Source organism: Staurois parvus, unplaced genomic scaffold, assembly GCF_062004578.1.
Source record: "Staurois parvus isolate SC_StPar_1 unplaced genomic scaffold, SC_StPar_1.0 ptg002140l, whole genome shotgun sequence".
NCBI lineage: Eukaryota > Metazoa > Chordata > Amphibia > Anura > Ranidae > Staurois > Staurois parvus.
The window spans coordinates 749,626-1,003,935 of NW_028319936.1; the positions used below are offsets into that span (position 1 = coordinate 749,626).

General features: G+C 41.8%; 2 protein-coding genes and 1 non-coding gene across 3 annotated transcripts; 1 reads left to right on the forward strand and 2 right to left on the reverse strand.

The window, feature by feature from the left end:
• Nucleotides 1-21,340: 21,340 nt before the first annotated feature.
• MAN1C1 (mannosidase alpha class 1C member 1) lies at nt 21,341-172,720 on the reverse strand. The gene is made up of 13 exons (XM_089665166.1): nt 172,143-172,720; nt 137,487-138,177; nt 127,573-127,669; nt 101,141-101,256; nt 97,054-97,134; nt 86,647-86,741; nt 54,005-54,128; nt 53,752-53,845; nt 50,870-50,985; nt 37,469-37,688; nt 35,961-36,133; nt 31,017-31,132; nt 21,341-26,592 (listed from the first exon to the last, which is right to left on the reverse strand). Exons 2-13 carry the CDS (start codon nt 138,051-138,053, stop codon nt 26,487-26,489), a joined length of 1,905 nt encoding a protein of 634 aa, XP_089521292.1. The 5' UTR covers nt 138,054-138,177; nt 172,143-172,720; the 3' UTR covers nt 21,341-26,486.
• On the forward strand, nt 122,920-123,026 carry LOC149432448 (U6 spliceosomal RNA). Its single transcript, XR_016308993.1, has one exon. It is a non-coding gene; the product is annotated as a U6 spliceosomal RNA (small nuclear RNA).
• Nucleotides 172,721-186,850: 14,130 nt separating the features above from the next.
• On the reverse strand, nt 186,851-226,184 carry LDLRAP1 (low density lipoprotein receptor adaptor protein 1). Its single transcript, XM_089665187.1, has 9 exons — nt 225,987-226,184; nt 206,821-206,963; nt 205,299-205,411; nt 200,145-200,259; nt 198,897-198,969; nt 197,822-197,914; nt 195,197-195,321; nt 194,897-194,931; nt 186,851-189,502 (listed from the first exon to the last, which is right to left on the reverse strand). The coding sequence occupies exons 1-9, from the start codon at nt 226,069-226,071 to the stop codon at nt 189,355-189,357; spliced, it is 930 nt and encodes a 309-aa protein (XP_089521313.1). The 5' UTR covers nt 226,072-226,184; the 3' UTR covers nt 186,851-189,354.
• Nucleotides 226,185-254,310: the final 28,126 nt, after the last annotated feature.

The window sequence follows — 254,310 nt, forward strand, 5'->3', positions numbered from 1 at the left end:
ACTGTTCCATATCCAGATGCTGTCCAGAGCCTTTTTTCCTCATCAGAAATGCATGCAAAGTGTTTTCCATGTATTCAAATGGACCAAGTACACCAGCGCAGTCAGTTCCAGGTTTTGCGTGAAGGAAAAAATATTAGAACGTGCTGCATTATGCTCATGATGGGATCCATAGTGAATAAAACCAGAAAAGACACGTAATCTCAACACATACTGCTCTCTCTGCTTCTGCTCTCTCTATTTCTCTCAAAATGTCTGAAATAGATAATTTTTTTACTATTTTTCAGTGCATTCTGGGCATTTGGGAAGGTCTCTTGAGGTAATAGTTAAAAAAACGCTTTTAAACACAAACACGGTATGCAAACGTGGCTAAACAGACGTTTTCAACCTACGTTTTCCAGCAGTCAGTTTCCAGAGTTCAGAAGAGTTTTCCAAATGCCCCGTGTACATGAGCCCTAAGTGCTGATAAATATTAGAAATCAGTTTGGGAGGGGGTGTCATCCAGGCAAATTGGACAAGCTATCCATTCCCCTATTGTGTCCCAGAATTGTGCTTGGGCAGCATGATGGAGTGGCATGCACCAGAGAAACAAACATTTGATTTGGAAGCTGAAATTCCATTATCAATTTTATAAAGAATTTAGGTTAGGTTTATACTATATGCAGATATGGGACTGTGTGTAATCGCACGTTTTTCTGCTCCTTTATCAACAACATGCAGCTGTTAGTATACGCGCAGTGGTACCATTAATTCTTAATGGCAGCCACATGCACTGGATACTGCAGTGCATTTTTTATAGTTTCAGCAGCCTATTCAAATGAATAAGCTGCTGTGCCCACACAAAATGCAGCAGTGTGAACTTAGCCTTAATGATGCCATTTTCTTAGATTTTTGAAGTAATGGATTGAATGGTGCTGGAACCAGAAGTAGATATTACTTGGTACCCGTGGCTGATTTGTTCAAAACAAAATTGTTATTATCCCAATGGTGCATCTAGGTGGTATGTCGGCTGCTTCCATACACAGAGGACCTCCCAAGGAAACCTCCGGATGTAAACACTATAGTTGGGTCAGAATATTGGACCACCACACTGAAGAGTTGAAATCCAGGAAAAAATACTTTTTTTCAAACCTGTAATGCATTTGCTATCCAACGTGTTTTGGGCCACACTCTACCGCCTTAATCAGGGCTCTCAGATAGTCAAATGGCTGTGGCTACACAGAGTTCTTCTTCATTGTATTGTGTTGCACACTGACACTCACTGCACACAGGGAAACACAGGAAAGTACAGAAGGAGGAAAGGTAGAAATGTGTTAATTCCAGCGCAGTAGTAGTAATACGGGACATGCACAGTACACTCAGGGTGGATTACCCTGTTCCCAGGACACAGCCCAGGACACAACTGTCAAAGAATAAACAACTAGGAAGCAGACTATCCTGGTAAATTGGAGACTGTTGGCAACTATATTTCTGGGAAAGGTGTAAATGTGACATGTAATCCTTAATCTGTACAAACACTCAGGGTGTAAAAGTAAGGAGAATAAGGCAGAAAGCAGTTGTTCCAGAAGGGAGTAATACCCTGGAGAGATGGAAAGTGCATTTTAAGAAACATGGCACCCCACGTCTTTAAGATCTACAGCAATAACCTGTCTATTACATTTGGGGGACGTACCACAATAGCTTTTAGAGACAAAATATAAAGGGTCAGGGAATTGTATGCATCTGTATGTGTAGAAATGCAGAAATCTAGACAAATTGGAACTAGGGATCCACCAACACCCTTTTTATATCGGCGAGTACAAGTACTGATACTTTTGGTCAAGTACTCTCCAACAGCGATACTTTGTCATGCAATTTGAATCTATACAAAATGTATGGACTCAAAATTGAAAAGAATAGCATTTCCTGTACAAATTGCATGAGGTTCACTGCTTCTGTGTGAACTCAGGCTGTCATGTCCGCAACTGAGAATAGGAGAGTGGATGTGTGCATGCATGCATCCCCATGCATACTATGGTGGCAGATGCTTCATATTCTCAGTGGTAGGAGAAGAGAGAAAGTGGCAGGGATGTGAAATCCATGCTGCTTTCTCTCCTCTCCTTGCAGGTATGACAGTTTGGGCTAGAGGGCTTTTGATTGGTCAGCACTGTCACATTGACGGTGCTGACCAATCAGATGTCGTCTAGCCTGTACTGTCATCACTGCAAAGAGAGGACAGAAAGGCAGGGGGAATTCCAAATCCCCAGACCTGTGAAGCGGCTTTCTCTCCTTTCCTTGCAGGGATGACAGTTCAGGCTAGAGGGATTTTGATTGGTCAGCACCGTAACATTGACGGTGCTGACCAATTAGATGCCATCTAGCCCATACAGTCATCGCTGCAAAGAGAGGACAGAAAGGCGGGGGGATTTCAAATCACCAGACCTGTGAAGCGGCTTTCTCTCCTCTCCTTGCAGGGATGACAGTTCAGGCTAGAGGGCTTTTGATAGGTCAGCACCGTCACATTGACATTTTACTAAGTGGAAGAGTGGACTTGTTAATAAAGTTGTCAGTGTCTCCACGCAGGACAGTGCCTCTGTGAACAGAAGGGATTCTGTTCCTTGGAAATGAACCAGTGATCTAATCAAAGAAATTAAGAGCAGAGGAACTACTGGAACCAACATATAACATTAACCATAAGCATACAGTATACAGTAGATGCAGACCAGTATAGAAATGGTACAAGCTTTATATAAGAAAAGATTAATAACAGTATAGTACTGTAGGTCTTGGTTGGAGACTAAATTGAGAATGCTGGCCTTTCTTGTATCTTCAGCCCTGGCCCCACTGAATGTGGAACAAATGGTGCCAAGGGACAGGAGGAACACGAGTTCTGGCAGGTGTTGATAGCGGAACTTGCAGCTGGAGATGCAGGCTTGAGAAGTCAGGCAGAACATCAGTTTAGGAGCAGATGTAATGCATGCTGGACCGGCCGAGGTTAAAGGGGCACTCCGCATGTACTTCAGGTTCTGGAAGCGTGGCTTATCAAAGCTCTCATCGGGCTTTAGGCAGGAACACACTGCAATTACTGGAGCGGTTATGAAGGAAAGCCAAAGCAGACACTCAGAACTTGTATGAAGCCAAGTCAGAAGCAGGAGTGAGGTCACAGAGGTCAGTAGCAGGCAGGCAACGAGGTACAGAAGTGTAGGCAGAGGCATGGTCAGGAACCAAGCTGAGGTCAGGAACAGATGGGCAGAGGTACAAACAGAATCCAGGATCAGTTCAGTAGCAAGCTAGGTCATCAACAGAAATCATATACAGAATTCACTCAAGACCAGGGGCGGACTGACCATTTGGAAACTCGGGCACTGCCCGAGGGCCTGGGGTCAGCAGGGGGCCCCATGAGATGCCCCTGGTACCTTTGTCATAGGCTTTTTTGAGTTTGGGCAAGGACACAGGGGCCCCATGATCCCCTATTGCCTGGGGGCCCCATGAGTTGTCTGCCCCTGCTCAGGACACAGGAAAAGCTGAAGACCAGTCAGCACTGACAGTGAGCAAGAGCATCCTTTTAATAGCCTATCTGGCACCAGAAACCGTAGGCACGCTCAAACGTGTGTGCACAAGTGTGCATGCAGGAATGCGCTTGCTCATTTCTATTAGAGATGTTATACGCCAGTCGCCTTATAGGTATTCCCTTACAAGTACATACAAGGTGCAAACAGGTGTTTTCAGAAAAGGCAGGATTGTGAACATATACTCGGGTATATACAGTAGTTATTAATAGAGATACCTCCTTCAGATCTGCAGAAAAGTCCAGTTGCAAGGGCCTCTGATTATGGTCACAATGCAACGTTTGTCTTTGTGTCAAAGACCTGAAGACAAAATCAGTGGTGACAGGGAGATCCTCCAGTTGCACCTTCCCATTAGCACTGGAGTCAGCCTTTCTACCCTGCTCTTTAGTTTCTCCTTAGTACTTCCTAATTTGATATGTAACCAGACAACTACCGGAAGTGGCCACTGCATGTCTAACCTGGCTCTAGCCTATGCTAGAACCCCAGACCAGAAGAGACAGGGTTAACCATATAAGAACAACAGCATATTACTAAAATAACAGGATCTACATATAAACACTATTGCAACAATTGGTTTCACTTACTAATATACTGGAACCAGGGGTGGACTGACCATTCGGGCATTGCCCGAGAGCCCAGGGTCAGCAGGGGGCCCAGTGAGAGGCTCACTGGGCACAATTCATTAAGGGGTATCACATCCGAGCATGCAGTAGGATACCGCATAGCATTTTTAAAAAAAAATGTTTGTATTCACCAAAAAATGCTACTAAGATACCGCATGAGTTATTTTATCAAGTCATGCGGTATTTTAGTAGTGAAAACATGCGTTAATGTTTCAGCTGTCAGCAGGGTTCCCCACTGACAGCTCAATGTAAAAGAAAGCATTGCAATTAAAAAAATAATTTAAAAAATGGTGTGGGGTCCCCCCTCCATCCATACCAAGCACATTGTGTCTGGTATGGATTTTGAGGGGAACCCCCCCTCGCCAAAATTAAAAAAAGAAAAAAATGGCGTGGAGGTCCCCCCCAAAATCCATACCAGACCCTTATCCGAGCATGCAACCCAGCAGGTCAGGAAAGAGGAGGCAGAAGACCGGGAGCCAACACCTGAAGGGGGGCCTTTTTCATTCTTTTCTTTTATTGGGTAGCAGCGGGCATCGTGATTGACATTGGATCTACTTCGGTGAACATTCTTTTATTTTTCTTCTTTTAACAAATGACTTGCCAAAGACTGTCTCCTGTCTTTTTTCACACTACACTTTTTTTTTTTGTGAATGGGTAGCGATACCATGTACCCCATACTCATTCGCATGGGAGGGGGCTGGGATCTGGGGGGCATCCAGATTCTGATAAGCACCCTGCCCTCAGACCCCCACAACCACAGGCCAGGGTTGTGGGGAAAAGACCCTTGTCCTCATCAACATTGGGACAAGGTGCTTATGGGAGGGGGAACCCCCCAAAGCACCCTCCATGTTGAGGGAATGTGACCTGGTATGGTTCAGGAGGGGGCGCTCGCTTGTACCCCAGCTTTCCTGACCTGCCGGGCTGCATGCTCGGATAAGAGTCTGGTATGGATCTTGGGGGGACCCCACGCCATTTTTTTCTTAATTTTAGTGTGGGGGTTCCCCTCAAAACCCATACTAGACCCGAAGGGCTTGGTATGAATGGAGAAGGGACCCCACGCCATTGTTTTGTTATTTTTTAAATAATTTTTAATTCTCTTTCTATGCAGCTGAGCTGCAATATGTAGGTTGGGTGCTGTGTGGATGTGGATTGCTTGGCTTTAGTGCAGGCGGAGACACAGGGGGCCCTATTATCTCTTAATGCCCGGGGGCCCCATGAGTTGTCAGTCCGCCCCTGACTAGAACATGACCACTACATGCATACAGTAGCACAGACCTAGCTATCTGGGCACTGTGTAATGGGAGATAATAACAACAGGACAGAGACTTATCTATCACCAGTTTTCAGATCAAGATGTTGTGGGCAGCATAGTTAAATGTAGCTCCTCTGTATATAGACATGTGCTATCAGCCTCCTTCTGGGGTTTTAAAGCCAGCTTCCAGGAGAGAGGAAGTGCTAATTCATACTTATATATAACCCTGTGATATTAGCAGCTCACAGTAGAGGGCAGCAGATGCCTACACTGGAAAGGAGGAAGAAGAAAAGAAGTATGTAATGAGGAAGAAGCAAGTAGAAAGGTGATGGGGTGATAGCTTTAAAAGACACAGAGTACTAGATGGTGGGCCAGACACATATTAGTGAGATGGTAAAACTGCATATTTTTCAGGTTGGGCATAGATGATCCATGGGGTTTAAGTCCTCAAGAACTTAGTATGGTTATTCAGGAGTATGCTAGAAAATGACCTGCTTGTTCCAAAACCATGAAGTCATCCATTTACTTATGGAAAAAAGCCCATTTACTTTTTTGAAGCAACATCAATAGACTGTTTTGACTCTAAGATGACAAAAGTTGCCAGTTTTTGATGGTGACCATTTTGTTTGGTGTACAGCAAGGTGTTCCATGAGTCTCTATGATTTGGAATAGTTTACTTAGCAGTCCAAATTCCCTTGACCAAAACTTTGCCATTGGTGTGCAGATCTATGGGATATTTATCACATTACATTTTGCGTCACATTTCAAATTTTTTTTTGTGAAACTCTAGATTGAAATAGCCAATTAACGTAGTAACAGCACATAAATATTTAATTTTGTAACAAATACAGGTAATAAGTTAACATTCGAAGATGTGATATTTATTTTGTTTGTAAAGGGTTTCATTAATTAGGTCATGGTATACAGTAGCTAATAGTCACATTCACCTGGGAGAAGATTGCCACTCATCAAGGTGGCTTCTTCAGTTCAAATGAATGTGACAAACAGTCTGCAGCGTTTCGTGGTCACAAATCTTTACATCTGCTGTCCGCATTAGCCTTGTACACTTTCATTACATCTCACATTGCTAATGTGACTATAAATGCTGGGAGTGTGTTCCCAAAACTGCTTGGATGAATGGCACATTGGGCACAATTCACTAATGCTTATCACAGGAGTTAAGTCAGTCACATGACCACATATCGCATGCGATACTGAAAATGTCAATTTCAGTATTGATAGTATATGGTATTTACCGAAAATAGCAAAAACACTCGGTAAATATCGCATAAAAAAACCCCTTAAAGTCAATTCATAAAAGGAAATAATGAAATGCATTAAAACCACTTCAAGTCCGGACACTTTCACCCCCTTCCTTTCCAGGCCAATGTTCAGCTTTCAGTGCTATCACACTTTGAATGACAACTGCACGGTCATGCAACACTGTACCCATATGAATTTTTTAGCATTTTTTGAGACAGATAAAGCTTTGTTTTGGTGGTAATTAGTCACCACTGGGATTTTTATTTTTTTTGCTATATAAATGAAAATGTCCAACAATTTTGATAAAAAGTATTTTTCTTATAACATTTTGCAAATAAATAATCTTTTTTCATAAATCTTGGCCAAAATGTATTCAGTTATCGTTTTAGTAAAAACAAAATAACCCAAATTAGTTTATAACCAAAAATTATAATTTTTCAAGCATTTTTTTTAGTTTTATTTTATTTTTTTATATTATTTATTTTTTGGGTTTTTTTTAAACATACTGTCACCCTAGCAGTACAGTGTCACCATAGTGACACTGTACTATTTGTGGGGGGTGATGAAGTTTTTTTTTTTTTTACACTTATTGCTTTTCCACTTATATAGGCTGTAAAGGCAATCATTTCTCCTTCTCTCTGACTGCATTCTTGCAGCCATTGAGAACTACTATGAGAGCTGTGATTGGTCACAGCTTGTCACATGGTACAAGGCTGTTGTGAATAGCATTGTACCATGTGATCTCTGTGATCATTCACACATTTCACACATAGTAAGCATTGATGTCAGAAGTGACATCTTGCTTGCTACTATTCATGTAATCACTGATTGGCCAATCAGTGATCACATGATCGGTCCCATACAGCGATCGGTGTTCACAATACAGCAAGTGCAGCACCGGATTGCAGTGGTGCGCGCTCCCAGGGAGCGCGCACAAGCAGGGAAAGGGGAAGGACGTTTATAAACGGCCACCCCCTCCTGCACTGCTCCCGTCCGGCCGTTTTTATACATAGGCTGGACGGGAAGTGGTTAAGTAGTGGTCCAGGTATGCGGTATGTATTTGTACCTGTCAGTACTGTCATGGGTTATTAAGGAATGGGTGGCCGCGGAGTCCTTAACAACCTATTATTCATCTGCTGTCAGTGGGGTTCCCCGCTGACAGCTGAAACAATAACTCATGGTTTTCACCACTAAAATACCTCATGACTCGATAAAAAAACTCATGCAGTATTTTAGTAGCATTTTTTTTGTGAATTTAAACTTTAAAAAAAAAATGCTCTGTGTATCCTACCTCATACTCAGATGCAGTAAGATACCGCTTAGTGTATTGTGCCCAATGTCTTCAACATTACAGAACAAGTCAATTGGGATGTGATGACTGCTAACTGCCATTAGATGGCAGTGTTGCCTATGTATTGCCTCCAAACCATAACTGCTTTGTGATCAGTTCCTATTTTCAGTGTGAAGCATACATTTAAAGATGTGCTTCTATCTGTTGCAGTTGTTATCATGTGAGGTAACCTGTCTATTCAGTCCTTGAGGATGAAGATCCTGCCAAAGCTATATAACAAGAGTTTGTATACATAAGCCCTTGGTTTCAGTGCCTAATTGGACTGGACTTGAGCCAGTTACAGTTAGATCCTAGAGTATAAAATGATTGGAGCTTAAAGGCATTTTAAATCTTCTTTCCTGCACCTTGTGTTTTTTAGCTGTATAAGATGTGCATTGATCATGTAGTTTCATGGTGTCATTAGTTGCCCTGTATGCCCAGTTGCCCTAGAGCAAATCTTCACATTCCTGTGTCCGAAGTTCCTGCTTGTGTTCAAACATGAGGCAAGTGAGATGGCACTGCACAGGTTAATGCATGACCTCTGTCACCTAGTGTGAGAACTGACACTTCCTTTGAAGAATTTACTTGTACAGGTGAGAGCTAACCTGTAATCACATCTGATACAGATACAACCAGGCAGATCAATTAACAGAGAGTTCAGTTTCTTATCATTAGCACTCACATTTGTGATACACAGAGAAATAGCAAGGCATTCACTATATGACCATAAAAAAGAAGTTGCCTGTTCTTTTGGTGAATAGGAACAAGCTAGGTGAATGAATACATGGACATAGGGGAATCAATCAGCCATAACACTACAATCTGCAGCCACAACATATGAGCCCATCATTACAAAGTAGGGCAAACACATGACACGGGGAATTTAAGTATACAAATACATATTTAACACAACAAAAACATTTTGAGGTGTACAATGCCTTTAAAGCGGAGCTCCACCCAAAAGGGGAAGTTCCACTTTAAAGACTGCTGCCCCGCTCTCCATTAAGGATTGGCACCTTTGGGGAGCAGGGGCGGAGCGGGTACCCGAATTTGACAGGTACTCGCTCCCACTTTCAGTCCGATCACCTAGGTGATCAGAAGTGGAAGGTGTCCTCCCTACCTCTTTCCCTGTAGTCTTTTGGGACACGTGACAGGTCCCAGAAGACTACAGGACCATTCATGAAGTGCAGCGCTACTCGCTCATGCGCAGTGGATACCCGGCTGTGGAGCCGCAAGCTATCACAGCCGAGTGTCTACACTGAAGATGTTGGCCTCCTGGAATACAGGACAGCCAGTGAAACAGGCTGCAGGGACACATCGTGGGAACGAGGGACAGGTAAATGGCTGTTTTTTAAAAGTCAGCAGCTACAGTTTTTGTAGCTGCTGACTTTTATTTTTTCATAGGGTGAGTGAAACTCCGCTTTAAGGTGAGCCACCTTGGAGCATGATTAGACTCACTTTTATGTGTAGCACTATCCCATTAGTGGTTGCTGATGAATTTGGGTCCCCCTATAGTCCTGCAAAGCCAGTCAGTTAGCATTTTCCACACAAGTTTTCATCCACAGACAGAATAAGGGTGTATCCATAGGGTGGTACTATGGATAAAAGCTCATACATTGTACCACATCCTAAGAAGACTAACAAAAATATGATTACAACTAAATGGACTTTATAGGTACTTAAACATCATTTTTTGTATAAAATCTTCATACTCTTTATTGACAAATCACATAGTTACAACAAATAACAATGATTTCTAAAATATGATAGCAAATAAGTATTGCAATTTACAACAACAAAAAATTGCACCTCAATATTTATATCATTTGAAATCCTACTGCTCCTAAATGACGATATAACCTGATTGGTACCAAAATTGGATCACCAATGGTTAGGATGATCTTGTAGTTGATTGAACGCGGGTATATTGTCTTAGTACAGAGCAAGTACAATCTCAATTGAACAGTGGCTTTACATGTTTCGTGACTCTCAGACGCTTCTTTAGAAGCTATGGAAAGGTGCATCTACAGTAAAAGAAAATTTGATTGTTGACCTGCATATGCAGAAATGTAATCAAAAACCACAAAATCAAAAAGAAATTAAACTTCTCTACATACAAAAACATAAATTGGACAGATATCCACTTACCAATTATTGCCAGAAAAACACATATTTGTTTTCAACAGACTGTAATATTATTACATGAACAAAGGAATGCGCTAATAATTATAAATAAACCAAACAATTATAGTGTCCATAAATCAATATGTGAAAGTCCAAACATATTCCAAAATCATCATGTGAAAAATCATAACACCGTGATCAATCCACCACCGAATAAATTAAATAAACTCACAAGAGCTACATGCCAAATTATAGACCGCCAGGCCAGTTGGATGTTGATGTCAGCACGCTCCCTGTGATTGCCGGAGGTGTGCAGAGCTCGTTCATTGTCTGCGATATTGATACTGGTGTCGGTCTGGACACCTTTTTTGTGAGTGTTATGATTTTTTATTAAACAAATACTGTTTTAAACATGCTGCACCATCATGCCTTTTCTTTGTCCCTGAGTGTGGTCCCAATAGGTACGGAGATATGGTGATATATGGAAATTATTCATCTATGCAAGAGTGGCTGCAGAGTATTTCTCCTTAAAGCTTGGAATCTGCCTATACTACAGAGGGGTGTTTCTCAAATACCTGGAAAGTTACTACTGCAGAGCATTGCACTAAATAGTCTGGAAATTGCTTCATTCATCGCTCCCGGAGCAATAGCGCTTATGCTGGTCTATAATTTGATCGGCATGTAGCTCTGGTGAATTAGCGCATTCCTATGTTTATTTAATGTTATGCCAAATATCTGGAGATTTGGAGTTGCTGCTATATAGATAATTAATTATTAAGGGTGTGGCGCTTTTCTAATACTTACCCAATATTATTACATGATGTTGTCCCTGCTTCCCTGATGCGCCTCCACGTCTGGACACCCACTCTGATGCAATATGTTTCCTCCGAGGACTAACTAGAAAAACATGTGTTTTTTTTGGCAATACAGGCGCACCTCGGTTTATGAATTGAATGCGTTCTCCAGGATGTTTCGTATTGCAACCAAAACGTGGTTTCCCATAGGAATGCATTGAAAACCAACTAATCCATTCCAGTGGTCAGAAAAAGTTTAAAAAAGTATTTTATCTGTTCAAAACTCTTTATAAAGTGCACTTTAAAGGCATAAATACTGTACAGGGACATGGTTAAAAATTTCCAGAATGGCTCCAAAACTCGATGCAAAAACAGCTCCAACACCTCCACACTCGACGCCACAGACTCCAGCATGCATGAGGCCAGCAATATAAACCTCCCAGGCACAATTTATCCTGGGGAAACTTGCTTCGTATTGCGAAAAAAATTTGTAAATGCATTGAAAACCAATTAATCTGTTCCGGAGGTCAGAAAAAAGTTAAATAAAAAGTCTTATCTGTTCAAAACTCTTTGGAAAGTGCACTTTAGAGGCACGGGGCTGGCGCTATAAACCTCCCAGGTGCACTGCCTCCGGGGGAAACTTGCTTCAAATTGCAAAAAAAATTTTTAAACCTAGGCATTATTTTCAATGGATTTTTATTCGTAAACCGAAAATTACATTAACCGTGACGTTCGTAAACCGAGGTATGCCTGTAATTGTAAGTGGCTATCTGTCCAAATTATGTTTTTGTATGTAGAGAAGTTTATTATCCTTTATCTTTCTGGTTTTGTGGTTTTTGATTACATATATCTGCATTTACAGGTCAACAATCAAATTTTGTTTTATTGTAGATGCACCTTTCCATAGCTCCTGAAGAAGCGACTGAGAGTCGCGAAACATGTAGAACCACTGTTCAATTAAGGTTGTATTAGCTTTGTACTATGGCAATATAGCCGCGTTCAATCAACTACAAGATCATCCTAACCATCGGTGATCCATTTTTGGTACCAATCAGGTTATATGGTAGGATTTCAAATGACATAAATATTGAGGTGCAATTTTTTGTTGTTGTAAATTGCGATACTTATTTGGTATCATATTTTAGAAATCATTATTATTTGTTGTAGCTATGTGATTTGTCAATAAAGAGTATGAAGATTTCATACAAATGATGTTTAAGTATCTAAACTTGGATAGGGTTTAGGGGTGCATAGGATGCCCAAGGGAACTGAAATCTGAGGATAACTTCCTGAACTATTCACAGCTTCTTCTCTCTGAAACACAGTTTCTGAGTGCTAGCCAGCAGCTCCAGTTGTACTACCCCAGACTCTAGATGAGCTCCTCTTCACCCAGCAATCTGAAGGTCTTCTTGCTGAGCAGGGGATCTGGCTCCTGTTCTCTTAAATAAGGTGCTTCTTCCTCTATCCGCCCAGAAGGTGTAGATGTACTCACTCAGGTCCTCTCCTGTACTTCTTGCGGAATGGCTGCTGCTACCAGGCCTATCAGCTAGGCTGGTCCTTTCCTGCCATACAGGTGATTCTCTCTCAGGGGGAAAGTGTGTCCTGAGTTTTCCTCCTTTCCAGCTCCAGGTTTGCAGGCAGGCCCCATCCCACTAGGCCTCCTTTTAGCCTGCTTGCTACAGCCTCGCATTTTCCTGCTTCGAACTCCTCTCCCGCCATCACACTCCTCCTACTGAGCAGGCTCCAGCAATTTAAGGGAGTCCAGCCCCTTACCAAGCCTCCTGTTGGGGATTGGCTGAGGTCCCTCAAAAGTGCAGCCAACCACTCCTCAGAACCACTCACTGCTTCAAAGGCCCTCCTCTGAAAGCTTCAGAGCAGGGGAAATTCCAGAGGGGCTGGCCTGCAGAGTCTCTAGGTCCTGACCAGAGTTTAACCCCTCTGACTTTCTCACCTGAGCTGCTAATCAGCTCCTCTCTAGCCATTCGGGTCTAGCTACCCCTAGCTAAACTAGGAGAGTGCTACATATGCATTTTCTGTGCTTGGCATTGTAATATAATATCGATTGCAGCATGCATGGTGCATATTCCAACAAAAGCAGAACTAAAGCCAAAATCTTTTCTTGCATTTTGAGTAGACTAAGGAAGGGTTAAAATCCCTGTCAATTGTTTTGCCATCTGTGCCCCATTGAGGAGATTTCGGTTCTCTTCATGTTCCATATCCAAAACAGGAAGTATGTGGAAATCTCTCCAAAGTGAAATAATCCCTGGTTGTCACCAGGGTCACCAGAACTAACGGACATTGGACATTCTTGTCCTGGTGACAACTCACTCAATTTGCGTTCACAGGGCAAACAGAGAAGGTAAATCCCCCAATGGGAGCACAGACAGCAATTAAAACCTAACAGGTGTTCTAAACTCCCTTCACTCTGTCCAAAACTAACAAAAAAAGGTTTTGTCTTTAGTTATATTTTAATGGTGTTGTGCAATGAAAAGGTATGACTGATGGAGATAAAGGCAAAATTAAACCTCAGTTCATATGAGAGTTCCTGAAGGTACTTGATTTTTTTTTTATAAGGAAAGTTGACTGTGTCAATGATGTTGTACTGAAGTGTCTCCCATTTATACTTGCCTCAGAGGAGTGAAAGTGCTCTTTTTTTTTCAAATTATACTACATGGGAGAAAACCAAAAGGGATGGTGGACTTTGAAGATCTAAAGCACCACCACCAAGGAAAATGTACATTTAATCATATAGTACAGTCATTTATTTAATGTAAGGCCACATTATTCTTACCTTACTGACCATATGGCAGAAGGCAAAGAATAGTAAAGGCAAGCAGCAAGAATTGCTCCTGGTAGTATTACTCATATAGTATTACCAATGTTTTTTTTACTGAGGAAGCCGAAAACTAGTATTTTAAAGCGTAATTAAACTCAATAACAAGTATTTAATATATTGTATTAGTTTTCTTTTTTTAAAGCTTTATTTTTACATGGTAATCCTTGTTGTAGCATATTTACTGTCCTATGGTGATGAAGCCCACTCACTGTACTATATCTAAGGAGAAATAGCATTGCTACTTTAACCGCCTCCCGCCCGCCATATAAAGAAATGACTGGTGCAAGGCGGTTCTCTCGTTCTGGGAGGATGTCATATGATGTCCTCCCACTATAACCGCACATGCGCGCCCCCGGGGGCTCGCAGCGCGACAATCGGTTGTGCGCTGTGTCCCTGGGACACAGTGGATCACCGATCAACGGAAAAAGCTGAAGACGTTGGCTCTGTCATGTGATCAGCTGTGTCCAATCACAGCTGATTGCATGTAAACAAGGAAATGTCGGTTATCAGCATTTCTCTCCTCACGAGCTGTCACGCTGACAGCTCGAGAAGAGAGGAGAGCCAATAATCGGTATCCCTCAGAGGGGACATGTACACTGATCATCAGGGTACTGATGATCAATGGGCTCTGATGATCAGTGTAGCCCCAGCAGTGCCACCTGTCAGTGCCCATCAAAGCCACCTGCCAGTGCCCATCAGTGCCACCTGCCAGTGCCCATCATTGCCACATCAATGCCACATATCAGTGCCTACCAGTGCCCATCAATGCCACATATCAGTGCCCATCAGAGCTGCCTTTCAGTGCCACCTATCAATGCCAGTCAGTGCCGCCTATCAGTGCTGCCAATCAGTGCCAGTCAGTGCTGCCTATCAGTGTCGCCTATCAGTGCTGCCTATCAGTGCCCGTCAGTGCTGCCTATCAGTGCCGCCTAACAGTGCCAGTCAGTGCCACCTAACAGTGCCAGTCAGTGTTGCCTATCAGTGCCAGTCAGTGCCACCTATCAGTTCCACCTATCAGTGACATATATGAGTGCTGCCTTTCAATGCCCATCAGTGATGCCTTTCAATGCCCATCAGTGCCACCTACCAGTGCCTCCTCATCAGTGCCGCCTATCAGTGTCCATCAGTGCAGCCTATCAGTGCCCATCACTGCAGCCTCATTAGCGCACATCAGTGAAGGGGAAAAATCACTTGTTTACAAAATTTTATAACGGAAACTAAAAAAAAACTTTTTTTTTTTCAAAATTTTCAGTTGTTTTTGGTTTGTTTAGCAAAAAATAAAAAACCCAGAGGTGATTAAATACCACCAAAAGAAAGCTCTGTCTAAAAAAAATTATAAAAATTTCATATGGGTACAATGTTGCAATTGTCATTCAAAGTGCAAGAGCGCTGAAAGCTGAAAATTGGCCTGGGCAAGAAGGGGGTATAAGTGCTCGGTAGGCAAGTGGTTAAGCTCCTTTCCTGAATTGGATTACAGACCCCCCCCCCTCCTTACCCTTCTCCATAACATAGTGGGGATACATTCTGTAGTTCACAGAAGAGAACTGAAAAGTCTGATAAGGTTGAGATTTCAGTTCACTGCATGGGAAGTACACTTAATTTTTTTCAGGATCAACATCATATCTGCAGAAAATGTATTTAGTCTGAAAAAAGACAAATAATGCAACCACCACATCTAAGAACTGGTAAGTTGCAATATGTTACATTTTTGTTCTTGGGTTTAAATATATTTTGATTTTAATTTTTACCTTTTATACAGTTCAGGCTAATCCAGTGTAAATGATCAAAAACAGCAACACTCATATTTACTTATGCCACATTTCAATAAAATTTAATTTATCACAATACATTACAATGTTCATTTCTTTGTAATGAAATAAATAACCTACTAACAAACAAAAATAATTGGATTTCTGCATAGAATGATTATACATTAATATTTTGAAATATGAGGAATGGCACTTTTTTAGTTTGCACATGATCACAGCAACCTATATTTACTCTCTTGAATATTCTGCAAAACAAGCAGACAGACATTAATTTGATTCTTTTTTTTATCATTATCTTGCAGGTAAAATGGAAATAGGAGTAATTATACTGCTTTACAAAACAATATTAAAACCTTCAAACAATGTTTTTGTTCTGAGACTTGCTAGGCAGAAAGCTCAGTGTTGCATTCTTTGTAACCATTGCAGTAAACCTTTTTTAAGGATATATTATTGAGAAATGTAAAGACTATTAGGCTAATGTGGGGCAGATGAAAACATTGTATTTGTACAATGTATGCAACAAACACTAGGTTAACTGTGCTCGTCCATAATATACATCCTGAATCGGATGCCTAAGGCCTACGAAAATTAGAAAAGTCTCCAAAACCATCTTTCCATTGGAGACATCTGCGCAGCTGAACCCCAAAGACTTCTAGAGGATTATCTCCTGATACAGGAGATTCTTGGGAGTGGGATAAGGACATACTGCACAGGTACAACCAGGGAAATGAAGATTTTGGCTGGAGGTTCTAAAGATTGCTACGGTTTGAGGCAATCTGATTTAGATAAGTATGCATCTGAGACAGGGGGTTCATTTATGTAGTAGATAGGCCAAAAAGGTAACTGATGATTCTCAGAAAGTACAGTTGCCCTTTATTATACTGATATTTCCCATATGGAAGAAAAATATATTTGACATATATTTTAAAAATATTCTTCCCAAATATATTGCCATATATTTGAAATGCTACAATTTTGTTCATATTCAATCTAGTTCAAAATATATTTCAATAAATATATATATATATATATATATATATATACTAATATTCTTCCCAAATATATTGCCATATATTTAAAATGCTACAAAAAAAAAAAAAAAATATATATATATGTATATACTGCATGTTGAAATGTGTTTTTATTACAAAATATATGAAAGATATTTTTAAAAATACATTTCAAATATACTATATGTCTTTAAGAATACAAATCTACATTTTTGGAATGCATATACAAATATATGTAAAAATATATGTTAAAATGACTTTTTTTTATATGTTAAAAAATGTGAAGAATATATTTTAAAAAAATATATTTTTAAAAATATATTCAGATTTTTGTAACATATAAAAAAGTCGTTTTAAGATATATTTTTACAAATATTTGTAAATGCATTGCAGAAATGTAGATTTGTATTGTTAAAGACATACAGTATATTTGAAATGCATTTTTAAAAATATTTTTCATATATTTTGTAATAAAAACGCAGTTCAACATGCAGTGTATATGTATATGTGTATATATATAGATATATATCTACACACATACATATATATACATTGAAATATATTTTGTAGCATTTCAAATATATGGCAATATATTTGGGAAGAATATTTTTAAAATACATTTCAAATATATTTTTCTTCCATGTGGGTTGTGCAGCTTAAAGGAAACCTGTCATAAATCTGACCAAGTCAAACCAAGCATATTGGGAAAAAAATGCCTAAAAAAAGGTTACTGTAAAGACCAACTCCAAGCTCTGAACTTTCCCCCAAATCAACATCTCCTCCACCTTTTTTTATACTTACCTTTTCTAAAGTCTTCAGGTCAGTCATGTGTTGCTGCAAAACCGCCTTCTTTTTCACCTTTTCTCTGAATTTGGTGGTCTTCAATGATGCAGAGAGCGGTGATGACGTCTCTCTATTACCAGTGAATGTGGCGATGCCGAAACAGGGGTGGGCCGCTTGATGCCCAGCACTCACACTTTGTTCTCATTCTTCTGGGATGGAAATCGTGGCAATAAAGAGGCACTACAGGGAACAGTTTTGGATTAAGCCCTGGTTCACACTGATGCAGTGTGGAATTTGCAGCGTTTTCTGTGTGAATTCTGCACCGCATCAGAATTGCACCCCGTTCATGTGATTTGCTGCGGGTGTTTATGTTAAGTTAAAACACCCTGAAAGCGGTCTGCAAAACACGGTGCGATGTGCAGAATCGGATCGCATAGGTGTGAATGCCTATGCGATCCGATTCTACTGCGGACCAAAAAAAGGGTCCTGCATATTTTTGGTGCACAAATGTATGGCTCCAATCGCACCACACACAAATCGCATATGATTTGTGCAGGAATGCGGTGCGGTTCCTGTGTGAATCACATGCGATATACCGCACCGCATATATGTGAACCCAGGCTGAAGGTGAGCTTTTCATTTTGGCTGGAGGCAAGTTTGGGTGAAAAAAATTTGGCCTGGCGTTGGTCTTTACATAAAAAGTACATGATCCAATAATGAGTAGATATGGAGCTAAAGGCAGTTGAGATTACATGTAAATCTTAACATTTTCTGCTTTCAAGCTTGGCACCTCTTCTTTTCCCTATTGGTTTGTTAATACAATATGCAGCCTCAATGAGGTAACTTGACAGGTGGGAAAAACCATAGACAAGCTTGCCTTTTAAATTCTGGTTACACCTCTGTGTTTTTGATGTATTTAACCTGTTACTAAAAATCAGGGAGTGTTCTGTGTCATTGTTGGTACAGTTTTGAAATACAGTAAATGTTTTGTATGTTTTGAGGTCCTGCTTGCTGCAGTTTGCCTGCAGTTTCTACACAATGCATCTTTCATAAGAATGCATAGCTGCACATTTAGCCCTCATGCACACCGGACGTTTTGATAACGCTGGTAACGTTAGCTGTGTAAAGTCACGTTAAAAAAACATGAGTTTTTCAGCTTTTTAGCATTTTTGCATTAGCGTTTAGCAGCGTTTTACCGCGTTTTTCAGCATTTGCTTTTTTTAGTTTTTTTGAAAAATATATTTTAAAAAAATGCTGGTTTGCTGCATTTTACCGCAATTTACGGTGTTTTTCAGCATTAGCGGTTTTCTACAGCTAAAAAACTCCTATAGAAACTCACTAGTCCTGTTTTTTTTTTCCAGCCAAAAAAAGTCCCAGCCAAAAAACGTTGATTACAGTCTATGTGTGCATGGACACATAGGATAACATGCTGGAGGGTTTTACTGGCTGTAGAGAAAAACGTCAAAAGCCAAAAACAACAGCTGTAAAAACATCAAGTACGCATGAGGGCTTAAAATGTGTACAGAGAAATTATTTTTTCCTGAAAACACATACAAAAATTTAATTGTCCAAATAAAGATGGAAAAAATGCACTGCAACTCATAAAACATGCTAACATGTATGGGCTTTTTAAGCACAGATGTGCAAAGAGATCTCTACAGAAAGCTACCTGTCTCAGTATATCTCTAAATGTTCCATTGTCCTTGTATGTGACAGGTTAACTTTAAGAGATTGTCACTTTAATAATACTGAAAGCTGCAGACAGGTATGAAGTTCAAGCACCACACCTGAAGCAGCGTTTGGTATTGTATGTTTCTCTTTAACCTCTTGGTGCCGGCCGAACGCAAATGTGCAGCCTCCCGGCGTCTAGGGCGTCTATTCTATTAAAAAAAGACATATGTGCTGAGAGCGCACGCCCTGCGCGCTCCCAGCACACATGTCCAGTACTCACGGAAAGGTCCCGATCTCTTCTTTCGATCGGGACCTTTCTTGATCATGTGACCGCCGTAATGTCGTGTCACGGCGGTCACATGACTCTACACCCCATAGAAGTGGAAGTGATGCAGTGTGCGTGTGACCTTGTAGCCACGCCCTTCCGGCCAGAATGAGCGATATACACAACAATTAACAGCAATGAGTATAATATAGTTTATTACATTACCTATATACATAAATAGTGATACATAAAAATATAATATGCAAACTTCTGCTTTCATTATCTCATTAGGCCAATCTACTTTTAACATTTTAGATTTTTCGTTCGTGTTTACGAAGATTCCTTGGAAATAAACATCCGGGTCATCTTCTGTTTCCGCTCATGCGTGATAGCGCTTGATAGATTTTTTTCGGACGACTGTCATACCACCGACTGATTTTCTATGCAGTGGTATGACGGCCTAATGAGATAATGAAACCAGATTTCTGCATATTATATTTTTATGTATCACTATTTATGTATATAGGTAATGTAATAAACTATATTTAAGGCCTTACCGTACACGATATGTCTAGGTAGCTTTGGAGCTGCCTCGTAGCCATACCTCCACTCATTCCTCTTGGCCCATCATTAGGATAGGGTGCAACATTGGACAGGCAGGAAGGGGCAGGTAAGTTCTAACATGATGAAAAAGCGTCTTAATCAAAATGGCCCAGCATTTGGGTGAAGCATGGCATTCTGAAAGCTTCTGCAGGTTTGTGCAGACTGAATCTCTTTAAGTTGCATATAAAGTCAATTTATTTGTAGGTTTTAGATAGAGCAGGGTAGGATTAGAACCTCAGTTTGATTGCTCTTTGTAAGCTCATATATAGATTTATACACTCTATTTGTCATGGTGACCATGCAAAACTAAAAGTGTTACAGTTGATATCATATCAGGAAGTGAGAGGAAATATTTCAGTGGGGATGTCTGTTCCAATGACAACTGTCTAGGATTGGTCATAGATGGATTGTTTGTTGGTTTTTTTTTTGATCAGTTGGTAGGCTGATTGAAAGAAAAAAACAAAAATAGATTCCCTCATCCACACAAGCAAGGTGGATGAAGGAATCCTCCCCACTGTCCTATTGTATTCTGACATCAGAGACATCCTCCCCACTGTCCTATTGTATTCTGACATCAGAGTACACTGATCAGCACTGCAGCTGATTGACTGCAGGCACTGATTGAGTTTTCCAACATTCCCGATCATTAGATTGATGTCTCTCAAGTGGGAAAGGCCAGAAATGAATTGGCTATGCATACACTTTAGTTTCTTAAAGGAGACATTTACCTTTTGCCCAAAAATAATAAATGGACATTTTGTTGCTGTTAAAAAATGTGCATTTATTGTTTTTTTCTGCAGGAGCCTGGAAAGCATTGTACCTGCGATCAGCAGATCTGCAGGTCTCCTGCAGACGTGTCAGTATACCCGCTTGTCCGTATGGGATGTACAGGCAAACAGATATTCTGACAGGAAGATTCACTGAACTACACAGTGCTCCACAGCTCCGTGGTAGTTCATTGAAAACTACAAGCTAACAGTCACTAAGGCTGTCGGGACTTGCAGTTCATTCATTCAAAGAACTCTGTGAATGAATGATGTGGCCGTGTGGGCAGAGCCCTGCACAGGCATGCTGCTTTCAAATCTGACAGCTAGTATGGGGGAACTTCTGTCGGGTATCTTCTGTCTGGCAGCAGGTGGCAGATGCAGAATTGGGAACATGTTACATGTTCCACCCTAAAGACGGGTGGAACATGTAATATGTTCCCAAAGGTGAACTTTAAACCATCCAATCTGTTTGTTATATACCTTGTATTTTTTATGTTGCGGTCACACACAGCATATAAATTCATCTCATGGGTGTGCAATAACTAACTTGTCCCTAAAAAGAATTCACTGATATACAATATGGCATTGCAAAACTGCTTTATAACCGCTGGATCAAAGGAAACTCAGTCACCTATCTTCTCCACGTCATACAAACCTGTTGATATGCTATGGAAAGTTTGAATAAAAGTCAAACGGATATCCCAATAATTATTATAAGGATTTTATAGCGCCATCTGTTTCTGCAGCACTTTACAAAACAAAGAGAGACAGTACAGTTACAATACAATTCAAGTCAAGAGGTTTAGTGGTGGTCCTTCTCATGACAGCTTACATATAAAGAGAAGCAAAAGTGACACAAAAGATAGTAACTGTGTGGGGATGAATTGCTAAAGAAAGCAAAATTCAGTTGCTAGCTACCCACCTACCTATATGTTTGGATTGTGGAAAAATGAAGGATCCAGAACTAAACCAGACACACAATGAACATACAGATCCCATGGACACAGTATCTTAATGGGAATTAAATTCAAGATCTGAGCACATTAATGCCACAATCCTGTCCACTAAGCCCCCAGTGCTTCTATTATTAATTACAACAGAAGAATTATGTTAAGTGATGTTTGTATTTTGCGTGGCCATATAAAATAAAATTAAAAAGTCCTTTCTGTGAAAAAAAAAAAACCATACCAATATGGGATCTCCTAGGCTCACACAGTCACACATGGACAGGTCTAGTGGCACCATACCTCCTTTTTAGCATGCCATAATTGGTTAGGTGCTTTTAAGTTCCATGCTTTATGTGTCGGTCATGATGATGCAATGGAAGGAACAGACCCAGCATGGTTTGGCATGGATCAGGATGACAGCCCAGGAATATACAACTTCATGTCAGTAATGGCAGCTATTTCTATTATTTGAAGTAGAAAAGGAAAAATCTTTTATTAAAATCTGCTATCTAATAAAGTTAATGAGAAGTGAATGCCACATTAAGGACTGCTGTCATTTCTTTAATATTTACACTTTCATGCAGTCCAAATAGCCGCTACACTACCGGCCCATTGCTGCTATCATACATGGAAACTGCAGTGATGTTTATCCACCCCCTCTCCTCTTGTCCATTCACAGAATAAATTCTATTCTGTAAGCCATTCCAAAAATACAAGACTTTCTGTGAATTTACAAATAAAGAAGGGGGCAAATAAGCAACACTGCAGCTTCTGAGCATGAGAGCCTCAGCAGGCTGGAAGTATAGCAAAAGTGATACTCTAATGAATGAAAGCATAAATATTCAAGAAATGCCAGAGATCCTTAAAGTGGCATACAGCTTTTTTTTACACAGCAGATTTTACTTTTTTGTTTAATTCTGCCTGGAGTTCTCTTTTAATATAGGAGAAGCAGAGACAACACATTGTTTTTGGGGTGTGGTTCTAAATATTAAGTTAGTTTGCACATCAGAAGCTCTCTTGGGTTCAAAATCTGGGACAAAATTAATAAGTTTATTAATGGGTAATGTAAGCAGCTCTGCCGTATAAACATAAACTTGTTTTAGACTTTAGTTTTTCTATAGGGTGTCGTTATACTAACTAGACGGTCTAGACCAGTGGTCTCCAAACTGCAGCCCAGGGACTGGATACAGCCCTTTGGTTGCATTTATCTGGCCCTTGGGGCACTACTTAATCTACTGACACCAATGATACCAACGGTGGGGCACAATTCCCACCAATGACACCAACAATAGGGCACAGTTCATCCCAATGATACCAAGAATGGGGTCCAGTGACACCAATGATGGGGCACAATTTCTCCCAATGACACCATTGATGGGGTACAAACCCTCTCACTAACACCAAAGATGGGGCATTGTTTACTCCCACTGATGCTGGGACATTTTCCAGTCCAGCCCCCCTAAAGTCTGTAGGACAGTAAACTGGCCCTTTGCTTTGAAAGTTTGGAGGCCCCTGGTGATGCCGGGACATTTTCCGGTCCAGCCCCCCTAAAGTCTGTAGGACAGTAAACTGGCCCTTTGCTTCGAAAGTTTGGAGACCCCTGGTCCTCATAATTTGCAGTACTGTAAGTTGGTGTTGTGGCACTACAAAAACATTAGCAGCATGAGTGCACTGGAGAAAATAGCATAACTGACACCATTCACCTTATCATGCTCCATCAGATCTCATTCTTCTAAAATGCAGTAAGATGCATCCATTTATAACTAGTTAAACTAGTATTCTGGGGACTTGTTTTAAAAAGAAAAACATTAAAATGTGCACAATATTCACTTCATTGTAGGTATTTATGTGATTGAGATCTACTAGAAGTACTAAATTACTAAGCTTGGTTTGCAAACTATCACAACTATATCCACATCTAAAAAAAAAAAAAGAAAAAAAATGAAACAGCCCTACAAACTCACTAGCAATTTCTGCAACTAGGTAAATAATTTGTTGCAAAACCTATGGTAAAGATATGTATAACTCTAATACTTAAATAAGACCTAAATGCATAAACTGCAGTTACAAAAGTAAAATGTGAGTACTGTAGCATTACCGGTTTGTTCAAATTTCAAGTTGGCTGGAGATGATGGTTGGATGTGAAGGCAAGATCAAACTATAAGAGGGTTTTTTTCTGAAGCTTCATTCATAAACATGCAGGTTAGCATCACCTGAGCATGCATATTTATAGTATGAAGCATGGAGTAGCAGGTAGAGAAGAAATGCCTCCAGTGCATCAGTTTATTTCTAAGAACAATAAACAGTTCAACTAATCCTCTTTCCCCGGTTAGCCAGAGATGTCTCAACTGGTGCCATAAACACGACATGGGAGATTTAGCCACTATTGGCTGCATCAAGTGGCCATTATTTATTGTTGCTGCATTTGTGCTTCAAACTAAAAAATATACATGCAGTACTTAAAAAAAAAAAAAAAAGTAGAGTCGATTAGATTCCCAGCTGGCTGTAGTCATAAAGGAGAATACAAACCAACTCTTGGCCATCCACATTCTTCCACCAAGCAGCTTAAATAATCAGAACTTGAGTTATCTAAACAAATATTACAGGGAATCTGTATATTGAATGATACTGAATGATATGCTGTAGTCTTTACCTAGTACACTGTTTTGGTTGAGTGATAATTTGACGTGCTAAACATGAGAAAATAATTCCTTTGTCTGCCAACTTCCTGCTAAACAAGGTTGTGATGAAGACCATGTGGGCAAGATATCATGATTTTATAATGAAGGGAATAATAATCCTTTGACACAGCATATACATGCGTTTCAAGGCACATTGCACAATAATATTGTTTCTTTGATGGTTTCCAATAACAGAACACTGATACCAATAAAGAATTTTGAAACAAACATGGTCACATGGTCAAAATATACATTGAGAGCCTATTGTGACAAGCTATCTGAGTTGTTTAAGATCTATAAAGCATAGGAAACAATGTTTCTTTTCATTTCTTTTGTGCAGTACCCAAAAAGTTTTAGACAATGATTTCTTTCAATGCTGAAAACTTTGAAAACACAATATTCAAACTGTGCAGTAATTACTACCAAAACTTAGCATAGGGGGCTGTGGGAAATATGGTCCAACAACAAAGACAAGAGATATCTCTAACTCAAGATTGCATATGTCCTGTTTGCCCTTTGACTACAGGCAGCTAGAAGGAGTAACTTTCTGTAGACAACTTCATACAATATTTTCACAAAATCAGCAGGCATGCTGTTCTGGGTTATCAAGGCTTGCACTTATTATACATGCCTTTTATAAATGGGTAAACCATCCTGATACAGTAGTTATTGCCAGCATGATCACATGGAACCCTCAATGTTTTTATAACAGAAGCTGATATATCACTCAAGGCCACCCTTTAAAGGAACAAGTCAAAATATCTTATTATGAATGAAAGAATACAGATTTGTGTATCCATTATTTAGTACATAGAATTTATATTGCATGTTTAGTTCATAGCTTCAGCTTTCCTAACATCTTAGAGTTGTTCTCTGCATATAATGTATTCAATGACCAGAGCAAATTGACTGTCCTTGTTTTAACAGTGCATTACTTAAGAGGACATGTACAAACTAATCATTTTAAATCATTAGATATGTAAACTTAGAACCTCTGATGGGAGGGGCAAGCCTTTAACATTTTACCACCCCAAACGCCTGCAGCCACAAAGCCCTGTCGTAAGCAGGGCAAACCTCCATGGACCCCAACAGGCAGCTCCAACAGTACTTATTATACTGATAATGCTACTTGCTGCTGATCTTACCGTAACTCATATATATATATATATATATATATATATATATATATAATATATATACATACACATTCTGCATATGCTTTAGCTAGACATAGGCTGACTGTAAGCAGTATCTTCTACCTGTGTTTGCAGGTATAACATCAAAGACTAAAGGAAGCCACTCTCCATCTAAAAGCCTGAAGTAAATTTTATTGATGTTATCTGGTACTAGGATAATCCAATTGCTTAATTGTACGTTAAGTTCCTAACGGAGTGAAATGTTTAAGGAGAGTGGGCAGATTACCCCTGTATAACATCAATAAAGTTTACTTTGGTCTTTTAGAAGGAGAGCAGATTCCCTTGTGTTTTGAATATTATCATTGTGAGCACATGACAGACCACCTGGAGCCAACACCCATCAGACTTTAGCAGAGTGGTTGGGACTGTCTAAAGCAGGGGTGGACTGACCATTTGGAAACTCGGGCACTGCCCGAGGGCCCGGGGTCAGTAGGGGGCCCCATGAGATGCCCCTGGTACCTTTTTCATAGGCTTTTTTGAGTTTGGGCAAGGACTCAGGGGCCCCATGATCCCCTATTGCCCGGGGGCCCCATGAGTTGTCAGTCCGCCCTTGGTCTGAAGTTTGCTTTGCAGGTGATACCTGCTTCCTACTTTGAAAGAGGCCTCTGTTAGGAAGAAACAGGAGTAGGGGATCATCCATTGTGTTCCTGGGCCTATTATCTGCCATTTGGATTGCTACGGAACAGGTTCCACCGCTGTCAGGACACAAACGTGATTTACATTACATGGACCATATATGCAGGTTGGCACCTAGCAGTATGAGAGAGTTCCATACACGTAAACCTACCAATGTGTGTATCTATGTTCTGCCTCATTTCCAACTTCAAAAAAATATATATATGAAAAGCAGAATTTTCTGCAAAAGGCCACCATTTCTTTTAGTGCTAAATTTGTCAGATACAGATATTGATATTATTTCACATAAGTACTGGTATCTCAAATCAGCTCATAAAATAGAATTTCTTTTGTATGAAAATTTCAATTTTAGATAAAAACACTGGATAGATATATATTGTATTCTTGTGCTTCAAACAGATTGTACACGACTTATTGGTAGTGGATGTGCTTCGGTATTAAATACCCAGTCTTCTAATGACAGCAGATCATCTTCTGAAAACAGAAGGTAGAGGTATCTGTAGTAAAGACATAAGAACAACAAATTAGTCAACTGTTACTTCTCATTGTATTTTTCAAAATTATTAGAATCATCAACAATAGGAAAATGATCTGATTTGCACAAAATCATTGTTTTATTATAAAATGAAAACACCATTTACATGAGATTTTTTTAACCGGGGGCTGTGGCATCCTGGGGTGCCACAAAAGGTCCCCCGGGGTGCCGCAGCAAAATGACACAAAACCTGTCTAGCCATAAAAGGGTTACTGTGTTAAAGTAGAAGTTCACTCAAAACCTAACTCTAAACCTAGTTGCAGCCACATTCTAAAACTAATCTACCTAGCCCTGCAAAGAAGAAATCAATATACATACCTTTTCTGAAGCTGATATGATTCGGTCTCCAGCGGTGAATGCTGTGTGCAGGAGAGAACTGACAATGGCTGTGAAATGCTTAGGCATTGACGTCACCCATAGGCTTACTATGGGGCTTCCGATGTTGGCTGCCTCTCCTGCACACGCCTACACACTGAAGCCCATAGTGGGACTCCATAGTGGGACCGGACCTAAGTGGTTGCAGAAAAGGTATGTATATCAGTTTCTTCTTTACAGGCCTAGATAGATTAGTTTTAGAATGAGAGCCTCAGCAGGCTGGAAGTATAGCAAAAGCGATACTATCTCTCATGAATGAAAGCGTAAATATTAAAGAAATGGCAGAGATCCTTAAAGTGGCATACAGCTCTTTTTTATATAGCAGATTTAATTTTTTTTTAATTCTGCCTGGAGTTCTATTTTAATATAGGGGAAATAGAGACAACACATTTTTTTCTGGGGTATGGTTCTAAATATTAAGTTAGTTTGCACATCAAGAAGCTCTCTTGGGTTCAAAATCTGTGACAAAATTAATAATAAGTTAATTAATGGGTAATGTAAACAGCTCTGCCATATAAACATAAACTTGTTTTAGACTTTAGTTTTTCTATAGGGTGTCGTTACACTAACTAGATGGTCTAGACCAGTGGTTTCCAAACTGGGCCGGATACAGCCCTTTGCTTGCTTTTAACTGACCATTGGGTCACCATTTAATCCACTGACACCAATGAATACCAAAGATGGGGCACAATTTCGACCAATGACACTAACAATAAGGCACAGTTCATCCCAATGATACCAAGAATGGGGCCCAGTGACACAAATGATGGGGCACAATTTTTCCCAATGACACCATTGATGGGGCACAAGTCCTCTCACTAACACCAAAGATGGGGCATTGCTTACTCCCACTGATGCTGGGACATTTTCTGGTCCGTCCCCCCTAAAGTCTGTAGGACACCATTTAATCCACTGACACCAATGAACACCAATGATTGGGCACAATTCCCACCAATGACACCAACAATAGGGCACAGTTCATCCCAATGATAAGAAGAATGGGGCCCAGTGACACCAAGAATGTGGCTGCGAGTAGGTTTAGAGTTAGTTCAGTTTTGGGTGAAGTTCTAGAGAGGAGGGAGAGCTCATCCCATTCCTCCTCCAAGCTCTCTCTCCCTCCATGCTGTTCTCTGTACTTTTGCCGACAAAAGTGAAAGCTGTGAAGGCCACCCGCCTGTGTCCTACCAACCAATAACATCAATGGTTGCTAAGGGAATGTCGGGGGGGGGGGGCTTACACAGCTTTCACTTTTGTACAGATAACAGCAGGGAGGGAGAGAGAGCCTGGAGGAGGAATGGGATAAGCTGTCCCTCTTCTCTGTACACAGAACTTAACACAGTAACCCTTTCATGGTCAGGCTGTTCAGGGCTTTGTGTCATTTTGCTGTAGCAAGGGCAAAGAAATGCTAGAAGGGAGGATTTAGGAAGGGAGGTTTTGGCTAACGGGGGATTTGTGCTAGAGGGAGGGTTTGTATCATGAGGGGGCATTTGTGCTAGACAGGGGATTTTTGGGGAGAGTTGTGCTAGCAGGGGATGGAGGTAATTTGCAACCTACTGCCCACTTAACTCTGCCTCACAAAAAACCTATATTTTAGTGCAGTAAAATGTGTGAAATCACGTTTTCCCACAGCATACAAAAAATGCATTGCCTTTTGCAGTTGCGCACGGGTGCCAGAAATCCTACCGGCACCTCCACCAATTGCATGTCTGTTTGCGCCCACTTAAACACATGGTACCGCAGCACAATGTGTTTTGATGGGGCTCAATTTAAAAATCATGGCAGCATGTTTTCTTCATGTTTCACAAACATAGAGCAGTCTAATAAAAAACAGAAAACACAAAAAAGGGCTTGGGCTCGGATACACCTCAGACTGATGTGCCTCGGGGTTGTGTGCAATTGTAGGAGGTGCCTCGACTACAAAAAGGTTGAAAAACACTGAGGTAGAAAACATGGTCTATTGCACATGATGTAAACGAGGGGTTAATTAGGGAAACCAGCCACAGTTTATGGCTCCAGATGTGACATTTGTAGCACCAGGTGTGGGTCAAAAGGAGCAACAGAATATCATGGTATTCACCCCTGTAATACTGTTATCTTTAGTTGACAATATTGGCCTCATTTATTATTGTTCTAAATTCAAACCTGTTTTTAAACTTGAAAGTTTATTTTTTGCTTAAAGTGGTTGTAAAGCATATCCTTCTATAGTGTGTACTAGCCTCAGTGCAAAGCACTGTGTGTCCTTATCTCTCTGCTATGTCTTCCCTCAGCTATCTGCATGAGTCACTGATAATAGTCAAAGCCAAATCTACAGCATTGTGGCGATGGCCCTCCCGACTTTTAGCACGCAACAGCTGAATGACAGCTATGTATATTTTCCTATAATTCTGTGTATGTGTGGCTTGGGGGGGGTTCTCTACTCAGGTTTCAGGTTTTACTGAGCTCTGTGCTCTAGCTGTGTAGTTTATGTGACTTCAGATCCCCTTCCCTTCCATTCTATTGCTGAGAAATATCCTTTGAGCTGTGTGTTTTAAGAGGATGTAGAGAAGAGATGGCTGCAAACAAACAAGGACAACTTATGCAGGAGGGTTTGTTTCATCTCTGTGCATCACCTTATGATAGTCACTTCAGTGGGTATATATAAAGGTTTACAACCACTTTAAAGTCAAACAGACAAAACCAAAACATTTGTATTTTAAAGGGTGGAAATCACAAGGGACCGCTGTCAAGGTGCTTAATGATGTTTATGTCTCCTATGGAACTTTACCAGCTCTTCCTGTTCTGGTGACATAACAGGAAGTTAGGACATTTTCTCAAGAAGAACACAAATGGCAAAGAAACCTTACATAAGTGCTCTCACACTCTATCATTTGTATTTTTTTTTTTTGCTTTCTGTGTCATATAAGAAAGCTTGTCCCCATTTTCTGACAAAAAAGGAAACACGAAATCTCTCCAGAGATCCCCTGTTACTTTCTGTTCTCTTTAATCCCTGTAAAATAAACAGGAAATTAAGGTATATTACACAAAAAAGTAATAAAAACCTGGTAAAGGTTTCTATCTATTCTTACTACCATCAGAAATCAGTAGCAATCATTTTCTCTATTAGGTGGAGAACTGTATGGGACTACAAGTCCCAGAATTGCTGTGTGCTACAGAGAGGAGGAAAAGGAAGGAGAGGCTAGAGCTCTGGACGGTTTCACAAAGGTGACTGTTGGAGGGTGCTGTTGAGTCAGAGATGCTGCAGTTGCCACAGCTCACCATAGTGTTGGAGGGAGACAATGTTTCGCAATCACATGGAAGCTGCAGCCTTCAGGCAGATCCAGCAAAGAAAGGGGCATCACTGATTTCATGAGAGATCACTGCTACTGAGTCCAGAATCGCCACCAACACCACAGGTTCTGGTCATCAGAGAGAAGGAGGAGGCTTCATAGCAGACTGCAAAATGGTGAAACGCCATTGGCCACAACTTCTCTAATCTCCTCTAAAAGAGACAGTGCCATCCCAAACTTGGGGACATATGTCATTCTCCATGGGATACAAATATACCTAAGAGCTCTGATGCAGGACTCTGGGCCCCAAGGTTTATTACCACACTTGCTGGTAGAAGGGGTTTTAGAGAGACTCTAGGACCTTTCAGCTTTTAGGAACACCATTAATTAGGATGCCCTTAGATTTAGGGTTCAGGTACATGACTATTTTTTTTTTTCTTATTGCTACCTTGTTGGGTGTGTAGCCCAAATAAATCCTTTTTAGCCATGGTGTGTCAGAGGCTGTGGCATTGCCAGAGCATCATTGTCATCAGGAGACCAATACACCAATGGCTCCTTTAGGGGTAAGTGATGTGCTTGTAAAAAAAACTCTACAATTTTCATACATTATGTACACTTTATTTACAAGAACCCTTTTCCACACTGAGCCAACTAGGCCATTTAATGTCTGTTTCCACATTGGTAGTTCACTCTGATACTTCAGTTATTCTAATATACCGTATGCACTTAAATTAATTCTACTTACTTTAATGTTTCTGACATGAAAAAGCTTTGCTGAACATTATCATGGTTTGGAGTGGTAGTATACACATCCCTTATTCCTGAAAATCCATTTTCAATTCTGCAGTAAGTGTCCAAAGCCTAGAGGAAAATAACACATATCAAGTTATAATCAAATGAATAATACTCTGCCATCAGATGACATGTGACATATCTGAAGTGAACCTATTGCAAGCCATACAGTTAACTTGACTCACTTGACTCACTAGCACCTTTAACCACATGCAACATCAGACCCCGACCGCTCCAGCCCTGGCAGACTGATCACACCAAAACCCTCAAACGACACAGTCGTGCCCTGGAGCGAATATGGCGCAAAACCAAATCCCAACAAGCCTTCACCCGCTACAAATCTGCCTTCCACACCTACACCTCCTCCCTCCACGCAGCCAAAAAACCCTACTTCCTGACCCTCATCAAGGCCCTCTCCTCCAATCCTCGCCGACTCTTCTCCACCTTCAACTCTCTACTCTCGCCACTCCCACCTCCACCCAGCACCTCACTCACTGCCCTTGAGATTGCCAATCACTTCAAAAACAAGATTGACACAATTCGCAAGGACATCGCCGCAACTCACACGCCCTCTCAACCTGTCCCCTCTCACACAGCTACCCCCTCATTCCCCCTCTCCCTCGACATAAACCGCAGGGACTTCGTCGCTGCTCAAACTCCCTCCAACCCCGTTGCCCCTCACTCAGCTACCCCCTCATCACCCCTCTCCCACGGCCCCATCACTGCTCTGACCTCCACTTCCACCCCATCCTACATTCCTCATACTGAAGCCCCCCCAACACGTCACACCTTTGACCTTACTACCATCGAGGAAGTCTCCAAGATCCTCTCTGATGCCTGCCTCACCACCTGCCCCCTCGACCCTATCCCCTCACAACTCCTACAACCTCCCTCCATCCTACGCACCCTCACCCACATCTTTAATCTCTCCCTCTCCTCCGGCACTTTCTCCTCCCCTCTGAAACATGCACACATCACCCCCATACTTAAACAGCCCTCCCTGGACCCCAATGACCCAAACAACCTCAGACCCATCTCCCTGCTCCCATTTACATCCAAACTCCTCGAGCGCCTTGTCTACACCTGCCTAAGCTCTCACCTCAACGACAACAACCTCCTCGATCCCCTACAGTCTGGCTTCCGTCCCCTACATTCCACCAAAACTGCCTTACTCAAACTCTCCAACGACCTGCTAACTGCCAAAGCTAATGGCCACTATTCAGTGCTCCTACTCCTTGACCTCTCTGTGGCCTTCGACACAGTCGACCACCCCCTCCTCCTCAAAAAACTACACTCCCTCAGCCTCAGAGATTCTGCTGTCTCCTGGCTCTCATCCTACCTATCACAACGCTCTTTCAGCGTTACCTATAATGCTACCACCTCCACCTCACTCCCCCTCTCTGTTGGGGTCCCTCAAGGCTCCGTCCTTGGGCCCTTTCTCTTCTCCATCTACACCTCCTCCCTTGGCCAACTCATACACTCTCACGGCTTCAACTGTCACCTATATGCCGACGACAAACAAATCTATCTCTCAACCCCCCACCTCACCACCTCAGTCTCCGCCCGAATCACACACTTACTGAGCGACATATCTGACTGGATGTCGCTCCACTTCCTTAAACTGAACCTCTCCAAAACCGAGTTTCTGGTCTTCCCCCCATAACTTCTCCAGGGTGTCACCCATCCTCTGGAACTCTCTGCCCCAACCCATCAGATTATCACCTACTCTCCTCTCCTTTAGGCACACCCTGAAAACCCATCTCTTCAGGGAAGCCTACCCCACCCCCTGCTAACTTGCCGACCTCCTCCACTCTTCCTACCACTCCATCCCCCACAGCTATCTCCTCCTGTGCCACCATCCCCTCCCTCCTAGATTGTAAGCTCGAAAGAGCAGGGCCCTCGATCCCCTCATGTTTTGCATTGTATTGTTATTGTTCTGTCACATGTTCTGTCCCCCTTTGTAATGTACAGCGCTGAGCGAACTATTGGCGCTTTATAAATACTGTATAATAATAATAATAATAACTGATTAGGAAAAGTAACAAACTTTATGATAATATTCATCTGAATAGCTTTTACATGCCATGAATATACAGTACAAAGTTCATACTGAAGCTATTGCTTTGTTTCTGAGAATAAACAAACATTGGTAGGTACAGTTAATGGCCAATGACAAATAGCAGCACTGACAGTTCTCAGTTAGTCCTTAGTAGCAAAAATTAAAAGGAAGGTGTAGTAGTAACCAGTGTTTCCAGGAGCCATGGGCAGTTATCAGCGAGTTTAATGAAAAAAAAAATTGCCGATTCCTTCATCCACACATTCTAGGTGAATGGGGGAATCACTCCTGCTGTGCTATGGTGTTCTCATGGTGAGTAGCCTTCCCCGCTATCAGAACACAATGATTGGTGTTGCCGGCTATAGCTTGTGGCACTGATCATTTTGAAAAAAAACCGACAGGGTGGTTGTACAGAAGACTATCAATAGATAGAATTCTGCACATCCATGGCGTCCATACATGGATCAAAATTTGGCTATTCCTGCTGAACTGGCTGAATTTTGAAAATACATTTTCAGCAAAGCAGTTAAAGTTAGCCTGGTAAATATTAAAAGAAGCTTAGAACTCCACTTGTGAAATATAATATAGCTGAAAAAAGTTGCAAAATATTTTTTAACATTCTTGTTTTCAATTCCTGAGAAAATAAGTGTCAAATTACTGTGGCAAAATATTTAAACCTGCTGTATTTAATCCTGTAGATACAGATTAGTTTACAATAAAGGAAAGGAGGTGCCTCATTCATCTTTGCTGTCCAGATATTTATTTTCCAGTCACTTCCTTTTCAGCTTGCTTTTAAACTGATGTCTGAAGCAAAAATTGTTCAAACTAACGGGAAGTGACTGCTGACAGCAATCCATTGGGCTGAAAAAAATATGGGTACTGAGTTACATGGGTATATGTCACATACAATAAGAAAATTCAGTCTGTATGTCACTGTTCAGTTCATCATACAGAGAAATGATACAGAGAAACCTGCATCTGCTCTTCACAGTGACTTATACAATAAAATGAGAGCTAAGTGCAGTGAAACAAAGAAGTAAGAATCAGTTAGTTTACTTATTATAATAAAAATAACAACTACATATCAAAGCAACAGGTATGGTAAACCTATCACTGCAGCATGTTTTCCAGATTTAGTGATGTGATATTATACTTTTATAAAACTATGTCAATAAAATTCTCACTAATTCACCCTGATGTACAGTAAATCCATTGTCAATCATGTCATCCAACTACGTAAGTAGATCAGCAATTACGGTATCCAGTGATGTGTATCCGATGCGTGTTGATGTTTACTTGGCCTCCCATTGCTAAATGACAGTTCCAAGTTTCTGCAATAAATTAAACACAGCAGTGGGAATCCTGGGTGCAGGGGCGGACTGAAAACTCATGGGGCCCCCGGGCAATAGGAAATCATGGGGCCCCGTGTCCTCACTCACACTCAAACCACACCCAAAAAAGCCTATGAAAGGTAGCAGGGGCATCTCATGGGGCCCCCTACTGACCCAGGGCCCTCGGGCAGTGCCTGAGTGCCTATATGGTCAGTCCGCCCCTGCCTGGGTGACATCATTAACCAAATATGGTCATGACCATATTTGGTCAATAACATCTGCTGGGATCCCTGGTGCTGTATTTCCACTTCCCGCCCTCTCACCCGCCCACAATGTACTGTCGCTGTAGGCAAAGCAATGTACCAGTATGTAGCTGCCTACTTCCAGGTTTTGCCCGTCTGACACCCACTGTGATTGTACACAGCAGGAGCCTGTCTGAAAGTCATGGTCAATGATTCATGGCCGGGACTTGCTGATCGGCTGTGTACAATGTGTTGATTGTCTGTACACAGGGACTGAGCTCTATATTTCTCATCCCTGCGAAGCAGGGATGGGAAACATAGAATCTATTAGTAAAAGCAGCACACTTTACACACATTACACATAGCTAGGCACACATTTAACCCTGTGATCACCCTAGATGTTAACCCCTTCCCAGCCTCTCTCATTAGTACAGTGACAATGAATAATATTATCACTGATCACCGTATTAATGTCACTGGTGATGTCAGTGGCAGTTATTCAGTTCCCCCCAGCATCAGTTAGTGTCAGATTGCCCACCACACTATAGCAGTCCTATTATAAGTCACTGATCACTGCCATTAGTAGTATAAAAAAATAATAAAAATGAAAAATCCAGTATATACTCCATTGTTTGTAAGCAAAGGATTTTTTTTTTATCAAAGACATTTAGCAGAATGCATTTTGGCCAAAATGTATAAAGAAGTTTGTTTTTTATTTTTTTTATTGGACATGTTTTATAGCAGAAAGTAAAAAATGTTTTTTTCAAAATATTTGGTTTGTTTTTAATTTATATCTCAAAAAAATGAAAAACCCAGTGGTGATCAACTACCCCCAAAAGAAAGCTCTGTCTGTGAGAAAAAAATAAATTTTGTTTGGGTACAGCATTGCATGACAGCGCAATTACCAGTTAAAGCAGTGCAATGCTAACTAGCAAAAAATGGCCTGGTCATGAGGAGGTTAAAATCTTACAGAGCTCAAGTGGATATAGATTACTGCAGCACCGGTAGTTCAGACATACAGTATAAATGACTGCAAAAAGTTGCAGTAGTTCGGTCCATGAATGGTGAGTGACTTGGATTCACCTCAAATCCAGGTCTGACCCAAAATCAAATTTCATCCCTAAATGAAAAGAATGAAAAATTATGCTAGGTAGACACAAAATGAGATTGGTACAATTTTCTGAGTTATTGAGCAAACTTCATTTTTTAAAAAGTTATTTTAATACAATTCACGCTAAATATTCAGGCCCACTGTCATGTTTCCATACCTGTGCAATCTCCCAGCCCCATTCTCTATATTTAGGATTATGCGTCAGCCTCCAAAGGTACAGGTAACTTTCTACAACTTCTGGACGGAGCAAGTAATATCTTTCACTCAGCCTGGTTGATGTGGCTTCAGCCCCTGTATCAAACCTAAACACTTCAGGTCCAAGTTTAGTATCTGAAAAGAGATCATATCATTCTGTTAGACCATTTTATGGGGTAGATATATCAAAACCGAGAAGTGCAAAATCTGGTGCAGCTGTGCATAGTAACCAATCAGCTTCTAACTTCTGCTTGTTCATTTAAAGTGTTACTAAACCCAGGACCCCACATTCACTATATCTGGTCTCCCACAGTACACAGAACATGGAAATGCAATTATTTTAGTAAATATAAACTGCTAAATACCTTTTCTCATCAGCAGTTAGAGCAGTCTTGTGACTTCGATCAGTGTTTAGCAGAGCACTGGTTAAAGCTTGTAGGAGGCGTTTTACCCATTCACAAAAAAAAGTGTAGTGTAAAAAAAGACAGGAGACAGTCTTTGACAAGTCCTTTATTAAAAATTTTAAAAATGTCCCCCGAAGTAGATCCAACGTCAATCACGATGCCTGCTGCCACTGCCGCCCTGGAAAAAAAAAAAAAACGCTCCTCCCTTGACGCTGGCCCCCGCCGTCTGACAGCTCCACCGCTATGACAGTTCCAGGGGCGGACTGACCATTTGGAAACTTGGGCACTGCCCGAGGGCCTGGGGTCAGTAGGGGGCCCCATGAGATGCCCCTGGTACCTTTTTCATAGGCTTTTTTGAGTTTGCGCAAGGACACAGGGGCCCCATGATCCCCTATTGCTCGGGGGCCCCATGAGTTGTCAGTCCGCCCCTGGACAGTTCTTAAATATGGTGGTGATGACATCACAAGGGGGTGTGACTTTATTATGACCCTTGTGACGTTATCATGCCCTGTGATTGGCCAAAGCATTGCACCTGACCTCTGGTCAGGTGCAATGCTTTGGCCAATCACAATGCACTGTTAGGGCACAGTGCATTGTGTGGCACGACAGGTGAACAGCCTGCCGAATGCCTGTACTGATCACCAAACACACGAATGGCCCATGTTTGAGTCGAACTTACGTTTGACTCAAACTTGCAGCCCATCATTAGGAACTATGCTATGCAGCAACGTTACCATTATTGCACCATAGAGACATTACTGTAAAGAGTCCATGTTTGTGCAGCTTTCATAATCAGTCTCTGGTTTATATTATTCAATAATCTATGCATGTTCTTTGCTATCCCAAGCTTGTTTGACATTATTGTCTCTACTTTGCACCTGTTTAGTAAATTGCAAGTTCCAACTGCTTCTGATCATTCGGCTGATTACCTATTCGTCAAACTTATTGCTTCAATTCTTTGAGTTAAAACCCCATATTAAGCGTACAGATATTTTTTTTCTGCTTTTAGGGCTGATCACTGTTATGACATCATTTTATTGGTGTATGTGGGAAGGATCATTCATACCTGTACGTACATAAGACTCATGACATGTGCTGGCAATTTCTCCTGCTAACTCCATGTAATGTTCTTTCTTGTTCTGTGGTGCGTCATTTGCTCCTAGTGCCAACATCCCTGCAGCAAAGCAAGTCAGGTGCCCCATCTTGTGGTCCAGGACTCCACCTTTCCACTCAGCAATATATGTCAGTCCTCCCGGAGATTTTCTGATCAGATGTGCTTCAATGGCCTTGAACAGCATAGAAAACTACTTTAATCATTTACTTAAAAATGCAGTAATAAGTGATAACACTGGCTTTTTATGTGAGCACGCCAACTTACAAAAATGTAATGTCTCACTCAAATGTGATTGCTTTCCTCTGCACAGAATGATGCTCTCGTAACGGATACAAAAACCTTGGTACCACATTAGGATGTCATGGGCTTGATCACAAAGCTTTAATAACACCAGTATAAGGAACTTTATTTTTCAAGAAGTGACAGTAATTGTGAGTCCAATGAAATGTGAAAATTACAGTCATATGGCCAAAATGAAGATCCTTATCTTGGTGTTACAGTGTTACTAAACCCAGGACCCTGCATCCACTCTCTGTCTCCCACAGTACACAGAACATGGAAATGCAATTATTTTAGTAAATATAAACTGCTAAATATCTTTTCTCATCAGCAGTTATAGCAGTCTTGTGTCTTCTATCAGTGTTCAGAAGAGCACTGGTTAAAGCTTGTAGGAGGAGTTTTCTTTCTGCTCTGCAAAACCCCTGACCTCTGTCTGGACAGTGCTGATTGGCCCTGTGCTGATCACATGCATGCTGCCAAGAAATAAAAAAACCTCTCTAGCAATACACACTAAACGGAGCATGTGCAGAATGGCTACAGGTTCAGTCTGTCTTATCAGGAGATAAGATGTGGACATTTGAACAAGAGGAGGGGCAGAGAAGTCAGGATCAAACAGCCTTTTTACACAATGCAGAGGATTAACCCCTTAGGTCCCACAGTGAGTATAACAAGCATGCTTCACTGCATATACAGACTGATTTTACTGTTGTGGGTTTAGTAACATTCTAAAGCTGAAGTTTAGCTAAAAAAATGTTTTTTCTCTATAGCTTTATTAGTTGCATTACTTACCTGTAAGGCAGGCCATACGTTATACAATTTTCTGTTCAACTTCTGCTCAATTTCCTTTAGATTTACCTTCAACTATGTAGTGCAAGGGCCCGCCTAATTGGATACAACTGAAAGTGTTGTTTAGGTTTCACCTCATATTATATGGTCTTTGGTAAATCTAAAGCATAAATCTCAGGAAAATTGTATAATGTATGGCCAGCCCAATGAAGTATGTCCCATGATGTGCAGGCTGCGGGACCTTGTAGATCATCTTTAGTGCAGCTGAGTCTGGAGACATGAAGCTGTTAACCCCCATGGAGCCAGATGTTCAGCATCATGAAGAGGACAGGGCAGTCCTGCAGTGAAGATCTCTGCAAAATCCATTAGATCATGGGACATACTTCATTACAGGCAAGTAATGTAACTAAAGCTGCAGAGAAAAAATGTTTTTGATCTTAACTTCAGCTTTAGCCCTGGTTCACACTGATGCAATTTCTGATGCATTCCAGAAAGCATGGAATCGCATGACAAGTGAAAGAACATGAGTTTCTATGGAGGCAGTCCACATATATACAGTGCAAATCCAATGTCATTTGAAAAAGGGTCCTGTGTGAGTTTAATGCAGAGCAATTTGTAGCTCCACAGAGTTAAACAGAAACGGCATGCTGTGGACTCTAGGAGATTCAAGTACCAACATGCACTGGAGCTGCTAATGAAATCGCACTGCAAAACAGATTCAACTCCCACTGCATTAGCATGAACCTAGGCTTAAAACTTTGTGATCTGAACCTGCTGTGTAAAAATTAAAGTGATATTTAATTGCTTTTATCTAATCAGATTCTCTCTTAGTCTGTCAATGCAGAATGGACAGTAAAAGCAAGACTCTTGGTTGCAAAAGTAACACTGAAACATTGTGTCCTTCAGGCACAGTGATTCTTCAAAAAATTGTTTCCTATGAAAAAGTGTTTCCTATGGTCTGCTGCATTCTTGCATGCTTCAAGAGTAAACAGTGCTTTGTTGCTGTGCCATTGTATGTGGATAAAACAATAACCAGGTACATGACTAACCATATTGTGTTCATCCTCTAAGTCACAAGTTCCATGACCTCTTCTGTTTCAGGTTCACATCATTATTGTTAGTGTTTCGACTAGAGCAGTGGTCTCCAAACTGCGTCCCAGGGGCTGGATGTGGCCCTTTGCTTGCCTTTACCTGGCCCTCAGGGCACATTTCCTTCCACTGATATAAGACACTATTCCTTTCCTCCCACCAACAATGGGGCATGATTACTGCTACTGACACCAATGATGGGACACTATTCCTGACACCGACATCAACAATGGGGCACTTTTTCCCCCCCAGTGACACCAACAATAGGACACTATTCTTCAAATTGACACCAATGATGGGGCACAATTCCTCTCACTGACACCAAGGATGGGGTACAATTCCTTCCACTGACATCAACGATGGGGTACAATTCCTCCCAGCAACACGGATGATGGGACACTATTCCTCCCACTGATACCAATGATGGGGCACTATTCCTCCCACTGATACCAATGATGGGGCACTATTCCTCCCACTGACACCAATGATGGGGCACTATTCCTCCCACTGACATTAACGATGGGGCACAATTCCTCCCACTGACACCAACGATGGGGCATGATTACTGCTACTGACACCAATGATTGGGCACTATTCCTGACACCGACATCAACAATGGGGCACTTTTTCCCCCCAGTGACACCAACAATAGGACACTATTCTTCAAATTGACACCAATGATGGGGCACAATTCCTCTCACTGACACCAAGGATGGGGCACAATTCCTCCCACTGACATCAACAATGGGGTACAAATCCTCCCAGCGACACGGATGATGGGACACTATTCCTCCCACTGACACCAATGATGGGGCACTATTCGTCCCACTGATACCAATGATGGGGCACTATTCCTCCCACTGACACCAATGATGGGGCACTATTCCTCCCACTGACACCAACGATGGGGCACCATTCCTTCCAGTGACACGGATGATGGGACACTATTCCTCCCACTGACACCAATGATGGGGCACTATTCCTCCGACTGACACCAATGATGGGGCACAATTCCTCCCACTGACACCAACGATGGGGCACCATTCCTTCCAGCGACACGGATGATGGGGCACTATTCCTCCCACTGATACCAATGATGGGGCACTATTCCTCCCACTGACACCAATGATGGGGCACTATTCCTCCCACTGACACCAATGAAGGAGCACTATTTCTCCCACTGACACTAATGAAGGGGCACTATTCCTCCCCCCAATACCAAAGATGCATTGTTTACACTGATGTCAGGACAATTTTTACTCCTAATGGCCACAGTCCGACCCCCCAAAAGTCTGATGAACAGTTAACTGGCCGTATGTTTAGAAAGTTTGGAGACCCCTGGACTAGAGCAAATGTTTAACTGGACTTATTACAACAGGTCATCAACCCCTATAGTGGCCACCCCAAATCATTTGCAAGGCAAAGTAGATAGGACAGATCTGCACAATAGTAAAAGCTGCAGTGGTTCTCTGTTTTTGCACCATGTGTTCCTAAGCCCAGTACACACAATGAGAATATTGGATGAATGGTCATTAATTTTTCTTTCCATGCTAGTCTCAGGTCGAAAGTGAAACCGTTACTAAAGTTACAAAAATTCTTGTACAACAGAAAGAAAATTAGAAAAGTGATGAGTATTATATTTTCGGACAAAAACTGTACTGATTAAAGGAAAATCGTACGATTTGGTATTGTACAAGAAAAGTTTTCGTTCTTGTCTCATCAAATTATTTCGGACGAAAGCTGTGTACTAATGACCGCATTATCGTATGATCGCTTTGACGATTTTCTGATTGTGTGTACTAGGCTTTTGAGGCTTAGGAGAGACTATCTAAAATAGATAGGTACCATGAAATCTTGCATTTACTGTTATTATTTTTCCCGTCACCCCATTCATCCATGAAGGAATGAGAAGATCACATCCTTCAGCGAGCTCTATTAAACTTACTCTTTTGAATATTCATGCATACTGCATGAGCTTTGCATACATTGTTACCATGGTGATGGTGCTCTGACAAATTGAAAGATATATTTTTAATATTCGACATTTTAAACAAATGCAGAAAATCGAACACATACCATAATATGGAATGCAGTGCTCAGCAATCACCAGTTTGTAAACTGTAGCATCAGCTTTTTGGAAGCACAAAGTATAATCCATTAACTGTGATCACATTTTATCTACGTCAGTAAAAACACTGTTACTTCTGCATTAACTCTTGCCAAGCATAAAGGGATAATAACTTTCAGTCCACGACCAGTATTATTGTCCTGCGCTGTGTATCATTGGATGGTACTGACAGTGCAGATCTAACAATACCTTTGGGGTCATAGGGCCCGAGCATAACTGTGACTCCCATTTACTCACCCATTGGGTGGTTGTATCATACACTAATCCAACCAAGCAAAATTTTGAATTTTTCTACATCCCATTCAACTGATAGTGAGAACTATCACAATTGTGTGGAGACAACAAACTTGATGTAGAGTTTGTGTTCAAGTGAACTGATTGGGATGCAAAACTCATGTTTCCGAGCTACATCAAGGTGATGTTAATTGCAATCATAAACAGACATAAAACTTATTTTCTTAATCAAACCATCCCATATGGAAGAAAATGATATTTGAAATATATTTTTAAAGTATTCTTCCCAAATATATTGCCATATATTTGAAATGCTACAATTTTGGCCATATTCAATAAATATATACAGTATATATATATATTTATATATATATAAATATATATATACACCGTATTTTCCGGCGTATAAGACAACTTTTTTTACTTAAAAACATACCCCAACAATTGGGGGTCGTCTTATACGCCGGGTATAGAACCGCTGGATATGTGATAATACTGTACGGTAGCTTCAGCTACATACAGTGTACCGCGCTGAGCCAATCACGGCGAGCGATGTATTCTATTAATGAATACAGAGCCTGCTCGGATTGGCTGAAATTGTGAGATCATCAGCCTCTGATGCAGCCTCTGATGCAGCCAATCCGAGCAGGCTCTGTATTCATTAATAGAATACATCACTTGCCGTGATTGGCTCATATGACGTCCTCCCATTCTCCGCGCATGCGCGGCGATGCGCTGTGTCCCTCGGACACAGAGGATCACCGATGACGGAAAGAGCTGAAGATGTCGGCTCGGTCATGTGATCAGCTGTGTCCAATCACAGCTGATCACATGTAAACAGGGAAATGCCGGTTATCGGCATTCCTCTCCTCTTGAGCTGTCACGCTGACAGAGGAGAGGAGAGCCGGTAATCGGCTTTCCATGGAGTGGACATGTACACTGATCATCAGGACACTGATGATCAGTGTGCCCTGATGATCAGTGTAGCCCCAGCAGTGCCACCTGTCAGTGCCCATCAGTGCCAGCTGTCAGTGTCCATCAGTGCCACATCAATGCCACATATCAGTGCCTACCAGTGCACATCAATGCCACATATCAGTGCCCATCTGAGCTGCCTTTCAGTGTAACCCATCAGTGCCAGTCAGTGCCACCTATCAATGCCAATCAGTGCCACCTATCAGTGCTGCCAATCAGTGCCACCTATTAGTGCCAGTCAGTGCCACCTATCAGTGCCGCCTATCAGTGCCATGTATCAGTGCTGCCTTTCAGTGCCCATCAGTGATGCCTGTCAATGCCCACCAGTGCCACCTATCAGTGCTGCCAATCAGTGCCACCTATCAGTGCCAGTTAGTGCTGCCTATCAGTGCGCATCAGTGCCGCCTATCGGCGCCAGTCAGTGCCGCCTATCAGTGCACATCAATGCTATCAGTGCCACCTATCAGTGCCAGTCAGTGCCACCTATCAGTGCCAGTCAGTGCCACCTAACAGTGCCAGTCAGTGCCACCTATCAGTGCCACCTATCAGTGCCATATATCAGTGCCATGTACCAGTGCTGCCTTTTAGTGCCCATCAGTGATGGCTGTCAATGCCCATCAGTGCCACCTACCAGTGCATCCTCATCAGTGCCCATCAGTGCCACCTATTTCATATGGGTACAGTGTTTTCATGACCGCGCAATTGTCATTCAAAGTGTGACAGCGCTGAAAGCTGAAAATTGGCTGGGGGGGGGGGGAAGTGGGTATAAGTGCCCTGTAGGCTAAGGGTTAAATGGTGTTGCCTCAGAAGGGGGGTAGTCTTATACGACGAGTATAGCCCAAAACTTATGTTTTAACTGGAAAATTAGGGGGTCGTCTTATACACCCAGTCGCCTTATACGCCGGAAAATATGGTATATATACTGCATGTTGAAATGCGTTTTTGTTACAAAATATATGAAAAGTATATTTAAAAATACATTTCAAATATACTGTATGTCTTTAAAAATACATATCTACATTTTTGGAATGCATTTACAAATATATGTAAAAATATATGTTAAAATTACTTTTTTATATATTAAATCTGAAGAATATATTTTTTAAAAAAATATATTTTTTAAAAATATATTTCTTTAAAATATATGCTTCAGATGTTTTTTAAAATATACAAAAGTCATTTTAGCATATATTTTTACATATATTTGCAAATGCATTCCAAAAATGTAGATTTCTATTTTTAAAGACATACAGTATATTTGAAATGTATTTTTAAAAATATTTTTCATATATTTTGTAATAAAAACACATTTCAGCATGCAGTGTGTGTATATATATATATATATATACATATTTATTGAAATATATTGAATATGGCCAAAATTGTAGCATTTCAAATATATGGCAATATATTTGGGAAGAATATTTTTAAAATATATTTCAAGTATATTTGACCTCCATGTAGGATATTACCAGGTACAAACTTTTTTATGAATTTAGAGTCTCATTCTTTCCACTCCTGTTGTATTTTGAAAATGCCCATAAGTATACATCTGTAACAACATCTGTATTGCCATGATTGATGTTTAACCTGTGTGTTGTCCCATTTATCCCATATAGATTCCACTAATGCAAAAGTTCCCAAGCTTTTTTTGGTCATCCACTTTTCCCTGCCATTGTTTCTGGTGTCAGACACAGTAGCTTAAAGTATATGAAAAGCCTCACTTAGTAAAATGACCCATACAGTTTAAAATAGAAATGAAAGGTAAAACATTTGTTTATAAATATAAAAAAAATTATAAATAGTTCTTTTTCCCTTGTTTATGTGATCACATTCCCTCTGTTCTCAGCGGCTTAAAACAGCAGCACACTGGTCTTCCCAGTGAAGGGCTGTGTAGAGGGGACGTGGCAGGACATGTCTGATCATTGGAGGAGAACAGTCTGAATTCCCAACACAACTAGAGAACTGATCACGCTGTGCTCTCATGCCTAGTGTGACCAGGTTTTTTATAGGAAAGCAGAGGAACGCAAAGGAAGCAATACAAAGAACAGGATACTTTTTCATACATGGTACAGTAGGCACATGCCAGGAATGTGTAATGTTGGGTTAACATACTCTTTAACCATATACTGTATATTTAATAATGCATTCATTATCACTTAATTGTAATCAGTTGAATAAATATATGAGCCAATATATACCATATTCTACCCACATTCAACCCCTCCAAATCCATGAAAAAAAAACACATTTCTGATACACGTATGCAAAATAAATAGTCACAAATACATATTCACAGCAGCTGTTTCCACTACAACACATACACTTGCTGGACACTTTTTTAGGTAAACATGTTCAATTGCTTGGTAACACAAATTGCTAATCAGCCAATGGCAGCAACTCAATGCATTTAGACATCTAGACGTAGTGAAGATGAAGTTCAAACCGAGCATAAGAATGGGGAAGAAAGGGGATTTAAATGACTTTGAACATGGCATGGTTGTTGGTGCCAGACGGACTGGTCTGAGTATTTCAAAAACTGCTGGGATTTTGAAGCACACACCATCTCTAGGGTTTACAGAGAATGGTCCAAAAAAGAGAAAATATAAAGTGAACGGTTCAGGATGATAGAAAGCCAAAAGTAACTCGTGTCATTATGGACAAAAATCTCTGAGGAATATTTCCAAAACCTTATTAAATCTATGACACAAAGAATTAGGGCAGTTCTGAAGGCAAAAGGGGTCCAACCTGATACTAGCAAGGTGTAAGAAAGTGGCCGGTGAGTGTAGATTTAAGCTTATTAAATCAATTTTAGTATTAATTTAATATAAATTCCTAGAAATAACTGTCGTCTTATAAAAATATAGTCATTCAAACATTTGGATGAATACCAACAATAATTTATAATATGAAGGAATTAATATATTTAAAATATTCATGTGAATACAAATGATATCCAAGTCAGACCACAGTGCCCTTGATTATACGAGGTGGTATCAAAATGTTTCGAGAGTAGTTTTGTAACACGCCAACAGATGGCAGTATAAGGCTGCACGCACAGTTACAGGGAGCACTGACCTTCATAAGTCAGTGTGCCAAAAGTCATCATCCTGTGTACATTGGGAGCTGTGAAACTGGTGCTGCTCTGACCACATGCGTTACCACGTCTGCTATTTCATCATAGACAGCAAGTTAGAACAAAGAGCAAACGCGAAATTCTGCTTGGGCATTTGAATGGGCTGCTGTACCTGCGGGAAACACAGGGAAAAGATCCTTGCACCCTTTCTAAGATGCAGCCTCACAGAAACGCATGATGTTTTTGCACTATGCAGTTTCAAGCACTAGAAAACATGCTAAAGAATTAAATGCACCTCTACGTGTCTGCTAAAGAGCAGCACATTTTGGCTGCGGGTGCTTGTTGGTGCAGGAATGCAAGTGATTTACACACTGTTCTATACCCACAACAATGTGAGCATAGCGTAAGAAAGCATTTATAGCCTGAGTAAAAAAAGACTTCTGAGTGACAAAGAGAGAGGCCATCTACAGTTGTGTCCAAAATTATTCAACCCCCACTGAAATTGAGTGTTTTGGCCAGTTTGACATTGCTTTTGATCATTCAGTCATCTTGCTTACATTTACATTAAAGAGGCACTTGTAGGTCAGACAAATATAACATAACAGTTATAATGAAATAACCACAAATGTCTTTTCTGTGCTCACAGCATTATCAGTTTTATTCAACCCCCAAGTGACATTCAATCTTAGTACTTAGTACAGCATCCTTTTACAGTTATAACAGCTTTTAAACGTGAAGCATAGCTTGACACAAGTGTCTTGCAGCGATCTACGGGTATCTTCGCCCATTCTTCATGGGCAAAGGCCTCCAGTTCAGTCACATTCTTAGGCTTGCGCACTGCAACTGCTTTCTTTAAGTCCCACCAGAGGTTCTCAATCGGATTTAAGTCTGGTGACTGCGATGGCCACTCCAAAATGTTCCAGCCTTTCCTCTGCAACCATGCTCTAGTGGACTTGGAGGTATGCTTGGGATCATTGTCCTGTTGAAAGGTCCAACGTCTCCCAAGCCTCAGGTGTGTGACGGACTGCATCACGTTTCCATCCAATATCTCCTGGTACTGAAGAGAATTCATGGTACCTTGCACACGCTGAAGCTTCCCTGTACCTGCAGAAGCAAAACAGCCCCAAAGCATGATTGACCCTCCACCATGCTTCACAGTAGGCAAGGTGTTCTTTTCATCATAGGCCTTGTTCTTCCTCCTCCAAACATAGCGTTGATCCATGGGCCCAAACAGTTCTAATTTTGTTTCATCAGTCCACAGAACACTATCCCACAACTTTTGTGGTTTGTCCACATGGCTTTTGGCATACTGCAGTCGACTCTTCTTATTCTTTGGAGACAGCAAGGGGGTACGCCTGGGAGTTCTGGCACGGAGGCCTTCATTACGCAGTGTGCGTCTTATTGTCTGGGCTGAAACTTCTGTACCCACATCTGACAAATCTTTTCTCAGTTCCTCAGCAGTCACACGGGGACTTCTCTCCACTCTACGCTTCAGGTAGCGCACAGCAGTCGAAGTCAGCATCTTCTTTCTGCCACGACCAGGTAGCGTTTCAACAGTGCCCTTTGCCTTGAATTTGCGAATGATGCTTCCTAAGGTGTCTCTTGGTATGTTTAACATCTTTGCAATCTTCTTATAGCCATTGCCCTTCCTGTGAAGAGAAATCACCTCTTCTCTTGTCTTCCTGGACCATTCTCTTGCCTTCACCATGTTTGTAACCACACCAGTAAATGTCTAGAAGGAGCTGAGTATCACAGTCATTTTAAAGCTGCCTAATTGGTGCTTATTATGCTTGATTGCTGCTCGGTGACATCCACAGGTGTTTTCAATACCTGATGGAAAGCACCTGTATGAACCTCTGTTCTTCAGAGTGGTAGTCTTTAAGGGGTTGAATAATTGTGGCAATGAAGAAACCACATAAGAACCATTTACTACTGTATTACATAAACAATTGATGTCATTTTAGTTGCATTTGGGTAGTTACAACGTCCTTGTAGGATTTGATTCTGAATACAATTCCAAATGTACACTATAGTCCCTAAACCCCTTTACAGCATTGGGGGTTGAATAATTTTGGACACAACTGTATGTCAAATTGGAACAGGTATCCCTAAATAGAGGTGGGGGCCTTTAACATTATCTGTCACCCACATATAACATTTAATTTAGCATCTCTACCCAGCAATTTGAAAGCAATTTACACATTTAACCATGTCCAGGGCTTTTTTTAAGCAGGAACTGGTGGAACCCAGTTCCACCACCTCTGGTTCTCACCCTCCGTTCTCTGTTCATCACTGTCACTTGAAAACACAGAAGCCCAACTTCTGTGCTTACAAGAACAGCTTGCCTCTCCTAGTGGCTTCACAGATCCCTCCCTGCCCTACACTCACAGCATGGACAAGGGAGCAGTGTGGTCAAGAGCAGGAGGGAACATTATGTGGTAGGCTGCACCCTCTATGTTCACAATCTGTTCCCAAGTGCATGGATACCAACTCCCACAGATTATCTTGCTTCATATAAGAGAGGTAGTGGTGCCTACAGTGCGGGGAGTTTTGTTTAATGGGAAAATGCATGGAAGCTATGAAGGAATGGGGGGAGTGGGAAGATGAGGGCAGTGAACAGGGGTATGCAGAGTTGGGAGATGGGGGATCAGGGATCAGGGGAGTGGTGCAGAGGTCAAAGCTGAGAAGGGGTTGAAATGAGAAGTGAATGGGGAATGCAGAGGTAAGGGCCTGTGAAAGAGAGCTGAACCTTGCACTCTGTATGTGGTGTACCCCTGGCCCTGTACAGAGCACTCCCCTGATCCCTACACTCTGTATATAGCTCACTCCCGAACCCTGCACCCGGTATATAACACACCCCTGATCTCTGCACCCTGTACATAGTGCACTCCTGATCCCTGCTCTCTGTATGTAGCACACCCCTGAACTCTGTACTCTACACATAGCACACCCTAAGCCCTGCACTCTGTACGCAGTGCACCATTGAATCCTCTGCTCTGTACATAGCGCACCCCTGAATTTTGCACTCTGTATGTAGCGCTCCCTGAACCCTGCGCTCTGCATGTAGTGCACTCCTGAACTCTGCGCTCTGTAAGCAGCACACCCCTGAACCCTGCAGTCTGTACATAGTTCACTCCTGTATTCTGCACTATGTTCTGCACTGCTGAACTCTGCAGCCTGTATGTTGTGCACCTCTGAACTCTACACTCTGCATGTAACACTCTCCTAGTATTTAAATGCCCCTTTAAAACCCTCCCACTGCAGTTTGACTACACCCACCATTTGATGTTGTTTGGCCAGGAGGGGGGTCATGGTTGAGCTCCTGCACCTTTCTCTGAGAGAAAAAAGCCCTGGCCATGTCACTCCAACAATCAATACACATCCCACCCTGGGCCTGGATTAGGTAATTATACCTGGGTGGGTATGCAAACTTTCACAGCTCCTTGGACAATCAAGATCTACCTTGGTAAATTCTATAATGATTGGATTAGGGTGACTGATCTATCGGGGTGGTTATAAATGCTGGGGTATGCTCAGGACACTCATTAGGACAGAAGAAGCTACCTGGATAAGTAAAGCATCTTCAATATTACAGAACATTACAGAACAAATGTGGATGAATTTGACTACCTACTACTAGATACACAATGGATAAAGGAGAACATTCACAGACAATGGTGGATTTGGTATTTTGATGACTACACTTGTTTTCCACTTAAAGGATAAGTTCAATCTTATTGGAAAAATAACAAATGCACATACTGTAACTGTAACGTTCATTTTGTAAAGTGCTGTGCAAACTGTTGGCACTATATAAATCCTGTATAATAATCATAATATTTTAGCAGAAAAAAAAATGCAGATTTTTTATTTTTTCCTGCAGGAGACTGAAAAGCATTGATCGCGATCAGTAGATTACAGGTGCAATATGGGCACCTACAGATATGTCCTCCAGTTTTCAGCCCATACCTCTGTATAGGCTGTTTGTTTGAAAGCTGGAGGACATGTCAGTGGACTGCAAGAGCACTCATCAGTTCCCCCGCAGTTAATTGAAACTATAGGTCTGTCTGCCATGGTTCAAATGGTCCCTTGCTGTCACAGGGAGGGGGGATCAAAACATATTACATGTTCCACCCTTATGGCAGCTGAATCATGCTTGAACATGCAACCATTTTCTCCTATGTATGGGCAGCTTTTATCTATTACACTTTCTCTTAGTATTTATAAATCAATGCAATTAAACTCATTTATCTAACAGAGTGAGAACCTGGACTCTGTTTAGGATAGTGTCACAATGGTGTTTTATAAACTGCCCAGAAATCACGAGCCACCTTCCACCAACATCCCCAAGCATTTCAGCAATGCAATAGGTTACAATATTTTTGTGGAGCTTTCCAAGATGGGAAGCAAAGCATTACTGTAAACTATGACTGAGGCACGTCCCTCTAAGATCAAAAGCTCCCACAGTAAGGACAAGGGGAGGAGGTCATACATTCTTGAAAGTTGGGGGTCATGGTCTGGGCCAGTGTTTGTATGGGTAATAGAAAATCAACAATATCAGTTATTATTGAGTAGCCGCAAAGTGTAAAAAAATTTAAGTTTCAGTTCTTTGAAAATGTATGTTTCTGTCTGTTGCATTAGACATTCTTACAGAATTTATCATTAAGTGGATAAAAATCATGACTCACAGGACCGACCTTCTGACGCAACAAATATTGGGTTAGCAGAAGATTGACCTACATAGTATAACGTATTTAGTTGACAAGACACAAAGCTTGTTTCTTACCTCCACAGCTTCATAGTACATGCCCTTTGCTTCATTATCTTGTTTAGCTGACATCAGCCAAGACTTGATTAAGTATTCATAGAAGCTGTCACCAAGTCCTCCAAGAGACACATGATCTATAGTGGGAGAAGTGACACGCAATTTGTAGAGAAAGGATGATAAAGAATTTAATCCGACATTTCATTTGTGCGCATGCAAATCTTGATGTTAAGTATCCATGCCAAGCACCTCTTAAATTCCAATCCCTTCTCAGCATTGTCATTTCAAAATTGTCAGTTCATAATTAAGTGTTCTAATACAATGTCTTTTACATACTAGCTCCGCAATGTTCAAAGAAAATTACATTAGGTTAAGTCTAAAGCTTCTAATTACATCTGACAAGTCACTATGGGCTTAGTGAATAAAAAGAGAAGCAAGAGAAAAATTTCCGTTCTACAGTTAGTAAAATATAATGAAATGTAAAACATGGTTAGACATTAAAGTGAATCTATAGTCAATTAAACCTCAGCTGACTATAGCAATGAAATGCTGCATATATGCAAAGTTATCTGCAAATGCCCTGAAGGCTGAGCCACTCTCTTAATCTGGTTATACTCTGTTATTTTTTTTTCTTATTTAGCCCCAAAATTTCCCCATCAAAGGCCTCCATCCATGTAATTTGTGTCTCTGAATATTGTATTCTAACAGGGGTATGCAATGCTGTCAGAGTACACTTGTAGCACCCTCCTAGATAGGTGCTATGATAAGTAGATTATAGTTGGTTCCTCTGCTTAACAGAAGAACAGTTAGGAAAATCTAATTAGGTTTTCTGCTTAACAGAGAGCTGCAATTGTTTAGTAATGCCTGCTCAGTGTGTTCAAATGCTGCTAGTTCTGCCTCTGACTTCCTCTGTATCCAAGTAACCTAGAAAGGTTCTGGATGTATAGGTGGAACTCATGCAGAACACAGTATGAATATTAATGCCGCTCCAGCCAATGCCAGATAGTGTAGCCCTGAAGGATGCTGGGAGAGGGTATTTATTCCTTGGGCACACTGAGCCCTGGGTCTCTCCTGGAGAGGATTGTACCAGCCTGCGGAAGGCATGTTAAATCCGCAGGCACCTGTTGCCATGCGGCCTTAGGTGGGCAACCTGAGGGCCTGAAGTAAGACAAAGAGTGACCCTGGTTCTTCAGAAAGCTGAGTAAAGGGAGCTGTCTACGAGAGATCTGTCTGGTATCACTTGAGGGCACAGCTTGGTAAAAAGGAAGGAGGCTACCATTCTGTCCTTAGGCCTTGTGAGTACAGACACGGTGGGATCTTGGGGAATCTGTGTGCTTTGCTACCCATCTGGTGCTGTATTGTCAGCGTGGATGGGGAAAAAAAAGGATTCACTGGCTAGTGTCCTGAAGAACAATGTCTGTTTAACCCCTTTATGAAAATTGGGACTTTGCTCAAGGCTGCTATTTAAGGAAGTTCTGTCCTCACATGTAACTAGTTCTATTCTTGGAGTATCCTACCAAATCCCCTTCTCCCTATCCAAGTTCTCCAACAATAAAACTACAAAAACGACAACCCTTAGACTGATCACTGAAGACAAAAAATTAATGTGTCTGTGTACCTGGCTGTGGAACCACCTTGATCCTGGCTACTAGAAAAAGAAGAAAGTCCTGGACAGTAATACAGTGGCTTCTACAGGAGTAGGGCTACACACTGATCAGTGACTGCAGCCACCAATTTCCCAATGTGTCCCTTCAACAGAAGTCAATCAAATGACAGATTTGTGTTGAATGGGGATGGTGCACACTGATTAAAATTCAGCAGGCTCTTCCTGAAATGACCAAATTTCAATCAGAGAATGGACAGCTCAGCAAAAATACCAAAATTCCCAATTGACTCTACCCTCTTCCCTATTCTGCACCTTGTTATTGGTCTGTGAGGACAACAATCTTAATCAAAGCAAGGCATAGCAAGGCATCAGAGGAGGGGGGCAGGTAGAGACCAAGAACCACAATTTACAATGAAATTTACATTATTTGCATGAAAGGATCAATGGATTTCAAGACAAAAAGTATGTGCAGTCACCTCTGCATGGCCAACATATCATTGCTATGGTCAGTTGACTACAAGTATCCTTTGACAACACTATTCACTATAATAACTTTACTTAGCTAGGCCCTCATGTTATAGTGACAGAAACACCTATAATATAGCCATAGATGCCCACATAGATAAGGGGCACTCCATCGCCTATATTCATTTTCTGACAAAATCCTGAAGGCTTTCCAGAAAAAAAATATAATCCGCTTTTAATAATTTTCAGACTGTGCATTGATTTGAATCAGCAAATCAGTGATCTCTATAGAGGAAGAAGGAACGGTTGGGAGACTGACTCATTGGTTTCCCAGAAGCTTGCACCCCCCACAACAGGTGTTTAATTTTTCTTTATTGTATTTTCTGAGGCAAGCTTTATTTCCACTTCAATGGACATCCACAGCCCTTCTCCAAGTTATATAGATACCTTTCCCTGCTGTGATGAGATCTTAGCTGGATGGCAGCCTTGGCACTGCACAGCCTAATTTGAAAATATTCATTGTTAGGTCGAACACGCTCATGCTGCATTTTCTATGTAGTTCTATAGAGAAATCATGCTCCATATTCCAGCAGAGTACTAACACATCATGGTATTTAATGGCAATCATGGAGCACATATGCAGGAATCAACATTGAAGATGTTCAGAGGAGGCTGTATGGCACTAAAGGTACTGAGGTTGGAAAGAAATTATTTTGGTCATCATTCAAAAGTAAATTATTAACATACAAACCACAAAGCTTTCAGGTAAAATTTTTGACCAGTGCAAGAATTCTAATATGACATAGACTAATTAAAATATAACTATACATACGCTGAACCCAGCTGCCACTGACAGGGCTGAAATAATTAGGATACAATCCATGTGGTTTTTCCATTTTCTTCAAGGTTTTCCTGATGGTGTTCACCTGCCAGAAATATTGTGTTTGGAAATGGTTTAAAACTGGCAATTAATTACTTCTTCACATGTAAGTAGTATATATTTACTATAAAGAAGTCTAATTCTTCATTTAATAGTCAAAGATCAATATAAATATGACATAAGCATGAAAGACAGGACAAGTTACCTTCTCAATAAACACTGGATCTCCAGACAGCTCACTGAGTTTCAAGAATTCCAAATGTAAAGTCCCAAATTCTGCTAAAATGCTGCTCCCTGCAGAGGCCCATCCCCAGCTCCAGTTCAAACCACTGAAAAACAGAGGGGCTTATTTATTACAGCTGACCTACAGGAAAATCCTTATTACACAAATGAAATGCACATAAGGAAACTGTTTAACTTGGCAAGCTATTTGCATTTCTGTTGATTTGGTCCTGAGATTCACTCACAGCCAAGCAGATGACCCCACTTTGTGTGTTACAGGTAAGGAAAATAGTGGTGTCATCTCTCCATCCCCAGCTTGCTGATTGGACAGTGAAGGGGCATCTCTCTCTTTACTTTGCTCTCTTCTTCTGCCAGCTTGCTTCTTGTCACTACACTTTCAGCATACCCGACTAGCTTCCAGTCCTGCCCCTCCCTCACCCTGTCTGAGCACTGCATTAAAAAATATAGCTGTAAAGTATACAATGTCACAACTACAAAAATGCCATATAAGCCTTAACACATTGATGTTGTTTCAAATCATTTTAAAAAATGTTCAGTCTGCAGCTTTTATTAAAATAATACCTGTCCTTCAGATCCTTGTTCAGGGCCTTCTGATATAGGTATGACATACCCTATCCCTGCCTCCAGCAGTGCTTCTGAAATATCATGCTGTCACATGGGTTTTTGAGAAGGCTATAAGTAGAGATGAGCGAAGTATTCAAAAATTCGATTCGACTGATTCGGCGAATTCGTAGAAAAAATTTGATTCGAGTCGAATATATTCGCTGTGAATTTAACTTAAAAAAGGGTGTTTCTAGGCTTCAGAGAGACTTAATATTAGTGCTGAACACTGTACCTTTAATTTAAATGCCCTTGGAGTCTGCTGGGGAAGAGAAATAATACTGTCAGGCAGTATGACATGCAGATGAGTGCCGTCGATCTTAGAATCACCGCACACTTCACTCATTTGGCCAGTCACGGGGCCAAAACCAGAGTGTGGAGCCACAGTGTGGCGGTGGAGGCAGCAGCAATGGGAGGCCATGCAGCACCCTATGACAAAAATGGAAACCACCAGCAGTGTGAGGAGACCTGAAAGTGGCACATGGCAGAGTGTGGCGATAGAGACAGCAGCAATGGGAGGCCGTACAGGGACCCATGACACACTCTGGACCTGGCAGCAGCATGAGGAGGCGGTACAGGGGCCCATGGCAGATTACGGGCCTGGCAGCAGCATGAGGAGTCGGTAGGGGGGCCCATGGCAGATTACAGGCCTGGCAGCAGCAATGGGAGGCCGTACAGGGACCCATGACACAATCTGGACCTGGCAGCAGCATGGGGAGGCGGTACAGGGGCCCATGACAGATTACGGGCCTGGCAGCAGCATTTGGAGTCGGTACGGGGGCCCATGACACACTCTGGACCTGGCAGCAGCATGAGGAGGCGGTACAGGGGCGCATGACAGATTACAAGCCTGGCAGCAGCAACTTGGACAGGAGGACGTTCAGTTTCTGCACCGTCTGGTGCGTGCTCGCAAACTGTTGTCTCTTGGAAACGGATTCCAAGAAAGACTGCTGACGGAATCCGTGAAGAGGAGTAGCAGGAGAAGGAGCATCTGAACGAGCGGAATATGCCAACAAGCGACAACAGGGGCCCATGACAGATTACGGGCCTGGCAGCAGCATGAGGAGTCGGTACGGGGGCCCATGGCAGATTAGGGGCCTGGCAGCAGCTATGGGAGGCCCGTAATCTGCCAGCACCCTATGACAAAAAATGGAACCCACCAGCAGTGTGAGGAGACCTGAAAGTGGCACATGGCAGAGTGTGGCGATGGAGACAGCAGCAATGGGAGGCCGTACAGGGACCCATGACACACTCTGGACCTGGCAGCAGCATGAGGAGGCGGTATAGGGGCCCATGGCAGATTAGGGGCCTGGCAGCAGCTATGGGAAGCCCGTAATCTGCCAGCACCCTATGACAAAAAATGGAATACACCAGCAGTGTGAGGAGACCTGAAAGTGGCACATGGCAGAGTGTGGCGATGGAGACAGCAGCAATGGGAGGCCGTACAGGGACCCATGAGAGACTCTGGACTTGGCAGCAGCATGAGGAGGCGGTATAGGGGCCCATGGCAGATTAGGGGCCTGGCAGCAGCTATGGGAGGCCCGTAATCTGCCAGCACCCTATGACAAAAAATGGAACACACCAGCAGTGTGAGGAGACCTGAAAGTGGCACATGTTTGGGGCATGATTCATGGCGGATTTAGTCAGTTGTGTCAGGAACTGGTGGTTTGAAATCCAGACTAATCCACGCCTGATTCATTTTCACAAACGTCAGTCTCTCCACACTTTGGGTGGACAGTCGTGTCCTCCGCGGAGTTGCAATACCTCCTGCCGCACTAAACACGCGCTCCGATGCCACGCTACTGGCCGGGCATGACAGCCTTTCAAGGGCAAATTCAGCTAGTTGGGGCCAAAGGTCAAGTTTCGTTGCCCAGTAGTCAAGGGGATTGTCTACCTCGGTTGGCAGGGTGCTGTCCAAGTAGGCCTAAGCCTGTTGTTTGAGGTCCTGCTCCAGGTCCACCTGATGCTGCTGCTGCTGCTGCTGCTGCGGCTGGTTAGTAGTTTCCTCACTGCGCTGGTGAAGAAAGCTACTCATCATCGACTGCAGACTGAGGCAGCCGCTGCTGGTGGAGCTGCCACTGCTCCTACCACCCCACCCCTCCCCTGCTGCCATCGCAGCGGAACGCGAGCGCACAGGGCCCACAGTGTCTGAGGATGGACGTTGGCGCAGACAGGCAGAGACCAGCTGACTACATAGGTGGTTTTTATAGTACGTTATTTTGGCCTCCCTCTCAGCAGGTGTGAAAAAGGCCACCATTTTGGAACGGTAGCGAGGGTCCAACAAGGTGGACAGCCAAAAGTCATCCCTCTGTCTGATGGTTATTATTCGGCTGTCGCTACGCAAGCAACCGAGCATGCTATGGGCCATTTGTGCCAAGGAATGCGAGGGACTCCCTGCCTCCATCTCCACAGCATACTGCCACGGTGCGTCTGGGTCCTCTGTCTCCTCCTCCTCCTCCTCCTCTACCAGATGCTCCTGCTCCTCCACTCCTGTCCGCTGAGTGGAAAAACCACCCATTTCACTCAATAATTCCTGAGCACCAATGTCCTCCTCTACCTCCTCCTCTTCTTCCTGTCCTGCCCCCACAGGGGTCATGTGGCGTTGAGATCTGTGCGCCACGTCTACCGCACCCTGACCAGCCATTGTTAACAGCATTTGTTCCAGGACGTGCAACAGAGGAATGACGTCGTTCATCCCATAGTCCTGCCGACTCACGAATAGCGTGGCCTCCTCAAAGGGCCTGAGCAAGCGCAGGTGTCACGCATGAGCTGCCAATGGCTGACATCTAAGTTACACAGGGAATACCTTTATCCGCTTTTAACATCAGGAAATCTGTGATGGCCTTTCGCTGTTCGTAAAGGCGGTCTAACATATGTAGGGTTGAATTCCACCTTGTTGCAACGTCACAGCATGAGGAGTCGGTATAGGGGCCCATGGCAGATTAGGGGCCTGGCAGCAGCTATGGGAGGCCCGTAATCTGCCAGCACCCTATGTCAAAAAATTCTACACACCAGCAGTGTGTGAGGAGACCTGAAAGTGGCACATGGCAGAGTGTGGCGATGGAGACAGCAGCAATGGGAGGCCGTACAGGGACCCATGACAGACTCTGGACCTGGCAGCAGCATGAGGAGGCGGTATATAGGGGCCTATGGCAGATTAGGGGCCTGGCAGCAGCTATAGGAGGCCCATAATCTGCCAGCACCCTATGTCAAAAAAATTCTACACACCAGCAGTGTGAGGAGACCTGAAAGTGGCACATGGCATGAGAGACTCTGGACCTGGCAGCAGCATGAGGAAGCGGTATATAGGGGCCTATGGCAGATTAGGGGCCTGGCAGCAGCTATAGGAGGCCCATAATCTGCCAGCACCCTATGTCAAAAAATTCAACACACCAGCAGTGTGTGAGGAGACCTGAAAGTGGCACATGGCAGAGTGTGGCGATGGAGACAGCAGCAATGGGAGGCCGTACAGGGACCCATGACAGACTCTGGACCTGGCAGCAGCATGAGGAGGCGGTATATAGGGGCCTATGGCAGATTAGGGGCCTGGCAGCAGCTATGGGAGGCCCTTAATCTGCCAGCACCCTATGTCAAAAAATTCTACACACCAGCAGTGTGTGAGGAGACCTGAAAGTGGCACATGGCAGAGTGTGGCGATGGAGACAGCAGCAATGGGAGGCCGTACAGGGACCCATGACAGACTCTGGACCTGGCAGCAACATGAGGAGGCGGTATATAGGGGCCTATGGCAGATTAGGGGCCTGGCAGCAGCTATGGGAGGCCCTTAATCTGCCAGCACCCTATGTCAAAAAATTCTACACACCAGCAGTGTGTGAGGAGACCTGAAAGTGGCACATGGCAGAGTGTGGCGATGGAGACAGCAGCAATGGGAGGCCGTACAGGGACCCATGACAGACTCTGGACCTGGCAGCAGCATGAGGAGGCGGTATATAGGGGCCCATGGCAGATTAGGGGCCTGGCAGCAGCTATAGGAGGCCCATAATCTGCCAGCACCCTATGTCAAAAAATTCAACACACCAGCAGTGTGAGGAGACCTGAAAGTGGCACATGGCAGAGTGTGGCGATGGAGACAGCAGCAATGGGAGGCCGTACAGGGACCCATGACAGACTCTGGACCTGGCAGCAGCATGAGGAAGCGGTATATAGGGGCCTATGGCAGATTAGGGGCCTGGCAGCAGCTATGGGAGGCCCTTAATCTGCCAGCACCCTATGTCAAAAAATTCTACACACCAGCAGTGTGTGAGGAGACCTGAAAGTGGCACATGGCATGAGAGACTCTGGACCTGGCAGCAGCATGAGGAAGCGGTATATAGGGGCCTATGGCAGATTAGGGGCCTGGCAGCAGCAATGGGAGGCCCATAATCTGCCAGCACCCTATGTCAAAAAATTCTACACACCAGCAGTGTGTGAGGAGACCTGAAAGTGGCACATGGCAGAGTGTGGCGATGGAGACAGCAGCAATGGGAGGCCGTACAGGGACCCATGACAGACTCTGGACCTGGCAGCAGCATGAGGAGGCGGTATATAGGGGCCCATGGCAGATTAGGGGCCTGGCAGCAGCTATGGGAGGCCCATAATCTGCCAGCACCCTATGTCAAAAAATTCTACACACCAGCAGTGTGTGAGGAGACCTGAAAGTGGCACATGGCATGAGAGACTCTGGACCTGGCAGCAGCATGAGGAAGCGGTATATAGGGGCCTATGGCAGATTAGGGGCCTGGCAGCAGCAATGGGAGGCCCATAATCTGCCAGCACCCTATGTCAAAAAATTCTACACACCAGCAGTGTGTGAGGAGACCTGAAAGTGGCACATGGCAGAGTGTGGCGATGGAGACAGCAGCAATGGGAGGCCGTACAGGGACCCATGAGAGACTCTGGACCTGGCAGCAGCATGAGGAAGCGGTATATAGGGGCCTATGGCAGATTAGGGGCCTGGCAGCAGCAATGGGAGGCCCATAATCTGCCAGCACCCTATGTCAAAAAATTCTACACACCAGCAGTGTGTGAGGAGACCTGAAAGTGGCACATGGCAGAGTGTGGCGATGGAGACAGCAGCAATGGGAGGCCGTACAGGGACCCATGACAGACTCTGGACCTGGCAGCAGCATGAGGAGGCGGTATATAGGGGCCTATGGCAGATTAGGGGCCTGGCAGCAGCTATGGGAGGCCCTTAATCTGCCAGCACCCTATGTCAAAAAATTCAACACACCAGCAGTGTGAGGAGACCTGAAAGTGGCACATGGCAGAGTGTGGCGATGGAGACAGCAGCAATGGGAGGCCGTACAGGGACCCATGAGAGACTCTGGACCTGGCAGCAGCATGAGGAAGCGGTATATAGGGGCCTATGGCAGATTAGGGGCCTGGCAGCAGCAATGGGAGGCCCATAATCTGCCATCACCCTATGTCAAAAAATTCTACACACCAGCAGTGTGTGAGGAGACCTGAAAGTGGCACATGGCAGAGTGTGGCGATGGAGACAGCAGCAATGGGAGGCCGTACAGGGACCCATGAGAGACTCTGGACCTGGCAGCAGCATGAGGAAGCGGTATATAGGGGCCTATGGCAGATTAGGGGCCTGGCAGCAGCTATAGGAGGCCCATAATCTGCCAGCACCCTATGTCAAAAAAATCTACACACCAGCAGTGTGTGAGGAGACCTCAAAGTGGCACATGTTTGAGGCATGATTCATGGCGGATTTAGTCAGTTGTGTCAGGAACTGGTGGTTTGAAATCCAGACTAATCCACGCCTGATTCATTTTCACAAACGTGAGTCTCTCCACACTTTGGGTGGACAGTCGTGTCCTCCGCGGAGTTACAATACCTCCTGCCGCACTAAACACGCGCTCCGATGCCACGCTACTGGCTGGGCATGACAGCCTTTCAAGGGCAAATTCAGCTAGTTGGGGCCAAAGGTCAAGTTTCGTGGCCCAGTAGTCAAGGGGATTGTCTACCTCGGTTGGCAGGGTGCTGTCCAAGTAGGCCCAAGCCTGTTGTTTGAGGTCCTGCTCCAGGTCCACCTGATGCTGCTGCTGCTGCGGCTGGTTAGTAGTTTCCTCACTGCGCTGGTGAAGAAAGCTACTCATCATCGACTGCAGACTGAGGCAGCTGCTGCTGGTGGAGCTGCCACTGCTCCTACCACCCCACCCCTCCCCTGCTGCCATGGCAGCGGAACGCGAGCGCACAGGGCCCACAGTGTCTGAGGATGGACGTTGGCGCACAAAGGCAGAGACCAACTGACTACATAGGTGGTTTTTATAGTACGTTATTTTGGCCTCCCTCTCAGCAGGTGTGAAAAAGGCCACCATTTTGGAACGGTAGCGAGGGTCCAACAAGGTGGACAGCCAAAAGTCATCCCTCTGTCTGATGGTTATTATTCGGCTGTCGCTACGCAAGCAACCGAGCATGCTATGGGCCATTTGTGCCAAGGAATGCGAGGGACTCCCTGCCTCCATCTCCACAGCATACTGCCACGGTGCGTCTGGGTCCTCTGTCTCCTCCTCCTCCTCCTCTACCAGATGCTCCTGCTCCTCCACTCCTGTCCGCTGAGTGGAAAAACCACCCATTTCACTCAATAATTCCTGAGCACAAATGTCCTCCTCTACCTCCTCCTCTTCTTCCTGTCCTGCCCCCACAGGGGTCATGTGGCGTTGAGATCTGTGCGCCACGTCTACCGCACCCTGACCAGCCATTGTTAACAGCATTTGTTCAAGGACGTGCAACAGAGGAATGACGTCGTTCATCCCATAGTCCTGCCGACTCACGAATAGCGTGGCCTCCTCAAAGGGCCTGAGCAAGCGGCAGGTGTCACGCATGAGCTGCCAATGGCTGACATCTAAGTTACACAGGGGAGTACCTTTATCCGCTTGTAACATCAGGAAATCGGTGATGGCCTTTCGCTGTTCGTAAAGGCGGTCTAACATGTATAGTGTTGAATTCCACCTTGTTGCAACGTCGCAGATCAGGCGATGCTGTGGAATTCCGTTCTGCCGCTGCAGCTCAATGAGGGTGTTCTTTGCGGTGTAGGAATGGCTGAAATGCATGCACAGTTTACGTGACATTTTAAGGATGTCTTGCAGTGGGATGGTGGATTTTAAGAACCGCTTGACAACCAGATTGAACACGTGAGCCATGCATGGCGCATGGCACAACCTTCCTTGACGCAGAGCAGACACCATGTTCTTTCCGTTGTCGGTCAACATGGTTCCGATTTTCAGTTTGCGCGGAGACAGCCATCTGTCGATTTCTCTGTTCATTACACTCAGAAGTTCCTCCCCTGTGTGACTACGTTCGCCAAGGCATACCAGGTGCAGAACAGCGTGACACCGTTGCGCCCTGCACATGTGATATGCCGGTCGGGTAATGGGACTTGGCACGGGGGTGGCGGCTGAGGACACGGCGGAAGAAGAGGTGGTAGAGGCGGACATCTTTGCCGGACCAAGGACGTGCAAACGTGGAGGCAAAAGCGGCGTGACCTGTCCAAGTTGCTGGTGCGGCTGTGACGGCACCACGTTCACCCAGTGGGCCGTAAATGACATGTACTGTCCCTGACCGTAGTTACAGCTCCACACGTCGGCGCTGCCGTGCACTTTGGCAGAGACCGACATGCTCAAAGACTGGCCCACCATGTCTTCTACATGTGAATGCAGGGCTGGCACTGCCTTTTTGGCGAAGAAATGACGGCTTGGCACTCTCCACCGCGGCGCGGCACAAGCCATCATTTCTCTGAAAGGTGCTGAGTCCACCACTTGGAAAGGGAGGGACTGCAGCACCAGCAACTTGGACAGGAGGACGTTCAGCTTTTGCACCGTCGGGTGCGTGCTCGCAAACTGTTGTCTCTTGGAAACGGATTCCAAGAAAGACTGCTGACGGAATCCGTGAAGAGGAGTAGCAGGAGAAGGAGCATCTGAACGAGCGGAAGATGCCAACGAGCGACAACTCCCCTCAGCAGAGGTGTTGGAGCCTTGACTGGCTGATGGAGGGCGATTGACGTCGGGTGACGGAGCAAGTAACGGAGCGGGTGATGGAGCGGGGGCTGGGGCGGGCAGAACCGCCGTATCTTTATCACGGTTTTCCCAGGCCACCAAATGGCGACGCTGCATATGCTGCCGCAACGCTGTAGTCCCAACATGGGCCCCCTGGCCACGCTTGACTTTCTGGCCACATAGTCGACATACGGCTACGTTTACTTCCTCGGGCGGCTTGACGAAAAATTGCCACACCGCCGAGTAGGAAACTTTGCCCCCGATACTCCTCACTGGCTGACTGCTGCTTCCTCCGTGCACACCGGCACCAATACTGGCCGTGGTGGTAGGCTGCAGTGGAGCTGGTGCTCTACTCCGTGGCCGTTTGGCTCCACTGACACTGCTGCGACCCTGCTGCTGTCTCCTGGGCAACCCACCGACTGTTTTGCTCGCTGCCAAGCTGCCACCCTCTTCTCCTGATGATGCGGAAGAAATTGCCTGATGACGACGAGGCTGCCAAGTGCGATCAACCTCCTCATCATCAAGTAGGGTCTCCGCCTCACTACTAGCCCCCTCGGCTGCGTCTGGGTCAGGAGACAGACCTGTCTCTAGACCGGCTACCGAGCCACTCTCCTCGCCACTACTTCTTCGCCTGGCTGCTGAAAAGGCGGATGTCTCCCCCCGTTCCTGACCGCCCTCTGTTAGCTCTTCCTCACTGTACAGTGGGGCTGAGCCCACAGCATGCGATACTTCGCTTGGTGAGGGAACACCAAAGGACAGGGGCAGGTAGAGGACACGTGATTTCAGTGGGCTTGGTCCCGGGCCATGCCAACTAACGGTTGTGTCTGACGTACCCACCGACCGTTGGCTGTAGGTGTCAGAGGTGACCTGGGAAGAGGAAGACGACCGAGCCAACCAATCGACGACGGCAGGGTTGTCGGTGGAGACACGACCGCTGGATGACACCGGGAGCACTGGCCTCTGGCTGCGAATAGTGCTGCCTCGACCCCTTCCTCTGCTGCCACGTCTGCTCGCTCCTAAAACATTGCCTCCTCTGCCACTCCTCTGCATGTTGTCTGACATACTCTTTAATTAAACGATTATGTGTCCCTGAGTAACAATTCTGTGTCCCTGAGTAACAATTCTGTGTCTGTGCGAGTAACAATTCTGTGGCCCTAAGTAACAGTTCTGTGGCCCTCAGTAACAATTCTGTGTCCCTGATTAACGTTTCTGTGGCCCCAAGTAACAGTTCTGTGGCCCTCAGTAACAATTCTGTGTCTGTGCGAGTAACAATTCTGTGTCTGTGCGAGAAACAATTCTGTGGCCCTAAGTAAAGTTTCTGTGGCCCTAAGTAACAATTCTCTGGCACTCAGTAACAATTCTGTCTGTCCCTGAGTAACAATTCTCTGGCACTCAGTAACAATTCTGTCTGTCCCTGAGTAAAAATTCTGTGGCCCTAAGTAAAGTTTCTGGGGCCCTGAGTAACAATTATCTGGCACTCCGTAACAATTCTGTCTGTCCCTGAGTAACAATTCTCTGGCACTCAGTAACAATTCTGTCTGTCCCTGAGTAAAAATTCTCTGGCCCTAAGTAAAGTTTCTGTGGCCCTGAGTAACAATTCTCTGGCACTCCGTAACAATTCTGTCTGTCCCTGAGTAACAATTCTCTGGCACTCCGTAACAATTCTGTCTGTCCCTGAGTAAAAATTCTGTGGCCCTAATTAAAGTTTCTGTGGCCCTAAGTAACAATTCTCTGGCACTCAGTAACAATTCTGTCTGTCCCTGAGTAACAATTCTCTGGCACTCGGTAACAATTCTGTCTGTCCCTGAGTAACAATTCTCTGGCACTCAGTAACAATTCTGTCTGTCCCTGAGTAAAAATTCTGTGGCCCTAATTAAAGTTTCTGTGGCCCTAAGTAACAATTCTCTGGCACTCAGTAACAATTCTGTCTGTCCCTGAGTAACAATTCTCTGGCACTCCGTAACAATTTTGTCTGTCCCTGAGTAACAATTCTCTGGCACTCAGTAACAATTCTGTCTGTCCCTGAGTAAAAATTCTGTGGCCCTAATTCAAGTTTCTGTGGCCCTAAGTAACAATTCTCTGGCACTCAGTAACAATTCTGTCTGTCCCTGAGTAACAATTCTCTGGCACTCAGTAACAATTCTGTCTGTCCCTGAGTAAAAATTCTGTGGCCCTAAGTAAAGTTTCTGGGGCCCTGAGTAACAATTATCTGGCACTCAGTAACAATTCTGTCTGTCCCTGAGTAACAATTCTCTGGCACTCAGTAACAATTCTGTCTGTCCCTGAGTAACAATTCTCTGGCACTCAGTAACAATTCTGTCTGTCCCTGAGTAAAAATTCTGTGGCCCTAAGTAAAGTTTCTGGGGCCCTGAGTAACAATTATCTGGCACTCCGTAACAATTCTGTCTGTCCCTGAGTAACAATTCTCTGGCACTCAGTAACAATTCTGTCTGTCCCTGAGTAAAAATTCTCTGGCCCTAAGTAAAGTTTCTGGGGCCCTGAGTAACAATTCTCTGGCACTCCGTAACAATTCTGTCTGTCCCTGAGTAACAATTCTCTGGCACTCAGTAACAATTCTGTCTGTCCCTGAGTAAAAATTCTGTGGCCCTAATTAAAGTTTCTGTGGCCCTAAGTAACAATTCTCTGGCACTCAGTAACAATTCTGTCTGTCCCTGAGTAACAATTCTCTGGCACTCGGTAACAATTCTGTCTGTCCCTGAGTAACAATTCTCTGGCACTCAGTAACAATTCTGTCTGTCCCTGAGTAAAAATTCTGTGGCCCTAATTAAAGTTTCTGTGGCCCTAAGTAACAATTCTCTGGCACTCAGTAACAATTCTGTCTGTCCCTGAGTAACAATTCTCTGGCACTCCGTAACAATTCTGTCTGTCCCTGAGTAACAATTCTCTGGCACTCAGTAACAATTCTGTCTGTCCCTGAGTAAAAATTCTCTGGCCCTAAGTAAAGTTTCTGTGGCCCTGAGTAACAATTCTCTGGCACTCCGTAACAATTCTGTCTGTCCCTGAGTAACAATTCTCTGGCACTCCGTAACAATTCTGTCTGTCCCTGAGTAAAAATTCTGTGGCCCTAATTAAAGTTTCTGTGGCCCTAAGTAACAATTCTCTGGCACTCAGTAACAATTCTGTCTGTCCCTGAGTAACAATTCTCTGGCACTCGGTAACAATTCTGTCTGTCCCTGAGTAACAATTCTCTGGCACTCAGTAACAATTCTGTCTGTCCCTGAGTAAAAATTCTGTGGGCCTAATTAAAGTTTCTGTGGCCCTAAGTAACAATTCTCTGGCACTCAGTAACAATTCTCTCTGTCCCTGAGTAACAATTCTCTGGCACTCAGTAACAATTCTGTCTGTCCCTGAGTAAAAATTCTGTGGCCCTAATGAAAGTTTCTGTGGCCCTAAGTAACAATTCTCTGGCACTCAGTAACAATTCTGTCTGTCCCTGAGTAACAATTCTCTGGCACTCAGTAACAATTCTGTCTGTCCCTGAGTAACAATTCTCTGGCACTCAGTAACAATTCTGTCTGTCCCTGAGTAAAAATTCTGTGGCCCTAAGTAAAGTTTCTGTGGCCCTGAGTAACAATTCTCTGGCACTCAGTAACAATTCTGTCTGTCCCTGAGTAACAATTCTCTGGCACTGAGTAACAATTCTGTCTGTCCCTGAGTAAAAATTCTGTGGCCCTAAGTAACAATTCTCTGGCACTCAGTAACAATTCTGTCTGTCCCTGAGTAACAATTCTCTGGCACTCAGTAACAATTCTGTCTGTCCCTGAGTAACAATTCTGTGGCCCTAACTAGCGTTTCTTTGTCCCTAAGTAACAGTTCTGTGGCCCTCAGTAACAGTTCTGTGTCTGTGCGAGTAACAATTCTGTGTCTGTGCGAGTAACAATTCTGTGGCCCTAAGTAACAGTTCTGTGGCCTTCAGTAACAATTCTGTGTCTGTGCGAGTAACAATTCTGTGTCTGTGCGAGTAACAATTCTGTGGCCCTAAGTAAAGTTTCTGTGGCCCTAAGTAACAATTCTCTGGCACTCAGTAACAATTCTGTCTGTCCCTGAGTAACAATTCTCTGGCACTCAGTAACAATTCTGTCTGTCCCTGAGTAAAAATTCTGTGGCCCTAAGTAAAGTTTCTGTGGCCCTGAGTAACAATTCTCTGGCACTCAGTAACAATTCTGTCTGTCCCTGAGTAACAATTCTCTGGCACTGAGTAACAATTCTGTCTGTCCCTGAGTAAAAATTCTGTGGCCCTAATTAAAGTTTCTGTGGCCCTAAGTAACAATTCTCTGGCACTCAGTAACAATTCTGTCTGTCCCTGAGTAACAATTCTCTGGCACTCAGTAACAATTCTGTCTGTCCCTGAGTAACAATTCTGTGGCCCTAACTAGCGTTTCTTTGTCCCTAAGTAACAGTTCTGTGGCCCTCAGTAACAGTTCTGTGTCTGTGCGAGTAACAATTCTGTGTCTGTGCGAGTAACAATTCTGTGGCCCTAAGTAACAGTTCTGTGGCCTTCAGTAACAATTCTGTGTCTGTGCGAGTAACAATTCTATGTCTGTGCGAGTAACAATTCTGTGGCCCTAAGTAAAGTTTCTGTGGCCCTAAGTAACAATTCTCTGGCACTCAGTAACAATTCTGTCTGTCCCTGAGTAACAATTCTCTGGCACTCAGTAACAATTCTGTCTGTCCCTGAGTAAAAATTCTGTGGCCCTAAGTAAAGTTTCTGTGGCCCTGAGTAACAATTCTCTGGCACTCAGTAACAATTCTGTCTGTCCCTGAGTAACAATTCTCTGGCACTGAGTAACAATTCTGTCTGTCCCTGAGTAAAAATTCTGTGGCCCTAATTAAAGTTTCTGTGGCCCTAAGTAACAATTCTCTGGCACTCAGTAACAATTCTGTCTGTCCCTGAGTAACAATTCTCTGGCACTCAGTAACAATTCTGTCTGTCCCTGAGTAACAATTCTGTGGCCCTAATAACGTTTCTGTGGCCCTAAGTAACAATTCTCTGGCACTGAGTAACAATTCTGTCTGTCCCTGATTATGAATTCTGTGGCCCTAACTAGCGTTTCTTTGTCCCTAAATAACGATTCTGTGGCCCTCATTAACAAGTCTGTGTCCCTGAGTAATGGTTCTCTGTCCCTAAGTAACTTTTCTCTGTCCCCAATTATCGTTTCTGTGGCCCTAACTCTGTCCCTGTCCCTAGTACAGAGCGGTCTGCCTCTGTTCAATAACTGCAGGCAAATGAAGAATTCCAAAATGGCCGCTATTTATAGCTCGACCATTACACAGTGCTGGCTGGCTGGCTGCTGATAGGCTGATGCGATCACATGTAGTTGAGGCATGCATTATGGGTCAGCGCGCCTTGTCTGCACGCCTTCCCAGACATCCCCGCTCCGTCGCCGCACATGTCAGCCGCCATTTTCTGAAAAATTTCGATTCGCGCGTCCGAATTAGGCTATTTTTCGGATTCGGCACGAATCGAAATTTTTCAGATATTCGACTCGAATTCCACTTTGGATACTTCGATTCGCTCATCTCTAGCTATAAGTGGCCATTTCAACATACAATACACAGGCATGGTCCATTATTTTCATTGTGAAACCCACCCTGAGAAATACCATTCATTCATGCATATAGACAGGACTTGGTTACAAAAAGGCTGCAGGAGATCAGCAGCACTGAGATGCAACTAGTGATGAAAAAGGCGACAAATGATGGCAGTGCGGGAACTGTTTGGTTTCGGAGGGACATCATATGACATTGTCAGGGACCATCGCGACGCATGGGTCTGCACATGCGTAGGTGTCTGTCAAGACATGCAGGCATCAGGGCACTAGGACCCAGGTGCACCCATCGCCTATGACGGTGCTGGGCAGGCACTAGGACCTAGGCTGCGCCTGTCAGGTGCAGGGCAGGCTACTTAAACCAGCCCTGCACAGACACAAGTTGCCGTATGGTCTGATCTGGTTCCTGTGTTCCTGTTGTTTGAGATTCGTTGCTGACCTGCCTGGACCTGACCTCTGCTGACTTCTCCTGCTCTGACCCCTGGCTAAGTTTGACCTCTCTTTTTGGATATCCCTACCTGATCTGAACTACTGGTACCGACCCCGGCAAGTGACCTGACTATTCTTCTGCCTGCTGCCTTGTACTACGCTGACCCCTCTGTTACCGACCTGGCCCGTTTGACCACGCTATTGCTCAGCCATCCATCTGACCCGCACGGATTAGCTGCTACTCTCCAGACCTGTCTGCCTCTTCACGTCAGGCTCTCTACCTGTCATTACCTCTGGTGATTCCTCTACCTCAGGTGGGTGTACTCAGGGGCCGCAACCTGGTCACTGTCCGCTCCAAGCCCATCCCCACCATCAGGGGCTCTGGTGAACAAGCGGACTGGGGCTTAGACTCCACGCCCTGGGGAATCCTGTCCTGGGGACTGCTAGAGTACACCAGGTGGTCCATAACAGACATCCTCTCAGTCGCATACTCTAGCGGCTGCACTGTGGCATGATCTGTCACCTGCTGTATCCATGGGACATAGTGGATAACAGATCATTGTACCACGTCGGTCCTGGTACCATGTGATCACTGTGACCAATCACAATGATCACATGATATTTGTGCGCATTGCATGGCTTTCATTCATAGACATTCATTGTGCACTATTGTGATGATCTCTGTGATTGGTCACAGAGATCACATGGTACAGACAAGGGCAATCACAGAGCATCTGTACCATGCGATAGCTGTGGCCAATCACAGCTCTCACAATAGTACATACTGGCTATGAATAGATGACATTCAGTGATCATCACTGTTATAAGCAATCATAGTGTAAAAAAAAAATCCAGAGTAGTGCACTGTTACTATGGTAACACTGCACTGTTTTGGTCACAGTATATAAAAAAAAAAAGAAAAAATATAAAAACATTTTTTTTTTTTTTTTTACAGTCACCAGTCAGTATCCCTAATCACCGCCACACCAGTCATATGACGATGATGTATTGTTCTGGTGATAGTATGTAAAAAATGTTTTAAAAAAATAGATTTTTTTCATTTTCAAAAAAAATTGTGGCAAAAAAATTACAACTTCAAAAAACTCACCATGCCTCTTGCTAAATACTTCAGTCTAAATACCGCAGGCTGTCTATTTTCCATAAAGGGGTCATTCTGGGGGTATTTGTACTATTCTGGCATTTTAGGACTTCAAAAATAAGTTGTCAATACATCAGGACCGACCAATTTTCAAATATATATCCCATAGTTTGTAGACTATTTAACTTTCACACTGACTAAATAATATGCACCAATTTGGGTTATTTTTACCAAAGAAATGGAGCAGAAAATGTATGAAGAAAATGTATTGATTTGCACAATTTTATAACAGAGACAAAGAAAAAGATGTTTTTTTCCAAACATTTCAGTATAAATTCATTTATATACCAAAAAAAAACAGTGGTTATCAAATACCACCAAAAAAGCTGTATCTGTCTCAAAAAAGTGATAAAAATGTCAGTTGGATACAGCGTTGCATGACTGAGCACCTGACATTCAAAGTGTGACAGCTCTGAACGCTGAAAATTGACCTGGGCAAGAAGGGGGGGGGGGGAGTGTTCAGGTATTGAAATGGTGTGTGTCTTTTTATATCTGCCAGGGTCATCTTTGAAGATCCTCTATTTTCATACTAATCTGCGTATTTTTCACTTTTTAAAGTCCGCCATACCTGACGCATTATTTAAAGGAAAAAACAGTGTAAAGTAAAAAATAATAGCTAGTAACTTCTTTAAACATAAATTGTATACAGTTTTTTTTCCCCTTTACTGCATATATTTGTTGATATAGAAATCATTTTTCACCAGACTGAGTACAATAAACTGCTGAAATTTGACATCTGATTGGCTCTGATGGGTCATTAAATGTGGTAACCCATAAATAGTGCATTAATTAAAGTCTATTGTGAAACATTGCAGTTGCCAACTTTTTTAAAAAGCCTTTTCCTTTGCCAAAATTTACAGAAACCACTGCCAAATATAAACTAGCTTATAAACAACTCAAAGGTACATAATTAGTGAAACTCTTCTTTAGCCTTTCCCCAATGACTTATTTCCCCCACTAGGCACTGCCATGTTTCCGAAGCAAAATAATCTAACTTTTGAGAGCACGGTTTCCAGGCATAATTTTAAAAAAATAGGCCAACAGCAGTTATAAATTAGCTGCAAACATCCAACATCTCGATGTTTAACACTTAAAAGGGATTTTATAGTGGTTATATATGTATGTATGTGTGTGTATATATATATATATATATATATATATATATATATATATATATATATATATACACACACACAGTGAGAAACAGAAGTATTTGAACACCCTGCGATTTTACAAGTTCCCCCACTTAGAAATCATGGAGGGGTCTGAAATTCACATTGTAGGTGCATTCCCTCTCTGAGAGACAGCATTTAAAAAAAAATTCAGGAAATCACATTGTATGACTTTTAAAGAATTTATTTGTCTTGCACTGCTGAACATAAGTATTTGAACACCTGGGAAAATCAGTGTTAATATTTGGTACAGAAGCCTTTGTTTGCAATTACAGAGGTCAAACGTTTCCTGTAGTTCTTGACCAGGTTTGCACACACTGCAACAGGGATTTTGGTCCACTCCTCCACACAGATCTCCTCTAGATCTGTCAGGTTTCGGGGCTGTCGCTGAGCAACACAGAGTTTCAGCTCCCTCCAAAGATATTCTATTGGATTTAGGTCTGTAGACTGGCTAGGCCACTCCAGAACCTTTATATACTTCTTACGGAGCCACTCCTTGGTTATCCTGGCTGTGTGCTTTGGGTCGCTGTCATGTTGAAAGACCCAGCTCCGACCAATCTTCAATGCTCTGACTGAATGAAGGAGGTTGTTGCTAAAAATCGCACAATAAATGGCCCCATTCATCCTCTCCTTAATACAGTGCAGTCGTCCTGTCCCCTTTGCAGAAAAGCACCCCCAAAGCATGATGTTACCACCCCCATGCTTCACAGTAGGTATGGTGTTCTTGGGATGCAACTCATCCTTCTTTTTCCTTCAAACACGTCGAGTGAAGTTTAGACCAAAAAGTTCTACTTTGGTCTCATCTGACCACATGACTTTCTCCCATGCCTCCTCTGAATCATCCAGATGGTCATTGGCAAACTTCAGACGGGCCTGGACATGTGATGACTTGAGCAGGGGAACCTTCCGTGCAATGCATGATTTGAAACAATGACGGCGTAGTGTTCTACCGACAGTGACCTTTGAAACCGCGGTCCCAGCTCTCTTCATGTCATTGACCAGCTCCTCCCTTGTAGTTCTGGGCTGATTCCTCACCTTTCTTATCATCAGTGATAACCCACGAGGTGAGATCTTGTATGGAGCCCCAGTCCGAGGGAGACTGACAGTCATCTTTAGCCTCTTCCATTTTCTAACAATTGCTCCAACAGTTGATCTATTTTCACCAAGCTGCTTGGCAATTGCCCCGTAGCCCTTTCCAGCCTTGTGGAGGTCCACAATTTTGTCTCTGGTGTCTTTTGACAGCTCTTTAGTCTTGCCCATGGTAGTAGTTGGCGTCTGACTGACTGTGGGGTGGACAGGTGTCTTTAAAGAGCTCAGACAGGTGCTACTAAGTTAGATTAATGAGTGGAGTAGAGGTGGACTTTTTAAAGGCACAGTAACAGGTCTTTGGGAGCCAGAATTCTTGCTGTTTCTCTATGTGTTCAAATACTTATGTTCAGCAGTGCAAGACAAATAAATTCTTTAAAAATCATACAATGTGATCTCCTGAATTTTTTTTTTAAATTCTGTCTCTCAGAGTGGGAATGCACCTACAATGTGAATTTCAGACCCCTCCATGATTTCTAAGTGGGAGAACTTGCAAAATCGCAGGGTGTTCAAATACTTCTGTTCCTCACTGTATATACATACAAACTAAATTGCCAAAAGTATTGGGATGCCTGTCTTTACATGCATATGATGAACTTGAATGGCATCCCAGTCTTAGTCCGTAGGATTCAATATTGAGTTGGCCCACCCTTTGCAGCTATAACAGCTTCAACTCTTCTGGGATGGCTATCCACAAGGTTTAGGAGTGTGTCTATGGGTCTGACCATTTTTTCAGAAGCGCATTTGTGAGGTCAGACACTGATGTAGGGTGAGAAGGCCTTGCTCGCAGTCTCCACTTGAATTCATCCCAAAGGTGTTCTATCAGGTTGAGGTCAGGACTCCACCCCAAACTTGCTCATCCGTGTCTTTATTGACCTTGCTTTGTGCACTGGTGTGCAGTCATATTGGAACAGGAAGGGGCCATCCCCAAACTGTTACCACAAAGTTGGGAGCATGAAATTGTCCAAAATATCTTGGTATGCTGGCGCCTTAAGAGTTCCCTTCACTGGAACTAAGGGACCAAGTCCAACCCCTGAAAAACAACCCCACACCATAATCCCCCCTCCACCAAACTTTACACTTGGCACAATGCAGTCAGACAAGTAGTGTTCTCTTGGCAACCGTCAAACCCAGACATGTCCATCGGATTGCCAGACATAAAAGCGTGATTCATCACTCCAGAAAACACATCTCCACTGCTCTAGAGTCCAGTGGTGGCGTGTTTTACACCACTGCATCTGATGCTTTGCATTGCACTTGGTGATATAAGGCTTGGATGCAGTTGCACGGCCATGGAAACCCATTCCATGAAGCTCTATATGCACTGTTGTGCTAATCTGAAGGCCACATGAAGTTTGGAGGTCTTTAGCTATTGACTCTGTAGACAGTTGGTGACTTATGAGCACTGTGCGCTTCAGCATACGTTGACCCCTCTCTGTCATTTTACGTGGCCTACCACTTCATGGCTGAGTTGCTGTTGTTCCTAGTTGCCTCCACCTTATTATAAAACCATTAACAGTTGACCATGGAATATTTAGTAGCAAGGAGATTTCACAGATGGATTTAATTGCACAGGTGGCAACCTATCATGGTACCATGCATGAATTCAATGAGCTCCTGAGAGCGACCCATTCTTTCACAAATGTTTGTAGAAGCAGTCTGCATGCCTTGGTGGTTGATTTTATACACCTGTAGCCATGGAGGTGATTGGAACACCTAAATTCAATGATTTGGAGGGGTGTCCCAATACTTTTGGCAATATAGTGTGTGTCTGTGTGTGTGTGTATATATATATATATATATATATATATACACACACACAACATTTAAAACAATATTTTCTCTTTTAATCAGGTACCTAAAGAATGCATATTAATATTTTGAATGCTCATTTCTAGTTAATAGGTAAAGCTCCATTTCACATCATGTATGCTAATATTTACACATAGAAGCGAATAAACCAGAGGAATACTTGATCCCCTTTTTCTTCCTTCCTGTTCAGTCAGGTAAAATTTCAGTTAGAGAGTCTTCAGTTGTGCACTCCCCTAAAATAAATGTTCCTTTAATGCTCTATATTTGATGTACCCTGTATTATTGTTTTTAATTGTATAAAGGTTTGCATTTCAACAGATATACAACTGAACATTGAGATAATACAATTCACGTTCAAAGAGTTTCGTCACAATTGTTACATTTCATTTGAAAGTTTAGCATTGTCAGTTGTAATGAAATTAGGAATATGGCTGTATTTAGGACAAAGATGTAAAATCTTATCCGTACAGACCATTAAAACCTTTGGACACAAGGCTTACCCACATGCATTTGGACACATGCTGACCCAAACACCAGGTGAGGTATGTACACTCATATACATTCTGCTCCCATCTTACTTTCCTCACCCTCCTTCTCCTAATCTCCTGGGGTATCTCCTCTAATCCTGGCCTTGCAGTATCTCATTGCCACCACACACCTGGAACCTTCCTTACTCTGGCAACAGCTGTTTCATCTCTATCCCCCTGCTTCCAAAAAGCAACCCCCCTTTCTCTTGTGTCCTCTGGAATGCCTGCTCTGTTTGTAACAAGCTCATCTCTGTCCATGACCTTTTTGTCTTCCATTCCCTTAACCTTCTTGCCATTACTGAATCCTGGCTTCAAGAGTCTGCCTCTCACACTGTCCTCTCCCTTGGAGGCCTCCACTGGACTCACTCACCCAGACCCAGTGGATAGAAAGGAGGTGGAGTTGATTTGCTTCTATCCCCACTGTACACCTTTCAAGTACTTCCTACAGCTCCCTCTCTATCCTTCTCTTCTTTTGAGACTCACTGTATTCATTGGTTTTCTCTAGTTTCTCTAAGGATTGAATGATCTATTGGCCTTTTGGACCAGTGTCATGCTCCCTTGACTTAGATGACTGGCTACCCTAATTTTTCTCCTCTGAAATACCCACTAGCATTCTTGGTGACTTTAATATCCCTGTTAATGTTAATAGTCTGGCTACATCTCAATTTTGCAACTTAACCTCATTTTTTAATCTAACACATTGGTCACAGTCCACCCTTGCCCTTGTATTCTCCCATCTTTGCACTCCCTGCAACCTCACCAACACATTTCTCCTCATTTACTAAACTAAGTAATTTTTTTTCTTTGCAGAGTGAATTTTCACTTAGCTGAGTAAATGAGGTGAGGTTATCCTGATTTCAGTCTTTACATCATGTGTGGGCAAAAATCCAGTTTCCTATTTTTTTTATTTAAACTCTGTTTATTGCAGATATGACATACATACAGAATAAACAGATGGTTATAAATATATCAAAATGTGCCAGCATGTGCCTTACGGCAATAAGCAATTAGAGTACACAAGGCAAGTGCATAAGAGCAAACAAGCCACTAACTTGTATACCTTCTGTAACAATAAAATTACCTAGACGAGCAATAACACAGTGCATAAGGGTGGTTATTCATTACCCTGAGCAACATTTGATCCTGACTAGAGAATGAATTATTGAAGGCTAGAACAGATGTACTTCAACCCTCCCAAATGTTCTGATGCTTATATAGACAGTTTCTATTTTTGTAAATTATCTTTTTATATGAAATTATTTGATTGGCTGATGCAATCCACTGGGCCAGTATCGGAGAAGCTGCCTGCATCCACTTAATAGCCATTATCTTCTGTGCCATGAATAAAGTCTCTTTCAATAAAATCCTAATGTATTGGGGCCACATCATCTTAACTAGGATTCCAAAGAGACATGTTTCTGGAGTGTAGGGTACTACTAGGGACAATAGAGAGGTAAGCATCTCAACTATCTGTTTCCAGCCTGAGGCCATGACCAGATTAAGTGATAATTATGGCTGTATACATCTTGTAAAATTTGTGAAAGGTAAATTACCCATTTTATGTAGTCTGATTGGGGTTAAGTAGGTCTGATGAAGGATATTTAGTTGGGTAGGTTTGTTATTGACTTCCGGTGACACCAACTGATGGGAAGAACATATATTTGGTGTGTGGGTATGCGCATCACCATTTTGGTTATGCTCAGTAAATGCCACATATGGATATATCAAAATAATTTGTATAAATCAGACTTTTCTAGTTTGGGATACAAGAAAAATTAAAGTAACAAGATCCCTCCCAAGCCAATGCCTTTAATACAGATCCCATCTTACACGTCAAACATACCCTTCACTGTTCTCAGCCAGCAGGATCAACTTAATCAAAATGATCCTACTGCCAAAGTGTTTTTATATTGTATCCCACATGTCTTTGCCCATACTTAAATTCTTCTTCACAAAACTGAACTCACACTTCTCAACCTTTATCTGGTTTAACACCAGGCGTAAGTTGAAACTTGATACCCTGCAGAGACCCAAAGATGAAGTGGACATGGCCCTACCCAACATGTACCTCTATTATCTAGCAGACCAGCAAAGTATTTAAATAACTGATGCTAACTTAGTATCCCACAATCAGCATGTAGGAAGAGGTTAAGTGGCTTCTATGTAATTCCTGTGGCCACTAGAAGGTTCCCTTTTCAGTAGGAAAGGCTGTGGAGTAATCATGGGTGGGGTTCGGGCACTGGAGTAGGCAGCGGAAAGTTGGCCCATGTGGGAAGCTTGAAGCCTTTCCTGTTCCAGATGTAGGCTACTAAGAACAAGCATAATTAAATAAAATACAAACAGATAAATTGGCAAATCCCTCCAACAAACAAGAGGTGTAATTCAGCTGGAAAAGTGCAAAAAAAAATCCACCTAGAAAATCTTGGTAGCCTGGTCAATGGATGCTGGTGCTCGAAGAATGATGAATATAGGAAGAAAACCCTTCACCAAACTATACACACTGCCTCTTACCAAAGCATATTGTTCACCCTAACAAGGAATAGTCAAACAGCACTGTATAGCATCAGAAGGAATTCCAAGGATGAACTCTCCACCAGCTTCTCTCTCAAATCTCACTTTCATAGATTTACTGATCTATCCAACCAGGTGGGCAAGATTAATCTCAGAAGATGTCAACCAGAGGAGGGAAAATCATATCATAGTAATTCGAGGACCATCATCCATTTACCAGCCTAAGAAGATTTTCTAGGTGGACTTTGTTACACATTTACAGCTGAGTTGCACATTTTGTTTGTTGGAGGGACTTGCCAATTTATCTGTTTGCATTTTATTTAAGTATGCTTGTTCTTAGCAGCCTATACCTGGAACAGGAAAGGCTTCAAGCTTCCCACAGGGGCCAACTCTCCACTGCCTATTCCAGTACCTGAACTCCACCCACAGTTACTCCACAGCCCTTGCTAGGGAAAAGGGAACCCTCTAGTGGCCACAGAAATTACATAGAAGCCACTTAAACTCTTTCTATATGTTGATTGTGGGATTGTAAGTTAACAACAGTTACATAAATGCTTTGCTGGCCTGCTAGATAAAAGAGGTACATGTTGGGTAGGGCCATGTCTACTTCATTTTTGGATCTCTGCAGAGTATTAAGTTTCAGTTTACGTCTGGTGTTAAACCAGATGAAGGTTGAGAAATGTGAGTTCAGTTCTGTGAAGAAGGATTTAAGTATGGCCAAAGACATGTGGGATACAATATAAAAATACTTTGGCAGTAGGGTCATTTTTAAGCTGATCCTGCTGGCAACTGAGAAGGGTATGTTTGACATGTAAAATGGGAACTATATTATAGGCATTGTCTTGGGAGGGATCTTGGTTCATTCATTTTCCCTGTATCCTACACTAGAAAAGCCTGATTTATGCAAATTATATTTTGCATTTATTTGGCATTTACTGAGCATAAGCCAAACGGGGGTGTGCATATCCACTCATCAAATCGCCACTGGGTTAAAACCTAACTTTTATTAGCACTACATTAAAAATATCTGTCAGAAAAACGTTGTGTGTATTTTTTCATTTGCAAGGAGAGGTAAGGGCTCCAATGACCTCTCAATGAAAACTGAAAGAAACTCCCATAGTTGATAATGGCTTATAAGCTCTGCTCTGTATATGTCTATGTGACTGCCATGTTTGCCCTGTGGGCTACCATACATCATCTGCAGAGACATAGACAATGAGGGCTACACAATTGTGCTCAACAGTACTAGTTAGGGCTATGTCTATACTCGCATGGGTTCAGTGGTTACTAAAAGGCTTGTCTAAGCTATCTGAAGCACAGCATGCCAACTGCCCCAACCTCTGCCCAAATTGCACTAGTGCTTACATCCCTTACTAACCAGACTCATAGCTTACTTACTGAGAGGAAAATATCTGGAGTCCTCCACCCCCTCCTCAGAAAACAATGTGCTCCATCAATAAATCAAAACCTTCAGTGACAAATAGAAAATACCCAAGAACCCAAGATGTTTCACCCTCTAAAAAGGAAAGTTTAGTCAGGGGTGTAACAAATTAAACATTGTGGACCACAGTTTCCACATGGAAATGGATGCAGATAATTTTTGGTAGCCATATATAGACCACAGCTATTACCAACTCTGGGATTTTCTTCCAGTTTCCATTGAGAGGTCATTGGAGCCCAAACCACTCCTTATAAGTGAAAAATACACAGTTTTTCTGATATATATTTTTAATGAAGTCATATTAAAAGTTAGGTTTTAACCTGGTGGCTATTTGGTGCATGGGTATGCGCATCCCCGGTTTGGTTTAATTTTCCTTTGTACATGATTGGACATTCCTTTGCAAAGTGATTTTTTATTCATTGACTGATATAAATAAAAATTCACTATCAAAGTGAAAATACTTTATTTCTTTAGTACAGTGCCTTGAAAAAGTATTCATACCCCTTGAAATTTTCCATTTTTTGTCATGTTACAACCAAAAACGTAAATATATTTTATTGGGATTTTATGTGATAGACCAACACAAAGTGACACATAATTGTGAAGTGGAATGAAAATGATAAATGCTTTTCATAATTTTTTACAAATAAATATATGAAAAGTGTGGCATGCATTTGTATTCAGCCCCCCTGAGTCAGTACTTTGTAGAACCACCTTTCATTGCAATTACAGCTGCAAGTCTTTTTGGGTATGTCTCTACCAGCTTTGCAAATCTAGAGAGTGAAATTTTTGCCTGATTTTTTGCAAAATGGCTCAAGCTTTGTCAGATTGGATGGAGAGCATCTGTGAACAGCAATTTTCAAGTCTTGCCACAGATTCTCAATTAGAATTAGGTCTGTACTTTGACTGGGCTATTCTAACACATGAATATGCTTTGATCTAAACCATTCCATTGTATATCAGGCTGTATGTTTAGGGTCGTTGTCCTGCTGGAAGGTGAACCTCTGCCCCAGTTTCAAGTCTTTAGCAGACGCTAACAGGTTTTCTTCTAAGAGTGCCCTGTATTTCGCTCCATCCATCTTCCATCAACTCTGACCAGCTTCCCTGTCCCTGTTGAAGAAAAGCATCCCCACAACATGATGCTGCCACCACCATGTTTCACGGTGGATGGTGTGTTCAAGATGATGTGCAGTGTTAGTTTTCTGCCATATATAACATTTTGCTTTTAGGCCAAAAAGTTAAATTTTGGTCTCATCTGACCAGAGCAACGTCTTCCATGTTTGCTGTGTCCCCCACATGGCTTCTCACAAACTGCAAATGAGACTTCTTTTGGCTTTCTTTCAACAATGGCTTTCTTCTTGCCACTCTTCCATAAAGGCCAGATTTGTGGAGTGCATGACTAATAATTGTCCTATGGACAGATTGTCCCACCTGAGCTGTGGATTTCTGCAGCTGCTCCAGAGTTACCATGGGCCTCTTGGTTGCTTCTCTGATTAATGCTCTCCTTGCCCGGCCTGTCAGTTTAGGTGTACAGCCATGTCTTGGTAGGTTTGCAGTTGTGCCTTATTCTTTCCATTTTCGGATGATGGATTGAACAGTGCTTAGTGAGATGTTCAAAGCTTTGGATATTTTAAACTTCTCCACAACTTTATCCATGACCTGTCTGGTATGTTCCTTGGCCTTCATGATACTGTTTGTTCACTAATGTTCTCTAACAAACCTCTGAGGGCTTCATAGAACAGCTGTATTTATATATAGATTAAATTACACACAGGTGGACTCTATCTACTAATTAGGTGGCTTCTGAAGGCAATTGGCTCACTAGATTTTAGTTAGGGGTATCAGAGTATACAAATGCACGCCACATTTTTCAGATATTTATTTGTTAAAAATTTTGAAAACCATTTATCATTTTTCTTCCATTTCACAATTATATGCCACTTTGTGTTGGTCTATTACATAAAATCCCATTAAAATACATTTACATTTTTGGTTGTAACATGACAAAATGTGGAAAATTTCAAGGGGTATGAGTACTTTTTTAATGCACTGTAAATTAGGGTCAATGAGTATGTGTTGAACTGAAAACAAGAGAATTCAGTATTACTTAATCTTCATGGTTCTATGTATACAGTTGTGGAGTTGCATGCTTTGTATTGGTAGCTTTTTATGGATTGCAGCTATATAACTTTTATCCATTGTTATTTCTTTGGAGTTTTTTTTCCACATTCTTGTTTGCACTGACACATCAAACGAAACGTCCTGCAAAGTTGTAGCATTGACTACCTGAGTCCCTACATCAGCTTTGTGAAATTCTTATGTCCTGTGATGAAGCAATTATATTTATAATTGATGTGTCTTGGGAGACATATAGGGCTGCCATCACTGGCCTCCTTTTGAAAACGCTAGTTTCTTGATTGTTATGCAGACTCTTTAGCTTTAATTTTTCTAATTCTCTGACCATGACAAAGTATGCAGATCAAAAAATTTGGAGAAAAGTCCCATGACTTGAACTGCATGCTTGTTCCAGGATGGTGGCTCAAAGTACAGAATCCAGAGGGTCAGCATGACAGATCATTATCAAAAGCAGAGGTCAGCAATGGCAGCCTCAATTTTTTGCATATGATGGAATTGTTTTTACACTTTTCATCGTTTTCACAGTCATTCGTGATATGTTTCAAAATGTATCTAAAGCCTAAACTTTTTTTTAGGTGAGGTTTGAATGGTCAGGGGTTAGAAGCCCTCACAAGTTTTAATTGCTGTTTGTGTCCCCTTTAGTGAATTTACTTTTTGTATTTGTCCTAGTGACCAATACTGGTCTAGTACACTACTTGAGTCACTAAAACAGGAATAGAGTGGAAATCTTGCAATGGAGACATTTGTTCCAGTGACAACTGTCCACAATGGGATTCCACTCACATTGGAGAGATTTCTCTTCACTCCCATTGTGCCTGTAGAACAGGAAGAGAAGAGAAGCCTTTTCCATAGAACACAAGTGGCAAAAGAAATCTGACAGGGTATTTAACCTTCTCTACTGCATCCAAAAGGAAAATAAAAGTTTTGACTTAGATATACTTTAACACCATGAAACATGGGCATCTGGGCTACACTGGAACATGAATTTCACTTATCTCTGCAATACCTAAACCCAATGCAGCAAGGAATGTTTCACACATACCCCCTTCCCAATAGGAGGTCATATATGTTCAGCTTGAAAAAAATAATGCATGAATAAATTGGCTTTGAGAAAGCTTAGCACAAATGACTTATGCAGATGCCACCTGTGTGACTGATGGTGAAGCTGTAAATCCTTGTTGTAGACTATGCTACATACAGTATGTCCTCTTCTGATGGATGCTCAAGTGAATTCCCCACTGTACAGTAAACCTAAGCATCACTCACGCCTGCACCTCTACCACTCAAGAGAAGCTTTGTATATTTTACAATGAACACAAGATGTTTGATTGGCCAAGGTGGAGACTCCGTTTTGGTCAAATAGTAAATGCCTTGCATTCATTGAAACCGATACAAGGCTTCTCCACAGTGGCATAGGTGTGAGTTTGGGAGACACTAACTTTAGTGCACAGAGAGAAAGTCGCTCAAGCACCTGTTGGAAGAGGATGCCACTTGTTGTACATAGCATAGGCTACAACACTGAATTACAGCTTCACTGTCAGCCACATGGAGGTGGCATCTGCATAATTCCTTTGAGTCAAGCTGGTCCAAAGTAAGTGTTTAAACTAATTTTATTTGTGAAGCTCCTTATGCTCCTAAAACCGTAGCAACTGAGGAAAGGGAAATTTCTTTCTTTGAAGGTAACCACATGGTAACTTTCTAGCTGTCATTAGAGCTAATGGGTCGCCACATAGCTATTTGTATATTGCTTCTATGGCTTCTCAGTCTCTTTCATCTTTCCGTCTACTTCATGCATATCTGATTATCATTTTCTTTCATTGCCTCTCTCCCTGTTTCTGATGTTGGCTCACTGATATTTGGTATTACTGGTTATTATCCTTGTTACAATTTGTGTTTTTGTGTACCTTGAAAAAAACTTCGATAATTACACAGACACATCTGAAAATAGCAACTCTAGGAAGGAAGTCTGCGGCTTCTGAAACTAATGAGGTGTTGTCACAAAGCTAAGCTGATGAGGTGTCACAAAACTTGTACATGCAGAACATCATTGTCAGATCAGCCTGCGTTAAGAACATTGTGCAATGGTAGATTTACCCACAGCAATTGGAATCTGAAATAGTGTCTGCAAAATTGTCTCATGATATAAAGGAAAAGTATACCAGTTTTAGGTCAGTGAATTACTTCTTAAAGTTTAAAAATGTTTAAAACAATATTTGATATATTTTATTTTTGGTATTTGTATACATTTTATTTACAGAAAAACATTACATGCAGGGTGCACCCAAGAACCTGTTGTTTTCAAAAGAATGAACACAGAAGCTGTTTGCCTTCAGACAATCTTTCTTGACATGCACCTAATCTGAACAGAGCAAGTGGGGAGTGAGAGGAATGAATGACTCCCCTGACTTGTTCAGTTGTGTCTGTACATTTCAGCTGTTGAGCTTTCTTTTCAAAAGAAAAGCTAAGAATTGACAGGTAAATGTAAAAAAGGAGCCTATTGTTCCACCTGCTGGCTGGAAATAAATATGAATTTTATTAATATGCAATATTTCATATGTACCAGAGTGAAAAAATATTTTTACAATTTTTCTTTCTAGTCCTGAACTGAAGGAAGCAAAATGTAAAAGACTCTACCTAGGCCAAATACATGCATATTGTGGCATTATACATAGAAGCTAGATCAAGAAAAATAATTAAATTCTAAGGTACACAAACAAATCTCAAAACACAATCCTGAAGATTTACCCTGATGACTACTGGAAGTGCGTTGAATTGTCAGAAACTAACCCCACCTATATCTAGCTATACCCTGTACAAATTTTCAGGCAAAACAAATTAAATTCGCTTAGTCGGTTGCCCTTTTGGCCATCTCCTGTCAGACATCCCTGAATTGAAAAATTATAGGAGCTGAGTGGAAAATTCGCAGACAAAAAGTGGCTGAATTCAATCAATTGGGGCAGCACACTGGCTAAATGGTTAGCACTTCCGCCTAGCAGCACTAGGGTTGTTGGTTCGAATCCTAACCACGGCACCACCTGCCTGGAGTTTGCATGTTCTCCCTGTGCCTGCATGGGTTTCCTCCAGGTACTCTGGTTTCCTCCCACACTCCAAAGACATGCTGGTAGGTTAATTGACTCCTGTCTAAATTTGCCCTAGTATGTGTATGTATGAATGTAAGTTAGGGATTGTATTAGGGACTGATGTGAATGTACAATATATATGTAAAGCGCTGCGTAAATTGGCAGCGCTATATAAGTACCTGTAATAAATAAATCAGCGTGCAACAGTAATTTTCAGGAAAAATACAATAGGAACAGTGGGAGATTCTTCCACCTGCACTGTATAGCTTGGATGGAGAAATCTCTGGCTGAATAAACAAAAAAAATCAGTATATGGCCAGCATTAGAGAGAAAAGGAAAGCTTGTTTTTTTCCATTGTATATGTTTGTACTTACAGTCAGGATTTACTATTTTATATATTATTGTTTCCTCTAAGGCTTAAACAGGGATTAAAAAAGGGATGGTGACTGGAAATACCATAATAGGGGTGCTTTGAGTCTGGGGCTGCTGCTGACATTGCTTATCATGAAGGAGAGTCATCTGTGAAAGCGCTAATGCCTAGAAAAAGACAGGCTCAATTCACTAAGATAGTCATTATTTGTTTATTATTTATTTTTTTATTTTTCAGCAATGAGAGTTAAGGAAAACTGAAAAAAGGGTCAGGTTAAAAATGATCATTATCCCCAAAACACATACTTCACAGCTTAGTTAATTGAGCCTAATGCACGTTCATTCACCCTTCTGTTTGTTGCACAGTAGTACAAAGAGAGGGTTGTGGGAAACAGAGGAAAGGAATAAGAAGAAGTCAGATGAGCAGTAGTGAGAAGAGAGAAAAAAAGGAAGTACGTGGAAGATTTAGGGCACATTAAGATAGGTGGGGATCTGTCCTGGACCTCACCTGCAGGAATATGTTTGTATGGCCACAGGCAGAAGTATGAATGGTCAATTTTGGAGATGATTTTGGTCAAGGCCTGCTGGGTGTATATAGCCTATCCAGAGTTGCAATACCTGTAAGAATTTCTCATATTTACCCAATAAGTTTTTTTTTATCAACCGCTTCCCGACCGCCCTATAGCACAGCAGAGCAATACAAAGCAGCCTGATTCCCTTGTAAAACACACACAGCACACAGTTAACCCTTTGATCACCCCAGATGTTAACCCCTTCCTGCCCAGTGCCATTAGTACAGTGTCAGTGCTTTTTATTAACATTGTATTAGTGTCACTGGTGATGTCAGTGACAGTTAGTCAGTTCCCACCCAGTGTCAGAATGCGCGCCGCAGTCCCGCAGTCCCACAATAAGTCACTGATCGCTGCTATTACTAGCAACATAAAAATATTCCTGTATATATACTGCCATTTGTAGACGCTATAACTTTCACGTAAACTAATTAATTTACACGTATTGGGATTTATTTTTGGCAAAGACATGTAGCAGAATACATTTTGGCCTAAATTTATGAAGAAATTTTATTTAAAATTTTTTTTTACTGGATATGTTTAATAGCAAAAAGTCAAAAATATTGTTTTGTTTTTCAAAATTGTCAGTCTTTTTTTGTTTATAGCGCAAAAAATAAAAAGGTGATTAAATAGCACAAAAAGAAATCTCTATTTTGGGGGAAAAAAGGACATAAATTTAATTTATGTACAACATTGCATGACCGTGCAATTGTTGGTTAACCACTTGCCCTCCTGAGGATTTATCCCCCTTCCTGACCAGGCCATTTTTTTGTGGTACGGCACTGCGTTACTTCAACTGACAACTGCACGGTCATGCAACGCTGCACACAAATGAAGTTTACTTCCTTTTTTCCTCATGAATTGAGCTTTCTTTCGGTGGTATTTGATTGCCTGTGTGGTTTTTATTTTTTGCAAAAAAAAAAAAAAATGACTGACAATTTTGAGAAAAAACAATATTTTGGACTTTTTGCTATTAAACATGTCCAGTAAAAAAATGTTTAAAATATAAAATTTTGTCATAAATTTAGGCCAAAATGTATTCTGCTACATGTCTTTGCTAAAAAAAATCACAATACATGTAAATTAATTTTTACTAGTAATGGCGGCTATCAGCGACTTATAGCAGGACTGCGGGACTGCAGCGGGAATTCTGACACTGAGGGGAACTGACATCCCTAGTGACACCAATACAGTGATCAGTGCTAAAAAAAAAAAGCACTGACACTGTACTAATGGCACTGCGTAGGAAGGGGTTAACATGTGGGGCAATCAAAGGGATAACTGTGTGCTGTATTACATAGTGCTGTGTCCGTGTGCTTCACTATAAGCACACTGCTTTGCATGGCATTTACTGTTTTACAGAAACTAGAGACTATTTAGCCTTGGTAAAAAAAAAACCTCCTTCATTCTGGGAAAGGAAAGCAGGCCATGCAAAGCAGTGTGCATGAGCTGACAGGGAGGAGAACAGTTTTTTTTACAAACAGATGTCCTCCCTATCGGAGATGCTTGGCAATCACCAGGCGCCAGCGAGTTATCACAGGCCAGGACCAGGTGATTGACAGCCGCAGCCGCGAATGGCGGCGCGGGTAGGGTGCATGTGCGCCTCATGCGCGCCCCCTACCCGGAAATGTAAAATCATGTGTATATATATATGTGATTTTGTGCACCCATGCTGCCCTGTAGCAGTGTATCTGCTATAAGGCGGTCAGGAAGCTGTTAAAGTAAAGCAGTGCCGTATGAAAAAAATGGCCTGTTCAGGAAGGGGGGTAAATCCTCTGGAGGGCAAGTGGTTTATGTTTACCTGCGTGTATTTTTAACCTCCCAATAAATATATGGTTGGAAATTTCCAGGCTTGGTTGTTTTTTTTGTTTTGCACTAAATATGTGATGCATTAGTGAACATTCTATATTTGATATAGCAATGTTTTAGGTAGCATGGTAAAAGGCTCTTTCATGAGTTTTCTGGAGATGGGCTGTCGAGTGGAATTTTCATTATACCTGCCTAAGACTTCGCTTACTCTTCTTCCATAAAGTTCCTATGAGGGAACTAGTCTTCACTTAGATGAGGCCAGGTGTGTGGGGTTCTTATTACATCTATGTAATGTCTAGTCACAGTGTCTAGTAACACAAATCATTCTTACTTTCCAAGGTTGATAATACCACGTGGAATCCCAGTAGGTGTGCTAAATGCTGGTAACAGTTTCTTCCCAAGACCTATTGCTTTTTCTCTGAAAACCTGAAAACAAACCATAGACACTAGTTAGTATGAATACAATCATGATGCAGTTAAAATTTCAGGATATTGTAGTTTTACACTAACATACATATCTTGAACCATCTTGTACTTTCCTCTGAGGGTCTGGGAAACACACATCACACTCTAATTGTACAATCTACTCTAGATTTACCAGTGTAATGCAAGGGCATAGCCACATACTTTGTTACCTAGAAAACCTGCAAGTGATATAGCCTTTGTTCTGTCCTCACATCACGTTTCCCTGTGTGTAACTCGACATGCAGCTAAACCCTCCTATTCTGCAATAAGCCAGACTGAATGTAATCTTGAAGCTTTCTTAACAAAACAGGGTGGAGTGAAACTATTAGGAAAAACAGATAAGAAATACATATAATCAATATATTAAATAAACAAACACAATGAAATTATTAAGCTGTGGTTGGCAATACGTCCATGCTCTTCAGTGATGCTGCCTGTAGGGGATGTAAGTTCAGTCCACAACATGTGCTGCAGAGAATTATGGCTGGTTCCTTTCACTCAGTTCTTAAAATGGAATCTGAGCTCCCAGGAAATACCTACTTTCCTTTCCCAGAATGAAGGAGGTTTTTTTTACCAAGGCTAAACAATCTCTAGTTTCTGTAAAACAGTAAATTTATTTTGGACTCTGTTTAGTGGCCAAATTTAATATTGCATAATGATTTTCCCTGCTGAAGGAAGAACAACCTTCCTTTCTGACACATACCTAACTTCAGTCTTTGTGCCTAAACATCTTTTAACCCAAAATGCTGGAAACATGCATAACAGGGTATAGAAAGTACTCTGTGATTGCCAATGTAGATGTGTACCAATGTATGGAAAGTACCCTGAGATTGCCAATGTAGATGTGTACCAATGTATGGAAAGTACCCCGAGATTGCCAATGTAGATGTGTACCAATGTATGGAAAGTACCCCGAGATTGCCAATGTAGATGTGTACCAATGTATGGAAAGTACCCCGAGATTGCCAATGTAGATGTGTACCAATGTATGGAAAGTACCCCGAGATTGCCAATGTAGATGTGTACCAATGTATGGAAAGTACCCCGAGATTGCCAATGTAGATGTGTACCAATGTATGGAAAGTACCCCGAGATTGCCAATGTAGATGTGTACCAATGTATGGAAAGTACCCCGAGATTGCCAATGAAGATGTGTACCAATGTATGGAAAGTACCCTGAGATTGCCAATGCAGATGTGTACCAATGTATGGAAAGTACCCTGAGATTGCCAATGTAGATGTGCCTTACCAACACCTCTTTTGATTTTTAAATTAAGCATGGTGTGCCTTCTTTAAAAGGGTTTGGACTTAATGATGTTTTTAAATATGCCTGAACTCCCCATATGCTATTAATATTGAGATTTATTGCTTGTGATTATTTCCCACGATCATGCTCATTGGTTATGTCATATTGAGGCGCCTAGTGTTTCCTCTCTATTTATCATTCAGCACATAACACATGTAGTACAAACAAAGCATCCTTATAACTTACTTATGTGATATGCAAGATATGCTTACCTTTTAGTTTTAATATGTTAACAAAAGAATACAATATCTCCTGCATTTAATTAAATAAGTTGATTTATTAAGGCAAATTAGCTGTTCACTTTGCAAGGGAATTTACCCCAGAGCTCTGCTGACTTCAATCAAGCAATCATGTCCAACCAAAAAAGCTGTTTTTCCTTGCATGTGGTTGGGTATTCTTTGTGAAGCAAAACTTCACCAAACCCTAAGCTCTGCGGAAAATGTTCTTTTCTAGTAAATTGAACAGCCTTGCCATTAGTAAATCAACCCCAAAAAGGTTGTTAACCACTTCCTGTCCAGACACTTTTACCTCCTTCCTGCCCAGGCCAATTTTCAGCTTTCAGCGCTATCACACTTTGAATGGCAATTGCGCGGTCATGGAACACTGTACCCATATGAATTTTTTACCATTTTTTTGAGACAGATAAAGCTTTATTTTGGTGGTATTTATTCACCGCTGGGATTTTAATTTTTTTTGCTATGTAAATGGAAATGTCCAAAAATTTTGAATTAAGTGTTTTTCTTATACAATTTTGCAAATAAATAATATTTCATCTTAAATCTTGTCCAAAATGTATTCCGTCATATTTTTAGTAAAAAAAAAAAATACGCCAAATTAGTTTATAACCAAAAATTATAATTTTTAAACATTTAATTTACATTTTTATTTTATTTGTTTATATTATTATTTATGTTTTTTTTAAAAAATACTGTCACCCTAGCAGTACAGTGTCACCATGGTGACACTGTACTACTTGTGGGGGATGATGAAGATTTTTTTTTTTTCTTTACAGTGATTGCTTTTACACCCATATAGGATGTAAAAGCAATCATTTCTCTTTCTCTCTGTCTGCATTCTTGCAGCCATTGAGAAATACTGTGTGGTCAGAGCTTGTCACATGGTACAAGGCTGTTGTGAATAGCATGTGACCTCTGTGATCATTCACAGATTTCACACGTAGTAAGCAATGATGTCACAAGTGACATCTTGCTTACTACTTTGCACGTGATCACTGATTGGCCAATCAGTGATCACATGATCGGGACCTCGTACAGAGGTCCCGTCCGACGATCGGTGTTTCACTGTGTCCGGAGGACACAGCGGGCACTGGATCGCGGTGCTGCGCGCTCCCAGGGAGTGCGCACAACTAGAAATAGCGGGTGCCGTTTATGAACGGCAACCTGCCCCTGCAGTGCCACCGTCCTGCCGTTTAAAAACAGTAGGCAGACGGCAAGTGATTAATCTAACTGAAAGGAAGGTTCACAATTAACAAAAGTCTACAAAATAATTTCACGAAGACACCAGTGTGTCATAATACCTGGAGAACTGCTGTGTCTAAGAGCATGTTCAACCTTTGACACTCCTTTGGGCTTCTCTGCTTATAGATAGGCAGATATTGTATCTTACAAAGACTGATGGTTGGTGAGAGATTTGTCCTTTCATCAAGATATGACTTTTCAAAGATCTCTATTCAAGATCAGGTGCTTAAGCGTTTTGAAGTATTTGCACTACTCTGGATTCTTATATGGCTCTGGTGCTGTGCCTACTCAGGATAAATTTATTGTACACTAGTCAGCTTACGAATATAGTGTTTATGCACACTGGTAACACTATTTAGGTCCCTGCCCCCAGATTTTGACGTGCATGTTGTGAGTGGTTAGTGTAGGGAGAAAGACCTCGCTTGTTAGGAACAATAACTAGCGGTAGTGGAAGATTTCAGGGTAGGGATTTGCTATCCTGGAAAGGAGCCTCCCTTCTTGGGAATGGACCAGCCAGGCTGCACGTCATCCTCTGAAACAGACGCTGTCGGCATCAATCTTCAGCCACATCTTTGACTGCATTGAACTGTGAGTTATTTCCCTAAGCGGCACTCTCCTGCTAGGGCATTTGTAATGCTGGCATTCTGCTCAATGCAACTTTCAAGTCTACTGAGACTCTGTGTGTTCACTACCGCTGCACTATGCTGCACCTACCCACACATCTACTACACATCTCATTTCAGACAAGATGGGGACATACATTGTAAGCTTGCTTGTTTGGTTTTCTCCTTTGTACAATGGAATTTTACAATGCTATTGCACTCTGGGAAGGCTTTTATTATGTCCTTACAAATTTGCCACAGTCTACTATTTTCTATGCTCCTTATATGTGTCTCCAATACCTAATGGGTTTTCTTTGATTTTATTCTTTTATATTAATCTTTCAACAAAAGCCTGCCTTATCATATAAATGAAGAAAGAATAAAAACTCTTTAGCATCAATCTACAAATTAAATTGTATTGAAATTGCGCTTTTTTCATTCTAAAATATAAACAGTTTAGTCAAACAAAAATACATCATAGTAACTTGTATGCACATAATGCAGAACATGATTTTCACCATTCAGACTTTGATTAATTTAATTTCTAGTTTGTGAATTAGTCATTTGAGACATTTCTCTTGAGGTTTTTGTGATTAACATTTCATGATCACATGTATTCTCTGCAATCAGCTGTGTTAAGAAGTTACTTGGGAAGTGTGTACAAAAATAGCATTGATTTCCGCCACTAGATTATTAAACAGATGACTTCTAGTTTAAATCTGTCTTTTTATGTCGTGGTATTTATAAATATGCATAACATAAACGGCAAAGAAATAAACACGGTTGCCAAATTCATTGCCAATGACTTTCCTTTTAAAAGTAATATAAAAGCCTCATGCTGCTATTAAAAATAGTCGTTCAAGAATAGAATTAATTTAGACAAGCAGGACCCATTTTCTTTACTGAAGCCCTATTATGTATAGATGCTAAATTCTTTCCCTGAGGAGGCTTGACCAGAGAATGCCTGGAAAGGTCAGGGAATACATAAAGACATACAATTGTTACCCGTAAAGAGCAGAATTGGTCTAAGGTAATCTTTATGCCTGTTAGCACCTTTATAAGAGCTATTAGAGGGTAGTCCTGCTCTGACTGACACTTAATTTCATTTGAGATTATCATGCCTGGTTTAATATCATATGTGACAATTTTTAATGGTCCTTCACCCTTTGGTGGAACTAAAACACACAATCCTCGTTAATTGAATTTACAATTTATCAGATCAGGTGGGGGTGCAGAAAGCACCTTTCACATGTGGGTAATAGAGGATTAGATATGAGTGAGTGTAACAATGAATACAGTCACATAACTGTAGCACTGCATTAAAATGATACAAACATCTCTAAAATCAGAACAAATTGCTTAAATAATATATGAAAATGGATTATATGAAATGTCATCTGATTACTAAATAAGTCTATGCAGGCTTGCTTTATAGTCTCAAAGTAGATATAAAAAGCAAATCAATAAATGAAAAAAAAAACTCCAGCAAATCAAACAATACATTTAAAACAAGGATATAGCTTGTTATGTTGTTTATGTAATCATAAAATGAAAAGAAAGAAATTTAAAGAAGTGTGTATAGCAGTCTGTTGAAAGCTTTGAGTGCCTTGGCTGAATTGACCGTTTAACTGGAGGTTACTTTTAGAGATGAGCGAATTATTCAAAAATTCGATTCGGCTGATTCAACGAATTTGCGGAATAAATTCGATTCGATGCGAATTTATTCGCTGCGAATTTAACTTATTAAAAGGGTTTCTAGGCTTCAGAGAGCCTTTATATTAGTGCAGAACACTGTACCTTTAATTTAAATGCCCTTGGAGTCTGCTGGGGAAGAGAAATAATACTGTCAGTCAGTATGACATGCAGATGAGTGCCGTCGATCTTAGAATCACCGCACACTTCACTCATTTGGGCAGTCACGGGGCACGACGAAGAAGAAGAAGAAGAAGAAGAAGAATGAAAAGAAGAAGAAGAAGAATGAAAAGAAGAATGAAAAGAACAGGAAGAAGAATGAAAAGAAGAATGAAAAGAAGAATGAAAAGAAGAAGAAGAAGAATGAAAAGAAGAAGAAGAAGAATGAAAAGAAGAATGAAAAGAAGAATGAAAAGAAGAAGAAGAAGAATGAAAAGAAGAAGAAGAAGAATGAAAAGAAGAATGAAAAGAAGAAGAATGAAAAGAAGAATGAAAAGAAGAAGAAGAAGAATGAAAAGAAGAAGAAGAATGAAAAGAAGAATGAAAAGAAGAATGAAAAGAAGAAGAAGAAGAATGAAAAGAAGAAGAATGAAAAGAAGAATGAAAAGAAGAAGAAGAATGAAAAGAAGAAGAAGAAGAATGAAAAGAAGAATGAAAAGAAGAAGAATGAAAAGAAGAATGAAAAGAAGAAGAAGAAGAATGAAAAGAAGAAGAAGAATGAAAAGAAGAATGAAAAGAAGAATGAAAAGAAGAAGAAGAAGAAGAATGAAAAGAAGAAGAAGAAGAATGAAAAGAAGAATGAAAAGAAGAAGAAGAATGAAAAGAAGAAGAAGAAGAATGAAAAGAAGAATGAAAAGAAGAAGAAGAAGAATGAAAAGAAGAATGAAAAGAAGAATGAAAAGAAGAAGAAGAAGAATGAAAAGAAGAAGAATGAAAAGAAGAATGAAAAGAAGAAGAAGAAGAATGAAAAGAAGAAGAAGAAGAATGAAAAGAAGAATGAAAAGAAGAAGAATGAAAAGAAGAATGAAAAGAAGAAGAAGAAGAATGAAAAGAAGAAGAAGAATGAAAAGAAGAATGAAAAGAAGAATGAAAAGAAGAAGAAGAAGAATGAAAAGAAGAAGAAGAAGAATGAAAAGAAGAATGAAAAGAAGAAGAATGAAAAGAAGAATGAAAAGAAGAAGAAGAAGAATGAAAAGAAGAAGAAGAAGAATGAAAAGAAGAATGAAAAGAAGAAGAAGAAGAATGAAAAGAAGAAGAAGAAGAATGAAAAGAAGAAGAAGAAGAATGAAAAGAAGAATGAAAAGAAGAAGAAGAAGAATGAAAAGAAGAATGAAAAGAAGAAGAAGAAGAAGAATGAAAAGAAGAATGAAAAGAAGAAGAAGAAGAATGAAAAGAAGAAGAAGAAGAATAAAAAGAATAATGAAAAGAAGAAGAAGAATGAAAAGAAGAAGAAGAAGAAAGAAAAGAAGAATGAAAAGAAGAAGAAGAAGAATGAAAAGAAGAATGAAAAGAAGAATGAAAAGAAGAAGAAGAAGAAGAAGAAGAAGAAGAATGAAAAGAAGAATGAAAAGAAGAAGAAGAAGAATGAAAAGAAGAAGAAGAAGAATGAAAAGAAGAATGAAAAGAAGAAGAAGAAGAATGAAAAGAAGAATGAAAAGAAGAAGAAGAAGAATGAAAAGAAGAAGAAGAAGAATGAAAAGAAGAATGAAAAGAAGAATGAAAAGAAGAAGAAGAAGAATGAAAAGAAGAAGAAGAAGAATGAAAAGAAGAATGAAAAGAAGAAGAAGAAGAATGAAAAGAAGAAGAAGAATGAAAAGAAGAATGAAAAGAAGAATGAAAAGAAGAAGAAGAAGAATGAAAAGAAGAAGAAGAAGAATGAAAAGAAGAATGAAAAGAAGAAGAAGAATGAAAAGAAGAAGAAGAAGAATGAAAAGAAGAATGAAAAGAAGAAGAATGAAAAGAAGAATGAAAAGAAGAAGAAGAAGAATGAAAAGAAGAAGAAGAATGAAAAGAAGAATGAAAAGAAGAATGAAAAGAAGAAGAAGAAGAAGAATGAAAAGAAGAAGAAGAATGAAAAGAAGAATGAAAAGAAGAAGAAGAATGAAAAGAAGAAGAAGAAGAATGAAAAGAAGAATGAAAAGAAGAATGAAAAGAAGAAGAAGAAGAATGAAAAGAAGAATGAAAAGAAGAAGAAGAAGAATGAAAAGAAGAAGAATGAAAAGAAGAATGAAAAGAAGAAGAATGAAAAGAAGAATGAAAAGAAGAAGAAGAAGAATGAAAAGAAGAAGAAGAATGAAAAGAAGAATGAAAAGAAGAATAAAAAAAAAAGAAGAAGAAGAATGAAAAGAAGAAGAAGAAGAATGAAAAGAAGAATGAAAAGAAGAAGAATGAAAAGAAGAAGAATGAAAAGAAGAAGAAGAAGAATGAAAAGAAGAATGAAAAGAAGAAGAAGAAGAATGAAAAGAAGAAGAAGAAGAATGAAAAGAAGAATGAAAAGAAGAATGAAAAGAAGAAGAAGAAGAATGAAAAGAAGAAGAAGAAGAATGAAAAGAAGAAGAAGAATGAAAAGAAGAATGAAAAGAAGAAGAAGAATGAAAAGAAGAAGAAGAAGAATGAAAAGAAGAATGAAAAGAAGAAGAAGAAGAATGAAAAGAAGAAGAAGAAGAATGAAAAGAAGAATGAAAAGAAGAAGAAGAAGAAGAATGAAAAGAAGAAGAAGAAGAATGAAAAGAAGAATGAAAAGAAGAAGAAGAAGAATAAAAAGAATAATGAAAAGAAGAAGAAGAATGAAAAGAAGAAGAAGAAGAAAGAAAAGAAGAATGAAAAGAAGAAGAAGAAGAATGAAAAGAAGAAGAAGAAGAATGAAAAGAAGAATGAAAAGAAGAAGAAGAAGAATGAAAAGAAGAAGAAGAAGAATGAAAAGAAGAAGAAGAAGAAGAATGAAAAGAAGAATGAAAAGAAGAAGAATGAAAAGAAGAAGAAGAAGAATGAAAAGAAGAATGAAAAGAAGAAGAAGAAGAATGAAAAGAAGAAGAAGAAGAATGAAAAGAAGAATGAAAAGAAGAAGAAGAAGAAGAAGAATGAAAAGAAGAATGAAAAGAAGAAGAAGAAGAATGAAAAGAAGAATGAAAAGAAGAAGAAGAATGAAAAGAAGAATGAAAAGAAGAAGAAGAAGAATAAAAAGAATAATGAAAAGAAGAAGAAGAAGAAAGAAAAGAAGAATGAAAAGAAGAAGAAGAAGAATGAAAAGAAGAAGAAGAAGAATGAAAAGAAGAATGAAAAGAAGAAGAAGAAGAATGAAAAGAAGAAGAAGAAGAATGAAAAGAAGAAGAAGAATGAAAAGAAGAATGAAAAGAAGAAGAATGAAAAGAAGAAGAAGAAGAATGAAAAGAAGAATGAAAAGAAGAAGAAGAAGAATGAAAAGAAGAAGAAGAAGAATGAAAAGAAGAATGAAAAGAAGAAGAAGAAGAAGAATGAAAAGAAGAATGAAAAGAAGAAGAAGAAGAATGAAAAGAAGAATGAAAAGAAGAAGAAGAATGAAAAGAAGAAGAAGAAGAATGAAAAGAAGAATGAAAAGAAGAAGAAGAATGAAAGAAGAAGAAGAAGAATGAAAAGAAGAAGAAGAAGAATGAAAAGAAGAATGAAAAGAAGAATGAAAAGAAGAATGAAAAGAAGAAGAAGAAGAAGAATGAAAAGAAGAAGAAGAATGAAAAGAAGAAGAATCAAAAGAAGAAGAATGAAAAGAAGAAGAATGAAAAGAAGAAGAAGAATGAAAAGAAGAATGAAGAATGAAAAGAAGAATGAAGAAGAAGAATGAAAAGAAGAAGAAGAATGAAAAGAAGAATGAAAAAGAAGAATGAAAAGAAGAAGAAGAATGAAAAGAAGAAGAAGAAGAAGAAGAAGAATGAAAAGAAGAAGAAGAATGAAAAGAAGAAGAATTCCAGTACAGCAAAAAGTGTATCTGCAGAGAGCTCCGCTATTTCTGACAGTTCTCTGACAGTTCCTTCACATTTACAGCGGTTGAAACATTGTATCTATTTGTTTCCGAATGAAAACATCTGTATCCTAAATGGAAACAAATAGATACAATGTTTCAACTGCTGTAAATGTGAAGGAACTGTCAGAGAACTGTCAGAAATAGCGGAGCTCTCTGCAGGGACACTTTTTGCCGGCTGTAGAAGGGATGAAAATCGGCCGATCGGGAAAAATTCGATTCGTGCATCCGAAGTTTGCTAATTTTCGGATTCGGTGCGAATTGAATTTTTCCTAATATTCGAAACGAATTCCACTTCGCCAAGTTCGATTCGCTCATCTCTAGTTACTTTGACTGTCTTGCATTTTATCAGTGAATTCCATTTGGAGTTTCTCGAACATCTGTTGTATACTGTTTAAATGGCATGTTTGCTTGTAAATTTAGAACTCCCTTAATTTTTTTTTATCCCAATTGACTGCAACCCGGAATAATCCAAAAGTCTTGAAAGGATATGAAGGGACTCTTTTCTTTAGGTCCCAAAGTAAGAGGATAAGATCATCAGCATATATTGCAAGTTTTTTTTCTTGTGGTCAAACTTTAATCTCTGCCACCAAAGCAGAACATCTAAGGTTCATGGCACTGGGCTCCATCATTCAAGCAAACAGGGCTGGTGATACAATTACACCCCTGCCTAATGCCCCTCTCCACCAGAAATGAAGAGGAGACGTTCTCCCCTAACTTTACCTGAGCTGTTGGAGATTTATACAATATCTCATTCCATCTGAAGGGGAAGGACCCACATCAACCTAGTAGTTAGTATTTTTTTTTACAGAATCTTAACATCATAGTTTAGCAAGAAATTAGGTTCGTACGATGTGCAACTTAACAGGTCTTTCCTCGGCTTGGGAATTAAGACAATATGCAAGTAATACATAGATGGTGGTAATTCAATGTGGTCTGTGCAATTAGTGTATAGTCTTTGAAGCTTGGGGGCAAAATCAGGAGCATACAAAATTCTCTAATTTCTAAGTGAATAATTATTAAAGTGCAAGATGCTGCACTTAGCTGTAATCCACCTAAAAGCACTGTATAATTATTTGGCAAATCTATCTTGATATCGTTCCCTGTGCCCTTTTTAGTAATAAGCACTGGAAGTATCAGTTGTGATTGTTAATTACATGGATAGAAATCATTACATAAACATACAGATTTTTACACTTACCTCTTTCCCTGACAGGTAGTAAGCAGAGAGCAGTCCTCCAATGTAACGAATGTTAACTTCAAACAAAGAGGCCTCTCCATTCTAATAATTAAAATATATGTATATTGTAAACTAATAGAGTTGGTTACTCATTCATTTTGCAAAATATAGCCAATCACAAGCAATGAAACAAACAGTATTTTTGCTTGCACTTAATTAGATGATGGAAGTCACAAACGTGTGACGGTATTTGCTAAACTAAAGGAAAATTCTCTTGCAAAATGAAAATTCACTTAGCTAAATGAACAGCCTATTTCACTAGAAAATTAACCCAATAGTGTTTACTAATGAACTTGTTTCAGCGTAAAGATTCATTTATGCAAATGGTTCAAAAGTGTATAATAATAAAAAAATATTCTGCAATACTGACATTACTTTAGCTTGTTTATTTAACAAAACAATTCAAAGAACAATACGTATGTATGGTATCCAATGAATCCATATATCAACTTTTCCTCAATGCTTGCTCAGATTAAGTGCTCGTTTACACTGAAATTTGGTGCGGGAGAGCCGTGCTCCCATGTGGATTCCCGCACCGTGTTCCAATCGCAATGCCCTTGCAGTCTGCTGCGTGGGTCAGTTAAAGTTAACGACACCTCGAACGCAGGTTGCAAATGCATGCTGTTTCCTTCACCAAACTGCATGGTACAAAGTAACATGGGATGCGGTAGCCGTGCGTTTAAAAAAAGTAGTGCATACACTATTTTTAGCATGGTGCAGTGTGATTTCATTCCATTCAAATGAATGGGCATGAAATTGCACTGCATTGACCCGCATATGAATCGCACAGGGCGTTCTTGTGCGATTCATATCAGGGCATAGTGTGAACCGGCCCTTACAATGAACAGAAGAGGGGAACTGAAAGGGGACAAAAAAGCATTTGCCCCCCTGGGCCAGTACAAATAAGATATGTTGGGCTGGTAGCCTTGAATGGAGATATTCCCCAATTCAAATTTCAATTAGAGCAAGAACTGCAGTCAGTGACACATTATTTGTGACAATTGTATGGTATTTTTTATGTAAATCTGTTTCATTTTCACTGAGCAACAGTCATTATGTTGCTCCTAAAGTACTTCATTGTTTACAATTCGTGTTTTCCAATACCCTTTTTGAATATATAGCAACTATATACAAAAAAATCATGTCCCTTAAGACAATAACCATCTTGGCACGCTGGTGTACTGTGCATTTCACTGGCCCACAGAAAACTGCCACTGTCATAAAAGAGCTAAAGTTCCCAGGTCCCCTTCTGACACTTGATATTACTTAGAACCAGCAAACACAAATGCTCCTGCGCTTGGGGATGGACTCGATGCAGGCTACAACCCCATTAAGAATGTCCTGGAACATGCACACCTTGCTGCCCTCAAATAGACCGGGGGAATCCAAATATACTGAATGAGGAAAGAATAAACAGAGGGCGCACAGCCTAGTGCATTACCATAAAAAATGTTTAATAAGAAATAAAGTAGGTGTTGTACTCAAAAACGACAATAAAGTCAAGGCACATCATAAAAAAAACAGCTGGGTCAACACCGTGCTGAGTAACAGTCCGCAATAGGGAGTGTAGACATCCAATAGGCTGACGAGTTTCGAGGACTCTGGCTCTGAGGAAGAAGCAAGTCCTCGAAACGCGTCAGCCTATTGGATGTCTACACTCCCTATTGCGGACTGTTACTCAGCGTGGTGTTGACCCTGCTGTTCTTTTATGATGTGCCTTGACTTTATTGTTGTTTGTGAGTACAACACCTACTTTATTTCTTATTAAACATTTTTATGGTAATGCACTAGGCCTGTGTGCCCTCTACTTGATATTACTTGATATTACCATTTGCATCATTAAAGGATAACCATACCTATAAAATAACACTATGTACCTGTCAGCATTTGGAAATATGTGTTCCAGCAGACTAGCAAGTCTGAGACACCAGAAGCCCTCGGTCAGCATTGTCCTGACCCCTGCCCACCCCTAGCATACAGCTGGGATAAAGGAAGTTTGGCCTTGTGATGTGGGGTTTAATCTTCACCATAAGCCACATGTCAAAATTTCCCCCATATAACAATGGCATGTTAGGGGTACGTGAATGGATTCACAGTGTGGAAATCAATTGCTCTGGATACAGTGCCTTGAAAAAGTATTCACACCCCTTGAAATTTTACACATTTTGTCATGTTACAACCAAAAATATAAATGTATTTTATTGGAATTTTATGTGATAGACCAACACAAAGTTACACATAATTGTGAAGTGGAAGGAAAATTATAAATGTTTTTCAAAATTGCTTACAAATAAATATCTGAAAAGTGTGGCATGCATTTGTATTCAGCCCCCCGAGGCAATACTTTGTAGAACCACCTTTCAGTGCAATTACAGATGAAAGTCTTTTTGGGGATGTCTCTACCAGCTTTGCACATCTAGAGAGTGAAATGTTTACCTATTCTTCTTTGCAAAATCGCTCAAGCTTAGATTGGATGGAGAGCATCTGTGAACAGCAATTTTCAAGTCTTGCCATAGATTCCCAATTGGATTTAGGTCTGGACTTTGACAGTGCCATTCTAACACATGGATATGCTTTGATCTAAACCATTCTATTGATCTCTGGCTGTATGTTTAGGGTTGTTGTCCTGCTGGAAGGTGAACCTCTGCCCCAGTCTCAAGTTTTTTGCAGACTCTAACAGGTTTTCTTCTAAGATTGTCCTGTATTTGGCTCCAACCATCTTCCCATCAACTCTGACCAGCTTCCCTGTCCCTACTAAAGAAAAGCATCCCCACAACATGATGCTGCCACCACCATGTTTCACAGTGGGGAAGGTGTGTTCAGGGTGATGTGCAGCATTTTGCTTTTAGGCCAAAAAGTTGAATTTTGGCCTCATCTGACCAGAGCACTTTCTTCCACATGTTTGCTGTGTCCCCCACATGGCTTCTGACAAACTGCAAACGGGACTTCTTATGGCTTTCTTTCAACAATGGCTTTCTTCTTGCCTCTCTTGCATAAAGATTAGATTTGTGGAGTGCACGACTAATAGTTTTTCTATGGACAGATTCCCACACTTGAGCTGTGGATCTCTGCAGCTCCTCCACAGTTACCATGAGCCTCTTGGCTGCTTCTCTGATTAATGCTTTCCTTGCCCGGCCTGTCACTTTAGGTGGATGGCCATGTCTTGGTAGATTTGCAGTTGTGTCATATTCTTTCCATTTTCGGATAATGGATTGAACAGTGCTTACTGAGATGTTCAAAGCTTGGAATTTTTTTTATAACCTAACTCTGCTTTAAACTTCTCCACAATTTTATCCCTGACCTGTCTGGTGTGTTCCTTGGCCTTCATGATGCTGTTTGTTCACTAATGTTCTCTAACAAACCTACTGTATTTACACCCCAGTTATATCAAAGCCGATTTTGAAATCGTGCGACTTACAGTGAAGTCTCACGATTTCAAAATTGGGCAACCTGCCGATTTCATTGCAATTTGCAAGACATACGAAATAGATGTCTATGCAAGTCGCAACAAAAGTAGTGCAACAAGTCGGAAATGCACCGATATGACTGCTCTAATAGCGGACAATAGGGTGTGACTTGGCATACGATTTGCAAGTCACCTGGCATGCAAATCACATGCCAAATTGCCCCTGATGTGACCGGGGGCTTATACTGAGATTAAATTACACACAGGTGGACTCTATTTACTAATTAGGCGACTTATGAAGGCAATTGGTTCCACTAGATTTTAGTTAGGGGTATCAAAGTAAAAGGGGCTGAATATAAATTCACACCACACTTTTCAGATATTTATTTGTAAAACGTTTTTAAAACCATTTATCATTTTCCTTCCACTTCACAATTATGTGCCACTTTGTATTGGTCTATTACATAAAATCCCAATAAAATACATTTATGTTTTTGGTTGTAACATGACAAAATGTGGAAACTATACCAACTTTTCTTGATTGACCAACTTAGTTAGAAAAAAATCCCCCCTTCAATTTTGAACTTGCTTGATACTCTTGAAAAACATGATACTCAAACGAAATCATGGAAATCTTCTTACCACATTCAGATCTAGGCTGCTTCCAATCCAATTTTCGGCATGCTCAAACTCTTCCTTCAAATCCATAATAAAAAGTGTGTCCAGAGCATCCACAATGGTAGCTCCTTTCAGTCCACCTGTTTGGGAGTGAGACTCATTTGTAAAGTGCTGGCCAATGTTGAACAATTGAATCTTGGTTATAAATAAGACTTGAAACTAAATATAGACCTGTAATTAATCTTCATGTGAAGTCTGCTGAAGAGTCAGATGATGACCATTTACTGATACAGTGGGACACATGAAGACATACTGATGTACCCCACTATAATTTACAGCGCTGAGCAAACCTTTTAGCACTATATAAATACTGTATAATAATAATACCCTAACCCATAACAATTGAAGAGCAAGTCTAGGTGACAAGTCAACTGAATCAGTTCACTAAATGTATCCTGGTGAAATACACTACACCAATCATCCTGAGAATACCTCTGAAGGTCACAGAGTGTATTACCTGAAATTATTGATGTGTACCTTCCTCTGACCCTTTAATTCATGTATCGCTAAACAAGTTAAAAGGCAGGTGAGAATCTGGTTGGTGGCTGTGAAAATTTCCTAGAGCTGGCGGTCTGTTATTTTTACATCTGGTTTTCTGAATGTGAGGGGCAGCAAGGATACCATTAGAGATGAGCGAATCGAAGTAGGCGAAGTGGAATTCGTTTCGAATATTAGGAAAATTTCGATTCGCGTCGAATCGAAATTTTTCCTAAAATGGCGGCGACATGTGCGGCGACGGAGCGGGGATGTCTGGGAAGGCGCGCAGACAAGGCGCGCTGACCCATAATGCATTCATTCATGACATGTGATCGCATTAGCCAATCAGCAGCCAGCCAGCCAGCACAGTGTAATGGTCGAGCTATAAATGGCGGCCATTTTAGAATTCTCCATTTGCCTCCAGTCACTCAACAGAGGCAGACCTGGCTGTATGCAGGGAGAGAGTTAGGGACAGAGAAACGTTACTTAGGGACACAGAAACGTTAGTTAGGGCCACAGAATCGTTACTTAGGGTCATAGAAACGTTACATAGGGCCACAGAAACGTTACTTAGGGCCACAGAATCGTTAGTTAGGGCCACAGAAACGTTACTTAGGGACACAGAATTGTTACTCAGGGACAGACAGAATTGTTACTGAGGGATACAGAATTGTTACTGAGGGCCACAGAATCGTTACTTAGGGCCACAGAAACGTTATTTAGGGCCACAGAATTGTTACTTAGGGACAGACACAGAATTGTTAGTGAGGGACACAGATTTGTTACTGAGGGCCACAGAATCGTTACTTAGGGCCACAGAATTGTTACTTAGGGACAGACACAGAATTGTTATTGAGGGACACAGAATTGTTACTAAGGGCCACAGAAACGTTACTTAGGGCCACAGAAACGTTACTTAGGGCCACAGAAACGTTACTTAGGGACACAGAATTGTTACTCAGGGACAGACAGAATTGTTACTGAGGGATACAGAATTGTTACTGAGGGCCACAGAATCGTTACTTAGGGCCACAGAAACGTTACTTAGGGCCACAGAATTGTTACTTAGGGACAGACACAGAATTGTTACTGAGGGACACAGATTTGTTACTGAGGGCCACAGAATCGTTACTTAGGGCCACAGAAACATTACTTAGGGCCACAGAATTGTTACTTAGGGACAGACACAGAATTGTTATTGAGGGACACAGAATTGTTACTGAGGGCCACAGAAACGTTACTTAGGGCCACAGAAACGTTACTTAGGGCCACAGAATCGTTACTTAGGGCCACAGAAACGTTACTTGGGGCCACAGAAACGTTACTTAGGGACACAGAATTGTTACTCAGGGACAGACAGAATTGTTATTGAGGGATACAGAATTGTTACTGAGGGCCACAGAATCGTTAATTAGGGCCACAGAAACGTTACTTAGGGCCACAGAATTGTTACTTAGGGACAGACAGAATTGTTACTGAGGGACACAGATTTGTTACTGAGGGCCACAGAATCGTTACTTAGGGCCACAGAATTGTTACTTAGGGACAGACACAGAATTGTTACTGAGGGACACAGATTTGTTACTGAGGGCCACAGAATCGTTACTTAGGGCCACAGAAACGTTACTTAGGGCCACAGAATTGTTACTTAGGGACAGACACAGAATTGTTATTGAGGGACACAGAATTGTTACTGAGGGCCACAGAACCGTTACTTAGGGCCACAGAAACGTTACTTAGGGCCACAGAATTGTTACTTAGGGACAGACACAGAATTGTTACTGAGGGACACAGATTTGTTACTGAGGGCCACAGAATCGTTACTTAGGGCCACAGAATTGTTACTTAGGGACAGATACAGAATTGTTACTGAGGGACACAGATTTGTTACTGAGGGCCACAGAATCGTTACTTAGGGCCACAGAAACATTACTTAGGGCCACAGAAACGTTACTTAGGGCCACAGAATTGTTACTTAGGGACAGACACAGAATTGTTATTGAGGGACACAGAATTGTTACTGAGGGCCACAGAACCGTTACTTAGGGCCACAGAAACGTTACTTAGGGCCACAGAATTGTTACTTAGGGACAGACACAGAATTGTTACTGAGGGACACAGATTTGTTACTGAGGGCCACAGAAACGTTACTTAGGGCCACAGAAACGTTACTTAGGGCCACAGAATCGTTAGTTAGGGCCACAGAAACGTTGCTTAGGGACACAGAATTGTTACTCAGGGACAGACACAGAATTGTTACTGAGGGATACAGAATTGTTACTGAGGGACACAGAATCGTTACTTAGGGCCACAGAAACGTTACTTAGGGCCACAGAAATGTTACTTAGGGCCACAGAATTGTTACTTAGGGACAGACACAGAATTGTTATTGAGGGACACAGAATTGTTACTGAGGGCCACAGAACCGTTACTTAGGGCCACAGAAACGTTACTTAGGGCCACAGAATTGTTACTTAGGGACAGACACAGAATTGTTACTGAGTGACACAGATTTGTTACTGAGGGCCACAGAAACGTTACTTAGGGCCACAGAAACGTTACTTAGGGCCACAGAATCGTTACTTAGGGCCACAGAAACGTTACTTAGGGCCACAGAAACGTTACTTAGGGCCACAGAAACTTTACTTAGGGCCACAGAATTGTTACTTAGGGACACAGAATTGTTACTCAGGGACAGACACAGAATTGTTACTGAGGGATACAGAATTGTTACTGAGGGCCACAGAAACGTTACTTAGGGTAACAGAAACGTTACTTAGGGCCACAGAAACGTTACTTAGGGCCACAGAATTGTTACTTAGGGACAGACACAGAATTGTTACTGAGGGACACAGAATTGTTACTGAGGGCCACAGAACCGTTACTTAGGGCCACAGAAACGTTACTTAGGGACACAGAATTGTTACTCAGGGACAGACAGAATTGTTACTGAGGGACACAGAATTGTTACTGAGGGCCACAGAACTGTTACTGAGGGCCACAGAACTGTTACTTAGGGCCACAGAAACGTTACTTAGGGCCACAGAAACGTTACTTAGGGCCACAGAATCGTTACTTAGGGCCACAGAAACGTTACTTAGGGACACAGAAACGTTACTTAGGGACACAGAATTGTTACTCAGGGACAGACACAGAATTGTTACTGAGGGACACAGATTTGTTACTGAGGGCCACAGAACCGTTACTTAGGGCCACAGAAACGTTACTTAGGGACACCGAATTGTTACTCAGGGACAGACACAGAATTATTACTCAGGGACACAGAATTGTTACTGAGGGACACAGAATTGTTACTGAGGGACACAGAATTGTTACTCAGGGACACAGAATTGTTACTGAGGGACACAGAATTGTTACTGAGGGACACAGAATTGTTACTCAGGGACACAGAATTGTTACTCAGGGACAGACACAGAATTGTTACTCAGGGACAGACACAGAATTGTTACTGAGGGATACAGAATTGTTACTGAGGGCCACAGAAACGTTACTTAAGGCCACAGAAACGTTACTTAGGGCCACAGAAACGTTACTTAGGGCCACAGAATTGTTACTTAGGGACAGACACAGAATTGTTACTGAGGGACACAGAATTGTTACTGAGGGCCACAGAACCGTTACTTAGGGCCACAGAAACGTTACTTAGGGACACAGAATTGTTACTCAGGGACAAACACAGAATTGTTACTGAGGGACACAGAATTGTTACTGAGGGCCACAGAACTGTTACTGAGGGCCACAGAACTGTTACTTAGGGCCACAGAAACGTTACTTAGGGCCACAGAAACGTTACTTAGGGCTACAGAATCATTACTTAGGGCCACAGAATCGTTACTTAGGGCCACAGAATCGTTACTTAGGGCCACAGAAACGTTACTTAGGGACACAGAAACGTTACTTAGGGACACAGAATTGTTACTCAGGGACAGACACAGAATTGTTACTGAGGGACACAGATTTGTTACTGAGGGCCACAGAACCATTACTTAGGGCCACAGAAACGTTACTTAGGGACACCGAATTGTTACTCAGGGACAGACACAGAATTGTTACTCAGGGACACAGAATTGTTACTGAGGGACACAGAATTGTTACTGAGGGACACAGAATTGTTACTCAGGGACACAGAATTGTTACTGAGGGACACAGAATTGTTACTCAGGGACACAGAATTGTTACTGAGGGACACAGAATTGTTACTCAGGGACAGACACAGAATTGTTACTGAGGGATACAGAATTGTTACTGAGGGCCACAGAAACGTTACTTAGGGCCACAGAAACGTTACTTAGGGCCACAGAAACGTTACTTAGGGCCACAGAATTGTTACTTAGGGACAGACACAGAATTGTTACTGAGGGACACAGAATTGTTACTGAGGGCCACAGAACCGTTACTTAGGGCCACAGAAACGTTACTTAGGGACACAGAATTGTTACTCAGGGACAGACACAGAATTGTTACTGAGGGACACAGAATTGTTACTGAGGGCCACAGAACTGTTACTGAGGGCCACAGAACTGTTACTTAGGGCCACAGAAACGTTACTTAGGGCCACAGAAACGTTACTTAGGGCTACAGAAACGTTACTTAGGGCCACAGAATCGTTACTTAGGGCCACAGAAACGTTACTTAGGGACACAGAAACGTTACTTAGGGACACAGAATTGTTACTCAGGGACAGACACAGAATTGTTACTGAGGGACACAGATTTGTTACTGAGGGCCACAGAACCGTTACTTAGGGCCACAGAAACGTTACTTAGGGACACCGAATTGTTACTCAGGGACAGACACAGAATTGTTACTCAGGGACACAGAATTGTTACTGAGGGACACAGAATTGTTACTGAGGGACACAGAATTGTTACTCAGGGACACAGAATTGTTACTCAGGGACAGACACAGAATTGTTACTCAGGGACAGACACAGAATTGTTACTGAGGGACACAGAATTGTTACTGAGGGCCACAGAACTGTTACTTAGGGCCAGAGAAACGTTACTCAGGGACACAGAATTGTTACTCAGGGACAGACACAGAATTGTTACTCAGGGACAGACACAGAATTGTTACTGATGGACACAGAATTGTTACTGAGGGACACAGAATTGTTACTGAGGGCCACAGAACTGTTACTTAGGGCCACAGAAACGTTACTCAGGCACACAGAATTGTTACTCAGGGACAGACACAGAATTGTTACTCAGGGACACAGAATCGTTTAATTAAAGAGTATGTCAGACAACATGCAGAGGAGTGGCAGAGGAGGCAATGTTTTAGGAGCGAGCAGACGTGGCAGCAGAGGAAGGGGTCGAGGCAGCACTATTCGCAGCCAGAGGCCAGTGCTCCCGGTGTCATCCAGCGGTCGTGTCTCCACCGACAACCCTGCCGTCATCGATTGGTTGGCTCGGTCGTCTTCCTCTTCCCAGGTCACCTCTGACACCTACAGCCAACGGTCGGTGGGTACGTCAGACACAACCGTTAGTTGGCATGGCCCGGGAGCAAGCCCACTGAAATCACGTGTCCTCTACCTGCCCCTGTCCTTTGGTGTTCCCTCACCAAGCGAAGTATCGCATGCTGTGGGCTCAGCCCCACTGTACAGTGAGGAAGAGCTAACAGAGGGCGGTCAGGAACGGGGGGAGACATCCGCCTCTTCAGCAGCCAGGCGAAGAAGTAGTGGCGAGGAGAGTGGCTCGGTAGCCGGTCTAGAGACAGGTCTGTCTCCTGACCCACACGCAGCCGAGGGGGCTAGTAGTGAGGCGGAGACCCTAATTGATGATGATGAGGCTGATCGCACTTGGCAGCCTCGTCGTCATCAGGCTATTGCTTCCGCATCATCAGGAGAAGAGGGTGGCAGCTTGGCAGCGAGCAAAACAGTCGGTGGGTTGCCCAGGAGGCAGCAGGGTCGCAGCAGTGTCAGTGGAGGCAAACGGCCACGGAGTACAGCACCAGCTCCACTGCAGCCTACCACCACGGCCAGTAGTGGTGCCGGTGTGCACGGAGGAAGCAGCAGTCAGCCAGTGAGGAGTATCGGGGGCAAAGTTTCCTACTCGGCGGTGTGGCAATTTTTTGTCAAGCCGCCCGAGGAAGTAAACGTAGCCTTATGTCGACTATGTGGCCAGAAAGTCAAGCGTGGCCAGGGGGCCCATGTTGGGACTACAGCGTTGCGGCAGCATATGCAGCGTCGCCATTTGGTGGCCTGGGAAAACCGTGATAAAGATACGGCGGTTCTGCCCGCCCCAGCCCCCGCTCCATCACCCGCTCCATTACTTGCTCCGTCACCCGACGTCAATCGCCCTCTATCAGCCAGTCAAGGCTCCAACACCTCTGCTGAGGGAAGTTGTCGCTCGTTGCCATCTTCCGCTCATTCAGATGCTCCTTCTCCTGCTACTCCTCTTCACGGATTCCGTCAGCAGTCTTTCTTGGAATCCGTTTCCAAGAGACAACAGTTTGCGAGCACGCACCCGACGGTGCAAAAGCTGAACGTCCTCCTGTCCAAGTTGCTGGTGCTGCAGTCCCTCCCTTTCCAAGTGGTGGACTCAGCACCTTTCCGAGAAATGATGGCTTGTGCCGCGCCGCAGTGGAGAGTGCCAAGCCGTCATTTCTTTGCCAAAAAGGCAGTGCCAGCCCTGCATTCACATGTAGAAGAGATGGTGGGCCAGTCTTTGAGCATGTCGGTCTCTGCCAAAGTGCACGGCAGCGCCGACGTGTGGAGCTGTAACTATGGTCAGGGACAGTACATGTCATTTACGGCCCACTGGGTGAACGTGGTGCCGTCACAGCCGCACCAGCAACTTGGACAGGTCACGCCGCTTTTGCCTCCACGTTTGCACGTCCTTGGTCCACAAAAGATGTCCGCCTCTACCACCTCTTCTTCCTTCGTGTCCTCAGCCGCCACCCCCGTGCCAAGTCCCATTACCCGACCGGCATATCACATGTGCAGGGCGCAACGGTGTCAGGCTGTGCTGCACCTGGTATGCCTTGGCGAACGTAGTCACACAGGGGAGGAACTTCTCAGTGTAATGAACAGAGAAATCGACAGATGGCTGTCTCCGCGCAAACTCAAAATCGGAACCATGTTGACCGACAACGGAAAGAACATGGTGTCTGCTCTGCGTCAAGGAAGGTTGTGCCATGCGCCATGCATGGCTCACGTGTTCAATCTGGTTGTCAAGCGGTTCCTAAAATCCACCATCCCACTGCAAGACATCCTTAAAATGTCACGTAAACTTTGCATGCATTTCAGCCATTCCTACACCGCAAAGCACACCCTCCTTGAGCTGCAGCGGCAGAACGGAATTCCACAGCATCGCCTGATCTGCGACGTTGCAACAAGGTGGAATTCAACCCTACACATGTTAGACCGCCTTTACGAACAGCGAAAGGCCATCACCGATTTCCTGATGTTACAAGCGGATAAAGGTACTCCCCTGTGTAACTTCGATGTCAGCCATTGGCAGCTCATGCGTGACACCTGCCGCTTGCTCAGGCCCTTTGAGGAGGCCACGCTATTCGTGAGTCGGCAGGACTATGGGATGAACGACGTCATTCCTCTGTTGCACGTCCTGGAACAAATGCTGTTAACAATGGCTGGTCAGGGTGCAGTAGACGTGGCGCACAGATCTCAACGCCACATGACCCCTGTGGGGGCAGGACAGGAAGAAGAGGAGGAGGTAGAGGAGGACATTTGTGCTCAGGAATTATTGAGTGAAATGGGTGGTTTTTCCACTCAGCGGACAGGAGTGGAGGAGCAGGAGCATCTGGTAGAGGAGGAGGAGGAGGAGACAGAGGACCCAGACGCACCATGGCAGTATGCTGTGGAGATGGAGGCAGGGAGTCCCTCGCATTCCTTGGCACAAATGGCCCATAGCATGCTCGGTTGCTTGCGTAGCGACAGCCGAATAATAACCATCAGACAGAGGGATGACTTTTGGCTGTCCACCTTGTTGGACCCTCGCTACCGTTCAAAAATGGTGGCCTTTTTCACACCTGCTGAGAGGGAGGCCAAAATAACGTACTATAAAAACCACCTATGTAGTCAGTTGGTCTCTGCCTTTGTGCGCCAACGTCCATCCTCAGACACTGTGGGCCCTGTGCGCTCGCGTTCCGCTGCCATGGCAGCAGGGGAGGGGTGGGGTGGTAGGAGCAGTGGTAGCTCCACCAGCAGCGACTGCCTCAGTCTGCAGTCGATGATGAGTAGCTTTCTTCACCAGCGCAGTGAGGAAACTACTAACCAGCCGCAGCAGCAGCAGCATCAGGTGGACCTGGAGCAGGACCTCAAACAACAGGCTTAGGCCTACTTGGACAGCACCCTGCCAACCGAGGTAGACAATCCCCTTGACTACTGGGCAACGAAACTTGACCTTTGGCCCCAACTAGCTGAATTTGCCCTTGAAAGGCTGTCATGCCCGGCCAGTAGCGTGGCATCGGAGCGCGTGTTTAGTGCGGCAGGAGGTATTGTAACTCCGCGGAGGACACGACTGTCCACCCAAAGTGTGGAGAGACTCACGTTTGTGAAAATGAATCAGGCGTGGATTAGTCTGGATTTCAAACCACCAGTTCCTGACACAACTGACTAAATCCGCCATGAATCATGCCCCTGCCATGTGCCACTTTCAGGTCTACTCACACTGCTGGTGTGTTCCATTTTTTGTCATAGGGTGCTGGCAGATTACGGGCCTCCCATAGCTGCTGCCAGGCCCCTAATCTGCCATGGGCCCCTGTACCGCCTCCTCATGCTGCTGCCAGGTCCACAGTGTCTCATGCCATGTGCCACTTTCAGGTCTCCTCACACTGCTGGTGTGTTCAATTTTTTGACATAGGGTGCTGGCAGATTACGGGCCTCCCATAGCTGCTGCCAGGCCCCTAATCTGCCATGGGCCCCTATACCGCCTCCTCATGCTGCTGCCAAGTCCAGAGTCTGTCATGGGTCCCTGTACGGCCTCCCATTGCTGCTGTCTCCATCGCCACACTCTGCCATGTGCCACTTTCAGGTCTCCTCACACACTGCTGGTGTGTTAAATTTTTTGACATAGGGTGCTGGCAGATTACGGGCCTACTATAGCTGCTGCCAGGCCCCTAATCTGCCATGGGCCCCTGTACCGCCTCCTCATGCTGCTGCCAGGTCCACAGTGTCTCATGCCATGTGCCACTTTCAGGTCTCCTCGCACTGCTGGTGTGTTCAATTTTTTGACATAGGGTGCTGGCAGATTACGGGCCTCCCATAGCTGCTGCCAGGCCCCTAATCTGCCATGGGCCCCTATACCACCTCCTCATGCTGCTGCCAAGTCCAGAGTCTGTCATGGGTCCCTGTACGGCCTCCCATTGCTGCTGTCTCCATCGCCACACTCTGCCATGTGCCACTTTCAGGTCTCCTCACACACTGCTGGTGTGTTCAATTTTTTGACATAGGGTGCTGGCAGATTACGGGCCTCCCATAGCTGCTGCCAGGCCCCTAATCTGCCATGGGCCCCTATACCGCCTCCTCATGCTGCTGCCAAGTCCAGAGTCTGTCATGGGTCCCTGTACGGCCTCCCATTGCTGCTGTCTCCATCGCCACACTCTGCCATGTGCCACTTTCAGATCTCCTCACACACTGCTGGTGTGTTCAATTTTTTGACATAGGGTGCTGGCAGATTACGGGCCTCCCATAGCTGCTGCCAGGCCCCTAATCTGCCATGGGCCCCTATACCGCCTCCTCATGCTGCTGCCAAGTCCAGAGTCTGTCATGGGTCCCTGTACGGCCTCCCATTGCTGCTGTCTCCATCGCCACACTCTGCCACGTGCCACTTTCAGATCTCCTCACACTGCTGGTGTGTTACATTTTTTGTCATAGGGTGCTGGCAGATTACGGGCCTCCCATTGCTGCTGCCAGGCCCGTAATCTGCCATGGGCCCCCGTACCGACTCCTCATGCTGTGACGTTGCAACAAGGTGGAATTCAACCCTACATATGTTAGACCGCCTTTACGAACAGCAAAAGGCCATCACAGATTTCCTGATGTTAAAAGCGGATAAAGGTACTCCCTGTGTAACTTAGATGTCAGCCATTGGCAGCTCATGCGTGACACCTGCGCTTGCTCAGGCCCTTTGAGGAGGCCACGCTATTCGTGAGTCGGCAGGACTATGGGATGAACGACGTCATTCCTCTGTTGCACGTCCTGGAACAAATGCTGTTAACAATGGCTGGTCAGGGTGCGGTAGACGTGGCGCACAGATCTCAACGCCACATGACCCCTGTGGGGGCAGGACAGGAAGAAGAGGAGGAGGTAGAGGAGGACATTGGTGCTCAGGAATTATTGAGTGAAATGGGTGGTTTTTCCACTCAGCGGACAGGAGTGGAGGAGCAGGAGCATCTGGTAGAGGAGGAGGAAGAGGAGACAGAGACCCAGATGCACCGTGGCAGTATGCTGTGGAGATGGAGGCAGGGAGTCCCTCGCATTCCTTGGCACAAATGGCCCATAGCATGCTCGCTTGCTTGCGTACCGACAGCCGAATAATAACCATCAGACAGAGGGATGACTTTTGGCTGTCCACCTTGTTGGACCCTCGCTACCGTTCAAAAATGGTGGCCTTTTTCACACCTGCTGAGAGGGAGGCCAAAATAACGTACTATAAAAACCACCTATGTAGTCAGCTGGTCTCTGCCTGTCTGCGCCAACGTCCATCCTCAGACACTGTGGGCCCTGTGCGCTCGCGTTCCGCTGCCATGGCAGCAGGGGAGGGGTGGGGTGGTAGGAGCAGTGGCAGCTCCACCAGCAGCAGCTGCCTCAGTCTGCAGTCGATGATGAGTAGCTTTCTTCACCAGCGCAGTGAGGAAACTACTAACCAGCCGCAGCAGCAGCAGCATCAGGTGGACCTGGAGCAGGACCTCAAACAACAGGCTTAGGCCTACTTGGACAGCACCCTGCCAACCGAGGTAGACAATCCCCTTGACTACTGGGCAACGAAACTTGACCTTTGGCCCCAACTAGCTGAATTTGCCCTTGAAAGGCTGTCATGCCCGGCCAGTAGCGTGGCATCGGAGCGCGAGTGCGGCAGGAGGTATTGCAACTCCGCGGAGGACACGACTGTCCACCCAAAGTGTGGAGAGACTCACGTTTGTGAAAATGAATCAGGCGTGGATTAGTCTGGATTTCAAACCACCAGTTCCTGACACAACTGACTAAATCCACCATGAATCATGCCCCAAACATGTGCCACTTTCAGGTCTCCTCACACTGCTGGTGTGTTCCATTTTTTGTCATAGGGTGCTGGCAGATTACGGGCCTCTCATAGCTGCTGCCAAGCCCCTAATCTGCCATGGGCCCCTATACCGCCTCCTCATGCTGCTGCCAAGTCCAGAGTCTGTCATGGGTCCCTGTACGGCCTCCCATTGCTGCTGTCTCCATCGCCACACTCTGCCATGTGCCACTTTCAGGTCTCCTCACACTGCTGGTGTGTTCCATTTTTTGTCATAGGGTGCTGGCAGATTACGGGCCTCCCATAGCTGCTGCCAGGCCCCTAATCTGCCATGGGCCCCCGTACCGACTCCTCATGCTGCTGCCAGGCCCGTAATCTGTCATGGGCCCCTGTACCGCCTCCTCATGCTGCTGCCAGGTCCAGAGTGTGTCATGGGTCCCTGTACGGCCTCTTATTGCTGCTGTCTCCATCGCCACACTCTGCCATGTGCCACTTTCAGGTCTCCTCACACTGCTGGTGGTTTCCATTTTTGTCATAGGGTGCTGTATGGCCTCCCATTGCTGCTGCCTCCACCGCCACACTGTGGCTCCACACTCTGGTTTTGGCCCCGTGACTGCCCAAATGAGTGAAGTGTGCGGTGATTCTAAGATCGACGGCACTCATCTGCATGTCATACTGACTGTCAGTATTATTTCTCTTCCCCAGCAGACTCCAAGGGCATTTAAATTAAAGGTACAGTGTTCTGCACTAATATAAAGGCTCTCTGAAGCCTAGAAACACCCTTTTATAAGTTAAATTCGCAGCGAATATATTCGACTCGAATCGAAATTTTTCCACGAATTCGCCGAATCAGTCGAATCGAATTTTTGAATACTTCGCTCATCTCTAGATACCATAGTGGGTGTATATGGCTCTCCTGCATCACTAGTAGGGGTTCTCAGATCACCAGATTACCTGGGGTGGACTGGTGCACAACAGCTATACCTGGGTAAAAAATGGAGGTAATGACCAGGTTATGTTCCCTGCATGCACCTCAAGGTTTAATTTTACATTTGACTTGAATGTAACTTGTAATTAAAAATATATTTTTAAACATTTGACTACTACAAATTGCCAAAACATGTTCAGGTTGATTGATATGTGTCATTAGATGACAGATAGTTGTTACCAGATGAACACGTTCAGAATGGACAAAAGTTGTAAATAGGGTCTCTGATCTCATATCTACAGGGGTTTGGCCATTTTTATTTTATTAATGATTGAGCACAATGGCTAGATAGAACAAATGTCTATACTTGCAGATATGACTAAGATCTGTGCAGTAATTAAGCTAAATATCAATATTATTTCCCTTCAGATATGTCTAGATCTAAAAGCTCCATATGAAGAAACATTAAGTGTAGGAAGTGGCAGTAAAGTTAAAGCATGTAGATCATACTTACATATTGCCACAAATGCATTCAATTCTATTATTTTGGGTACTAAATCAATTGAGATAGTAGACAGATCCCATCTTGCATTTAGGGAACTTCAGCCAAATTATTTCTAGCTATACAAGAGGGGTTTGGAAGGCCAGAGTAAAGCAATACTAGTTTAATTGCCAAGCTGTTTGATAGGAGTACATAATCCAGAGAATTATTCATTTTGCAGTGTATGAAGATTACTTTTTCTCCTTGATGGGCCTTTGCATGGAATCTTTTTTGTTGGTTATGTTTTTTTTATTTATGTACAACCTGCATAACTACAAAGTAAGATATTCATCAATGGATTTATGCAATTTACATGTTTAGATCTAGAAAGAATTAGTCCTTTCATAAGGCTTTCTATAACATGCATTTTAATGGATTATTTGCTTTTTGCTGAAGCAGACGTTTTGTTTTATATATATATATATATATATATATATATATATATATATATACAGTTGTGTTCAAAATAATAGCAGTCAGACATCACTAACCTGATCAATCACTGTTTTTGGTAGAAATGTTATTTCTACGTGGCAAATAATTTACTAGCAGGTGTAGTAGAGTAATAGAAATCCAACAGACCCAACAGTCATGACATGCATGCTGCTGATTCTGTGTAATTGAATCACTAATTGAAAGGGGCATGTTCAAAATAATAGCAGTGTGGAGTTCTATTAGTGAGGTCATTCATTCTTTGAAAAACAGGTGGCAATTATTGCCCTTATTAAGGAAGGAAGGCAGCAAATGTTGTACATGCTGGTTACAGTGCATTTCTCTCTGAAATTCTAAGGAAAATGGGTCGTTTCAGACATTGTTCAGAAGAACAGCGTATCTTGATTAAAAAGTTGATTGGAGAGGGGAAAACATATAAAGAAGTGCAGAAAATGATAGGCTGCTCAGCTAAAATGATCACAAATGCTTTAAAATGGCAACCAAAACCTGAAAGCTGTGGAAGAAAGCGAAAAACTACCATTCGAATGGATAGAAGAATAGCCAAAATGGCAAGGACTCAGCCAACAATCAGCTCCAGGAAGATCAAAGAAGGTCTAAAGTTAACTGTGAGTACTGTACAAAGAGTAGTAGAAAGCACCTTAGTATAAATAGACAAGCTGCTACGCACAGAAATAGGTACCAATAACCTATGGAAAAGACATTGTATGTAACAAGTGCAGCGCTCATAACCAATATATATACACCCAGTTCCTTAGAGTGAATGGATAAAATACAATAAAATAAATCAAATTGAAAAAATAAAGGATAGGAAGTAGTCCCATAGATATAAGTAAATATGGATAATTGAGGTGACTTCATTGTCCGGATAGAGGTGATAATGAAATGCACACTCACTGGAGGCGCATATTAAATGCGCCTTGTATGTAATTATCCTGATGCCAGGTGGTAGGAGGTCTTCCTTCTATCGGATCCGAGATGAGTTGTCCTTCTCACTAAGATACACCTGTATGGTCCTAGTGGGTGCTGTCACTCCGAATGGCCTGGGTGGTAGGTGGTGATCCGTCCTAGTAGTGGGTCTGCAGGCTAGAACACTCCCCCAGGGGGCAACAAGGACACTCCCATAGTGTAGTAGGTTAAACAAAGACTTTTATTCAAAAAGGTGCATCATATAAAATGTGTACAACGTTGCAGACAGTAGTCTGTAAGAGGACTGATCAGCTGGTAGTAAACAATGGCCGCCGGAGCTCCACGTTGCTCCGGCGGCGTGACGTCACGGCATGGTGTGGCTCCTCCCGACGCGTATCGTGCTCCAGCACGTCTTCGGGCGACCGCCCTCTGAAGACGTGCTGGAGCACGATACGCGTCAGGAGGAGCCACACCACGCCGTGACGTCACGTCGGACAACGAAGTCACCTTAATTATCCATATTTACTTATATCTATGGGACTACTTCTTATCCTTTATTTTTTCAATTTGATTTATTTTATTGTATTTTATCCATTCACTCTAAGGAACTGGGTGTATATATATTGGTTACGAGCGCTGCACTTGTTACATACATTACCTGTGAGTACTGTTACACTTAGAAGACGCCTATGTGAAGCCAAGCTATCTGCAAGAAGCCCCCGCAAAGTCCCACTGTTGAAAAAAGGACATGTGCTGAAGAGGTTACAATTTGCCAAAGAGCACATTGACTGGCCTAAAGAGAAACGGCGCAACATTTTGTGGACTGAGGAAAGTAAGATTGTTCTTTTTGGGTCTAGTGGCCGGAGACAGTTTGTCAGACGACCCCCAAACCCTGAATTCAAGCCACAGTACACTGTGAAGACAGTGAAGCATGGTTTCTCATACTACGGCGTTGGGCCTATTTATCGCATACCAGGGATCATGGATCAGTTTGAATACATCAGAATACTTGAAGAGGTCACGCTGCCTTATGCTGAAGAGGAAATGCCCTTGAAATGGGTGTTCCAACAAGACATCGACCCCAAACACACCAGTAAACGTGCAACATCTTGGTTCCAGACCAACAAGATTGACGTTATGGAGTGGCCAGCCCAATCCCCGGATCTAAATCCAATAGAAAACTTGTGGGGTGATGTGAGATGGGGAAACAGCTCTCATTGTTTGAACACTGTTTGTGTGCAGTAAATTATGGTGTGGAGTAAATTGATGTTTTGACTGACATTCTGCGGTTTAGCCACAAGATGTCGCTGTTTTTCTAACACAGGCTCAGACTGCATAAATATTTGTATATTCATGAAGAGGTGGGGTTTTTAGTGAACAGGAAGAGGAGACTGCAGCCATGTTTTGGACGATGCTGAATGCAGAAGCCATGTTCTGGAGAATGCCTTGTGAGCTGCAGCTGGGTGAAGCTGATGAGATTGGAGAGCTGATAAAATCCTACAAACTCAAACCAGACTGGCGTTTTGCTCAGAAGGAATACTCAGGCACGTGCTACAGGACCAGTTATGGGAGAGGGAATACTGTAGATTTGTGTAAGATTGTAAGCTGTTGTGCTGCACCGCAGGCTAGCCCATACCATACACCCATACACTGATTCTTGCTCCTTTAGGGTAATAACAGGTAAGGTGTGGCAGCTTATTTGTGCCCGCCAGTAGGTAAATTACTTCACTTTCTACCTTCATCCATCAGAAGGTGCCATGCTGTGCAGCACAAGGGTCTCAGCCTTTGGGCTGGGTGTATGTAAATTTATTGTATGTTTCCAGCATTTGTGGTTGTGTTTATTTGCCACATCTAAGTAAAATTCTGTTGTGGCAAAAGCTGGTGTTGAGGTTGCTTTCCTCGCTCGTGACTTCACTGTATCCTGGGGAGCCCACCCCGGTACACGGCTTACAACTTGGCGTAGTCGGCAGGATACGGCGAGCGTTATGGACGGGAATGAGGCAGGAGATCTTCCCCCAGCGCCAATGGCACCGGTCCAGCATGCGCTGGTGCAAGGCCAAGTTGCCCCAACACCGCTGATACAGCTTGCCCTGCCCGTACCAGTAGGGTACATTCCCGTGGGGGCGCTGTTGAGTCACCTGCCAAAATTTGACGGTAAAAATATGATGTTGCAGAACTGGATTGAAAGAGTGCGAAGTGCGGTTAGAATGTGTAACCTGACGTCCGAGCTGTGGTTAGAGGTTGCATTGGGGGCTCTAGAGGGTGATGTCAGACGGACAGTAATGGTAAGGCCCGAATCTGAGAAAGACACAATAGACAAAATGTTCTCCCTGCTGGAGAGAGCCCAAGGGGGGCGTGCTAAAGTAGTGCAGCTGCGGTGCCACTTCTTCAACCGACCACAGCTAGAGGGCGAGACCCTGATGCAGTACTCCAATGCCCTACAGGAGACGCTAAATGAAATACAGCGGCGAGATCCAGAGGCCATGGGAGCTTTCCGGGAGGTGGACCGGCTACTACGAGACCAGTTCATAGTGGGGCTCTCCAACAAGTTCTTACAGGACAAATTGCAAGAGATGACCCGGACGGCGCCCAACATGACATTCTACATCATCTACTTAGCTGCCGTGGAGAGAGAGGAGGAGTGCATACCGGTGGCGGGGAGAATAGTGAGTAGTACCCATGCTACAAGAGGTCAGTCTGCATCTGAAGACTCAGAATCCTTAAAGGATGTGGTCCAGGCTCTGTGGACAGAATTAAGAGAACTTCGGCTGGAAGTGTCCCAGATGAAGGCAGAATCTCCCCGGTCTCCGGAAATGACCTCAGCACCTCGCGCCACTCCACTCAGGATAACTCATCTGCGGGGGCACGTCAAAAGGGGACCCCTCTGTTGGGCTTGTCGACAGTACGGCCACATGGCCAAAGAGTGCCCAGAACAGATTAAGTCCGAGCCGACATTAAACTTCCGACCGCCGCAGTAGCTGGGCGTCCTGCGGCGGTACACCAGAAGCCAAGCCCTAAGCATGAGGAACACGACCTGTATGCCAGCAGCCCCATTATGGAAGCCGAGTTGGAAGGCCGGAAGGTACGCTGCCTAGTTGATACAGGGTCGGAATGCACCTTTATGCCTCTGGAGTTCTTCGAAAGACACTTTGGACATATGATGGAGCCGGAAGACAGGAGTGTCATCAAGCTGACGGCTGCCAATAACATTGAGATGGACGTCCAAGGAATAGTCTGGATGCGGGTCCGGCTGTGTGGGCAAGACGTCGGCAAGAAGGGGGTCGTGCTGGTGGATCATTCGTCCAGCAGAGGGATGGACGTGACACTAGGTATGAATGTGCTGACCTAGACCACCAACTTTATGCCAAAGAAGGGCCGAGGTATTGGCAATGGGCCACCACACACCGGCCAACCCAGAAGGTTTTACAGCAGATAGTGAGGAGCTGTAGTCTGCGAAAGGGGACATGTCCGGTCGGCCCATTGGACACGTGAAGATCCCGCCACGACATGAGCGTATATTGATGGTGCCGGTTGGGGCTGGAAGACGACTGAATGGACTGGAGGTCCTGATCGAGCCCGCTTACCAAGAAGAAACGCAGACTCATCCACTGGTAGCCCGGGCCCTCGCTATTGTGAAGGATGGATGTGTGCCTGTACGCTGCCTCAACTTTGAAGACTGTGAGTTAACCGTCCCTGGGAATACCTTGCTGGCCGAAGTTTATGTGTCCGAAGGGGATATTCCTCGACGGAGGAGCTTCACGCTACGGGCAAATAGGAGATCAGCCTGGACCTATGCTGTAGAGGTCCATCAAAGGGAGAGCGGAGTGGAACAGTCGAGTGATCATGGCCCGGATGGGGGTGGACTGCAAGATCCTGACTCTAAGACAACAGAAGTTGCTGGAAGACACCCTTTGGGAGTTTCAGGAGGCCTTCTCGAGACATGATGAGGACTTCAGGTGTGCCTCCACCATCGAACACGAAATCCCCACCGGTAATGCTGCACCGATCAGGGAACGTTACCGGCAAATCCTGCCTAAAATGTACCAGGAGGTGAAGGATATGGTGACCAGCATGTTGGAAAACCAGGTGATCCAGGAGAGTCAAAGTCCTTGGGCTGCTCCAGTAGTCTTGGTGCAGAAGAAAGATGGGAGTCTCTGTTTCTGAAGCTAAATGCCCAGACCTTCCGGGATGCTTACCCCCTTCCGCGGATTTAGGAGTCGTTGTCCGCCCTGAGTCATGCGAAGTTCTTCTCAACTCTTGACCTGGCCAGTGGGTATTGGCAGGTACCGGTTGCCAAGAAGGACAAAGCAAAGATGGCCTTCATCCTACCTATGGGTCTCTACGAGTTCAACCGGATGCCATTAGGCCTGTCCAATGCCCCGGGAACATTCCAGCGGTTGATGGAACACTGTCTGGGAGATCTCAACTTCGAGTTGGTATTGATATACCTGGATGACGTAGTAGTGTTTGGGGCCTCTTTTGAGGATCACCTCCAGAAAGTGCAATAGGTCTTAGGATGGCTGCGAGACCATTGGCTCAAAATCAAGCCCAAGAAGTGCCAACTGTTTCGACAGCAGATAGAGTATTTGGGACATTTGGTCACCCAAGAGGGGGTCAAGCCAACCCCCGACAAGGTGGAGGCCGTCCAGAAGTGGCCCCAGCCGAGTACACTATTGACAGTTCTTAAATATGTAAGGAGTGGGGCCACCCAGTGACATCACGCGTGTAACCACACATCCTTGTGACCTCAATGACCCAGCATGCCCCAGTTGACGCCACAAGGGGCAGGGTGACACATGTGATGTCCCCGGGTGGCCCCCCCCTTACATATTTAAGAACTGTCAAGCCAGTGGCTTTGAGAGGTTCCCCTCAAAATCCATACCAGACCCGAAGGGCTTCTTATGGATGGAGGGGGACCCCACACCGTTTTCTTATTATTTTTTTAATTGTTGGCAATTCTCTCTTTTACATGCAGCTGTCAGTGGGGAACCCCGCTGACAGCTGAAACATTAACGCATGGTTTTCACTACTAAAATACTGCATGACTTGATAAAAAAACTCATGCAGTATTTTAGTAGCGTTTTTTGGTGAATTCAAACTTTCTTTTTTAAAATGCTATGCGGTATCCTACCTCATACTTGGATGATACCACTTAGTGAATTGTGCCCAGTGAACCTCTCACCGGGTCCCCTACTGACCCCGGGCCCTCGGGCAATGCCAGTCTGCCCCTGAGTAGTGTTAATTAAGACCAACTCTTTGGCATACAGAGAAAAACTGTCTCAGACAGATTTTACTAAAGTGTTTGCGTGCATTGTAAAAGTGGTGCAGCATGCGCCAAATTCAAATACAACTTCTAGACAGGTACATGAATTTGGCACATGCTTTACCACTTTTAGAATGCATGAGAGACACTTTCGCAAAATCTACCTATATCAGTCTTTATGAATTCCAGGGACTGAGATTAGGGACAAGGAGGCTGAAGGAGATACAGTAGTTTGCCCACTCTGCATCTGTACACATTGAGCCAATGACCTGAAATGTAGTGGAAAATGTCACCCTACATTATCAGCATTTTAGTTCCAGGAGTATAGTACCATGTTCGGCCAAAAATACACAATCTGTGCAGGGACTAGGGCCCAGGCATGATGGCAGTCTGGAACCATTTTTATTATGTGAATGTGTTACCCTGCCACCTTAGACTATAATCTATGTTGGCTATGTAGAAATCTGGTCCTGGCAATTGTGGCCATTTCAATAAGACAGCCAAAACCCTTTGTTCTGACAATCTAAGATCACCCTAAGACAGGTCTCCAAACTTTCTAAAAAAAAGGGCCAGTTTACTATCTTCAGACTTTTGGGGGGCAGACTGTGACCAGTGGGAGTAAACAATGTCCCATCTTTGGTATTAGAAGAAATAATAGTGCCTCATCGTTGGTGTTAGTGGAAGAAATAACTTCCCATCATAGCTGTCAGTGGGAGGAATAGTGCCCTATCATTGGTGTCGGCGGGAGGAATAGTACCCTATCATTGGTATCAGTGGGAGGAATAGTGCCCCATCATTGGTATCAGTGGGAGGAATAGTGCCCCATCATTGGTATCAGTGGGAGGAATAGTGCCCCATCATTGGTATCAGTGGGAGGAATAGTGCCCCATCATTGGTATCAGTGGGAGGAATAGTGCCCCATCATTGGTATCATTGGGAGGAATAGTGCCCCATCATTGGTATCAGTGGGAGGAATAGTGCCCTATCATTGGTATCAGTGGGAGGAATAGTGCCCCACTGTTGGTGTCTGTACAGGAGTTGTGTGCCATTGTTGATGTCAGTGGGAGGAATAGTGCCCCATCATTGGTATCAGTGGGAGGAATAGTGCCCCACTGTTGGTGTCTGTACAGGAGTTGTGTGCCATTGTTGATGTCAGTGGGAGGAATAGTGCCCCAAGAGCAAAATAAAGGTATGCAAAGGATCGTAGCTTGGAGACCACTGCCCTAGAAAGTAGGTTTTCTTTAGGCTCAAGAACTTAGAGTGAGCTACAGCATCCTGTACTGTATACTACATACTGTAGTTAAAAGCAGGTTGAGAGACATTAAATCCACTGTCCTTTAACCCACCTTCTGTTTCTAAAGGAAAAGAAAACTTTAGTTAAGCTTTTTGCCTTTCTAACTATAATCAGTTTTTAGCTGCTGTAGTGACAATAATTTCAGTACTTTAGATAATTAAATTGGACTCATGTGAGACCTGTTGTTTTACTGCAGAGTTCAAAGTGCTTAACATTATAAACTGTACATTAATTTCAAATTATTGCGCTGTAGAAAAAAAACTAAACCTTGATTACAGATATTATAGAAAAAGATCATTACAGTATTTGAAAACATTTCAGTAAACAGATAAACAGAAACACAAAACATGTCAGTGTAGAACAATTAGACAAAAACATTGCAACTATAAACATAACACAATATGTTCAAATATGCCACTCAAATGAATACCAACTTTAAAACAATCATTTGCCTGGTTTAAAAAAAAAAAGCTCATCTAATATAGGATTCGAGTTATATAGTGGGCATAGAGCGGGTAAAATAAGTATTGAATACGTCACATATTTTCTCAGCAAATATATTTCTAAAGGTGCTATTGACATGAAATTTTCACTAGATGTTGGTTACAACCCATGCAATCCATACATACAAAGAACAAAAAGTTCAAAAATTACGTTTTGTGTAATAGAATGGAATGATGCTTGCTTCGGCAGCACATATACTAAAAGTGGAATGATAAAGAGAAGATTAGCATTGCCCCTGCGCAAGGATGACATGCAAATTCGTGAAGTGTTCAAAAATGACACATGGAAAAAAGTATTGAACACGCTAACTGACATTTATTTAATACTTTGTACAATATCCTTTGTTATTAATGATAGCTTCAAGACGCCTCCTGTATGGAGAAACTAGTAACATGCATTGCACAGGTGTGATTTTGGCTCATTCTTCCACACAGTGTTCAAATATTGACGGTTCCGTGGACCCCTTCTATGAACCCTGATCTTTTGTTCTTTCCATAGATTTTCTATTGGATTCAAGTCAGGTGATTGGTTTGGCCATTCTAGCAGCTTTATTTTCTTTCTTTGAAACCAATTGAGTTTCCTTGGCTTTGTGTTTGGAATCAATGTCTTGCTGAAATGTCCACTCTCGTTTCACTTTCATCATCCTGGTAGATGGCGGCAGATTTTTATCAAGAATGTCTTGGCACATTTATCCATTCATCCTTCCTTCAATGATATGACATTTGCCAGTACCGTCTGCTGAAAAACAGCCCCACACCATGATGTTCCCACCTCCACACTTCACTGTTGTATGGTGTTTTTGGGATGATGTGTAGTGCCATTTGACCTCCAAACACGGTGCGTATTATGGAATCCAAAGAGTTCAAGTTTGGTCTCATCTGACCAGACTGTGTTCTCCCAGTATTTCGCAGGCTTGCCTAAATATTGTGCAGCAAACTTTAAACGAACTTCAACTTGCCTTTTCTTCAGCAATGGAGTCTTATGTGGTGAGCGTGCATACAGGCCATGGTGGTTGAGTGCATTACTTATTTTCTATAAAACAATTGTACCTGCTAATTCCACGTCTTTCTGAAGCTCTCCACAAATGGTCATTGGCTCTTGGACAACTCTTCTGATAATTATTTTCACTCCTCTGTCAGAAATCTTGTGTGGATCACCTGGTCATAGCTGGTGAAATGATGTTCTTTCCACTTTCAGATTATGGCCCCAACAGTGCTCATTGGAACATTCAGAAGTTTAGAAATCCTTCAGTAACCAATGCCATCATTATGTTTTGCAACAATAAGGTTGCAAAGGTCTTGAGAGAGCTCTTTGTTATACCCATCACGAGATGTTTCTTGTGTGACACCTTGGCCTGTTGAGACTGAACCAGTTGATATTAATTTGCACTGACAAGGGGCAAGATTGCTTTCTAATTACTGATAGATTTCAGCTGGTGTCTTGGCTTTCCATGCCTTTTTGCACCTCCCTTTCTTCATTTGTTCAATACTTATTCCCTGTGTCATTCTATTTTATTACATATAACTTAATGTCTGAACTTATTTATTTTTGTTTCTTTGTATGTATGGATTGCATGGGTTGTTATTTACATGTGGTGAAAATTTCCTGTCAATAGCACCTTTAGAAATATATTTACCTAGAAAAATGGTGACCTGTTCAATACCTATACTGTATATACAAATAGAGACATTTTATAAAATTAAAAATGTTGTTCATTTAAACACAATGGCATTTGTTTAGTAAAACCAAGCACAGTTAGCTAGCTTTAATTACAGGAAATGTGTGCTGAGAGTCATTCTTAACCTGGCTGTCTATACTAACCTGGCTAACCTACACTGACTACTGACCTGGAACAAGAATGCAGATTAGAACGTCAGACTACTAATGGGCAGGGATTTAAACCAGTTTTAAACCCAAAGCAATTATTTATTATTTTCATCTCACCAATTCTTAGATGTGATGGCTGTATTAGTTCCCTTTTTTAGGCTTTTTTTCTTCTATTTTTATCTTTCATTCAGCCAGCAAGTCTGCTGTTTTTCAGATGTTCAAGCTCTCCAGCAGAATATATCAATTTACATGGATGAGACAATCCATTAACCACTGACAGAGGTGATTAAAATGATCATCTTTTATTTATTCATGTAAAATCTTTATCCCAAAAGAAAAAAAACGTTTGCTGTAACTGATTAAAAAGTGGAGTTTGGCTTCAATTTGTTATTGCATTCAAATCTGCTAACACATTAACACTCCCACTCCTCATCCCCTCCAACCTTTCCCAGACTGACAGCGCTGCCGTTCATTCCACCAGAGTGGTGCCTCACTAATACAGGAGGTGTGTTACTGGCCAGATCTCTAGATTTAAACAGAGGAAAAAAAGCCAAAAAGAAAATGTATTCACCACATCTAATGATTGAAAAGCTGAAATATATTACAGCTTGCGGTTTAATACCACTTTACTGTCAGTCTGGACATGGATTTAATATATTTGTGATCAGTAATGCAGAAAGTATTAAAGCCTTTGAATAACATTAGTGAATAAGTTAAATGCTTTGGGTGGATACCCACTGCTGTGCTCATGGATTATGAATTTCCTAACAAATAGGCAACACACTGGGAGAATAGGATTTCAACTTTGTATTACTATTATTCTCTATTTTTCTGTATGTTGATATATTTGTGAAGTTTACTGACAACACCTTAATTAGAATAACACAATAAAAGTGCCGCACTTTCCTGAAAACATCAATATAAATCAATTCAAATGTGACCTCAAGTTCTCAACAAAAAAAAACACAAAAAAATTAACTTCAAAATATAATATTTAATAAGTTCCAATTATTCAAAAAGTCCTAAAATTTCCTTTAAAATCACCATATGAATGCTTCTTTTCCATTACTCCATGTCTTCTTAATCTTAACATTTGTACCTCCACCACCAACACCCCAGATGTGCCCTCACCTGGAGCTTTTGACCTCAAATATAGGCTTGGTCAAAAAACACTTAATATTAAGTAATGATGTCTCTTGGATTGGAGTCTCTCTTTACTGATGAACAGCCTCCTTCTTACAAATCCTTCTCCTCCGCTCAGCCTACATACACCAAAAAAAATATATAGGCAAAACAATAGTACTTTATCCTTAAAACCACTGATTTATTCAATCATAAAAATTAGCAATTCACATGGTACAGGTGCTTAATCACACCAGAAATCACACACATGGTAATATGTAGCTGACACTGTATGAACCTATGGATCTCACTTCATTCTCCCACTATCGATTCTCCCACTATCGATCCATCATCCCAGTCTGTCAGCTGACCACTAGCGCTGTGATGATACCAAGCCCCTCCCCTACGTGTTACGCCACTGAGTCATGTGACTTCCTCAGGGGGATATATACACTATTTTTAATATTTAATAAACAAGTGGTTTTAGGGATAAAGCACTATTATTTTGCCTATATATATTTTTTAGTGTATATATACTGAACAGAGGAAGAGGATTTGTAAGAAAGTAAAAGAAAACTCCATTCAAAGAGACATCATTACTTTATGTCCATCCTAGGGGATGCAAGCATTTTATGACCGAGCTTATATGAGATCAAAATCTCCAGGTGAGGGCACATCTGGGGTGTTGGTGGTGGAGGTACACATGGTAAGGTTAAGAAGACACGGAGTAGTATTGGGAAAGAAGTATTCATATGGTGATTTTAAAGAAGTTTTTTTTAGAATGGTTAATTGAATAATTGGGACTTATTAAATATTATATTTTGAAATGTATATATATATATATATATATATATATATACATACATACATATTTTTTTGTTGAGAACTTGAGGTAATGTTTGAATTGATTTCTACTGATGCTGTGAGGAAAGCATGGCACTGTTTTTGTGTTATTTGTGGGTTAGAGCACATTTATATGAGTATATGTAGGTGTTGGCAGCTTTTCTTTTAATTTTAAACACTAGAGCCGCTCGTGGGATTATATTTTATTACTTGTCTGAACACTTTAGTTAGACTTGTATGAGATAATGACAAGATGGCTTATAGGCTAGAGACTCAACATTCGTGGTGTAGAGAAAATGATTTAATGCTTAATACTGCAAAAAGTAAGAAATCTTAGGAAAGATGGAAAATGGCTGGATTGCCCTTATGGCTTCTGGTCATATTTGTATCATTGCCCCATTGAGAGTATTCTTATCCACTGTGCTGTAGTATGATAAGCCAGCTACAGGGCCAGCTGCTTCTATCCACATGATAGAAGTGATCTAATTATGTATACATTCAATTTATCACAATTGTTTAATACTATTTATGCCATGATAGAATAAAAGTGTAAGTACATACAGGGCCAGAATTTTGCATAGCTAACATAGGTCATTCATAAAATGCACGCCATGGTGTGTAGCCTCCATTATTAGAGAGCTCTATAATTAGAGAAAAGTCATCTGACTTTGACAGATCACAAGACTGGATTTTCCTCCTGGCTATTTTTTTCTACACAACTTTCATTCATCTCTATTGTATTCTGCCATTTTTGGACTCTCGAAGCCAGAAAAGTGCCATGTATACTTAGAAAGTACTGTGCTGTATAAATGTGCATTGCAGTCATGTCATTGCTTTTTTAATATTCCCCTAAACATATCCAGAAAAATAGGCTAACCATGGAGCTAGTTTCACTTCAGAAAGTGATGTGGAAACGTTTTGTTATACCATCCACTGCAGCTAGATATCTATAACAATATTCTCCTGTCAACAAATATTACAAAAAAATCCTGATGGGAATATTGCAACAACAATGAAATGATAACAAAACTTACCAAACAAACTTCCAAAATGTCCATCTTTAGTGAGAGGACGCAGCTCATTTTCCCCCCAAGCATATTTCTTGTAGCTGTCCCACGCAAACTTCATCATCTGTAATTGTATAAAGCAAATGTCAAGTATACTGCCGTGTAGTTTCTAATTGAAATATTTAGAACTTATTTAAGGTATGGAACTGTAGGTCAATTAATAAACTATATGGCGGTTAGTACAAATTCTAAATATAACAGTGAACGTGGTATGGTATATCTGATCAAAAAGTAAAGAAGAAAAACTGATCCTAACAGAAATCCAGTAAGCCTCTAAGTTTCTGTAGTGAACTGGAATGCTGCACTGAAATATCAAACAATTGTATCTGCCTTATCTGGATTCTCTTTGTGGACTACATAATACCTCCCCTTTGTTATAGAAATTAAATCACAGGAGAGGTGTTCTGTAGTCCTAAACACATCCTGTCCTAGGATAACAATGCTTCTTATCTTAATGTTACACTAACAACATACACAAACCTTTTTTCCCCTTTGTGCTTTGCAATGTAGTGTTGAAAGGGGGAAAAAAAGCTCTCCTAAAGTAAAACACTTTAAGCATTACCTTTCCATCACTTTACACAAAAGAGTCTCACTAATTTGATATCATTTTAATCAACAGACTGTTACATTTTTGGGTAAATATACTGTATGTGAATGGGAAAAATTACAGAAAAAATAAAAAAAATGTCAAATGTAACACTATTTGTTTCCCAATAAAAAAAAGAAAATAATAATAGTAAATACAAAAAAGAAATTATATATATATATATATATATATATATACAGTTGTGTTCAAAATAATAGCAGTGTGTTGAAAAAATTGAATAAAGCTCAAAGTCCTTCTAATAGCTTTTATTTCCATACACACAAATGCATTGGGAACACTACACATTCTATTCCAAATCAAAACATGAAGAAAAATATATCAAATTTGTGTTGTTCCTCTAAAACAATTGAAGAAAAGTGAATATTAGACTGTTCAAAAAAATAGCAGTGTTTGTATTCTTCTTTACAAACTCAAACATTCACTATATAAACTGAAAAATGTTTGAAGATTTTGCTTTCCTTTGAATCACTTAATTAATATTTAGTTGTATAAGCACTGTTTCTGAGAACTGCTGTACATCTGTTGCATGGAGTCAACCAACTTCTGGCACCTGTGAACAGGTATTCCAGCCCAGGATGATTGGACTACATTCCACAGTTCTTCTCTATTTCTTGGTTTTGCCTCAGAAACTGCATTTTTTATGTCACCCCACAAGTTTTCTATTGGATTAGGATCCGGGGATGGGACTGGCCACTCCATAACGTCAATCTTGTTGGTCTGGAACCAAGATGTTGCACGTTTACTGGTGTGTTTGGGGTCGTTGTCTTGTTGGAACACCCATTTCAAGGGCATTTCCTCTTCAGCATAAGGCAGCATGACCTCTTCAAGTATTCTGATGTATTCAAACTGATCCATGATCCCTGGTATGCGATAAATGGGCCCAACACCGTAGTATGAAAAACATCCCCATATCATGATGCTTGCACAACCATGCTTCACTGTCTTCACAGTGTACTGTGGCTTGAATTCAGTGTTTGGGGGTCGTCTGACAAACTGTCTCCAGCCACTAGACCCAAAAAGAACAATCTTACTTTCATCAGTCCACAGAATGTTGCGCCATTTCTCTTTAGGCCAGTCAATGTGCTCTTTGGCAAATTGTAACCTCTTCAGCACATGTCTTTTTTTCAACAGTGGGACTTTGCGGGGGCTTCTTGCAGATAGCTTGGCTTCACATAGGTGTCTTCTAATTGTAACAGTACTCACAGGTAACTTTAGACTTTCTTTGATCTTCCTGGAGCTGATTGTTGGCTGAGTCCTTGCCATTTTGGCTATTCTTCTATCCATTCGAATGGTAGTTTTTCGCTTTCTTCCACGTCTTTCAGGTTTTGGTTGCCATTTTAAAGCATTTGCGATCATTTTAGCTGAGCAGCCTATCAATTTCTGCACTTCTTTATTTGTTTTCCCCTCTCCAATCAACTTTTTAATCAAGATACGCTGTTCTTCTGAACAATGTCTGGAACGACCCATTTTCCTCAGAATTTCAGAGAGAAATGCACTGTAACCAGCATGTACAACATTTGCTGCCTTTCTTCCTTAAATAAGGGCAATAATTGCCACCTGTTTTTCAAAGAATGAATGACCTCACTAATAGAACTCCACACTGCTATTATTTTGAACATGCCCCTTTCAATTAGTGATTCAATTACACAGAATCAGCAGCATGCATGTCATGACTGTTGGGTCTGTTGGATTTCTATTACTCTACTACACCTGCTAGTAAATTATTTGCCATATAGAAATATCATTTCTACCAAAAACAGTGATTGATCAGGTTAGTGATGTCTGACTGCTATTATTTTGAACACAACTGTATATACATAAACAAAAAAAATACAACTAGTAACAACATTTTTATTTTTTTTTTTTGCTTAATTTTTAAGTCATCCTAATATAAAAACCATTATTTACAAATGCTCAAAATATTCATAAACCAACACTTCAGATTTTTTGCTGTTCAAAATTATGCAATTTTGGGGGTCTTTCAACATATTTCCAATTGCAGGGCCATTGTGTGAGAGAAAAAGCTTCATAAAAAATATCTAAAATATACACCATTGTTCCTACATCTATTTACCCCATAACAGACAAATGTGGTATTGTTTGATTCCAGACAAATAATAACATTCATTTCAGAAAAATCCATTTTGTCTCATCTTTTATATTTTTATATGGACTAAGTATTAGAAAAATGTTTTTTTTTCATAATTTTCACCACTTGTCTCTTATTTCTTGAAAACTATAGTATAACATTTAAAGTAAGGCATCAAAAGAAGGTATTCTCTGTCCTCAAAAATCAATATCATGATTGGCTAGTTTGACTGCCAAGCAAAACAGAAATAACATGTCCAAAACAAGAAAAAGCCCTGGATCTAGAAGGAGCTGTATATGGGTTTAAAGTGTAATTCAAGTGCAGTCAAATTGGGATAACACCAGCTTTACATTTGTTAATAATTTTCTCATTCATATAGCATAATTTATAAAAACAAAATACTAATTGCTGCTTACCATTTTAGATGCTTTTTTCTGATAACTCCAACACTGCAGCACTGAAAAATCCAACTTAGTTCTATTTGTTTTTGAGGTGGCTGGGGAGCTATGTTTGTCATAATTAACCCCATCTGTGTTGTGCTGGAAGATCTTATTATCAGTTGCAAACTAGGTTTGAACACTGTCCTAACAAAGGGTTAAAGCTTGAAAAGCGTGCCTCTTTTATTAGATACCTTATAAACCTATTCAGAACTGGTTGCAACCAGTCATAGCACCTTATCCTAAGAAACACCTAAAAGGTAAGAACATTTTTTTTTTAAAGGTAAGCTGTTTATATGAGAACACATGCCAAACATATAGTGGGGTTTTCTCAAATCTGACTGTAAAAGTATAAATACACTTTAGGCACTAGGACTAATGTGGTTAAATGTATATGTAAATTTATATGTAATTTCAGCTTAAAAATGTCTTTCAGCATGCAACCACAAACCCCAATGTGTTTGTATAATTAAAATGTGTTTGCAATATCTTTCTAAAGATTTATCCACCCACATGGTTTTAATAGTGCTCGTCAAACGGAAACCTCTATTAAACTTCACAAGAAATACAGTTGATCATTGATCATAGTGACAAATGCTCCAACCCAAACACAGATTTGCAGCTTCAGATCAGTTGCAGAACTAATGAAGACATTAAAACATAGAACTCTAACTAGCTCAACAATATATATTTTGATTGTAGTAAAGTATTACATTTAATTGGCAAAACAGATTTACATTCAAGTAACCTCTAGGATATACTGATATGTACAATAGATTTATTTTCTCTCCATTGAGGCACACAGGAATTTTTAGACTGATGGGTTATACTGTTGTCTGCAGGAGAAATAGACAGTGGCAAAAAAAAAAAAAAAAAAGGTTGGTCATTACAAGATGACTTCACCTACAATTACCATGTCTCAAATTTTAGCTTGTGTCTTCTAGGAGAGTGGATGGCCTTTCTTCAGCTCTGCTGCATGTTCTGTTTTTAAGAATATATGCTACTATCAGCTGCTGGTAGATTGATTTTAAATATGTTAAATAATGGATGTCTCTCCAGTCAGCCAAGAAGACCTAATGGATTCATGCCAGATATATTAAGGGATAAGTTCACCTTTTTACCAACATAATAAATGCACATTTTTTTGCAGGTAAAAAAAAATGCATTTGTTATTTTTGGTTGCAGTCTGTAAAGCATTGCACCAGCGAACAGCAGATCACTAGTGCCATGCAGGTCTCCTGCAGACCTGTCAGTGTTTCTGCTTGCCCATATGGGATGTATGGGAAGCAGATACACTGACAGGAAAATTCAATAATCTACCAAGGCACTTCTGTTTTGCCTTGTAAGTGTAATATTTTTCATATCAAAGGTTATTTTATCTAAGATTTACACTATGTGCAGCATTCTGTTTCCCTTTACGTTTGTGCAGAAGGGAATATTTGGCATGGAGTAATCCATCCACCGGTTGATCCTTGTATGTGATTTGATGTGAATGGAAGTCTAGTGGAGTTCATGATAGATATAAGCTTGTTTTGACTTCTCTAGCAGAGGGTCAAAACGATTTGGTAAGCTCAACATTTTTCAGGTAGCAGGATCATTTTTGTTTTTTTGAAGTGATAGCATGATATTACAAGGAGTATAGTTAGTTACATAGTTAGTCTAGCTGAAAAAAGACAAAATTCCATCTAGTTTAACCATAAAAAAAAAAGTAATAATCCTATACCCACCATTGATCCACAGGAAGGCAACCCCCCCCCCCCAGCAAAGCATGATCCAATTTGCTCCTGCAGGGAAGAAATTTCCTTCCTGATCCCCCGAGAGGTAATTGGATATTCCCTGGATCACCTTTACCTATAAATGTTAGTATCCAGCTATATTATGTATATCTAGGAAAGAATCCAGGCCTTTTTTAAAGCAATCCACTGAGCTGGCCAGAACCAACTCTTGAGGGAGTCTATTCCACATTTTTACCACTCTTACTGTGAAGAAACCTTTCCGTATTTGGAGATTAAATCTCTTTTCCTCCAGATGTAAAGAGTGCCCCCTTGTCCTCTGTGATGACCTCAGGGTGAATAGCTCTACACCGAGTTCACTATATGAACCACTGATGTATTTATACATGTTGATCATATCCCTCTTTAATCTTCAGTGTATATTCTGAGTATTTTCAGTGTCCTAATGGACTCTCAATTTATGGAGGATTTATAATTTGATTCACATATTTTTGGGTTCACCATTGGATTTACACCATTTTGGACTTATATTATTTTGGACTGTTTCTTGTGGGTTTTTTTTTTTATTTATTACTGTTCACATATTGTCATTTATTTGTATGTACTATTTTTATTTTGCTTATAACACAACTTTGGACTAGCACAACAGATTTATAATTTATTTATTGAGAACTAAAAGCTGACAGCCGCTAAGGCTGTCGGGACTTGTAGTTCATTCATTCACAGAACACGAACACTGTGAATGAATGACACGGTCATCATTGATTTCAAAAAGGGACAGCTAGTACAGGGAACTTCTCTCTGTACTTCTGTCGCGGGGGAGGCTGCAGCAACTGCAGCATTGAGAACATGTTCCACCGAGAAACGAGTAACATGTTCCCAAAGGTGAACTTATCCTTTTAATCCTGGAAGTTTCCCCAGGCAGCCACCAAGCACTGTTTTCCCAGTTTACACTGGTGTTCTGTCTGCAATAGCCCTGAATTTCTGGAAGTTTCTCCAATCATCTACAAATATTTAAAACAAACAAAAGAGGATGCCTCCATCTCGTGATAGCAATTTATTAAAACTAATAAGACAATAAAAACGCACTCACCAGTTACAAGTGGATCAAGGCTTGTTATAAACCTATTTACACCTCCATAGGATCCCCAGCAGGCTGCAGAACACGGCAGGATGGTGACACCCAGGCAGGTTATGGTGGCATAAAGCCGAAAGAGGTGTTGATTGGAGATGCAGCCATCTTTCTACACCTGGAAGCTGCTGCTGCCTATATTCCACCAAGAGCTCTGCTATAGATAGCTGCTTGCCTGCCCTGTTCTGCAGTCTCATGGGGATCCCATGGAGGTCTATATGGGTTTATGAGAAGCCTTGATCCACTTTTAACTAGTGAGTGCATTTGTATTGTATTTTATTTGTTTTAAAACATTTCTACACCTAGATGGAGGAGCCCTCTTGTGTTTATTTTATATAGGTACATTAGGATCTGAAGACTTAATTGGAGAGAAGCTGCATCCATTTCACCTGGTGTTCCTTATCCATCTCCTGGCTCTCTTATTTGCCCCAATAAATGATGGTTGGGGTCTAGTCAGCGCAATAGCTTATTCATTTTCTTTGGTTTATCTAAAAATATTGGTAGATTCAAGCTGAATGTAGAAATCCTGAACAGCTCCCCAGTTTTTAAGCAGCTCAGGTTCCCGATTTATAATCTACAGTATCTCACAGAAGTGAGTACACCCCTCCCATTTTTGTAAATATCTTATTATATCTGTATGCAGGTGTTCACTTTGCAACAGTCCTTCAGTGGGCAGTGACTACTGTCTGTGTTCCATTTCACACAGGACTCTGATTTTCAGGTTTGGCCAGTAAGTCTCCAGTACGTATCCCTTAAGAAATCATCGGTCCAGAGCAGAGACCGTTTTCCTGTCTCAATATCTGCAACTGTTGTGAGTAATTAGCAAGCTTATGTTGGGTTGGCATTTGTTACAGAAGCAACTGTAGCTGACTGGCCATTTAGTGGAAATTAAAATGCTCCTTTTCTTTCTAGCTTGCAATTACTGTATGTACTTTGCAAGTTGGAAACATGAGGAAGTCCTCTTGATTAATTTTGCTTGGGCTATATAGGGGGAATTGTTTCACTTTTATTTCATATTTTGTGTAGCACTACACAAACTGTTGGCACTACATAAATAGTGTATAATAATAATAATTTGTTGCCTTCTCCTCAGCTACAACTTGACACAGCTCTAACTCTTCAGGGAGAGAACATGGATGTGCAGGAGCATGCTCAAAAGTTCCCATCTTCTATACTTGCTTACTCTATATAGACATTTATTTACATCTTGAGAATGTCTAGGATGAGTAGCGTTGAGCTGTACATTCTACTTCCCAGTTGCTGGCTTTAATGGTATGGCCGTTAAAGACTTGGTTTGTTGATTCAAGAACATCTCTAAATCTGGGTTTACTGTGATGCTAACAGCTACATGCTACCTCCCATATGGTCCAACATCAGACACAGAAGGTATACTACGCTTGGTGTGAGTCTCAGGGCTTTTACCCTAGGAGTTTCTCCATAAAACATATACTCTCCTTCCTGCAGCTGGGTCTAGACCAGCATTTGACTCTCAGCACCTTCAAGGACCAGGTTTCTGCCTGGTCTGTCTTGTTTTAGAGACTGCTGGACTTTCGGCCCTTGATTTAGACCTTTGTATAGGAAGTCTCTAATATAGCACCCACTGTTCATTCCACTCTGGCTTTTTGGGATCTGAATCTAGTTCTCTCTGCATTTCAAAGCTACAGTGCGAACCCATTAGAGACATTATGCTCTGTACTTTCACCAACAAGATGCTTTTTCTTGTAGCTGTCATCTCTGTGGGAGGAGTGTCTGAACTGGAGGTCTTTTCCTGCAAGTACACCTTTCTGGTTTTGAGTAGTGTTGAGGTCCAGGACTTTTTTTTTTAGTGAACGTAGTTCTGCCTTTTACTTTAACCAGAACATTGTTCTCTCATCCCTCTATCTGGCTACAGTTCATCGTAAAGACATTTTCCTCCATTGTCTGGATGTTTTTTGGGCTGTGAAAATCTATTTTTTTGCCACTGCTTCATCAGCAAGACTGATTCTTTTTGTGTTCTAGATGGACCCTTTAAGGGAACACCTGCTTTTCGGTTCACCCTCTCTAGACCATCATCCCAACTTATGGTTTGAAAGATTGGGTTCCACTCTTTTCTGTCAAGGTGCACTTTAGTGGACCTGTGAGTGCCTCTTGCAAGGCCACCACCTGGTCTTCTGTTCTTGTTTTCTAAGCTCTACTAGGTGGATATTCAGCCCCCATCTGTGCCAATTTTGGGACTTAAGTCTTTTAGGCAGCTAGTTCCCAGTTTGCTGTTCTTTTTTTATGTTAGCCTTGTTGCTATGTTGCCCACCCCACTGTTGAACTGCTTTTGGATGCCCAACAGAAATCTCGTGTCCCTCAATGGACGAGAAAGAAAACAGGATTTTTGTACTCACCGTAAAGTTCTTTTTTGGAGGTGTCCCCCTCCTGCTATCAGTATCACTTTGCTACAAAACTAAGTGATTATGGTTGTGGGCAGGGTTATCCTGTGCTAAAAAACAGCTATTTTTGTTGCCAGTATCTTTTTTTCCTGTAGGTGACAGTATCACTTGACAGTCTAACAATTCCTGTTTCCCTTCCCAATGGACTCCAAGAAAGGATTTATAGTCAGTACAGAGTAATAATCCTATTATAATGTCTGCACAATTGCCAAATGCGTTGACACTGCCAAGGAGATTTGCCTTGTTTTCTCTTCATTTTTATGTTTCGTAAATAATCTGACAAATAAAAAGACATTAGTGCTAATGACTGAAATAATATACTGTTTGTGCATTGGAAACTGAATTGCAGGCAAACAGTAAATGCACAGTTGAAATGTTTATGTATTAATGGTCACCTACGAAAAATTTGTTCAGCCAATTTTGTGATCCAGGTACACCTGCCAGACACCAAGGCCAGATCCATGACTTCTAGTGCAGAGCTATGCAATACAGCTTAGTAAAAATAAATCTGCCCACAAACTGCTGCTTGGAAAATGAAGGAACGGCCAAACATGGATAAGATGATGCCTGTGCTCCCCCCTTCTGTAACCATGTGCACAGTGCTACACTGACAGCACTGTGCTAATCAGATCCCAGATATGTTCACAGTGCTGACCTCCCAGGCCCATGCCTAGTAGGTAATCTAAAATTAAAACTAGGTCATTTAAAAATACAACAAAAACACTTTTAATTGAAAAAAAATTATTTGTGTTTTGTTTAATATCTGTCTTGGAATCCATCAAGATAATACAAGTATTTATACAGTATTAGGCATTACAGTCATCCATTGGTAGCTTTAGGGTAAGAATTATGGTAGAACAACCATTCCAAAGTAATGGGTACTGCTGTCTAAATCAATTGATTAATCTGTAACTAAATAAATGGCAATTGCACATCCACGTTGCATATGTCATAAATTAACTTTTTACAGTTCATTTATCAATACAGTCAGTCTACTGGCCTTGAAAGATATATGGTATGTGGATGCTAATGATCTGCAGGACTCTGTTTAGAAATATGTTTTGGGGAGTGCACCACTGGCAACAAAATTTCCACACACCACCTAAGGAAACAATTTCTTTACCCAATCTCCCAGTTCCACCCAGCTGCCAGAACCACTATGATAGGATCTAATGAACTCCACTACATTTTTGTGAAATGCACTTTTCTGTGAGGTACCCCTTTGCAACAACATAAAATTTAATACTGAGTAAGGATTTGTTTTTACTCGTGGATACCCCTAAAAATGTAGGAATATTACTGGATGATTCAGTCAATCAGCACAAACCATAAAGTAAAACAACATTTTGGCAGACTCAATCACACAATTACAAATGATAGTAGAGCATACAGCAAAAACAAATACAATGATGAAATAGCAAGTTCTAGGATTCTTAATCTTATACTATGAAAACAATGAAAGTTACCTCTTTTATTTTATCTCTTCTTTCCCGTGTTTCTGGGTCTTTCTGTTTGTGATGATTTCCGAGTGGCGGATATTTAAGAGATTTTTTGAAAGCGTTATAATCAAATATAAAGTCAGCATGGTTTCTTTGAGCTGGAGATATTTCATTGTCTTTATTTTTGGCTTTGGCAGCTACGATATGCTCTCTGTTCAGTGAATTGTCTTCTTTGTGTTTTTCATACTTGTGAGCTAGAAATCCCAATGGTTTCACGTTCACATCAAACTCATCTTTGGATCTCCACTTTTCCTGATTTGTATTCCGAATCAGAGACTTTTGATCATCTACAGTTTTTTTGTTCATTTTCTTATTAGCATAGCTGTGTATTCGTTCACCACTCTGGCTCTGGGTACCTGATAAAAATATCCTTTTAAACTTTGATGTGTCTGGTAAGAGAAACAATGTCCCGAAACAAAGTGTGATAAATCCTGATAAAAATAACAAGAATACAAATTTCTGAGAAAGACGAAGTCCAAATCCAGCTGGAAATATCCCAGAAATCTTTCTCAAGAACATGGTTTTAATTTGCATCTAATTATTTGTACTTCAGTGACAAATGTTCATTTTGTAATTGCATAGACATCTTATTTTGTCTTTAAATCTCTATTAAATGGTTCAATAGTGTTGAGTCATGAAGCAGCTAGCGTATTCCCACCTGTTTAGATAAAATAAATCTGGTGTTGTTAGAATGAAAGGCTATTTCAGATACCGGTTTTAACACAAAACAAAATATAAATGTAACAATAAAAAATATGAGGCAAATGTGGAGTCATTAAAGTCTGAGTTATTATTGTGGCCTATACTCACGAAACGACAGATGGATTGTAATCAATATTTGGCCTTTGTTTCTTTATAGCTTATGCATATATATGTCATGTGTTATTCCTCAGCACTCCGAAATCCAACAGTTTCATTGGAGAGGAGCACGGAATGGGCCCACTTTATTACCATCACCACATGCTGTATACATTATGAAATATCCAATAAACAGCCTCACACTTAGGGCTCATGTACATTGCAGCTGATAAACTCACATTTAGGAGCTTTTCTGCGTTTTTGTCTGCAGCCCCTGAACTCTTCCTAATGCTTTCCTATGTGTCCATGTACACTATGTCGTTTACAGTTGTTTACAGGCAGTTGAGTTTACAGTCGTTTTTTTAAACACAATAAACTTACTTTCAGGAGTAGATTTTATCAGCGTTTCAAGCGCCAAATGCTTGTAAATGCGGCTAACTGCATTAATAAGCATTTGCGTTTAGAAGCGTTTTTAACTGTTCCATTTCCAGATGCTGTCCAGAACCTTTTTTCATCATGAAAAATGCATGCAAATCTTTTTCAAGGTACTCAAATGGACAAAACACTGAACACGGGATGTTCCCACCAAGCTTGTCACACATTGCTGACCAATGACCAATTCACACCACAGACCTCTCCCACCCTTGGAAACAAAAGATATGTTAATGACCATTCACAGCTCAAATTCCTCATGAAGACCCCCTGCCAGGTGGCCTTAATGACTCACTCCAGCAGACACCTTTCCCACCCTTGAAAACAAAAGAAATGTTAATGAGCAACTCACACCTAAGCTAATCTCAACACATACTGCTGTGTCTGCTTCTAAACTCTGTATTTCTCTGAAACAGTCTGAAATAGTTAATAATTTACCACTTTCCAGTGCATTCTGGGCATTTGGGAAGTTCTCCTGTGCTTATCTTTAAAAAACACTTCTAAACGCAAACACGCATAAACGCAGCTAAACACGGTATGCAAACACGTCAAAACTGACGGTTTTTAACGTGTGTTTACCTGCTGTCAATTTCCAGTGTTCAAACGTGAGTTTATCAGCTGCAGTGTACATGAGCCCTTACATAAGAACCATAGGCAGCCTGCAAACCTCTTTTGGGATTATCTATGCCTGCTGTCAATATACTGCTCAGTAATAATCTTCAAATTATGTCATATCTTTGGTTATGTTAGAAAGATGGAGTTGTGGAAAGCTGAATCACTTAGTTCAAGTGGGAATCACGACTGGGTGTGTTGTCTGATGTAAAGCTATTAACTAGGAAGCTCTTCAAAAGACAGGGGCCAGAAATGAAGCTCTTGTCTCAAGGATGTTGAAGATATCAGGAGGAAAGCAAGCTGATTGTGTGCAGAAAAAAAAAATATTTATTACATTTAAGAAACAGCCAATGTGTTGTAGAAGTTTCATAGGGCACCTTTTATCAGGGCCTTTTGAAATGCTGGAAGGTTTTTATTTTGTATGGTGCAGTTTTAGTAGTCCTGTGTAGTGCTGTTGCAACCTGACGCAGACCCTGTTTTGTGAGCATCCACAGGCTTAAAGTGTTACTAAACCCACAACAGTAAAATCAGTCTGTATATGCAGTAAAGCATGCTTGTTATATGTACTGTGGCATCTAAGGGGTTAACCCTCTGCTTTGTATAAAAATCTGCTTGATTCTGTCTTCTCTGATCCTCCCCTTTTTCCAGTGACCCCCTCTTATCTCCTGATAAGACATATGGAGTCATTCTGCACATACTCAGTTTGGTGTATATTGCTAGAGAGCTTTTTTTTTTTTAGGAGAGTGTATGTGATTGGCACAGGGCCAATCAGCACTGTCCAGACAGAGGTAAGGGTTTCTGCATCCCCCAAAAGTAAAATGGAAACTCCTCCTACAAGCTGTAACCAGTGCTCTGCTAGACACTGATAGAAGTCACAAGACTGCTCTAACTGCTAAAAAGGTATTTAGCAGTTTATATTTACTAAAATAACTGCACTCCCATGTTGTGTGTACTGTGGGAGACCAGATATAGTGAATGCAGGGTCCTGGGTTTAGTAACACTTTAATTTGCATTACCCTATCTACTCCAGGACTAATATAACTACACTGCACATAATACAGTATAAACCTTCAAAAATTTCACAAACTCTGATAAAGGGATCCCTTGGAACCTTCAAAATGCATTGGCTGTTTCTTACATACAATAATTAATAAAGTATTGTTTCCAGTCACGATCAGTCTAGTGTTTTTTTTTCAGATTTAATGACACTTACAAATAGTAGTAGCAAGACCAGAGAAGTATTTAAATTATGGGGCAGATAACAATGGGTTAAATGTTCTACTGGCTGCTAAATGTTAACATTATACAAATGAGAATTAGATGCATCAGGACCTCAAGAGGGTGTAAAAAAATAATGATGATAAAGGAACCACAAGAGAAAGCCAAGAAGTCAAAGCTAATTGTGTAGCATCCAAATAAACATTCATCATAGATGTATCTGCTGAATTTTTAATTGCTCTCTACCACAGAGAATAGTAATAATTTAATTAAAGGTATGGGCAGAACTGCGTTTGAGTTCTTAGATACTAGTGAAACACAAAGTATATTAGGATCAGCAAAGACACATTCCTAGAATTTTTCTGTATTAAAAAAGAAGCAGGGAGTGTCAGTTATAGTTTGCCAAATCAAATTCTTTATAGGAAACAGCTAGAAAAACCAAAGTTACAATAGAAAAATGAAGGCTGACAGTGCTAATTAAATGTCTTCAATATTTTATCATTTAGACCTTCACGTGGGTTGTAGCTCTCACTCTCCATGATTGGCTGAAATTTTATGGGCTTCCTAATGGTGACTCACCCTGTAGCTGCACCCAACAATACACTGAACTGCCAGTGGTGGCAATCAGGCTCCAGTCACTGTAGGTTTTAATCTTTTATTGGCTCAATATCTTGTGGAGTGGGTTAGGGCAAAAGATACCCCAGAAACAGCAAAATATCCCAGGTCTTCAAGAAACCGCAAACTAAGTGCAGCCTCCTAAGAGCTTCTACTAACAGCAAAGTTGATAATGTCTCTAATATTTCATTAGTAGCCTAACAATTTATTAGCAACGTCCAGATAATATAATGACCCTCTAACCCCATATAGCAGCACTGTCGCAGGTAACTTGGATAGCTGAGCAACAGAAATCCCCATGCAATGTCCTTTGGAAGCAGCTCCTTTCAAGCTCTCCAAGATATCCGAAATTTAGAGGTCAAAAATCCTAATCTGCTTTCTTGTTCCAGATCACTATTTCCTGTAGTTTTATACAGGATTGTCAAAAGGGTCAGATACATACATCTTGCCCCCCTAGGCAACTGGCTTGTGCCGATTTCATCCTACCATACTCAGTACTAATCTTATTCAAGGCCAAATGAAGTTGGAGGCAGAGAGCTGAAAGACGGTTTCATAGTACACCTGAACTAGAGCCATTCTAGTACCTTTTTTTTGCATGTGATTTTGTTAATGTCTACATTATGTTTGGGCTGCTGCATGCAGCTCCCTTGCAGCACTGTCTCCCTGGATCACAACCTGTGTTAGCCATATAGAAATAAGATCTTGTTTGCCAATATATACCAATGTTGGCTGTTATTAGAAAGCTTGTGGGGGGTGGCAAGGGTAGGTGGGTGATGATGGACCTTCCTCCATGTTTCCCATTAACTTGTTGGGTTCCCAAATCTGGGTCACATAAGAGGACTACCCCTGGGGTGGGTTCCCCTTGGCTATGCTAGGCACCTGGAACAAGATCACTTTCAGTAAATCCCCTATAATTATAATAATACACATGGGGTACCTTTAGTCTGTACCGCTTTCATTAATTCCTTGGGCAAGCTGAGGTTTCTGTTGGGCAATACTCTACCTTAAGGTGGGCCTCTATTCAGAGATGAAAGTACACCGTGTATTCTTGCACCATATCTGTTCTCCAGTCAACTCTCAGGACCCTGTGACAAAGGACACTGTCTTTATAATTTGCATTTAGGAGGAACATGCTGAGCCCTATCCACATCCACCTGTCCAGCATTTTACACTACTGTCCCTACTCTTAACTCAGGCTATGTGTTGCCCTAGCATTCCTGAAAAAGGTAGAATCCAAGTACTACAAGGTCCATCAGTGGCATTCCCCAACAGCTGGTGTCTTCAGAGGTGAGCCCCAGGACTTTCTACGCTATGGCGGCAGCAGCAGACGACAGTCTTCTACTACTCCTGAGTGCTGCTTCCCGATCTTCTCCCTCTCTCAGGGTTTCCCAGGTTTGGGCTCTCCCTTTTTCTCTCTCAACTACCAACTCTCTACTGCTCTCACTCCTGATCACTGTCCCTCTTTTATATATCACAGGATCAGTGGGTTGGACCCAGAGATAAGACGCAAAAACCAAAGAACCGGAAAAGGCATTAAAGCCTCTCCCTCTGGGCAGCACCTAACTAGAACATTCATTAACCAACCTACAAGCTGCTACCCTGGCATGACCTGGTGACCACAACACATTATTTGCATTGCCACTATTTTTGGCAAAGTAATTTTAGTGGCTTAAAAGAATGGTTAGTTGGCCAAATGTTTAGACAGAGAGTAACTGTAACTTGCAGTTTCCTAAACAGATGCAGAGTTAGAAACAATAATGCAAAACTGGTTCAAAATGGCAGAGAACATGCATACACTGCAGAGTAAAAATAGCTATACAAACATGGACTCTTCACAGCAATGTCTCTGTGACTCAATCAAGGCAATATTTGGATGCATATCATAGTCTCTATAGGACTAGATAGCAACAGCGAGTAAAGCTGATAATTACTACTCCAGTAAAACAGTACTTATAGACCATGTCCCCCACAGTTATATCCAGGGCAGCTCTAGAAACACAGGTAGGCAGTTGAAGGGATCAAAGGATAAAAATCACCCTACCTGAAGTGGAGTACTCTGGTAGCAAAGGGGCCCTCCACAGTAGCTGGGTCTTTTGGAGAAGCTGCGTGCTGTTAGGTTCTGGCCTGGCAGCCTGCACAAGGGTACTGACAGTGGAGGGTCTCTCACCTGGCTGCAGGTTACTTGCCCAGCTACTTCTGTCTCATCAGGAGTGGCCTCTCTTCCCTGGGCATACTGTATCTAGGAACCCAGAGAGTTGTGGAAAAAGGAGGTCAAAGTGCCTATCCATGTATCTGAGCATAGTGAGTAAATTGGCATTTTGCTACTTTGGAAAGTGTTGGCTTTGAACATGTTCTTCCCATAGCTCATGGAAAGCTCAGAGCTAAGGTTCATATTTTTTGACTAACGTACAACCTTTTGCATTTGGCACAACATGAAGATATATTATGATGAATAAAAATCACTACACAGAGACTTATTAGGGCAGATCAAGGTGTAATGACAATGTGCAAAGTGCAGTAACCCCAAGCAACCAATCACTGCTCAGTGTATTGGAGTTAGATAAGTAAATGATGCTTTCTGATTATTTGCCATGGGCTTCTTTATTTTGCACATTGTGATGGTTTTTCGTACCACTTTAATGCATAAGTTTGATAGGCTGAGATCTCAACTATTTTCCCATTTTAGTTCTCTATATTGAAAGCGAGATGCATTTATTGAATATTTCAGAGTGATCACAAAGATTATGTTACCATAGGGATCTGTTTTTCCTCTGTTTTGTCTTGTGTAGGCTAACAGTGCCAACACAGATCCATAATTAGATTCTGATTTTTACCTTCTAAAGATTAGAAAACTTTTAGCATCCCATGTTTCAGTAAGGATCCAGTCATACGTCTGTGCTTCTCACTTTGTGCATTAGAAGCTGTAGCAATCAGGCCCCATTCACATATCGCACAATGGAAATGAGCATTTCCACTTGCAATTTCCACACGATTCCTTGTGTGCATGTTTGTCATGGCAAAGAAGCTCAGGGACTGCATTTTGACCCTGAGCTAGGTGCTTTCTTACACACGCATTTTGCTGTGCGACAATTGCACACCTCATTTGGGGTACCATTCATGCGCATTTTTGCCATGATTCATAAAGTGTGAACAGGGCATCAAACAGAGTCCGCTCATTTCCGGGCTGGAGGACATCCAGAAACATCTAGGCTTTTACTATCCCAGAACCACCTCTTTCATTCATTGGATTTTTTTTTTTTTTACTCATGGAGGCTTGGTATCACATGTGGGTATTACCTAGGGTAATCTGCATGCAAATGCATTTGTCTAGCTAAACTCACTACTCCAATCTGACCTCCACATATTAAAAAGACATTCTAATATTTGCATAATTACTCCCAGGAGCCTGCCCACTGCTTGCATCAGGGCTATTGAGAAGTGTACAGTACTGAGGCAGACTTTTTAGGAAACTATGTACAGAATCCTTCTGAACCTTCCAACCAGTCATGATCTGCTTTCATTGCAGAGATCCAGAGATTATGTCATTAGGTAAAAAATAAGGTATATATTGATAACTATAAATATAAGAATAATTATTCAATCAGACCTCTAGCCAAAATAAAATAAGATAGAAAGTATACTTATGCAGCTATATTTACCTTCATCTTAGCCATTTCCCCCCACATCACTTTTTCTCTGCCATTAAATGTAATCAGTCTGATAGCCAGCATCATTGACGCCACTTCTTTTAAACCCTTTCCCATCCCAGCGTGTGACTGGACAGTGAAAGGAGGAGCAGCACTGTGATGAGCTCATCTCTCTCTATCACCATGCTTTTTCCTGTGATTTTTCCTCTTACAAATCCAACTCTGCTATATGCTCTGCTATATGAGGAATGGAAAAAGTTAATACCAAGCCAAATTCAGGTACTTACACTGCTTTCATTTTTATTTATATATTTGATAATGCATTAATGATTACAGAGCTGCATTTGTTTTTCTGCCTGTACACATGATCAGTGGATCAGGGGTGCAGTGTCAGACTCCTGCAGACAAGCCTGCAGCATTCAGTCCGTACCTGTAATACAGGCTGACTGTTTACAAGCTGCAGGGCTTGTGAATGAATTACAAGGCTACTCATCAGCGACCCCGATGTCCATTCACAACTACAAGCTATCAGCTGCAAAGTGTGACAGTACTTGTAGTTCAAGTCATTAACAGGAAATTATGAATGAATGGTGAGGCTGTGTGGGCGGAGCCCTGACAGTCACATTATTTCCAATAGTGATAGTGGGTGCGGGAGAAGATTCCCCGATCACTGTCACTGGGGGGAGGGAGAGGCTGCAGCTGCTGGAACATGTTACATGTTCCACCCTAAATCTGGGTGGAACATGTAACATGTTCCAAAAGGTGAACTTATTATTTAAGTGTATGTAACACCCTCCTAGTTAAATGCTCGGATATATATGGTTAGGATAAGTATAGCTGTGTTTCTCTGCTTAACAGAGAGACAGTTAGAAAAATCTAATTTGGCTCTCTGCGTAACAGAGTGATGGATTAGTCAGGTCTGCTCATGATGCTCTGGTGCTACTGAGTTTGTCTGAGTTCCACCCGCTTTCAGGAAACTATGAGAACCTTCCAGAATATGGGTAGGGTCTAGGCAAATGAACAGCATTAATATGGATACAGTCTTGACCAACTGCAGGGGAGAGTGGCCCCATTGCATGCTGGGAGTGGTATTTATGTTCTGTGAGCACATGGACTCAGCATCTTTCCCGAGAGATGATTGCACCAAGTGACGCTGAAGGCGGGCTTGTATCATCTGGCACTGGCTGCCATGAGACCTCAGGTGGGCGACCTGAAGGCCTGAGGTTAGGAAGAGTGACCCTGTTTCTACAGTAAGCTGACTGAGGGGAGCTGTCTGCCAAAGATCTGTATGGTATCACTGGAGAGAGAGTCACTTTGAAGATTGGAAGGAGGTTGCCATTCTGTTCTTGGGCTTGTGAGTATAGACAGACAGGGTCTGAGAAAAAGGGAACACTGGCTGGTGTTCTGAAGAGCTTGTCCAACTGTTGCTACTGCAAAAGACTTTGCTCAGTGTCTATTACTTTTGGACTGCCACAGTCTGCTGTAAGAAGCCTGTACCTGAGGAGCTCAGCCTGCAACTACTCAGCCAGGACATCAATTGTGCTCAACTAAGAGATCAGCTAGATGTCCTCAGTGTGAATAGTTCTAAATTTGGAGTATCCTATTGAATTCCCCATCCCTATCCCCAGTTCTTCAATAAAACTCCAAAAAAAAAACAAACATCCCCTAGACTGGTCATTGAAGACAATGAGTGAAAGAGTGTGTGTGCCTGGCTATGGGGTGAAGAAAGGGGGAAACCTGGGCAAAAATACAAGCGGCTCCTCCAGGGGTAGCCTTACAAGTAGAAGTGTACATGGGCTCTTACTCCAAAATTTAGAGCTCAAATCCTGTGACCTATCATATTTAAATTTTAAAAGCAGAAATCCATTTTTTTTAGAAAGAGTGAGAAAGTGCAGAACCCTTTGTCAGTTTTTGCTAGAGTTAGGCTTTAACCACCTCCCGTCCGGACATGTATATAAACGGCCGGACGGTGGCAGTGCAGGGTCGGGTGGCTATTTATAAACGGCCTCCCCGCACCCTGCTTGTGCGCGCTCCCTGGAAGCACGCAACACCATGATCTGGTACCCGCTGTTTCCTCCGGACACAGTGGAACACCGATCGCCATACGGGACCTCTGTGAGAGGTCCCGATCATGTGATCACTGATTGGCCAATCAGTGATCACATGCAGAGTAGTAAGCAAGATATCACTTCTGACATCATTGCTTACTACATGTGAAATCTGTGAATGATCCCAGAGGTCACATGGTACAAGGCTATTCACAACAGCCTTGTACCATGTGACAAGCTGTGACCAATCACAGCTCACACAGTAGTTCTCAATGGCTGCAAGAATGCAGCTAGAGAGAAGGAGAAATGATTGCTTTTACAGCCTTTATGGGTGTAAAAGCAATCAGTGTAAAAAAAAAAAAATCTTTCATTCAAAGTGTGATAGCACTGAAAGCTGAAAATTGGCATGGACAGGAAGGGGGTAAAAGTGTCCGAACTGGAAGTGGTTAATATAATTGTAAGCTAACTCTCATTTCAGGTGGCACAACCTTAGAACCTCTTATTGGGTACTACTGTAAGAATCTGTGTTAAGATACTAACAGAAACATAGTAACATAGAAAAGTGATAGCAGAAAAAAGACCACGTGTCCATCGAGTCTGCGTTTTTTTTTGTTTTTTTCATAAACTTTTTTGTCTGAGTATGAATCTACAGTATGTGTGTCCCCAGCATGTTTGAAGCCCTTTACTGGCTCACTACCTTTTCAATAAAATAATACTTTCTATGACTAGTTTTGAACTTTCTTCCAGTTAGTTTGAGGTCATGTCTCTGCGTTCTTGATTTTGGTTTCATATTGAAAATACTGCCCTCCTGAACCTTATTCACCCCCTTGATGTATTTAAAGGTTTCAGTCATGTTTTCACTTTCCTTTCTTTCCTGAAGTCACTCTTGATAAGTTTTATCCCCCCAGACCTTTCACCATTTTTGTTACCCGCCTCTGGACTTGTTCTGTCTTATCAATATCTTTTTGTAAGTGAGGTCTCCAGAACTGGACACAGTATTCTAAATGAGGTCTAACTAAAGATCTATAAGGGGAATCAGGACCTTCTTCCTCCTGCTGGTGACCCCTCTAGTGGTGCATCCTAGAATTCTATTCACTTACCCCACTGCCTGGTCACACAGTTTGCTCATTTTGCAATCATCTGAAATAAGTTCCCCAAAATCTTTTTACTCTGTAGTGTTGGCCAACACTGTATCCCTAACGTTGTACTTTCTCAAGGGATTTTCCCTAGGTGAATTATTTTACATTTAGAATAGTAGACCCTTTTTCAGAAGACGTTTCTCCAACAATAAATTTGATATAAAATTTTGGTGCATAAAGTAACCAGTGGTGAAGAAACGCATCAGTGGTGTGACTAGAGGTGACGTACCTTGGTTGTCCTTCGGCTCTGAATACCGTCCGGGAGATTGACTGTGTGTACAGCCACTTCACAGGATCTCCACCTGGCAGATTTTATGTTTACTGCAGTGGATTTTGAGGGATTAATTGACTAAGCTGGGGGTGAAGCTGAGGATTTTTGAGTACTTTGAGCACTTTGTTATAATTGTAGGGCTAGGCGGGTGGAGAGTGATTTTCCAATTGTTGGTGGTGGTTAGCAGACACTGAAGCACTGGTGAAAAGAAAGTTTTTCAGCAAAAAGAAGATGTTTAAGTGGACTTTTTTCTTGATTTTTTAACGGAGGCTCCAAACTGCGGCCCTTTGCTAGCCTTTATCTGGCCCTTGGGGCACTATTCTTTTCACTGATTTGAAGCACTATTCCTCCCACTGACACCAACAATGGGTCACTATGTCTTCCACAGATACCAATGATGGGGTACTATTCCTCCAACTTATACCAATAACGGGGCACTACTTCTCCTACTATTGACAGCCAACCCTGAGGCCATGTTTATTCTCACTGATGCTGAGCCTGGGACATTTTCTCCCCCCACTGGCCACAATCTGGCTCCCCCCTGAAGTCTGGAGGACAGTACACTAGACCGTTGTTTGGAATGTCTGGAGACACCTGATTTATAACATTGGGTGTTTAGCACCGTACGTTGGTCTACTCTAGTCACACTTATTATTGCAACATTGTATCTTTTAGGGCTCGTTCACACTTGACTTTTTTTCCAACTCTTGCCAAACACCTCTATCGCGTTTGACAACCGTTGGTCCGGTGTTTGCGGAGCGTTTTTAACGCTCCAAAAACGCCGCATGCACGGTTTAGCAGCGGTTGCTAGGCATTTGCCAAGCGTTAAAATGCCCCACAAACGCCTATAATGACATTTGAATGGTGTTAACGCTCCGCAAATGCCTCGCAACCGCACCGCAAATGCCGACCGAGCGTTTGTGGAGCGGCACCATAGACTTGAATAGGAGGCTTCAACTCCTCCTGACTCGACCAGAGGTGTCCGTTTTGCCGCGACGCTAACTCTCCCGTTTGAACAGCACTATGTGCTGCAATGTGCAGAATTTTCCGAGGCGTTTGGAAAACAGTAAAAACGCTTCTCAAATGCCTGTCTGCCGCTTGCTAACAAGTCTAGTGTGAACGTAGCCTTAGACATTGTTATTTTGCAGCAAGTATTGCACAGCAAGTATTTCACAGTGTACTGTATGTTGTTGAAGGATTTCATCTTTTATTTTACAGTGTGGTTGTACTTTCAGCTCTATTTTAGGAAACCTCATTCTGTTGCTGACAGATAAGATACCCGTAACCTAATTTCTTATACCTCCCTTTGCTCTATTTATTACATTTCCACAAGAAGCTGTCAGTGAGAGATGTACTCAATTAATCATTTTTAATGTTAGTGAAGTGAACGTGTATTAGTGTACAATCATGAGCAGAAATTTCTTGTTTTTAGAAATTTCCACATCCTTGATGGGTGTTAGAAGTACTCACAATTTGACTTCACAAAAACCTAGGTCTTTTTTCAGCGAAAACATGGCAGAATGCAGTTCTGAAACCTCCAGAGCTAAATGTATGTAATGACAAGGGATGCTGGGGTGTGCTGGAAGGTTTATTGATGCGGGCTGCTCTATCTCTATTGTTGCTGGGGGAAATTTATTGTTGATGGAGGGGTCTATTGTTGCTGGGAGGTATCTACTGTTAAGGGAGGGGACTATTTTGTTGGCTGCTGGAGGGTCTATTGATGCTTTTGGTGGATCTGTCGTTGCTGTAGGGGTATTTTATTGCCGGGGGTCTATTGTTGCTGGGGGGAATATATTGCTGCTGGGGGATCTATTGTTGCTGGAGGGGAATTTTGTTGCAGGGAGTCTATTATTACTGGGGGATCTATTGTTGCTGGATGCAGGAGATCTATTTTACATCTTGTTATCATTAACAATTCCATACAAATTACTTAGCACCACAACATGATACCTGGCTCTGTATTCCCTAAAAGGTGCGGTACTCAGAGGTGGGTAGAGATTGAAATAGCAAAAAAAATATAATAAATTCCGGCTTGTCAGTCTTTTGATGTGGTAGCTGCATTTGTTTTGTTTTTTTTAAGTCCATTTTCTGCAAGTAACTGTCACATGCACTGAAACAAAGTCTCAATCAATGTTATTAGCCCTCTGAGTTTTCTTCTATGGACTACAGAACCTTTCCCTTTTATGTTGTAGAGATGATAGAAGGTGGAGGGTGTTTTGTAGTCCTGTCCTAAGGTAACAACGCTGTTTCACCATAGAAATAAAACATTACATTTTCATTGTCAGCCCAGTAGAGGAAGTGTGTTACTAACAGGATCACCAGATGAAAAAAAGCCTAAAAAATAAAACTAATTCATCCTACACACCCAAAGACTAAAGCTACCCATATATGGGTTAAAATTCATCCAGTCCAGCAGGGAATTTCAAGTCACTTATAGGCAGGCTGTTGTACATAAGTCGATCTATCATTCGACTTGTGTACAACCAGCCTATCAGGTTTTTCCCAAACAATCAGTGCCACCAGCTATAGCCAGCATCACTGATCATTGTATTGTGATGGGGAGGAAGACTCCCCTTTGTCAGAATACAATACCACAGCTGGAAGGATTACCCCATCCACACACTCGATATACAGTTGTGTTCAAAATAATAGCAGTCAGACATCACTAACCTGATCAATCACTGTTTTTGGTAGAAATGATATTTGTACATGGCAAATAATTTACTAGCAGGTGTAGTAGAGTAATAGAAATCCAACAGACCCAACAGTCATGACATGCATGCTGCTGATTCTGTGTAATTGAATCACTAATTGAAAGGTGCATGTTCAAAATAATAGCAGTGTGGAGTTCTATTAGTGAGGTCATTCATTCTTTGAAAAACAGGTGGCAATTATTGCCCTTATTTAAGGAAGGAAGGTAGCAAATGTTGTACATGCTGGTTACAGTGCATTTCTCTCTGAAATTGTGAGGAAAATGGGTCGTTCCAGACATTGTTCAGAAGAACAGCGTACCTTGATTAACCTCCCTGGCGGTATGATTATTTCAGATTTTTGGTGCTGAAAGCGGTACCATTATTTTGCATGGAAATATGTAGTTTTTTTATTGTAGGCTGTAATTTTTAGGAATAACTCACTGAAATCTGTCCAAACAAGAGTCTATTAAACATCCCGGGTATGATAAAATTTGAAACACGAAATCATAAATTATAATTTAATAAATAATCATAAAAAATAATAATATAATAATAATACATTTAATTCAATAATATAATCAAACCGAAAACACTGAAATTTGAAATAGAGCGCCAAGTTCGTACATTGCTGAGCAAAGTCGCAAAATCGTTTTCAGTGTCTGATGACGAATTCCCCCCACGAATCATTATCACTCAATTCTGCAAGTGGTTCTGATTTACTATCGCTGTTCTCTAGCTGGTCTAAAAGTCCGAGTGTAGCTCGGGGTTACCGCTTTTGGTACTCAAACTCTACCCCGAGCTACACTCGGGAATACCGCCAGGGAGGTTAAAAAGTTGATTGGAGAGGGGAAAACATATAAAGAAGTGCAGAAAATGATAGGCTGCTTAGCTAAAATGATCGCAAATGCTTTAAAATGGCAACCAAAACCTGAAAGACGTGGAAGAAAGCAAAAAACTACCATTCGAATGGATAGAAGAATAGCCAAACTGGCAAGGACTCAGCCAACAATCAGCTCCAGGAAGATCAAAGAAGGTCTAAAGTTACCTGTGAGTACTGCTACAATTAGAAGACGCCTATGTGAAGCCAAGCTATCTGCAAGAAGCCCCCACAAAGTCCCACTGTTGAAAAAAAGACATGTGCTGAAGAGGTTACAATTTGCCAAAGAGCACATTGACTGGCCTAAAGAGAAATGGCGCAACATTTTGTGGACTGATGAAAGTAAGATTGTTCTTTTTGGGTCTAGTGGCCGGAGACAGTATGTCAGATGACCCCCAAACACTGAATTCAAGCCACAGTACACTGTGAAGACAGTGAAGCATGGTTGCGCAAGTATCATGATATGGGGATGTTTCTCATACTACGGTGTTGGGCCTATTTATCGCATATCAGGGATCATGGATCAGTTTGAATACATCAGAATACTTGAAGAGGTCATGCTGCCTTATGCTGAAGAGGAAATGTCCTTGAAATGGGTGTTCCAACAAGACAACAACCCCAAACACACCAGTAAACATGCAACATCTTGGTTCCAGACCAACAAGATTGACGTTATGGAGTGGCCAGCCCAATCCCCGGATCTTAATCCAATAGAAAACTTGTGGGGTGACATAAAAAATGCAGTTTCTGAGGCAAAACCAAGAAATAGAGAAGAACTGTGGAATGGAGTCCAATCATCCAGGGCTGGAATACCTGTTCACAGGTGCCAGAAGTTGGTTGACTCCATGCAACACAGATGTACAGCAGTTCTCAGAAACAGTGCTTATACAACTAAATATTAATTAAGTGATTCAAAGGAAAGCAAAATCTTCAAACATTTTTCAGTTTATATAGTGAATGTTTGAGTTTGTAAAGAAGAATACAAACACTGCTATTTTTTTGAACAGTCTAATATTCACTTTTCTTCAATTTTTTTAGAGGAACAACCCAAATTTGATATATTTTCTTCATGTTTTGATTTGGAATAGAATGTGTAGTGTTCCCAATGCATTTGTGTGTATGGAAATAAAAGCTATTAGAAGGATTTTGAGCTTTATTCACTTTTTTCAACACACTGCTATTATTTTGAACACAACTGTAGATGGAGGAATCAGATCTTTTTTTTTTTTTTGTTCAACCTGTTGATTGAGCAAAAAAAAGGTTCAAACTATGGGCTGCCTAATAAACTGAGATATATTACATTTTTATTCGTGCATAAATATGTTTGCACTCTTTTTATTACAGTGCCCATCTTGGAGATTCATTCTCACCTCTTGCCCTGACTTTGTCACCAGGACAGAAGCTGAGGCAATCTCTCCCTAATGGGACCACAGAGTAGTAAAAGGAGGATCTAACCCAACCTCTCTATACCCAAAATGGACATACACCGTTAATTAAAGGAAGAATTTGCCATTTTAAAAAATTATTTATATAATGAACTTAGCACACTTATTATATCAACCATACAAATGCTATACCCTTTATTTTCTCAAGGGCATTACATCCTGGGACTCCTCCACAGGAGCCTGGTTGGTCAGTTAAGTGATGATGCCAGTGGCAAACATTTTGGTTGATTTTAGCAACATAGTTAAGTCAGGCAGACCATGGCAAAATATTAGTTTATGTGGAAAAAAAAGGTAAGACATTTACTTAATAACTTAAATTGGTATTAAACATAAAACCAAAATGTAATATCTTGCAGCTTCCCAATCATTAGATGTGGTGGCTGCATTGCTTTTCCTTTTAGGCTTTCTTCCTTATGTTTTCATCTGGTGATCTGGCCAGTAACTCACCTCCTGTTTTAAAGTTCCTGCAGCACAGAGACACCTATGGACATCAGCATTGTTAATCTGGGGGGAGGGGCGTGTTAGATGCACTAGCAGATTTAAATACACTAACAAACTGAAGTCAAACTCCATCTAACACTTTATAAGCAGTTATGGCAACAGTTTTTTGTTCCTTTTGGGATAATGGTTTTACATAAATAAAAGCTAATCATTGTAAGCCCTCCTGTGAGTGATAAAGGGTTTGTCTTATCCCTATTAATCAATACATTTGCAGGAGTGCTTGTTCTTTTAAAAAACAACAGACTTACTGGCAGGATCACAGGTGAAAATAAAAGAAAGAGAGCCTAAAAGAGAAAACTAATGCAGGTATAACATCTAATGACTATTAAGCTGCAGTATGATAAATATTTGCTTTTGGGTTACTTACCACTTTATTAAGTCTACTAGGCTTGTTGAAATAGTGATTTTAAAACAAAGGTGAAGCTATCCTATTAAGTAATGTTAACCCAGTACAAATGGCATCTTTCTACTTGGAAAGACGTGCAAAAAATCTTTTATTTGTAAGCAATTGTTTATAGGCACAGGTGGAGATCCATCACAGTAATTACTGGTGCTGCCTTTTCTCTTGATCCAGGTTACCAGCAGCAAACCTAGACAGACTTGTTTATTATCTGCGGCATGATTTGCTAATTAACAAAACTAGCATTCAGTCACCCAATCATCCTTAAGAGCGGGCTGAAATGTAACTGAACCTATTAAGAGCATGCATCCAGCTGCCACCGCTCATCAAGTAAAATCAATGCAAGAAAACAGCAATTACAATCATTGGTTGGCGCCAATAAATCGCACACACTTAAAGAACAGGAGGTCATTTTTTGCTTTGTATTCCTTTTCTCATTACGTGAATTAGCTATCTATCAAAACTGACTTTGTTACATATTGTGCATCTTTCACTGGAAGTCAATGCACGTCATAATGCACATCATCACATGTTTGGCGAATGTCATTGTGCATTAGTACGTGTCAAAGTGCATCTTGATGCTTGCATTAGGATATGTTTCCATTGATTTCAATGGAAAATGCATCAAGCAAAAATGTGAATCCAGCCTATGAATGTGTCAACATGAGTCAACATTCTGTGCACCCTCAGGACCCTGAACAGAAGCTTGCTAGAAAAAATGTGCTTGGACATGAAGCAGTTTAATTAGATACTTGTCAGTATCCAATTTAGGACTCCTTTTCACCAGATGCATTAGAAAACTAAGTGTTTTCAGGTGCATATGTGCTTCAGCTAAGAGTAACAGTACACTGTAAGCCAGTGTAGCCAAACTGTGCTTTGCAGAACATTTCCACTTTTACAGGCTTGGATCTAGGGGGGGGCCAGGGTGGGCTATGCCCCTCCAGATTTTAGTGTGCATCAAACTGATCCATGAGCTTTGATGGGGACATTTGATGTAAGGGGGATTCTAATGGGGGACAGTTGATGTAAAGGGGCACTCTGATGAGGATAGTTGATGTAAGGGGCCCCTTTGAGGGTAGGAATTGATGCAAGGGTGCACTCACAATTCTATTCCTGTCCATCTAGGCATTTTTGGTGTTCTACACATCATTGGTTGTTACAACACATACTGTTGATTTTATGTAATATAAAATGAATACAAAATCCAGCAGAGAGAGTGTGAGCCTTTTAAAATGCTTACAGAAGGTGTGAAGACACAGGAACTCAAGTGCAGAGGTCTCACCAATAAATTCTTGGAGAGCCAAGAAATTGGCTTCTGACTTCTGGTTTATTTCTTCATCATCTACCAAATACTGAAATCTCATTGTTTTGAGCCATAACCCCTGGCATCCAACACGTGGTACGTGTTGGGAATTGCTAAGGGCTGCACTATTATTTTCACATTGACCACCTCTTTAACCACTTGCCTACCAAGGTACATTTATAAATACCAGCAAACACAAATGCTCCTGCGCTTGGGGATGGACTCGATGCAGGCTACAACCACATTAAGAATGTCCTGGAACATGCACACCTTGCTGCCCTCAAATGGACCGGGGAAATCCAAATATACTGAATGAGGAAAGAAGAAACAGAGGGCGCACAGGCCTAGTGCATTACCATAAAAAATGCTTAATAAAAAATAAAGTAGGTGTGTACTCACAAACAACAATATAGTCAGTGGCTCTGAGGAAGAGGCAAGTCCTCGAAACGCGTCAGCCTTTTGGATGTCTAAACTCCCTATTGCGGACTGTTACTCAGCGCGGTGTTGACCCAGCTGTTCTTTATGATGTGCCTTGACTATATTGTCGTTTGTGAGAACACACCTACTTTATTTTTTATTAAACATTTTTTATGGTAATGCACTAGGCCTGTGCGCCCTCTGTACATTTATAAATGTCATAGTAGACAAGTGGTTAAATCAAGCTCACAGCTGCTGCAGCAGCTTTGAGGTTCATACTGGCTTTAAGAACTTTCCCATATACAGTCAGGTCCATAAATATTGGGACATCGACACAATTCTAACATTTTTGGCTCTATACACCACCACAATGGATTTGAAATGAAACTAACAAGATGTGCTTTAACTGCAGACTGTCAGCTTTAATTTGAGGGTATTTACATCCAAATCAGGTGAACTTATTAAGGGACCAAAAGTAATGGGACAATTTGCTTCTCAGCTGTTCCATGGCCAGGTGTGTGTTATTCCCTCATTATCCCAATTACAATGAGCAGATAAAAGGTCCAGAGTTCATTTAAAGTGTGCTATTTGCATTTGGAATCTGTTGCTGTCAACTCTCAAGATGAGATCCAAAGAGCTGTCACTATCAGTGAAGCAAGCCATCATTAGGCTGAAAAAACAAAACAAACCCATCAGAGAGATAGCAAAAACATTAGGCGTGGCCAAAACAACTGTTTAGAACATTCTTAAAAAGAAGGAACGCACCGGTGAGCTCAGCAACACCAAAAGACCCGGAAGACCACGGAAAACAACTGTGGTGGATGACCAAAGAATTCTTTCCCTGGTGAAGAAAACACCCTTCACAACAGTTGGCCAGATCAAGAACACTCTCCGGGAGGTAGATGTATGTGTGTCAAAGTCAACAATCAAGAGAAGACTTCCCCAGAGTGAATACAGAGGGTTCACCACAAGATGTAAACCATTGGTGAGCCTCAAAAACAGGAAGGCCAGATTAGAGTTTGCCAAACGACATCTAAAAAAGCCTTCACAGTTCTGGAACAACATCCTATGGACAGATGAGACCAAGATCAACTTGTACCAGAGTGATGGGAAGAGAAGAGTATGGAGAAGGAAAGGAACTGCTCATGATCCTAAGCATACCACCTCATCAGTGAAGCGTGGTGGTGGTAGTGTCATGGTGTGGGCATATATGGCTGCCAAAGGAACTGGTTCTCTTGTATTTATTGATGATGTGACTGCTGACAAAAGCAGCAGGATGAATTCTGAAGTGTTTCGGGCAATATGATCTGCTCATATTCAGCCAAATGCTTCAGAACTCATTGGACGACACTTCACAGTGCAGATGGACAATGACCCAAAGCATGATTTGGATGTAAATATCCTCAAATTAAAGACAGTCTGCAGTTAAAGCACATCTTGTTCATTTCATTTCAAATCCATTGTGGTGGTGTATAGAGCCAAAAATGTTAGAATTGTGTCAATGTCCCAATATTTATGAACCTGGCTGTAGGTGATCACTGCCCCCCCTGCCAATTGAGCCCTGGACTGTGGGAAATGGCTTCCCCAGATTAAACAGGAGGAACTAGGGGAACCAATCCCCAATCCCTCTATGACTAATGACCACAGCAGTGACGTGTATTATGTCACTTCCAAGGTCACAGCTGTCATTCCTCAGCTAGTGTAACCAAAGACTCAGCTATTCAAACACAATATGTGTTTGAATAGCTGCAGTGGAGGGCAGGGGAAACATTGGGGGCCTAATAGACCCCCAATGTCTCCATAAAGAGTACCTACTCCATAAAGAACCAATGTTCTCACATAGTGGGCTTGTTAGTCTCCTTGTTATAGCAATAAAGTAAAAAAGAATAAAAAGTGTTAAAAAAGAATTCTTATATAATAAATAAAAATAATTTAAACTTTTTTTAAAGCACCCCCCCATCCATAGGGTGAGCATGCGTAAATATCATTTGGGCCACACATTTGAGGTATCGACGCAAACGTTGGAGTGGGAGCAATCATTCTAGAGCCATAGTTCATGGTTAACTCTAAACTGAAGATCTGTAAAGGCTTTTAAAGTGTCACCTTTGGAGAATTTTAGGTACCATTATTTTTTGCATTTCCAAGGGTGTGAACAATTTTAAGACTTGACATATTTGGTATCTATTTACTCTCGCAACCCTTTCTTTTATTTCATACCAAGAATTAGGCATAATTGTGTATTTGATTTGTTAAATAACTGTGCAAATATGCAACATAAAAACCTATACTAACTACCCTGTAGAAGAAAGATGTATATGCTTACCTATGCTCGAGCTGCTCGTCTGGTCACATGATAGGCTCCCCTCTGTTAGCTAGCAGCAACTTCAGAGGAGAGACGGGACAACGAATGGCTCATAGTAAGCCTATGGGTGATGTCACCACTAAGACATTCCAGCTATTGCCGGAGTGCTCTCTGCTCTCCCTTGTAGCCAGCGTTGACTGACACAGGGGAGACCAACCAAGAATAGGCAAGTATACGCATCTTTCTTCTACATGGTAGTTAGTATAGGTGTTGGCATGGGAGTAGGAGCCGTTTTAAGATTATTAAGAGTTTAAGAGTTTTATTTCGGAATTCCACTTTATGAAAGCGGCTGACTTTCCAAAAATGCTTGCTAATGAAAGCATCGACATAAGTGTATTCTTGCTTCGTGTGTGACAGATTCATTTAAAAGATAATTGCAGGAGAGACAATATGCAAATTAGAACAATAAGATTCAGTCAAATTTATAGTAGTTATAAAAAGTATTCACTCACTTGGAAGTTTTCATGTTTGCACAGTGCATTTTTGTTACACTGTTCAACAGAAATAGGCTTTTTAATGCCAAAGTGTAAAGTAATATGCAAAGTGATTTCAAGTAATTAATGAATAAACAGGAAATAACTGGCTGCAAAAGTATACACCTTTTAAATATGACCCACCTTAATAATCACTGGCACAGCAGATTCTGTTCTAAAATCACATATTTAGTTAAATAGGGATTACCAATGTGTGTGGTTAGGGAGTTTAGGTTATAGTATAAATAAATGTAAGTGAAAGGTTCACCTTCTGGCAAGTTGGAATAAGCTATACCATAAAGGCAAAAGAACAATCAAAGCAATGCCTAAAACGATAATTGAAAAGCAAAGTCAGGGAATGAATATAAGAAAATGTCCAAGTTACTTAATACTCCTTATAGTTACAGTAGCTATTAAGTAGAGTACAGTTACATAAGTCATTAAGTAGATCTGAGCTCAAAAGTAAAGATTTATTATGTTATATGGAACATTTAGAAAAGTCCATTTTGCTAAAGAAATACCCTGAAAATGTTACATTTGTCTTGAAATCCTGAAAAACAGCAGTGCACTTTTTGATTTTTGAGGGTACCTAGTCACTCCTGTGCATACAACTTCATAGTTGTATGAAGTATCTGAAAATACCTGTATCTGGATGTTTGCGGCATTGCTACCTCTGACTGCTAGATTTCAGAGATTTACAGTGAAGGAAATAAGTATTTGATCCCCTGCTGATTTTGAATGTTTGCCCACTCACAAAGAAATGATCAGTCTAACAATCGAATGGTAGGTGTATTGTAACACTGAGAGACAGAATAGCAACAAAAAATTCAAAAGAAATGCATGTCTAACAAATAATGCACTGATCAAATACTTATTTCCTTCACTGTAAATGTCATTTGGTTATTTAACTACTGTTCTGCTCTCTGTTCTCCCTACTGGAGGCTCTGACATGAGGAAGCAAGGCCCTGCCTCTAGCAAGATAGTTGTCTCTACCCAGTGATACAGTGCAAAACAAGCCATGGTAGGCCAGTAGTATGGGAAAGGTCAGCTGCAAGGAGACCAGAAGAAATAATATTTGTCCTTGCCCTCGGTCCACCTTTTTTTGGGAACAGTTTCCATAGCTATCTTCCTTTTTCAAGAAATGTATAAGAATGGCTCAGCTGTAAATATTTTAACAACAGGTCATTCACCAAATGTGAGTAACCATGCAATAAGGAGGCTAGCGATGTAGTCCACCAAGAGACCTCTAACAACTTTAAAGGTGTTACAAGCCTCCATGGTTAAGATCAGAGAACCTTAACATACAGGTCTTGCTTGTGTGCTTCATGTGTGTACTTCATGGGAGAGTGGGAAAATAAACCATTGTTCACTAAAACTCACATGACATCTTACATTTACAATTTGCAGGGGAGACTTTGAAGTTATCTAAAGGAGATCCTGTTATCTGGGAGAATCAACATTTACCTTTATGTCTATAGGACTAAACTTTTATGTTTGGCACAAGCCATACACTGCACATCATCAGTAATAAACCATCCTCACTGTAAAAGATGGTGGTGGCAGCATCATGCTATACGGATATTTGCATAAGGCCCTGGAAGGCTTGTGAGAGCAGATGGTATAAAGAATACACCATAACACAGGGAAATCCTGGAAGAATATCTGATGCAGTCTGCAAGAAACATAAGGCTTTGGAGAAATCGTATCGTCCAGCAAGATAATTACCCCATAATGCCAAAACTACACAAGAATGGCTTTAAAAAGGTATTTAACAATTTTGCTGCCACCAGCGTATGTCATATGTTGACAGCATTGGGTTATTTTACACACGCTCTGCTGTAGCAGCTGGGAATTTAAATGTAAATGTCACAAGTCAATTGTCAGTTTTCAGATGGAAGCAATGGCTGTACAGACCCTGGACTGTTTCCATGGACCCCTTCCTCCTGCCATGTATCCTAGGTTCTGCTATCCCAGCTCCAGGTCAAGGACCTGCATAGTGCATTGTAGGAGGAGGAGTTTTCATTCTCCTCTGACTGTCCTATGAGGCTGCAGGACCCCTGACCCTCTGTCCAGACAGTGCTGATTGGCCCTGTGCTGATTACATGCACCCTCCCAAAGAAAAAAAAACCCCTCTAGCAATACACACCAAACTGATCATGTGCAACTTGCCCCCAAGGCTGTGTTCTATCAGCAGATGGACTGGGGACTGTAGAAGAAGCGGAAGATCAAACATCCTTTTTATACAATGCAGAAGATTAATCCTTTAGGTTCCACAGTGAGTATAACAAGCATGCTTTACTGCATATACAGACTGATTTTACTGTTGTGGGTTTACTAACACTAAGGGTCAATGTCTTGGAAAAATCAGACGGTGTTTTAAAATAATATATTTCCTTTATTGGTCATATTACCAATTACTGTATGTGTGCATACCTATGAATGTTTCTTTGAAGTGTATATATACGGTGTGTGTATAAAATAAATAAATATATATATACAGTTGCAAGAAAAAGTATGTGAACCCCTTGGGATTACGTGGAGTTTTGCATGAATTGGGCATAAAATGTGCTCTGAACGTCATCTAAGTCACAACAATAGAAGAACACAGTCTGCTGAACATAATACTACACAAACATTAGATGTTGCCATGGTTTAATTGCACATAACATGTAAACATTCACAGTGCAGGGAGGAAAAAGTATGTGAGGCCCTAGCTTAATGACTTCTCTCAGAGCTAATTGGAGCCAGGAGTGAGCCAACCTTGACTCCAATCAGTGTGATGATATTGGATGTGTTGCTGACAGCTGTCCTGCCCTTAAAAAACACACACCTGTTTTGGGTTACTGGTTTCAAGAAGCGCTGTCTGATGTGAACCATGCCTCGCAGAAAAGAGCTCTCAGAAGACCTACGATCAAGAATTGTTGACTTGCATGAAGCTGGAAAGGGTTACAAAAGTATCTCCAAAAGCCTTGATGTTCCTGTGTTCACGGTAAGACAGACTGTCTACAAATGGAGAAAGTTTAGCACTGTTGCTACTCTCCCTAGGCGTGGTCGTCCTGTAAAAATGACTGCAAGAGCCCAGCGCAGAATGCTGCATGAGATAAAGAAGAATCCCAGAGTGTCAGCTAAAGACCTACAGAAATCTCTGGCACATGCTAACATTTTTGTTGACACATCTACAATAAGGAAAACATTAAACAAGAATGGAGTACATGGGAGGACACCACGGAGGAAGCCATTGCTGTCCAAAAAGAATATTGCAGCACGTTTGAAGTTTGCAAAAGAGCACCTGGATGTTCCACAGCACTACTGGCAAAATATACTGTGGACAGATGAAACCAAGATTGAGTTGTTTGGGAAGAACACACAACACTATGTGTGGAGAAAAAAAGGCACAGCACACCAACATCAAAACCTCATCCCCACTGTGAAACATGGCGGAGGGAGCATCATGGTTTGGGGCTGCTTTGCTGCCTCAGGGCCTGGACGGATTGTTGTCATTGATGGGAAAATGAATTCCAGAGTTTATCAAGACATTTTGCAGGAAAACGTACGACCATCTGTCTGCCAACTGAAGCTCCGCAGAGGATGGGTGATGCAACAGGACAATGACCCAAAGCATACAAGTAATTCAACAAAACAATGGCTGCAACAGCACAGAATACGCCTTCTGGAGTGGCCCAGTCAGAGTCCTGACCTCAACCCGATTGAAATGCTGTGGCATGACCTTAAGAGAGCGATTCACACCAGACATCCCAAGATTATTGCTACACTGAAACAGTTTTGTGAAGAGGAGTGGTCCAAAATGACTCCAGATCGTTGTGCAGGTCTGATCTGCAACTACAGGAAACGTTTGGTTGAGGTTATTGTTGCCAAAGGAGGGTCAACCAGTTATTAGGTCCAAAGGTTCACATACTTTTTCCTCCCTGCACTGTGAAAGTTTACATGTTATGTGCAATTAAACCTTGGCAACATCTAATGTTTGTGTAGAATTATGTTCAGCAGACTGTGTTCTTCTATTGTTGTGACTTAGATGACGTTCAGAGCACATTTTATGCCCAATTCATGCAAAACTCCACGTAATCCCAAGGGGTTCACATACTTTTTCTTGCAACTGTATATATATATCCCCAGTACACTTTTTTTTAAAATGAATTGAAGAGCTGCTTTAAAAAGGCTGAATATTTCTGACAGGAGGTGTATTGTAGTAGTCTACTCCTCCTCTGGGTACAGCACATCCACTTTTATCATGATGCAAGGAGGAGGCATGATGATGGCTCAGACTCTGACAAAAGGCTTCATCACTCAATAAGTTCTACTGAAATGTTAAAACAAATTTGAGCCATTTGTGTGATTTCTTTGTATTATATGTCACGCTATCTTGTCTTGTATGGAGAGCACTGAATACATCAAATAATGGTTTTAAATACCTGAATTTGTGTGCTTGATTCACATTCTTTCACAGCATACATCTTTTTTATACATCATGCTGGTTTTTTTTTCTTTGTGTTTGAATTATGTGCATGCAGATGTGAACAATAAATGCCTATGCAGAAGCACTTGTAATATACATACACTGTGTTGGAAGTGCATTTATATATTTTTCTAGTTTTCCCTTAGACCCAGGGATCATCTAATAAATCCATATCACAAAAAAAGAAGATCATTTCTATGAAACAGCAGTTAAATAGCAGGAATTGGAAAATAGCTAAATGCATTGCCACATTCCTGATGGTTATTTTGTGTGCCAGTGAATGTCAGAGTGCATGTGTCCTTAAAATGGTATATGTAGGTTTTCTGTATTCAGAACAAACACTTTGGATTTTGTATTGTTTCTATTAAACTGCTTTTAGAAAGAATTTGGAAGCATTGTAACCTGCTTAAATGGCTCAGTGAGTAGGGCCTTATCCGTCCTCTAAAATGATATCATTGCCCCAGCCACAATATGGAGTTGGGGATGACATGTATGTCAGCTGTTTGCTTATCTGAGAAATACCCAGTACTGTAAACATGTTCCACTCCATTAAGTGCTTTCAAGCGTTTCTTGATTTCTGCAGTATATCATGGAACTATTGCTAAGGGAATGAGCTGTCTAGGGACTTGGTTCTGCTAACACAGCAGCCAAAAGCAAACCAATGCAGTGCTTCCCAACTGTAGAATGGGCATATAGAGTAAAGTGAAGGAAAGCCTTAAGGCTGACCATAGATAGACACATATTTCCCTAAAACAATATAGGCAATATAGGCAGGAAGATGTCTGTCCACCCTCACTTGGTACTTTTGCTTCCTTGCCCTCGAAAAAAGGCAGGTTGGGATTTGATTGCAGAGAGATTTTCCTACAATCGGGAATATCTTCCTTTGCAAAAATGATCACCTCCAACTACCTGAGGCACGCTCTACCACCTCAGAAATGACCTCATACTTGCAAGTTATCCTTCAAATTTGGAGTATCACTAACTTTCATTAAGCAATATCATACAGTTGTGCTAAAACGTTTGCATGCCCTGAAATTGTGGCATTGAAACTGAAAATATGACTGATCATGCAAAAAAACTGTCTTTTATGTAAGGTTAGTGATCATATGAAGCCATTTATTATCACATACGGCTCTGGCCAAAAGTTTTGAGAATTATTATTATTGTTATTCAGTATTTATAAAGCGCCAATAGTTTGCTCAGCGCTGTACATTACAAAGGGGGACAGAACATGTGACAGAACAATACCAATACAATGCAAAACATGAGGGGATTGAGGGCGACACAAATATTAATTTTCACAAAGTCTGCTGCTTCAGTGTTTTTAGACCTTTCTGTCAGATGTTACTATGGTATACTGAAGTATAATTATAAGCGTTTCATAAGTGTCAAATGCTTTTATTGACAATTACATGAAGTTTATGCAGATATTTGCAGCGTTGACCCTTCTTTTTCAAGACCACTGCAGTTCACCCTGGCATGCTGTCCATCAACTTCTGGGCCACATGCTAACTGATGGCAGCCCATTCTTGCATAATCAATGCTTCGAGTTTGTCAGAATTTGTGGGTGTTTTTTTGTTCACTCGCCTCTTGAGGTTTGACCACAAGTTCTCAATGGGATTAAGGTCTGGGGAGCGTTCTGGCCATGGACCAAAAAGTTCGATGTTTTGTTCCCCAAGCCACTTAGTTATCACTTTTGCCTTATGGCAAGGTGCTCCTTCATGCTGGAAAAGGCATTGTTCTTCACCAAACTGTTCTTGGATGGTTGGAAGAAGTTGCTCTCGGAGGATGTTTTTGTATCATTCTTCAATTTTTGCTGTGTTCTTAGGCAAAATTGTGAGTGAGCCCACTCCCTTGGCTGAGAAGCAACCTCACACATGAATGGTTTCAGGATGCTTTATTGTTGGCATGACAAAGGAATGATGGTAGTGCTCACCTTTTCTTCCCTGGATAAGGTTTTTTCCGGATGCCCCAAACAATGGAAAAGGGGATTCATCAGAGAAAATAACCTTAGCCCAGTCCTCAGCAGTCCAATCCCTGTATCTTTTGCAGAATATCAGTCTGCCCCTGATGTTTTTCTTGACACCAGACCATCCTCCAAAAGTCTTCGCCTCACTGTGCGTGCAGATGCACTCACACCTGTCTGCTGCTATTCCCGAGAAAGCTCTGCACTGATGGTACCCAGATCCTGAATCAACTTTAGGAGACGTCCTGGTACCTGCTGTACTTTCCTGGGCCCCCTGAAGCCTTCTTCACAACAATTGAACCTCTCTCTTTGAAGTTCCTGATAATCTGATAAATGGTTGATTTTGGTCCAATCTTAGTAGCAGCAATATCCTTGCCTATGAATCCCTTTTTGTGCAAAGACATGATGACTGCACGTGTTTCCTTGCAGGTAACCATGGTTAACAGAGGAAGGACAATGAATTCAACCACCCTCCTTTTAAAGCTTCCAGTCTGTTATCCTAACTCAATCAGCATAACAGAGTGACCTCCAGCCATGTCCTCTTCAACACTGACACCTGTGTTAACGAGAGAATCATGATGTCAGCTGGTCCTTTTTTGGCAGGGCTGAAATGCAGTGGAAATTGTTTGGGGAGATTAAATTAATTTTCATGGCAAAGAGGGACTTTGCAGTTAATTGCAATTCATATGATCACTCTTCATAAGTGGAGTATATGCATATTGCCATCATAAAAACTGAGGCAGCAGACTTTGTGAAAATTAATATATGTGTCATTCTGAAAAATTTTTGGCCATGGCTGTAGTTGTTTGGCTCCTTATTAAATCATAATGATAATAGCAATCACCCAAATTGTCCTGATCAAAGTTTTACATACCCTGAAATGTTTGGACTTGATAAAGACACACAAGGTGACACATATGAGTTAAAATGGCAATAAAAAGTTAATTTCCCACATCTGTGGCTTTTCAAATTACAATTAGTGTCTGTGTATATATAGTCAATGATTTTGTCCTCATATGGATGCACTGAGCAGGCTAGACACTAAGCCACGGGGAGCAGAAAAGAACTGTCAAACAACCTGCTTGACAAGGTAATGGAACTTTATAAAGATGGACAAGGATATAAAAAGATATCCAAAGCATTGAATATGCCAGTCACTACTGTTCAATCACTTATTAAGGAGTGGAAAATTCAGGGATCTCTTGATACCAAGCCAAGGTCAGGTAGACCAAGAAAGATTGCAGTCACAACTGCTAGATGAATTGTTCAAGATATAAAGAAAAACTCACAGGTAACCTCAAGAGAAATACAGGCTGCTCTGGAAAAAGAGGGTTGTTTCAAGGAGCACAATACAATGATACTTGAACAAGAATAAGCTGTATGGTCAAGTTGCCAGACAGAAGTCTTTACTGCACCAATGCGACAAAAAAGCCCGGTAAGGCATGTCAAGGTGTTGTTGGACATATTGTAACCGAGCTTCTCTAGTCAAATTCACTTTACTGCACTTATATTATGGAAAAAAATTTAATTAAGTTGGCTGATCTGCCTTTTACACTTTAGAGTTAGTGCTGGAAAATTCACTGCCATCATCAGTCTTAGCTTCAGCCATATGGTGTATTACAGTTTGCTGGTGCAACTTAATTACTAGAATGTGTATAAAGAAAAATTATTTTCAGCACCTACTGTATTAAAAATATTTGGATGCTGCACAATATTTTACCTGAATATCAAATAAATATATATCCTAGTATGCGTGTAGGTGTGCATTCCTGAAAATCAATAAAAAGTGAGAAAATGTATCAACACATAGAATACATCAAACCTGAAAATCATAATATTATAACAATGTGCTCATGCCAGTGATAATAAAAATACACAATTATGTGAACATAAATTGTCAATGCAAATCTTCCAAAATGTGCAAATAGATCTGCAGGTAAGTGCTCCCAATGTGTATCCTCCACCACAGGTCATACGGCCTCTTACCAGATCCACTTGATCTCTAATTCAAACAGAGAAGAACAAGCACTTGTGTTGATAAGTCCCTGGAAAGACAGCCCACCTCAACCCTCGATGTTCACCAGGGGATCAGTACACACGCACCAAGAGCCACCAGCTTGCCACAAAGGAACTCACATCATCCTCTAAGATATTGTGTAAAAAGGCTGTTTGATACTGTCTTCTCTGATCCTCCCCTTCTTTTACTGTCCCCAGTTCATCTGTCATAGTACAGAGCAGCACTGGCAAGTCTGCACATGTTCTGTTTGGTGTGTATTGCTAAAGATTTTTTTTTTCTTTGGGAGGGTACATGCGATCAGCACAGGGCCAATCAGTGCTGTCTGAACAGAGGGTCAAGGGTCCTGCAGCCTCATAGAACAGTCAGAGGAAAATGAAAACTGCTACAAGATTAACCAGTACTCGGCTGGACACTGATAGAAGCAACAAGGCTGCTATGTACTGCTTATGAGAAAAAGTATTTAGCAGTTTATATTTACTAAAATAATCGCATTTCCCTGTTTTGTGTACAGTGGAAGACCAGATATAGTGAATGCAGGGTCCTGGGTTTAGTAACACCTTCAAGAAGAGCGGGAGCCAACAAAGTGTAAAATTGCCAAAGTAATCGCTTTTACTGAGCAGCAGACTTGTACTTAAACATCAGGTACAGAGATACACAAAACGCCACACTTCTGACAGTCAGCAGGCACGATGATGTCATTAGTTAAGCCCCACCCAATGTGTTTCATTACCATACAACAGGGGATTCTCCAAACAGTAAAAGCAATTGCTTTGGTGGATTTCTCACTATGTTGGCTCCCGCTCTTCTTTAATATCTTGGAGAATGATGTGAGTCTCTTTCTGGTGAGCTGGTGACTGGTGTTTATGGACCGACCCCCTGGTGAACAATATGGGCTGAGATGGGCTGTCTTCCCAGTGACTTGTTCTTCTCTGTTTGAGTTAGAGAACAAGTGGGTCTGGCAGCACAGTGGCTAAATGGTTAGCACTTCCGCCTGGCAGTACTAGAGCCGCTAGTTAGGATCCCAACCATGACACCACCTGCCTGGAGCTTGCATGTTTTCCCTGTGCTTGCGTCGGTTTCCTCCAGGTACTCCGGTTTCCTTCCACACTCCAAAGACATGCTGGTACAGGGGTGGGCAAACTTTTTGACTTGAGGGCCGCAATGGGTTCATATATTGGACCCGGGGGCCGGACCAAGAGTAGATGAATGATGTGTATGTGTGAATTAATATAAATTAAATTAAAATTTGTAACATTAAATGTTTAGATTAATTTAAGGTAGAAAAGCATAAAAAGAGTTATTTTACAAAACTTTTATGCCCCCCACTAGCTGCTGGCCGGCTCAGCCACTACCATGCCATCCATAGTAAGTATAGTAATATTCCCCCATAGTAAGCATAGTGATTAATCCCCCATATAGTAATTCATCCCCCCTATAGTAATTCATCCCCCATATAGTAATTCATTCCCCATATTAATTCATCCCCCATATTAATTCATCCCTCATATAGTATTTCATCCCCCATAGTACTATTCCCCCCCAAGTAGTAAGCCAAGTCCCCCCTGTGTCAATTTACTTACCTTTGCCCCGCGCCGTTCCGGTCTTCAGGGCGGACTGTGAGAGGAGCCTAGCTCCCCTCACGTTCGTCACGCTGCCCCGCCTACACACATCCTGACAGCCAATGTTTGCCTGCCTTGACTGTTTTTTTTTTTTTTTTATCACGCTCCGCGGGCCAGATTAAAAGGTCCGCCGGGCCGTAGTTTGCCCATTGCTGTGCTCGTAGGTTAATTGGATCCTGTCTAAATTGGCCCTAGTATGTGTATGTATGAATGTTAGTTAGGGACTTTAGATTGTATGCCTCTTGAGGGTTAGGGACTGATGTAATTGTACAATATATATGTAAAGCGCTGCGTAAATTGACGGCACTATATAAGCTGTCACTTTGGAAGCAGTTACCTGCAGATCTATTTGCACATTTTGGATGATATGCATGAACAGTTCATGTTCACATAATTATGTATTTTTATTAACATTGGCATGAACATGTTGTTATGATATTATGTTTTTCAGGTGTGATGTACTTTATGTGTTGATACATTTTCTCCATTTGTATTGTTTTTGAGGAAGCACGCCTACACATAATATATTTACTAGGGAGGGCTCCCCATTATAAATCCATCCTAGCTTTGATAATTATTTGTGGTTATTTTATGAGTTTCACAATTCCTTTCCTGGTTTTGAAAGCCGCTGAATCCCAAGCTTAGCACTACATGGGCACTTGCAGTAGCTCAACCATGCTTCTAAAACCTCTAGCTTATGATTGCTAAATAGATGGAATACATTACCCCCTATGGCATAAGTTACACAAGTTGCATATAACGCCCCTGTCCTATAATGTGATGTTAATTACCACTACATTCTACATGTGGAATTTACATGATAGGAAGCCATTTGCTCCTTTAGTTTAGCAAATGCTTGTTCATTTTAGGGCTTATGCATAAAACTCTTTCAAACATTCATCTATTAGCATTTTTAGAGTTTTAGCAAAGCTCAAAAATCCTTGTGTCAGTAATTATAATGTGAGTACAAACGAATGCTTACAGCATTGCTTCGCATCAATTAAAATATCCAATGCAATATTTTTTTGGGCTCCTGGCTGCGTCAACGCTGATAATACAGGCAATGAGAACAAACTGTTCTTACTGACTTCATTGCATGACATGTTCTTAGTGTTTTTATTTGTGCCATTGAAGTAGTACAGCTCTATTGTACTTCTAGCCGAGACCTTGGAACAGTTTTTGGTAATTTTACATAAACCTGGCAAAAAGAGTAACGCACTGACTGGGACTAACTTATAGAAATGTAGAAAAGAAAAGTGAATTTGTTTCCCACAGCAATGGGTTGCTCAGGGTAACAGCCCACTCATTTCCCTTTGTTCCATAATTTTATACTTTACATTATTTATCCCAATAAATAACTAGCACGGTTCTCATGGCAAATTCAATCTGCAATAAAGAAGTTTTATGAATAATTTCAATTTACAGAAAATTCTAAAGTCAAATAATCAATAATTATCCCATCTCTTTCTGAATGCTGCGCTGTTCATATACTCATGACAGAATACATTAATCACACAGGATTCTTTTTACTGTGAGGGAGTATGATGTCCAGTGCAATATTTCATTTCTTATATTTATTCAAACAATAAAATTGTGTTGATAATGTAAGCTTGTAATAATTTAAGAAGGAAGGCTAAAAAAAAAAGTACTAAAATAATTAACATAAAGTATGCTTAAGGAAAAAAAACAGAATATACAATAAATATTGGATGCTGAAATTATGTCGGGATGCAGTTATTATCAGCAATCAAAGTGATAATACAATTGCTATGGGGTCAAATTATCAAAGTTTTCATCCAAGATTCATTGTGGAAACATTCATTGTAGAAACATTGAAAAACAGACCCCTAAGTGATTTTCTCAGTATCATTTTTGTGTGTGTATATATATATATATATATATATATATATATATATATATATATATAATATCAATATGAATAAAATGTTACATCTCAAATATTTAGATATCACGTTTAAAAGAAACTGGAGGGAAGGACAATGTGTGAGCAACTGGCATCTAGTTACTTTCTAGCAGTCATCCCTTTTAATGCAAGTTGCAAAATTAAGGGAAGAATCCAGTTTGTCATGGGCAACACCAACACTTATTTTGGGAGTATATATTCTGGGCATACGGCAATGAAATGAGACACATTTGTAACATATGTAATGTAAAATATGCAAGTATTCAAACAGTTTTATTAAAAATTATTAGGTCATATGCAAAATTAAAAGGATATCATAAAACTTGATAAAATATATTATCCAATGTGACCACTCCTGTTATAATGGCTTGTAATCTTAAGAGTTCACAAGCTTCCCATAGAATGGTAATTTCGCATCACAAAATGTGACATCTCTATGTGTTTTGAATTTAAAAAAATGGAAGCTATTACGAGCTTGCTGTTTTATAATGACATATTAATGCTGTCTAAAATAAGAACTGTCTATACTAACCAATTGTTGCCAGGGGCAATGCCAAATGTTTCAGGCAACTTGATAAATAAGGGGCATTAACATGTGTCAAGCAACAAATTCAGAGCGGGAACAGGTAGGGAGCAATTAAAACACATAGCTACTGTTGTGTATAAAGCTTTACATAAGAGAACCAGGGATAAAAACTGGAACACATTTGTATGATATTAATAACTGCCGTAAGATGTATTGAGCCGTCAATATTGTCCTAAGCTTAGCAGCTTATTACATCAGGAACCTGTGTGATTTTATCCCAACCAGTCCAACTATTGATTAAAGGGCAGGAGCCAATTGTCATTACTGGATTCGCATGAAATCCCCCTCCATATTACCATTTAATACATTTCTGGATCAATAGATATATAGGCGCTTAAAGTGCACATCCAATCTGTCTCAGCACTTAGAATTGACGGGAGAAAAAAAAAAAAAAAAAAAGCAATATATATGCAGGTTACCAGTATATGAGATGGTTTCCAGAAAAGAGCAGTGAACAGCAAAACCAGCCTGTGGCCATCGAATCCGAAGCGGTTAAAGCTCAGTAATAGCAGGAACAGTACATAGACATGATCATCAGGAAACAATCAAGTGCAGCAGTTGTGTAAATGGGAAACTTAATAAAAAATAAGAGGCATATTTATCAGCGTGTGATTGCAGCTGGCAGACAAGAGGCGGTGTGGGTGACCACCATGCCCCCTGGCAGTGGAGTGCTGCCTCCAACAAAGGATGACAGCTTCAGGCACAAGCAGTGTAGTGATCATGCAGGTCGAATTCTAACAGCACTGCCATGGGAGCTCTGCTTTTCTACGCCATTTATTCCCTTACCTTGCATCTATTGCTGGCACGGCTGCAGGATCAGGAGCCACTTCTTTTCAAACCAGGCAATGCCTCTGTCTCTCCAATAGATCTGCATGCTCCATTTGGGAAATCACTAGGAGACGCTTTAACCCTGCGATGCATAACTATCTGGACTGAGCAATTCAGATCACGGTGATAAATAAATCCAGATATTGCATACAGATGCTCTTGCTGTCTGCTGTAAAATCAGTGTGCATTATTTATACAGAAATATGAAATGTGTCAGATGCACTGAATAAATGATGAATGTTGCTTGTTGGTCCTTCTAGAGATGAAATGCTTGCTCAAAGTGTGTTGATTTGCTTGCTGTAGTAGGAATCACACTAAGGTACCACATTTAAATCCCCCTAGAAGACAGTTTAGGAGGTTAGATGTAAACCAGGCTGTAATTGGTTAGCTTTAAGCAGGCTTGGATTGGTCAAGTAAAAGCCTTTCCTATAGGCTGGCCCTAATGTGATTGTTCTGATGGTCTTTACATGTCAAGGGGGCTGCGAGCAGCCTGAGGTTGAAGCCTATCCCTGCACTGGTTCACTGGGAGCCAAGGGATGGCAGCCTAGTGGAGCAGCAGACATCAGTACCGTAGATAACGAATGGGAACGGCTTCTTAATATCACTAATTAAGCTAAGCAGCGCTTTGTTTCTGCACAGTTCATTCTAGATTGGAAATATACACAGATGTGTAATTACAAAATTACAATCCTAGCAATGTATAATGTTGCAGGAGTCTTTTGACAGGGTAGCACGGGGAAAACAAAAGCAACTAATTTGCACAATTGTATTAGAATTTAATTAGAAGCAAACATGTCAACCTTTATTTTAAGGAACTGTCCAAGGTAAATCAAATACTGCACAGGGGTAAGCAGGCTCTGTGGAAATGCAACAGATCACTTTATCACCTCTTAAAGAGGACCTAAAGTATTTTATGTTTTTGTTTTGTTTTTTTAGACACGTTAAAAGATCACTTTAATGCAAATGATCATTGTGTGTTTATGAAAAAAAAAAAAAAGCAAGGTTTTGGGAAACATACTTATTTACTCTAGGAAGTCATATTTTCTTATAACATATGACGGTTATGCTCCATGCAGAACCTCTTAGGGCTGCTTCACATCACAATTTCCGCTTTCAATGTGCATTTCTACATGCGTTTTTCCCCTTCTTTTTTTTTCTTCATCTCAATTGAGGATAGTGATGCATTTTGCCATATTCCAGATGCGTTCCATACAGAAAAATTCAACATGTTCTTCTTTTGTTGACCGCACAGGTGTGAACTAGGGCCATTGGAATCCATGTTAAATGTTGTCAATGCATTTGTGATGCAGAATAAAAATGCACTGGATTGCATCTGGAGTGAACCAGCCTAACAACCAACAAAATGGCCGCGGCGACACCCCTGGTCCGCGCACGTGCGTCCCGACGCCACCCCCCCAACGCGCCTCGTCACTTCCGGACCTCGTCTGAAGACGAGGTCCGGAAGTGACGAGGCGCGTTGGGGGGGGTGGCGTCGGGACGCACGTGCGCGGACCGGGGGTGTCGCCGCGGCCATTTTGTCTGAAGACGAGGTCCGGAAGTGACGAGGCGCGTTGGGGGGGTAGCGTCGGGACGCACGTGCGCGGACCGGGGGTGTCGCCGTGGCCATTTTGTTGGTTGTTCACACATGGCTTGCTGCATTTGTTTGTTAGAACTTGCATAGGAGCCATGTTTGGAGCTGGAAATTTGGAATTTTAACTGTAAGTGGCTATTAAAATTTCCCTATACTTTGAATATGAGTCTTGAGACCCTTCTTGTCTTTTGAGGGCCTTGGAAAATATCTTTGAAGAGGAAATGGAAGATCTCTGATTTAATGCTGATGAGCTGATTATATATATACAGAGGGTAATAGTATGTAATACTATTGGTGTTGGTGGTTGCACAGTGTTGCAGTGTTCACGGAGTGCTCACAGTTTAATTTGTAGTCTATATGTGCACTATATATAATTATTAATTCAACCTAAAAAGTTTTTGCACATTTGTATAGGTTGTGTTTTTGCATGGAGTGATTATTCTCTTATATAAGGGTAATGCACTCGAGTATCTATTTTTATTTCTTTGAGGTTATTACAGGATGGAATAGGATTCAATCCTTCCTATTGGATGATAAAGTTTGGAAATCTGGGACTTTTTGTTGGATTTTTTCTTCTTTTTGGACAATTTTTTGGGATGTTTTGGTGATTATATATGACACTTTAGGGTTTAATTGTATTATTATTGTATCACAAAAAGGTTATAATATATGATTATTGCACTTTCTAGGGAGAAAGTATGACTTTTTGAGGGGTTTGAAGTGGAGGAGGTTATATATTTATTTATTCTGCGTAATAGAGCGATGTGATTTATTAGTTAGGTCTGCTCATGCTGCTCTGGTGCTGTTGGAGCATGTCTGAGTTCTGCCTGTCTTCAGGAAGCTATGAGAGCCTTCCAGAACATGGATAGGGTCTACCACAGGTGTCAAACTGGTGGCCCTACAGCTGTTGCCAAACTACAATTCCCATGAAGCATTGCAAGATTAACAGTTACAAGCATGACTCCCAAAGGTAGAGACATGACGGGACTTGTAGTTTCGCAACAGCTTGAGGGCCACCAGTTTGACACCCCTGGTCAAGGCAAATGAACAGCATGAATATGGATACAGCCCTGGCCAATTGCAGAGGAAGGCAGTCCCATTGCATGTTGGGAGTGGTATTTATAGTCCAAGAGCACACGGGTTCAGTGTCTTTCCCAGGAGTAGACTGCACCAGCCATGCTGGAGGCAGGCTGCCTCACCTGGCACTTGTTACCATGTGGGCTCAGGTGGGTCAACCTAGGGTTGCCACCTCATCCCTTTAAAACCAAACACATTATTTACACAAGCTATGTGTCTGATTAATGCGGTAATTAAACTCACCCAATGTGCATGAAAATAACCTCAGAACCTGTATAATTAATATGTGTCGGTTTTAAAGGGATGGGGTGGCAACCTGAGAGCCTGAAGTTAGAGACTGTGACTGGCTTTGCAGGAAGTTGACCAAGAGGAGTTGTCTGTCAAAAGGTCTGTCTGGTATCACTAGAGGGTTGCGCTTGGAAGATTGTAAGGAGGCAACCATTCTGTCCTTGGGCCTTGTGAGTACTGACAGTGAGGAACTTGGGGATGCTGTGTGTTTGGTGCCGCGCCTGGGGTTTGATAGTCAGTGTGGGTTTTATAAAGAAGGAACACTGGCTCGTATTCTGAAGAGCTTATCCAAGGGTTGTTACTGCAAAAGGACTTTGCTTAGCTATGTTACCTTTGGGCTGGCACAGTCTGTCATAGCTGGCTTGTACCTGAGGTGCTCAGCCCTGTAACTACTACTGCTAAAAGGGACTTGGCTCACTCTTAACCACTTCCTGTCTTGCCCATGTATATAAAACAGCCATATGGGAGCAGTGCAGGGGCAGGTGGCAGTTTATAAATGGCCTCCCCACCCCCTACTTGTGCGGACTCCCTGGGAGCTCGCAGCACCTCGATCTGGTATCTGCTGTGTCCTCCGGCCACAGTAAAACACCGATCGTTGTACAGGACCTCTGTATGAGGTCCTGATCATGTGATCACTGATTGGCCAGTGATCACATGAAGAGTAATAAGCAAGATGTTACTTCTGACATCATTGTTTACTACGTGTGAAATCTATGAATAATCACAGAGGTCACATGGTACTACAAGGCTATTCACAACAGCCTTGTACCATGTGACAAGCTGTGACCAATCACAGCTCACACAGTATTTCTCAATGGCTTCAAGAATGAAGCCAGAGAGGAGAAATGATTGCTTTTACAGTCTTTATGGGTGTAAAAGCAATCAGTGTAAAAAAAATATAATCATAATATATAGATATAGATATCTTCATAAACCCCCACTACAATGACACTGTACTGCAAGGGTGACAGTAAAATCATTAAATATAAAAAAATAAAAATTTTAGAAAAATTAGAAATTTTTGGTTATAAACTAATTTGTGTTTTTTTTTACTAAAAAGATAACTGAATGCATTTTGGCCAAGATTTATGAAGAAAGATTATTTATTTGCAAATTTTTATAAGAAACACTTTTTTTCAAAATTTTTGGACTTTCATTTATATAGCAAAAAAAAAAAAAAAAAATCCCAGTGGGGAATAAATACCACCAAAATAAAGTTTCATCTGCCTCAAAAAAATGCTAAACAATTCATATGGGTACAGTGTTGCATTCTACTTTTTTTCTTCCACTTGGAGGTAGTATACTGCTGCTGGTGCAGGGTATTTCTAGTAGATGAGACAGAACAACTCAACTTTGGTATCAGGCCTGTGAAAACATGGGATGCACAGAGGATCTGACCAAGCTGCCTACTGACTAGGACCTGCTTCATGTCATGGCAGTGAGGATTTATGATGACCTGTCCTAAAGAGGCACATGTGCAAGACCTTGCAGAAATGGGAACCTGCTAGCCTGTAGCTGCTCACTTTTAAAGCATAGCAATATTTTCTCAAAGCATACAAAAGGGGGAGGGTGGCTAAAGCCCCCTTTTGATATTCATATTAGATGCAAACTTTATTTTTTTTATATTCCAGTATACCAGTGGTCAGTTTTCTTTTTTTTGGCTTTCTTTGCTCTATTTTCATTTGGTGAGCCAGCCCATAAGTCTGTTCTTTTGAAAAAAATAAACACTCTGGAAAATGCATCAGTTAAGTGGAGCGAGAAAAACCACTCACCACAGAGGGATGCTTACAATGATCAGTTTTTTTTATTTATTCTTGTAAAACTTTTATCCCAAAAAGGAACAAAAACTGTTCACCATAACTACTTATAAAGCACAAGCTCAAATTTGGTTTTAATTTGTTAGTAAATATACCAATCCATCTAACACCACCCCACCCCCAACTAACAATACTGCTATCCAAAAGTGCCCCTGCCCTCCTTCATTCAGAATGGGAGCATTCTAATATAAGTGGTGTGGTATTGGCCAGACTATACAGTGGAAAGAAAACCTAAGAAAATAAATATAGCCACCACATCTACAGAACAAAAAATTTAATGTATTGCAGTTTGCTCTTTGAAGTGGTATTCAACCTAAAACTGGTAAAGATGTAGGGCTGGAAAAAGATGACATATGAATTTTCTAAAATCTGTACTTAGCTTTCCTACCCTCATAGATTTGAGCTTCTTGTATAAAAGTAAACCTACCCGGAAGAAACCTGGTGAACACCACTCTTGTACTTTCTATATAGAAAAATGATTGCCACCTACAAAGAGAGAGTAGGGCTGGGCTAACACATAAGCAAAGAAAAGTAGTCTTTCCCTGAAAAGTGAGTGCATATACTTTAAGAATATTTTTCTGTGATTTTGGACAATACTGTGCCATTCTGACAAATTCTGTCACAATATTGCATCTTCCTTTCATTTTTCTTGGGTTGGTGAGTGCTAAGCAGCTTGTTGGGAGTACAGAGAAAGTGTATGGGTAAAAGCTGTTGCCATGGTGCAGCTATCATTACCCACATTTCTATCTGTACACAAAAAAAAAAAAGTACCATTTAAGCCCAGGTTCCCACCAATGCAGCCTGAGGTATCCTGTGCATTTCCTGCATCACATTCATGCAATCTGGTGCAGGTAACCATTTAAAAAAATAAATAAAATAATGACACCCCAAAACAGATTGCAAACACAATGCAATTGCATGCAAACACCCATGCAATGCAATTCAGGTGCAGGATTGAAAGGGGAGGGGGAAGGAAAGGGGAAGAGGGGAGGGGGAAGGAAAGGGGAAGAGGGGAGGGGGGGAAAGAAGGGTCCTGCACCATTTTTGTGAGGATGCGATGCAATTTGAGCTATACAAAGTGTATGGCTCAAATTGCACCATACTGACATTTACATGTAATTCAGAGGAATGCAGTGCAATTCCTGTGAATTACATGAGGTGTCCTGCACCACATGCTGTGCACCCGGGCTAAAAACTATTGACATATAGCCTTTCAGGATCTAAAGTATGCATCTGAGACTATCAATAGATGCAGTTGTAAGGCTAGATTCACATCTGTGCAGGTGATGCCAATGCAGGACCCACACCAATACCAGCAGCCACAACCACCCACATAGAAAAATGGCACACCACCCACACTAGAAAAATCACAGGAAAGTCAGTTCAAAAATAGAGCAGAGATTTTGTTCACTCTCCACCTTTCAATGACAGGGGGCTCAGTGACACCTTATCCATGAAACATTAGGCTGCCAGCCTCTGAAAACACAAGGCACACTTTTCTTTTGTAATACAGTAAGTGTTCTCGGCTGCATAAAGGACTCAGGGGAGGATAAAACAGCAGCACACTGATCTTCCAGGCAAGTCAGTGGCTCTGAGGAAGAGGCAAGTCCTCGAAACACATCAGCCAGTTAGTGATGTCCGAAATGGGACCCTGGACCTCCAAGTGTGGACTGGAGAGTATTGTTTTTATGATCTGCCATTGACATTATCATCTGTGAGTATAATACCTATTGTTTTTATCAATAAAGAGGTTTTTGAGGTAATGCACGGTTTTTCTTTGCATTCTGGCATGCCAGGCTAAGCTGATCACTAGCTCTGCATTCAGCTGTCAGCCTAAGCTTGATCATTAGTGCTCAGCACACTTGGGACACGGACTACATTGTGCTCTCCTGCCTAGTGTGGGTAGCCTGCTTTTAACAGGAAAGCAGAGCATTTGGAAGAAACACCAGGTATTGCACACAAAAGAACGGATACTTTTTCATACAAGTACATGGTACAGTAGGAATATGAAATGTTGGGTTGACATTCTTTTACCAGAAATTTAGCTAAAACCTTTCCATCTACATTCAATAAAGAATATGGACAAGCTTATGCACATTTGTTTAAGCTTTACCCAGTTTGAACACTGGCACAATAGCCTCAGACAATGGAACCCTGGGAGGCAAACTGTTCAAACAGATCTGTTATTTTAGGGGCCAATAAGCCACGTTCAAGAGTAAAATTCAATAGTTAGGTCAGCTATCCCTGGGGTTTTACCAGCTAGTAACTGCCTGCATTTCTTTCAGTATAAGAACGGTATCTAGCTAATTTCATGTGGATACCCTCAAAAAAGGAGGGGGGGGGGGGGGGGAAGAGGGTTGGAGAGAGATTGTTTTTGCCTTTTATTTATTGGATGGAATATCAGGATTCTTGTTACCATAAATTCCTTCTCTCTGACCCAGTCTACTTCTCAAAGATAGGTGTTTATATCACCACCCACTAGAGTTGGACACTAGGCAGAAAAACCCATACGCTTGGCACCACCTGAAAAGGGCAGTCCTAGCTGGTGTAAAACACTCAGGCAAATGACTTGGTAACAAAAGCAGTACCAAAAACAGGAAAAGAAAAAAAAACACCCCCACACCACTTAGTAAAAATGTGTGCACAGACAGACAAACAAGTAGCCACCTTACAAAAAACAAACACTTGACACAACAGCTGATGGTGAAAAGTCCAAAAGCACTAAGTACTCTAGTAAAATGACCTGTAATGGAGGAACCATTCCCTTAAAAACAGTATAAGCCTGAACCACCATCTGCCTAATTAACTTATAAATGGTGGCAGAGGAAGCCACCAGGCCCTTTCCTGGTCCATCCAGGATCAAAGAGAATCCTATCTCCAAAAGCAATGTGTAGCAGACAGATACACAAATCACCCGGACCACATCCAAAAAGGTGTCTAGTGCAAACTTCCTTTAGGATGTGAAAGAGGCAGGCCCAGGGAAGGCAGAACAAATGTCCTCATTCAAATGAAAATCAGACACCACCTTTGGAAGAAAGGAAGGGCAGAGACCTACTTTATGCTTGTGTACAACCAAATAAGGAGACCTACAGGACAAAGCAGCCAGCTCAAACACTCTGCATGATAGCTACCAAAAAGGCCGCCTTCTGAGAGAGTGTAAGGGAATATCTCTAAAATTTTCAAAGGGAGGCTGCTGAAGGACCAAGAGAACCAAATTCAAATCCCACAGTGACAATAGGGAATGCATAGGAGGAGCCACATGTTGAACCCCCTTGGATGAAAAAGTATGAATCAAAGAAAACATGGCCAAGGGGCATTGAAAGAAGATCACAAGAGCAGAAACCTGGCTTTAAATTTGTACTTTAATAGAGCTTTGAGCAAAAGCTAGTCTTTAAAAAAGGCCGAAATCCAAGCCACTGAAAAAAGGATCACACCATAATATGTACAGTTGTGTTCAAAATAATAGCAATGTTGAAAAAAAGTGAATAAAGTTCAAAATCCTTCTAATAGCTTTTATTTCCATACACACAAATGCATTGGGAACACTACACATTCTATTCCAAATCAAAACATGAAGAAAATATATCAAATTTGTGTTGTTCCTCTAAAGAAGAATACAATTTTTTTTTTTTTAAACAGTCTAATATTCACTTTTCTTCAAACACTGTTTTTTTTGCAAACTCAAACATTCACTATATAAACTGAAAAATGTTTGAAGATTTTGCTTTCCTTTGAATCACCTAATATTTAGTTGTATAAGCACCGTTTCTGAGACCTGCTGTACATCTGAGTTGCATGGAGTCAACTAACTTCTGGCACCTGTGAACAGGTATTCCAGCCCAGGATGATTGGACTACATTCCACAGTTTCTCGATTTCTTGGTTTTGCCTCAGAAACTGTATTTTTGAGGTCACCCCACAAGTTTATTGGATTAAGATCCGGGGATTGGGCTGGCCACTCCATAACGTCAATCTTGTTGGTCTAGAACCAAGATGTTGCACGTTTACTGGTGTGTTTGGGGTCGTTATCTTGTTGGAACACCCATTTCAAGGGCATTTCCTCTTCAGCATAACCTCTTCAAGTATTCTGATGTATTCAAACTGATCCATGATCCCTGGTATGCGATAAATAGGCCCAACACCGTAGTATAAGAAACATCCCCATATCATGATGCTTGCGCAACCATGCTTCACTGTCTTCACAGTGTACTGTGGCTTGAATTCAGTGTTTGGGGGTCGTCTGACAAACTGTCTCCGGCCACTAGACCCAAAAAGAACAATCTTACTTTCATCAGTCCACAAAATGTTGCGCCATTTCTCTTTAGGCCAGTCAATGTGCTCTTTGGCAAATTGTTACCTCTTCAGCACGTCTTTTTTTCAACAGTGGGACTTTGCGGGGGCTTCTTGCAGATAGCTTGGCTTCACATAGGCGTCTTCTAATTGTAACAGTACTCACAGGTAACTTTAGACCTTCTTTGATCTTCCTGGAGCTGATTGTTGGCCGAGTCCTTGCCATTTTGGCTATTCTTCTATCCATTCGAATGGTAGTTTGCCTTCTTCCACGTCTTTCAGGTTTTGGTTGCCATTTTTAAGCATTTGCGATCATTTTAGCTGAGCAGCCTATCATTTTCTGCACTTCTCTATATGTTTTCCCCTCTCCAATCAACTTTTTAATCAAGGTACGCTGTTCTTCTGAACAATGTCTGGAAAGACCCATTTTCCTCAGAATTTCAGAGAGAAATGCACTGTAAGAAAGGAAGGCAGCAAATGTACATGCTGGTTAAATAAGGGCAATAATTGCCACCTGTTTTTCAAAGAATGAATGACCTCACTAATAGAACTCCACACTGCTTTTATTTTGAACATGTCCCTTTCAATTACACAGAATCAGCAGCATGCATGTCATGACTGTTGGATTTCTATTACTCTACTACACCTGCTAGCAAATTATTTGCCATATAGAAATATCATTTGTACCAAAAACAGTGGTTGATCAGGTTAGTGATGTCTGACTGCTATTATTTTGAACACAACTGTATTCCTTCCAAGCTCGATGGTAGATCTTCCTGGGAGGTAAGAGTTTCAGCATGGTAGGGATCAGAGACTTTGAAAGCCAGGTGCTGAGGGCAGGGGATTATCTATGGCAAAACCAGCAATGATAAAGCAGGTTGAAACATCAGCCCTCGAGCCAGAAGATATTCCCTGAGAGGCAGCCACCAGGGAACATCTGTAACCAGCCACAACAGGACATGACAGAAGCTTGAGATGAACATGCCATGAACTTTAGTACCTTCCTGTTGAAAATGTGATGACAGAAAGTCCATGTCCAGAGTGCCCCACCACAGATAAATCTGGATGTTTTCATCAGACACCACTCTCTTTGATCCATCTGCTGACTGAGATAGCCCACCTGCCAGTTTTCTACACCCAAAATGTGCACAGCAAATAAAGCCGGCATGTGACGCTCTGCCTACTGAAGAATGCATGAGGCCTCCAGTGCCTCTGCTGCACTCTTCATCCCACCTTGGAGGTTGACATAGGCCACTGCTGTGGCACTTTGATTGGACACCCCACAGAAGCTCTGGACCTGCAGGTGATCAGGCTATGCCTAGAACAGTGGACAAACATCGATTGGCAGTTACAGGACATGGGGAACTTGTCCTACTTGGACAAGATTTCCTTTTGGAGGGCCCCTAAGTGGAAATATGCATACAGGACTGCCTCAAAAAGGAAAAAAGGCCATAAAACCCAGAACCTACATGCAAGAGTGGAGGAAAGAAAGAAAAAAAAAAAAAAAAAAAAAAAAAAAACAGTCTGACTGCACCGATCCATTTACTGCTGTCACGCAGAGCGGACTTCTGGACTTTCAGGATCCACACAAACTCTTGCAGCATGCAAATTGTGATTGCCATGTTGTTGGTCAATGCCAAGTGAGTTTCCACCTGTATAAACAGGTTGTCCAGATAGTCAAATCATAGCAATCCCCAGTTATCTCAGCAAGGACAGAACATGAGTGAGCATCTTGGTGAATATTTGAGAAGCAGAGGCCAGGCCACAGGGCAGTGTCTCCAACCAAAAAATTTAGAAACATTGGTACCCGGCCCATCCTCTATCTATGGAGGACAGGAAATCCTGATGAATGGAAGCCACCACTGACTGGATTGATTCCATTATGAACATCTGAACCCTCCCAAAACAATGCAGGACATTTAGGTCCAGGATTGGATGGACCTTTCCTTCCTTCTTTGGGACACTTTACTCCCAACCAGTTTACAGTTCCAAACATCGCTGAAACTGGCACCTGGGCAATCACCTCCTAAAGCAGCAGATCCAGTACTAACCCATAGCGAGCTTGCAGGCAAGGCAGAAACAAAGATTGGAAGGAAAGAATATCTTTGGTGGACAGGAATGAAATTGTTTGGTCAGAAAGCAGATTTTGTCTGGTCACAAAATAGGTCCACAAACTATGAGGTCCACCGAGTCAAACCAGTGAAGACCATCCCCTACCAGTCTCAAGCCTTCAGGCGAAGAAAATTGTCCACAGTCTTGCTCGATGAGGTCCAGTTGGTACCTGCTGGGGTCTTAAGGGTTTTTCTGAGGAACAAGAGGGGACAACATTTTTGTGTGTGCATATAACAAAAAAAAAAAAAAAAAAAAAAACCACCACAACACACACCACAGAAGAAAACTGGCCCACCTACCCTATTTATTATGCTGTAATCCCCAGGTCACACAGATGATCAGGCACTCTCCTTTTCAGTGGCAAGACCCAGGGCCCTTTGATATCATCCCAACTGACAAATTCTACAAAATTTGCCCACTTTCTTCTGCCAAAGCTTTGCTGAACTTTGCCCCTGCTCAAAACACGTGTGGATGAATCCCTTGTCCACTTCATGGGCCAGCTGGGAATCAAGGAACACCTTCCAAGCAAAAAAAGGGTCAGATATGAAGTAAAGCTCTTCAAGCTTTGTGAAAGTGCCTGTGTACACATGGAATGCATACCAATATCCAGTGGCTAAGATCCCTAGCTCCAGCCCCCTACAATTGACACAAGGGGGGGGGGGGGGGGGGGGGAGAAGTGTGTATGTATATATAAAAAAAAAAAAAAAAAAAAAAAAAAAAAAAAAAAGGGAGGAAGGGGGAAAATCAGAAAAAGTCTAAGAAACGACCAAGTGCTAGCCCCCAAAGTGGTAGGATAAGCGATATTTACATCCTGTCCACAATGAAAATGGAAAAAATTACTAGAAGACATTCAAAAGCCAGCATGCATCCAAGATTATAATCGCTACATGGGGGTGTGGATCTCAATGATCAGATGCTACAGAGCCATTTAGGAACAAGGTCCCTTTCTGGTGTATAGAAAAAAAGAAGTTGCAATTTATCCTATTAATTTGGCCTTCCACAAAAAGACCCACCGCCTTCCTCAAATGTATAAAATAATTTGAAACATCCCTCATCTACCAGCAAGGATTTCCCCCCAGAAAACATTTGTTTCAATTGTGGGAACAGACTTCATGAGCACCATTTCTCCAAAAACATGCCAGAGGCAGGCCGAAGACACCAAAATATGATTTGGGGTATGCAGCGGAGGGAGTATTAGAAGGAGACCCCAGTCTTCATTGTCCCCAATGTGCCTCCCAACCAGGCCTATACATCAGGCTGCTTCTAACAGTTTCACACATCACTAAAATAGTAGCCCAGATTTTTAACAGCCTGACATTTTCCAGGTTTCAATATCTGTGCTGATCATTTACCTGCTGCCTCAACAAACCATGCCACTGCCTTCAACCTTAACTGACCCTGGCCTGTTAAACTATTGACTATGCTTCTGCCTTCTTCCTGCACTGACCTTGGCCTCTTCAATCCAAGCTGCAGGCAAAAAACATGGTTGATTTATCTTTTGCCCTGCTACTGTAGCAGTAGGATTCAAGATAACACAGGGGTCTTGCACCTGTGAGGGGCTTCCAAGTGGAGAAAACCAGGGTGGTTTTCTCCAGGTTTAGCAATTCCCAGGGCTTTGAAGAGATCAGGTGGGGGCGAATCCTCTCCTCGTGTCCTGGTCCTAAGCCCGATGTTCCTGCCTTGACAAATACTTTGGCTGGGCTATCAATCTCTCTGCCTGTACTTGCCCAGAATGCCTTTATGGACCTTGTTCCTGCACAACAGCCTACTGCCTGGTTTGAGGAGAGCATTGGTCCAGGTCAGTACACAAAATAGCTTTTGTTTACATGGTTTTCTATGTTTGATGGGCACATAATCTGTTCTGATTATAGGAATACCATATATGTAAGACTGTTTCAATGTCTGGAGTAGCAGAATGTATTTTGGTGTATAATTCTTGGTATGTCCGTAGTGTTGTCAAAATATTTCTAACAAAACAAAAAAGTATTATACCTTTTAGAAGATACGTTGGTGTTTTCTTTCCCAAAGGAGGTCATTTTGTGGTTGTTTCCACTTTCCTGGTGCTCTAGGGCCTTCAAAAACGTGATTAGGTTGTTGGAAATTAGATATGCAATTTTTGCAGCTAGAATGCGTGTTAAAAAAAAAAAAAATTGCTACTTGTATACTGGGCCTCTATGTGGCCAGGCTGTTGAAAAGTCTCACATGTGGTAGCACCCTACTCAGGAATAGCAAAATGTGTTTAGTATGTACATGCTATGTGTTAGAAAGCACTTATAAAAAGTGAGACCACTGAAGAGAAAATTAACTTTTCTCCCCCTCACACATTTTCTGAAAACCTTGTCCTGGCTATAACACTTTTGAACACCTGACAATGCTCCTTGCATGTTGAGCCTCTGACTAGGTGGGCATCCTCAGGAGCATTATGTTTTGGGGTGTAGTAGCAAAAAACTAGTGTGAGGGGGAACCCCAAAAACAAAAAATGCACCATGCCTCTTAAATACCTTGGGCTGTCTACTTTCCACAACAGGGTCATTTTGGGGGTATTTGTACTGTCCTGGCTTTATAGTGTCACAAGAAATGGATCAATACAATGAGTGATCAATTTTCAATGAAGTTGGTGGGGGGGGGGGATTTGGTCATATGTGAATTTGGTCATAAGATGGTGACCAGATTCACATAGAGGCCACTGACTGCCTCACCTTACTACATTAAAAAGGAACACAGGATTCTGGGTTACAGAGTACACATGTCCAAAGTATCTGCAGAGAGATACTTACATGGTCTGCCTTGCTGTTCAGCATAGAGTAACACTCCTAGTAAATTATGTTAATGCCTTCTGTGGTAAAACCTGCAGGAAATTTTAACAACTGAGGGACTAACAGCATCTGGTAGTGCAAAAATCACAACGTAGCTTCTGATGCTCAGTTTTAGTTAGCCTACTTATGAAGTAAGTCTTCAAGAATAGGATGGTCACTGCTAGCGACTCAAACTAGGAATTGCTGAGGCTAAGAGGGAAAGCAAAAAAACAAAAAGAAAGTCAGACTGGCAGTTCAGCTGAAAGACATCCATCCCCCCAGGGCAATCGTAAAGAGAAAAAAAAAAAAAAAAAAAAAAAAAAGACTGGTTATATTCTGGGCTGGCCTACAGATTTGTTTTACCAGTGTTAAATTCTCATGTGGACAACAGTATACAATGTCCTGTGTCCCTCAATAGTTTAGAGTATTTGTGGAGAGCCTGCAAAATTGTTTAATGTGCTGTATATTTAATACAGAGTATTAATCATTTTACAAGTTAATCAGCATTTGGCCAGCTCCAAGTACAACAAATATTTCTCTGCAAAAGACATCATTGATATGTATTCAGAGCTGTAATTCTGTCCTTGTGACAGCAGATTAAAGACAACTGGATGGTAGAAAGTATTGTTATAAATTTGAAAAGACTATTTTGAAGGAAGAAAAACCCCACACAATAAAATAGAACAGAAACTTAATGTGCATTAAACCAAAAAGTTTTAATTTTGGTTTGGAAAGTATTTACAGTGCATCTGAAGATGGCAAGCTACTGCTATTAAAAATCTCTCATGTACACTGCATTAACCAGTAAAGCTTTAATTAGCTAAACCCACAAAGGCAAACCAATTCTAGAAAAGGTGGCTGGCAAAAAAGAGGGCTACAAATTTCACTTTAAAATTGTAATAGACAATGTTACAATGATAATTACCAATATAATTTGGGATGCAACTTTTAGAACATGTCACTGTTAGACAGGTCTGTACAAGACAAAACTGCTGCTTTGAGCTATATACACACATTTATATTCACAAGAATGGATTTATCTGGATCCAAAAATTGCAATAGTGAAATGCAGACAGACCAGACCTTAAGGGTGATGGTGTGGGGGGGGGGGGGGGGGGGGAAGATTCAAATGCTACAATGAAGGCTTTCCTAGTTCCCTATGACCAAATATGTATATATTGTGAGAAAGTTAAAACAATTATATTATGTGAAGAAATTGAATTTCAATATAAAAAATTGCACATCACAGGTTCTCTAGAGTTGCACCCAGAGAAATGGTCATAATTGCTTTCATAAAAATTTTATACGATTTTTGTGCTAGTTCTAGCTACCAGTAACTTTCTGTAGACACAAATTTGCATCTCTGTGGATGTTATGGATTGGGCTGCATTCAGAGGCCAAAACAAAAAAAAAAAAAAAGCACATTTTTGTCATATTATGAACGATAACCTTTAGACATACACAGCCTATAACGTGAACAGGAAGCACTACAGGATAATCCCTAATTTGAGATTCAGATGAAAGGATCCTCTATACACGTTTTGCAGGGAGAACTCATTAAGAGCTTTACGAAATTCTATACAAATACAACTTTACATTCATTTTCCACCTTTTTCTCCAGAGCAGACCAAACAAGATGATTGTCATATAGTATAGGTATTAATACAATATTACATATAATAAAGCATAAAAAACAATTTCAAAAATACTGCATATACTTTTCCCCATTACCATACATTTAAAAAAAAACAAAAAAAAAAAACCACGCAAACCAATTGTCATCTGCATGCAAGGATTTGTATTAAATGTTTTAAGCATAAGGAGATAAGAAATTCCACCTTGTAAACTGTAACATATTGCATACCAATCAGTCACCATACTGGAAACCACCAAGGGTACCCAACATTAAAAAATAGTGTAAAAATGTGTGAGCCTTGAAGGAGCTTAGTGTTATAAAAAAAAAAAAAAAACTACACAAAACCCTTCACCATTTAAGAAATAGTCCAAGTGTTTTGCAGGTAGTTCCAGTCATGGAAAAAAAAAATTAGTTGAACTTTTGGGCGAATCACTACTGCCATCGCAGTTAAGCACTATAGTCTGATACAAGTAACTTTGTACAATGACTGCTAGCAACCAATTAGAAATCAGCTGCTCTCCATGTAATACCCACTAAAATGTTCTGGTCAGGTGCTGAGAGTTACTCAATAGTATTGTTGTACTGTTAATAACCGTGTAGTATTTACTTGGATATAATATAGGTATAGGAATCGCCAATCGTGGTCAACAGTCTACTCGTTCCATGCAATCATGAACATTTTTCAAGAAGTTTCCAATTTATCCCCCCCCCCCCCCCCTCCCTTGCCAATAGGCACCAGGAACAAGTATTTAGCCTTACAGTAAAACATAAGTGCATTAAGTGCGAAATTGTAAATGTCAAGTCACGGAAATGTACTGAGAATGACAAAGAATATACAAGAAATGAAGGTGTGATATCGAGGTCTCACATTTCAATGAATTGGATCGATAAAAAAAATAAATAAATAGAGACTTTAGCTGGTGTGAAAGCCACTACATGCAACAACTCATTTTAAGACCTGGATGATAACTGGCCAGATATTCAGTCAACAGGAATATTTTACAGCTGTAAAGGATGTGGGGGGGGGGGGGAATTATATACTGCCTGCTGTCACTTTTCCATGAAAGATGTGAGATTGTTATTCCCAGCATGCTAACCCATTTGTTCTCAGTCTGTAGAAAACCATAATCAGGCTTGCTGCCATAGTTGTTAGCACACTGTACTGAATAAAATAAAAGTAATGCATGCATTTCCCAGTACAGAAAATGCCTGGACTAAGCCATAGTTCTAAATCCACCAGGATATGATACAACAGCTAGATTAGAAAAACACTGATAACACCTTATGTAACAAAAAAAAAAAATGAAAAGAGCATTCCTAAACAGAAAGACCTTGGGTTTTTTTTTTTTTTTTTTTATGAAAAGTTCTGAAATTGCTCCAGAATAAGCAAGTTGTGGCATGCTGGTAATAAAAAGATTTGTTGGCATTCTTTCCTTGTTCTTGTATGACAAAGTACATGTTAAAACTTTGGTTTCAGGGGTCCCACTTGACTATTCATTTTCAGTGAAGTGCGAATCGTTTTTTGGGACTATTGCACTGAAAACGGTCAGAGTGCTTTACGAATGTCAGAACATAAACAGTTCATCTCCATCTGTTTGGTTCAGCTCCATTCGGTCCCAATTGCAAGGAGACAAGCATTCTTCATTCTGCTGAAGATCATTTGCGGTCAGCCCAATATCAAGGACCTGAGGATTAGTCCTAGACTCTGCCAGTCTAGAGAACAGGGAATAAGCAAAAAGTTAAAATTTTACACTTTAAATTTTCACCACATTAACCATTAGCTGCCCGGCCTATAGCCGTTTGGCGGCAGCAAAAATGCTTCACCTTTCCGAGTGCATGCCATTTGGCGTGCTCCCGCACATGCGCAGTTGCAGAGCCGCGCGATCTGTCACTGCCGATGACAGATCTGAGTATCGGCCCCCGTTGCCGGTACCATGTGACCAATCACAGCAGGTCACATGACAGTTGTATACAATGGATGGCATGAATGAAGCCATCCATTGTATACTAGTGCCTAGCTGTGAATGGTCACAGCAGGTCACATGCACATCATGCGATTGGCTGTGATTTGGCCACAGCTAAGCACAAAAAAAAAAAAAAAAAAAAAAAAAGATACTGATCACTTCCCCAAAGTAGTACAATGTTACTATGGTAACATTGTACTACTTTGGTCACAGAATATGAAAAAAATCTAAATAAATAAAAAAAGTAAAATTTTTTTAATTTTCCGAAAAATTACGACAAAAAAAAACCAAACTTCAAAAAACACACCTTGCCTCTTATGAAATATGTCAGACTGTCTACTTTGCAAAAAGGGGTCATTTGGGGGATATCTGTACTGTTCTAATTTCTTGAGGTCCAAGAATGTCAGATTGGCTGTCAGTACTTCAGGATTGATTTTCAGATCTATACCATAGTTTGTCTATATATATATATATATATATATATATATATATATATATATATATATATATATATATATATATATATATATAAATAAAATTCCTACAAACTAAAAAAAAAAAAAAAAAATCATCCTAATTTGGGTTATTTTCACCAAAGACATGTAGCAGAATACATCTCGGCCTAAATTTATGTAGAACACTTATTTACAAACTTTTATAAACAGAAACAAAGAAAAACGCGTTTTTATTTTTTGCTAAATTAACAAAAAAAGACCAAAAAAATTTTGAAAAAACCAGCAGTGATTAAATACCAAAAGAAAGCTCTAGTTGTGTAAAGAAAAAAAAAAAAGATAAAATTTTAGTTTGGGTACAATGTTGTAGGACTGCGCAATTGTCATTCAAAGTGTGAGTGCTGAAAACGTGAAAAATGGCCTGGGCAGGAAGGTGGAAAATTGCCCGGTATTGAAATGGTTAACAATTCATACAAAAAAAACAAGTTCAGAAATTAGTGCAATAAAAAATGGAATGAGACAGGGAAAAATAATTTGAACACATAAGGGGAGTGGAGAAAAAAAAAAAAAAAAAAAAAAAAAAAAAAAAAAAAAAAAACCTTGACGTGTGACACCTTGATAAGAGCTCTCAAAACCTTTGCAACCTTATTGTTGCTAAACAGACTGTTGGTTCCAGATGGATTTCTAAACTTCTGGAAGTTCCAATGAGCACTGCTGGGGCCATAATCCAGATGTGGAAGCAACATTTCCCCAAAAACTGGTCATGACCAAGTGCTTCTCGCAAGATTTGACAGAAGTGAAAAGAATTAGAAGAGTTGTCCAAGAGCCAAGGACCACTTTGAAACAATTGTACCCGCTAACTCCAGGTCTTTCAGAAGCTCTCAAAGAAAACAAGTAATGCACTCAACTGCCATGGCCTATACAGTGGATATAACAAGTCTACAGACCCGTTAAATCACAGAAACCTGACTTTTTTTAACAAAAAAAAAAACAAACAAACCACAAACTAAAAAATATGGTTGCACAAGTGTGCACACCCTTAAATACTTTGTTGAAGGGCTTTTGGATTTTATTACAGCACTCAGTATGTCTCGGTATGAGTATCAGCATGGCACATCTTGACTTGGCAATATTTGCCCACTCTTCCTTGCAAAAACACTCCACAGGAGATGCCCTCGCAGTCTAACAGATTTGCACAGCCCTCTTCAAATTACCCCACAGATTTTTGATCGGTTTCAAGTCTGGGCCATTCCAGAACTTTAATCTTCTGGTGAAGCAATCCCTTTGCCGATTTGGATGTATGCTTTAAGTCGTTGTCATGCTGAAAGATGAAGTTCCTCTTCATGTTCAGCTTTCTAGCAGGAGCCTGAAGGTTTTGTGCCAATATTGACTGGTATTTGGAACTGTTCATTATTTGCTCTACCTTGACTAAAACCCCAGTTCCAGCTGATGAAAAACCACCCCAAAGCATGATTCCACCATGCTTCACTGTGGGTATGGTGTTCTTTTGGTGATGTGCAGTGTTTTTTGCACCAAACATACATATATCTATGGTTTGAAATCAAGGTTGAACATTTTGGCCATAATTCCCCACATGCTTTTGGGAGACTTCAGATGCGTTTTTGCACAATTTAGCCAGGCTTGGATGTTTCTTTGAAAGAAAAGGCTTCGGTCTTGCTACTCTACCCCATAGTCCAGACATGAATACGGGAGATTGTCACATGTACCACACAGCCAGTACTTGCCAGATATTCCGCCTTTAATGTTGCTGTAGGCCTCTTGGCAGCCTCCCAGACCAGTTTTCTTTCTCAATTTTGGAGGGATGTCCAGTTTTTGGTAAGGTCACTGCTGCGCCATATTTTCTCCACTTGATGACTGCCTTCTATTGTGCATCTAATGCCTTGGAAATTATCTTGTAGCCTTCTGACAGATACCTTTTAACAGTGAGATCCCTCTGATGCTTTGGAAGCTCTCTGCGGACCATGGCTTTTGCTGTAGGATGGGACTAAGAAAATGTCAGGAAAGACCTACTAGAACAGCTGAGCTTTATTTGGGGTTAATCAAAGGCACTTTACATGATTGCAGGTGTGTACTGACTCCTATTTAACATGATTTTGAATGTGATTGTGCACACTTACAACTGGGGATGTAGCGGTGCAGAATTAGGCACTTATGCAACCACATTTTAGTTTAGGTTTACTCCCCCCTAAAAGATTTCAGTTTGTTTTTCAATTGAGTTGTAGTTTATAGTTCACATTAAAAAAAGTTCTGTAAAGATTTTCATTTTTTACATTACAGAAACGTGACATTTTACCAGGAGTGATTAGACTTTTTATATATCCACTGTATGCATGCTCACCACACAATTCCATTGCTGAAGAAAAGCATGATGAAACGAGTTTAAAGTTTTCTGTACAACATTTACACAAGCCTGTGAAATACTGGAAGAATAGTCTGGTCAGATGAGACCAAAATTGAACTCTGGATGCCACAATACACACCATGTTTTTGGGGTGATGTGCCATGCCATTTGACCTCCAAACACCATAACAAATGAAGTTTGGAGGTGGGAACAGGATTAGAGTTCATAGATTTTCTATTGGATTCAAATCTTTTAGTTCTTCCCATAGAAGAGGCCCACGGAACCTTCCGGATTTGAAGGCTGGAAGAATGGGCCAAAAATCACACCAAAATAATGCATGCGACTAGTTTCTCCATACAGGAGGCGCCCTGAAACTGTCATTGCCAACAAAGGTTTTTGTACGAAGTATTAAATAAATTTCAGTTAGGGTTTTGAATACTTTTCCCTGTGTCGTTCCATTTTTACTACACATACCTTATTTCTGAACTTATTTGTTTTTTCGTTTGTATGGATTGCATGGGTCGTTAGACATGTGGTGAAAATTTCAATAGCACCTATAGAAATATATTTACCTAGAAAAAAAAAAAAAAAAGTGTGACGTGTTCAATACTTATTACCTGCTGTATGTACACAGAAAAAAACATGCATCAATGACTAACCTCTGACAACAAAGGCATCATTCACATACAGCAGCTGTTCAAATGAAAGACCACCACCCAAGAGCTTGCACTTGCAAGAATTACTTGGGTATGGTAGCTCAAGTATTTTTAAATTTACACATTCATTAAGGATTTTGTTAAGGCTCCACTTCAAAATCCCCATACCTCTAAGTTTAGGCTGAAGGGAAGGAGAGAGAAAAAAAAGCCAGCTCTGCCAGGAGCAATCAAGGACTGATTGCCAAGTTCTCCCCCTCACTCTGAGCAGAGAGCCATGAATGAGTCACTGGCTCTCTGCTCTGCCCCACCGCTGGGTTGTGGAGGGCTTCTGGCTCAGGATTTCAGCAGATCACGGAGAGGCTGAGCCAAGTGCTGGTCCAGGCTTCTGTGTTGATCAGCCATATGGTTGGGTTCTTTTCAGAGACTGTACTGGCTGATCAGCTGACAGTGCGCTTCAGCCCACTGTACAAAGTCAGAAGTAAAGCCAAAAACTTTTAACTATACTTCTCCAGATCAGTTCTGCATTGCTGCGAGTGGATATATGGCAACAGATTTAAAAAATGGTTTTATAAACCATGCTTGCACACAACAGGACCATGCAAGGTTATCAGCATTACATAAGCATCATCAGCATTGCCAGCTCATTCTTTTAATTACTTAAGTGGTTGCGAAGGCTCGAGGTTTTTTACCTGCATGCATTCTATGTATGAAGGGGGGGGGGGGGGGGGGGGACGACACACCCACACCACTGTGGGTACCAGATTTATGTCAAAAGGCATGGATAAAGAACCACCCATCCTCAAAGTAAGTGCACACATTACTTTAAGCATCCCATAAACTAGTTAATTTGGACCCAATTGGTCTATATTAACCATTTTCTTCATTAACACATGGAGTGGCTGTCAGCGCTGCATGAACTGTATATAGCCTTAGCTACAATATACAGCACTGTTCTAGCAGTGGTACAGGGACTTCCCTGTTAAGGAACCAGACCCCCGACTGCACTAGGGTATTTTCATTAGACTCCTGCTTCCCGTCTAAACACAAATCACAGACACCACTCTTGAACAAAACCAGGAAATAGACTGCTTTATTTTAATGGATACAAGATATATTCACAGGGCGGGGCAATACATTTAGTTAAAAAAAAAAAAAAAAAAAAAAAAAAAAAACCACCCACAAGCAAGACACAATAGATCACATGGCATTAAACAACTCCCACCTATCTCCTAGACAGGTCTACACAATTTCACCCTGCACCCCCAACAGGCACAGGGTGACTCACATGAGGGATGTGGGGAGCAGAGTTCCATTGGCCCCCCCACCCAAAGTGACTTCCATCACATTCCCATTCTGCTCATGGAAAACGGAGTCAGGCTGAGTGCAGTTTAAATAGTCTGAGTGGCTGAACAAAAAAAAAATTATATATATATAAAAATATATATATATATATATATATATATATATATATATATAAATAAATAAATAAATAAATAAATAAATAAAGGTAGAGATCAAGAGGTCATCCACCTGCATCAGCCAGAGGAAGCCTTGCATTCATTCAGAAACTACAATGCTTTGTGTATGGCTGAGCAGTGCTTTCCCTAGAACAAGTTTAGGCTTAAACACAGTATGGATCTCAAAAGCAATTAGATGTAATAGCCATAAATTACCTTGAGAAAGCCTCATCTAGCCCATCATCTAGTTCCTGCACAAAAGAAAATAAAAAGTAAACAAATCTGTTGCAAAAATTTAAAAAATGTGCAAACGCACACCTTTGAAAAGATTAACCATTATTCCAGGTCTATGGCATTTAAATGAATAAGCAAAAAGTGACAAGGACTGACTGGTGAATTTTAGAATGCCTGTGTGAGGGAACAAGCATTATTGTGCTTTTGCCATTTCCCAAAAAATACACCCCCCCCCCCCCCCCCCACACACAGGCTTGAACATAGAAAGCATGTTTCACTTACCCATACAACGTTGTTGTTTTCACTGGCATCATCTTGTTGAAACAGACCTTCAAAATGATTGTCCCTGGCATTTAGTATGTCCAAAGCTTTGGTAGCCTCATCTATTTCCAAGAGATTCCCTGCAGCTATAAAAAAAAAAAAAAAAAAAAAAAAAAAAAAAAAAAAAAGTGAGACTCTTCTGCAGTGTAGTAATCTTATAAACATGACAAAAAGCCCAACTACATGTTTTGGATGGGCTTGCAGAAAGTGGAATATCACTTTTGCTGTCTGGAGATTTCACCAGTCTTCCTTTTGATAGCAAGGCAAGAGAGAGAGCAAGGTCACAGTAAACTGGGAAAGTGTTAAAAACCTGTCAATATCTGACTGTCACAAGTTAGTTCAAGTGGAACTTTAGCCCTACTTAAAAAGAAACCTACATTGTACATTAATTATGCTACCCAAAAAACAAAAAAACCCACCACAAACAGCTTGTGTTGGACAACCCCTTTACGTGGGCTGCCAGCACCAAAAGGACCCTGCTCTCTGCCCAGCCTAGAACCTCCTGAGCTAGGTCCAGGAGCTTCCGGGATCTGGCGCCCTCCTGATTCATGCATGCTACAGCTGACATTGTCTGACAGTCTGGACTTATTTTCCCCCCTCGTCCTGTCTTTGAAGGACCTAACCTACTGCAAGCAGCTCTCTGCAATCCTCAGCAGGGCCCCTTGGGACTACAACACTGCTGCCAGGCTCCTGGGTCCACACTTCCAGAGGAGATTCCTGTAGGCTCTTCACTGGCCTCATGAAGAAGGGATCACAGACCAGTGCAGCCATCTTTAAAAGCAGAAGTCCAACTGATGAGGCTTATTCTGCAGTCTTGGTCCTGCGCCCATGGACCCTGGGCTCTCTGCCTACCTGCATAGCACAGCCAATGACTGACTCTGTGGCCGGCGGTCCCAAGGCTCCCACGAGATGGCAGCCTTCTGGTCACGCCTCCCCACTTCCACAAGTGGGAAAGAAGGGCACCCTGGAACACCAGGCGCACTTCCCGTGCCCAGAAAGCTCCTACATACTAGGACTCCTGGAGTGGGTGAGTGACCCCAAGTTCACCTGCCTGACCCCCCCAGGCCTTAGGTCTCCCAAAACACACACACTTGGCCAGGGAAACTCAAAAGCTGAGTGGAGGGGAAAAAAAAAAAAAAAAAAAAAAAAAAAAAAGTTATCACTCTAGTCATCTTCCAGGACAGCACACCTATTCTGTGCCCGTTTTCAAACAATATACATTGCCCTGAATAGGTATAACTTACCTTGTTACACAAATTGGGCTTTCATTGGTGGTAAATGGCAAAGTTCAAAAGATATTATACAGGATTTATATAGCGCTTCACAATATAATGGGAGACAATAAAATATACAGTTCAATAAAAAAGGGTTAGGTGGGCCCTGCTTCTTGGAGCCTACAATCTAAGATACACTATATTGCCAAAAGTATTGGGACACCCCTCCACATCATTGGTCTCAGGTGTTCCAATCACCTCCATAACCACAGGTGTATAAAATAAAGCACCTAGCAGACTGCTTCTACAAACATTTGCAAAAGAATGGGTCGCTCTCAGCTCAGTGAATTCAAGCGTGGTACCGTGATAGGTTGCCACCTGTGCAATAAGTCCATCCATGAAAAAAGTGAAAGCAATTGAGAACACCAGCAACTCAGCCACAAAGTGGTAGGCCTTTTAAAATGACAGCAGGGTGAGCACATGAAGTGCACAGTGAGCAGAACTCACCAACTATCTGCAGAGTCAATAGCTAAAAACCTCCAAGCTGTGTGGCCTTCAGAATAGCACAATGCTTAGAGCTTCATGGAATGGGTTTCCGTGGCTGAGCACCTGCATACAAGCCTTACGTTACCAAGTGCAATGCAAAGCGTTGGATGCAGTAGCATAAAAGTACACCACCACTGGATTCTAGAGCAGTGCCGACGTGAACGGTACTTGCCTGACTGTATTGCGCCAAGTGTAAAGTTTGGTGTAGGGGGAATTATGGTGTGGGGTTGGACCCCTAGTTCCAGCGAAGGGAACTCTTAAGGCATCAGCATACCAATACATTTTGGACAATTTCATGCTCACAACTTTGTGGGAATAGTTAGGGATGGCCCCTTTCTGTTCCAACATGACTGCACCAGTGCAAAAGCAATGTCCATAAAGAAATGGATGAGTGAATTTGGGGTGGAGAAACTTTACTGGCCTGCACAGGGTCCTGACCGCAACCCAATAGAACACCTTTGGGATGAATTCGGAGCGGAGACTGAGCCAGGCCTTCTCAGCCGACATCAGTGCCTGACCTCACAAATGCACTTCTGGAAGAACGGTCAAACATTCCCATAGACACTCCTAAACCTTGGACAGCCTTCCCAGAAGAGTTGAAGCTGTCCTAGCTGCAAAGGGCGGGCCAACTCAATATTGAACCTACGGACTAAGACTGGGATGCCATTAAACGTTAATGTGCGTGTAAAGGCAGGTGTCCCAATACTTTTGGCAATATAGTGTATGTACAGTTTTAGTAACGCATGTAAAAGCTGCAGAATGTGTTCCGGCAGTAAGATTTTTTTTTTTACCCTCACTTGAAGGTGTTAAAGCACTCTGAACTCACCTCCTTTAACACTGGTGAGACTTGATGAACTTTCTGACTGAGAACTACTTGCCACTTCACCATCAGAGCCAGACTTCTCTCGCTTCTCTTTATCTGAAACAGTAATCAAGCATGGTAGTAACTATCTTTAGGGCTGTAACCCAAAGTATGTATGGCCCAATGTCAACTGAAAATTTTAGCTATCCAGCTGATTACAAAGTGCTCCCAAAGGACAAATAGGACAATGGTCTTAAATTCACAAAGCAAACGCCAGGATACACACACTTATTCAGTTGAGTCCAATGAAATGTGAAAACTAGTGTCACAACAGGACTGTAATTAGAGTGCCACAGGCTGGTGAACATCACCTCGTTACACGGTCCAAAAGATGAATTTAGCTTTTAAAGCTTTGTGAATTGAGCTTATTGGGTCCGGTGGCTTCTCTCAAGTTACTACCGAAACACTATAAACGTTTTACACATCTTTGCAGTAAAACCCAGACAAAATGCAAAACGAGCAAATCCGGAGATGCAGATAACATTTGAGTCACCCTTTGCCTACTTCATCCTCACTGCGGCAGCCAGTGCTGACACTTAAACTGCACATATAACTAAAAATTTCAATTTTAGAAATACCACTGGAAAGCAAAAGCTTAAGGAAGTTAGCATTTTCCCAGTCAAAAAAATTATACAACTAAAATTGAGGTTGACTTCTATTGCTACATTCACACCGGCAATTAAGGCCAGTGCAAGCTATATAGTGTCAGGAATAAGATTCCTGCTTTGGCTCTGTGCAGCTTCCAGCAGCATACACTATATTGACAGGTTGCTGACAACCACAGCCATTTGTGGCTCTGTGCACATCCAGCAGTGATCACCGCAGGCAATCACTGGCCACGCAGACTGACAAATCACTGTGGACACTGGCAGCCTGTAAAAGTGAATGGGGCTGGCAGCCACACCTAGCCACAGCAGAAATCAGATTCCTGTTGCTACAATTTGAACTGGCCTTAGTCGCCGGTGTGAACGTAGCCCAAGACAACCTAGCTCACAAGCTGGTCAATACACATTACGATAAATGAACATGGTATACTCACTATCCCGAGATACTTGCCAAAATTCAAAAGCCACCTTAAAAGCTTGAGCTACTGTTAATGTAACAGCTTGGGCCTAAATAGAAAGAGCAGAAGGTCTTTTTAGGAATAATGCACACATTGCTTGCGTTAGAAAAGTAGGAAAAAGAAACAAACTTACTACTACACATACAAAAACCACACAAGTTGCACACCATACAAAAGATTGCTGAGCCAAGATGACCCAAACAAAAAAACCCAACACACTAGATATTAATCCTCACACTGAAAAAGAAGGTATGTTATATAAAACGTGTTTTGAACATTTCTTCAATTGCTTTCTGGCCTAGGCCAAAATTATTTCATACATCCCGGATTCTTCATGGCCTTTTTTTTAAACCCATCTTTGGGGAGGGAGCTCTCAGCTCAGGCATAAAGATAGGTGGGCATGCTTGGCAAAGGACAGATGTATTCCAAGAAGTAAATGATAAATGAATTTGCCCTTACTCAAGATGGTCATAGCTAGAAATGCTAGGGGGTGTTTCTTCCAAAGTGATTTGTCAACTCTGTTTGTGGTACTCAGATACAGTTAAGCTGAACTCCAGGCAAATTTTTTTTTTTCTGTGCAATGGGGCTGTGCCTGCACTGGTTAACTGCTGATTTTATTCTAGGGTAGAGGAAAGCAGATATATACATACCTGAGCTGCTGGAGCCTTCCCACACAAGACCAGGCTAACACCCCCTGTGCTCCAGCGGTCTTGAAAATGGACTGTCCCTGATGTCAGCATGTTCCATAGACTAAACAGTCCACCGGTGGATCGTTGAGAAGCATGGTTTTCTGGAGGATCATTAGATTAGTATAAACTTTGTTCTCACCCCCTAGAAAAAACAAGCAGTTGACCCACGCAGTGTGGGCACTACCCCTCTGCATGAAGAAAAAAAGTTTTGCCCAGAGTTGGGCTTCAAGTTGCACCTATTTGGAAGGAGTTCTTTAAAAAATGGCAAATCTGTCATTTATACCAAATGAAAGAAAAAAAAAAAAAAACCACACCAAACCCAAACAAAAAAACCACTACACAGTAAGATAATTCAATTCATTTTGCTTCAAGCAACCATTTTACACACACTTTCTAAAACAAAAAACTGAAAGGTAATGCACACAAAAAAAAAAAAAAAATATAAAAAATAAAGTGTCAGGAAAGGTTACATCTAGGCTCCATAAATTCAGGATTATATTTAGTGGTCCATTAATTCACACAATATCAAGGTTACCATTTTCCGTTTTGTGCAGAGAAATGCATGGCATTCCAAGGTTTCATTCTGCTGGCTCTGAGCAATGTAGGCAAAAACTTTATCATGTAGCTTGTCAGCTGTGCAATATGATATCCTGAAAAATAAAAAAAAATAAATAAATAAAAAAAAAGAAAAAAAAAAAAAAAAGGTTTGGTCTTGCCTATAAAATTCCTTTTGAAGTAAATTACAAGACACAGAATGGTACTCAAACTAGGTTATGCTGCCTTATGCAATTTGGACACTGGCAACAAAAGCTTTAAGGCAGGCCATAGACAGGCTTTTTATCGGCCGATAAACAAAAAATCGTGGATTTTCCAGCATGGCCGATAAAAATAAATGAGATCAACGAAAAAACGGCCGACGAGCTGGCCCCACTAACTGATTTTCAGCCGATTTTTCGTGCAGGCGCAAATTCAGCTGATAAACGACCCGTCTATGGCCTGCATAAGAGCCCATGTAACTGCCCCAATTACCAGCTTGCCTTTTTTCTGTAAAAAAAAAAAAACCCAAACATAGTGGACGCAGACCATAAACAGAAGGTCAGCACCTGTGTGCCAACACAGGTTCTCAGCCTTTTCAACATGGGAGGAACCCTTGGGAGAGGGGGGAAAAAAAAAAAAAAAATTCTGGCCCCTGCTAATTACTAGATTTTCAACACATGACACATTAGTGTGATTACTGGGAAGAATACACCTTACATTTGAGGTAACTGAGAAAAATTCAACCCTTAGCCAAAATATCATTGCTACAAGTAGTTACTGAGAGGTAGAAGTTGCTCAAGGAACCCCTAGCAACCTTGCGAGGTCCCAGGGAACCCTAGTTGAGAAACCCTGGGCTAACACAAGGACTTACAAAAACTCACAGTGCTGCCTAAAGAACCTTGCGATCGAAGCTAGTAGGCAGCCTGAAAATCTACCTGGCAAAAAGCACATTTGTGAACAGGTAGCGGCCACGCATAACTGAGAAAGATTACTAATGCTGAGGCCCAAGAAGCACCAAACTGATAGTGTATTTTGAGAGAAAGATGACACCTTGCCATTATATGTTTTAAGTCTCAATTGGGGGGGGGCTTCTAATGGGATCTCATTAGATGGATAGAACTTTCCTGAAATCAGGTCCAATAAAGCATTCAATATCAAAAATTGACAAAAGGTCCTTTAACTTCATCCGATTCCTTTCTTCAGTGTATTCAACACATTCAGATGCCATGTGTATAAACACCCCCCCCCCCCCACCGATAACCATTTGCCTCTGTGGTTCCCTCAGTCACCATCCACCCCACCTTTATGCAAAACACACCAGTGCAAATATAGACCTTAGCCTGAATTCTGAGTGGCCTTAGAAAAGGGTGAGCGTAATGTAATTCACTCCACTCTCGGCTTTAAAACCAAATATATGCGACGAATTTGTAAATAGCACCCATACAAAAGTTAGTTTGGTTTTGTCCTATGGTCTTTAAAGACAAAAATAAATTGCCATGCAAGTTCAGTTAGCTAAAGTAGCAATCCAAACTGGGGTGATTGTTTCCCGTGACACAATGCGGTGTACACTGCAGAGGCATGGCATACATGGGTGTCATCCACGAAGGAACACTCGCCTAGAGCCTATGCACAAAAAAGCCCACCTAGAATATGCCAGGGCCCATGCTGAAAAGGAAGACTACTGGGACTGTACTCTGGAGTGATGAGACCAAGATGAATGTTTTTGAAACTGATTGTTTCAAAAACAGTATGGCATTGCAAAGGTGAGTAGTAAAGAGAAAAATGTGTGGTGCCTACAGTGAAATATGGTGGTGACAGTGTCCTTCTGTAGGGCTGCGTGAGTGCTGCTCGTGTCTGGGAGCTGCATTTCATTAATCGTATCATGAATTCATAGATTTACTGCTCTATATTGAAAGATGCTACCATCACTCTGCGCCATTTGTTGGCATGCACTTTTCCAACATGACAATGACACAAACACACATCTAAGGCCACAGTTGAATTTCTGAAGAACAGCAGGGTGAATGATTCAGTGGCAAGTATGTCTCCTGATCTGAACCCAATCGAACATCTATGGGGAATTCTGAAGAGACAAGTTGAGCATCCCTCTCCATCCAGTTTCCAGGCTCTAAAAAAAAAAAAAGGAGGTCTTAAAGAACGGAAAAAGATAGTTTACAATGTCACCAACTTGTTCATTCCATGCCTTGGTGCTGTTCTTACAAAATCATGGAGAAGATACAAAAATACTAGATGTAGTAGTTTTGAGCTAAACAAAAATACTATAGGACAATTTCCAAAATTGACAACCGTTTTTAGTGTTAGTTGCGATTGATAGCATAAAGGAGTACACTTTTTTTTTTTTTTTTGTTGAGCACTAATCTCCATCTTTACTAGATGAAGTATTAGGATGCCTGCCTTTACATGCACATGATCTTTAATGGCGTCTCAGTCTGTAGGGTTCAATATTGAGTTGGCCCACCCTTTGCAGCTATAACAGCTTCAACTCTTCTGGGAAGGCTGTCCACAAGGTTTAGGAGTGTGTCTATGGGTATAGTAGCATTCTTCCTGAAAGTATTGCAGCTGGAGAATCCACAATACCCATTAGGTTATAAAGGACGGGCATACACCCAGGGCTTCCAAATAAAGGCCATTACTTACCAATGTTGGTGCAATCACCACCACACAGAAGGAAAAAACAGGCAGATTTCAGGACTCCAATTAGTCTTCACTTTCCTAGCAGTGAAACTCTCAGGAGCCTACAGAAAAAACAGGGTTCCACTGAAGTGCAAACCATGGTTCTGGACCAGTAAAAGCACGCTGCTGCTCCTTCCCCATGTTGCACCTAAGGTACCAAGGAGTGTTCTAATACAGTGTCCAGGCACACTGCAGGCCCATCTGGTGCCTTCCTCACAGCAGGGTCTGAGACAACCTCCACAACTATGCAGAGAATCAGCAGATATGGAAAGCTGCAAAATAATGGACCCCAAGGGCTCTGCACTGACTAAAGAAATCTTGCTATAGAAGAAAAAAAAAAAATTCATTAAGCTTCTCCCACAACAGACATTCAGCTCCTAAGCAGGACAATACCTGGTGGGAGTGAGGAGTTAAACTGAGCAGCCTTGCAGCTTTCGTCGTCAAGCTTATAAAACACCTAAAAAAAAAAATAAAAAAAAAAAAGGTGGAAGCATTACCCTACATTTCTGAACACCACCCTGTGTCCTGTAATGCACAATTCAGAAAAGGTGATAAAGAATACAGGCAAAGTTATGTTTTCAGCAATTTTTACAGTTGTACAAACAATAAAATGTTGAGGCATCAAAAAGTATAAAGATTAAAAATGAAAGTGTTAAAATGAGATGCCACTCAAGCCAACCCAGTGCTCTAGAAATGTTAGTTATGGTATGTGGATTCAGCCAGTGCTGTTCGGGCCATGCCCCTGATGAGTTTCACCCCGCCCACTGGGCCTTGGTCAGAGGTTACCCATTATAAAAAGGTGCGTAAGGGGTGGGAATAAAATATTTGTACCTATTTAATCTGCTCCAGTCTTCTGATCCTGCAGCTCAAGATCCCACGTCAGTGAGCAGCTAATACAGGGGACAGGAGGCAGTACCAACAATGGCTGGGCCATGGAAAGTACACAATTTTTTCCTTAACCACCTCCCGTCCGGCCACTGTATATAAAAACAGCTGGACGGTGGCAGTGCAGGGTCAGGTGGCCGTTTAGAAAACTGCCTCCCCGCACCCTGCTTGTGCGCGCTCCCTGGGAGCGCGCAGCACCGCGATCTGGTGCCCGCGGTCCCGATCACATGCAGAGTAGTAAGCAAGATGTCACTTGTGACATTGCTTACTACGTGTGAAATCTGTGAATGATCATAGAGGTCACATGGTACAAGGCTATTCACAACAGCCTTGTACCATGTGACACGCTGTGACCAATCACAGCTCACTCAGTTCTCAATGGCTGCAAAAATGCAGCTATAGAGAAGGAGAAATTATTGCTCCTACATCTTTTACATCCATCACCCCCCACAAGTAGTACAGTTTCACCATGGTGACACTGTACTGCTAGGGTGACCGTATGTAAAAATAAAAAAAGCTAAAAAAAATTATGGGTACAGTGTTGCATGACTGTGCAATTGTCATTCAAAGTGTGATAGCGCTGAAAACTGAAAATTGGCCTGGACAGGAAGGGGTAAAAAAGTGTCCGGACTGGGAGTGGTTAATGCACAGGGTATGCAGATTAAGGAGGTGGGATAGGAAATATTTTAAAGGATAGTTAGCATTAGGCATTATGTTGCACATTAATATGTGATGTGTTAAGGCAGCCCATACATTTAAAAGCATTTTAATGGTTTTCACTATTCGTGAAATTATATATTTCCTGGGAGGTTCGCCTTAAATTGTAATTGACGCATGCGCCGCTTCTGCCATGATTGGTCACAGCAGAAGCCGACCAACAGGTGCCAGTTAATGGATGACCATCAGCACTTGTTGATAGTCAAGGATAGTGACAGGACACAGCTCTGTCTATAAACAAGGCAGAGCTGTGTTTTGTCAGTGGTGATCTGCTAGATTTTCCTCTCACTGCAAGGCAGGGAATAAATCTAGCAGACTGCCTAGTAAAAACAGCACCCAGTGTACACAACACATAGCTAGCCACAGTTAACCCCTTTGATTGCCCTAGAGGTTTAACCCCTTCCCAACTAGGGTTAGTATGGTGAGTAGAATTTTAGCTCTGATCATTGTATTAGTGTCACTGGTTCTGGTTCCCAGAAAGTGGGAAACAGTCTACTGCAATATCGCTATAAAAGGTTTGCACAAACCAATTAAATAAGCAGCAGAATACATTTTGGCCTACATGTATTCAGAAATGTGATTAAAATTTTTCCATTGGATGTTTTATAGAAGAAAAGTAATTTTTTTTACATTTTGGCCTTTGTTTATAGTGCCAAAACACACCCAGTGATGATCACATACCACCAAAAGAAAGCTATTTGTGGGAAAAATAGATCACAGCTATTTCAACACAGTAAGGACACTGCTGAATGTGGTCTAGTGTCATTTTCTCAGTATTAGAAAAACACTCATTCCTAAAAAAAAGGAAACTGTGGCTGCATGACATGTGCAAAGAATTCAACACAAATCTACTCACCTGTAAATTGACACATTCTCTATTAGCTGGTTTGTGATACTGTCATAAAGTATTATTCCTCTAGGAGTAACTTTTAGAAGAACCTTCTGTAACTTCTTACCGCTTGCTTTGGCCTAAATAGAAATTTAAAATGGATTAAAAACACACAGAAAAGTTCCTGAATGGGAGTTTATCAACTGCAATGTACATGAGCCCCAATTCCAAAAAGCTCTATTTGGTACATGAGCCCCAATTCCAAAAAGCTCTATTTGGTACATGAGCCCCAATTCCAAAAAGCTCTATTTGGTACATGAGCCCCAATTCCAAAAAGCTCTATTTGGCACATGAGCCCCAATTCCAAAAAGCTCTATTTGGCACAAAAACACTACATCACCAAAAGAACACCATACCCACAGTGAAGCATGATGGTGGCAGCATCATGCTTTGGGGCAGTTTTTCTTCAGCTGGAACTGGGGCCTTAGTCAAGGCAGAGGGAATTAGGAACAGTTCCAAATACCAGTCAATATTGGCACAAAACCTTCAGGCTTCTGCTAGAAAGATGAACATGAAGAGGAACTTCATCTTTCAGCATAACAGCTCAAAGCATACATCCAGATCAAAGGACAGGCTTCACCAGAAGATTAACGTTTTGGAGTGGCCCAGCCAGAGCCCAGACCTGAATCTGATCAAAAATCAGTAGGGTGATCTGAACAAGGCTGTGCACAGGAGATGCACTCACAATCTGGACAGATTTGGAATGTTTTTTGCAAGGAAGAGTGGGCAAATAATGCCAAGTCAAGATGTGCCATGCAAATACACTCATACCCAAAAATTTCTGTAAAAAAAAAAAAAAAAAAAAAAAGTTTAAGGGTGTGTACACTAATGCAACCATTTTAATTTATTTTTACTTCCCTCCACCTAAAAGATTTCAGTTTGTTGTTCAACTGAGTTGTACAGTTTATAGGTCACATTAAGGTGGAAAAATCTGAAATTATTTTTGTCTCATGTTTTTACATCAGAGCCCTGACATTTTAAACAGGGTTGTGTAGACTTTGTATCCACTGTACATTGAAAACAGCTATTAACATGTATAAAATCGCACCAGAAATTGTTGCTCCTGGAAAGATCAGATTGAGTTAAGGGATCCGATGGAATGTGTTGTCCCCTGTAAGCAAATTGGATCATGTTTTGTCAGGTACAAAATGTTTATATGCATGAAGCTTTCAGTTTATGTACAAAAATATATTGAAGTAGACTGATGTGTTTCAAAATAGACAAAAACAGTTATCAGGCTCTCCAATTAATGCCAATCAACCTGCATGTTGTGAATGTGCCCTAAAAACCCATCATGTGCAAAACTCCAAGTTTGTTCCATTTATGAAATGAAAAGTAAAAAGAATCTGTCAGCAAACCAAGTTATTCTACTTTGAATACTTGATTACTAAACAAGTGTGGCTGAAATATTCTGCAATGCCTGCTAGAGAACTGGAGTGCAAGAGAAGTTTGGAGTTGAAATGCTAACATTTGGAAATACTGCACTTACTGTTGCTACAATCCTCTTCACCGCAGCAGCAGATAACTCTTCCCCTTTTGGTTGTTCTACTAATGTCATGCCCAAATACTTTATATGAAATAACATTCCTTCCATCAACGTTTCTCTGGTATCTGTCCAATTTTCTGGAAGCTCTAAAAATAGAGAAAAAAAAAAAAAAATTCACAAAAAGGTTTCACTGTGCAAGCACGAGACTTCCTGCCCATTTACACTGTCTTCAACCTACATAAAAGTCCCATACAATTACAGGGTTATTGTCCTGCTTCTGCAATCTAAGCTCGATAACTGATCCAGTTTTGTTGATAGCTTAAAAAAAAAATAAAAAAAAAAAAAACCCCACAAGTTTTTTTTACCTCTTGAACATCTAACATGTTGCAGCTCCTGCCTCCTCTCCCCCACCTCCTGCGACAGTGGGCTGGGGTTCATCTGTCTGTGGCCAATGTCACAATTTGACAACAGCAGGGTCGTGTAAGGCTCCATCCACACAGCTGCGTCATTCATAGAATTCTGTGTATGAACAAACTTTTTTTGCCACCCTCAGCTTGTAGTTCAATGAACTGTGAGAGAGCTGGTGCGCACTCTTGGTCCATCCATTCAGCATCTGCCTACACAAAGTACAGGCAGACTGCTTACCGAGTGTCTGCAGGATCCAGGCATTGCACCCATGATCTGCTGATTGCAGGTGCAATGCCATACAGTGTGGGGTGGGAAAAAAAAAAGAAAAAAAAAAACCACATTATGCAGGATTGTACCCAGGAAGAAAACTGCAAAGCTCAATCTCAGTCTTCACTAAGCCATTCATACATGCTTTTAGATCCAGCAAGTATGTTAATTTGTGGCACCATTTTCAGCTGGCCCTCACTTAAACAATACCTTTTTTTGTGTTAGGCCAACATTTTTAATTCAGTCTCTGCCTGAAGAATGTGGAGGATGTTTTATAAAGCCAAGATTAGAGCCACTGATACGGCATACTTGAAATTCCTAGCTTCCCAGACCGTACCACAATGAACCACTGGGTTGTAAATACATAACAGCTGCAAAAATAAAATAGTACAAATTTGCCCAATTTCTATAGTGCCTATATGTAGCTTCAGGCTAGGGGCACACACTAATGTGGTGCGGTACATCACATGCAATTTGCACAGGAACTGCGCTGCATTCCTGTGAAAATCACATGCGATGTGTGTGGTGCGATTGGAGCCACACATTTTGTATGGCTCAAATCACACTGCGCAAAAAAAAAAAAAAAAAAAAAAAAAAAAAAGAAAAAAGGCGCAGGATCCTTTTGGGTCCTTTTGGGTCCTCACTAGAATCGGATCGCATGGGTATTCACATCTATGTGATCTGATTCTGCACATCACATTGTGTTTTGTGGACCGATTTCAGGGTGTGGTTAACCCGCAGCAGTTCGCATGAACGGGGCGAGATTGAGGCAGTGTGGAATTTGCACAGAAAACGCTGCAAATTCCACACCGCATCAGTGTGAACCAAGCCTCAAGGCCAAAACTAATCTCTAGCCAACATGAGAATTTGAGCACAGTCAAACTGAAGACATGAAACACACACTATAGAGTTATGTATGAAAGTAAGAGGGGCCTCATTACGAACATGCTAAGGTTCTACGGCTTAGCCATTGCTCCTGAGCCTACCAAATTCCTTTATACACAATTAAAGTGGTTCTAAAGCCTGAAGGTTTAGGGGGAAACAGCACACTGAAGGTTCAAACACATATACGTGTATAGGACTTCCCTACAAACCGAGACCTCCAACACTGGGCTGTCACAGTTCAAGTTAACCTGGTCCTACTTCCAAAACGTTGGCTGCTTCATTGGCTGGGCTGTGGTGACATCACTCCCGTGCATGCACAGGGGAGTCACACCGCATGAGCAGCACACAGAGCAGGCCATAAATGCAGTCTGAGCTGAGCATGCGCAGCTCAATTCATATTACCTGCTGACAGGCAGGGGACATTTATGACAGAAGAGACCTCTAGGGTCTCTGATTAAAAACCCCTGCAGATCAGCAGATTTAGGAAGAGAGTTTACTACCACTTTAAAATAGTCAAACACTACCCTCGAGCCCAGATCAATTTGGGTGGCGACCTTTCTGACCCTTTCCCTGTCGTTAGGGGGACAAGAGATAGGGCTGTCCTCTCACCTGCCCTCTTCACATTGGTTATGGAACCCTTGGCTCAGGCCTTACGGATGTCCTGAGGTTCAGGGCATTCAGGTGGGCTCTATTACAGAGAAGTGGCTCTATATGCAGATATGGTATTGTTTCTCCATGATCCGGGTCCTTCCCTTAAGGCGGCCTTGGCCCCGATTTCTCGCCATTATCAGGTTTAAAGGTTAACTGGGAAAAATCTCAAATTCCCCCTATAGACCAGAGTGCTAAAAATTTTGCTTGATCCTGACATTCCCTAGCAGTGGACCTCAATGGTGAAATATTTGGGTATTGTTTATTCAAATCCCCTGAATTTCTGTAGGTTCAATTTCTTGCAGTTACTCGAGGGCGAAGCAATGTATGACATGGACTAATCTTACACTCTCCCTCATTGGTAGGATTAACTTAGTCAAAATTAAACTCCTTCCTCGATGTACTTCGACACTCCAGTCTGGATCCCAAGGAAATATTTCAAACAATTTGATGCTGCAGTAGTCCCTTTCCTGTGGGGTTCGAGGCAGCCTAGATTTAAACTGAAGGTGCTGCAGTGATGCCCTCTTATATGAGCAACTGGATTGTGGCTGACAAGATCAATGCGGCTGTGGTGTTGGAGGCAGCCTTCATGGGTTCCTATGGGGCCCTCCACAACCTGTTATATAGAGGTCCGGCCACACCTCTTCCCATTACCTTGGCTATGAGAGCGGTTCTTAGGGCCTGGCGATTGCATTTTCCTTTAGAGTCTCATGTTTTGTCACCCCATACCCAGTTATGGCCGAATCCGTTTTTAAAAGAATTCTCTTTTCCCTGACCCTCAAGTCTGGGCACTGAAAAACATTAAGTACTTGCAACAGATCTGTGATGGTGGTATGCTCAGAACATTCGATTCCTTAAAAGCCCAATTTGCCCTTCCCAACTTTTTTTTTTTTTTTTTTAAAAGATAAATTCAACTACGTCATGCTTTTCAGCAACAATTTCAGGGTGGTCCACTACCGTTTTTGGAGATAGGGTGCGAGTCCATGCTGTGGGATGAGTCATTGAGGAAACATCTCTCCTCAATTTATAAAGCCTTAAAGCCATCAGTCTATATTGGCCTTGAACATCTTTTTGCGCAATGGCACGTGAAGGTGCCCGATTTAGTTTCTACTTGTGACTGATTGATTCGGTTTACGATTCTACACAGAATATATTATACCCCTCAAGGGCTACGACGGATGTTCCCAGCATACCCTTCTGGTTGTTCTTGCCCCAAGGATCCTGCTACATTTTTGCATATCTTCTGGAGCTGGCCAGTTATCCAGAGATACTGGACAGATGTAGTTGACAGTATATCCTCTAACCACAGTTTTTGTACCATTATCTATTGAGGTTTGTCTGTTGGGCTTGGTTCAGGCCTTGGCTGTCTCTCGCACCATAAGAACCTTGATTGGTTATTTGCCTTTTTATGCCCACAAAGTGATTCCCTAATGTGGAAGTCCCCTCATGCTCCCACATCCAGTTTCTGGAACATATGGTCAATACAGTTTTCCCCTCTATATAAATAGCATTATGAATCCAGGGGGTGTCCCGCTAAAATTTACAAAGGTGTGGCATATCTGGATTGACTGAGTCAGTCCCTTCTAGCCCTGATTAAGATCAAGTGGTGGTTCTCTAACGCTCCTCGGTGTGGGTTGTCTGCTCTCCTTATGTGGGAGTCTTCTGCCACATATATGCCCTGCGATTTCATTGAGTGCGGTTATCGTTTACCCCATTTGTGTGATGTTTTTCCTGTTTGCTTTTATTAATGTGAGTTGATCAAGCCTGGGTATGCCCAAATAGGCAGTTTTGTAGGCTCTACTGTATAACTCGAAGAATTTTTTTTTTCTCCTGAAAAAAGGGGAAAAGCCAAGAGCTCCTAAACTTGAGTTTAGGAGCTGCTAATGTACATTGAGCCTAAAACTAAAATTTGACTTCAAAATGGACACTGCACCACCACATAATACGTAGAGGGCACCTACTAAGCTATTGAGGCATTTAAATATTGGTAATCAATACAATGGCAGTGCAGCCAACAGTTTCAGGTTTTTTTTTTTTTAATGTATTTTAAAGTTGCACTTCTGTTTAGCAAAACCCAATGTTTGTTGGTTTATGAAACTTGGATGTCTAAAGACGGTATGTACCTCACTGGTCACTATTTGTTACACCTGTTAAATTGCTTGGTAACAAATAGCTAATCAGTTAATCATGGCAGCAACTCATGCATTCAGGCATCTAGACATGGTGAAAACGACTTGCTGAAGTTCAAAAACAGTTAGAATGGGGAAGAATGGATTTAACTACTTGCCGACTGCAGATAGCCGAATGACGGCTACACTGCGGCCGGCCAGTTCTGGGTGGGCGTCATATGACGTCCTCCCAGAACGCGCTCTCCTGCGCGCCCCTGGAGTTGCGCACCCGGCAATCTCCGTGATCGCTGTGTTCTATGGACACAGCTGATCACGTGATGTGGTAAAAGGCCAATCACAGCGGCCTTTTACCACGTGATCAGCCGTGTCCAATGACACGCTGATCACCGGGAAATGCAATTGCCGGTTCTCGGCTGCACTTTCCTCACGTTGTCAGATCGTGAGGAAAGTACTGCCGAGAACCGGCAGTTAAGAGCAGGGATCGGCACTGATCATCAGTGCCCTGATGATCGTGCCCAGCAGTGCGCCCACCTGTGCCCAGCCACCTGTGCAGCCCAGCAGTGCCACCAGTCAGTGCCGCCTATCCGTGCCGAAAAATTACCTGTTTGAAAAAAAGTAAAGCGCCTAGTGGCAATTAAATACCACCAAAAGAAAGCCATCTTTAATCATAATATTAAATATTTAATCATAAATTTTGGCCAAAATTTATTCAGATCTTAGTGTAAGAAAAAAAAAAGTGTGTTTTTTTATTATATAATAACCCAAACAGTATAAAAAAAAAGTACTTACATTTTTATATTTTTTCTACATACTGTCACCCTAGCAGTACAGTGCTTTTTTTTTCTCCACTGATTGCTTTTACACCCAATAAAGGCTGTAAAAGCAATCATTTCTCCTTTTCTTGCTGCATTTTTGCAGCTATTGAGAACTACTGTGTGAGCTGGGATTGGTCACAGCTTGTCACATGGTACAAGGCTGTTGTGAATAGCCCTGTACCATGTAACCTGATCATTCACAAGGCTGTTGTGAATAGCCCTGTACCATGTAACCTGATCATTCACAGATTTTACACGTAGTAAGCAATGTCAGAAGTGACATCTTGCCTACTACTCTGCATGTGATCACTGATTGGCCAATCAGTGATCACATGATCGGGACCTCGCACAGAGGTCCCGTACGACTATCAGTGTTCGATAGTCTAGCGGGCACTGGATCGCGGTGTGGCATGCTCCCAGGGAGCGCGCACAATCCATAATGGCAGGCACTGTTTATGAACAGCAACCCGCCCCTGGACTGCCAATGTCCAGCCGTTTACTGTATTTTTCGCTCCATAAGACACACCTAGGTTTTAGAGGTGAAAATTATATATATATTATATACATATACATATTCTGAACCAAATGGACTGCGGACAGTACGGGGGGGGGGGGGTGACCAGAGACTGGACAGTACGGGACGGGGGGGGGGGGGTGACCAGAGACTGGACGTTTGGGGAGGGGGGAGCGGGTACCTGAAGTTGTCCTTAGTGTGGGCACGCTGGCTTTTCCACACCTGCTTCTGTGACAGCCGGGTGCCCACTGCGCATGTGCGAGAAGCGCTGCTCTTTGAGAATGGCCCGGCGCCTTCTGGGACCTGTCATGTGTCCCAGAAGTCGCCGGACCATTCACAAAGTGCAGCGCTTCTCGCGCATGCGCAGTGGGCACCTGGCTGTCACAGAAGCCAGCGCGGGAAGACTGTACAAAGAACAGGTAAGGTCCTGCAGGAGAGAAGAGCTGAGCGTCCGGCCCGTTATTCTGACATTGTGGTGGCGGCAATACCGGACTGGCCGCTCCATAAGACGCACTGACATTTTCGCCCCTTTTTTTGGGGGAAAAGTGCGTCTTATGGAGCAAAATAAACAAAAAAAAAAAAAACAGTATATACAGCAGCTGGACAAGTGGTTAATGTCATAAACAGGTTAGTTTTTACTCCAGGAGTGTAGAATGAGTTTGGAAACTAGAAAAAATGCACTACATGTTTAAAATCTAATGGGTTTAGTTAACTAAAAGATGACCTAAACAATTCACATGACCAAGACAAAACTAAAGTGGCATTTTAGTCAAAATGCCGACTAAACCTAAATTTGATGTCAAAATTAACACTGGTGATACCATGTTGAAAGTCATGTTAGCAGCCCCAGCAGACTCAATGCTGTTGACACCATAGTATTCCTCTACACTCCTCCCCCACAGGTTTATAGTTTATGGGGGGGGGGGGGGACCCCCACACACACTGCAAGTAAGCATTTACAATACTGTGCGTTTATGAACACACTGCCATTTTAAAGCTGGTGACCGTATTCAAGCATTTGCACAATGGTCGATCAGCCCGCAGGATTCTGTGTCAGGCTAGCCATGACCTTTAACTGGACAAACGGGGAAGAGTGCCAAAGTGCAAGAACATTTACATCAAGGTGAATTCTACAAAAAAAAAAAAAAAAAAAATTGACACACTGCCCCCCTTCAACCCTACACCGCCTTACTGTACACTGCCCCGTCCCCAGTAACCCTACACCCCTTTCCTGTACACTTGTGCCCCCCCCCTTAACTCAACACCCCCCATAGACCATACCCTCCTGTAATGTGTTGCCCCCTCATTGCACTGACCCAAGTCGTCTTGTTAGACACAGCTAGCAGTGCATGGCTGGAGCAGCTGGTCTGTTAATCCCCCACCTGGCTCGGTACTGTCATGGTTCCCCCTGGCAGCGGAGTTTGTCCACCTAAACCTGCAGCCTTGGGTTCTCACACTGCAGGTTGGTGATTGACCAGATGGGACCCACCAGGTGCAGCTGCCTCTCCACCCAGTGCCTGAACACCATCTCAGCTTGCAGCCCCTACTCGGTCCCACATAGTGGACATTCCCCCCTCTTCCTCTGGTACACTTCTGCAGACTGGCCACAGCAATGCCTCCACCCTACGCTCCATGCTGGTGAGCGATGACAGGTGGCAATCAGGACTTTAGGCCGACTTCAGCTGCAGCGCTCAAAAAAAAAAAAAAAAAAAAAAAGTCCAGTGAAAGATCTATTCTGCTGCCAGGATCTCAGCTCACTTCTACTGTGAGAGTGCACCTGTGTGTAGGGGAGGGATGGCAGCTCAAGAGGTTAGGAATGGAGGTGTATAGTCAATCAGGAGAGCTGCCTAGGGTGACATTGATCCTTCAAGGATGCAGCAAGTTCTAACACACCACTGTCAGAGGGAAGGGTTTGACTCTTTTTATGCCTCTGTACACAGCTCAATGATGTGACCCATGACCACGACCCCCCCCCGCCACAAAACACATTCTAGGAATAGAATTAGGCGAAAGTTAAGATGTACATATGTAAAAAGTGTTTGTTCCAATGTTTACAGTGCATATGTACTCTACCGGCCACCACTGCCTAGGGCTAACATGTATACATCAATGTGTAGCCAGCAGGACCTGGGTAGATTACACACCAATATTTACATCTGCCCTGAATGAACTAATTGGCAGAGCTGGTCCGTAAATATATTTCTTTGCTATGGGTCATTTTTACAGCCAATCCAATTACCTGGGTAGAAATGGTTCCTCCCACCAGTGTGGGGAAGGTCTATAATGTGGTATATCTCCAGATATCTTAATAGGGCAAAATTTGCGTATAAACATTACAAAGAACGTGTACAGCGTATAGACAGCATTTTATGCAGATCATGCCGTTAACGTCAGGCAACTTTAGCAGGAGTGAAAGTGGAGGTTCAATCTTATAGGAAGTCAGCTTCTAAAAATCCAATCCTAGTGTGCTGGAAGTTGTCATCCAAGACACGTAGTAAAAGCAATACCAAGGGGACAATTTATTCCTCCAAGACAAAAATTACTCGAGCATGGAAGATTTTCAGAAACAAGCGAGTGAAATGAAAGACAGATTTCTTCATAGAAGCAATATTCCTAGTATACAAACAGCATATGAATGTGCCAAGGGTAGAGAGCAGATTTAATATTCGATAGAGGACAATAGGGGTCAAAGGAGGGATGAAGACCTGTACACTACCCCCCTACTAAAAATACAGAGTTGTAAACAAAAATAAAGATTGTGAAGAGGATCATTTTTCTATAGAGAGATGCATACTGCAAGTAAGGGACCAAAAAAAAAGCGGGGGGCGGGGTTGTGTAGTTTGTTCCCTCCCAAGCACACTCTTAGTGGCACAATTACCTCCAACAATGCTTTCAACTGGGCCAACGTTGACCATCCGGTTACAGACCACAGAACTTTAGATGTGATAAATATTTCAGTTGCAGCTTCGGGGGGGGGGGCGGGGCAGGGGGTTGGGGTTCAGCAAGACTGGCATGCAGAATTTGTAGAAATACACCGATAGGGAATGTATCAAAACTGGAGCTGCCCCAATTTGAATCTGAAAATGAGAGCATCCGATTGCCATGCACAGCAAAGTCTGAGAAAGCCAAAAGATAGAAACAAATGGCGAATATTCAGCTGCTCCAGTTTTGATAAACACCCAATATGTGGGGGCAAGACAAACCTATATAGTACATCTCTGAAAAAAAAAAAAAAAAAAAAAAAAAAAAAAGTATATTTTCCCATGTTTTATCCTTTTACACATGCAGCAAATAAATTAATATAATTGCTGACATGCCAGAAATCCAGTTAGATTTTCTGGTAACTCATTTTCTATTAGTCTTCCAGGACAGCCCCTTGAGATGTTTAGTTCTTCCCTCGGGACAGGAAACACATAAGCTGAGAACCTTACAAAAGGTGGACCTCCAGGCCTCCCTCTTCAGGTTCTCAAGAACCACAGGAAGGCACTGACAACCATTTACGCATAAACACACATTACCATACAATACTTAGGGGTGGAAATCCTGGCTGTCCTGGAAGACTTCTAGAAAAATGAATTACCGGTAAGTAACTTTTTTGGGGAAAATAAGTCTTCCAGGACAGCCCCTTACGACGATAATTAAGACCTTGCCCACTAGGGCTGGGCTACCACTTGGAGGACTTCGCGCCCAAACGCCTGATCTTCACCTCGAAAGGAGATCCAGGCGATAATGCTTCATGAAGGCAGAGAAACAGGACCAGGTGGCCACTGTACCAATCTGTTCTGGCAAGGCACCGGCTCTCTGCCCAGGATTCTCCAATAGCCATCCTAATCCATCTATGGTGGATTTGGAAGCATTGCAACCTTTCCGTGCTCCTGCAAAAGGACAAAAAGAATCCTATTTTCCAAATTCCCTGGATCTAAAGATAGGTAGTAAGGCTTCTAACATCCAAACAATCTTTTGTACTCCCTGCCTGAGCAGAACAGAAGGTTGGTAATATATCTTGGGACCTATGAAAAGGAGGGAAACTTTGGGAAGAAACCCAGGATCCATAGAGAACAATTCAATCCTCAAACTGACAAAAAAAAAAAAAAAAAAAAAAGGATCCTGCTGGAGGGGGACCTGAAAGAACACTAAAGGGCCAAGGCCTGCACCTTTAAGATACTAACCAAAGGTCCCTGATCTGCCCCATCCTGTAAGAAATCTAAGACAATAAGGATATCTAGAGGACTGACCCTTATCTGTCAATCAGGATTTCAATTTTTCCAGACCTTAAAATAAAGCTCGTTACTGGCTTGCAGCAGTTCACCAAAGTCCTCACTACCCTGTATGAAAACCCCTGAGCTTTCAAGAGTTGTTCAGTAGCCACACTTTAACCACTTGAGCCCCAGAGGATTTACCCCCCTTAATGACCAGGCCTTTTTTTGCTGTTTGGCGCTGCACTAATTCAAATGATAATTGCGCGGTCATGCAATGCTATACCCAAACAAAATTTACGTCCTTTTTTTCACACAAATAGAGCTTTCTTTTGGTGGTATTTGATCACTTGTGCGCTTTTTATTTTTTGCGCTATAAACAAAAAAACCACGAAAATTTTGAAAAAAAAAATAATATTTTCTACTTTCAGCTATAAAAAATATATCGTAAACTCAAAGTTAGTCATAAATTTAAGCCAAAATGTATTCTGCTACATGTTTTTGGTAAAAAAAATCCCAATAAGTGTATATTGATTGCTTTGTGTGAAAGTTATAGCGTCTACAAACTATGGTATAGATACTGCAATTTATGCCTTTTTTTGCTATACAGCGCTGCACTAACTCAAATGATAATTGCGCGGTCATGCAATGCTGCACCCAAACGAAAATTACGTCCTTTTTTTCACACAAATAGAGCTTTCTTTTGGTGGTATTTGATCACCTGTGCGCTTTTTATTTTTTGCTCTATAAACAAAAAAAAAAAACACAAAAATTTTGAAAAAAAACAATATTTTCTACTTTCAGCTATAAAAAATATATTGTAAACTCAAAGTTAGTCATAAATTTAAGCCAAAATGTATTCTGCTACATGTTTTTGGTAAAAAAAATCCCGTGCATTAGCGGGCAAACTGGCGCTATCTAGGAGGGGCGCTAACACTATCGGAAGTCGCCAGCGACACTGATACAGTGATCAGTAAAAATTGGTTCACTGATCAGTGACACTGGTGACAGGGCAGTGAAGGGTTTAACTGGGGGGGGGGCGATCAAGGGGTTAAACGGGATTACTGGTGTACTGGCGGGCAATCTGGCGCTATCTGGGAGGGGCGCTAACTCTATCGGAAGTCGCCAGCGACACTGATCAGTAAAAATCGCTTCACTGATCAGTAACACTGGTGACAGGGCAGTGAAGGGTTAACTGGAGGGGGGGGCGATCAGGGGGTTAAATGTGTCCTAGAGTGTTCTAACTGTAGTGTAGTGCTTGTGTACTCACTTTTTGGATGTCTTCTTCTCTGTCTGGAACGGAATGTGTCCAGGCAGAGAAGAATGACATCATATCCTGCCCTGTGTATGTCAACACAGGACAGGATAGGACAGGGACCGATCATGTGATTTCAGCCAGAAATCACTGGCTGAAATCTAATGATTGATCCCTCCTGGATCAAATAGTGTCACCCGCGGGTCGGCGGGAGCGCGCGCGCGCCCCCTGCCGGCGAAAGTGTCGGGAGCGCGGAACCCGTTTTTAAACGTGGTTTTGCGCTCCACTGCCGCCCTGCACACGTATATACACAGTGGCAGGGCGGCAAGCGGTTAAAGTTTGTGCAGTACTGGCCCAAGAGACCAGATCATCCCTCTCTAGGAGAGGGAACAGGGGAACTGAGGAATGGCTCCACAGCAGAGAGAACCATGGTCTCTTCGGCTAAAACATGGCCACCAGAATGAGGTTTGTCTTTTCCAACAAACATTTTTGCAGGACTGCTTGGATCAGCCTCACTGGCACATGTTTGTGAGGCCATCTACCCCAAGGCCCAGTTCCACAGATTCAGGGAAAAGAACTGGCTGACCTAGTTTTCCCAGGAAGCAAAGATCTGCCTCCAGCATGCCCCATCTCGGATTGTTGAAAAAACTTCCTGGCTGAGAGAATTCGTGTGACTGGATGTTGACTTAGGAAGTCTGCTAGGGAATTCTGCACCCCCTTCAGATGGATAGCAGATATTGAACACAAGTTTTGCATGGCCCAAGCCCGTATGCTGCCTGCGATAGCTTGGAGAGGACGACTTCTTGTACCCCCGTTTGTTGATGTATGCCACTGTAGCCAGTGTTTGAATGGATCTGCAGGTGTCAGTCTAAGATCTGCATGAAAGGCATACAGCGCTTGGACTGCTAGGAGCTCCCTCTGATTCAAGGATCTCTGAGCTTTCTCCAAAGGACCACGACTCCCGGGTCACGGTCACCTAGGTGGGCTCCCCATCCAAAGCTACTGGCATCAGTTGTGATAAACCAGATATGGTGATGGGGGCACAATCACAAATGGGGTGCTGCAGCGATAGACTGCTGTGTTTAACTGCGTCTTAGCACTCCAATTCATGCCTTCTCAGGTAATGCTGCCATCTCCTCTCCACTCTTAACTACAACAAACGCATGGACTCCTGTTAATTTCAGAATATATATATATTTTTTTTTTGTCTGTTGATTAGTTCTCACCTCTAGTTGCACCCTTTTTTTATGACTGTAGCCCGATTCTGAGAAACAGGCCCCCCCCCCCCCCACATTCATGCGATACTTATCAGTTCCTAATTGGGGCAGAGCAGAGTACTCATTTGACCATCTCTATAGATTTAGGTCAGCTCATGGGGGAATCACAGATGGGGTGCTGCTTTTGTGCGAGTCCTGCGATGGAGTGCTAAGATGCAGTTAAACTAAAGCAGGATAACGCAAGCAGCAGGAAGATACAACAAGAAACTCTACTGCATGCTGGACAGACTGCAAGCAAACACCCTGGGAAACATCTTTTACATGTCTGAGTCCCACTCTGTACATTTTAATATGTCCCCTCTACTCCTTTTCATATTACTTTCCTGCATTCCCAAAATCTCTTTATCCCTCTGCTCCACCCCAAAACGTGTACATCTCACCATCTCCCTACTACTGCTCATCACCTCCTGCTGATACTTTACTCTCCTGCTAACCCAAACACTAGGACTGGAAGGCATGTGCACATCCCACTCCCATCTTACTTTCCTTCTCCTAACCTCTGGGGATATCCCCCCCAAACTCTGGTCCTCCACTATCTCACCCCAAACACCAGGCGTCCTCTTTCTTCCGGGAATAGCCGCAATGCCCTCAATTTAAGATCGGTCCCCGTGCTCCCAAAAACCACCCTCCCTTTTTCATGTGTGCTCTGGAATGCCTGCAATAAGCTCAACTGTCCATGACATTTGTGTCTCCCGCTCTTAACCTACTAGCAATTACAGAAACCAGGCTTCAAGCAGCAGATTCTGCTTCTCCCACAGCACTTTCCTATGGAGGCCTCCTCTGGACCCACTCACCCAGACAAAGGGGTCGCAAAGGTGGTGGGGTTGGTTTGCTTCTATCCCCACTCAGAACCTTTTAAGTCCTCCCTAACCCTCCCTCTCTAGCCTTCTCTTCTTTTGAGACTCACTGCATCCGGCTGTTTTCTCCCATTTCTCTGATTGCAGTGATCTATCGGCCTCCTAGACCGGTGTCCCGCTTTGACGATTTCTCCACCTGGCTACCCTACTTCTCTCCTCTGAACTACCCACTATCATTCTCAGAGATTTTAACATCCCTATTAATGTTAACAACCTGGCTACATTCCAACCTCATCTTTTGCATTAGCACAATGAATACAGTCCTCCACTGAGTGAGATACATTAGACCTGGTTTTCCCCTGTGTGCACTCCCTACAACCTCACAAACACCCCCTTTCCTCTCTGATCACAATCACCTTCACAGTCCGTCTTCAAACACCTATCCCTCCAAGCAGCAAACAATTACCTGCAGAAACCTTCACAACTTGAACACTGCTCCTTTCCACTCTGACAGAATCTCCGGTCCTTCCCTCACCTGGCCACTGCTATCTAACAGTTCGCTTTCATCCACATTAGACTCACTTTCTCCTTTAACATGAAGCATCAGGCCCTGACCGTTACAACCTTGGCAGACCGACACCAGAAATCCTAAAACGACAGTCGTGCACTGGAGCGGTTGTGGCGTAAAACCAAATCTCAACAAGCATTCACCCTATATAAATCTGCTTTAAACATACAAGTCCTCCCTTCATGCTGCCAAACAAGCCTACTTTGTCACTCTTAATACCTTGTCATCCAGTCCTTGTCTCGTCTCTACTTTCTCCACCCAGTACCTCACTCACGAGATTGCAAATCATTTAAAAAAAAAAAAAAAAAGCCAAATTAGTTCAACCAAAAATTTTTTAAACATTTTTATTTTTTTATCTCTTTTTACATACTGTCACCCTAGCAGTACAGTGTCACCATGGTGACACTACTACTTGTGGGGGGTGATTTTTTTTTTTTTTTTTTTTTTTTTTACAGTGATTGCTTTTACACCCATATAGAATGTAAAAGCAATCATTTCTGTCTGCATTCTTGCAGCCATTGAGAAATACTGAGTGAGCTGTGATTGGTCACACCTTGTCACATGGTACAAGGCTGTTGTGAATAGCCTTGTACCATGTGACTTCTGTGATCATTCACAGATTTCACACGTAGTAAGCAATGATGTCACAAGTGACATCTTGCATACTACTTGTGATACTATGTGATCACTGACTGGCCAGTGATCACATGATCAGGACCTCGTACAGAGGTCCCGCCCGACAATCGGTGTTTCACTGTGTCCGGAGGACACAGCAGGCACCGGATCGTGGTGCTGCGCGCTCCCAGGGAGCGCGCACAGCTAGAAAAGGCGGGTGCTGTTTATGAACGGCAACCCGCCCCTGGAGTGCCGCCGCCCTGCCATTTATAAACAGCAGGCGGACGGCAAGAGGTTGAGGAGTGATTGATTGGGTGCAGGTTTAAGATAAGGCGAAACTTGCCTGAGGACTTTCACTATGAAAAACATGGGAATAAAATCCCAACCCCTCGTTCTGGGAAGCCCGAGTAAGGACCAGTTGATCCACCAGATCTCTAATCAGGTCACAAAGCCTGTGCCTTCTCCTGATACCTGGGAAGGTTGGTTACCAGATACCTGGCAGAGGAACTGGTGTTGAACTCCAACCTGTACCCCTTTTCTATCAAATCCAGGATGGAAAGGCTTGAGATTGACACCTACTGAGGGAGAAAGATCCCCAGTCTTCCTCCCACTGGGACTCTTGAGTCACTGACTTGGCAGGGCCCTAAACTGCACAATACAAAAAAGGCACAAAACGACAAGCCTGCACATCATTGGGTTACATTTTTTGTCAGAGGCTCGCAGCGCTGCATCAATGTGAACCTAGCCTTACACTGAATAGTATAAAATATTTACTGGTAGTCTGAAATGAAAAACTGGCCTTCAGCTTCACACAGGCTTTGACTGAGGCTTCAAAACATATGGTGGGTGCATTTGACAAATCTTCAGGAAATAAAAACTGTACATGTGTGCTGAAGCAGAGCAGGCCAGTTGCAAACATCCTGAAAGGTCTCAGTCTATGCGATACATAATGGCACATAGCATCTGGCAAAGTTATATCCCTTCATGAGACCAATCTCACTTGACCTTTTTTTGTAGGGTGTTCCAGCCATTAAGTTGTACTACTGTGGAGCTGCAAATACACCAAGACATATATAGTTGCTGTTGCAAGGCAAATGATATCTTTGGACAGGTGGTTGGATGGTATAGGCCATCTATCCTGGAGTGCCAGTCACAAGATCATTCCTCCAAACACAAAAGTTTATTTAAATGGTTAACTTATAGTGTGGGCAAGTGGTACAGCATTCTACAGGCCTGTTCCAAGTACAGTATCCAATTGTCTTTTTAATGACCCGTGCAACCACAAAAACAAAAAAAGTCTTTGTAGGAGCTACAATCATTTGTACCAAGAGTATTTGTACCACTGCACTTTTTTTTCCCCCATCTGATTGATTAAATCTACAGCCAGCCTGCCAAGTGGTGAGCTGCTTGCCTAATTAATGCAAGACTACATTACTCAACATGTAAAAACATAAGGGGGTGATTAAACGAAGAAGGCATTTCAACTCTTGCTGACGTAACCCCGTTCAATCATGTGTGGGTTTTTAATATATATTCCCTGCACATAAATGTATAAACCCCTAGAGTTCAAATACTGAATTCCTGGAAGCAAACAATATACCAGCTTTTTCATATTTAAACATGCATGGCTGTGTAAGAACTATGGGTAAAGGCATTAACTGTGTGGTATATCATCTGAACAGGACCCCCAAACAAGATACAGAATCAAATATATTCTTGGATCCACAGGAACATAGATAAGACTGAATTATATATAAATACATTTTTAAATCGGATTATCTATTGGGCATGGTTAGTAGTGGTGGGGGTTGCTTGTTTAGATTAATGAGCAAACATTGCAAGACAGAATAAAGTTCAGTTTTGTTTCTTTAAGAACATTGTGTAGACTACTGTTATGCTTAAAGTTAGTGTTACTAAAAACAAAAAAAAAAAAAAAAAAAAACCACCACCATACTCCAAGAGCAACTTCTTCCAACCATCCAAGAACAGTTTGGTGATGACAATGCCTTTTCCAGTTTGATGGAGCACCTTGCCATAAGGTGCAAATGATAAGTTGCTTGGGGAACAAAACATTAAAATTTTGGGTCCATGGCCAGGAAACTCCTCAGACCTTAATCTGATTGAGAACTGTGAAAAATCCTCAAGAAGCAGGTGAGCAAAAGAAACACTGAAAAATTCTGACAAACGCCAAGCATTGATTATGCAAGAATGAGCTGCCATCAGTCAGGCTTTAGCCCAGAAATTGATTGACAGCATGCCAGGAAGAACTGCAGAGGTCTTGAAAAAGGAGGGACAACACTGCAAACACTGACACTTTGTGTAAACGTAATGTAATTGTCAATAAAAACCTTGACACTTCTGAAAAAAAGTGTGTGATTATACTGTAGTATACCATAGTAACATCTGACAAAATACACTGAAGCAGCAGCAGACTTTGTGAAAAATTAATATTTGTGTCATTCAAAACACTTGGCCAAGTCTGTACACTACAATCTGATTATACAAACCCAGTACAATCTCATTTAAAAAAAACCTCAAAAACTATTATTTCAAACCTATACAATAAAGTTATTAGATCTAGAAAGACATAGTATACGGGCAGCTTAAAGTGGTGATAAACCCGAAAACCAAAAAATGTAACATATTGAAGCTTACCAGTCAGATGTGGTGGCTGCAACAGTTTTCTTTTTGGCTAGGTTCACACCTATGAAGTTTGCATTTGATCCGATTCTGCACACGAGTTTGACTTTTGCCAGCTTGTTGCTCCTTGAAGGAATTTTTTTTCCCTTCAGGAGCAACTTGGATCATGCTTTGCCCGGGGGATTTTTTTTGCCTTCCTCTGGATCAACTGTGGGTATAGGATTACTATTTTTAATAGTTGAACTGGATGGACTTGTCTTTTTTCAGCCAGACTATGTAACCATATTGCTGGGCAGATTAAAAAAACGTGTCAAAAACACTACATGCATTTCTGCAGCGTCTCCACTGAAGTCTATTGAGTCAAATCAGAACATTTTGCATAAAAAAAAATCTCTCTCTCTCTCTCTCTATTAAATACATTAAGGACATTAAATAGACTGTAGTGAGTTTTCACAAAATGCACAACAAAACGCTTTGGTGGGAACCTTGACTTACCCTCTGTTTTCACCTGATCAGGCCACTAACATACCATCTGTATTAGAGTGCCTCCATATTGGAGGAAGGAGAACAGGGGGCACCTCTGCACAGCAGCTTTGGACAGTCTGGGACGGGGACGGGGGGGGGGGGTTAGAAAATAGTGTTAGATGTACTAGCAGACTTAACTTATACTAAAACAAATTAAAGCCAAACTCCGGCTCACATTTTATAAACAGAGTTTTGTTCCTTTTCTGATAAAAGGTTTGGCATAAATAAATGCAAGCCGATTATAAGCACCCAGTCATTGGTAAATGGTGTCATCTGTGTAAACAGGGGTCTCCAAACTGTCTAAATAAAAGGACCAGCTTACTGTCCCTCAGACTTTAGGAGGGTTGGACTGTGGCCAGTAAGAGTAGACTTGGAGGTCAGTAGGGGTAGTGCCCTCATCACTGGTATTAGTTGAAGGAACAGTGCCCAACCGTTCAGATCAGGAGGATATAAAAAGGAATCATGCCCTACTGTTGGTTTCAGTGTGAAGAACAATACTTCATACCAATGATAGGAACAGTGCCCCAGGGGCCTGATAAAGGTAAGCAAAAAGGACACACCTGGGCCACAGTTTTGAGGCCACTGGTGTAACCTGATAAATTCTGCTGGTGAGTGCTCTTTTCGGGAGGGAAACCCACACAACACCAACCTTACTGGCTAGATCACCAGATCGTAGAATGGAAAAAAAAAAAAAAAAAAAAAAAAAAAGGGGGGGGGGGGGGGGGGTTTAATGCAACCATTACATTCAAGAACTGGTATGCTGCAAAATACACACTTCTGCTTTTAAAGTCTAATAATGTGTTCATTGTTCACAGTAGTACAACTGGCACAAAAAAAAAAAATTTCCATATCACAATTTTATAAAATTTGTGCTGCATATACTGCTGTGAACAATTAAAAAGGTCAATATATTACACATCACTTTAGGAGATATATGTACTAAAAACTTAGATTGTACACTCCAAGAGGGTTAGGGACTGATGCAAGTATAATATATATATTAGTGCTGCATAAATTGACAACATTATACAAGTACCTGAAACAAATAAAAAGCGCTTCAGGTTTACTCTCGTTCTCACCTGTGTGGCTACACATTTGTACAGTACCTCCTGTAGAAAGCCTACCTCCTGCAGTTAATTGGGCAATTTTAGCTAGGTTCCAGTTACAAAAGATAAATATAAATGGCTACAAGTGACCACAGCGTAGAGGTGGGTTAGTGGTAGGTCGTTTTGATGGTTGTAAGCTCTAACAAGCAGGGCCCTCGGTTTCCTCTTGTACTGAGAGGTACTGTAACATTATGTAAACATTGCGCACTGTTGGCACTATATAAATGCTGAATAATAATAAGTTACAAAGTATTAGAGTGGCAGAGTAATATTAGTGGGTGTTCCCTAGGTGGGCCATATTGGGAGTGCTCCTTCCATCCTAGAAAATGCCATTCCTGTACAATCAGGGAGCCCCAGCTCCCCCCTCAGAAGTCAGTAGGTTTGGTCCCATGCTCCAGCCTGGCCGGGGCTCCATTAGCCGGCTGTCAGGAGAATCGCTGAGCTCAGCCGTCAGGGTTCTCTATCAGCTGTTGAGCGCGGCCGGTCGGGGCGTCCTATGAGAACAGGCGGCCTCCTCCACTTACTTTTGTGCTTGCTGCCTCCCCACGACTGCTTGGCCAGGCTGGGACTCCTAATGATCGCCCGTCCCGCAGACTTGAGTGCGTCCATCGTCCCCGGCCAGCGAGCACAGCCCCTGACTCCAACTTTTCCCAGCTCACCAAACTTTCCTCTTTTTTTTCCTCCCACCCTCCTTGGCTGGGGAGTCGATGAATGATCACGTCTGTACAGGGCGGTGATATTTAATGTAAATGAAGTCAGGTGACAGGGCCCGGCCACGCCTCTTTATTAGTTCTCTGCCCTCTGACAAGAAGTTTGTCGTTCAAGTTTAGGAGGTCACGTGTCACACTGTTAGTGAACGCGCGGTTTCTATCTCCTTCATAAATGACTGGGAGGTTGCCATTGCTGGTCTCTAGGGTTGCCACCTCATCTCTTGCAAGTCGCAGGGCATGCAAATTGCACCAATGTGAACAGGGTTTTAAACCCGAACACATTAATTCCACAGGTTTTGAGATCTATTTATCACAGACGGGAGGACTGACAACTCATGGGGCCCCCGGGCAATAGGGGATCATGGGGCCCCTGTGTCCATCTCCACACTCAAAAAAGCCTATAAAAAAGGTACCAGGGGCATTTTATGGGCCCCCATACTGACCCCGGGCCCTCGGGCAGTACTCGAATGGTCAATTCGCCCCTGATCACAGATAAGGCACTAGGTGAGTTTAGTTACCACCTTAACCCCTTGACGCCGACGTAACACAAATATGCGGCCTCACGGACCTGGGCTTTTTTCCGTGGGGCCGCATATTTGCGTACCTGTCTTTGTGCTGGGAGCGCGCCGCTCGGCGCGCTCCCAGCACCAAGACCGCGGTGTCACTGAGAGCCCCGGGTCCCGTTCTAACGATCGGGACCCGGGACTCCCGATTCTGGGTCACGTGATCGCTGTGATAGCCTCTGATTGGCTATCACAGTGATCAATCACTGTGCAGCCCGGCCCCCTTGTTTTCTCTCTCTCTATGAATGGAGAAGAGAGATACATTGTATCTCTCGAACTCCTGACACAGAGAGAGAAAAAAAAGTTTGTAAAAAAAAAAAAAAAGATAAATAAATATTAAAAAATAAAAGAAAAAATAAAGAAAAATACCTAGATCAAGGTTTGATCTAGTTCAGTACCAGGGTTAGTGTTTGGGTCAAGGTCAGGGTCAAAGGTCAGGGTCAAGGGCAAAGGTCAGGGTCAAAGGTCAGGATTTTTAAAAAAAAATTGGTATCAGTGTCAGTTAGTGTTAATGTCAATGTCAGTGACAGTGTGTTTTATATAAAAAAAAAAGACAAAAACAAAATGCGCACTGTTGTTTCTGGACTGTACTACGGGTACAAACAACAAATAACATACACATATATGGTATCGCTGCGATCGTCAAGAACTGGAGAATGTATTTTGAGTTGTTCTTTGGTGGTAGGTTATGGTCGTAACAAGAAACACACAGTTAAATTTAAAAAAATGATTTTTTTACTATTTTGGCCCAGTTTTCCTTTAATAATAAAAAAAAATTAGGAGCTATCCATGACCATTTACCACCAAATGAAAGCCCAATTTTTCCTGAAAAAAACAAGGTATAATCCACCTGGATGTACAAAGTAGTTGTGACGATATGTACGGTTTTACTAACACGTCAATGTTGCAGAATTGTGCTTAGGCATTTAGATTTGTTTTACCCTTAGGCGTGAAGGGGTTAATCAGCCTCAGAACCTGTGGAATTAATGTGTTCGGGTTAAAGGCTGGCCATAGACGGGCCGTTTATCGGCCGAATTGTCAGCCAATAAACGAAAAATCGGTAGTTGCCAATGCTGCCACCAATGTCTACGAAAAAGGGCAGTTTTTTGCGGAATTTCCAGCATGACCGATAAAAATAAGCGAGAAGATCCGCAAAAAACGGCCAACGGCATTGCTCCACTAACGGCATGAATATCGGCCGATTTTTTGTGTGAATGAAAATTTGGCCAATAAACGACCCGTCTATGGCCTGCATAACACCCCGTACACATCCGTGCGACTTGGCATGTGATTTGCATGCCTTGCGACTTGCAAATCACATACCAAGTCGCACCCATTCGTCCGCCATTGGATCGGTCATATCGGTTCCGATTTCAAAGTCAGGCTTGATGTGAACGGGGGGCTTAAGGGATGAGGTGGCAAGCCTACTGGTCTCTTATGGTAAAAGACCATCTGACATGGGGAATTGCTGGTCCATTAGCATTTATTGTTGCCATTATTGCTTGATTATGAAGATAAGGTGGCAGATTTTTTTAAATTCTATGTTAATAAATAAAAATGTACAAACCCAATTTACATCCCTTTTAACCACATGCCGCCCAGCCACTGTAGAAATACGTTGGCAGGGCAGCACGGCTGGGCAAAGCCACGTTTTAAAACGTGTGTTTGCAAAACAGGTAGTGTGCGCGTGCGAGGCGCACCACTGCCTTACCTGTCCCGCCGATCACGGCCACGGATGTCAGCCGCTGGGTCACGGCTGGTCGTTACCAGCTGTGTCCCGCCGATTATCGGCAATCACTGAGAGCAGGGCTGCAGTAGCTCTGCTTTCTGTCAGTTCCCTGTCAGCTCCTGACATGCTGAGCCAGAGAGAAGAGTTTATCTCTCCCGATCAGCCTGTCCCCTGCAGTACACACCCCCGCCCCCTAGTAAAACACTCCCTCCACACAGTTAACCCTTTTAGTAATAAAAAAGTTAACCCCTTCCTCCCCAATGCCATTAGTTCAGTGTCAGTGTTTTTTTTTTTTTTGCACTGATCACTGTATTGGTGTCACTGGGGATGTCAGTGACCCCAAGTCAGTTACCCCCCAGTGTCAAAATATCCGCCGCAGTCCCGCCATAAGTCACTGATCGCCGCCATAAGTCGCTGATCTCCGCCATTATTAGTATAAAAAAAATTAAAAATCCCAGTATCTTTCCCGCCATTTGTAAACGCTATAACTTTCGCGTAAACCAATTAATTTACACGTATTGGGGTTTTTTTTGCAAAGACATGTCGCATGAATGCATTTTAGCCAAAATTTATGACGAAATTTGATTTTTAAATTTTTTTACTGGACATGTTTTATAGCAAAAAGTCCAAAATATTGTTTTTTTTTCTCAAAATTGTCAATAAAAAACGCACAGGCGATCAAATACCACTGAAAGAAAGCTCTATTTATGTGAAAAAAGGACATAAATTTCATTTATGTACAATATTGCATGACCGCGCAATTGTCCATTAAACTAGCGCAGCGCTGTATAGCAGAAAAATGGCGTAAATTGCAGTATTTATACCATAGTTTGTAGACGCTATAACTTTCACACAAAGCAATCAATATACACTTGTTGGGATTTTTTTTACCAAAAACATGTAGAAGAATACATTTTGGCCTAAATTTATAACCAACTTTGAGTTTACTATATATTTTTTATAGCTGAAAGTAAAAAATATCGTTTTTCTTCAAAATATTTGGTCTTTTTTTGTTTATAGCGTGAAAAATAAAAAGCGCACAGGTGATCAAATACCACCAAGGCGGTGCGGGTACGGCGGTGCGCACACTCGAGCGCCCCCTACCCGCAAATGCAAATCACGTATATATATATATATATATATATATATATATATATATATATCCCCGCCACCCTGTAGCAGTATTTGTGCTAAAGGGCCGCGGGCAAGCGGTTAAATTAATGTGTGTTTGTATAATGCATTGCAGGACGTTGTTACACGCATTACACTTATTAACCATTTGAGCTCTGGAAGATTTTTACCCCCTTTGTGACCAGGCCATTTTTTACTGATCGCACTGAGCCACTTTAACTGGTGATTGCGCAGACATGCAATGCTGTACACAATTTATATAATTTTTTTTTTCTCACAAATAGAGATTTCTTTTGGTGGTATTTGATCATCACTGGGTTTTTTTTTTATTTTTTTTGTGACACTTATTTTAAAAAAAAAAAATGCTACTTTCTGCTTTAAGAGCCAGTTCACACTGCATGCGTTTCAGTGGGCTTTTTTTCTGCATCCAAAACACACAGAAAGTAGGTTATATGGTTGTCAATGTCATAGTTCACATCAGTACTTGCAGTTCCAGTGCATTCCAGTTGCAGAAAAAAAAGTAGAGCAGGCTACATTTTTCCTGCACAGAACTGATGAAATTAATCAAAAACACACGGGAAAGAACCAAAAATGCACCGAAACGTGTCAAAAATGCGCAGAAAGGTGTAAAAAACACACATGCGGAAAGTCATCCAGAACGCTTCTGGAAAGCGTTTCTATGGTGTGAACAGGCCCTAAAACATATCCAATGAAAACATTTTTAAAAATCATATTTCTTCATAAATTTTGCCCAAAAAGTAGTCTGCTGCATTACTTTGGTAAGAAAAAAAAATCCCAAGAAGTGTATATTGATTGTTGTTTTTGAAAGTTATAGCATCTACAAACTATGGTATAGATATTGGAATTTTTATTTATTTTTTATATAGGTAATGGCGGTGATCAGCGACGCATAGTAATATTGTTATAGTGTGGGGGGCAATCTGACACTAGCTGATGCTGCCTGGGGGGTACACTGAATAACTGACATCAATAGTGACACTAATCAGTACTAATACTATACAGTGTCACTGTACAAATGACACTGGCTGGGAAGAGGTTAACTGTGTTCCTAACTATGTGTAATGTGTGTAATATGTGCTACTTTTACTAAGCAATCTCGTTTCTTTTCCCCTGTTTTGCAAGAAATAAAAAACCTGCAAGATCACCTGTCATTGTACAGAGCTCTGTGTTGTTTGCCAATCATTGGCACTGATCAGCTAGTGCTGTAACAAATCACAGCACAGCCAGGGCTTCACGGCCCCTACCAGGAAGCACTGATCACATACCAGATACGTGATCCAGCACACAGCAGCCACCCAACCCTTGCCAACCCCAAGGTGGCCCACCTTGCCAATCCATCATTTTTTTCAACCTAACAAAACTATCTTGTTTCAAATGACACTTTATGCATTAACATACCTCCTTACACCATATCCAGACAATAATGCCCCGTGTAGCGATTGGACGCGGACAACCATTCTGTTAAGATCTACCATCTTGTATCATACTCTGCAAATGTCATTCTCACTCTGTTCAGTCTTCCCCCTCCCTTTTTTGAATGGCATGTGGTGTGTGTGTGTATGCTGGGGTCGCAAGTGCATTAGGCACAGCTGAATATGATTCATGGTTGTAAACCCAATTAGCTGGTCCTATGTTGTCTGTCAGACTCTTGCCTTGGCCTGGTCGTAAAGCTATAAATCAGTCAGTCACTGGACATGAAAAGCATTCCAGAGTGGCAGTAAAACGTACATCCCACTTGAATCACTTTTCATACAAATTCATAAAATCCCGACAGGAACAAGGTACATTAAAACAAAGCATATATTCAGATATGTCATTTTAATACAAGTCACCTGATACCTTACACCCCTATGTGGCACCTACACAAGAGTAGAAAGCAATATGTTTTTATCTGGAATGGTAAGATATGTCATATTTAGTGTCTGGACGTTCAGAATATGATTCTGCATATTATTCTACCAGTGGATAGGATGCTACATGTACCTATGGAAGGTTATTGACCATGGTATAAACTTGGGAGGGATTTGGGTCACAGCCTGGGTCTCCGCCTAACACCCCTCCCCAAATGAGGAGATTGGCCCTTAGCTTCAGTAGACACCCCCTGCTGGGACACTAGAAAAGGCTGTCATGCCTGGAGAGAAAATGAAGAGATTCTCCCTTTTAACATCAGGAACCAACTTTGGGAGGACACTTGAGCTCTGCTTAAACCAAGGACTTCTGCAGGTATCCTACCTTCTGAAACTTATTTCTTTATCTCTCTGTTGTGTTATTGCTCTCTCTATTTATATATATATATTTGTTACATCTTTTTCTGTAAATATTTTTATTGCACCATTTTGACCTATTTAGTAATAAATCCTATTTTCTGAAAAGTGTTGAACTGTTTCTAAAGTTCTTTAATGCAAACTAAGAATCCCTGTCTCTGAAGAGTGCTACTGTATGTATTAACCCTCTGCATACATCTGTCTGAGGTGGCAGTGTGTATACAGACGCTTATTCAAACATCATAGTGTTACTGCTAAGATTTGTGAGTTTACTCCTTCTCTGTAAAAAGGTGGTGGTGGCAGTGTGAAGGGTTAATTGCGTAATTAACCTGACCCAGTAACAATTGCTCTCAGGCTGCTGGCACATAGATTGTGGTCCAGCGAGCTGAAAAATCTTTGTGCAGGGCGCAGATGAGAGTGGCATTGTTACGCAAGTGACAGCGCGGTTTTAGTTTGGCTGGTCCTTCGGTCACAAGTTGGTAAGAAGGGCTGGGGTCTGACGCTGCGCCCGTCACACCCTGTACACACTATAAGAAAATTGGATGAACGTATTCATCCGATGACCAATCATGCAATTTTCTGACGGTGTGTACATCATTTTCAACAGCCGATTCCAATCTTACAAATGAAAATTAACGATAGTGCAAACATCAAAATTTTTGTAGTTTGGGAACAGAACGAACGATTTTCGTTTAATGTGTACAGTTTTCATACGAGAAGAATTGGATACAAAAGACTGCACATAATTAGAAGCTGTTTATGACCCGGAAGAACCTGAAGAAAATAAACACCACTGAATATTCGTAGCATTACAGCCATTAATGTCATTAATGTTATTAAACAGTTCGGATACAGTATCCATGACTATTCCAAAAATTCTTCACGAAAGATCAGTCGCTGAGGGAAAACAAATATGGCACCAAAAGGCGTGGCTACAGGATCACACGTACATTACATCATTTCCACAGCTACGCTGCGACATTCGTACGCAATGCCTTTATATCGTACAATATTCTCATGCATAAAGCACATCACTTTCGACCAGCAGCGTACAATCGATGATAACCGGACGATCAGCTAAAAGTGGTTCTTCACAGATTATTAGAAAAATGAAAAGTCAGCAGCTACAAAAAATGTTGCTGCTGACTTTTAATAATGGGACATTTACCTGCCCCAGGATCCAGCGCTGTCCTCATCTGGCCAGGTTCTTCGCTAGGCTTCAGTCCCTGGCGTTAGCATGCTAACTGTGGGCAGCAAGCTGTGACTGCTTTTGGCTTCACAGCTGGCTACCAACTACTGTGCATGCGCGAACCACACTGCTCTATTTGAATGGTCCCACAGTCTTCTGGGACCTGTGACATGTCCCAGAAGGCTGTTGGGGAAGGGGAGATCGGACTGGAAGTGAGGGAACGACTACCTGTCAAAACCATTGCTAGATGTGAAGGGTATGACAGTGGAAATGGGTTTGAGAAGGACACAGGACTCCCAAACAGTCAGTTTGAGAGGCTCCAGCAAATGTTTTGCGAACAGAGAAAGCTATGATTTAAGCTTTCCTTGGATTTGGTAAGTCTGGATCGGGACTGAAAGCTTGAAGGTTCCAAAGAGTATTGGATAGGACGGAGTCTTCAGTCTTTTCAGAAGTTCTGAAGGGTGTGTGTGTCCAGGTGCACACACTCGTTATAAGGCAGATCTGAGCATAGCTCACAGGTGCTGGAGGTGGAATAGCAGTAGCTATTACTGCAAGTCTGAAGACAGAGCCCTGGCAGGAGAGCTGGAAGCACTTGGTGGAGACTACAACCCTGGTGAGGGGGATTCTGGGCCCAAGGACTGGGAAAGTCTGGGAGACCAAGAGAGGGTCCGAGAGGCTGAGGAAGCTGCAGAGGCCAGTGAGTCCAAGGGGCTGGAGGGAATCTGTGAGTCTCTGGAGGAAGCAAGCTAAGATACAGGGAAAACTCTGTCAAGAGGCCATGTGGGGCTTGAACAGCAAGGAGCTGTCATCTAGGCTGAGAGAGCCTGAATAGCCAGTAGCAGGGGCAGACTGACCATTTGGAAACTCGGGCCCTGCCCGAGGGCCCGGGGTCAGTAGGGGGCCCCATGAGATGCCCCTGGTACTTTTTTTTTTTTCTTTTCATATGCTTTTTTGAGTTTGGGCAAGGACACGGGCCCCATGATCCCCTATTGCCCGGGGGCCCCATGAGTTGTCAGTCCGCCCCTGGCCAGTAGTCTGGGAGACCAAGCTAAGCAGAGGTACTGCTAACCAGGGAGCCAGGTGGCTTGGCATTTTCATTGTGTATTATTTTGAGTGAAGTTAACCCCCTCCCCGCTTTGCGTGGGAAATCTTGTGCTGAAAGGACTTTTTAGCTACTGGTTAATAAAAGTGGTCTACCAGGCCCAAAAAAACGCATCTACTGTTTGAGCTAAGCATCACAAGGGGGAGGAAGAAGAGCGGAACTTCCTTCTTTGGGTGAAGTTCCACTTTAACTCTTCAATAAGACACAGAAGTTGAAGTCAACACAACTGTACTTCACTAATTGCAGTACAGAGGACGTTTTTCCAGTCGTTTAAAGTAACAATAGCTTTCCAAAGCCCTGTTTTTGAAAAGTGGTAACAATGACCGAGGGAACATGGAAAAAACTGGGATGGACTAGGTAGGACTAACCCCTTAACACAGACGCCTCCTGGGCCTTTTAAGAGGTTTCTGATACTGGGAGGTGGGGCGGGGTTTATGGTCATGTGACCGTGTGTTTGGCTGTCTCCGTGGTCACATGATCGGAAAGCTTCTGATCGCAAGTAGCAATTGGGAGCTTTCCGTTAGGCGCCAGGTAATGGGCTTTCAGCACAGGTATGCTTACCTTTTGGTACACATATATGCGGCATCTCAGCCTCAAGGCCCACCCATCAAGAAGCTGCATATATGCATTCTCTCGGCACAAAGTTGTAGTGGCCCAATACTGTCACTAAATGTCAGCATACTACTGAATAATCATAACCTGATATACACAGAAAAAATACATAAAATGTTGCAGAACAACTATAGTCTTCATCCAACAACACTGGGGAAATTAACAAAGAATGATGAAGACATAAATCCTGCATCACACTTCTAAGCTTGGGAAAACAGAGCAGGAGCACAAACTCCTCTGTTAACCACTTACCTCCCACCCTATAGCAGATATACTGCTACAGGGCCGCCACTCTGCACAAAATCACGTATATATGTATGTGATTTTGCAGTTTCGGGTAGGGGGCGCACACACGCCACCCTTCCCGCACTGCCATTGGTTGCAGCAGAAGCCAATCCGTGGGTCCTGGCCAGCGACATGCTGCTGGACATGCTGTTAGTATCTCTTTGCACAGCAGAGAAAGAAAGCAGCATGTCTCCATAGTAAAACAGCACACAGTATAAGCCCAACACAGCACACCGTTAACCCTTTGATCACCCCAGATGTTAACCCCTTCCTGCCTAGTATCGTTAGTACAGTGTCAGTGCTTTTTATTAGCACTGATCACTGTATTAGTGTCACTACAGATGTCAGTGGCCATTAGTCAGCTCCCCCCAGTGTCAGAATGCCCGCCGCAATTCTCTGATCACTGTAATTACTAGCATAAATAAATAAAAATTCCAATGAATATACACCACCGTTTGTAGACGCTATGACTTTCACGTAAACCAATTAATTTACATGTATTGAGATTTTTTTTTAGCAAAGAGATGTAGAAGAATGCATGTTGGCCTAAATTTATGAAGAAATTTTAGGTAATTTTTTTATTGGATATGTTTTATAGCAAAAAGTCAAAAATATGATTTTTTTTTTTCAAAATTGAGGGTTTTTTTTGTTTATAACACAATAAATAAACGCAGAGATGATCAAATACCTCCGAAAGAAAGCCCTATTTGAGGGGAAAAATTACATAAATTTCATTTATGTACAACATTGCATGACCACGCAATTGTCAGTTAAAGTAATGCAGCGCCGTATCGCAAAAAATGGCCTGGTCAGGAAGGGGGTAAATCCTCTGGAGGGCAAGTGGTTAATTAGGGGTGATTTGCTCCCTGATTTGTACTGTCTGTGTGCCTGACACAGCACTTAGAGCAGTTCAACAGGATCTGCATTCTCTGGATCCCTCTGCCCGACCCTCTTTTGAATTTGATGTGGGAGGCTGTAGGAGGGCAGGTTCTGCTCGTACAAGCAGAAAGAGGTATGTGAGCTGTCTCCTGACAGTTCACATCCCGTATGCCAGGCCCGACCTGTGGGGATCTACAGCAGTTTTCTATGTTTAAAACTGCTGCATTCTCTTCGTCAATTAGGTGCAGACTCTGCTTCATTTTCTATTTCACTGTGAAATGGAAACTGGATCTGGTGGAACAAATATTCCTGAAACAGTTGTATCTGCATAGTTAATATGGCGCACAATGCTCACGCCGGTTTACTGTGCATAGTAACAGTGAACAACACCAAGATGTACAGGTGAAACTCGAAAAATTAGAATATCATGCAAAAGTTCATTTATTTCAGTAATGCAACTAAAAAGGTGAAATTAATATATGAGAGACTCATTACATGCAAAGCAAGATAGTTCAAGCCGTGATTTGTCATAATTGTGGTGATTATGGCTTACAGCTCATGAAAATTCCAAATCCACAATCTCAGAAAATTAGAATATTACATGCAATCAATAAAACAAGGATTGTACATAGAACAATATCGGACCTCTGAAAAGTATAAGCATGCATATGTACTCAGTACTTGGTTTGGGCCCCTTTTGCAGCAATTACTGCCTCAATGCGGCGTGGCATGGAAGCTATCAGCCTGTGGCAATGCTGAGGTGTTATGGAAGATCAGGATGCTTCCAATAGCGGCCTTCAGCTCTTCTGCATTGTTCGGTCTCATGTCTCTCATCTTTCTCTTGGCAATGCCCCATAGATTCTCTATGGGGTTCAGGTCAGGCGACTTTGCTGGCCAGTCAAGCACAGTAATCCCACGGTCATTGAACCAGGTTTTGGTGCTTTTGGCAGTGTGGGCAGGTGCCAAGTCCTGCTGGAAAATGAAGTCAGCATCCTCATAAGGCTCATCTGCGGAAGGAAGCATGAAGTGCTCCAAAATCTCCTGGTAGATGGCTGCGTTGACCCTGGACTTAATGAAGCACAATGGACCAACACCAGCAGATGACATGGCTCCCCAAATCAACACAGACTGTGGAAACTTCACACTGGACTTCAAGCATCTTGCAGTGTGTGCCTCTCCATTCTTCCTCCATACTCTGGGTCCTTGGTTTCCAAATGAGATGCAAACGTTGCTCTCATCAGAAAAGAGGACTTTGGACCACTGAGCAACAGACCAGGTCTGTTTTTCTTTAGCCCAGGTTATTATTATTATACAGATTTATATAGCGCTAAAAGGTTTGCTCAGCGCTGTACATTATAGTGGGGGACAGTACATGAGACAATACAGTAACAAAACAGAACACGAGGGATTCAAGGGCTCTGCTCTTTCAAGCTTACAATCTAGGAATTAAGACTCTTCTGACCTTGTTTATTGTTCAGGAGCGGCTTGACAAGAGGAATGCAACATTTGAAGTCCATGTCCAGGATCCGTCTGTGTGTGGTGGCTCTTGATGCACTGGCTCCAGCCTCAGTCCACTCCTTGTGAAAGTCCCCAACACTTTTGAATGGCCTTTTCCTGACAATCCTCTCCAGGCTGCGGTCATCCCTGCTGCTTGTGCACCTTTTTCTTCCACACTTTTCCCTTCCACATAACTTTTTATTCATGAGCTTTAATACAGCACTTTGGGAACATCCAACTTCTTTTGCAATTACCTTTTGAGGCTTTCCCTCCTTATGGAGGAAGTCAATGATGGTTTTCTGCATAACTGTCAGGTCAGCAGTCTTTCCCATGATTGTGATTCCTACTGAACCAGACTGAGAGACTATTTAAAGGCTCAGGAAGCCTTTGCAGGTGTTATGGCTTAATTAGCTGATTAGAGTGGGACACTTTGAGCCTAGAATATTGCACCTTTTCACAATATTCTAATTTTCTGAGATTGTGGATTTGGGGTTTTCATGAGCTGTAAGACATAATCATCACAATTATGACAAATCACGGCTTGGACTATCTTGCTTTGCATGTAATGAGTCTATCTCATATATTAGTTTCACCTTTTAAGTTGCATTACTGAAATAAATGAACTTTTGCACAATATTCTAATTTTTTGAGTTTCACCTGTATATAGCAGAGAAAAAAACAGATGACCTGAAAGCTACATACATAGTAATTGGACAAGCGTTTCTAAGTGTCAAGAGGATAATGAATGTACAGAGCAGGGGCGGGCTGACAACTCATGGGGCCCCATGGAAATAGGGGATCATGGGGCCCCTGTGTTCTTGCCCACACTCAAAGCACACCCAAAAAAAGCCTATAAAAGGTACCAGGGGCATTTCATGGGGCCCCCTACTGACACCAGGCCCTCTGGCAGTGTCCGAGTGCTCGAATGGTCAGTCCGCTCCTGGTACAGAGCTGAAATGATTGGATTGTCCACCCCTCAAAGAGCTGACATTAGATCTTAGCCCTAGTTCACACTAATGCGGTGCAGCACAGCGCATGTGATTCACACAGGAACCGCACTGCATTCCTCTGCAAATCACATGCAATATCTATGCGGTGCAATTTGAGCCATACATTTTGTATGGCTCAAATCGCATCCGCACCAAAAAAGCTGCAGGACCCTTTTTTTCCCACACCTGATTCGCATCTCATGGGTGTTCACACCCATGCAATTCGAATTCTGGTAATCACACTGTTTTGCAATCTGTTTTGGAGTGTTGTTAATTTAACATACCAGATCCCATGGACGCCATGCAATTGCAAAGCAGAGCGGGAAACGCACAGGATTCGCTGCATTTTCCTGCACCGCATCAGTGTGAACCAGGGCTAAAGCAATGTCTCTCTAGTGAGAGTGATGGAGATCTGGCAGATTTCTCAGGGATGTTGTCAGGCAAAGATTGCTAAATATGATGAGGATGATGACCAGTGATAAAGAGCTGAAACCATTGCATTACCCTGTTCTCAAGATGTTGACTTTAGTCATGTGGAGCTTAACAATATTTACAGAGTTGTTGTGCTATTTAATTGTACCCACAACATTTTCAGTTAAAATGTCAACCTTTAATCCCTTTGTAATCTCCTTAAAGCAGAACTACTTTAAATTCTCTCAATCAACATAACTATTTTTAATGCAGCTAGCATTGGTAAAATGATAGGAAGGCACTGTATATTATATTTACTTATTTAAAGCGTTTTTTTTAATATTTATCTGTTGCTTGCTGGTTTCAGGACTAGTCATACATCCCAGGAGTCTTCATTAGTCTTTTTTTTTTTTTTTTTCTTTTAAGAAGATGAGGGGCTTTTTCTGCACTGATTAAGCCCTTCACCCCTAAGGGTAAAACAAATCTAAATGCCTACGCTCAATTTTGAAATGTTGACATGCGTTAGTAAAACCATACATATCATCACAACTACTTTGTACATAAAGGTGAATTACACCGCGCTTTTTTTTTCAGGACAAATTGGGATTTCATTTGGTGGTAAATGGTAATGGTTATCTTTTGATCTTTTTTTATTATCGAAGAAAAACTGGACTAAAATAGTAAAAAAAAAAAATTTTTTTAAATTTAGTTGTGTGTTTCTTGTTGCTACCATAACCTACCACCAAAGAACAAACCAAAATAAATTCCCCAGCTCTTGATTGCAGTGATACCATATATGTTTGGTATTTGTTTTTTTTGTACCTGTAGTACAGGCCAGGAACAATAGTGCGCATTTTGTTTGTGTGGGTTTTTTTTTTTGTTTTTACCTAAAACGCACTGACACCAATTTTTAATTTTTTTTAAATCTTGACCTTTGACACCGACCTTTTGACCTTGACCCAAACAATAACTCTGGCACTGAACTAGATCAAACCTTGATCTAGGTATTTTTTCTTTATTTTTTATTTTATTCGAATATTTATTTTATCATTTTTTTTTTTTTCTTTAACAAACATTTGTTTTTTTTCTCTATTCAAGGAGTTAGAGAGATACAATGTATCTCTCTTCTCCAGTCAGAGAGAGAAAGAGAGAGAGAGAAAACAAGGGGGCCGGGCTGCACAGTGACTGATCACTGTGATAGCCAATCAGAGGATGTCACAGCGATCATGTGACCCGGAATCGGGAGTCCTGGGTCCCGATCGCTAGAACGGGACTCTGTGACACCACGGTCTTTGTGCTGGAAGTGCGCAGTGCGGCACACTCCCAGCACAAAGACAGGTACGCAAATATGCGGCCCCATGGAAAAATGCCCAGTTCTGTGAGGCCGCATATTTGTGTGACGTCGGTGTGAAAGGGATAAACCATTTGGGGTCTAAATAGGACATATCACAGACCAAAGTTTAATTTTTGTTGAACTGCTTGCCTTTGTGACACTTGATTCCACCATTGTAGTTAAGTATGAAAATGAGCCCGTAAGCATTGTAATTTGATGTTTCACAATTTCCATAGTGTGCCTTGCCTGTAAAATATATATAATCCTCCTGTTTGCAAATACTCTGAAATTGGACTAGCAATAGCAAAAATTTGCATAAACAAGAATGAGATAAGCAAACTTTCATATCATGTCCAAGCATAAAACAGATTTTTGGCCCACTCATAGCTTTACTGCCAAATCTAGGGGAGTCAAGGATATGTTCCAAGTAGTTCAGAAGAACAGTATACAATTCTTTTGATTGCTGTATAGTGGAACCAAAGATGGTATGCAGTAACAATTGCATTACCCAGTTCTCAAGATGTTGACTTCATGACTTGAGTCATGTGGCGTCTGGGGCTGAGAAAGCCACACATGTAATCCACATGCTCAATGCCCTCCAATGAAGAGTCAAATAAAATATCTGAATTGTGCATTAGTGACAAAGTAGGAGGGTAAAGAGAAGTAAGATAGAAGGGGGACAGACTGGGGTGCACAGGTTAGGTAAGGGGTGGGGGGAGTCCATCAAGAAGGATATAAGTCACACATTGCCCAACAAGATGGCCTAGCTAGCTAGATGGGATAGTCAGAGGATCAGAACTAGGGATCAAAGTCCTTAGGTTACTTCAAAAGGTACCATGCCATATCGTTCATTACCCATGTCACCAGGGGGGTGGAGGAACACTAAGCTTTGGCTAAAAAAATGTTAGCCACCATAAAAAGGTAAAGCAAGGAGGCAGAACTGTGTATTTGTATGTAGCACTACCCCCTTAGGAGTTGCTGATGAATTGGGTCCCCCTATAGTCCTGCACAGTCAAGCAATCTGCATTGTCCTTACAAGCTTGCATCCGGAGTTAGAAATCAGTCCTTGAGCTTTTTGTTGTTGTTTTATTAAGGGGATTTTGAACTGGGATAGGGTAAAGGGGGTATAGGATGCCCAAGGTAACCGACTAAGAACAAATTTCCTGGAACTATTCACAGGCTTCTCTTCTGCAACATATTCTCTATTGGAGAGCTAGCGAGCATCTCCTTGATGTACCACCCTAGATGAAATTCTCCTTCACCCAGCAATCTGGAGGTTTTCCTGAGCAGGGGATCTGGCTCTTGTCCCTTTTTAAATGGGTGAACAGTCACAATTCGGGGGCAAATCCCCTATCCGCCCAGGGGGTGCAGGTGTACTCACTCAGATCCTCTCCTGTACTGCTTGTAAGTTGGCTGTAGCTACCAGGCCTATCAGTTGGGCTGCTCCTTCCATGCCATACAGGTGGTCCTCTCTCAGGGGCCAGTGAGTTTCAAGCTTTCCTCCTTTCCAGCTCCAGGCTCACAGGCAGGCCCTATCCCACTAGGCCTCCTGGCAGCCTTCTTCCTCACAACCTCACATCTTCCTCCAACTCTCCACACTCCTCACTCCTGCTACTGAGCAGGCTCCAGCACTTTTAAGGGCATCCTAGTCCCTTGCCAAACCTTCTGTTGGTGATTGGCTGAGGTCCCTCAGAGTGCAGTCAGCCACTCTACTGCCTCCAAAAGCCTCAGAGTATGGGCAAATTCCAGAGAAGCTGGCCTGCAGAGCCTAACAGCCCTGACCACAATTTAACACCTCTGGCTGTTACACCTGAGCTGCTATTCAGCTCCTGTCTAACCATTAGGATCTAGTTCCCCCTAGCTAAGCTAAGAGGGTGCTACATGTACAGTGCTTAGGCTTCATATTTAGTGGGGCTTTCTAAGGATCTTTCAGAATACCTCTCCCCAGATCCTAGATTCTTTTATGCATCTTTGTCAGAGCCTACAAGAACTTGGAGATCCCCCAACTAAGGCTCACGAGTTCCTATTTTAAAGGTTTCTCTACTTTATGCTTCAAAGTAGAAAATGATCAAGTTGCTATTAATAATGCAGTAAACGATTTCCCATTCTGTTAAATGTGTGACCACGGGGATACTTCAAGTCATTTATTTAACTTATTATAGAACCCACTAATCAATCTGTATAATATCACAGGGAATATTTACAACCACTTACGCAAATTAAATACTACTTGATAAACATTTAAAACATATAAAAACAGAATATAAATGTGAAATGTTCTGTCTGTCTAGACAAGTGGTTTTACAACTTACTTATGAGGTATAAGGGGCCTCAAATGTTGCTCCTAAAAGCACCAAAGTGCTATACCTAATATATGTAATGCTAGTGAAGACAGTCAGCGACTGGAGACATACTAGAAGAAATAGAGACTGCAAATATAATATATGAGTTGTGGGAGACTAGAAACCTGCTGCAGGATACAGTCAGATTTTTAGAATATGTTAAGTGAATATGCTCAAGATCCTTGCCATAACTGCCCTTTCACTTCAGTAGCAGGTCCATTGGGCAGTTTTGCTAAACGCAGTCCCAACGCAAGAACAAGACAATTTGTTTTTGTTTTATATCCTATGGCTTCAGTTCACACCAAGGCGCTGTGTTGGCTTGTGCTGAAAGAAAAATGTTTTGTTCCAAGGTATGTAACATGTTACAATGCACTGCAGCACCTAAAATTACAAAGCGGTTTAACAACTTAAGGACCGCCCGCACCACCCGCAATGTACTGCGGATGGGTGGCCCGTACAGGCACAGCGACGTGCCTGTATGTCGCTGGCCTCTTTACGCGCCCCCACCTGCCAACTCCTGCTGTGATTAGACACAGCAGGATTTTGTCAGAAGGTCCCGGTCAATGATTCATGGTCGAGATGTGCTGAGTCCAATTAGCCCAGAGCCCTCAGCCCTGTTTTGACAAACAACACAAGGCTCTGTACAGAGGTGACAATCTCTTTGTTTCTTTTCCCTGCAAAGCAGTAAGAAGGAATAAATACATTTTTAATAAAAAGCAGCACATAATACACACATTCACACATGCTTGGCACACAGTTAACCGCTTGATTACCATGAGATATTAACCCTTTCCCAGCCAGTGTCATTAGCACAGTGACAGTGTATAGTATTATCACTGATCACTGTATTAGTGTCACTGGTGATGTCAGTCCGTTCCCACCCAGTGTCAGTTAGTGTCAGATTGCCTTTCGCAGAGTCCCACTATAAGGTGCTGATCACCACCATTAGTAGTATGAGAAAAAAAAATCCATTATATATACCATTGTTAGTAGACACTATAATTTTCACACAAACGAATCAATATACAGAAGATGTAACAGAATACATTTTGGCCTACATTTATTAAGAAATTAGATTTTTTAAATATTTTTGTATTGGATATATTTCATAGCAGAAAGGAAAAAATATTGTTTTTATTTTCTAAATTTTCAGTATTTTTTTCATTTAATAAAAAGCAAAAATTTCTGTGGTGATCAATTTCCACCAAAAGAAAGCTCTGAAACAAATGATATAAATTTAATTTGGTTACAGTGATGCATGACTGCGCAATTACCAGTTAAAGTAGTGCAGTGTGAAATAGCAAAAAGAAAGGCCTGGTCATGAAGAGAGTAAAACCTTCTGGAGCTGAAGTGGTTAAAAAAAAGACATGAAAAAGCCAAGCACTGTTGTGTTATCACAAACATTGTGCACCAACCACTGTGTGGTGTGAGTGAGCCCTAAATGTAGAAATAAACTTTTAAATAAAAAAGGGCCCTTAACTGAATTAGGCAGGGTGATGCATAATTATTCAGGGCAGCCTATTGTGGTGTATTAATATACGTGTGTTAACATTTGTTATGTTAAGTTAGCCGTTCCTTTGAATGGGCTTCCTAATGCACCAGAAGGTACCAAAAAAAGATGCATGTTGAATGTCTCTAACTACACCACGACGCATGGCATGCATGCACGGCAAGGTGTGTTGGGGTACCATTCATAAAAAAATGGTACCATATTGCACAACATGTGAATTTTCTCCCTCAGCCATAAAGGAATGGGGGCATAAAATGAACAGCACATCCCACCCCCCACCTCCATTCTAGCCTGGGCCCGAATGACATGTCCTGCTCCAGCAGCCTCCTGGGAGACCCCCGTCATATATCCCAAGTGACTGTGGTAACCCAGTCACAGAGCAGACAGGGGGCAGAGCTGAGCTGTCTGAGTAGCTGACTGAGGAGGACCAAGATGGCAGGGCAGGGCTCAGGAACAGACAGCTGGACAGTTGATCATTGCAGGGTGACACTGGATCCTCTGGGCAGTTGAGTTTGTGTTTTCAAGAGAATACAGCATACCAGGTAAGACAGATGAGGGGGAAGGGGAGAGTTAAAGGATAACACTTTCATTGGAAAAAATAGCATATAAAAAAATTATATGGCATTTACAATTGCTGCACAAGTCATATTGTAACTAAATGTTATTAAAAATTACCTTTCCTTTTCTGTAAAATGCAATTTGTCATCCTGGAGGTGTCCTGTACACAGATTATGTACAGAAGGCCCCCCAGAAATGTAATTTCCTATATGTGTGATTGGCTCACTGATGCTCCCAGAAGTCTGCATTAGGATACAAGTCAGATTTTGGGTATTCCCTGCACCAAAAATGTAATTTTTGGTGAGACACTCCCAAGGGGAAATCACATCTAAAGGGATGCAGACCCGGTACCTTTCCTCATTAGAATACTGCAAGTGCAGCAGCTGATAATTATAAAGTCACTCCCATTCACATTCACTGCACATGGACACAGACAAACGGCTCTTTCTTCAGAAAAACAAAAAGAAAGGAATCTGCAACAGAGTTTGTTAAAATTCTTGCAGTTTACATAGATCACCCAGAGGGTAATGGGTTTTTTTTCTCATCAAAAGTGGAATTACTCTTTAAATACTTCTTAAACATACATTCACCTGAGGATGACAGGGGGAACTGGGGAGATTTGAACTTCAGTTTGCATTTTACAGACATTAAACATTTCTCTTTATGAGTCACATATGGTAAAGGCGATGATGCAAAAATAGCGACAATTTATAAACATAGCATTTATTCCTGAACTGCAAAATGTGACTAATTTAGATCTGAAAATAGTAATCCGTCAAGGGCTCTTCATCCATCCGTTTTTTTATAGAAGACTCCGATTTCTTTGAAAAGAAAATGTGTGTTATGCTTTGTGATTAATCTATTTCCTAAAGTCCTTTTCCTAGAAATGATTATGAAATTAAAGGAACAGTCTGATAGGCTACACTAGCTGGTTTCTTTTATGATGCATTTGATTTATTTGACCCAGTTTATGATTTTTTATAAAGTGTTTCTAGTCAGAATGTCCCCCACCTCCAAACAACACTATTTATTCCCTTTGAAAGTCACCAAGTCCTGGTCCCCCTTAAAGTAAGGTTACCATTTGTTCTGGTTTGCTAAGGGCAATCCCTGCTTTAAAGAGTCTGTCTACGGCCAACAAACATTGCCAGCAATGTTCCTGGACCTGACATTTATCATTGATTCTGCATGTCAGGAGAGTGGGAAAAACCTACATGCTGCACATTATGCTTCCTGATTTTCCTACTACGTTTTCCTGTGGAGGGGTGTTTTGGGTACAGTTGACTTCAGGAGGAGGTAGTACTGTGCAATTTTTTGGGACGTGAGCTACAGAATTATCTGGTAATGGGAGGATTTGTCTTTTCCACTGCTGTGGTGGTAGTGTTATTTTTACTAATTCAGGTGGAGCACTATAAGACTTCTGTGTACTAAATGTGGAAGAATTTGCCCATGCAGCATTTGAGCCCAGTAAGAGTTTCTGTGACACAAGGGAAAGGGCTCTATAAGATAAGCTGCATAGGGCCCCATGCTTTCTAAAGATGGCCCTGTACCCAGCAGTAGTTCTGTACCTGGGAAGGGGCAGGGGCAAATCTGCCGCAAGGCAAACAAGGCATTTGCCTTGAGTGCCATTTTTCAGGAGGGCCTCACCGCCCACAGGCAGAAGGGACCAATTGCATCACTACAGGGGGGGCAGTTGCTCCCCTAGGTTATTCCTTGCCCCTCCACCAGGAGCAGACTGTATTGGGTGGGCTCAGCTCGGGTGGAGGGAAGGTCTCAAGTAGGCTGGGACAGGCTCAGCTGTTCCCGGGAGGGCGGCCTCAGCTGTTCCTGGGCGGGAGGGCGGGCTCAGCTGTTCCCGGGTGGGAAGGCGGTCTCAGCTGTGTTCGGGGGTGGGCTGAGCTGTGCTCGGGTTGAAGGGCAGGCTGAGCTGTGCTCGGGTGGGTACAGTGATGTAATGGCACCTTTTATGAATAACAGCAACAGCCAGGACTGTTGCTCACCTGCCCGAGGAGCCTTGGGACAGGGTACTGCTTTCCTTGGACTCCAATGTGACGTGTGACTTCATCAAGTCATCTACTAAACAGAGAGGTAAGCAAGCATCCTGTCTGCAGCCTGTGACCATCTCTTGTATCCTGTCTGCAGTCTCTGACCATCTCCTGTATCCTGTCTGCAGTCTCTGACCATCTCCTGTATCCTGTCTGCAGTCTCTGACCATCTCCTGTATCCTGTCTGCAGTCTCTGACCATCTCCTGTATCCTGTCTGCAGTCTCTGACCATCTCCTGTATCCTGTCTGCAGTCTCTGACCATCTCCTATATCCTGTCTGCAGTCTCTGACCTTCTCCTGTAGCATGTCCGCAGTCTCTGAGCAACCCCTGAGGTGGAGCTCTAATAGGAAAAGGTGAAGCCTAAAGAGGAAGGGCCGGAGTTTACAGATGAAGAGGTGGCTCCTTTTTTTTTGTTTACAAACGTTTTATTAAGAGGCAATAAAAGCAGTGCAACCTCCTGAGCTACAATACACTCCAAGAAAAAGGAACATAGGTAATGAACAGTATTAGAAAATACAATCTTAAAAATATAAATGCAAGTACATGAATGAGGTCAGAAATACAAAACAACCAAGCTGTTTACAGAGACTCAAAGCACTTCAAACCATGATAAACCATCAAACAATAGATGCCAGTGTTTTTTCCAACCATCCCATTATCTGGTAAATAAGTGCATCCTATCTAGCAATGTATAGTGAATACATTCCATGAGCATAACCATATTGACTCTTCGCAAAACAGAGGCCAACGGAATTGTTGGTGATTTCCACTGAAGAGCAATTGCCCATAAGGAGGAGACACAAATCGTGTGGATTAGCCTCATTTTGTTGACGAGAATCCCCGAAATAGGAGCACCCAATAAACAAATTTGCATAAACCTAGTTATCGGAGTATCCGTCAAGGTAGAGGCCACCATCGAGACTCTATTCCAGATCAAGGAGAGACCATGACAGGCCCAGAACATATGCACAAGAGTACCAGCAAGGCCGCAACCCCTAAAACAGAGGTGCAACGTTCCTGGAAACATGATATGTAGTCTAGAGGAGGCATAATACCAGCAAATTAAAACTTTAAGAGCTGTCTCACGGACCGAAAGAGATCTAGATCCTCTCTGTGTATTATCCACCATGGAGTCCCAGTCATCATCGGTAAAACTAAAACCGCAATCAGCCTCCCATTTCTACCTATACAAGGGAGGAATGGGAAAGATGACATCCGAAAAGGAGCGATATAAATCTGGGATGAGACCCCCCCCTACATCTGGGAGAGTCACGACCGAAACACTCAAAAACGTGATCGGAGACGAAGGTTATAACGCAAAATGAGAAAATGTGTCTTATCTTTCGATATCGGTAATATTCACGAAGCAAGCGTGATATCGAAAAGCATACGTAACATATCAAAGAAGATATACGTCCCACCTCTCTGAAAATCAGATAATCTAATGAGGGCTCGATCATACCACCAGCGAAAAGCTTGCGGAGACGAAAATGCTGTGACAAAATTCAGGTCACCGAAAAATGACGAACCGGGTGAAACAGAGGAGATGAGGCTGAATTTAGATTTGTATTGGGACCAGAGGGTCAAAGAATGAACTACAATCTAATTATAAGTCAACGAGCAAGGGGGAATATTTGTCCAGAATAAACCCAGCAAATAGAACGGGCGTAAAGATTGAGATTCAAATCTGACCCAAAGTATCTGGGGAATTAGTAGTCACCTATTGTGCTAGTTGAGAAAATCAGGCTGCTAGGTAATAAAGCCAAAAATTAGGGAGGGCTAAGCCCCCTGCGATTTATAGAGCACAGATCATGAAAAACGTGGACGTCTATTTCGCCAGATGAAGTTGTTTATAACTCATTGAAAGTGGTCCAGGAATGTCTTAGAGAACGATATGGGGAGCGCTCGAAATAAAGGAGTTTAGGTAAAATGGTTATTTTCACAGCCGTGATTCTGCTTAAGATTTGGCATGGGTATCCTATCTCATTTTTGGGTAAAGTATGAAGACGAGATACACATGGTAGGTAATTGGCAGCAAATAACCCAGAGTCTCTTGGTGTAAGATAAATACCCAAATATAAGATTCTGCCTGTGGCCCAGCGAAATGGAAAAGAGCCATGTAGATACTTACCCTGAGGTTCAGCAACATTGATGCGCATAACCACAGATTTGGTAAAATTCACAGTGAGACCTGATATGGATGCAAAATCATTCAACAATGTACATAAGTTTGGTAGTGAAACGAATGTGTTAGTAAGAGAGCATAACATCATCAGCATACATACATACATACATACATACATACATACATACATACATACCTTGAATTGTGAAACCAAAAGTGGATATCCCGAAATATCAGGATGTGACCATATAGCAATAGCCAAGGGCTCCAAGATAAGCGCAAACAGTAGAGGCGAGAGAGGACAACCCTATTGGGTGCTTCTGCCCTGGGTAAAAAAATCTGAGTTGCAGCCTGGAAGTCTAATCCTCATTTGAGGGGAATTATATAGAGCTTGTACCCCCGACAGAAATTCGTCACTAAAGCCCAGCTTCTGCAACAGCATAAACAATTAGGGCCAGAAAACACTATCAAAGGCCTTGTTAATGTCTAAGTTCATCAACAATACTTCTTTTGAGTGCAAGTTAGCATCTTGAATGACGTTCAATGTAAGGCGTATATTATCTGTGATAAGCCTATCAGGATTAAATCCCGATTGGTCAGGTGAGACCAAAGAGGAAATAATTGGGGCCAGTCTATCAGCTAAGATATGGCTAAATATTTTTAAGTCATTATTCATAACAGAGATGGGTTTGTAGTTTTGTGGTAGAAGGTGATCTTTTAAATTTTAGGTATCAGGGACATATTAGCCAAGAGCATCTGGTCAGGAAAATTGCCCCCCTGTAAAATTTAATTAAACATAGATACCAGGGAAGGGTCCAATATAGGGGCAAAATGCTTGTAATAACTAGCAGAGAACCCATCAGGGCCCGGTGCTGTAGAACTATTCAAAGAGCCTAAAACTCGTATAATTTCCTCCAAGGTGCAAGGGGCATTAAGAAATGTTATCTGAGAGGGCGTAAGAGCAGGAAGAGGTAAGGAGTTAAGCCACGAAGTATCTGGGGGAGTTGGAACCGCCTGTGGGGGGGGGGGCTAACAAGGAGGAGTAAAACTCTGAAATTTGCCAGGACTTCGTGAAGCAAGGAGGAAACTTTACCCTGCTTTGTTATGTAGCTTATAAATGTGAGGGTGGGCGTATTGATCAAATGAGTTTCTGTGCAAACATGGTTGACGCTGAGTTACTTTGTAGTAAAAAAGAAGCCTTAGGCCAACGCAATGATTTTTAGTTTTTTTGGGACAGCAAGGTATTCAATTCTAAACGCTTTTGAGATATGTCCCTGTTAGGGAGGGATGGGTTACCCACATGACTTCTATAATGCGCTTCCAATTCACTTGTGAGCTGTTGGATTCCTTTCCAGCGGTCCTTATTCCTGGCTGCTACAATAGAAATCAGGCGACCTCTAAGAACAGCCTTGTGCGCCACCCACAACAATCCTGGGGAAATATCAGGTGTATTGTTCAACTGAAAGTACTCCTGGGGTGGCTCCTTAACAGGAAGGGGCAGGACACATTTAGATGGAGGGGGTGCCGATTTTAGTCTTGCCTAGGGCAGCACAAAACCAAAACACAACATTGGGAAGGGGGGGGTTAGTCATCACTGGGTACTACCATTTTTGAGGCTGCTCCGATTCGGCCACCAGCTGCATCATCAATGGTATGCCAGATGCTGAAAACTATTCTGCATTCTAGCACATGCCACTGAAAGAAGCTTAAGCTGTCAGGTGGAGTAGTACTGTATCTGCCCAACAGTTAACCTACAGGCCTGGCTTGATTGGAAGAGAGCTCAGCGTGGAAGGACGTGTATCAGTAAGGAAACGCTGATTATCAATGCCAGGTGAGCTATTAATATTGTACTGGGCTATTGTAATTTGCTAATTGTTTGCCTTATTTGACAAGCCTATTAGTTTACCTGTATGTGAATTGTACCAAAACAGATTAAAGGGATTGTAGACGGCATACCAGGCAAACGCATCATAAGAAATAAACACAAACAACCATTTGGCAATAAATTGGGTACAGACCTATTTTAATGGCTTTAATAAAATTGTCCCCCTTTACAATAAAGGTGTCGGATCAAATAATAAAGGCTGTCACAGGGCAGGGGGGTGGGGAGGTCACAGTTGTAGATCTTCACTGACTGGTGCCCTCAGCAGGTGGTCCTGGGCATTTATAAAGGGTTGCAAATCCCCTCTAGATCTTTCCAGGAGAACAGTTGACAGCCACAAGTTCCTCTCAAGCCACGGGTGAAACAGTTCACTGAAAAGAAGGGTCCAGGAAACCACCAGCTGCTACAATCCCATGAGGGTAGAAGGCTTTAAGGCAGGTTCCTTACTTTCATTTATGGTTCATGGGCAGCAAAGCGGGCAATCATGCCATAAGAAATCAACACAAACATCAATTTGCAATAAATTGGCCACAGCCCTTTTTTATTGTTTTTAAACATACAAAATAACCAAGTGACTAAACTTGTGGCAGAATATCAAGCCTAGCCCATTCACCATGACTCGGGCTGCAAACAGAATCAATGACTTTAACATAACTGTCCCTATGAGCCAGGATTGTACAAATCTAGCCTTGCCCTGCACCCTCCTCCCTCCCCTGACATCTGGCCAATCCAAAAACATTTTTATATAAATTAGCATTTAAAGATACATTTTCAGTATATTATCTTCTTGAAGCTCTCCTTTAGGTTCATAATATGTAGGAATGTCCAATTATCCATAAAGAAAGAAATTGACCAGAAATGATTTAAAGATGTGCGTTACGGCAAATGTAAAGCTTATAACTAGCTGAACTCCATCTGCCTAATCTTTTAATATTCCCTATCTCTAAGCCCAAGATACTGTAGATGCTTCATGTTTCTGCACCTATATAGCAAGAGAGATGAGAAATGAATGTGACCTAGTTTTAATGCCTTTAAGCATTTTTTGAAAAACACTGTTAAACTGATATTTAGTTAAAGGAAGCCAGTCCTTGTGAATAAAAATACCTTGCTGGCATTGTGCCTAACCTTTAAAAAATCTTTTAATATTAAGACAGGGAAATGTCAGAAACACAAAGGGCATTTAAACAAAGCCAAGTTCCTTTACCAATCTGGTCACTTTTTGACTGTCTAATTAAAATTCGTAACCTTTTTTCTCCTCCACTAATATTGTTTGACACACAGACCCATCTTATCATCCTTGTTTCCGGTGCTCATCCTAGAAATTCATAACATTGCAAAAAAGACTAGAGACAGTCACGATAACCTCACAGATAAACTACCATCCCACACAGAAGGTGCAACTGAGCTCTTAATACTTTCAGAGATTAGGCCTAAATCTATTCCTATAGGTAAGTGCTTGGGGCATATTATTTCTTTCTCGGCTGCATCTGGAATTAGCATTTTGAAATGATCCTTCTGCAAACAAGGAAGAGCAAGCTTGTTGCTCTTGCCAGGTATTTATGGAGCTTTGACCCAGATATTGGGACTAAGACCAACCATAGACAGAGCGATTTTTCTTTCCAGCAACCATGGGTTGCAGGAATAAAAATCACTTGATTCCACAGTCAGTATTGATAGGGAAGCAATTATGTTCACCTGGTATGGGGGGAAGCCATCCCAGCCAGGAGAACACAATTATTACTACTAGTGGCTCTAGTCACTAGCAAAAATCACATGTAAAATCTGACAGGCTGCTTGTACCCAAGTCGATTGATTAATCAACTTGGGTACATTTAGCCCACCCATGCATGGTTTGAATAGCGTCCGATCCTTACTAAACCGGCTGAATTTGAACCATCTACATCTCCTCACTGATGTAACTTCACTTCTCCACCCCCTGCTTTTTAGGTCTGAGAGATCCTGTATAAATTCTGCACTTTGAATGGATGTGGGGGCAAGATCGCTGTAAACAGACAGGTATAGCTTAAGTAGGGTGATTTGTTTGATCTGTGTATCACCTGAGGTCATTCACCTTGCTGAGTATATGTGAGGGTTTACAACCACTTTAAAGTTCATTTTATAAACTTCCTTTGTCATAAAGATTTACTATTAAATTGTGAAGACCATTAGATCTGCCAAAGGTGCCCTCTTTCATTTCACTATTTATTTGCGAGGTGATTTTTAGAACAAAAATAAACACAGCTTCCTAGAAAAAGCTCATACCAAGTTTAGACAATTATCTGACCTAGCCGGATTCATGAAAAGAAAATGATCTAAGTCATGAATGACTAATGGGTACCCGAGTACTCATTCAATAAAAGAAGAAAATCGAAATAAAACCATGACCGTGAACATCCCATGGGAAGAGACTTGCTGAAGGAAAAAACAGTTATTGAAATAAAAGGCTGGGGATTAATTGACAGAAGCCTGCAGGCTGATTTTATATCTGCCTTGGATAATAGTATTTGATTACCCAAAACTCTAATTTTTTTTTTAACTGCTTGTTCAAAAGATTCAGAAGTGACAGGAGATAAATCATTATCTGTTTGGCCATTTTAAAGAATTACACTTCGAAAAAGATAAATGATGAATAAGCCTAAAAGATTAATTCGTTTTTGGAATTATTCCCAGGAGAGAAATACTAAAATGTTGTAAAGGGGAGGACTAAAAGGGCCAAAATATCCCACACTATATGATAAACATTCAACAGAGTTTTAAATTATTTACTTAACAGCAACCTAAGCCTTTAAATTTAGGAAGCAAAAAAACCTTCTTCAAAACCTTTAATTAGCAGCAATGCCATCTGCTTGTCTTTTGTATTGCAGCAGCCAAGACAACATATATTATTTTTTTTTTTTTTTAATTTTCACTGAAGTTTGCACTTTTGGGAAAACATTTTTTTACCCAGCTACTGTTTTGATTGAGAATGTTTCTTAACAGACTTTGAACAGGGCTCCTGCAGAAATAAGCAAATGTGTGCCTGTATCTGCTTGGTAATTTACAGTGATTATTGTTGAAAGAAAATCAGATTCCTACATACATGGAGTGTATGTCACATGTTTTGTGGAACAGAGGAACACATTCACAGAAGATTGTTTGCACTGTTCATCATTTAAAGATTTTTATTGGACTGTTTCTTTATTGATCTAATTAAATGATGTGTTTGGACTTTTATCTGCCTCTGAATATAGGGAAAAGCCTACCAATTGAAGATTTCTGAAAGTCATATGTATATTTTGTCATAGTAATTTTGATTTGAGCACATGATTTAGTTGTTTGGGGAGCACTACAGTATTCATTACGTTATTACCTAGGTGGTGTGGAATCACTTATTCTGTGTTCCTTGGAACCCACATTAGGTGATTTGACTACATGGATTTTTTTTTATTTAACACTTTAAAGAGGAGCTCCACCCAAAAGGGGAAGTTCCACTTTAAGGGTTGGCACCTTTGGGGAGCGGGTACCTGAATTTGACAGGTACTCCCACTTCCGGTCCGATCGCCTAGGCGATCGGTAGCGGAAGGTGTCCTCCCTCCGTTTGGGACATGTGACAGATCTAAGAAGACTACAGGACCATTCAGGAAGTGCAGCGCTACTCGCGCATGCGCAGTGGGTACCCGGCTCTGAAGCTGCA

Coding starts and splice junctions, on each gene's coding strand:
- MAN1C1 (XM_089665166.1), bottom strand. CDS start 138,053: ATGCAAATTAAAACCATGTTCTTGAGAAAGATTTCTGGGATATTTCCA. Junction 86,742..97,053: donor ACTACCTGTCAGGGAAAGAG/GTAAGTGTAAAA, acceptor GTTTGTTTTCAG/GTTTTCAGAGAAAAAGCAAT. Junction 53,846..54,004: donor ATCCAGTGTTTATTGAGAAG/GTAACTTGTCCT, acceptor TATTTCTGGCAG/GTGAACACCATCAGGAAAAC.
- LDLRAP1 (XM_089665187.1), bottom strand. CDS start 226,071: ATGGACGCACTCAAGTCTGCGGGACGGGCGATCATTAGGAGTCCCAGC. Junction 205,412..206,820: donor TGAAGAGGATTGTAGCAACA/GTAAGTGCAGTA, acceptor ATTTCTATTTAG/GCCAAAGCAAGCGGTAAGAA. Junction 195,322..197,821: donor TCTCACCAGTGTTAAAGGAG/GTGAGTTCAGAG, acceptor TTTTTTTTATAG/CTGCAGGGAATCTCTTGGAA.